This window comes from Lepisma saccharinum, chromosome 1 (assembly GCF_977018435.1).
Source record: "Lepisma saccharinum chromosome 1, izLepSacc3.1, whole genome shotgun sequence".
Lineage (NCBI taxonomy): Eukaryota > Metazoa > Arthropoda > Insecta > Zygentoma > Lepismatidae > Lepisma > Lepisma saccharinum.
In genome coordinates this window covers 8,038,775-8,327,132 of record NC_139229.1, presented here as the reverse complement: position 1 = coordinate 8,327,132, position 288,358 = coordinate 8,038,775, and the positions used below count along the sequence as shown (strand labels likewise).

General features: G+C 38.2%; 8 protein-coding genes across 13 annotated transcripts; 4 read left to right on the top strand and 4 right to left on the bottom strand.

The window, feature by feature from the left end:
• Positions 1-4,489: 4,489 nt before the first annotated feature.
• LOC145992506 (protein disulfide-isomerase A5) lies at positions 4,490-33,084 on the bottom strand. Its single transcript, XM_083128884.1, has 10 exons — positions 32,924-33,084; positions 26,914-27,143; positions 25,522-25,726; positions 22,523-22,743; positions 21,130-21,298; positions 19,225-19,329; positions 14,939-15,239; positions 13,792-13,994; positions 10,475-10,664; positions 4,490-9,156 (listed from the first exon to the last, which is right to left on the bottom strand). The coding sequence occupies exons 1-10, from the start codon at positions 32,975-32,977 to the stop codon at positions 8,897-8,899; spliced, it is 1,938 nt and encodes a 645-aa protein (XP_082985010.1). The 5' UTR covers positions 32,978-33,084; the 3' UTR covers positions 4,490-8,896.
• A 34,176-nt stretch (positions 33,085-67,260) lies between these two features.
• On the top strand, positions 67,261-186,162 carry LOC145992449 (uncharacterized). Its single transcript, XM_083128854.1, has 29 exons — positions 67,261-67,356; positions 70,445-70,936; positions 74,718-74,873; positions 75,693-75,986; positions 77,596-77,779; positions 79,101-79,257; positions 81,790-81,871; positions 82,548-82,731; positions 83,809-84,010; positions 84,910-85,187; positions 85,570-85,766; positions 85,907-86,068; positions 88,857-89,003; positions 95,142-95,220; positions 97,863-97,991; positions 131,535-132,415; positions 133,131-133,622; positions 134,213-134,368; positions 162,289-162,582; positions 163,433-163,616; positions 165,408-165,564; positions 167,351-167,432; positions 168,337-168,520; positions 168,897-169,098; positions 170,331-170,608; positions 172,887-173,080; positions 176,854-177,015; positions 181,724-181,796; positions 186,022-186,162. The coding sequence occupies exons 2-29, from the start codon at positions 70,446-70,448 to the stop codon at positions 186,160-186,162; spliced, it is 6,222 nt and encodes a 2,073-aa protein (XP_082984980.1). The 5' UTR covers positions 67,261-67,356; position 70,445.
• Positions 186,163-192,337: 6,175 nt separating this feature from the next.
• Positions 192,338-209,849, bottom strand: LOC145981427 (uncharacterized). Its single transcript, XM_083114988.1, has 7 exons — positions 209,597-209,849; positions 207,381-207,583; positions 205,864-206,038; positions 204,408-204,561; positions 203,044-203,192; positions 194,097-194,239; positions 192,338-192,924 (listed from the first exon to the last, which is right to left on the bottom strand). Exons 1-7 carry the CDS (start codon positions 209,679-209,681, stop codon positions 192,709-192,711), a joined length of 1,125 nt encoding a protein of 374 aa, XP_082971114.1. The 5' UTR covers positions 209,682-209,849; the 3' UTR covers positions 192,338-192,708.
• A 1,143-nt stretch (positions 209,850-210,992) lies between these two features.
• On the bottom strand, positions 210,993-216,514 carry LOC145980657 (uncharacterized). Its single transcript, XM_083114014.1, has 2 exons — positions 216,299-216,514; positions 210,993-214,989 (listed from the first exon to the last, which is right to left on the bottom strand). The coding sequence occupies exon 2, from the start codon at positions 214,637-214,639 to the stop codon at positions 212,510-212,512; it is 2,130 nt and encodes a 709-aa protein (XP_082970140.1). The 5' UTR covers positions 214,640-214,989; positions 216,299-216,514; the 3' UTR covers positions 210,993-212,509.
• Positions 216,515-216,838: 324 nt separating this feature from the next.
• LOC145978369 (uncharacterized) lies at positions 216,839-224,206 on the top strand. Of its 4 annotated transcripts, none has more exons than XM_083113166.1 (2): positions 216,839-216,892; positions 222,333-224,206. In XM_083113166.1, the coding sequence occupies exon 2, from the start codon at positions 222,419-222,421 to the stop codon at positions 223,904-223,906; it is 1,488 nt and encodes a 495-aa protein (XP_082969292.1). In that variant the 5' UTR covers positions 216,839-216,892; positions 222,333-222,418; the 3' UTR covers positions 223,907-224,206. The 4 variants fall into 4 exon arrangements, with proteins under 4 accessions (XP_082969292.1, XP_082968197.1, XP_082968712.1 ...); XM_083112071.1 differs by lacking the exon at positions 216,839-216,892 and adding an exon at positions 216,938-217,047; XM_083112586.1 differs by lacking the exon at positions 216,839-216,892 and adding an exon at positions 219,818-219,929.
• A 2,683-nt stretch (positions 224,207-226,889) lies between these two features.
• LOC146005028 (uncharacterized) lies at positions 226,890-228,879 on the bottom strand. 2 transcript variants are annotated; one of them, XM_083110241.1, is made up of 2 exons: positions 228,724-228,879; positions 226,890-228,036 (listed from the first exon to the last, which is right to left on the bottom strand). In XM_083110241.1, exon 2 carries the CDS (start codon positions 227,976-227,978, stop codon positions 226,974-226,976), a length of 1,005 nt encoding a protein of 334 aa, XP_082966367.1. In that variant the 5' UTR covers positions 227,979-228,036; positions 228,724-228,879; the 3' UTR covers positions 226,890-226,973. The 2 variants fall into 2 exon arrangements, with proteins under 2 accessions (XP_082966367.1, XP_083000622.1); XM_083144496.1 differs by having other exon boundaries at positions 228,793-228,879.
• Positions 228,880-240,526: 11,647 nt separating this feature from the next.
• On the top strand, positions 240,527-261,177 carry Mlc1 (Myosin light chain alkali). 2 transcript variants are annotated; one of them, XM_083128881.1, is made up of 7 exons: positions 240,527-240,641; positions 243,512-243,542; positions 249,821-249,961; positions 252,140-252,307; positions 255,413-255,499; positions 257,238-257,290; positions 260,672-261,177. In XM_083128881.1, exons 1-6 carry the CDS (start codon positions 240,639-240,641, stop codon positions 257,279-257,281), a joined length of 474 nt encoding a protein of 157 aa, XP_082985007.1. In that variant the 5' UTR covers positions 240,527-240,638; the 3' UTR covers positions 257,282-257,290; positions 260,672-261,177. The 2 variants fall into 2 exon arrangements, with proteins under 2 accessions (XP_082985007.1, XP_082985002.1); XM_083128876.1 differs by lacking the exon at positions 257,238-257,290.
• A 5,276-nt stretch (positions 261,178-266,453) lies between these two features.
• Positions 266,454-272,138, top strand: LOC145992243 (uncharacterized). The gene is made up of 2 exons (XM_083128633.1): positions 266,454-266,526; positions 267,233-272,138. Exon 2 carries the CDS (start codon positions 267,276-267,278, stop codon positions 272,136-272,138), a length of 4,863 nt encoding a protein of 1,620 aa, XP_082984759.1. The 5' UTR covers positions 266,454-266,526; positions 267,233-267,275.
• The last annotated feature ends 16,220 nt before the right edge of the window (positions 272,139-288,358 follow it).

The following is a 288,358-nucleotide window of genomic DNA, read 5'->3' as shown; positions in this document are numbered from 1 at the left end:
TCATAAGCGTAGAGTGCCAAATTCTCTTAGTGAGAAGGATAAACCGCGGGCCAGAGTCACTCAGCTCCCCTCTAGTTCCGTTTCGTGCAAAGTCTCTGCTGAACCTCGGCAAGGCAACCCCTACCATGCTAAAAGCATAGGACGGCTAGCAGAAGCTCGACGCGTACATATGGCGAAAATACATGCAGTCGGATACTCCAGGAAGGTCGTCTCGTCAAAACGGACATGCACAGTTCGTAGTATCACCATCGAACTGGAGTGAACCACGCTCTTCTCTCTTCCAGTGTTGCTGTGTGTTTCAATTTGAATTCATTTGGCATTCTCTTTGTATTATTTATATTTTACAAGACTTATTAGATTAATTAAGAGGGTGTAATATAAATGCAGAGGTGACCCCAAACGAAAGCTAGAAGTAAAGATGATGGGACAAATAAGATAAATATGATAGAAAACAACTTGCCTACACATTCAGAGTTTTCTTCTTTAAGATGGAATCACTTCAGGTGGAAGGAGCCGAAAAGTCAAAAATAGCGCGAGGGCGAGGGGTTGCTTATCGGACAAGACTTAAACAACCTTTTGGTCTTCTTACGTCAGACTAAATGCTTTCGTTGACATGTTAGGCTTTTTAGGTTTAGTTATCTTAGAATATATACACTGCAATTTTCGGGGCTTTACCGTGCTTGACCAAAAATGTAGTATTTACTCGTTATTCAAGCCTAACCTAACAATGAAGGCATTTCGCACTTACGTCAGAAGACGACCAAAAAGTTGTTTGGGTTTCGTGCGATCAGTTATACTCTAGCACGAGAGGGTGTTCGAGGGGACGCGCGCACTTGACTTTGTTACGTGTCATTGTCTACATACTTGTTAGTCTCCATACTTTTGAAGTGCGTGGCTGGTGATTGAAATATATTTGGCGTGGTGATACGTTGAGTGGAGTGAGGTGGATTGTGTATTGGAAGGAGTGCAGTTGTTGCTGTGTGAGGAGTTAACATATTCCATAGAATAGAATCGAATCGCTTTGATTTAGCGATATACTTTCGAATAGTTATATAAGAATTATCTTGTAATCAAGGGGTCTTGGGTTCGATTACTGATACATACTCATTTTAGCAGGCAGAGATTTGATTTTTAACTGTAGGTTCAGGATCCAGTTCCAATAACATAGGTGGGACCAGAAAAGAGTTGGCAAAATTGAGGCGAGAATATTTTCTGAATTCTGAGATACCCCTAAATACAATACCATACCAAAATCTTAAATTAAAATGATCGCTCCCTACACACACACTCCTTGGTGCTGTCACTGTTGTCTGAACATAAAGCAAATTAACTTTGTCAGTAATCTACCGGCCAAAATTTGATAATGTTCCCAGTACTATCTCTACGAACCAAAGCGTGTAGTGTCTCAAAATGTTTAGATAAGTCCACTTTGCATAATTTTGGTGAATCCCCAGGAAAATTATGCACGAGCCGCGCCTGCATCTGACATCAGTGCGAATACTTTCACCTGATCCACTTCCTGGCTTCTTTTGACGAGAATAAGTGTGTACATTACGCATATTAATTTGTTTTGTATCGAATTTTGAGTGTAATTGTATTTTAAGCTTCAAGGTCAATACATTTCCGAATAATATCTCCTCATTTTGAAATTAACTTCAAGAGAATTGAAGAAATTCCCTTTGTTGTTTGCCTCACTCATTATTTTGAAAATCAAGTCGCTGAATAGTAAGAAACCGCGATGCATCAACAACAACTGACATGTAGTATCAGATTTCTTGGATCTTTGGTTCCAGGTTCGATACTCGGTGAAAGCACTTTAAATTGTAGGTCCAGTCCCGATTAGCTTTACTGTCCATAAAGTGGACTTAGAACACCAAATCAACCAACCAAACAAATCTTGAATCACCTTTGAATGTCTTTTACTAATTACCATTGTCACTAACAACCCACGATTAGAATAATTTGCCCGCACTACAGATGATGTCTTGTGGTCCTGAGAATGTTTGTGATGTTTAATATTGTTATTCGTTGTGAAATCGATTAGTAACATATCTAAAAAAGGTAAGTGAGGATGTGTATTGATGTGCATTAGGTTTGAGTTTGTGTTTTAAGTCCATTTTATGCACAGTAAGCCTAATCGGACTGGACTTACAGTTCAAAGTGGGTTGATTGATTGATTTATTTGGTGTTTTAAGTCCACTTTATGCTTAGTAAGCCTAATCGGGACTGGACCTACAGTTTAAAATGGGATCTAAACCACTATGTGCCTCCACCGGGTATCGAACCCGGGACCCCTTGATTAAAAGGTGACTGAGCAATGACTGCACCATCAGAGGTGCCTTTGATGTGCATTAATAACAACATGGGAGGATTTTTGAGAACTTTTAACACAGGTGTTTGAGCTCACCAAATGTTATTTTAAAAGTTGGCGTCCCTGGATATCTACCTGACTATTTATTACAAGTCGATCCATTAGTGGATATTGTGATCCTATGCTGCATGCTTGCATATATTCAGGTAAAAATATTTTTCGAGCACAGTGCTCGAAGTGAGGGCAGTGGGACAGTGCAAAATTTCTGCAAAGCATTCATTCCCCCAGTTGTCTCATTCTCATAATGTTAAATCATACGAGCACACCCCATTGCCCACAGTGCACTACAATGCCAGGGGTCCCGGGTTCGAATCCTGGCCTGGTCATGGATGTTCTTTATGAATGTCCCTTCATCATATCATCACTCATTCTATTCTTCGCGTGGCAGAAATCCAAGTAAAATAAATCAAATCAATCGTCCTGTACACATTATGAAAGTTTATGTGGCGACACGCTACAAATGTTGTTCGTACACTCACCTCAATTAGTACTTTGGCAGTTTGTTTCTTTACACAGCATATTTGAAGAAGTTACAATTCAACATAAGTGTATCAATATATGCTGTATAAAACACAACTTATTACTAACTTTGTTGACCCTGTACTATGTATTACTAGACTCGATACAAGACAAACTTGTCCTTCGAGACTGAGAATGGGACAAGCATTTTACAACTTGAGACTGACAAGTCTTGATTTTGTCTCAGCCCAATACTATCCATAGAGTCTGAAGAAAGGAACCACACTAATGCGAGACCTAAAAGAAGGGAAAAGGGAGAGAATGAGATAAAGAAAATAAGAGATAAAGGAAGGAGAAAAGGAAAAAGATGGGGCAAGAGAAAAAGAGGCGAGAAAAAAATACTAGAAAGAAATGGAAGTAGAGACATAGAAAGAATGAATGACACGTGGTGAGTTTCCTGGAGTCCAACCAAACAAAATTCCCCAAAGCCACCACTGGGTAATACATTGATGTGTGTATAACATCACCTATGCCACCTGTTCACAATTTGTCATGACTAGGGCTCGGAAGTTGAGGAAAAATCTTTTCTTCCCCAGTGTCCGAAGATGAAGCCCAACATAATATATGTTCATTTCGGGTCATTGTAGGCCAGAAAAAGGTGGGTTTTATTTGTCCTTTTTCAGCGTTTTTTTGGTTTATTGGTCCTTTTTTAGCCTTTTTTTAAGGTCTTAACGACTTTTTTTTTTTGCAACTTCACCTTCTTTCGACTACGTTTTTACTGCCCATTCTCAATTCGAATCATCATCAGTTCACCTCTTAAACATCCTTCCTGTAGAAAAAAATATATATATATATTTGAACCATTCCTGAAACGAGAGAAAAACAATTTTGGACTGAAAGATGATGCATTTCATTCATATAGTTTTTTCGCACTGTGTGTTGCATACCACCAGAATTTTGTATTTTTTTATTCATTAAATATGTAATTAAAACTGAAGTTATTAATTAATTTGGATCACATTTATACCTCCTTTTTTTTCATTTTAGGTCCTTTTTTTAAATATTTTTAGGTCTTTCTTTTTGGGCAATTTATAGGTCTTCAACTTCCGAGCCCTAGTCATAATAATGTAAAGTTGCAACATTCGTTTTGAATTACCCTGTATATTACAAAGATAAAATATCAAGGCATGGAATACACAATCTTTGAACATTAACCCAGTTGCCTCTTTTTGATGTATCCTGCTGGTATCATACAGTTTCACCCTTGTACCATACAATATCCAGCTGAATGCTGTTTTGTCTCTACTCATGTCTGTATCTCCACTTTTAGTTGGAAATTAGTTGACGACCTTATCATGTTCTGTACGCATCACATTCCAAAGGAACATGTCTGAATATAAGTGTTGTGTTGTCTGCTGTGAGCACTACCTGTTGGTGGTGTTAAGAACATAGGCACAAATATCAACTTCATACTTCTGCACCTCAGACATGTCGCTGGCTGAACACTGTTGTCGTATATCCACTTGCACTAACTTTTGAAGTTTGATATATGTGTACACTACAGGATTTGCACAACAGGTAGTCAATCATTGCATATGCCGTATACATTTTTATGCATGATGATAATAATGGATACAAAAGTGATAATATTTAAGACATTTATTTTTTTTTACTTAATAAATTATAAACAGAAAAGTCTTGTGCAGCTTCAAAGGAGAAAATTAACAGAACTGCATTTCAGCTACAAAAATATCTTGACAAATTCTTTCATTCAATTCTAATACACTATGTCCAACATTCACACCGTATGGCTGCAATTTTCATAATACATATTTGTTATGGGAGGTTACGATATTTCCTTAATGTTATTTATTACATGTATATCTCATTATAAAATCTTACCATCAAACTCTACAGCATGAAAAGGAAACATTTCCACTATTTTTTAACAAGAACAGCAAAACAATGAGAGGAAGACTGAACAAGCAATCTTAATTGTTAGGAATGTTACGCTATAGATTACAAAATTTATTTTATTGCTGGAGACTGAGAATGAATATTCACAAGAGGCAGTCAATGCAAGAATTTATGACAATCTATCGAAAGGAAAACAAAATGTTTTACCTATTTTGCCATGGCAATGTCTGGATAATTGACAGTGCTTGGCATGGATTGTGCCAACAGGCAGATGACAGTGCCTGGCATGGATTGTGCCAACAGCAACTGACATGGATTGTGCCAACAGGCAACTGACAGTGCCTAGCATGGATTGTGCCAACAGGCAACTGACAGTGCCTAGCATGGATTGTGCCAACAGGCAACTGACAGTGCCTGGCATGGATTGTGCCAACAGCAACTGACATGGATTGTGCCAACAGGCAACTGACAGTGCCTGGCATGGATTGTGCCAACAGCAACTGACAGTGCCTCGCATGGATTGTGCCAACAGCAACTGACATGGATTGTGCCAACAGGCAACTGACAGTGCCTAGCATGGATTGTGCCAACAGGCAACTGACAGTGCCTAGCATGGATTGTGCCAACAGGCAACTGACAGTGCCTAGCATGGATTGTGCCAACAGGCAACTGACAGTGCCTAGCATGGATTGTGCCAACAGGCAACTGACAGTGCCTAGCATGGATTGTGCCAACAGGCAACTGACAGTGCCTGGCATGAATTGTCTTTAAGTAGCTCCTAATGACATGTATGATTTTAGGGTATACCAGGTATCCTAAAAAGTTCGTGCCGCTGGAACGAAAAGTAAAAGTCAAACGGCATGTGTCAGCAACCCTGTCTGGATAACGTCAAAAGTTTACATTCCCGGCAACAGTCAGTCATTGCAGAGTTGGGAGGCGTGTCGGTCGCATAGACAGCACGTCTGTAGGAACTACAATCCTGAAGGGAACATGTCAGTGTCAAGGGACGTTTTACAGCCGTGTTTTCTGTATGAGTTCAAATTGGGCAGCAATGCTGCAGCCGCTGCTTGAAAGATATGCTCGACGTTTGGAGAGGCATCAGTGAGTGAGCGTACAGCGCGAACGTGGTTCAGTCGATTTGCATCGGGCAATGTGAGCCTCCAGGACAAGCCTCGACGAAGCCCTCTTGAAGGAAATCATCGAGCGTGATCCACAGCAAACGTGTAAAGAACTTGCACAAGGGTTTGGAGTGTCGGAGGAAACCATTTGATATCAACTGCACAACCTTGGGATGACTTGGAAGCTAAGTAAGTGGGTTCCTCACGTTTTGTCCGAGGAAAACAAACGCCAGCGGCTCACCATTTGCGCATCATTGCTGTCACGCCACAAGAAAGCCCCATTCCTGGACTAGATATTGACATGTACGAGAAATGGGTGTTATACAGTAACCGCAAAAGAAAACATCATTGGTCGTCCCCTGGTTCTGTTGCATTGACCCCCAAAGAAAACATTCATCAACAGAAGGTATTGCTCTGTGTTTGGTGGACCAGCTCTGGTGTTGTGTACTTCAAATTGCTAGAGCATGGCAAAACCATCACATCCGAGGTGTACACGTCCCAGTTGCAAAAGAGTTGCAGCTGCACTGTGTCCGAAGCAGCCAGCACAAGTCAACAGGAAAGGAGTGATCCTTCTTCAAGACAATGCTAGACCTCATACGGCGAAAGCGACCAAGGAGGTAATCAACACACTTGGTTGGGAAATTTTACCTTATTCCTCCTTACTCCTCGGACATTGCCCCATCCGACTTTCACTTGTTTTTTGCCATGGATAACCATTTGCGTGAGCAACAGTTCCGAATCCGAGATGAAGTCACGCAGGTCATAGGACAATTTTTTGCTTCTAGGGACCAGAACTTTTACAAACGCGGGATTTATAAGCTTGTATCTCGTTGGGAACATGTAATTGAAGCTGAAGGAACTTATTTTGCTGAATGAAACACATTTGCCAGAAATTACAGTGTCTTTATTTACCACTGCAATATACGGCATGAACGTTTTTTGGATACCTGGTACATTGGAAGTTTGATTTGACATTGTTCTGAGAGGCTAAGATGAAAAATATAAGAATGCGAGAAAACATAAAATATGGGGGAAAATTTGTAATATTTTGCTAGATTGGGATAACAAAGAAGTCAATGCATAATGGGGTAGGGAGGTGGGGATATATATCGGAGAGCATAAATTTGACATTTCACTGTATATGCAATTGGGTAATTCCATGAACACAGGGACAAACCATCAGATTCTAGAAAAATTGATTTGGGGGTTCGCAACAGTACATGTGTAATGAACACACATCAATTTACAGCAAAGAGCAGAACAAAAATGTATTTTAAAAAACACTGAATTAAAATTATCACAATGGAACTAAAGATATTTCAGTATATTCGCACATAATTTCCATAAATATTTGTGTACCTACCTAATACAACTAAAGCAAGACACAAATACACATACGTATAGAAAAGTTTGTTATAATATGGAATGTACACAGCAAATTTTTTAGAACAAACAACACTGAAAATAGTATTCAAATGACAAGAATTTCTTCCCATTATTGAGACTAATATACACAAAAAGATAAAAAAACAAAACAAAAAAAATGCCTTGAACAAATCCCAAAAATTTAACATAATATGCTTACAATTGACATGTTTTGTCCCATGGAAGGAACCACAAAATATGTTAGAAAATTCATACTTTGCTGAGAAAATTTAGAGCAGTTGAAATTGGCTGTAACTGCCACAAACAATAAGCAGCACATGAGCAAACAGCATCAACTATTTCCTTCATCTACAGCTGATGGAGGAGTTTATTCAGAATTTTTCATCTGTAGGGGTGTAGAGCCGATTTTAGATGTGGAAGTAAATTTAGCACCAAAGTAGGCATAATTTTGGCCTTTGTGAAAAATGTTGAGGAGGGTATTGGAGTAAAATGGGAGGGGGTTGCTTGGTGAATTGTGATCCTGAAATGGCAGACACTGCATCTGGTATGTCTGGAAGTTTTCAAACCAACTTCATTCTTTTCAACTTATTTATCCACAGTGCACTCAAACACACAGTCCAATGGCTTATAGACCAAGTTCAAATTGTAACCCCACCCTCCATTGAAGGAACCTTTAACTTTGCAATGTCTGGGGGGGGGGGGGGAGGGAGTGTTCTATACTAAACCAAGTGCTTACTCTTAGGCAATAATGCAGGGCCTCACCAACAATTATGGTAAATGGCTAATTGTCTTGGAAGAGTATGTGTGTCCTGTAAATGTATTATTGAACTAGAAACAATTCTATGAAAAGTATAAAGGAAACTATAATTTTAAAGTATTGCAAACAATTCAAATAAAATATTAACATATAATGTTATTCTCTTACATTATTTTGAGCCTTTTTTCGAAAAAAAAATATTTACTTCCAGTTTTACAGTTACATGAAGCTTTAGTATGATAACCATAAAACTGAATAACAAATATAGCATATAAATGACAACATTATCGGTTGATACTTACAAATTATATATGTGTGTGTGACAGGAATGGAGAATACAGAATGTATAATATATTTCCAGTATAGTATAAAAGGAATCCTAACTTTTTCAGATCTATTATCAACTTGTGACGAGATTTTGAATTTCAAGTCTGGGTACCTTTAGGTCCTCCCACAAAAAATTTTTGCACATTATTTCATTGGGAATTTGCTTAATAGACTAACTCTACTTGGATTATATAGCTTCACTTCAACACATACACCCCACTACATAAATCACAAAAAGGAATACAAGAAATTTATATAAAAAATAAATTACGTAGTACTGCAATGATAAGCAACAGTAGGCTAAATGCACAATCACACACTTATAAATTACTTTATATTCTTTTAATATCACACGGTAAGCTAGGTCATTAATCAATGCTATTGAAGAGCTATAAACACATTTTGCTTCCACAACTGTGCTAAAAGATGAAAAGAGTTTAAAATTTCAAGTCTCTTTCGTTCCTCAACACTTTTACTCTCTCTCTCTCTCTTGCTGAAAACAGTAACGTAGGCCTCGTGGATGGAAACTTTCTCTTTTAAAAGTCACGCTTGTAAATCTCTTCACAACTCATCCTTCTTGATTGGTGGGGTTTTCATAAAACTCAAGATGTCATCTGCTTTTCTCTTCTTGTCGTAGTCTGCTACGAAGTGGCCTTTCTTGAAGTACTTCAGGGTGGGGAATCCTCGGATTTCAAAACGTTCCTGAAGGGTTGTCTGTGCCGTAGCATCCACCGTTGCCAATACGCCGTTCACGTCCTGATCCTTTAGCTGCTGAGCTGCCATTGCGTAATCGGCCTTCATGGCTTTGCAATGTCCACACCCTACAATAGAGAAGAGTGTTGATTTTAAGCTGTGGTAGGTGAAGCTGCTTCTATTGTTACTATTTAATGTGATCAAGTTTTCTTCTTTTTTCTTTCCTGCTTTTTCCTCTTTTCTAAATATTTCATATTTGCCCTTATGTTGATATTATACAGGGTGTTTCCGGGCTGATGATAAAAACTTTCAGGGATGATGAAGAAGGGCACATGTATCAATTTGAGATAAGGAATCCTGGTCCGGAAATGACTTAGTTGAAAGTTATAGGCGAAAATCTGTGTATGAAGATGTAATACTTTTATTACCTGCACAAGTTTCACAAGCTGCTACATTCATAACAGTTGTTCAAAGTGGCATCCCCCGGCTTCGCTTCAGGCATGACATCGTCGCACAAAGTTTTGGCATACCCAGGCAGCGAGAATTCTTGAGGAGTTCCCCTGAAGTCTCGCATCCTGTGACATTGTTCGAATGACCGCAGGGTTGTTCCAACGGGTATGCCAGAACTTTGTGCCACGATGTCATGCCTGCAGGGAAGCCGGGGGACGCCACTTTGAACAACTTTTGTGAATGTAGCAGCTTGTGAAACTTGTGCAGGTAATAAAAGTATTACATCGTCATACACTGATTTTCGCCTATAACTTGCGACTAAGTCGTTTCCGGACCAGGGTTCCTTATCTTAAATTGATACATGTGCCCTTCTTCATCATCCCTGAAAGTTTGTAACATCAGCCAGGAAACACCCTGTATATGTAATATCTTGAGTGTAATACTTAACTTTAATGTTCCAGTAATACAACTTGGAAATAAAATGTTACAAGTTTTGTTATTCAATAAGCATCAATTTTAGTAATGTAGGGGTGCATATTTATACTTATTGTTTATATTGTTTACTGATAAGATTGCCATCTTCGATTGTTAGTTTATGTATCTTTTGATAATAAAATATTGAATGATTCTTTTATTCTCAATTCTATGATGTATCCTTTTGTGCTATTTATAAGAATTCAAGTAATTGTGGTTTGCAGAACCCCATCTTATAAATAATAAAGAAAACCTAAGTCACTAGTTATGTGTGGTTTAACAAATAACAATGTGACTTTTTTGGACAACCCTGAGGAATAATCTGACAATGGGTCCAAAATGTTGGAATTTGACGACAAATTGTTAAACCAAACATAAGTAGTGACTTATGTTTTGTTTAATATGAAAATTCATGCATTTATTTGGCATATTACATACACAAAAATAAAATTTAAAAAAAGCATGAAAAATAAGAAGGAATTTAGCAGAAGAAAAGGAATCATAGAATTTATCAGTACTTACATGGTGCATAAAACATTACTAGCATCGACTCTTGTGAAGCTGCGAAAGTATCAAATGTCTTGTCTGTGAGGTGGTTCAGGTGCTCTGCCCCAATCAGCTGGCTCCACTCCTGTTCCGGAGAAGGGGTTGGGGGCAACATCCCACCAAGTGGATTCTGAGGGTCTTCCATAAATGAAACAAATTCTGATTCCTGTAAGTAAATAAACATATACTAGTCTAGGCTGACGTGTAAGTGGCATTGTAAAGTATCAGCTCGACTTAATCACCAATAATGGTTACGCACATTGCTTGTTGAAACATCCATTCAAACACAGATTATGCACGAATTACAGATGAGTCAATATCACTTTTAATCAATACTGATATGCCTATAGGATCTTATCAACATCGACACTTTAACATCGTAACAACCAGTGTAGAAAAAAAATCATGATTTTCATTTAAAAAATCATTTCTGATTTTTTTTTTAAAAAAACACACTTAAAATTGCTTGCATGGTTTTTGACACACTGTATATGTTGTTTTTATATAGAAGGCCTTTTCCTAGTAAACAGCAATGTAAAATATTTGAACAGCTTGATTAAAGCAAATAAAAAATTATATGTATATATACATATTTCTGTTTCTGATACTGTATATATAAACCTACTATGGTAATGTTTGTTGAGTAGGTTAACGAAACTACAAAAATTTCAGTATTTCTTCCAGTGAAAAAAAAACAACATTGTACCTTGAAACATTTTTTGTAGTCCTTGTAGATGAAATTTGGAAAATTTTAATGATAGTTTGCAAAATATCAGCTGCCATCCTTATTTATAGCGTAACGATAATGACACTATTTACTGTTTAACATGATTAGTATTTTGTATATTTTTCTACACAATTATTTTGATATTTTTGCCTATAAAAAATACTGAATTTTTCGTATGAGCTTTACAAGATCACTACATATACCTTAATTCCTTCCTTTTTCTTTTTTAGAGCCTAATAAACATTAAATGATTAAGAGATTAGTGTACTTTCACCAAAAGTGATTTTGATATCTACAAAATCCTTATATACATTATACATTATTCTCTAAGTTATTTCTTTAAAGTGATTTTTTTTAAAAAAGTCGCCAAATTTTAATAAATCCACCTTGGTAAGAACTTTCAGTATTTCTGAATATTATAAATTTTAATAGGTATTCCATTGGAATGTTATTAATAGAGACCGGATGTTAGGCAAAATGCCTATTCTTTCCTGTTAGAGATATGATGAAAACGAATGTTGCGAAGGCAAAGGGGGAGGGATTAGCTTCATTTAAAGGCAATTTAATTTTGCCTATTTCATACGATATTGCCTGTATTATTTCATAAATGCCAGATATTGCCTATTTTAGGCATTTTCTTTAAAATTGGGACATGACTGAATTCTGTGCATACTATTTTCTGTTCCCAGGATTAGTTTCTGATGCTTCCAAGAAATTTAAAAATAACAGTTAGCGAGTTATTGCAGCTAATCAAGACTTGGACAAATTAAGGGCAATTCAACAAGTTCTGAAAGGTGAAAATATACAAACTGAGTTAGATCCACATGTTCTCGCATGCTTTAAGTATGCTCCGGTAACATCTGTGGAGGTAGAAAGATCTTTTTGATTCTAAAAAATGTGTTGTCCGATCGCAGACATAACTTGTCAGTTGATCACCTGAAGAAATACCTTGTACCGCAATTAGTGCTTCTTATTCAGAGACTGCCAAACCGTACAGTACAAACTTGAAATGCATTTAAACAGTTTCTTAGTTCGAACTGCTGTGTGGAATATATAGTGTAAATTTTTTAACTGAAATAACCCTGTGTACAGTGATAAAGTGTATATTTAAATAATTTGCATACTGGTTGGAAGTAGCCAACAATTTTTTTTTGTCAGACTATTGTGTGTAACCATTATACAATGGAAAATTTTGAGCTGAAGTGACTCCTGTTTGCAGTGATTTATTAAGTACAATATTGGACTGCTGTCTCTAATGATGAGCTACTGGTTTATTTTAAGCAACTATAAAGAATGTACTGGTATGTTTCTATATTATTTAAACACCTAATTCTTTTTGAATGTCTATCTTCATTATTTTGAGTTAAATTTCATTGCCTTTTCTATTGCCTATTTGTATTTTAATGCCTATTTTGAAAATTATAAGTGCTTATTTGCCTGCCTATTTTATATGTTTTTAGTGCCTAAACATCCGGTCTCTAGTTATTAATCTGTCCCCTGATATAAAAGAAAGAAAGCAAAAGAGAGTGAGAGAGAGAGTGAGAGTGAGTGTGCCCCCTGAACGAGAGTCCTTGCTAATGAAAAGAAGGTGGTTCAATCAGCAATGTTCGAAATAAAAAACAAGAATCTCAAATCTTGGAGAGTAAAGTATCAATGCTATACACATTGATTTTTACATTTTCTTGCATTATACATTCAATCTTCATGGCCTAAAATAGAGTAAAATGCTATAAAATATTCCTAAATTTTACATTGTCATGCATTTTAAGTCTTTTCAGCTATGTTCCCTGCAAAATATTAAATCAAGGTTGCTCTGTAGTAGGCCATATTTTTCATAACATTTCTTCATTTTATCGATTCCTGATGTTCAATGACTAGGGGCATGCATATTTCGTTTTTGACCAAAAAACGAAATTTGAAAAAACACATTGTAGTGTTAATTTTTCATGTTTTTGAAAGGTGTGAGATGCATTTTGCGACCATGTTTTGTCACGAAATAATGCGAAATGAACTGCAAAAAGCGAAATTAACTCTTAAACACGAAATTTAGGGTTTATTCACCGACGCGACACCTTTTGAGGTCTGAATTATCCTGAGAGTTATGCAATTCCCGGAAAATTGATTAATTCTGCTGTTAATATTGGAGAAGCAAAAATGGACTCCTTTACGCAGAAATAAACTTAATACTCTGATAACTACATAAATGTGCTATTAGAAGTGAAATGTTAATTCTGTGGAATAAGTGTAGTTTTTAAATCAAATTTAGGATTATATTCACAATTTTAAAACCAAAATGTCTTTTTATATACCACTTTTCATCCAATTTTTCACTGCTATAACACCGATATTTTATTTTATTTACCGCTTTTGAACCCGAAATTGACTCAGTTTTTGTACCGAAATTTTGCTTTTTTATTTACCAAAAATATGTGCCTCTATCAATGACTTCAGAAATATTTTCCTCCTGAAGGAAATGGACACACCCAACTATTCTGCTGACTTTGGAAGAAATAAAAGAAACCACGAAAACATCAAAATAAACTGAACATGGCAAAAATGCACTTACAGTTCTTCCCCCATTGTAACTCTTGACTTCCTTATTGTAGTAGTGGTAATATTTAATGGTTGGGTATCCTCTGACTTCATTGACACTACAGAGAGAAGTGTGTGCTGTGCAGTCAATGGCTGCAAATTCAACTTTTGGATCATCCTTAAACCTCTCAGCTGCGGCTTTGAACTCTGGTTTTGCTTTCTTGCAGTGACCACACCCTGAAATGAACATCATTTCTTTTTTAATAACTGTTCTTCTCGATAAATACACATATATAAAACAGAGGATCATGTTTACTATATCCTGTTCCAGCTAAGTGTAGAGCAGGGCCGTGCATAGCAGCAGAGAAGGAGGGAAATCAAGTAGTGAAAGTGCAACGTTGCCAACCATATGGTCATTACCGTAAATGAACAGAAATGTTATGGCACTTAGTCCGTAAGCTAAATGTATGGCTTGTCAAAATTTGAACTTGCTGTTTTATCCCTAATATTTCCCTAAGAAATTCTTAAACCAAGCGTATGGACCTGGAGACAAAGATATGGTCCGTTTGCCATGTGCAAACGGTATTATCGGTTTCAAAAGTTTGCAACACTGACAGAGCAAAACAGAGAAATCGGGTAAATCCAGTCGTCCATTACACAATCCCGTTTCTCTCACTTTTGATTGGTGGAGCACCTCGCATCACTTTTTGCGCAGAGACTTGTTCTCGTTCGCCTGGTCTACAGTTAGCTGGTACAGGGTATAACCATGTCGAAAGGCGTGACATCGTGTAATAAGAAAGAGTTAGTTATTAATAACAAATTTAAAAATAAAAGTACCATCGAGCTGAATTATTAAGTATTATTATTTAATGGACTCACAATAATAACGCTCTTAAATTGTGATGTAAACAAATACTGTGCAAAGTTTGAAGTTTTATGAGTTCCAATATATTTTGTTGTTGACAATAATCTGATTCTTCAAGTTCCTAAACGATTTCTGAGGTGGAGATGAAATTAAACTTGCAATTTAATATAATAACAGAATGCGCAGCATCCAATTCCCCATTTAGTTAAATGACAGAGCAATTGCCCATCAAAAGCAGGAGGACACAACTATCATGCTGCCACCTACATTCGTTTTCACTGCCCACCCCCAATTGGATTTGAAACTTTTCACTCACATGGTGCATAGAACATCACAAGAACGTGCTTCTTCTTCTTCAAAAATGGTTTAAATGTTTCCTCAGTTAGATGAACGACTTCGGACTCCTCCTCGCTCCATGGCTTCTCTGGAGGGGGTGGAGGTGGGGGCTCCTTCGGGTGCTGCATGAACTCCACGATCTTATCTGCATCGCGAAGATTCACATCGAACAGGAACTCGCTGTCCTTGAAGTATTTGACGGTGGGGTAGCCACGGATATTGAATTTGGAAGAGACTCCCACCTCTTTCGTAGCATCCACTGCCGCTAGCTTGCCTGGAATCTATAATAAAGGCATCCAATTAACATTTCAAGTCACCAAGCAGCTGAAGTCTTGTTTGGCATGTACTTAAATTTCACTCAAGCTTTCAGCCCGTTATGTGGCTTTATCAGGAGATAAGACAAGAATAGTCAAGGTTAAAACACAGGAAAGGTAAGTTTGCTTAAAAGGGTTAAAACTGATGGCAAACGAGAGAGCAGAGAGCTCTGTCACTAGCCCTGTCTAGTTCGCTGCACATTTTGACACTGTGTAGTGCAACGAAATGACGTTCAACCCAAGTAGACGGAAAGCGGTGTTCAAGTTCAGAAGATTCAACAAATGCATGTCTGCTGCTTTAAACGTTCAATTCATTAGTTAGCACTCACCACGTGACCATACACCACACATACATCGACCCACAACGTAGTGCAAATGGTGCATACACCAAATACAATACTTGACTCCAAATCGACGATTCGGTGTTGCACCATGTAAACAACTAGTAGCTTCGGTGCAGAGAGTCAAGTGCAGCAAAATGGACAGGGCTACTCCATCTAAGGCTGGCAACTTACTGCCTCATTCAATATGGCTGCCTGGCTGACAGGAAGTAACGATGGTCACAGTCCCAGTTGGTAATTTGTTAATTGTGAAATGGATGTCATTTGGTTATCTGGATTCCAAACAGACGAAGAAACGCTGCATTTTCTGTTGGTAGTACATTCTAATAATAATTTCCATCCTTTATCTAATGATCCTGCATGTTCGTTTAAGTATTCAGATGCCTGTAAGATGGCAAATGACTCTTTTACATCGAGTTCAATTTGTGCTCTTGCACTTTTCATAAACTTGGTTCCTTTAAGTCTATGTTTATTGTATTCAAATAAAAGCAAACAGAAATCGGGTCATAAAAATGCTTTGAGCCTGATTTTTGTTCGTATTTAGTGGAATGATGGCATGTGGTGTAAGTTATGCTTTATTTCAAGCCAAGTTGGCAGGTTATTATTCACCAAACACTAGGAATAGGCATTGGAATCTGTATCTTGAATCCCAAAGGATGGGCTTTCCCATCATTGCCAATAATTTCCATAGACCATGTGGCTAATGGAGTATGCAAAAATGCCATGTAGTACTTTACTTTCACAGACTAAATATTTTAGCAATAATGCAAAATGTACAATTTTCATTATTTTTCCAACAGCACTACAAGAAATAGGAGATGGATTTCACCATTAAATGACCATCTCATGTGAAATTACTAAAGGCATCCATATTTTGTTTTTCACGAAAACACGAAATGTGAAATAACACATTCTAATGTTAATTCTTTCATGTTTCTGAAAGGTGTGTGGTGGATTTTCCTATTCTGTATTGTCACGAAATGATGCGAAGTGAACTGCAAAATACTCAAACACGAAATTTAGAGTTTGTTTACTAGCCAGAGTGAGTACAGGCAGGGGTATATTTACTTTTTTATACATTATTTGCTTCTTTGCCGCACTTTCTGAAGTTATCCTGTGAGTTATGCAATTCACGGAAAATTAATTAATTCTGCCGTAAATATTTCAGAAACAAAAATGGACTCCTTTACACGGGAATAAACTTAATAGTACTCTGGTAATTACATAAATGAGCATTAGAAGGGATATGTTTATTTTGTGTATTTAGTGCAGTTTTTAAATCAAATGTAGGATTATGTTCACGATTTTAAAACCAAAATGTCATTTTATATACTGTTTTTGATCCATTTTTTCACCACTATAACATCGAAATTTTATATTATTTACCAGTTTTGAACCCAAAATTCACTTTTTTATTTACCAAAAGTATATGCCTCCAGAAATTACATACGAGGGTCACTATTTATATTTTGAGCCTTGGCAACACTGATTGAAGTTAGGCGCGATTTGACGTTTGCACGGAATCGTCTGGCATTATTGACCATAATGTACTTCAAATGTTTTGTCAATAGCTTCATTTGTGTTGTTTATGTTGCCTTCGAGATTGCGCGACAACAATAAAATGGAATTAACTCGTGAACATTTTCGTGCGATGATTTTTTTACGATTTTCGATGTGGATTATCAAGACAAGAGTGCATCGATCAACTTACTTCCACATTTGGCGATGAAGCCCCATCCTTTGCCACTGTGAAACGCTGGTATAACGAATTTAATCGTGACCGCCATTCGCTCACCGACGAGATTCGCGAAGGTCGTCCAAAACCAGTTGTTGTTCAAGAAAACATTGATGCTGTGCAAAACCTAATACTGCAAGATCGTCATGTGACATACTGTGAGATTGAGGCAACCATGGGGATTAGTTCCACCAGCATATATAAAATATTACATGATCATTTAGCTGTGAGAAAGGTATGTTCTCGTTGGATCCCACACAATTTGACAAAAACTGAAAAAGACGCTCGCGTCAATTGGTGCAAACAAATGCTCAATAAATACAATCGTGGTGCTTCAAAAGACGTATATAAGATTGTAACAGGTGACGAATCATGGATATATGCATATGAGCCGGAACGTAAACAGCAGTCGACTGTATGGGTGTTTCAGATGAACCCAATCCAACAAAAGTTGTTCGCGCTCGAAGCACATCGAAACAAATGGTTGCCTGTTTTTTCGGGAAGACTGGTCATGTGGCAACTGTGCCTTTAGAGGAACGTAGAACGGTCAACTCTGAATGGTACACAACAATTTGTTAGCCAGAGCTCTTCGGTCAAATACGGAAAACAAACAAACGCCGTCGGATCATTCTTCATCAAGACAATGCCAGCTGTCACACATCTCGTCTAACAACAGACTTTATGAACAGTCAAAAAATCGAATTGATGGGTCATCCGCCGTACAGTCCTGATTTGGCACCCAATGACTTCTTCTTGTTCTCGAATGTCAAGAATAAATTGCGTGGACAACGATTTTCGTCGGCGGAAGACGCCGTTGATGCGTTCAAAAACCATATTATGGAGGTGTCTCAAGAAGATTGGAAAAAAACTGCTTTGACAAATGGTTCGAACGAATGCAAAAGTGTATTGACCATAAAGGAGAATACTTCGAAAAACAATAAAGCAGTTTTCAATGCCAAATTCCTGTTTTTTCATTGTTAGGCTCAAAATATAAGTAGCGACCCTCGTATATTTTAAAGAAAACTCTGATAGATCATGTTATATATAAGGCCACATATTTATGGTGTGTAAAAGATCAATATTTCAGTACAAAATGGCATTTCAGTGTTAAAATTGTGAATATAGCACTAAATTTGATTTAAAAATTATACTTATGACGCAAAATAAACATTTCCATGCTAAGAAGACATTTATCGGAGGAAAACAGAGCAGTTAAATAAGCTGCTTCACGATATGAAACCACATTCTCTAAGGGAGAATTCGCACCAAAGTGACAGGCGACACAACATGTGTTGCTTACGGATTTCACCAATCGAAAGCAGGCTTCTCCAGCATGTGAAACGTTACTGCTGATTGGCTTGTTCCCAAACGACACGTGTCGCCTGTTGCTTGTCATTTCGGTGTGAATTCTCCCTAACACAATTCCTACACATTTTGCGAAAACAAATTCCTTGACTTATCCAGGCCTTTAAATTTCCAGCTCTGACTGTTCACAGTACATTTTTCAGGTGGAAATATGAAAGTAATTGCTCTGGTTGCAAGGAAGACCATATTTACATGTATTTCTCTTGACTTAGAAACACTTGTATGAAATTAATTGCAATGTAATACTGCCATATTATGCCATAATATTCAAGAATCAGTACCAGCAGACATCTGTAAGACTATAAGACTCACCATTAGCTGTTTAATGAGGCGGAAAGAGGTTCTACCTTACAAATACTATTTCGATGATCAGTTTAGGGTAAAATTTGAATGGAAATAGCCACGTTAAGGTACGTTTGTTGAAGAAATTTAGGAAGTAACTAAAAGCAAAATAATTTACACAATACATGACAGGGTTAATATTCCCAAACTTATAACAAATGCAACTCACATTTTCATCCTTGAGTCTAGCTGCTGCTGTCATGTATTCAGGCTTCATCCGCTTGCAGTGTCCGCACCACGGAGCATAAAACATTACAAGCACAGAGGACTCCTCCTGTTAAAGAAATGAAAATGTCATTTAAATAAATTAATCTGATGGGGAAAATATAATGTGTAGAAAAATCCACCCTTCATGAAATTTTCAAACAAAAAATAAATAAAAAAAGTGACGAAACCATGTAAAAAAGCCCTAATTTTAACCTATATACTTCTAAATGACTTTATTGCATTGCGTCGTCACCTTGTAATTACGGGGTCCCAGGTTCAATACCCAGTGGAGGCACAAGTGGTTCAGATCGCACTTTAAACTGTAGGTCCAGTCCCGATTAGCCTTACTGTGCATAAAGTGGACTTAAAACACCAAATCAACCAACCTTTACTGCATTAAATGCTGCCCAATAAGACAACTGATGTAAAAATTTGTAGGAAAAAAACTGACATGTTTCAAAAATTTGATAAATATTAACCTGTATTCTTGTTAATATGTTTGCAAGTGGTATTACTTTAAAGCTTCATGCTATGGAAAGAACACTTCTTTACAAGAATAAAAATTTGAGTTGAATTTTTCAGCTTAATTATAATTTAAATTTCTACTTTTATTATGACTTTTGACATGTTTAAGTTTCACTTCACAAATTTTAGATTTGTTTTAATCTTGACGAAACATTTATATCATATTGTCAGACTTGCCAATAAATATTCAATGCAATTCCTGGATTTCATCACACATGGTTAATAGGTTCACACTAGTGTGCTGCAATGAGAGTTTTTTGCTCGACTGGCAAATAGTTCGCAAGGATGATGCTAGATAGTGTTAGGAACTGACAGATCTTCGATCACCATGACATCACGAGCAAATTTCGCTCGAACAGGCAAAACAAGCAGTATACGCTCAAAACCCAGTAGTTCACGTGTAACCGTAATTTTTCTGCAGTATTGGCCCTTCAAACATGGATCGTGAAGTGAAAGACGCGGTGAAATTGAAACTGAAGTGAACATAGTCATCATTTTCATGTTAAAATGTAATTTAGTCCATCTTTAAAACACATATCAATGTATGAAAATAAATAGATGATTATGGGCTGAAACTACCAGGATGGATTATTACTTTATTTTTTATTATAATTATTCGTTTGCTTCCTACAGAGAGAATCTCCAATTACAGGAAAACTTACATAATTCAAATAATAAACATATGAGTGTAGATTACATATAAACACACACACACACAAATGCATTCCTGTAGTGAAGTACTACAGGAAAGAAACATATATACATCCAACCATATACATAAATATTCATTGTTTAGAACATAGCCTTTACATAGTATTGAACAAAAAAAAATACTAATAATAAAAATAGCATAGAAGGTAAAATAACTTCAGAACAATGGAAAAATGCACAGTAGAATGGATTCACATATGTATATCTAGTCTTTTTCAAAAATTGGTTTTAGTGTTTTTAGATACAAGGAAAGTGGCAGACTAAAATCCAGATTTTCATGCTTTGTAGAAATATTATTATATGCAGAACAAAGTCTGAATATAGGTGATGATTTATATTTTTCTGTTCTCGGGATATCACAGAGGAAAAGGTTTCGCATCCGAAGATTAGATTTTCTAGTATTAAATTTAAACTGATGAGGTGTTTTTACCCATATATTTGTACGATTAATGTCCCATTAAAAAGATATTTGATATTCTATATATTCGAGCGAATTACGCTCGAGCGTGGGGGATTCAATACAGTATTCTCGAGTAAAAGTGGTCCAATGCAATACTCTAGTTCACACCATGTGCTAGAATACAATTAAACAACCACCTCTTGACACATTATTATGTCTCGGAACAATTACCTTTAAGTAGGTGTCAAAATTTGCTGCCGTCAAATGGACAACATCACTCTCTATCTCCGACCAATCAACTTCCTTCTGTTTCTCAGTTGGCTGGTGAGGGTCCTTCATGAACTTTATGATCGCATCCTTTTTATTTTCTCCATCGTATGTGTGCTTCAGGTGGCCGTTCCTGCAAGAAAGAAAAATTACTATATATACTTCCCAGAACTTGAATCAACTGGCCAATCAAGTGGTTGGAACATTGCACTATGAGGCCAGGGGACCTGGTTTCAAATCCCGACCTGATCATGGGTGTTCTTTGCCTGTTCCTTCATCAACTTCATCACTCATCCTTCTCTTCACGATTAGCCAAAAGTGACAGAAGTGAAAACTAAAATAACAAAAACTCAATCAATCAGAACTTGAATCTACATATCTGTGCACTTCAGAAGAAGAAAAAATAGATGCCAGATCTTCACATTTGGTAGTGTAATTATTGTCACTTGGATATGTTTTATAATGAAAATAAATATAATGTATATCTGTACAATTTCAGTGTGTTTTATTTATATTTTCATGAAGTTCACTTTATGCACATAAAAAAAAAAAGTGCAACTTCAACAACGGGTAAAACGTAATTTGTTGAATATGTTAAACAATAGATTATTACCTTGGATGCAACCATGGAAACAAAATATGGAAAATATGTATACCAGTTTCTGAATTCAATTTTTTGTAGTGCCCATATTATCAACCATCATGTCAGAACTAATAATATTAATTCTATTGGTTAAAACTATTATGGTTTACCAAAAAAAAACCTACATCCACATATTAACAGTTTTGTGGTACCTAGAAAATTGTCCGCGAAACACACGTGTGAATTATTTTGAATAGTGATTTTGATCTTAGGCAACATATGGTTCTACATTACATATTAATTTACGCTGTTGTATAATGGTAAGTGGAAAGGAACCGTTTTCAGTAGTTAATATAAAAGTTTTCTGACATGTAATTTCTTTAGTTTGAGATTTTAAAGAAACTTATAACACACAAAAAAAATGTATTTCTTTTAAAAGATGATAGGATATTCATAATTAGGAGAAGAGAGATGCAGTAGTAGATAAAAACAGAGAAACTAGTACTCACTTTATCCACGAAACTGTTTTTTTCACTCTTTGTTCTATTAATTTCAGTGGCCACTGACACCAACAAGTTCCAACGAGGATGGTGGCAGTGGCCCCTGAAATTAATAGAAAAAAGAAGAAAAAAATAGTTTCGTGGATAAAGTGAGTACTAGTTCTCCGTATTTATGATAGGATACATAATAAATGAGTATGGTCGTGATTCGTCAAAGTGACAGAAAAGCTAATTATAATAAAATAAATCATAAATAATACACAATTGAACTTACTCATAGTATAGCAAAGTAGGAAATCCAGAAATATTATATAGCTGCCTCACAACGGCATTCTCTGGCCGGTTGACATCAATTGCCGCTAGAACAGAATGTCCTTTAAGCTCTGTAGCCGCTGCCGCGAACTCTGGCTTCAGCTGCTTGCAAAATCCACACCAAGGGGCGTAGAACATCACTAAAATTGGTTTCAACTCCTTCTTAAGGAACTTGGCAAGAATCTAAATAAATTAAGAGAAAGAGTGCTTTGCTGAACCATACAGTTATCTGATTAATATGCCATAATTTTGACAAATATAGAGTCTTCCTGTGCAACACCAACAACTTTCACAGTATGTAGAGGACACCATCGCAATTTCTAACCTGTATGCATGGAGCCATGTCCTTGCTATTTCTACGGACCGAAGTGTAAAGATACAGATGAAGGTGGTGAGACAATAAGGTGCCATGTCTGTGCACCTAGTATCCTGCTGGCGTGTCATATACACCAGGTCCTCCCATGCAGAAATTCATATAGAGAAAGAGAAAAAGGGGTGAGGGGGCACAAAAGAGAGACAAGGAAGAGTGGAACAGGCCCGGAGATATAAGAAATGAGAGAGATAGGAAAGAGAAGAAAGAATGAGAGAAATAGAGCCAAGAAAAAGAGAGAGAGGAACAGAGAAAGAAAGAAAGAGAAAAAGGCCCCTTTCTTCCTTCATTCCTTTTCCCACTCGCTTCATCTTCCTCTCCTCTTCCTCACTTTCCCCCCTGGTCCTGGGTTCGAATCCTTTTCATTTTTCTCTTCTCTTCCCCCCTCTCTCCTCCTTCGTTTTCCTCATCCCTTCTCTCCTCTTTACAAGGCTGGGAGTGTTTGTTCAACCTCTACCGACGCCCATAAACAAGATTGACTCATATTTCTGCACCTCAATCCCTGACGACAAGAGCAACACTAGCTTTCAAAAGCTCTGAAACTTTTACAGAAGTCAACTGGACTATATCCAGAAATAAAACTCATCACACTTGGTACTAGTTTTTCCAGTTAAAGACAAAGCATAGCAATTCATTCAGGCTTCCTAATCTAAAAAACACACAATTATGCAATTAAATTATGTTGTGATTCGGTCCTTGCTACTTTTAAATACTATATTTCACCGCATAATCATCGCACCCATTTTTTTTTTTTCCAGCCTAAAAAGTGGTGTATAACCGTTCGTGTAATCGTTGCATCAGATAACGAAACCAACGATAGCGAGGCAGAATCTTCAGACACAGGAGATTAATTTGTGCAAGTCCATACTTCGCAACCCTGCAGCAAATTTTCTCAAGTGTAATATTTCTACTATAATGCACAAATCCATACAACTATGTGTTGACCTTTTTTATCAGACCGGAAAAATTATTGCTAAAAATGTCTCAAAGAAATTTTGAGTACAGATTTTGACTAACTAATTCAATTTTATTTGTTTCATTGTTTGAGTTTGGTTTTTAGCCCACTTTATGCACAGATAGGCTAATCAGGACTGGACCTACAGTTTAAAATGGGATGCGAACCACTGTGCAATGTGCCTCCCAACGGGTATCAAACCTAGGACTCCTTGTTTAAGAGGCAATAAACTTTCTATTTCTAGACAAATAGTACCTACCCTAGATTCAAGCATACATCTGGCAACATGGCACTAGGTTTCCATGACAAACGGTGCTGCCATCTGTTATTGAAAAGTTACTGCATTCTAATCTTGCACCAAAAACGTATAACGATAAAAGTTGTTATTGTACTTTTAACGTCGTAGTTTTGTTTACGCTAGAACATATTTTTTGTATTACATTTCTGAGTTACACTTTAAAACTGCTTAAGAAAACCCAAGGATTTTTTACTGGTTATTTATTACAAACTTCTAAAATGAACTAGCGATTAATAAATTTTTAATTTGCCCTGGTAAGCTGGAGGGCTTTGTTTTACATAGTTAAAACTAATACAAAATTTACCTCCAGTTGCCTTCTGGTTAGATTAATCTTTGGTTAGTAACGTGGATTAATAAACAGAAAATAAACACTTTAATCTCAATTAAAAGAATATGGTCGACCTACTTACGAAATTTACTCAGCGCTGCGCTTTCACTTAGACTGTAATCAACACTTCCGTTATAAAAGTAAACATCTCGAGAGCTCTCGACACTAGGGGGGGGGGGGGGGACACTATTGGCAGAAGCTCCTTGATGTCTTCTTCCCGCCGCTTCTTCTTTCCCTCTAAGATCTTCAACGTCTATCCCTCGAAGTAATTCACCGCCGCATTCATAGTTCAAAGGTCGAACTTGATATCAACGTCGTCACCTCGATTAGCAATTATCAGTTCACAACTACACGCTTGCAGTGTTCTTTTCACTTCTCGCGCTATAAAAGTTGCCACGAGAAAACAGTTTGTATTTGAATAAAATTCCGCGCGCTCTTTTCCCAATCACGCGAACGTTCAAATGTCCGGAACACAGATCACTGTTAACTGTTCACTAGGCAAACGACATCTACAAAAACAGTCCAAGAATAACTAACTGCAACTTTCTGCCGATAGCACTATCAAATTCGCGGATTCTTCATAGCCAGAGATCTCGACGCCAACTGCTGCCTGTAAACTTCTGCAGCCAACGCGCGAAGCAACGCGGCCTTTTCCTCAAAGGCTCTACAAACACTGCTCGAAAAACTTCCCCGCGTTTTCCTTTGTCCCTTTACACAATGCATCGTAAGGACAGTTCATTTTCCCCGAGGGGTGTTAATCCAACCTCTTTCTTCTCGGAAGAAATAATCAGTCCTCAAAATAATCTGTTATAAACGATTTAGTAATAAAATATTTTTAAGTACCAGTTATACCAACACATATTTTTTTTTTAAAAAAAAGAAGCTACATATAATGGTCACACCCTTACTATTTTGCAAAACAATAAATAAATAATATCTGTGATGATTATCCAGTGAAATATGGTAAGCTTAGAAATGAAACAAAATCTTTGTATTATTCCAATTCTTACCATTGCATCAGAAATATGAACAATATGTTCCGCAGTGCTATCTTCCTCCCACGGCAGATCCCCGGTGGGGTCCCTCATGAAATTCACCATCGACTGCACGGTCTCCCTCCTGTCATAGTCTTTGTGATAATCTCCATCTTTGTAGTGCTTCAACACGTATGGATCTGGGGCAATCTTCAACTTCTTGCACATTTTCTTAGCTTCCCTGCAAACGAGAAAGCACATTCATATTTCACTGACACAGATATCCCACACAAGTACACCTCTTAACAGAAATGAGACTATGTGAAGTATGACGTCACATTAATCATTTCAGATGAGCTTGAAAATGAAGTTTTACCCAGGAAAATATTAAGTAATAAATCCATATTCTCTAACCATACGAGATACAGAGGGTAATATATTATTTCCCCTGTAGTTTAGTGTTCTTACAAGCACATAAACACAATTTTTGATGTATTTGTAGTTTCAAGAAAACAAACACACTCCCTTAATCAGACATTGACAGTCTAACTCCGATTTTACATTCAATCTTGATGGTCCCAACATACAATAATTTTATAAAATTCTCCTTCGTTTTATATTTTCCCGCATTTTAAGTTGTTTTCTTTAATTATATTCCTGTAGTTTACGGTTATTACAAGCATAAGAAAACAGTTTTTTGTTGTGACGTTTCAGGAGAACACACACTCCTTTCATCAGACATTCAATAATAATAAAGCAATGCGTACATACAAGAAAAACTGTTTCTTTTTTAAGCTTGATCCCCTGAAAAACGTAAAATCGAGGATACACTGTATTCTTAGATTGAATGGCAATCCCAAAATGAAACTTGGCATAACATTAGAGTATTCTTACATTAACAAAATACAGTATTTTTTTCAATTTTTTTTAAAAAAAAATCACTTTCAGATATTCAAGGTCAAAGGTCAATGTGCAAATACATCATTTTAAAGTTTTTTTTCAAATGCTCTCTAATGAGCCACAACACAAACACAAATTGAGTTATAACCATTTGAAGTAGACAAGGCACTGGCCAAAACTTAGGGAGAATTTACACTGAAGCAACATATGCTTCTTGGAAACAAGCAATCAGCAGCAACGTTTCACACCATAGCAGCACGACAGGTCACACAAGGCTGCATTCGATTGGTTAAATAATCAAGCAACATGGGTAGATTGTCACTTCGGTGTAAATTCTCCCCCCACAATCCAAAAACTTACAGTATTTCCACACTCAAATTACGTATCTATATTACATCCATTAAGGTAAACCTACATACGAAAATGCCTTATTCTGTGACATGTTTGTAAGGAATGACCCATCTTGTAAAGAAGCATACCCATTAAAAACACAAGTGCAGTAAAATAGGTGACCACAGCAAACCTTACCCAGAACAATCTATCAGCACCATAGTTCCTTGTCCTTTAATTTGTTCGGCAGCTTCCTTGAATGTGCGAATAATTGGAGATGCCTGCTTGATGGAAACCGTGAAGCACACAAGGACATTGTTCTTTGTCCGAAGAATCTTCTTGAAATCTTTCACATCAGATACTTCTTCAACGACAGTCTTTTGAGAATTTTGCTTTGTTAAGTGGCATGGTATAAGGAAGAAGAAAATCTGAAGAGAAAAACAAATATACGTACAGACACGTTATTTGCAGGCAATGTTACCTGGGCATTATTCATTGTCTAGTGTTTCTACTTCTAGTTATTTAATAATTTTGAGCAACCACACCTTCTCTAATTTTTAGGCAGGGTGTATAAAAATCACGATTTTTTTTATCAAAAAATCATTTTTGATGATTTATTTATTTAAATCTCTTCTTAAATCACTCTGAGATTTTTAAACAACACAAATAAATGTATGTTTTTCGACACATTACATATACAGGGTGTCTACTAAAATAACATTCAAAATTCTTCACCTTTCTTTGACCATTTTTTTCCTTTTTAACATTTATGTAATCGCCCAATGCTTAGGTACAGTTGAAAATTAAGAAAATATATACTGTTATTCAATTAAAAACCCCTATCACAAGGCCGGTTAAGATGAAAACTGAGGCGCTAATGTACAATTGTAAATGTGCAACTCTCGGGGTGCCTTCGAGCAGGGTATTTTAATTGGTACAAGCATGCAGCATCCCTTGCATTGCCGTTAGCCAAACCATACACAAAATGCATATCTGCATACTCTTCGTTGCTGTAAGGTTCCATTTTCACTACGCAGTCCAGCACAACTGATGTGACTCCCACAGTACGATTAGACTGTGATTGTATCCATACAACGTCACCTCTCGGAAAGGTTCTGTTTTGTAAACAAAGAGCAAACCTTGGACCACGCAAGGAGTAAAGCACTCTGTGCACACATTATTAGCATTTTACCAACCAAGATGATGTTTACAAACAATGAAGTAAGTGGCGGCTTGTAATCACACATTCACGATTATCTCAAAAACGGCTCTTTTGCAGACCCATGTTTACTGAGACTTTTTTGCTTCTATTATCGTGTACTTTCAACAACTTTATAATTAACTTACGCAATTCTCATGGACAAGATATTCTCCGTCGAGAAGCGACAGTAAATATCGTAGAAGCGTGGGAATGAATGTAGAAGTAAATCGGAACCTTAGTAGAATGCATTTAGGGACTTTATTTTAATGCTAAGGGAACGAAACCTAACCTAACCACAAAAGCATATGTTGAACAAAACCTTAAGTAATCACTAAAACTCCACAGTTTGTGTTAACAGACGTATATCGAAATCGAACCATGTAAAAATTGCATTCGTAGCATGATGAAATCGCAATAAAACACAAGGAACTTGGGCCATTACATTTTCCTTTTGTACGAGTTTGACCCAATCAGTACATATACGGTATATCTTGTCCCCATGCTTTTCCTTTGAAAGTGTTAAGATAATGTAAGAGGCTATGAACACCAATGAATGATGAGATGTTCCTTCATCAAAAATGATTCTGATACCACCAAATCACATACAAATTACTTCTTTAAGATGATTTTTTTTAAAAAAAAATACCTGATTTAACACATTAAGTTTTCACTTTTACATTTTGCAACAAACAGTAAGGCCTTTTTTGGGCAAATATTACAGTTCCAGGGTGTCAAAAACATACAGCTTTTAATACATTCCAAACTTCATAACTATATAAATGTTTCCCTGTTCTACTACATCCTTGAAACCAGTTGATGTAGGGAAAGGGGAGGGATTTGGAAAGTTTAAGGGTATCACACATATCAGACCCAGAATGGATGTTAGGTATCCTCTGTACAAAATGAAAATAGTACAGAAATACATGGGGGGGAATATGAATCACTAATGTTTCGTTCATAGAGTCATAGTACTGGGCCACTACTAATGGTCCCAGCATGATGAAATACCGCCTGTCGATGCTGTTATGATTCTGACTGATAATTTAGTTATTACAAATAGAAACCTTGGTAAAATTTTAGTATCCGCAAAACATATTTCTTCAATTTTACAGGAGAAATTACTTACCGAACTGACTTTCCATCCACTTTTGAAAGGTCGTGGAAGTGTTTTTTCCCCATCGCTTAATTTATATCGCCGGTAAATCATGTATTTTTGAAGATTAATGTCTCTCCGATGCACGAAAGCTGTTGCCTCTATGTCCTTCTACTACGTGAAGCAAATGCTGCGTGTGTTCGATGATGTAACCCCCTGGTCAGTGTTTCCAACCATGCTGTTTTTTTTGCAAGAACATGACAATTTTAACTGTTTGCCTAACCCAACTGAACCTAACCTCACTGTGCATTTCGAACCCGCAAAAACATACAAAATCAGTAACATGAAAGTAGGTATTTTTCGGTGAAGAAGGTTGGAAACACTGCACACCCAGTGATTATGGACAACGCTAGTCAAGATTTGTCCACCATATTGAGTGTAACGCAACCGGAAAATGACGGAAGAATAATTACTCTATATGTGGAAAATTTAAGTTATTGTCGTGAAAAAAATGAAATCCCACCTTCCAGAATCCTTAGCAATACAGAATACGTAAGTACCAATGTGAAAAATAAGAAAATAAAGGAATTTCAGACGTTTGGCGGATACTAAAGTTTTACTGAAACCTTATTCATGGGGGAAGTTCAGCTTGTGGCTTCTCGACCACTTAACCCACACAACTTACACAACCTAACAAACAAAACATATAATCTATTATGATAGATACATGTGGGTAACACTTCCGTATAGTGGAAACGGATTTCTTCATTTTTACAGAAGAAACTACTTATGGAAATCACTTTCTGTATCATCGTTGAAGTTCCTCAATGTGTTTTCTTTCGCTGTGTAGTATTTTTCAGCGAGAAATATTTTTTTTTTCTAAAAAAATATCTCTCAGACACGCAATTCCTGTTGCTTCCATACGTCAAGGATGGTCCTTGCATTTCATGACATTACCCCCTGTCAATGTTTCCAAACATGCCTTTTTGTTGCAAGATTTTTGTTTTTCGAAAATTCGAACTATGCTTTCCTAACCTAAAAAAATCTTACCGAAAATGGTTTGTGGAACTAACGCCAATGGTTGGTTTGTGAGGCTAACGAGGTATTAGCATAATTTCAAATCCTGCCACAAAAGTAGGTATTTTTCGGTGAAGAAGGTTGGAAACATTGCATACACACTCCAAATCGACAAAACACTGCCACAACGTGCGATGAACCAGTACGCTATTGCCACATTGTATGTTACAGAACTGGAAAAAGGAGTTAGTACTCGTAAATTTTAAAAAAAATAGACATTATTTTCATTAGAAATTAATTATTACACCTAAAGAAATGTTCAATGTAGAATTGTAGGTTAGCAATGTAAAAAAGTGCGAAAAAAATGATTTCTAGGTGTTTCCACTATACGGAAGTAGTACCTAGGTGATAATATTACATTTACACTATCAAATATTTCAGGGTACTAATTTACTATTCCACAAACAGATTTCAGTATGACTTAAGATGACCGGACTCCTCTCAGATTTTCTTCATATTTGACATACTTACTAATTGAGGCCTGCTAATGACGAATCTGAAGTTAAAATTTGTCGGAAACTTCTAGAAATTGCAAAATAACTGCGAATCATTGATACTAGCCCCATGAACCATTGGCGCTAACCCCACAAACCATTGATGTGTGGTTAGGTTAGGCAAACATGGTTAAAATTTGGTGTCGTGGTAGTATCAGGACTATATATATTTCCTTGTGAAACAAAAAATTTCGTTCAAACATGACGTGTCGTGGATGCGCAGTGAAATTCATACCAGGAGCACCACAAACCATTGACGGATAGCTACAAAATCCATTCACGGATGGCCCTACGATCCATTTCCAGCAAGGTTAGGTTAGGCAAGGATATTAAAAATTTTGTTCGTAAAACAATGCGAAGTAAAAAAAAGAAAAAAAATGTAAAATTAAATTACATCAGCTTTGTTCGTGAGTGTTTTTGGGTTACGAAGGTTGGAAACACTGGATACTGAATGAAAATCGACAAAACACAAGCACAATGTGCGATTATCTACGAAGGTGTATGTGCCATTCTGTGTCATACGCAAGTGAGACAACCGAAGCATCTAGTTGGTTACACGATGCAACACAGAGTCATCTAGTTCGTTGATTTGGAGCCAAGTAGTGTATTTGGTATCTGCACCGTTTGCACTATGTTCTGGGTCGGTGTATGTGTGGTGTATGGTCATGCGGTGAGTGCTAACTAATGAAATTAACGTTTAAAGCAGCAGACAGGCACTTGTTGAATCTTCTGAACTTGAACACCGCTTTCCGTCTACTTGGTTGAACATTATTTCCTTGCACCACCCTGACACTGGAATACACCTGCACTACATCGAGTGTCAAAAAGTGTAGCGAACTAGATGGGGTTAATTTTACTCATTCATACAAATCCAAAGTTATGTTTCTGGGTACTACTTTACTATACCGGAGACACCTATCAATGATTTATTTCACAATTTTTTACATTGATAACGTACTATTCTGCGTTGCAGAACATTTCTTTAGGTGAAATAATGGATGTCTATTTCTTACATACGATAGCCCCACGAACCATCACGGGGACGAGGTATGCCTACTAGGTTAGGTTAAGCCTGTTAGGTTAGGTTCCATTAGCACTCCTTTCGTTCAATTTAGCATATACGGACAACATCGGAATTACAAATTCCACGGCATCTTCCACACCCGGCAACAACTTCACAACGCATCCTCGACACCACATGTTGTAGCAGCAGCAATAGAGCGTATTGTGCTCTCGTGCAGAAAGCAAATGGCGGCAGCAGCAATAGCATGTCGGAAATAGATTTTCATAGAAAACCACATGCATTCGCATTAAAATGGATCAAAACTACATTCCCGAACATCAACAATGCTACAGAAAATGATTTGCGTAAGTACTTTCTCCTGTAAATTTGAAGAAATCCGTCTCCGGGATAGTAAAGTGTTACCACAGAATGAACTGTGGTCACTGCATAATCATTTTGACAGCTGCAAAAATATGTAATTCCTTCATTCATTTTAATACTCTTTACTTTATTATCTGACTAAACTTTGGTGATATTGTATGTTTTAGCATTCACTTCAAAATAGCAATGAACATGAACTGACGTAAATATCTGGGAAAGGTTGAAGAATAAATACAGTTCAAAAATTATTTTTTTCCAAGTGTTTGCGGTTAACTTGCTTTACAAAAATAAAGCTCCACAATCTTGTAAACTTTTACAATAGGAAACTTTTACAATAGGAACTTGGTTCAAATGCAGAAACTACAAGATGCAGCAGAAGAGAATTCTAAATTAATTTTGTGCCTCAAAACTTCTGTTCCTATTTTTTCTGGTGGCAAAAACTATATCAAGATAAAAATTAGCCTGTGTACAGAACTTTAGATGATCGACAAAGATATACCGTGTCTATTATTAGTGACACGCGGCACAGTGACTTCAGACAAGGAGTTTCTGCTAACGTGGCAATTTAAATTATTTTTGTGGCAGAAGAATTATAATAATGCTAAAGTTTCGTACAAATAGTTTGTAACGTTTCAAATTTTATTTTTCATATATTGGTCGCTTCTGCACATAATGATTTTCGAAGAGTTCACGAAATAGCTGTCGGCGAGATTTTCTTCAAACCCTCGAAAAAGTGGCACCGGCAAACACACCTACGCTTACAAAGAGTGATTGCATTGTTAACCATTTATGGAATACAGTGGGTACAATTCAAGTTACAAATGCCGCACACTGAATTTAACTAATAACGTGCGAATTATCATTACAAATGACAACTTACACACCTGGCACAAAAAAAGCAAAATAATGGAAATTCAAAAACATGTCTTTAAAAATGTGTTAGTAAAAAATCAACTTACAAAAATAAAAAATAAGAAGTTCCGGCGAATCTTTTCATTCAAAATTTGCACCATATTCAACTATTTCCTATAGTAGTTTCTAACAAAATTACCCGTTCACAACATCACTCTTTCATTTGCAACTATTTCACAGTATACAAAAGTCACAGTGTGTTTCCCTTCGTGTTCAGTCTTATGGGAGATTGGTTGACCGTAGTTAGTATTCTGTGTTTCTACTGTTCCTCGCGAACCGGCTGAAGTCAAATTCGTGTCACACAGTTTTATGGCCTTTCCTGGATGCAAAGTTGAGAAGTAGCGACGTTCCAGCCGAAAACAATTGAAAATCGCATTGCGTTGCCTTGTGGCGTCTGCAGCGAAAATGGCAGGGCGTGTTGGGCTGTTGAATACGGTGTCACCATTAATGGATTATGAATCGATGTGATGACATGTATGGATGCTATTTCAAATTAAAGTATGTGGTTAATCTCGAAGTAAAACATGAGTAGATCTAGATCTGTGTCTACTGTCTATAGAGATACAATTGAGGGGAAATGTTATGTTCCTAATTTGAGAGCTTTGGTTACAACAATTCTCTGTGGTTACAATTTTATTTCTCCAAAATAATACGTAATAACCATGGAGGAGTGACATTGAGTGTAGAAAGGTTGTGGCCAGTTCTATTTAAGGATATATGTGTTTAAATTAAAGATTATTTTCGTATAGGAGTGCAAGTTTGACAACTCTCTACTTCTTGTGTGTTTGTTTGTTTGGTGTTTTAAGTCCACTTTATGCACAGTAGGCTAATTTGGACTGGGCCTACAGTTTAAAGTGGAATCCGAACCACCATGTGCCTACACCGGGTATCGAACCCGAAACGCTTTTTGTGTGTGTGTGACCTTATTGGTTGTAAACCTTTGTTAAAACATACGCATACGCTACACTATAAGTGAAAGATTAGTTTCGAGAATGTGCTTTGAAATGGGATCATTATTCCTCAATAGTTTCATGCCATTGTTAATAGGTCGGCACCCGTGGTGGTGTGGTTCCCGGCCTGGGAATGAATGCTTGTGAGTGTCCTTTCATCAATTTCATCATATCATCATTCATTCCCATTTTCGCAAATTTGTCAAAAGTGGCACGAAAATGAAGTAAAATAAAAGAAATCAATAAATCAACCATTGTTAATAGGACAATAATAAATACGATTTAAGAACAATAGTTTCATTTGAATTTTGTTTTTTATCGTCGCTTTTCTGCTACTTTTGGCTAATCGTGAAGATGAGGATGATTGATTATATGATAAAATTGATGAAAGGACAGTCACAAAGAACGCCCAGGCTGGGATTTCAAACCCGTGACCCTGGCGTTGTAGCCACGGAGGTTGGCTTACGAACAGAAATGTTGAACAGTGAGTATAAGTTGCAAAATGTGTGCAAGATTGTATAACGGTGTTCTCACGTTGTTTTCACGCAATAATGTTTGATATAGTTTAAATTATCAATTGCTGATTGTGCTTTCGTAGCTGCGAAAAGAATGTAAATTAAAGCAATATAAATAAACACGTACGAATTGACGTTTATACATGAATATGCCACATTTTTTAGTTGTCTTTATGATTAACTCTGCATGATCATCGTTTAAGTTATTGTAATACCATCCTCCTTCCAATGGATTTTCAAATATCACACGGTGCATTTCTTGATATCACGCTCCCTTGAAAAGTATGTATTTCACCCAGGAAATGGCCTCGATACTTGATGCCAATTTTTCTTGCAAAAAGAAGGGTCATGAAGAAGGGACATTCACAAATAATATCCCGGAGTGGTTAAACATCGCGCTACGACGCCGGGTGCCGGGTTCGAATCCCGGGCTGGGCATGCTGATCCTTGTGACTGTTCCTTCACCATATCATCACTCATCCTCATCTTAGCGATTAGCCAACAGTGGCAAAAATGCACACTAAAATAAATCAAATCAATCAAATAACATCCATGCCTATACCGGACCTCGAACCCGAAACTTACGTAGCGAGATAAAATGTGGTCTCCACCTCAAGCTGAACACATGTTTGCAAGAGCATGCTCATCCGATATTTTTAAATATACTTCAGTTGAAGCCAGTGCATAATTATCCGTTGACAGATCACTCATTCTCCGAGAATATAGTGGCGAAAAAGTTATTACTATTTAAGGCTATTGGATGCGCGACCTAAAGGTGCGCTTGGGCTACATAATCGAACTTGCAAATACATTTTACTCCACGCATCTTTTAGTTCCGCCGCGCCATGTTGCAACTAACAGAAGACAACAGACTTGCAGACGACAGTTGACCGCAGGTAGCGAGAGAATTTTATGTTGAGTGAAGCCGCGGTCGCTCCTTCTCAACAACCAGGTAGCAAGCGCCTCCAGGGTTCTTGCTACTCAACAATGTTGGGTTGCTGAGTGGTCCTGGAGGCGCCCATTTTGAAATTGTGTCGTCTGATTCTTGTCATTAGAATATTATTTTGGGGATGCGATAAGTGTTGCCTAATGTAGTTAATGAAATCGTAATTTAACATTGTATGAAATCACTGCGTAATACGTATCAAAGCTTTTTTCAAAAAGTGATAAAGAAGTATCGCCAAACGCGAACCAAATTCCGTTCATTTCATCTCTGTGGTACAGGCTTGCATTCAGTATCGAAATCGAACTTTCTGATTGTAATTGTGTATCATTTGTTGTTTAAAATAAAAACTCAGGAATTTTCATGAAATGGTAATAATATTATATACTGTTCTGTAAGGGCCAAGTTCCACGTGTATAATTATTCTGTGATGTTATGCTTCTACAATAACTTATTTTTTAATTCCTCTCGTATTTTCTTGCTTGAATGGTTTAGGTGGACCAGGTTTGGTTCTCTTACTTTTATAATTATACACACGCGCGGAAATAATCAGATAATTAAACCTAATGATCCTCTCCTACTTATGTTATGATTCTGGTAATTATTTGAAAATAGTCGCAGCCTTTTCTATTTGTATGTAGCTAATGCTTAAGGATCATTTGAGGTAAATGAAACTTTGTATTGAAAGCAACATATTTTCAGTTACTATTTTCACCAAGTGGTCAACCTCGTTTTTGTGCAATTTTCACCTAAACTCATGATTCCTCACAATGTGGGAATTATTTTATAGAACAGTCACGTTCTCTTGTAAGATTTTGTTTTGCATTGCTTGTTAGGTTCTATGTCTCAAAAAATAATCATCTATACCATGTGATATCACTGCTCTCTCTAAAAAGTGGTAATAATAATCAATAATCATCATTTTTAATTTGTGTTAAGCTCTGTGGTTAGTTGAGTGATTTAACTTGCAAAAATTGACAATGTGTGAAATATAATAGCATCTGTACTTAATAATAAAGGTACCAGTTTCATAGATCCGAGACACATTAAAATCAGATATTTTGTGTCTTGCATGGTTCGTACTTACCAATTGTGTATTGTGGAACATAGTTCAAGGTGCCAATATGCTTTTTACACGAAAACAAACACTTTTTCTACTAATTTATCTAAGTGCTACTGAACGCACGTAACGGTGCTATATCGCTTCTTTTGTTTTCGAATATCAGTGTTTTCCAACCTTCACCGAAAAATACCTACTATTGTGTTCGTCACGTGTGCAAATTGTACATTATGCACTGGTAGCTGAGGGACAGACCCACGAACCATTCCGATAAGGTTAGGTTTGGTTAGGTTAGGCAAGAATAGTTAAAAAAAGGGTGGGTTGGAAACACTGACATGATTTCCCGGTCAAATAGATACCACGATGAAAGAAAATACCTCTACTAACGTTGGAAACCTTAGAGAAACTCATTTCAATAAGTAGTTTCTTCTGTAAAAATGAAGAAATGTGTCTCCGATGTATGAAACTGTTACCATAATAAAAAAAATTGTGAAAATAACTTGTTCTGCTAGTCTCAACACCTCATGAACACACATTTTTTTTTTTATTTTGAGAATAATTACTGAAAATCATGGTTCCCATTGTGTGATTTTTTTTATTTTTTAGAAGGTGCTTTCAGTACTGCAAACAACTGTGGGAATAACTTTGCAGTTCGGAGAAACCTTTCTGTGGGAAAAAAACAACACTTCAGAGTGTGATCATTTCCACAATTTATCTATTTTGATGAACATTTTTGTGTTCAGTAACATGCATGTATCATGATACACGCTGTACAGTAGTTACTGATATAACAGATAATCAAGTCCAGTGAGATGTATGAAAGTAAGTAGTCTTTGCTGCACACTGTTTATGCTGTACTTCATTAAATACTAGTTGCTCATGTTATAAAACTATTCGTAATAACTACAGAAAGGAGGTATGGAGTAGCAAGGTCCAATATGAATTTTTCATTCTTGTAATGGTGCTCGTATGTCCTTAGGAAAAAGCAGCCAAAGTTGATAATTAAGTCATGCATTTCTTAAAGTGAGTACATTAAGTACATTATTTTTGTTTGTTTGCCATAGCGTCGGTCAACTTTATTTTTTCAAAGTGTACTCTCATTTATGTGGTGAGCATTCTAGCATGTTGGCTACTGAAATGTTAGTGTCACCAGGGAAACTATGTTACCCATTGGGCAATTCCCAGTACATAGTATTTGAAGATGAAAATGCAAGAAAATGAATCCTACTGTACGGCACTGTAGAGCATTTATTTAATTTCTAGGAATTATCCACCTGTGTGCGTGTTTTATGCACACATCAAGATAGAAGAGATACAAATGCAAAGTCCGGTATGGGACTTGGACGTGGGAAGTGTAATAAATATGGCACTTCTCTGTTTAAGTCTCGTATCAGCTAGCACAAAGTTCATCGTGGAGGGAAATAAATCAACATTTCTTCATTCATGTTCAGCTATTTAGTAAATGATGAGTATTTGGTTTTTAAATAAGCTGCTTTATGTGAGAGATATTGTAGATATCATTTTATATATATATATGTGTGTGTAGATATTATTTTTGTTAATATTTTCTGTTTTTTTAAAGTAGAAATATTAATTTTCAATATTAGGGTTTTTCATTCTTTCAATTGCGTTAAATGCTGAAAGAAGTCTTCAAGGAAGAACTATTAATTTTCCAAAGTATATTTTCATACTTTTCTTTCAGTGTAAAAAGCATATATGTATAGTAGGTGCTGCTGCACTTGCTACAATAAGGTATGAAATTTCACTTCAACTTAATGGTCAGTGTCATGACATGTGTTAAAAGGCTGAACCTTTTCGTAGCATTCAACCTAGTACTTTTTATTTATTTGATTTTTGAGAAAACTTCCGAGCATTCTCTTGGTAATTATTATATTGTTTCTGTGCAGACTAACCTATTTCTAATCAGTGCCATAAGCATGGGCGTCCACAGGATTTTTTCCAGGGAGGGGCAAGTAAGGCAATTTTTTTTCCAGGGGGCAAAGGAGTCATATTTTCCCTCATAATAGTGATGTCCCTTCAAAAAACACTGCTTCAGTCTGAAATTATCATGTTCTTCAACGCCCTTATAATAATTAACATAAATTACTGACTGAAATGAAATTATGTGTGAAATATATACCTTTTGTCAGACATTCATTATCCAGGGGGAAGGGCGTGCCCCTCCCCCCTTTTGGACGTCCATGGCCATAAGGTATGTGAACTGATCCCTGACAGTATTGAAATTTTTATTATCGAATGGAGCGTAGTTGCTGTAGGCAGTTATTATTTTTCGTTTTAATATGTGGTAAACAAAATGTTTTATTGATCGGTGTAATATCTTGCAATACAATCCTGTATAGCGGAAGGATCAGTCAGGATTATTATTATTTTTTTTTTTCAAATATGGATTAGCATGACATAAATCGTTCTGAATTATTGTATCCTTATTTCATTCCATTTCTCCACACAAGAAAAAAAAGTCACCTATTTTAAGACTGTCATTTTCGTATGATGAAGAATGTTTTTAAAAATGCCTTTAGAGGAAATTATATATTTCCGCTTAAAGTAAGAGTGCAATTTCAGGAAGTTTTGGTAATAGTACGTTTTCCATATAATTTTCGTATACTTTTATTTTTGTGATAGAAATCAATTTTAATGCGAAAAGTTTGTACTTAAACGAAAGCATTGCATATAATTAATTTCCGCCACTTCTAACTACGTTTAGTCAATTTGCGCGTATAATTTATTATACGCGCAAATCGGCTGAACGCGGTTAGAAAGTATCGGAACGCGAATGGTACGGAACACGATAGTGTTTTGTTGTTTCGAACAATCCGCGAGTCCTTGCGCATAGCGTTCGTCTTCTGTATTTTTTCCCCGACGGTGCTGCCGTCGGTGGTCGCGAGGAAACGACCTTCCAGTGCCGCCATACTGTCAACCATTTTTAACCCGTAGCTGTAACATCTTGTAGTAGTATGTCTATGGTGTTCCTGTCCATCTCTGTTTTGTCTCCTTTATCGCACAAGACGAAGACAACCCTGCGATCTGACGTTCACCGTAGAAAGCTTTCTTTGCTTTCTTTGTTAGGCTAAATCAGGGGCGATTCCTCCATGTAGGAAGTGAGGAACTTCCTACAGTTCATTTATACACAGTGGCGAAGCGTCATAAGAGGACCTGTGGCCGGGCCTACCCTAATATAATTGGCTATTACGGATTATTTTATTACTCGTAATTTCATTAAATGATGCCTTAATACAACTTACGATAATTTCCATCCCTGCCAGAAACTATATCGTCGCATGTTGAGCCACTTCTCCGAGGGCCTCAGCTGGTCCCATAACATTCTATGTGTTTCATGCGGGAAAGCATAATTTCAGGGGCGCGTTCTCCAAAATGGACACAGTGAGTCCGGCCTCACGCAGTGATGCCAACCCTAGCATAATTGTGCTAAACGTAGTGCAATTTGAACTTCATTGGCACCTAGCACCCTGTGTTTGGAAAAATGGTAAAATATAGCATCATCTATAAACATGCGCCCCTGGGAGACAGATAAATTGAATTCAGAGGAATATATTTTGAAAAATTAATTTAAATAAAATCGCAAATCTTAGTTGTTTCAAACAAAAGGTAGCTTGCCGATTAAGCTACATCTGGTCCACCGTCTTCTTTTCATCTTTTTTTTATCTTTCCTTACTTAGCTCACGAGGAACATTTTATTGAAGGAAATTGCTAGAAAGTTGGGGTCACAGATAAAACAAGCCGCAGCCTTTTGTAGTCGTCGAATTTTCTCAAACTCTTTCAAGCGTTATATTGAACCAATTATATTGGTTAAACCATTGTAACTAATTTAATTGAGGAAATTACCAATATTGTTTAACTAATCAACAAAGCATGTTCACATAACAACTGTCCCCAAGATAGATGCATAAAATGAACTTAAGACCTAAGTCATCCGAGCACAATTTAGTTGCATTTAGCAAAATTTAAGAGTTTAATCAGCACACTATTCCTGATTGGGAGGTTGGCAACGCTGGACACACGGTACAAACTGGGCTTCACATTTGTTTCTTGTTCAGCACGGGGTGTCCAACGAGGGTAAAGGAAAGGTGAAGGTAGAATGGCAAAGACAACTTGTTCCGAGGACGAAAAAATGTTTCTATCCCAGTGTTCTGCATTTTCGTTAGTTTCTCGATTTACTCCTGTTGCGTTTTTGATTTATTGTTATATTTTATCTTTTTCTTCTCGTTCATTTATTTAGTTTTTATTGTTCTTTGATTGATTTTTTTACTTCGCTTTTTGTGCCACTTTTGGCTAATTTGCGAAGATGGGGAAGAGTGTTGATATGATGAAATTGACCAGAAATACCCATGCGCAGGCCGAGATTCGAACCCAGGACCCTTGGCGTCGTAGCGCGATGTGATAACCACTCCACCACGAAGGGCGGCTTTCATTGTTGTGAGCGTGAAGTGAGAAAGCGGAATGAAGACTTGTATTTTTCTGGAATGCTACAAAAACAAGCATAAAGGCCTATTTCCGGGCATAGGAAGAAGGAAGGGGCATCGGAACATTGAGGACTGCCACTCGAATGACATCTAAAGCATCAATTTACAATAAAATCAAGAAATACGATTTACGAGTTAGCAGTTTAGCACACATCAAGCGTTACTATTCAGGTTCGTTGATAGATGCAAGAATATGTTGTTACCTTTCCAAAAATAACTTTAAAGGTTATATTTTTTATATTTTAAAGAAGTCGCACCCACAACAACACGAACTCACACGCCTGTGCCTACCCTTGCAGCGACACCACGCTTCGCCACTGTTTATACTTGCTTCCTGTTCTCCACTTTTTACAAGTTTAATAATTTAATATTATGAGGGCAATGTATTGGTGCCGTTCCTTCCATCCGCAGACGAAAGAAGATGAACGATGGCTTGGCTGCCGCTCGCTGAGGAACATCGGTGTTCATCCTGCAGACAGATGGGTGAGGAGTGGAAAAGGGGCAGGGGGAAGGTTGCGGTTTTTAAAAATCCAGCGAGGAACCATCGAGGGTTCTTACAATCAGTGGTGCCAACCCCAACAAAATGGTACTAAACGTAGCACAGTTTGATCTTCGTTGGCATCCTGCTTCTGGCATAATGGTCAAATCTAGCATAATCAGAAAGGCGATTCCCTGGGAGAGGGAAATCAAATTCAAAGGAATACGTTTTCAGGAAATAGAAATAAAATTACGTCCAAATCATATTTATACTTCACCAGCGGACTTGTTTCAAATAAAAGGGAGTATGCATACACAGCGACACGCTTTTTTTTTACAACCACACGACGATCCATCCTCTATATTTTCTTTATCCTGTCGATTTTGTTCCTGAGGAGATTTTGCGGCAGTAATTCGATAGATGGTTGGGGGTAAACAAACCATTTTCTCAAACCGTTTTAAGTTCTTTGCTGAACCCATTTCCTTTGTTGAGCCATTCTGCACAATTTTGTGTAGTGAATAATAAAGTAACGCAAGTTCAAAACTAGAAAAGTATATGCAAAATTGAACTTAAAACTGCAGTTATCCTAATTAATAATAAATCCTAGCACAATTTAGAAGCATTTAGCATAATTTCAGAGTTTAAGCAGCACTTTTTATTATCCTCAATCCACACGACAGGGAGAGGGGACAAAATCGAAATTCTTGCAAAATCTGAAATATCGTCAATACTATTTTCGTTGGATTTTATAGGTTCACATTAAAACATTTCATGGTTCAAGGGGGCAAGGGCTCCTTGCTCTACCTTGGGCGTGGGCCTGCAGGTAACATTCTAAATGCATAGGATAGTACACCAAACCTAATAGACCTAACCTAACAACTTAGGCATTCCTCGTCTGTCAGAACGTAAGGTTGTGCTCGCGTTGTGCGATAAGTGAAACGCCCCTGTCTCCACACTCAGGATACGCTCCAGTACCATCATTGATGAAGCAGATGACACCTATTAATAAATGAAGGGCTCGGGTGTAAAACATGGTAAGTGACAAAATGCAGATTTCGAGATATTGAAAGTTGATGTATCAAGAAAATCTCATTTACAAATTAAATTAAATTTCTAAATTATTTACAGCAAATATGATTCACTTGTATGTTTACTATCATACAAACATGATATTTCATCCGAATTATTTTTTTCGGTGATGCTACATGCGATTTGTTTGAGGGTTGTTCAAGGAATTGTTATAGTTACCATGCTTTACATGCAACGATGTTATCAAAATGAGTGATCAGATACCGCTTTTTTCAAGTTAACTTTTGATGTCAGTTCAATAATAATATTTTGATATTTTTATAGCAACCATAACAATTTGTAACACAAAAATGAAACCCTTTAATAATAATAATTTTATTCAATAAACAATAACCTGAGCTACTTGTTGTAATACTTTTTGCTTTCCTATATCAATGACTGAAATGAACACCATTAGAGAAATAGATTTCATCGTTTTTTTACGTTAGTATTTAAAAAAATAAGTTCTAAAAGCTTGTGATTAAAAATAACTTCCTTATATCTATATGGAGATCAATATTCGTAAAGAAATGTTTATATATGAGCGGTTTTTCAGCTTCACATATCTACTTCACACACACACAGAGGCTCTATTTATTACCTCAGCATGCCAAGCAGAATGCGATTCACAAGCCTCTCTTGATACACGTAGACTATCCAAATTGCATACAATGGCAATGAGATTATTGTGATTCAGTAAGCAATGTATACATAAAATAGGGATGGCCTCTTTTTTCGAAAAATTGAAAATCTATATATCATTTTTTCGAAAGTGAAAAGTGGAAGCACGAATTTTTTTTCGAAAAACGAAAAACGATTTTTTTTTCGAAAAACGATTTTCTATTCGATAAAAGATTTTTATTCGAAAAACGGAAACTTTTTTTTAGAAAAACGAATGTATTTTCAAAAAATGAAAAACTATTTTTTCCGAAAATTAACTTCTTTTTTAGAAAAACGTTTTTTTTTTCAAAAAACGAGGAACATTTTTTTTTAAAAACGAAATTTTTTCTTCGAAAAACGAAAAACGATTTTTTTTTCGAAAAACGAAAACCGAAAAGCCAAAAATCGAAAAATTTCATTTTCGAAAATCGAAAAACAATTTTTTCGAAAAGACCATCCCTAGTTTAAATTTACCGGCCCTCGTGGCTGAGTGGTTAGGAAATCGCGCTACGACGCCAGGGGTCCCGGGCTCGAATCCCGGTCTAGGCTTGTATGTTTTTGAGTGCTTATTAATCAAATTCATCATATCATCACTCATCTCCATCTTCGCAAATAAGCCAAAAGTGACACAAGACGCGAAGTAAAATAAAGCAAATTAATGAAGACACAATTATGACCTTGTAACTTTCTGTTGTATGATTTCAAATGTACACAGGGCTTTCGTTTTTAATAGTTTTCACTGGTATTTAGCTCTTATGGATTAAAATAGTTATAATTTCGAACCATTAAGAAGACATATTTGCAATATCAACAATAAAATAATTTGCTTTCATCGAAGTCACACATGTCATAAATACGAAAGTTAATTAAATTACAAATACGTTATTTATTTATTTATTGAGCAAATTCCAGATATAGCACAGGTGGCCATTTTACACTGAAATTGTTAAAAATGAGAAAGCAATAATAATAATAAGCAAAAAAATAAAATAAAAAATAAAATAATAATTATGAGTAACAAAACAACATAAAAGTGAAAAGCAAATGAACAAAAAATTAAGTAAAAGATGGCACTATGTGATATTAATTACAAGCATTTCTTCTGATAGAAGACCGAAGGGCAAACACGGAGGAAAATAAATATTTGAGGGAAGATCATTATATTGTGCTGCAAGTCTGTAAAAGAGAGATCTTTTTTGAATTTCTAGTCTACGTTTTTTTGTATAAAATAATCTTGTGTTGCGTGTTGTGCGCATAGGTACTCGAAAGTGGAATTCCTCAAGAAGTGTGTTGCAGCGGATTTTGCCATTCACAATTTTTTATAAATAACTGAAATCATTCTACGAACGTCGCTGATAAGCAGTTTGTAAGTTTAGAAAAGACAAGAGATGCGGAGATGAAAAATTGCGTAATGAGGGAACCCTGTGACGGACTATAGCTAGGAAGAAGTGAAAGACTGAATCGATTCTAGAGAGATGAGTGGGACATGCCATGGACCAGACGGGAGAGCAGTATTCTATTATTGGGGAAATGAATTATTTGAAGTACAAGGTGAGAGCTGAGATGTCACTAATTCCAGTGAAACGGTAGAGTAAACCTATGAGACGCATGGCCTTTTTTGTGGTGCATAAAATATGTTCCTCAAATGTGAGCTTTTGGTCGAAAACAATGCCTAGGTCTTTGTGAGAGGATACTGCTTTGATGTTATTGCCAGAGATGGAGTAAGATGACTTTAATAGATTCTTCTTGAGAGAGATAGTGAGAGTAGTACACTTGTCAGGATGTAATGTAAGGTCCCATGTCAGGCACCAGGAAGTAAATGTTGCTATGTCATTCTAAAGAAGATGAGTATCGTCGGAAGTGGAGATTTCTCTGAAAATTTTACAGGCATCTGCGAAAAGAAGGTAATTCCTAGAGGTAGCTGTGAGATGGTCGGCAAGGTCATGGACGTATAATATGAACAAGAGAGATCCTAGAACACTACCCTGTTGAACTCCAGAGAGGACAGGAAGAAAGTTAGAAACAGTTCCTGGAAGAAAGACACGTTGTTGGCCATCGCTAAGGTAATCTGTGAGAAGGGTTAGAAATTTGCTATCAATGTTGAATCTATTGCGTAGTTTATGATTCAGAAGACGATGACTAACAGTATCAAAGGCTTTGGCCAGATCAAAGTATATTACATCTAATTGTGAATTATTTGAAATGCATTTCATAGCATGTGAGAGTAAAACAGACGGGTTTGTAAGACAGGAGCTACCAGGAAGAAAAACCATGTTGCTTAGAGCTTAAGTACGGAGAAACAAATTTGTACAGTCTGTCTTTGATTACTTTCTCACAGATGATGGACAGAGGAGAGAGTAACGAGATTGGTCTGTAAGATGAAACAAAATTTTTGTTACCACTTTTGTGAATCGGTGTGATGTTAGCTTGTTTCCAAGCGTGAGAAAAGATGCCTTCCGAAAAACATCTGTTCAAGAGAATGGAAAGGGGATAGCACAGGGATTGCACAGTTTTCCTGAGGAACATGGTGTTGATATCGTCCGGTCCTAGGGCACGGTGAGCTGAAAGAGACGACAATAGATAATTCACCTCATCGGGTGTAGTGACAAGCGTTGTTAGGGAGAAGGAGCAGACTGGTCTTAGGTTTGGCAACGCTGCAAGGGAAGACGGCGGGCAGAAGTTACCATGAAAAAAAGCGTTGAAGAGTTCTGCCCTTCGGTCACCTATCGCACTTTCACTATCATGTGTAATTTCAGCTGGAATCCTACTGTTATTTTTTCCACCATAAAAATATTATAACTTTTAAAATGCGCATTACAGATTTATGAAAGAAATATTTTATAAAAAGACTAAACTGTTCCAAATAATTTATATGATTCAGATCAAATTACATATTCCTTAAGGGTAATACATTTTTGACATTGCTTGTAAGGCATGGTATCTTAAAGCAGCCTTAAATGCGCATACCCAATTAAAAATCAAACGAATTTATATGTGACTACAGTTACTGTATTTATATCTAGTAGAAGAAAAGTATGTACTTCTCTACTAGATCGCAGTTCACGTCCAGGTACAAGAGTAAAATTTAATTCGAAACTGCCACCATGAGCACTACTGCATATAAACAATGGTATCCACAGTAGATACCACGTTTTACATGAAATAGAATGTACGTGGCCATGCACAGTTTTAGTCGCATTTCTGATTGACAACCTCTTCATTCTCCTAATTCTTAGTCGGTGGTACATATTCCGGGTCATTATGTGAATCATATACGCTTTCTAACTCGTTCTTATCTTTGCTGTTGCTTCAATACTCACGAACTTTCTGAGACACGTTGCAATTCAGTAACAGCCGTTTCGCCGCCATCTTTGCTACTTACCATACTTTACATGAAACAGCTGGTAGATACCATAACTTTCAACATTCAACACGTCTAGCTCCGTCATCTGTTGACGAAACGAAACACTTCGAGTACGATTCGACTCCATTTACGATGGAGTACACGATGCACATTGTAACTCCAAAATGACCAAAATATCACTTACCATGTTTTACACCCGAGCCCGTCAAATATTAAAAGCACCAACCTAACCTGCTAAACGAACTTCGTACATGATTTTTTTTCTATTATTCTGGTTTTAATAATACCTCTATGGTTAGGCCAGGAGGGTCACCTTTAGAAGCATTATCGAATTTAGCAGGAGCCGCATTGGGCATGTAACCCCCATCCCCTGGAAAAGAGATGATTATATTAAAAGTCATACTATGAATATTATATTGTTTAATCTCAACTGTGAAAAAAGGTTAGATCACCATAAAATAGAATCGTTCAACAATATCCTTTTCCAGACTGCCAAAGATTTTTTTCAAGAAGTGTTGCTGCCAGTGGCGCAGGAAGGAGGAAGGTACAGGGGTACATTATACCCCCTGAATTTTTGGAGGGGTACAGTACTCCACTAAATCGGTAGATCCATGTTGTACCCCTTGTATCCATTTGAATATTCCATCACTATAAGCAGAATTTATATTTTCCCCATTTTATGCACAAATAAATTAATTGAAAATGTCATAATTTTATCAGATAAATTATTTCCATATATTTCTGTGATCCTACTCAGCCAGCTGTACTTTTAACTAGGAATAATGAAAATGCCAACTGTCAAGAGGTTGTTCGGAAATCTATACTTAAATCTATATGTTAGATTTTATCGAAAACAGACATGATATACTAAGACAAGACAAATCTCTGTTCCGTCACGAATTTCTAGACGAGAGAGCAATGGTCTCCTAAAATTCTAGACAAGAATGAGACCAGGTTCTTCGAGAGTTATCAAGACAAGACCGAGATAAATCTGTAAAATCAAAACGAGACGACACTTGATTGACTTGATGTCCAGGTACTCGATCCCGTTCGAAACTCTGATGATATATTTGAAGAATTTATTTAAAACAAATTTACAAAACTATGCGATTTATTCATACATTCCAAGTAAATATCTTGTTTTTCAAATAAGTCGTATATTTTGTTGTGCTGCCTGGTTTCAATATTTTGTGGTTGACGACAAAATAACTGGATATTTTTCCTTGTAACCAAGGGGTCCCACATTGCAGTGCATCGGATTCCACGTAAAACAGCAGATCCAATCCTGATTAGCCTTAACTGAGCATAAAGTGAATCTATAATGAGTTTTGAACACTTCTTAGTCGAGACTGAGACGAGAATAAGAACGAGAAAGGACCTCATCACACAGGAGACGAGACGAGGCTGAGACAATACAAGAAAATTGCATAAAATCCGTTGAATAGATAAGATGAATGTGGCTGTTGTTCGATCATTTCCCAGACGCTTTGTCGAGGCACTGTGATGCTACACTTGATCCATTTTGTTGCAATTTTTTCTGCATCGAAGCAATACCCATCAGTTCCATTTATTGAAGGAAATGTAGGTCTAAAAGTGTTGCAACTTCTAAATGATTTCTCTGATCACTTAAGGTACCGTGTTAAACCCTACTGGGGTTTTTAGGGTTCGTTATCTAGGCTATGCCAACCTAAAGCTACTTGCTTATAAGAGAGGTACTTTTATGCATGGGGTCACACCCCTGAAAAAGGAGGATAACTCGTACGGCATGTAGGCTTAAAACACTTCCTTTGACTGGACTAGCAGGGTCATGGTATAAGAGAAAGGATGTTCGTTACCTCCGATTCTAGACGTGAAGATCGTCTCCACCGGTTTTCCTATGCAGGCACGGTCCCTGAAATTAAACTCTTTTGGCGCACCCATCCTCACGGTAACTCTTTTAGCGTAACAATCAATACGCGTACTATCCTTGAGTACTCTATGCCAATCCGATTATCTCTGTCCCGAGATCTTTTCACGCGATCTATTTAAGCGAGATTAAAATTTCCGATCGTTAGCAGGCTGTGCATGTTCTATCCTGCACCCAAGCGTTCTCTGAGTTAATGCTGAATTTTGTTTTATTCCTACTATTTCCTGTTAAACTCCCGTGTCTGCTGATTCCTGATCTTTTGAAGGTTGGCGGCGTTGTACGGTACTGAACTCAGCTGTCCATATATTTTCCATTAGATTCACAAAGTCTTTGAGTTATGTGTTTTGAATTATCTTTCTGGATGTGAAGATCTTTAACTTGTAACGCAAAATCCTTTTGCTTATATTGAAATTCAGCTTTCCACACAAACAAGGAATTGACATGTTACCATAAAATACATGTTGACACTCATCTGGATGTAATACGACTACATCTGGAAATGTACCTAAGTTTTCAAACCGACTTATCATATTGCCCATCAAATATTGAAAAAAAATCGAATAATTGGTCCTCCTCTTAACTCCTGAAGTCCTCATACACGGTGAATCAATCGTTTTCAATGTTCCAAGAATTTTTCTAGCCATGTCAATTTCTTGATTGACTCTAAGAACGGGAAAACTTTGGTTTTGCACATACAATGTACTGTCAATACTTGTAGATCGTTCGCGAAAACTGCTAATTCCATTCTTATTAATTACTGTGTCAAATGTTTTACCAATCCCTAACACTGGGACCTCTTGCGACGGGATTGGGAACCATCTCGACCCACTTTAAAAAGACACATCATCACCAACCATTGCTCTCAACAAGCACTCGAACAGTAATTATTAAACGACAGAGCGACACAGCAACGTAGACAAAAACACGACCCAGTATTAGTATTAAATAGAAAAGTAGGTTGTGAAACACTCTCCAGAATAAATGGCATTTGAAAGATACTAGATGGTACACATCCTCCATAAATTCCTTTGCGATGTTTTTATATATATTAGCTATGGGGCTCTAAAATTAACTGAACTGAACTGGAACTCTAGGTATGATTTATATAATATTACTAGCTGATTGCCCGGCGTTGCCCGGGTATCAATTTATCCCAATCTTCTATTAGACAGGAAAATAATGAATTCTGACTATAGTGTAAAATGATCTTGGAGTTGAACGGCATTGGGAGTGTTACTATTCATATTAGCGACCCCGAAAACTATGTATTCCACAGTATTATCGGTTGTTTTCGATTCTTTTTACATGTCACCCCATCCCACCCCACCCCTATGGGTGCCATGGGTGTCTTGGAGTTGAACGACATTGAGAGTGTCACTATTCATCTTAGAGACCCCGAAAACTATGGATTCCACACTAATATCAGTCGTTGTCGATTAGTTTTACATGTCACCCCCTTACCACCCTCACTCCTAGGAGTGCCAGGAGTGTCTTACCCCCACAGTATTTCTGTACAGTTTGCAAGTCGTATGTGTTCCAAGATTGGTTGAAATCGCGCCAGGCGTTCGAGAGTTATGCCGGAACAAACATACACACACCATCACACACACACACATACATCAATTTTTATATATTAGAATAGCTTACATGTATAGTGGGTGGGAAAAAATTAGGCTGAGCCGATACAACCTAAACCGATACCGATACTTGTATAATTACAATTTAAAATTATAAATTAATAATTATAGGTATATATATAAAGATATAAATAATATATATTCTATATACATATATATACACACACACATACTGTATATATGTTTTCAATATTCCTTCAATTTTCGTGTACGTACGTACGTACCAGTACCACTGAATAGCGACGATAATTCTGCTTATAAATTCAATGATACGTATTAGCAATTATTATTATAATAGAGTAACATGTCTAAATGTGAGTTCACCGAAAAAAGAGCATCACGACTGCAGTTCGAAGAAAGTCAGGATAGGGATTAAAAGGAATGGACTGTTCAGACTAACGGTTATAAAATCATAAAAATTAATCTCCCCAAAATTGTAGATTTCTGGAGCCTGGATCTCTCCACAACAATCCCATTCATTTATGCAGGGACAAAATCGAAATTTTTACAAATTTGAAAAATTGTCAATGTTGTTTTAGTAGCTTTTTACATGTTCACATTTAAATATTTCGTAGCTCGAGCGGTGTGGGGGATGGCCTTCATGACCCTGGGTAAATGCCCTGTGCGGAGTGTACAGAAATTTCAACATCTTTTCTTAAAAATATTTTTTTCTCCATCCTCAAAGAGTAACATTTTTTATGCTCTTTGTATGTAATCACGCGACAGATATATTTCTTATTTCTGTTGGGGGGCCCAAACCAGTATCTCCAATACTGCCTGCCGGTGTGTTGTATCATCGTTATCTATCTATAGTCAAGGTGTCCCGGCTAATTTCAATTGCAGGCAAGTACATCAAGTGTACCGATTTATCTATTTGTGCGAGTGTATGTATTTTGTCTGGTATTCCTTAGCAGTCTGGAAAAGGTTACTATTTATTACAGATTTCTCTTTCATGCTGATCGAACTTTTTTGTTTGTTGGGTTTTACCAATAGTCAAAACCTTTTTTATATAATACGGGATGTCTGGAAAGTCATTCTGTGACATGTTTTTTTTTTAAATTCTGTCATAAAGATATGTGGTTTCAGTGCAAATCTATGTATTTACAAAATGTTAATTGGTTTGCATCGAATTTTGTACGATTGTTAAATTTTCTATTTCAGAACCACTGATGATGAACGTAGAAGTGCCTTTGAAGCGACCTTCCACACATGTGGAAAGGTTAACCGACATAATTGTTTCATTTGGACAGACGAGAAACCAACAGACTTTCTGAATGGGAACGAAACGTACACCGAAAGTGAATGTTTGGCTTATCCTTTGAGCTATGAAGGGACACCGATGGTCGCGATATAGAGCTCTAATTATTTGTGGCATATACTTGTACATGTACTTTGAAATAAATATATATATTATTCATGTCTTAAACCTGGTTTTCGTAATTCCAATTATTTTTCAAAATAGTGACATGCCACCCTTTCGGGGTGCACATATCAATATCAGCACATGTGAAGAAAAATCTACAAAAAAATATGGTGAGTTTTTAGATTTTGTTTTTGGCCACGTCCACGTCATGCATACATAGGCTAATTGGGAATAGACCTACACTAGAAAGTTGAATTCGAACCACTATGTACCTCCACAAGAGTAGTTGTATTTGTGGTATTATAAACTCGAGAAATGATGAGCCCCCCTCAAGCAGATTTGGCTACACTTAAAACAAGCTCAACATGCCCATATGAGCTTTTTGCTCAAGTGTGGAACCCTGTCTAATCCAAGAATTTTGTAAAAATGCTCTTGGGAATTTTCTGTGAAATGATGAGCCCCCTCAGATTGATTTGCCTATACTTACAAAAGCTGCACCTGCCAGATTGTTGTCCATAAACTTGTTAAAAATAAGCCCCTCTTGATATTGTTTTGGATATAATTGAAATTAAGCCAAGATGCTCATAAAACCCACACCCACACACACACACACACACACACACACACATACATACACACACATACACACATACATACAGTATACAAAACATAGTGCTGAACCCAACTGATATTTTTTATTAAGTATAGAGTTTTGATTTGAACCCCAAGAAATTTTATATAAATACCAAAGCCAAAAATATTAACACACATACACACACAAAATATACAAAGCATACTGCTGAACCCAACTGATATTTTTTATTAAGCATAGAATTTTGATTTGGACCCCAAGAAATTTTATATAATAAACAACAACAAAAATGCCGAATCAAAAATATTGTAATCAATGCAATAAGAATATATCCAGCCCCAATTGGGATAAGCACCAAAAGAATTGTAATCCAGACAAAAGCAGAATTCTCACAAAAATATGCCCAAAATGCCATAGAGAATATAGCATGCAATACTTCACATATAAACATACAGATACTTCTTCTGCACAGTCATCAATATTTCCAAACAAAATTGATTGGAAATATTTGTGTGATTGCCCTGTATAACTTAGATTGCAAGGCCAAATTTTGTAATTTTCTGAGCTCTTCACTATTTTTCTCCCTTTTGCAATAGGGTATATCATGTATGTGTTTCCGGCATAATCATACTGCATTTCTACAAGAAATTAAAAATTTATATTAAAACAGGATATTAGATACAAAAATATCTTGTTTCTGTCAGAAATTACATCAAAATTGTCTGCAAAACTTATGTTTTTTTTTAAATCATTAGGGGAGCAGATGTTGTTGTATTCTATAGTTAGGAATGAAAGATTTGGATATGATGTGAGAATTCTGCTTATGTTGTTATGATCTGGTTTGTATGGAAAATGAGCCCATTTAACAGCATCTGGGTTCTTGGATAGACCTGTGTAATTTGTCTGTTCCAGAACAAACTCATCATGATCCAGAATGTAATTAAAAGTTAAAAATTTGCCAGTTGTTCCCCATAGTTTAGTTTTTATACACGATTTTGTAAAATTTGGAAACAGGTGTGTGAGAATAACAGGGCAAAAATAATTGTCAACAATTTCACACCCAACCCAATATCCAGAATAACAATTATAGAGCCACAGATCCTCAAGTGTTATTTTACCTAAATCTAAATATTGTATGTGTGTTCCTCTAGATCCGATACTCTCTATTGTTGCAACACTATTCTTCCCAATATTATTAAACTCATCAACAAAATAGCTAAGCTCCTCAGATTTAACAAACTTGCTCATCTACAAAAAATAAGAGTTAAGCATAAATGCAAAAATTATTGTGATTTCCACTGAATTCAAGATATACCCTAATAAAAATATATCTTATACCCTTGGGTATGATAATTTTACGGCTCTTGCCCGGGTGAATAGTTTCACCTACAAATACACGGTTGTTGAAATACTCAACACCAATATAGTGAATTGTTGGGTTTTGAATGCAAATTTTGACATAATTTGTTTTAAAATATTTTCTGTCTGTTCTTCTTATTATTCTTGTCCCATATCCCGTTAGTGGCTTATAAGATTTTAATTTAATTCCTCTCCTATTATACAACTCAAAATGTGTTTTGGGATCTCTGCTGGGCATCTACAATTGAAAAATTGTTAATGTTATCACATCCAATCTCATATTCAATATCTTCCTGACCATCTATTATCAAAAAATTAGATTCGGATGGGTAAATTGTAACTCTTATTACTTCCCCAAGTTCAATATTAAAATATGACAGAGTACATTTCTTGAAGAAGTAATTGTTTTTTGTGATAATCATAACATATGTCTCTTCTGTGTTTTTATTCCTAACAAAACCTCTTCCAATGCCACGCATTTCAGATAAAAATCTAATGGGGCGATCCTCATAAGAATAAACAATAGCTTGGGTTAATGGATCCATGCTACAAAAGAATCAAAAATAAACTCCAAATCTATACATCAATCCCAAAAATACCTCATTCTTGTATCTTGTATTGATAGCTCTTAAAGTGATTTTATTTTTCAAATCATACAGATTATATCCTATGGTGATGTATTTCAAGTTTGGATAATATTTTAGGTTAGTGTATATAGTTTTGTAACCACCAACAAGATCAAAATGCATCTATTCTGTACTGTAGTCCATAAGCAAATCGGGGGAAGCATTGCAGAATAATCTTAGAACTTGGCTATTGTCGATTGGGTTGAAACAAATATCAACTCTGTGATAATAAATTTTATTGTTTGTTTTTGTGACAAAATACCCTATTAAATTTGGAATGTATGACCCAACCTCAAACTCAAATACATCGACATTGCTGTATATGTCATCTGGGGATGAGTTTGTGTTAATTATGTAACAATGTATGTATTTTGATTCTGATATCTCTGCAATTTTTTTAAATTCAAAAAATTGCACCATGCCAAGCTCCAGGTATTGTATCCTGGAAATATTTTGGGTGAGTATTTTAATTTGCTCATCACACTTGACAGATAGGATAGGAAAATTGCACAGAGACGTGCTAACAATATTTTTTTTGCTAACAATTTCAAGTTCCTTGAGTGGGAATATGTTGTTTCTAAGATCAGCATTGATTCTGTAGTACAGCATTGCTGTGGAACATGTTAAGTCCTTGGATTCTGTCACACCCATTCTAATACAATTAATATCACAAGTACCATTACAAGGCACGCACCGCATAAAATCATAATTCCAAGCGATGGCATGGAGTAATTATTTTTCCACGATTCCATATCATACAAAAAAATTATACTGCAATTGGAGCTTCAGCAGTTCGGGACTGTGCAATATACTGTCTACAAATGTAGGAAAAATAATATTGTACGGGTTGCAAACAAAACTCCCAAAGCTTATGTATTTCAGGTTTCTTAAATTTGAAACAGAATCCAAACTGTCTGGAAGTTCATAAAAGTGAAGCCATTCTACAAGCGGGTCTATCTCAGCTTCTGCATGATATATTTGAGCAAGAGGTGATGTGTTTATAATATTTGTTGGGTTGTAATATGTTATTCCATAATTTGACCTATACTGGTGATACCTGGGAATGGATATAATTTTTGAATTTTGGCTGAATGAAAATATATCAATGTTCTGTGTGAAGTCTTTCAATTCTCTAAATTGATCCAATCTTGTGCTTATAATTGTTGCTCTTACAAGTTTTGCATATTTTATTTTATTTACAATCTGTGCAAACATCTTAAACCTAATAGGACCTAGCTCCATTATATCATAGGTTAAAACATCCAATGCGAGCAGGGATTCAACATTGTTTTTAGCAATAAATATGCTTTCTTCTATATCCATCATGTCCATAATTGATAAGGAGACACAAATTTACAACTATTGTAATTGATTGAAGCAATGCGGTGAAACTTGATATTGGATTGATTACATATTTGTTCTGATCAAAGGCATGAGCTATGGCACATCCAGATTGAATGGCTGCATATATTAAGTATAAGCCAAGAAAAACAATCATCTGTAAGAAAATGCACTGCATTAAACACAGACACCATATCTTCCATAATCCTCTGCTGTAATGCCGAGACTCATGGCCTCATGGTTGATGTGATACTTATTCATCATGTACAAATATAATTCATTTACACCTAGATCCTTCAAATCTTTACAGAAATCTGGAATATTACAAATATCTTCTGGTGAGCACAAGCTGTGATACACAGTGACATATTTTAAATTTGGAAATTTCTCTATGAGGATTTTCCTATCCTCATCTGTGGGGATACTATCAAAATGGATCCATGTGACTGTTTCTGTGTTTGGGATCATGTCATAATATGGGGAGAGAAGAAAAGTGTGACCCATATTTGTTACACATTGCAGGAATTTCTCACCGTACAAATTTAATCTGTATGTATTTTGATATTGTTTCACAATAGGCCTCCCATATTTCATTGAGAGCTTCTTTCTCAATTCTGGCCTGAGCTGAGACCTGACTTTCTCAATATCAACTTTGTCGTCAAAATAGAGATCCAATTTTTTTATGAAGGGGTATATCTGAACTTTCTTCCATTTTTTTCTAGATGCTCCAATCTCAACAAATTTTATGGACTGTGGTGGATCCTCCATTGCTTGAAAAGGCAAAACATACAGATTAAAAACTAAAAAATTGAACTACAGGCTCGTTGATATTATAGATGTTATACAAAATTGGATGTATTATCTTATAATGGAGCATGAGTCTCAACTGATCCCTAAGGCTCACATGTATTTTCCTATTATTCCCCCCAACAAACTGAACAATGTGCAGGTTTTTAAACACCCTTTTGAATTGCCTGCTTTCTGAAAAATCTGAATCTTGTAAAAGCCACTTGACCTTTGCACTTTCAGTTTTGGATCCCCCAATAGTGTCCAGATAATCATATGAGCATGCATATACAAATTGCTTGTCTGGTGAGGAATAATTGCGTTTGTAATCAGATCTGTCCCAGTACAAGTGATCACCCCTAAACATTTTCTTAAACCCATCCATTACATCTTGTTTTGCAGACAGATTATATATGCACACCAGATTTATGTTTGATATGAATTCCAGATCCTCCAGGGTTGTGTGATCATCAATAAATTCATTTTTCAGATGCACTATGAGAATTTTCACAACAGTGTCCAATTTTTTAATCTCCTCAGCAATATTCCTGAGCGAATCTGGTTTAGAGAAATATACAAGCTTGGTGCTCAACATGTCTCTGCAATCAACATCCAAGTATAATCCCTCACAAACAAAATCCAAATTTTGCTTGCCCACAAAACTCATGTTGTGTTCAAGCAGAATCTCTACACACTGATGTGATAGGGGTGTAACACCATGGTCAAGACCTAGAATCTTATTCTTGCTGTGAATAGTGTTTTTGGAATTTTGAATGGAATCAACTATAAATGGTTGCTCTTCCTCATTAAATACAATAAAAGATCCCTTATACTCGGACAATGGGCCCGTGTAGACATATGGTCCATAAAATGAATTATAATCAGGTGGGGGCGCCATATCTAAAAAAAATTTATCAATACATTACTTTGCATGCAATAGGTATTTCTATGTTAATAGCATATAATTCTACACACTAAGCATGTACATGAGTAACTCATTAAAACATGCAGCATAAGAAGAATTGTTGAATTTCACATTCATGAGGCATTTGCCCCCATCATATATATTCCCCTCCCCATCTGTTATAATGTCTGCACCATTAAATCTAAACCAACTCCTATTATTTATATGAAGTTGGGGTATGTAGAAAAATACAAAAAAATTATTGTGCAATTCAGCAGATGCCTTGCTGAACCATATTACATAGGATCTGTAATAACAGTGAAGCATGAATGCATCTATTCTATAGTGATATACCTGTGATTCATGGTAATGTAAGCATAGGGCTAGGTGATTGTTCCTATATAAACGTTTCAACGTATGTTCAACATACATGTTCATACTTGAGCACTATGTAGAGACTTGTCAGCATTTGGAAGCTGCACAACAAAGGTAGCGCCACACGTAGGGCGATTCGTTGTAATTTCTAATCTCTGGAAGACGGGAGAGGGTACGTTCTGGAATGAGGGGAGGAGTTAACTACTGGCAATATTAACGAATCGTTTTATCTGCGGAACGTTCTAGAATATAATGAGGATATAAATACGCGGATTCAATTTTTCGCTTCATCTCTACAAAGAATCGGTTAATGAGATTTCAGAGGTAAGCGTGACAATTCATACAGTCGATTAGTGATCAGTCAGCGTCCTCTGGTTGCTTTATAAGATATAGTGATTCGAAAATGAAGATATTGACGACAGCAGAACTTCCGGGGCCTCAGTGTAGTGCTAGTTCGGGTCGAGGGCCGAAGAGATCAAGGTCTCTCTCTCTCTCTCTAAAGTGAATATTTCAGCAGTACTGGATTTTGGAGTTGTTTATTAAAACAGAAATAAGCTGCATAGATCAACTGAAAATCAAAGTTTTGAGTGATGATTTAGTTTTGCCAGAACTAAATTTCGTATATGCAGTCCGAAAATTTCATGGTATAAAAAAATACCATTGTTTAAGCCTACTGCGTTCAAAATACATTCAAACACTTAACTACCATAAAGAGACAGTCGAAAATTTTATGAATGTCGAAAAGAGAAAGCAAGAAGATGTTGCATATGTAGACAATTTAGGCGGAAATTGCAGACTCTACCAGAACCCGAATCAAGGCTCTACCAACTGAGCCACCTAACCATCCTTGACTTCAACCGATTTTTCGTTAAAATGTCTACATAGTACATGTCCTGTATATCAAATCGTAAGGTGTTGCCTGTATAGTGAACAAGCACAGAAAATATAGGAGAGAGAAGAAAACTGAGGAGCATTTCCACCGGTTGAGGAGAATTTTTTTCTTCTGTGGTCAACAAGAGCTACTACTTCGAGGTGACAATGACAGTGACCTAATAAGGGAGATTTCACATCGTGTCGCATGAGGATTTCACAAGTCGAAATTAGGTTTGTGCGGCCTTTTGTGTCGCTACGGTGTGAATCGTTGCTGTTGATTGGCCCATTCCAATCGACATGTATCGCGTGTCCCTTCGGTCTGAAAATTTCCTTAGTCTTGAAAATCCAAGTCACAAGAATGGAAAATTAGGTCCTTGTTAAGGTTAGGTGTGAAGGCAGGCAGACGACAGCACCCTAAAGGATCGTATCCAAACGTACAGGAAGAACACATCTTACTTCAATCTCCAATACGGAATGATAAAAACTTCTGGTGAGTTGATTTTAAAAAATGTGTATGAGATAAAGAGTGGCGTGCCCAGGATTTTCGGAAGGGAGAGGAGTTACGCATACTATTTTTGGTGGTCAGTCCTGATTTTGCCATTTTTTCCCTGTCTTTGACGTTCTTCTTCTTCTTCTTTTTTTTTTTAAAAAAAAGGAATACTGGGTCAAATGGGGTTATGACCTCACCAACCCTCCCTTGCAGTGGCGTACGCAAGGGGGGGGGGTTACCGGGTTTAAACCCCCCCCTTGAGCTTTTGAAATATTATGGAAAATGCTGTAGAAAAAAATTAAAAATGGCTAATTTATCACAGTCAAAGATTTGCGACAGTAATAATAATAATAATAATAATTGGAATTATTATTCCCATGCAGCATGAAGAAAAACACAACATTCCAAACACAATCTAAGTGGCCGCAAAGTTCAAGTTTGCAATTCTTTTTGCAAAAAGTCGCGCAGTGACTCGCGAGAATTGTGAAAATTCCTTGCTTCGTCGCAGTGTGCCGACCTTATTGCAAACGTTCTTCCCGGTACTGATTTCACATCTTCTTGTGAACTCTCAAGTGATGCTGAATCTACATCCACATCATTAAATAATGTTGAAGAAATGCTTTGTGAATCACCTAGAAGTGATAAATGTGTTGGAATGTCTATAAACTTACTTTTCAACGAAAACATAGACTCAGTGGAATTTAGCAACATGTATTCTCGCGCTTCATCATCATCCTGGGGGAGTTCCATAGGTAAAGGTAATGTAAATTCCCCCCTGCATATAGCACCCTGCCATGAAGGCACACGTAGTGTTGTGGTGGGCCTCAAAGATTCTCGATCTTGAACTATTTTGCAGGTGATGTGATCAGCACCATGCTCCGGCAGCCTTCATCTCCCAGGGTTGCTGTCAGGTACTCATTGCTATGAGGCTGGGTGCGGAGACAAGGCTGGATAAATTCCAACCAATTCCGGGAATCGAACCCGGATATCCCACGAAGTTTTCAGACTAGACCAGCGCGATTCCTTGAATGAGTTTCATATTTCGATTATTTCAATAAATTTAATATATTTGCTTGTTTTATGGATTTTCTTCACACTTAAAATGTCTCACTTATCATATACAAATAACAGTTGACTAGACAATTATTTTGTAACAAAGAATCAAAAGAAATGTAATATTGTTTTATCTCTTTCATAAATAGCAGCTGCATTAGTAGTAATTAAACTAATTAATTAATTAATTATAAGAATTATTAATTAATTTATTATTATTAATTAATTAAAGTATAATAAAACAATGGTAATGTGAATTTGTAGAAAGTTTTCGAAATAACACCCCCCTTGATGAAATCCTGCGTACGCTACTGCTCCCTTGGGCACGTCACTGGAGACAAATAAATACGCATTTGATCATACTGGGAGACGAAACATTAGATGTGTTGAGAACGGAAGGGTTTTCATTGTGCATTAATTGTTTCGTGATCCAGCTGTATTGGAGAAGACTTCCTTTGTTTCATGCCGATATATGACAAGACAGCGGAAGCTCCGCTGTGACAGGCATTTTTGAACACTTGTGAGTGCTAAGGCCTGAATCTGAACAATTTGATGGGTTTCGGCTTTTATAAGAGCTGCCAACATGAGAGGACAAGACACGTTAGTGGTGTTTAGGCTCGAATCAGAGATACATATTCGAGAGCTGTCTGCATCTAGTTTGCAGCCCACGACTGAAATCTTGCATTGTCGAGTGGATTGTCCATCCCATGCATGTGTAACAGCTTCGTAAAAACACTCAAAGATACCATAGATGTTTTTATGCCTGATGAGGAGAAATGGACAATTACAACACATACTGAGATGGTTCCGGCACACAATGTTAATGCATGGAAACAGAGGAGTCGAGTGGTAAAATGTTCCGATTTCACTTTCTGATTAAAATGACAGTCTTACAGTGGCGACGATTTAAGGGATAGTTGCTCCCCATTTTTTTGCCTTAACATTATGGCCTCTTAATGTTAAGCCTTGTCTACCAAGAGAAAGTAAACTTTCCTTGCACCGTCCTCCCCCCCCCCCCTGTTTTGGAACCCAATTGCCACCACTGGTCTTAAACATACAATTGTGAGGTTCTTACTATACCCCTTAAAAATAGTGTTGAGCCCCCCCCCGAAAGGAATTCCTGGATACGTGCCTGGTGCAGACATTATAACAGATGGGGAGGGGAATATATATGATGGGGGCAAATGCCTCATGAATGTGAAATTCAACAATTCTTCTTATGCTGCATGTTTTAATGAGTTACTCATGTACATGCTTAGTGTGTAGAATTATATGCTATTAACATAGAAATACCTATTGCATGCAAAGTAATGTATTGATAATTTTTTTTTAGATATGGCGCCCCCACCTGATTATAATTCATTTTATGGACCATATGTCTACACGGGCCCATTGTCCGAGTATAAGGGATCTTTTATTGTATTTAATGAGGAAGAGCAACCATTTATAGTTGATTCCATTCAAAATTCCAAAAACACTATTCACAGCAAGAATAAGATTCTAGGTCTTGACCATGGTGTTACACCCCTATCACATCAGTGTGTAGAGATTCTGCTTGAACACAACATGAGTTTTGTGGGCAAGCAAAATTTGGATTTTGTTTGTGAGGGATTATACTTGGATGTTGATTGCAGAGACATGTTGAGCACCAAGCTTGTATATTTCTCTAAACCAGATTCGCTCAGGAATATTGCTGAGGAGATTAAAAAATTGGACACTGTTGTGAAAATTCTCATAGTGCATCTGAAAAATGAATTTATTGATGATCACACAACCCTGGAGGATCTGGAATTCATATCAAACATAAATCTGGTGTGCATATATAATCTGTCTGCAAAACAAGATGTAATGGATGGGTTTAAGAAAATGTTTAGGGGTGATCACTTGTACTGGGACAGATCTGATTACAAACGCAATTATTCCTCACCAGACAAGCAATTTGTATATGCATGCTCATATGATTATCTGGACACTATTGGGGGATCCAAAACTGAAAGTGCAAAGGTCAAGTGGCTTTTACAAGATTCAGATTTTTCAGAAAGCAGGCAATTCAAAAGGGTGTTTAAAAACCTGCACATTGTTCAGTTTGTTGGGGGGAATAATAGGAAAATACATGTGAGCCTTAGGGATCAGTTGAGACTCATGCTCCATTATAAGATAATACATCCAATTTTGTATAACATCTATAATATCAACGAGCCTGTAGTTCAATTTTTTAGTTTTCAATCTGTATGTTTTGCCTTTTCAAGCAATGGAGGATCCACCACAGTCCATAAAATTTGTTGAGATTGGAGCATCTAGAAAAAAATGGAAGAAAGTTCAGATATACCCCTTCATAAAAAAATTGGATCTCTATTTTGACGACAAAGTTGATATTGAGAAAGTCAGGTCTCAGCTCAGGCCAGAATTGAGAAAGAAGCTCTCAATGAAATATGGGAGGCCTATTGTGAAACAATATCAAAATACATACAGATTAAATTTGTACGGTGAGAAATTCCTGCAATGTGTAACAAATATGGGTCACACTTTTCTTCTCTCCCCATATTATGACATGATCCCAAACACAGAAACAGTCACATGGATCCATTTTGATAGTATCCCCACAGATGAGGATAGGAAAATCCTCATAGAGAAATTTCCAAATTTAAAATATGTCACTGTGTATCACAGCTTGTGCTCACCAGAAGATATTTGTAATATTCCAGATTTCTGTAAAGATTTGAAGGATCTAGGTGTAAATGAATTATATTTGTACATGATGAATAAGTATCACATCAACCATGAGGCCATGAGTCTCGGCATTACAGCAGAGGATTATGGAAGATATGGTGTCTGTGTTTAATGCAGTGCATTTTCTTACAGATGATTGTTTTTCTTGGCTTATACTTAATATATGCAGCCATTCAATCTGGATGTGCCATAGCTCATGCCTTTGATCAGAACAAATATGTAATCAATCCAATATCAAGTTTCACCGCATTGCTTCAATCAATTACAATAGTTGTAAATTTGTGTCTCCTTATCAATTATGGACATGATGGATATAGAAGAAAGCATATTTATTGCTAAAAACAATGTTGAATCCCTGCTCGCATTGGATGTTTTAACCTATGATATAATGGAGCTAGGTCCTATTAGGTTTAAGATGTTTGCACAGATTGTAAATAAAATAAAATATGCAAAACTTGTAAGAGCAACAATTATAAGCACAAGATTGGATCAATTTAGAGAATTGAAAGACTTCACACAGAACATTGATATATTTTCATTCAGCCAAAATTCAAAAATTATATCCATTCCCAGGTATCACCAGTATAGGTCAAATTATGGAATAACATATTACAACCCAACAAATATTATAAACACATCACCTCTTGCTCAAATATATCATGCAGAAGCTGAGATAGACCCGCTTGTAGAATGGCTTCACTTTTATGAACTTCCAGACAGTTTGGATTCTGTTTCAAATTTAAGAAACCTGAAATACATAAGCTTTGGGAGTTTTGTTTGCAACCCGTACAATATTATTTTTCCTACATTTGTAGACAATATATTGCACAGTCCCGAACTGCTGAAGCTCCAATTGCAGTATAATTTTTTTGTATGATATGGAATCGTGGAAAAATAATTACTCCATGCCATCGCTTGGAATTATGATTTTATGCGGTGCGTGCCTTGTAATGGTACTTGTGATATTAATTGTATTAGAATGGGTGTGACAGAATCCAAGGACTTAACATGTTCCACAGCAATGCTGTACTACAGAATCAATGCTGATCTTAGAAACAACATATTCCCACTCAAGGAACTTGAAATTGTTAGCAAAAAAAATATTGTTAGCACGTCTCTGTGCAATTTTCCTATCCTATCTGTCAAGTGTGATGAGCAAATTAAAATACTCACCCAAAATATTTCCAGGATACAATACCTGGAGCTTGGCATGGTGCAATTTTTTGAATTTAAAAAAATTGCAGAGATATCAGAATCAAAATACATACATTGTTACATAATTAACACAAACTCATCCCCAGATGACATATACAGCAATGTCGATGTATTTGAGTTTGAGGTTGGGTCATACATTCCAAATTTAATAGGGTATTTTGTCACAAAAACAAACAATAAAATTTATTATCACAGAGTTGATATTTGTTTCAACCCAATCGACAATAGCCAAGTTCTAAGATTATTCTGCAATGCTTCCCCCGATTTGCTTATGGACTACAGTACAGAATAGATGCATTTTGATCTTGTTGGTGGTTACAAAACTATATACACTAACCTAAAATATTATCCAAACTTGAAATACATCACCATAGGATATAATCTGTATGATTTGAAAAATAAAATCACTTTAAGAGCTATCAATACAAGATACAAGAATGAGGTATTTTTGGGATTGATGTATAGATTTGGAGTTTATTTTTGATTCTTTTGTAGCATGGATCCATTAACCCAAGCTATTGTTTATTCTTATGAGGATCGCCCCATTAGATTTTTATCTGAAATGCGTGGCATTGGAAGAGGTTTTGTTAGGAATAAAAACACAGAAGAGACATATGTTATGATTATCACAAAAAACAATTACTTCTTCAAGAAATGTACTCTGTCATATTTTAATATTGAACTTGGGGAAGTAATAAGAGTTACAATTTACCCATCCGAATCTAATTTTTTGATAATAGATGGTCAGGAAGATATTGAATATGAGATTGGATGTGATAACATTAACAATTTTTCAATTGTAGATGCCCAGCAGAGATCCCAAAACACATTTTGAGTTGTATAATAGGAGAGGAATTAAATTAAAATCTTATAAGCCACTAACGGGATATGGGACAAGAATAATAAGAAGAACAGACAGAAAATATTTTAAAACAAATTATGTCAAAATTTGCATTCAAAACCCAACAATTCACTATATTGGTGTTGAGTATTTCAACAACCGTGTATTTGTAGGTGAAACTATTCACCCGGGCAAGAGCCGTAAAATTATCATACCCAAGGGTATAAGATATATTTTTATTAGGGTATATCTTGAATTCAGTGGAAATCACAATAATTTTTGCATTTATGCTTAACTCTTATTTTTTGTAGATGAGCAAGTTTGTTAAATCTGAGGAGCTTAGCTATTTTGTTGATGAGTTTAATAATATTGGGAAGAATAGTGTTGCAACAATAGAGAGTATCGGATCTAGAGGAACACACATACAATATTTAGATTTAGGTAAAATAACACTTGAGGATCTGTGGCTCTATAATTGTTATTCTGGATATTGGGTTGGGTGTGAAATTGTTGACAATTATTTTTGCCCTGTTATTCTCACACACCTGTTTCCAAATTTTACAAAATCGTGTATAAAAACTAAACTATGGGGAACAACTGGCAAATTTTTAACTTTTAATTACATTCTGGATCATGATGAGTTTGTTCTGGAACAGACAAATTACACAGGTCTATCCAAGAACCCAGATGCTGTTAAATGGGCTCATTTTCCATACAAACCAGATCATAACAACATAAGCAGAATTCTCACATCATATCCAAATCTTTCATTCCTAACTATAGAATACAACAACATCTGCTCCCCTAATGATTTAAAAAAAAACATAAGTTTTGCAGACAATTTTGATGTAATTTCTGACAGAAACAAGATATTTTTGTATCAAATATCCTGTTTTAATATAAATTTTTAATTTCTTGTAGAAATGCAGTATGATTATGCCGGAAACACATACATGATATACCCTATTGCAAAAGGGAGAAAAATAGTGAAGAGCTCAGAAAATTACAAAATTTGGCCTTGCAATCTAAGTTATACAGGGCAATCACACAAATATTTCCAATCAATTTTGTTTGGAAATATTGATGACTGTGCAGAAGAAGTATCTGTATGTTTATATGTGAAGTATTGCATGCTATATTCTCTATGGCATTTTGGGCATATTTTTGTGAGAATTCTGCTTTTGTCTGGATTACAATTCTTTTGGTGCTTATCCCAATTGGGGCTGGATATATTCTTATTGCATTGATTACAATATTTTTGATTCGGCATTTTTGTTGTTGTTTATTATATAAAATTTCTTGGGGTCCAAATCAAAATTCTATGCTTAATAAAAAATATCAGTTGGGTTCAGCAGTATGCTTTGTATATTTTGTGTGTGTATGTGTGTTAATATTTTTGGCTTTGGTATTTATATAAAATTTCTTGGGGTTCAAATCAAAACTCTATACTTAATAAAAAATATCAGTTGGGTTCAGCACTATGTTTTGTATACTGTATGTATGTGTGTATGTGTGTGTATGTATGTGTGTGTGTGTGTGTGTGTGTGTGTGTGGGTGTGGGTTTTATGAGCATCTTGGCTTAATTTCAATTATATCCAAAACAATATCAAGAGGGGCTTATTTTTAACAAGTTTATGGACAACAATCTGGCAGGTGCAGCTTTTGTAAGTATAGGCAAATCAATCTGAGGGGGCTCATCATTTCACAGAAAATTCCCAAGAGCATTTTTACAAAATTCTTGGATTAGACAGGGTTCCACACTTGAGCAAAAAGCTCATATGGGCATGTTGAGCTTGTTTTAAGTGTAGCCAAATCTGCTTGAGGGGGGCTCATCATTTCTCGAGTTTATAATACCACAAATACAACTACTCACAAGGCATCGAACCTGGGACTCCTAGACGTCATGACCACCATCTCATCGGGGAGGTCCAATGGATATGGCAAATCGCGAGTTGTTGAACTCCAAAGACAGACATGTTGCTTTGGTTAGAAATATATTACACATGTGAACTGCAACCAAATAAATTGTGCAAATTTAAAAAATAAACTCTATAAATGTCACACTCCGAATTGTAGCATCTGGGGTCGGGAACTCAAGCAACTGATTTTTTATGAAAATTATAATTCGTCAATATAGTGTTACATGGAGTCATATAGTGACAAATTTTAAAATTATGTGTTGAACATTCCAGTCAAATAAAATTGTTCATTTGAATGTGTATATACAACTTGAATACTAGCAAATGGATCTACTGAGAGTCACTATACTACTGGCAACTCTGCAACCAGGTTACTGTTTTAGCAGGAGATGTAGAAAGGAGGAAGGGAACTGTTCCAGGGTGATGGCAAGAAGCTTTGTCTCGAACGGCGTTTATTCGCCTTAAACGGTATAGTTTACGCATTGTTCGTTTGGAAACTATTAGCCTGTCACAATGTTACAGACTCACCCTGCATTCATAAGTTTTTAAGTAGTTGCCAGCGACAGTGTCTGAAATCAAAGAGTGCCTGGGGGATTGAGGAAAGTTCCCTGGAAACAAAGTGACCTTCGCATCAACGATAGTGTTAAGTGCGGCAGAAAAACAAGAAAATAAAGTACTTTAACTTAGCTTTGATTGAAGTTACCTAAAAGAGATTTGCCTTTCATTCAAGATGTTACGTAAACAATTGAGACTTGTATTGTCAGAAACGTTTGATAATTAAGGACAATAGAACCTTATCTTACAATCTATACTCTTATGAGTGAGGTAGAATGTCTGAAAGAGATAACTCTCTTAAGTATGCGAAGAAAGTCCAGAAATTGGTTATATCAGAATACAGTTCGCCTGTGAACATCTCCCATATTAAAACAGGTAAGTTAACTTAGATATCTGTTCACAGTTATTTAGGGAACCCTAATATATATCAGTAACTAAGTATATAAGTCAAAATGTTATTTGAAAGTCCAACATACTTTAAGAGAGATGTAACACATGACTCGACACAAAGCTGGTAAGGGAAATTAGCCTAAACGAGATAAATTGATTGATTGATCGATTGGTGTTTGAAGTCCACTTTATGCACAGTAAGGTTAATTGGGACTGGCCCTACAGTTTAAAGTGGGATCCGAACCACTACGTGCATCCACCGGGTATCGAACTCGGGATCCCATGATTACAAGGTGACGACGCTACCACTGCACCATCGGGGAGGCCCCTAAACGAGATAGAGCCTGCATTTCTAATAAAAATATGGGACTTGGTGTTCTATGCTTTATCACAAGTCTGCATAAATTTGGATGATTTTCTGCTCAACACGGCGCTTCATTTGGTCCATTATTGTAAAAATCAATTTGCATACCGTCGTAATTTGAGCATTTAAATAGATATCCCCTTTTTTCTTCAAGAGGCTTCATCTTGGAATTCCAAGACTGTGCCAAATATAAATGATATTCTAGGGTTTTGTTTAGGTGTAATAATTTCTCAAATAAAAAATATTGTAATTGCAATAAAATCGTGTTCAGCAGATGATAACAATTTATGCAGAAAAATATTAAAATTTCAATGTAAGTTCATTGTGAGGCATTGGAAATTTTCCAATGTTTACAGGAAAATTGTAAAGAGTACAGTAATTTCGTTAGCTGTACATTTCACAATTGGATAGATGGGTTAGGAGTTAGGAAATGTTCTGCTTCAGAGGTTAGCGTAGCGATTAGTTAAATTCATGTAGACACAAAATTTCACAATTCGGTCAGAAATTGTATGGAACATGTATCTCTTTCAAGGGTGCCTACACTTAGCTATTCCGCGGTGTCTGTAATAGAATTCTGTGCAACCATTATGCACCACAGCGACATTCCCATACGTTCGAAGATAAAGGGTTTACGTAATAACATTAAACATCCTGTTTTGTTAATTGAGAATATTAAAAAAAATTTAAATTTGTAAGAGTTTGCTTATGTAAGGGGAGTGTAGTAACTACAGACCGGTTCCAAAATTGGGTGATACGCTTACTCTGAGGAAGATGAGGTGATGAGATGCTATGATACCTGCCGTATCTGTTTACAAGGAACATGCTCAGACATTAGAAGAAATCTCTTAAATTTGTTGGACAGTTTTCATGTGGAATTGTTACGGGGTTCTTGTGCATCTTTCTACAGCAAAGTTGTGTGCATAATGATAATTTGGAATGGGTCCAGTTGGTATATTTGAGATCTATTAATATTTTCCCTCCCCTTTTTAATATAGTACTTTGTTATCTACGCAAGTATTAACAATGCCTTCCAGTATTGTGGATAAAGGCTTTTGTCCAAAAACGTTCTTGCTCGTACCAAGTTTAAAAAAGAAGACTATTTTTTCCTAGTTTCTCTGCCGTAGCATTCAGAACCCTACCTTGTGAAGCACTCATGCCATTATGAACTAATGAAAGAGTCGTTCTGGAAAGTCTGTCGTTTAAATACAAGTCCATTGCGGAAAACTAATTATTTTAACTCTCGTCATTGTTAAAATCATTATATTCTCACGATTCCTGTTGTTAGTGACAACGTGGATAGCTCTTTTAAAGAATCCCACTAACTCTAATTCGCGATGTCACTATCATCATCTGGGGTGTAAGGAGTGAACCTTCAACGTAGTACAATCAATTGTCAACCTCACTTCCACGCAGTACACCCAGGTCTGAAGTTTGGAGACTAACGGGGATCTGACTTCTAAAAAATAAAAATTGGGGAGGGGCAAGTCATCTTGGCGCACCACTCTCTAGGGCATACATTAGGAAAACAGGGGAACTCTATGTGGAAAGAAGGGTGGCAGTTGCTTGAGAGAAGTGTGATCCCAAAGACCATCTATGACAGTGGCGTCTCGTGGCCTCAAATTTGGCCTGGGCTTATTTTTTAAAGAATTTAAAATATAATGACAATTCACATAATTACAAAAGAAACAGGTATTGTTGTGAAACATACCTTTCTACGAACGTTGACTCCTGTTCTTCTGCTCAGCAAATTTTGTTATTACTTTTTCGTTGAAGCCCTCTATGTTTGAAATGTATTCTTTCTCTATTGTAAGCAAGTGCCAAGTCATTTGGTCTGTCTTGTCCCATTGCATTTCTTAAGCAGGTTTTAATACGCTTCAATGTGCTGAAACATCGTTCAGATTCAGCTGTTGCCACTGGAGTTATTAAAACTATGTTTGTCACTTTTACTGTTTCTGAAAAGGTACCCTCTAAATACTTTTAAATAAAAAATGAATGCAATATGCTGATAGAGTTTATGTTTTTCAACTCTTCACTACAATAAAGAACACGAAGTTCCCTCTTTAGTTTTCGCTCTTCTATGAAGGGATAATAAATCTGGGAAGATGCATCTGTTTAAAGATTGTTCTCTTTCATTATATCCTCGTAGAGCAAGTTCATGTCGACCACAGAATTTTAAGCAATCGATAATTCTATTTAATATATGACTATTTTTCCGGACAAATTCATTGTGTCATGTAATTGACAGCCTACGTCCTTCATCAATTTGTGTTCGAACATCAACCCTGCCAAACTCACTCAAACATAGCGAATGAAAGCCACCACAACACTACAGTACAACATGCGAGATCGAACGCGACTCGACGGAACTAGCCCCGAATCAGCACTCAAATCCATTGCACTCTCCCCTTCTCTCTCTCTGCTAGCATGTGACCTTCACTGTAGCGTAGGTGGGTGTAGGCCACGCCTTCCTTTGCGACGTGCCCCGCAGACCGATAATTGACATCAATGCCGCTAGGAGCGCTGTCGTATCCATTGCAGCAGACGATGAATTTACGTGGCTAAAAATCGCCTTTTAAAATACTGTGTGATAGTTATGCGTTATGGTGATTGATAATTACGTGAATACGTCCGTTTTTCTTTAGGGGCTAAGTCCCGGAAGCCCCAAAGGACGAGACGCCACTGATCTATGATGTCTTCTTTTATTTGCAGGATGAAGTGGTCTGTTCTGGGTTTGCTTCTACTGGTATCGATATGCCATTCACGTACCATACCCTTCCCTCTCAGTGCTCCCAAGACCCACCACATACCACGTGATGGCGACGAACCCAGACTCTCTGGAGATCTGGTGCCATCCCACTACGACGTCACCCTGGTACCATTCTTTGAAGATGAGGGGTTTGCCTTCACGGGTAACGTTACTATCCGCATCAAGGCTGCGAGGACAACCAACGCAGTGTCGCTCCACATGGAGGACATCGTGATCAAGGAAATGTCCATTGTCCATGCGACATCTGGGGACACATTCGAGGTGGTGGGCAACGCCTACAACAACCAGACTCACTTCTACACCGCAAATCTGGACTCGGAACTAACTGCAGGAGAGGAATACGTCATCAACATCCTCTTCAATGGTACTCTGATACACGATGATGATTTCTCTGGGTTCTACAGGAGCTCTTATACCATCAATGGAGAAACAAGGTAACGTTGAACTCTATAACTCTATAACAACTAACTGCATGCTTATACGTACGTACAGGATTCTGCACTATCCAGATCACTGCAACTCTAAATTACGGTGCCATTAATCCTGAGAATAACATTGATGGTTTGTATCGTAGTTACGAATATGCTCAACACATTCTGTGGTGAACATATTCAGGGCCGGATTAAAACGAAATTGGGCCTGATGCTGTCAACTCAAAACCTAACCGTCGATTTTTTTTGTACAACTAACTTTCAAGGTGAAAAATTTACTATGTCGCACTTACCGAACAATAATAAAGTGGCAACAATCGCCAGGATATTGCAAAAAATGCAGCTAAATTACTAAGTAAACTGTTTAATGTAAAATTGATAGCATTAACTTGATATCTTCGGCGAACAATAAACACATCGACGTTAAAGTTACGTCACAGCACAAAGAATAATAGTAACTGTATAATAAGTAACACTGTGTCTAGGTGTCCGAAAGCCGCGGTGGCTCAGTCGGTAACGCGTCTGACTACCATGCTAAAGGTCCCGGGTTCGATCCCCGGCCGGTTCAAATCCGGGAACTTTTCTAACGGTGGAAGCGGCCCCGGCGCCTACCCAGCGTCGAATAAAAATGGGTACCTGGGGGAAACCCTGGGGGGTAAAGGCGGTCAGGGGCGTGATGCTGATCACATCACCCCACTCACGACCGGATCAAGAAAGTGTGGGGCGTTCCCCCACACCCCCTATACGCCTTCATGGCGTGGTGCTATGCACAGGGGAAGACTTTCCTTTTTTTTTTTTACCTAGGTGTCCGAAATTGGGGCTCCAAATTTCATTCTAAGATTTATTATCAGGATAATATAGCAAAAGAAAACTGTTCAGCTTTCTGAAAATTCTCGTCTGTTTTCATCTGGGCCTATTTCAGGAATGGGCCTAATGCTGCAGCATCAATAGCACCCACCTTACTTAATCCGTCACTGAACATATTTATTCTAGAGCTATGCCTTTCCATCTTTGGCTTCTTTCTCATCAAATAATTCCATTTCGTTTTAGTTTCATTCCTTCGTCTGTTGAGTATTCTAAATTTACACTACTTGTGTTCTATGTTCTCACCTTTTTTTAATATTTAATATTTCCCCGTCTGTTCCTTAATTATCACTTTGGTCAATTACTCTGTATCTGGTCTATTGGCTTCTGCTCTGAACTTGGAACATTAATAACATATTGTATCTGCTTTACGAGGGCGATTCAATAATTATTGTCCCCGGCATACTTCAAATATATATAGGAATTGCAATGAATGATGGGGATATTGTAGCCTAATGTCTTAGATGCCTATATGCAAAATTTCAGAACCGTAGGTGCTATAGTAAATTTGTTTTTCACGTTTTAGGTGTGAGAGGTGGCACTTAGTTTGAAAAATGGAGAAAACCGAACAACGAGCTGTCATCAAGTACCTCCAGAAAAAGGGGCTAAGCCCAAAGGAGATTCATGAGGACTTGGTCAGTGTGTTGGGTGATGGGGCTCCTACCTACCAGGTGGTAAAAAACTGGTGCCGCGATTTCCGTTGCGGCAGGGAAACCTGTCAACAGGCCCCTGGTGCTGGTCCTCCAACAACAGCATCCACCCCAGAAAACATTGATGCTGTGCATGACATGATTATGGTTGACAGAAGAATCACGGTGCAACAGTTAGCAAACATCATACACATCTCTGTAGGCTCAGTGGAAACCATTGTGCATGAACACTTGGGATTCAGAAAGGTGTCAGCGCGATGGGTCCCCAAAATGTTATCCCGTGAACAACAGAAAGACAGAGTTCAATGTTCAAGGGCTGGTTTGGAGCTGATGGGGGCAGACCTGAAGCAGTTCTGTGATAGATTTGTGACAGTGGATGTGACATGGCTCCACCACTATGATCCCGAGTCCAAACGACAGAGTATGGAGTGGCGGCACAGCAATTCACCTCCCCCCCCCGCAAATTCAGGGTGCAAGCATCAGCACGCAAGGTTATGGCCACAATTTTTTGGGATGCGAAGGGTGTGCTCCTTATTGACTACCTGGTGGGACACACTGTTACTGGGGACTATTATGCAGCCCTAATCCCTAAGTTACGCGAAGCAATCAAGGAGAAACGGCGTGGGATGTTGCGGCGAAAAGTGCTGTTTCACCACGATAATGCTCCAGCACACAGAAGCCATGTTACTGGTGCCGCAATCCATGCTGCTGGTTTCCATGTGTTGGAACACCCTCCCTACTCACCCGACCTCGCCCCTAGTGACTTTCATTTGTTCCTGAAGTTGAAGGAGCACCTCAAGGGGACGCATTTTCCCTCAAATGCTGCTGTTATGGACGCTGCGGAAGAATGGCTCACGGCTCAGCCACAGACATTCTTTGAAGCTGGCATAGTGGCTTTACAGCATAGGTGGAAGAAGTGCATTACTGTGAAGGGGGACTTTGTGGAAAAATAATACTGCTTATATGTCAGGGACAATAATTATTGAACCACCCTCGTATATTACACTTATTCTCTCTCTCGAACACACTTCACCAAAATGATCCTAATATCGAGAGGCCCACTGTTGCTTTAAAATTTTCGGGTACCTTATCTTCTGTGTGCAATTCAACTTTTCAATTCATTTCTGCAGTTTTATTGAATCGTCCAATTTCTGCTTTTGTAATCTACGAGGGTGGATCATTAAGTATCGCACAACATTTTTTTAAAAAATAAGTTTAATAGGTAAGACAACATAAATTATACACAATGAAACCACATCTTTTAGCTACTTTTCGAAATAGGAGTCAAGTCTTTCAACGCATTTTTCCCATCCAGGCACTAGTTTCAATATACCCTGTTCATAGAACTCCGTCAATTGGGAATACAGCCATCTGCGCACAATCGATTGCACTTCTTCATCGGGATTAAAGCGTTGGCCACCTAGGAATTTCTTCATTGGGCCAAACAGATGGAAGTCTGATATGTTGAACCGCCCTGACAAGGTACTGAGATGGATACACCGGTCGTTGAGAATTGCCTGCTCAATGGCTGCAACATTCCGTTTCATTGCAGCTGTTAATGGTCGCCCGGAACGTGACTAGTCAACAAGGTTCACAAGGCCTACTTGAAAGAATGTGCACCACCTGGAGATGTTGCTACGGTCCAAACAGTCTTCCCCATAGACGCCCAACATTCCCCTGAAAATTTCACTAGAGTTTTGTCCTCTCGCCCACAAAAGACGAACTACAGCTCTTTGCTTTTCACACGTTGAATACAATAACATGCGCGCCATCTTTGTTAAGTAGTTCACGCTTCTGTCGCAAGAGTTATACCTGATCGAACAAATGCCGTCTCTACCGCGAACTTCAAATTATACATCTGTAAAATTTCAACGTCCCAGCCACAATAACATCGCGGGAAAAAAATGTTGTGCGATACTTTATGATCCACCCTCGTATATACGTACTATATAAAAATGTATGTATGTATGTATATATGTTTGTTCCGGCATAACTCTCGAACACCTGAAGCGATTTCAACCAAACTTGGTACACATGTAACTTACAATCTGGAAAGAAATACTGTGGGGGTAAGACACCCCTGGCACCCCTAGGGGTGGGGGTGTGAAGGGGACGACATGTAAAACAACATGTATCATTTCCTTAATTTCCAATTTTATAGCATCGTGTTGTTGATATAGTTACAGATAATGGTCACAGTCGAAATGTTTCTTATTTTTCTTTTCTAGCAAGTTACATATGTATGCTGTATCGTAATTTGTGTCTTTCAGATGGCTGGCCACCACCCAATTCGAAGCCGCTGGTGCCAGGAGAGCATTTCCATGTTTTGACGAACCCTCCTTCAAGGCAACATTCAAGATAGCTATTGGCCGTCCCGAAAGTCTTTCAGTATTGGCCAACATGCCTTTGGAAAGTACAGAACCATTGTAAGTATTAGGATATTGTACTACGGTGTTTACAAACGGATTTGGTACGAATTTTATGCATTCTGAATTGCTAAAGTGGCTGAATAACAGGCGAGTAAATCATAGCCAAAACACATGACATTGACTTAAGATAATTTGCCTCACATTGAGATAATTAGTTCTCGAAAAATAAATAAATAAATAATAATAAAAATAAAGGCACAACCATGCTTATATTACTATGAAATTCGTTACATTCTTGATACCAAAGGGAACACTATACGTATTAGCAATGAAAAGTAAGTGTAGATACAAATTGTAAATGTACATCCCTTAATATACCATTTTACTCTACTGCTATTCAATTTAACTTCAGCAGAATATTGAGGTTTTGTTAGGAGTTTCGATAACGTCGGGACAAGAGAAACATAGAATATATTTCAAAATAGATCATAATCAAAAACTAAAGAATCCACAGGAGAAGAATTTAAGTTTCGCTGTTGCATAGATATTCTCAATAGTTTCGTGTCTACATAAGTATATTAAACTATTCATAATATCTAGATGACAGCGAAAGAAACCACAAGAAGTTTCACATGATTGCTGGAGAAGATTGCTGCAAATTTTCATATTTTGGAATATCATAGCGGTTTTTCAAAATGCGAGAAAAATTCGAAAACAGCTGCCCTGCCGTCGGCCAAGTGTCCATCCAAGCCTTGAGGACGAAGATATGCAGTCGAATGCGTGTTAAGAGCATTGATTCATTAAGAATCTTAGCATTTAACATGTACAGTTTTACTAGAATTTGGAATCGTTGCATTGTATCTGATACTCTTGCAGATCCTCCGTTCCAGGATATGTCCTGGATCATTTCCAGGAAACTCCAGTGATGTCTACCTACTTGGTTGCCTGCATCGTCTCAGATTTCAAAGGACTTCAAGATGGGAACTACGGTGTCTGGGGGAGATCCGAGTTGGTTCCGTACGGAAACTACAGCCTGGGTAACTCACCTAAGATCATTAACTTCTTCGGGGAATATCTGAATGTATCGTACGCCATGCCCAAAATGGACTTGGCTGCCATTCCTGATTTCTGGCCTGGAGCTATGGAGAACTGGGGACTCATTACTTACAAGTAAGTGTACAAAATTATTATATAAAACAGTGGTTCTCAACCTTCGTGAGCCTACGGGCCCGTTAACCCTTAACTGGTGAGGTGGGGTTTGAGCTACCCCACGAATAATTTAAAGTGACTGCACTTACATATTAATCACATCTGGTACCTGGAATGCTGAGTACCTTTCAGTCAGTTCTCTAGCAGCTGAGCGAGGATGAAGTTGTGTTGACCTGTGTAAACAGTCCGGTGAAATATTGTTGTATATATAGAGTGGGGTGGACTAAACCTCACCACTTACGTAACATTTTTTGTGCAATATAAACTGCATGAAAAATTCATCAGTGTAATCTGATTGTAGATTATTTTTATTATTCTTTATATCTATTAATCAATATTTTGTAAGAATTTGGATTTTTTCCTTCCTTATGAGCTGCAAGAATTAAAAAATGTGAAGGTGTGCATTTTTTGCTTCTCATTTTGCATTTTGAATCATTTATGTGTATTTTCTGTATAGTTTTGTCTAAATAAAGTGATGTAGTTATGTTAATTAAACTCAACTTCATTCATTATTTTATTTTTTGAAATATATTCACAACCATTCTTTTGTGAGGACATTTTTTTGTTCGGGGTTTGTCTCACCCCACCTCAGCAGCTACGTCCCAAAAAAACCAACTCACCAGCTAAGGGTTAATTTGTGTTCTAAATCTTCGATGCCCAAATCCCAACAATTTTACTCGTATCTTTCTATTTTCTTACGGCTTTATACGTTAATTCATACCTATGTACCTTGGAATTTAATATTAATAAAGAAATTATGGTATAATCATACAGAGTATGACTTCGATTATATGTAGGCTATTAATGAATATAAATTTGGTTTAAATTAGTTGACAACGACTGGATCTAATTGAATTTTAGAGTTTCCTCTGGCCAATATCATTAAATTTATTTGCCATTTATTTTCATTGGCATTATCCATTTCGGACACCTATAGAGTCCAATTAATCAGACTATTTCCACTGCATTATGTTTTTAATGAAAATTGCTGCGTAAATTAAATTGACTATGGTTCCCGTCGCTCAACCTCCAAATTTGGAGGCGGGAATCAACGCGCCCAACGGTTGGATCCTTTGATCGCTCATTATTACCGTTACGAAAGAATTGTGTTTCGATTGGCATTGCATTTTGAAGCAACATCAGCTGGCCGTGGCCCGGTATGGCTCCTGGCGTCAATCATACCGGGCCGCGAGAGATTCTCATGAACTTTGCGACTTGCAGTCCGAGCTGGCAACCACCTATAAAGATGGCCTTTCCTTCGCGGTTCACCAGTGGCCAAAAAAATCTGGTTTATTTACAAGAAGTTATCTACTCTTACATCGGGCGCTTCATATGCTGGCAAGGGAAGTGGGGAGCGTAGAATACGCAGCAGACCAACCAGACAACAGCGGTGGCGCAGAGAGTGACGACGTCGATGGGAGGAACTACTACATGCACCTCGTTCTATAGGCTGCTGCGTTTCTTATCGCGCTGGATTGCTTCCCCGCTCCCCGCTTCCCTTGCCAGCATATGGAGCGCCCGCCGTAAGACAGGAAAAGTGCTATAGTAACAGCGCCTTCTATCGTTTCAGCGATCCACTTCCATTTTACAACTCGAAGGTGGACACAGCCGCCTACAAACTAAGCGACATATCCGTGATCGCCCACGAAGAGGCCCACCAGTGGTTTGGCGATTTGGTGACCACCCATTGGTGGAGTGATATCTGGCTCAACGAAGGATTCGCTGCCTTTTTCCAACACATTGGAGTTCATGGTGTATGTAGTATTTCTCATCATATAACAACACAGAGATCTTAGATTCAAATCTGGAGTTCGCGGAAGGAGGCAAACTCAAACATTTCTCTTAAAAAAACATATTTGATCGTATCAATTTAACGGTATCATAATTAAGAGAACTCTAATTACCTTTGACAGGTCAGTTAGTGAGTGCTCGATGTGATTGTAAGAACCATAAAGTCAGTTTTCAAATTGAACAATATGCAGCAAAGGGTGACGTTGGATTTTGTTTTGCAATTTTATATGCATCTCAAATATTACGAACTACATGATAGAAGTCCAATAAAACTAATCAATTACAATAATAACAACATTTTAAGGTATAGTTCGATAATTTCCATTCTTTTAATAAAGAGTTGACTTGGTAGCAAGTATTAAAATTGTCACATTAACACCTGAAAACTAATGTCTAAAACTAAAAACCATTGGTGAAAAAAGCAAAAAAGTTTCATATATTCTCACAGTGGAAGGAATTTTCTTGCCCCGGTTAGGAAAGAATTCAGAAATGCAAAGCTTAAGAAAGTACATGCAGATGGAGAGGGTGTCCCCTGGCGTCCTCACATGAATTCGAGCACTGGGCAAATTGTAACTTTTGACCACACCAGTGACAAAAACTTACAGACTCACTCCTTTGAAAGCGTGATTCAAATCAGTTTCAGAAATTCACATTTGATGTCAGAAATTTACCAATACACTCCAAAATACCCTATCATTTTTAAAAACTCTTCGTTATGCCCTGAATTTTTTTTATAAACTGTTCTTTATATCTTATGTAATGAATACAATTTGTGACTGGATTGCATATGTATCTATTGTATTTGTAGTTGTATTGTAATTTTGTAATTACTATTCATTATTATTAGTATCGTTATTATGTACGCCTTCTGTCATTGGAGGATATACCAATGTTGAAGGTAATAAATAAATAAATAAATAAAACAACCATCAATTTCCAAACGAACGAAACACGTGATCTTAAAGGAATCGGCGCCAATTCTTCCACATTCAAGAATTAAATACATTTGACTTTTAGTTGTGTAGTTTCATCATGTACGTCTATTTAATTTCAAATAACCGTAGATATCCTTCTTTGCAATTAATCTAACATGTTAGAAAAACGATGTAAAATAACCAGAATGCAGTGTGAAAGCATGACCACTATTAATGTTGTTTTGCATGTGGGAAATTTATAATGTGATTTCAATAATTCAGTACCTACCTATTGAATTTATGCTCAGTGTACTACATATCTCTTTTGTATGCTTTAGTAATGTAACATTTTATGCTATTGTCTCTCTAGGTGGAGCCTGGCTGGAAGTACGACGAGCAATTCCTTGTAGATGAATTCCAGCGAGCCCTTAGGGTGGATTCTCTTGACTCCAGTCGACCAATCTCAATGAATGTCAGCTACCCAGATGAACTGATGAGCATGTTCGACACCATAACATATCAGAAAGGCGAGTCGACTAATACTGAACCATAATGATTATTAGAACAAATTTGATACTATTTCAGTTTTCTTTATACGTCGTTGAGAACACAAGTTTCACAATGTATGTTATATGAAGACACAGAATATATTTTGCAGGGTTTATATCTTGAAAATTGTATTTGTAAGTTACTAATATTGAAATTTAGCACTCATAACTATCTAATGATCTAGGGATATTTGACAATTACTTCTGCAAGGTAGATGTACATTATTGTTTCAGATTTTCAAGAGTAAATTTAAATTTGAAGTCTAAATGTTTAGCATGTAAACAATCTGTGGAATCGGTAGGACGCGCCTTTGTTGTGGACTCTGAAAGCCACAGTTTCGTCCTACACCATGCCTGTTCCATTTACACGGCAGAGCTGTACGCTGTCCTAAAGGCATTGGATTTCGCAGATATTCTTGTTATGAAGAAAGTCCTTGCATGCACAGATTTCACCAGTGTGCTCCAGAGTCTGGAATTATCGAATTCCAGACATCCTGTGGTGCAGCGTGACTTTCGACGGCTACTGTCCTTGTGTGCCAGTGCCGATGCCCGCTTCTGTTGTGTCCCTAGCCACGCGGGCATGCAGGGGAACGAAGCAGCCGATGCTGCCGCCAAGTCTGTTGATGCAGACGGCCACGTTCTCGTCCACCTGCTGCCAGCTAGCGACCGTCAGAATGCGTTCCGTTCTTGCCTTTTTAACAACTTGGTAGGCCGATTGGGCTGCGGAAACGGGAAACAAGCTTCACGCAATTAAACCCACCATACGTGCATGGCGTTCCTCGTCCCCTCCCTCTCGTCGATAAGAAGTTTTTCTTACCAGACTACGTATTGGACACAGCCGTCTAACCCATGGTCACTTGCTGCAAAGGCTGGACCCTCCGATGTGTCGTGTTTGTAACGTTGTTTAAGTGTTCGGCATATTCTTATTGAATGTGCCGACTTTGTTATCCTCAGACAGACTTTTAATCTTCCCGGCTGCTTGTCATCCCTGTTGGGTGATGACAACAGTGTTTTATCCAACGTCTTTAGATTCTTGCGAAGAGCTTGTCTCTTCCACCGTCTGTGAGGAAGCTTTTAATACACTCTGACTTTTTAATGTGTTGTGCTTGTTTGGTGCAGGTGTTTTAACAAGCTTACACTTTTATTTTTTCTCATGGGACTTTTTACACCCCTTATTTTAACTTTTTCGGTCAGAATTTTAGATAATGGGATATTTTCCCGTGTACAGAAAAGGGTGCAAAATGTCCTTAAGTGCCGACGCACCCAACAATTTTAATTCAATCATTCAATCAATCAATATTTGAAGCTAAGCATATTATGCTATATGTCTGCTACAGACTGATTAGTATGCTATAAACTTATAATAGTACAGTAACACATTCATCAATTCATAGGCTCAATACAAAAGTTCAAATGTGATAAATGTATCAGCAAGAATGCATGTGCAACCAGTATCAAATTAGTGTAAGTGCTCACCAACTGCAGACTTTCGAATTCGGCCAAGATATGGTTGTACTTGGCCGGAAATTGGACAAATAGGTGTGTAATTTTTGTGCTAAAGTAATAGCCGAAAAAGAAAAGTGTATAGTTACTGTTGTATAAAACTCGATATAAAGTTAGATTCATAAGGATGTAACCTTCCACATAGTAGAAATGAAAGAATATACTTTCCTGCGGAATCATGAGAAAAATATAACAAGTAATGTTTTTATGAGGAAACGTTATATATCTATCTTACCGTCCTACGTGATGTAGCGGTTATTGTCATGTCCTTGCGAAGCCAGTTCTTACTTATCTGGCACTGCAATTCTGGATGAACCTTGGCCTCCCCAATTATAGCTCTCCATTCTTGTCTATCCTTCGCAGCATTTCTCCAATTTCTAACTCCTAGGGTTTTCAGATCACTCTCCACTTCATCTAGCCAGCGGTTTATTTATTTATTGAGAAAATTCCAGATACAGCACAGGTGGCCATTTTACACTGAAATTGTCAACAATGAAAAAGCAATAATAATAATAAGCAAAAAAATAATAATAATTAAGAGTAACAAAAGAACCCTCTTTTTCTTCTGCCTTCCATCTTGGTATCCTTCCTTCCTGCATTCTCTCAACATGTCCAATCCATCTTAAGCGATTAGATTTTACAAATCTCACAATATCTTCCTTTTTCCAATATATTCTCTATTCCCATGTCATTGCGTATTCTCCAGGTATTTCCGTCTTTGACAGGTCCATAAATTCTTCGTACTATTTTTCATTCGACTACACGTACGTAGTTTGCGAAGCCAGTGGTGGTGGCTTTTTTAAGACATCTTGGTATTTGCCTTCTTGTCTATTTCACTTGTTCTTCCATCGTTTACACGATGAACGTAGGGGCAAGGCAGAAAAGGGATGAAAATACATGTATATATAAATTTTACGACAATGAGTATTAATTTAAACCAAACGAAGTAGGCTAATAATAATAATAAACACATTACATAATAAAAAAACTGCACTATTCATTTTGCAGGTTCATCTGTTATCAGAATGATTCAACATATTCTCACTCCTGATGTGTTCAGAAGAGGTCTCAATCGGTACCTGAACAACAGGTAAGGATACTACATGTTCAGAATTATGTAAGATATAGCTATCCCCAGTTCACGTGAAGGCACTTGGGAGCGGTACAGGTAGGGTCCATACATTTTCGATTGCGACTATAGAGCAGGTGATGTGGTCAGAATCATGCTCCGAACGTCTTCAAGCCCGCGGGAGTGCCCACCGGTATAAACTGCTAATAGCATGGGTGCCCCTTGGGATATTGTCGGAAACATTTCACCTGAGATTATTTCTCCAGGAATCGAACACTATGCCCTCTTAATCCTAAACCTTGTCTACCAAGGGAAAGTCGACTATCGTTACCCCCTCCCCAGGTTTTGGCACCCTATACTACTGCACAAAAGTATCAATATTATATCTTATATTTAATATACATTAGAGATATAACTGTTATAATCTCTCATCTCAAGCATTGCTGCTTATGCAACCATCAAAATAACCAGAGTCTACAACTTTTCACGTTTCCATAAAAGAAATCATATCAACGTTTTGGGAAAATCTACATGAACGGAAACATATACCAACCAATAGAGATAACCTATCGAATAGCTCTAAGCCTCTATTATAAAATTAACGCCGTGTGTTGTTTGTAACATAAGCACGTGCGGATAAAGGTTTACATGAATTTCAGAAAAGATTGTTGCCAATGTTTGTGTGTTGCACCTACAGGGCGTTCAACTATTCTACGCGGGCATACTTATACGAGGCTCTGGACGCGCAGGGGCACGAGGAGGGAGTGCTGGCTGATGATGTCAGAGTGGACGAAATCTTCGAGACATGGATACTGCAGAAAGGCTACCCGCTCATCACAGTCACGAGGGATTACGAAGGCGGATCGGCAGTCGTCACACAGGCAAGTCGGAGGAAAAATTTGAATGTTATATCCTTTAATCGAGCAAAGGATTATTACTCATATACAGCACATAATCTGAAAAATAGTTCAACAAAGCTGTCTCTCTAGAAGTTAATAGCTTGCTATGTAATTCAACACAGAGGTTGTTCTAGAAGTAAATAGTCTTCTAATTAATTTATCAAAGAAGTTATTGTAGAATCAAGTAGCCTCATGAAAAATCCAGCAAGGGTTTCTTTCTAGAAGCAAATAGCTCTGTAATTAATTTAGCAAAGAGGTTGTTCTAGAAACAAGTAGTCTCCTAAATGATTCAGCTAAGAGGTTTGTTATATAGACGGCAATAGCTTTGTAATTAATTAAGCAAAGAGGTTATTCTAGAATAAAGTAGCCTTATGAATAATCCAGCAAGATTTTTTCTAAAAGCAAATATCTTCGTAATTTATTTAGAAAAAATGTTGTTCTAGAAGCAAGTGGTCAGCTAAGATGTTTGTTATAGAAGGCAACAGCCTTGTAATTAATTGAGCAAAGAGGTTATTCTTGAATAAAGTAGCCTCATGAATAATCCAGCAAGGTTTTTTTCTAGAAGCAAATAGCTTTGTGATTAATTTAGCAAAGAGGTTGTTCTAGAAGCAAGTAGTCTTCTAAATGATTCAGCTAAGAGTTGTTCTAGAATCAAGTAGCCTGATGAATATTACAGCAAGGAGGCTGTTCTAGAAGCAAATAGCTTTGTAATTAATTTAGCAAAGAGGTTGTTCTAGAATCAAGTAGCCAGATGAATAATACAGCAAGGAGGCTGTTCTAGAAGAATATGGTCTTCTAACTAATCCTGTAGAGGTTGTTCTAGGAACAAATAGCCCCTTAAATGATTCAGATAAGAGGTTGTCCTATAAACAAATAGCGCGGTAAATAATTCAGCAAATAGGTTGACGAACATGTTCTGGAGTTACTCAGACATAGTAAACACGTGTTTACTATGCAGCTACCACACTACACCAAACATCAAACATACTAACAGCTTCGTCAGTTTAGAATGTTGATCAATCCAGTCGTCCTAACTTATCCCTCGTCTTTGTTTGACAGGCAAGATACCTTCCTCAGCCGAACCCCAACTCGACGGACGACCACGAGTACATCTGGTACGTGCCACTGTCCTACACCACCCAGGAGGAGATGGACTTCGAAACCACTGCACCCAAAACCTTCATGAAGAACGAGGCTGACGTCACGCTGAGTGGACTCCCAGGGGAAGACCAGTTCCTCATCGTCAACGTCCAATCCACAGGTATGTAGAAGCATGCTTTGACCTGCCAATACGCTCGCAATATATCTGATACTTAATACTATAGCAACTTATCTTACACCAAATACATTGAGGGTTTTCGGAGGAAGGAAGAAGAACATCCACTGAATAGTGTAGTGGTAATCAATAAAAGAAACGTATGTGAAGTCAATTTTCTACATTGTTGTACTAACTACATCTTGCATATTTCCTAAATCCCTTCATGTTTCGTTGTATCTTGTAATTTTACCTTGTTAACTTTCCCTAGCTAATGCCAATAGCAACATCTTTTTCTGCATTCATCTTCATTATCCAGCTCAATTTTTTTCGTCTATCTGATTCTTCATTAACTGTCTTTTCCTTCTTAATCCACATAAACACATCTACACCATACCGCACACGCCTAGTACCATTGTATCCTATCCAATCTGCCAATCCTATGTTACTGAATCAACCCCTGTGCTTACCCAAACATTCATGTTATGTGCTGGTCTATCCCGTCGTATAACATCATCCACAATTGCATCCTGTCCTATCCCTATCTTACTTCATATCCAGTCTTATTTTATTTTGTTTTATTCAGTCCTATGATTTTTAGTTTCACTCTCTACTATACCTTGTTTTACTTAATGTAATTTATGATTTAGCCTCACCCATACAAATTATTCAAGAGCCCGCCTTTTTTCTGTGGGTACCATCCAATATTATATACATCGTATTTCAAGCTCATCTGTATGTCTCTAGGAACTTAAGACTTTCTACATTATCGTGCATGTTCATTTGCTCAACTTCGTCCATTTTAGTCCTTGAGATCCATTATCTTGGGACTACGGCTTCATCGTCATCAACTATCAAAACTTTCCTCGTGACAGAACCTCAAAATCTATTTGGTCTCCTTTCAGGATTCTATCGCGTGAATTACGACGAGACGAACTGGCAGTTGATATCTGACTATCTGAATACAGAACAGGGTACCAATATCCATGTACTTAACAGAGCCCAGCTTATGGACGATTGTTACGAGTTTACGACACTTGGGATGCACGAATACACGGCCTTCCTCGATCACACCCGCTACCTCAGCAGGGAAGTGGAGCTCGTACCTTGGAAGGTGGCTCTACCCAAATTGGATTTCTTCAGAACCCTTCTGAGAAGTCGTCCAGCAGCTGAGAAATTCAGAGTAAGAAAAGTGTTCAGCTAAGTTTTCTCTATGTCCAATGTCAGATCTGGAGTGATTACACAGTCTATCTATCAGCAAGGTACTCTTGATTTCAGTAGGTTGAACAAAGTAAAATTAGATGCCATTGGCAACCGTGAATCCCTGCATATATACACAGGGTAAGACATGTAGCTCTCAGGTTTCAGATAGGCGATTATCAACAAATTGATATCAAGGAAGTATAACCAATTAACTTTCTACTGAAAGAATCACATTTAGTGAGTAAATTTCGACTCCAGTCTTGTTTTCCGATTTTCTACTTAGTCGAAAAATTATTGCAAGCAACTGTATTTGCATCCCGTTTTTCTTCGTGGTGTGATTTAGAAATCTGTTTCACTCACAGGACTATGTGCTGAGTCTACTGGAGGCGGTGTACGAAGATCTAGGCTTCGACGAGGTGCCGGGTGAAGATGGGGCTAGGACCTTGAACAGAGCTCAGATCATTCCTGTACTCAACACATACGGGAACAACGACACGTCACAGAAATCCGTGGAGGCATTCGCAGAGTGGATGGCACTATACCCAGATGGAGAAAACCCGTAAGTTTGTATGCACACGTAGCTGTGGGAAAACCTACTTTCCGATCTTCCCACGTAAAGATTTAACTATCATAACGCCCAGTACATCACACGTTAACTGTGATTTCTTAACTTATTTGATATGTCTTTATGTCTTCCAGAATATCCCCTAACTTGAAAGGCACAATCTACGCCACTGCTGTTCGAGATGGGAATGGTGGACAGTGGAACTTTTCTTTCCAACAAATTGTGGAAGGATCCATCGACAGTTCGCTTCTTCTCAACGCCTTATTATCTTCCCAGGATCCTACGATTATTAATAGGTGAGACTAGCTTAATTGAACATGGCCAAAATCTGATATTGAAAATTGGTATTACAAGCATAACTTTTCACTGTCAGAAATATGAGTAAATTATAATATAAATGAGTCGACGTCAACATGTCTTCTAAGTTGAACACTTTGGAAACTGCATTTTTGCAGATCAACGAGGCTCTGACATCTGAACTGTACCACAATCAGTAAAATCCAGGTGTTTGCTTCATTGATTTGGTTCATTTGGCTTCGCTCTTCTGCCACTTTTGAATAATCGCGAAGACGAGGATGAGTGATGAAATTGATGAAGGGACACTCACAGAGAACACCCATGCCAAGGCTGGGATTCGAACCCGGGACTCCTGACGTCGTAGTGCGCTGTACTAACCACTCGGCCACGGAGTCTGTGTTTTTGTGTTTGTCCCTGCATCAATTTCATCTAATCTTCATTCGCCCTCACCGTCACTTTAAGCTAGAAAACCAAGTACAACAATATACTTTAAATAAACACAAAATTCACTACAAAGAAATTTCGATTAATTCATATGGTTATTTTACGTCGCGTTTCTGTCACGTTGGGCTAAGTGTGGCGATGAGGATGAATGGTGTTAAGATTAAATTGATGAATGAGCAATCAGAAACACACACGTACACCACACAACGCATGTACTACAGAGGGTTGTACTGGCTGTTAGACCAGACAACAAAACAAAGCATGATTAGTCTGCAACAATGCAGTTCGGGGTTGCGATGGTACAAATTAGCATCCTTAGATGCAATGGTCTCTTCCATTGCATCGGCGAACAGTGGTAAATGCCGGTGATGCACGGATATTAGGGTGCCGCTACCATCAGGATTAAGAACTAATCCTTCTGTAGATACAACCAAACATCAATGAAACAATCACCACGGTCCGCCTCCAGCTAAGTAGTCGATAGGGGTGGAATACCACTGAAGGTTTGTCATTGCAAAATAAAGAAATAATTACTTATAAAATTGGAAACAATTTAACTTGAGTTTAATTTAAATATGTATATAAGCAAAGAACAAAGTTTGTGAGTACAAATGATTCAGTTTCTTTCTATTGAAAATTTTGTAAGGGATAATTATTACGTCACTTGGGCTGGCGCACTGTTGTTCACTTCTGTTTGTCTCACCCGCTCCACGGGTTCCTGGGCAACACTGCCTTGGTGCAGCTCCTATCCTTGGGTGCTTATGGGCCTTGGTTGGAACACTGTTCTGCATTACTCGTGGTCATGTTCGTATCAAACACACGTATATGGCACAGGACTGTGCACAACAATACTTAGTACATTCGGTCTCATATGCACATCACACGCTAATATATACACAGAACTGTGCATAACAATACTTAATACATTCGGTCCCATATGCACATCACACACACATATACATAGGACTGTGCATAACAATACTTGGTACATTCGGTCTCGTATGCACATCAGACGCACATATACATAGGACTGTGCATAACAATACTTCCTACATTCGGTCTCATATGCACATCAGACGCACATATACATAGGACTGTGCATAACAATACTTCGTACATTCGGTCTCATATGCACATCACACGCACATATACCCCGGACTGTGCACAACAATGCGACTGAAATCGGAACTGTTCTTCGGCGAGTTGGAACTGGAACTGATCACCGACCGATCTCGCACGTCCGTCTCACATCAGCACTCCAAATAAACTGTCTTCACAAAATTTAGAAGGTTAAGATTATGCCGAAATTGAATTGACTTTTTGAATTCTATTGGTGGAAATTTGGAAAGAAACGTTACAAGCAGCAAATGACAGTTTGCAGTGATGTCAAACCTCCTATGACTTCAGGCAATATATTCCCGTTACACCAAAACAACCAGTTTGGAGTTTGCAACCAGTACAGAAGGATGCAGACCAGATAATCTGGACTTATAAAAGGGGTTATTGTGGAGACTTAAGTCGCCAGAATGGCTGGAGAAAGACACATAGTTCGACAATAGCAGTGGCTGCCTCTGGGTCATTAGTGGAAAGATGAATAGAAGAGAGCTAGGGTTAGCAGATAGTTGCCAGATTTAAGATATTCGCAAGAAATTTTAGTATAAAGACAGAGATTTCAGAAGCAAAGATGGCTGTGATGCGAGGCTAGACTCGGGGCGAATCCGTTATGGGCCATGTGTGGCGAATTAGGGTTTGGGAGGGGGAGTCTTACATTAAAACTGGCAAGAAGTTGCTGCGAAATCGGAGAAATGCTGGAAATCTAGAAATATGAAGAAATGATAGAATTCTTAAATGATACGTGAAAATGATTAAAATTGAAATTTAGATATGAACAGTGATAGAAAAGAACTGTTCCAGGGTCTACTACGTGGAGATAACTTTGACACTGAGCTTCTGAAAGGGTAACTTCTTACACACCAAATTACTGTGGTTATTTCTTTTATGACTTTTATTACATTTTCCGCCATTAGATATATGCTTAGTTACCCGCAGACGATATAGCCTACAGTATGGTTTAAAAGCCCTGAAAGATTCTAAAAAGCTATAACTTTAAATAGGTTTATTGCAACGGAATATTTTTTTTTAAATAGGAAAATTTAAAATTTTGTTCTGCTCACACTGCTGAATGACGTGTGTATGTAGGTGATCACGTGATTGCAAGATGACGTTGATGCAGGAAAAAGCTGAGTGTGTTTTATGGTTTGTCGAGTTTTACTTGTACGTTTGCTACAATAAAGAGCTAAGCTAAGAGGCATAATAATTTGATTGCATTATATTCCTTTGCAGGACTCTCGACATGGCTGTCTCTTTCTCCAACGAGGTTATCAACACAAGGAATTTCTATACTGTGATATCCACGACTGTCCAAACCGATGTAGGTTTGTGGGCAGTGTTCGATTACATAGTCGGCTACTGGGATACACTTGTAATATCGTAAGTACCATTTGTAAAAAATTATTATGGGCTTTAGTCGATGATCTGCCACTCTTGGCTAATCCGACGATAAGTGGTGATAGGACGAAATTGATGGACATTGACAAAGAGTGCTGAGATGGACGCGGCCATTAAACCGGCGATAAGGGATAGAAAGACAGGAAATAGATAGAGGATCAGCGGAAAGAATGATGTAAGGAATGGATAGAGAGAAAACGAAAAGTATACAGAAATATAGAATAAGAGAGATACAGCAACAGAGGAAGATAATTTAAAGATAGAGAGAGGGGAAAATAGACGAAGTAGGAAAAATAGAGATTAACAGAAGAATAAAGTAGAGATAAAGAAATATAAATAGAGATGAAGGAAGGTGGAAGAAAGCGAGACAGTACCTCAGCAGATATGGCAACTGAAGCACAGCTCGTGTGAAAATATATCAACCATTTTGAGTTCATCGGAAGTAAATTTCCTGGCAATGCCAATGTGAGTTCAACTCAGGTTTTGAAAAGTAGTACTTTTCTACAGAATCAGGCAGGTTCTTTAGAATCAAGAAGAGGGTAAAAAAAAAGGTAAAGTGCTCCCCTGTGCTTAGCACCACGCCATGAAGGCCTATAGGGGGTGTGGGCCGGTCGTGAGTGGGGATGAAGTGATCAGCACTACGACCCTGGCCGTCTTTACCCCCCAGGTACCCATGGGTGGGGGCGAGGGCCCCTTCCAACGTTAGAAAAGTTCCTGGATTTGAACCGGCCGGGGATCGAACCCGGGACCTTTAGCATGGTAGTCAGACGCGTTACCGACTTTTTTTTATTATTTTTTTTTATTACATTTTGCAATTTATTACATTACATTTGCAATTTACATTTCAACTCATTGGGCAAGTAAACATTACAGTAAGAAAATTAGCATACAATCTATTTCTTTTACAGTCAGGTATCCTGTGGTATTCTTGATGGAGGTAATTTACAAATTGTATATTAAAATCTGGTTGCCGATATGTCGATAGGAAATAGGCATAGTGTCCTAGGAGCCATTGTACACTTTTACGTTTTGTTTTTGGGTAATATTCAAAAGCTGGATATAAAAGAATATCTACAGAGATGTTATACACTGATGTTCGACAAATAGTACTAACAAGTTTCCTTACATAAAGCCATGATGTTTCTATTATTTGGCATTCACTCAGTCTATGGACTAAACTATCAGATACATTACATTTAGCACACATTGGCGTATTTATTAATTTAAGATCATAGAGTCTCTCCCCAGTGATTAATTTTTGGTGGACAATTATATACCATGCTGATCGGATTCGTGATGTAAGATGGTGAGCCTGAATATTATTCCATATTTCTCTCCACTTCATTCTGGGATTTTGCTCAATAATTTTACATGTTGGCTGTTCTAATTTACATAGTCTGCGATATATTTCCGATGTCACTGGTATTGTTAATATCGGAGATTGTAATAGGGCATAACTAATATCCACTATTGTTGCCTTAAAATACCATAAAGTGTCTACCAGTCTAGTAATATCAATAGGAGCCTCTAGTGAAATATAGTCCAAAGCGCTTCTCAAAACTTTACTTGTGAGGCTGAGTGGATGCTGAATCAATGTCTGCGTGTCAGCTTGAATACGTAAGGCCTGGCATTTGAGTTCTATATTCACAAGATTCATTCCTCCCTCGGCAAAAGGCAAACAAAGTAACACATGTTTCACCCTCAATATCTGACCATTCCAAATAAACCAATTTACTGCACTCTTAAGTTTATTTATATCTAGCTTCCGTAGTGGGAGGATTTTTGCCATGTACCATACCTTTGAGAGTGCATACACCTGTACAAAGGTCACCCTTGACTGTAAACTAAGGCTGCGAAATTTATTTGTTTGTAATATCGCTTTAACCCCAGTTAATACTCTATCATAATTTAATTGGATCATACTTTGAATAGAGTGCGTATATATTATACCTAGTATACGTATCGTTTGTACAACCTTAAAATTACCTCGCTGCAAGTGAGAATGAGCCAAATTTAAATTCAAAATTGACGATTTTGCTTGGTTTGTTTTTAATCCCGACCATTTTCCAAATTTCTGTAATACTTGACATGTTTCATCAATATCCGACTGTTCATTTATTAATACAGTAACATCGTCAGCATAAGCTAACACCTTAATGGTAGTAGAGTGTATGTTAATTCCTTGAACTTTTCGGCCTATTTCAGAAAGAATGGGTCTCAGTGCAATACAAAACGCTAACATCGACAAAGGATCTCCTTGTCTTACACCTTTATAAATATAGAGTTCTTTTGTCAGAAAACCATTTATTTGAATTTTTGCTGTTGCATGACTATAAAGACTTTTAAATACTGAAAGAAAATGTCCACGTATACCGTAGCCCTGCAAAACTTTAAATAGATATTCATGATTTATCGAGTCAAAAGCACGTTCAAAGTCTAATGCTAATATAGCATTTTCAGAATTTTTGTTCTGTAGTCTATAACATGTAATTACTTCACGCATCGTTTGTAAAACATTTGTGATTTTCTTATTTAAACCAAAAACATATTGATCCTCTCCTACTAATTTGTCGACATAAGGCATAAGTCTGCCAAGCATACATCGCGCCAATATTCTGTAATCCGTACAAAGCAGGGTGATGGGTCTATAATGACCAGCTTCGCTTGGTTTTGGACATTTTGGGATTAGAATTATAATACCCGTATTGGAAGATTTACCCATTTGATACTTGCTAAACACTGCATTTATCCAGTCCGTTATTGTTTGACCCATCAATTTCCAAAAGGTTTGATAAAACTTATTGGGTATCCCATCCCAACCAGGAGCTGAAAATGATTGCCCTACCTTAACCGCTCGAAACACTTCCTCACTTGTATATTCTTTGTTTAAGTTTTCACTTTCTTCATCTGTAAAAACCTCCGATTCGGATGCCAATGCATCCATTAAAGCTCCATTGTGTGACGCTGGTTGGGAATATTGTTGCTCAAAATAATTATAAATGCAATTACGTATTTCAGGGGCTGAATTGATATTTGTTCCCCCATTATCAAATATTTCACTAATACATTGTCTTTTAGCATTTTTTCTTTCATGAATTACATGGCTGATAGAGGCGACCTCATCGTTGTCAAAATGAGGAAGTCTACTACGAATTTTGACCCCTAGACGCCTTTCTGCAGTCATTTTTAACAGTACAGCTTGTGTACGTTTGACTTCAGTTTGCACTTTTTTCCCATCTGTTGCTTGCTGAATTTGTTCACGCAACACCCTGTAGTAAAAATTATATTTATTTGTCCAATCTCTCGACCGTTCCTTACAGTAACTGATACAAAATCTTTTTATTCCCGGTTTGAGTATCTCCTCCCACCAGCGGATTATATCTATCCTCCTCAGACGGTGTGTTATCCATCTCGACCATTGGTCATTAAATGCTTGTTGGAAATTTTTCTCATTAAGAATTGAAGCATTTAATTTCCAACAACCGTACCCTCTAGGGACTATTGGAATGTCCACATTTATCATCATAATGACAGCACTGTGATCTGAAAAGCATGTAGGTGTTATACTGATAGACTTTACGCACTGACGTAATGTGGGTGTTACATAAAATCTATCCAATCGGGATGCACAATTGTCACGTATATACGTGAAACCCCTCTGCCCAAAACATTTATCACTCCAGACATCTGTGAAGTTAAAGCCAGTTACTAATTTTTGCAATGAATTCGACGTGTTAAATCCAGGTCTTTGATCCTGCGGATACAATACACAATTGAAATCTCCCCCACATATTATGTGTTCTCTCCTACCCTGCATTTCAACCGCAACTTCCTGCGCAAAAAACTCATCCCTTTGTTTTCTACACTGTGACCCGGATGGAGCATATATGTTATATATCCATACATTTGCAACTTTTGCTGATATGATTCTATTATTAGGATGACATACCACATTTGTGAGGGGAACCGTATTACGTGTTAACAAAGCTGTTCCTGTCGATTGGAAATTTGCATTATTATGAACTCTGATCGTTGGGGAAAAATTGAAATTCATTTGTCCACATTCTTGGAGAAATACAATATCTAATGATGCTTGTATAATAAAGTCCTCTAACGCCGCCTGTTTTGTAAGGGATTTCATTTTGTTTATATTTATCGTAGCAAAACGAAGGGTCGTAATCATAAATACTATGAACAAAATTTTTGGGATTGGGTATTCCCAATACTTATACTTCCACCTTTGCCCCATCTAAGAGTAATAGTTCTTACACTATTTTTATATGCCCCTAATGTTATACACCAAAAATTAACAAACACACTAACAATATTATTTTAGTAGGGGGGGAGGAAATACCCCTTCCCTTTGTATACCTTAATCCATAAATAACTACCACCACGCAATTCATTATCATTAACTTACTGACAGTCCAATAAAAATATTCATTCCAAATAATACTATTTTCTAATCTTAAAGTGATTACCTGTATCCAGTATTCACAAACTTTCATGGCCTATCGGACTCGGATCAATAACCATGTCTTGTACATTTGTTTTTACATGTCGCAATGATCGTCTTTTCGTCCGGTTGCTGCCTGACGCTTTCCTTATACTCTTTGGTCGTTTTTGTGAGCCGGAAACCGAACGACCCGTACTACTTTGGACACTTCCACTTTCACTATCCGTTTCCGAATCTTTTTCCTGTTCAGCTTCTTGTCTGAAGTCCTTTTGCTTGATCTGATTCTGCTTCCTCTCCTTCTTGCTCTGTAGCACTTCATCACTCGATTCCTCTTGCACTTTAGTTATGTCTTCTTGTCGTCTTAGTGGTCCACCCTTCTTCTGCTCCATAGTATCCAGGGAATTTTCTTCACTTTGTCGCGTAAGTTGAACATTTAACACAGGTTCTTTTGGTTGCTCTTGCATATTTTCTTCAGTTCCTTCCGCGGTCAAAGTTTGTTGATCATTCTTGTGAATATTGTTCTCTTCCTGTATATTTATTCCCTGTTGAAGCCCTTCTATCACCGTCAGTTGTGCTGATTCTTGACTCACATTTATACCTTCGTGTGTAGATGTAGACGGTGCAATTGCTTCGCTATAGGACCGAACTGCACGACCCATGACTTTGAACACTGTTGGTTTCCGTAAGGTACAATTAAACCGCATGTGATCACTACTACCACACCATTCACAAGTTGGGATTTGACCATTATATACTACATGTGCCGTATATTGGCCTATTTTCACAAAGGAGGGAATTGGCTTCTTAATTGCCATCAAAACCTGACGCACCCCATTATACACTTTGTACCTAAATTTGTCACTCCAAGTTTCTGCTTTCAATTCATCGATTGTCCCATATTCACTCAGTTTTTCACGAATTTGTCGTTCTGGCACTTCCAAAGGAAGATTAAACACTCGAACCGACTTCACAATTCGATTCGCATCACTCAGTTTCACTTGTGTCACAGCTCCACTACTATAATAAAAATTCACTTCACCAGTATTTTCTTCTAATATTTTTCTCATTTTTCCCGGACGCACTAATTTCAAAAATACACATTTAATCGTCGTGGGAATTTGTATGGCTGCAATTTCATCCACACTCAGTTTGAATTTATCATGAATAAATTCATGTACTTCCAAAGGACTAGGTTTCAAAGTTCCCGTTTCAAAACTGATTTGTATCGTATTTTCGCGATCCATTCTATACTTTACTTTTGTCCAATTCTTCACTAGCACAGTTCAACAGCACACCCTCTCCCACACGTACGTACCGATTCGCGCTGAACTTTCACTTTTCCTCAAAGCGCAGAGCTCGTACAGCACGACCTACCTGTTCCGCGCTAGGCGCGAGACTGACTGAGCCAATTATATTATATGAGAACAAGCAAAGTATGAAAATTTTCCAGAAGCATTTTCCTAAATATCAGAAATAACCGAATATGGAAGTATTTATCATGTAAATGGGGTGAGGGAGACAGCCCAATAAAAAACAACAGCTAGAAATGCAAATTCTGAGTTGATATCAACCAACATATTAAATCATATGAATGAAACCTATAGGGAAATGTATTTACTATTCTATTTAGGAAAATTAAATACAAGCATACACTCTCGTTACAGCCAAGGAGGTCCCAGTATGGCCTATTATGCTCTGCAACAGATACTTGCAAACGTCAACACAGCAGAAGAACTAGACCAGGTAAGCACAATTACTATATGTACATTCATGGGCATTTCAGCGTTGTGCCGACCCTATTGAAAGCATATGGAACCTTTATAAAACAGAAATGTCCCCGACTATACATTATGTGAATGTATACTTCTCTCATACGAATTAACATAGCAATTATTATAGTCTGGGCGCGTTCCTTAAGACATAACGGAACGCACTGGTCTCATGGATAAGGAGAATCCTTATCTTATCGACTTCAAGAACCTACTAGGGAAAAGCATGAGTCGCGGTGTTTCGTAAAGTTCGATACATGGAACCTGCGGAAGACCATTGCAGACGCCATTGCTCATTCTAATCACATTTTATGGCACACTCATTTTGAGCATGATGCTTCATATTTCTATCTGTTCCAAGTATCATGTATTGTATTTTCCGAACTAGCGCAGTTTGAAGCTACTATGCACGTACAATGACTGCAAGCGTAGACGATTTTCAATGATCAAACCAGCCTTCCAGCCGGTGCGTTTAATGCGAGAACGAACTTACGCAATGCACGACTTTACGAAGGCCTTACGCACTTCACAAGCTTCACGAGAGGACTGCAGGACTGTCAAATTGCCGTAACTCATTCATCGCGTTACAATAAAGCCAGCTTTCGACGAAAGCATTTCCTTTAACATTTTTTCTAGCATAAATGCTACGTAAATGCTTCCAAAAAAGCACGAAAGCATTTTATGGAACATTTCGGCTAGCTGTTGTAATTACAATGTACAATACATACAGCACGAAAGGGACGTCGAGTTACACCGTCAATGCTGTGTGCACGGTGTTTACAATTGAAAAAGCTAAAATATTCTTCCATACGTGTACAGTAAACGTTGTAAAATATGTATTTAATCAGCGCCATTTTTATCTACCTAAAACCATGTAATATGAAGCGATATTCCTCTCGGTTGAAAAGTTATCGTCGTTTAAAAGTGTGAGGTGATACGTTGTTTACATCTCACTTGGCCGCCATTACAACTGCACTCGTGACCTAGAGGTCGCTTCTGATTGGTTACGCTACGAAAAATGCTACGGACCGAGCCTATCCTTGAGAAATGCCATTAAATATGCCATGGCATCTGAAATGACATAACATTTCTCACTTTACACTTTAGCTTTTTGGTCATGCCATAAATGTTAAGATAAATGCCTCCGTCTAAAGCGGGCCTTAGACAACTTTTCGGAACTCGTCTTTGATCCTTTGATGAGAAGGTAGTGGGTTGACTACTCAACACGTTCGATCACCCTCACTGGCGTACGCAGAAAGGTAACTGATGCGGCTTCTGCCCCTCCCGAAATTTTGAGAAAATATTTTTTTATGAAAGCTATAAATAACTTGGAAAAGCCCAAAGTGCCGAATATTATCGCCCCTTAAAATAACCCCCAATTACCATATTTCTCTCTCAACAGCTTTTCAAACAAAATGTTATTTACGAAATATTTTTAGTGCATCCCGCCCCGTAGAGCACAGCTATGAATATCCATCTATAGGTGGGTTTCATGTGACGTCAGGATGCACACATCCGCCATGTTTTCGGCCAATTTTATTTGTCGGTTGCAAGGAAATATCCAGCACGTAGCGTTCGTTACATCTTCACCACTTGCACGTTTGTTTTAAATCAGGAATGTCTGTGTTGGCATCTCCCGCCTGCCCGCTTGAATTCCGTAAGATTACAAGAACTGGCCTCAATCACGGCTGCTTGAATCCACAATGCAACAGTTTGTGAAGTAAGTGAAACACACCTTTACATTTCCAGCCCCCTCCGATATAAAATCCTGCGTACGCTAATGGCCACCGTGGGCGCCAAATTATTATTTACATGATTTTGCATATCATTGTGTACAGTGATTATGTTGCACGGATCAATATCAAATGGTGTCTAACGTGTCCTCTAAAATTACACACGGTTAATATCTTACCATGGCAGCGATACAATGTTTTGCATGTTTCCGAAAATTATATCGCAAGTATCTCTTGGAGTTTAACAAAAAATTCAGTTTTTACTCAATCTGTATGTTGGAATTTATATATATATGTTGCTGTAGAAGTACGCCGTGTGCCAAAAGATACCTTACAACTTTGATGGCGTACACCATACCTTATAATTCACATGGAGGAATATACTTTGTTGCAAGTGATTCACCAACACCTAAAGTTTTTTGTCAGGTATTGAATAAGATGGTACACCATTACACTGGGCCTCAGACGTGAGAGATGTCCTGGACATCTCCAGCACGTTGGATTGGAAGAGATGGTCCAATTGCCTGGCCTCCTAGATCTCCTGACACAACACCCCCTGAACTTCTGTGTTTGTGGGGCTATGTCAAAGACACAGTGTACAGCACTCCTGTCACTGATCTTCATGATTTCAAGGCCAGAATAAGGGCTGCTATTGCCACAGTTGACAGGTATATGCTAGAGAGTGTATGGACAGAGTTGGAATTTCGATTAGATGTTGCGGACTAATACACAATAAAAGCTTCATGCGTTGGTACAAATGGGACATATTATGTTTCTTCATGCCAATTGCAACTTGTGCTGTATGACAGCATCAAAGTTGTACAGTACCTTTTGAAACACTGTGAATAATTTCATAGTAATAATGCTTATTTAAACATTGTAGGTGATAGAATTTGCACGAAACCACCAGGATGACTTGGAGGGATTTTCGCTCGACTCTATAATCTCTGCTGCCCAATCACGTGTGGAGTTTGCGGACAAGCAGTACGATGCTATTGCTGCTTGGTTGGATGCAAATGTGCCATAGCGTGTTTATGCTGGTGCACCGTAGCGCTTGGAGTTTTTGTGTAATCACTGAATAAAGAGTGTTATGAAGGAGATGTTCTTGCACTTTATTCATTATCAATATCAGTCTCTTGTGCTCAAGACTGGTGAACAATATATTATATGGTTAAGGAGAGGATTTTATCTCTCTATGAAAAATATTGTCACTTCCTCCCCCAAAGAAAATTTTATCCCTTGCAAAATATTTTTTTTCTATCCCAGCAGGAATGTTTTTATCCCTAACTCTGTTAACAAACACAACTGAAGAATCGTTGCTGTCCATTAATTGTCCAGTCATCAAAGATTTCCCTGCCGAAAAAGTATGCAGACTTGTGGATTAAAGGACACCATTCTGTAACTGACCAACCTCACCGAACATGTATTAAAATATTCACAAAAAAATTGTAAGTAGGTTAAATGGACATTGAAGCCTGAATCACAAGGAACTGGATATCCAGTAGGAATGCCCTAGTTGCCGCTGGACTGGCTACTCATTTGCTAGTTTTCGCTTCACACGATACTTGTTGCCGTACTTGTAGATAGACTTTTGTTCCCATAAGACATTGCGTAGAGCGGACAATCTGTAAAGATGGACGAGCAATTTGAAGAATGTTGTAGAAAAATTACTGCTTTGTGCTTTTATTAAAAATTAAAAAAAGGAAAGTATGCACTAGAGATTGGCCCGAAAAAATATGGTACTCAATGCGTACCGAACAAGCTTTTTCATTAACTCTGGTATCAGTGGCGGATTAAATACATTCTCTCGGAGGGGGCGGACAGCCATTACGGCGCCCCCCTTCCCCCGTACTTTCGGCGCCCAGCACACTTCCCACACGAACTATGGTCCTACCATATAACATAAAATCACTGTCGTAACGAAAATGTTGGAGACCCAGCCGTGTGTATTTTTTTTTTTTTTTTTTTTTTTTTTAAGACAACATTCATGATAAATGAATTTCGAATAAAATTATTTTTTAAATGTGACAAAAACCATGCTTCCAATTCTCTGCGAGGCCGAGAGATCGGGAGAAGTGTGGCAGGCGGCGCTAGCGGAGTTCCCGACATTTCCGACCAGTAACGTCCCGCTTAAGTTTACCCTCGAAAGCATTTTGCTTCGCTGTCAATCGGAATTGTTTGGAGATTTCGAATGTGCAACGCTGTATCAAGATTACGTTGCAGACTAAACCGTTAAGAGCGTGAGCATTTTTTGCAATCTGAAAGCTCCGAGCTTGAGTTGTTCTTTCCTTCGCGACTACAGGTGCCCTGGATAGAGCTGCGATTGGAGTAAGGAACAGGCCTTGAACCAAGAGCGTGTTAATTTCGCACTGTGCGAAAGAGAAAGAGTGTGTTTTTTGGTAACTTGTCGTGTTACTTCTTTGTGTATTTGCAGTGTGTGTGTGTGTGTTGTGTGTAAGTGAGGCGATTGAAATGCCAGCCGCAAATTCCACGTTAGAACAAAGAATGTTTATGTATGACGCGGAGTAAAGAAAGGAAATTTTTCAAAATGTATTTTCATTTCTGTAACATTTGAAATCGAAATGGCCAATTGTCCCCTGTGTCCCCCTGAAGGTGACCTTGTCCGTCAATATTTGCCTCCCCTAGAATTGTTTTTTGCTAGTTTGCCGAGGAATGCCTACCTGCGGTTGCGCCACTGATGTAGCATGGAGCGATGTGATATATAAAACACACAAGCAACATGTGTAACACTAAATTACATAAATGTTCTCTGAAATGTGCACTCTGCCTTTCTTCCAAACAATTGTTCATGCATGTTCTGGTAAATTACAATACGTTACAGAAAAGACAATACATTGCGAGCGAAGCGAGAAAATAATTTTTAGATCCATTTCTTGCAAACTGAAAACAATATTGATTTAATAGGGCTCAAATAATTCCACGGGGTGCCATGGCATTCTCTCTTTTACAACATTTTTCACTTAGATTGTTCGGCATCCAGGGCTGACTCCCGTCGCCCCCTAGCTACGGTTCTGAACTTGATGAGAAGAAAAGTAGGAATTGTGAGCGAAGCGAGCAGGAAAATTTTACGAAATGTATTTTTATTTGCATAAAATTCGAATCCAGGGGTGGGGGGTAATTCCCCCTACAGGTGCCCTTGGCCGTCAACGTTTGCTCCCACTAGAATTGATTTCCGTCCAAGGTTGGGGAAGGAGCAATGCCCTCTGACTCCCCTGTGGTTACGTCACCGTGTAGCACACTAATCATTCTAAGTTGATTAACATCAATAAAATAAAGACTAATAGATTTCTCAAAAATCAAAATAAATTGATTTTTGATTCCAATAGATGTGACCTTCGTCGATAGTGGCGGGGCGTCAAGCTCGAGGCTTGTCCTTGCCCGATGTAAAGCGACTGAACCACTTTCGCGCTGTGCGCTCACTCACTCATGCCTCTCCAAACGCGGAGCATATTATTCGAGCAGCTGCTGCAGCATTGCTGCCCAATTTGAACTCATACAGTAAACACGGCCGTAAAACGTCCTTTGACACTGACATGTTCCCTTCAGGATTGTAGTTCCTACAGACCTGCTGTGTATGCGACCGAAACGCCTCCCAACTCCGTACTCACTGACGGTTGCCGGGAATGTAAACTTTTGACTTCATCCAGACAGGGTTGCCGACACATGCCGTTTGACTTTCACTTTTCGTTCCAGCGGAACGAACTTTTTTGGATACCTGGTATAACCTACACATTCTCCGAGTGGGTGCCGCATTGGCTGACTTTGTTTGAGCTCTCGGTACTTGAAACAGCTCTTTCCGTGGTCTTACCTTATTATATGGTACATAAAAAGGGATTTCTGAAAGCAGCTGAGAGGAGTCTAATGAGTTGTTTAAAAGTTTATGTAAGAATAGTAACTGATGTATGTTTCTTCTATCGCCTAGGGATTGTACATTGAAGTATTTTTTTAGGGTATGATAAGGAGTATATTTGGGGTAAACGCCGTCTGTTTTCAGTCCTAGGAATCGAAGAAACTTGCTTTGTACATTCTCTATTCTGCTGGTAGTCCTTCGTAAGATACCACAACATTCGCCTTATTGAATAAATAAAATGAGATCCTTAAGAGTCTGTCGCCCCTCCGTCCCCCTTTTTTTCACTCTTGTATGCTTCTTAATTGACACTATGTGTGATATATTTCATTCCAACTGTGTAAATTATTTATCATTATGTGAAAAAATAAAATAGGTCCTTGGTGGAAGTCGCCTACGACGCCCCCTCAAGGGCCTCGGAGGGGGCGTCCCCCTTTTAATCCGCCCTTGTCGGGTATGCATATTCATACATGAGATTCGCAGGATTCATTCACAAATCTTAAAAAAATCAAACATTTAATTTAATAATACGTCAGCCCGACGTATCCCCAGCCGTTATAGTAGGTCTCCGTGACCGGATTACGCTCACTCACTCGGAGCTCCCCAATTTCCTCACGATGGTGGGTTGCCACCGGCCCTATACGTAGGCCGAATAAATTCCGACCAGAGCCGGATTCGAACCTACGCCGTCCCGCAGCGAACGATCTCAAGACGAGTGAACGCCTTAACCCGCTTTTTTTTTTTTAACGAAAATAGGAAATACCCCCTACACGGAGGTATCCCCCACCATTCACACTTTTTCTCAATTTTACACTTTTCAATTCTTACATTTTTTTCCTTTGTTTCTTATCAACTGGACGAACACAAATACCCATGCCTTACCCGGGACTCGAACCCAGAACCCCTGGCGTTGTAGCGCGCTCTGCTAACCACTTCGCCACGGAGGTTGACAGCCCGCTCGGCTATGGAGGAGGACAATTAATTTAATACACTTGTAATAATAATGATTTTCATCTTCGACTAATCATATTTGTCACGTACACATCTCATCGCTTTGCATAAATATCTAAATTTTAATCCTAGCAATACCAGGGGGGGGGGGGGGCTCTCAGGCATATTACATGTATATACATCAATGTAAAAATTCATAAAAAATAGTAATTGTTCTTTGCAATATTTAGAATGACATCGCGTGATTTTTCCCAAAAATGTTCATTAAAAAGTTACTTTATTTCGTTGATATTGTTTATGGGCCTCAAAGGCCTTGGTAATTCTAAGAAAAGATTTCGCATTGATGGTTTAAACGTATTTCAATACATGAGAGGATATATTCAATTGCTAAACTATAGTAACAATTTGATGTAATTAATGTATGGGTAGTAGAAAAAGAAAAAAAATATAATTTTGCTAGAATTTTCGACAGTTTAAGCATTGTTCCAAGTATCAACATTGTAATTGAAGAAAAGTAATAAATGTTACAGTCATTTACTATAATTACTTAAAAATCATTATGTAATTTATCTTTCATGTATAATCCATAACAAAACATGAAAGTAGTGTCTAATTAGTTAACTTATGTGTACAAATGACAGAAAACACACATCAGTCCAGTTTATCTTCACATGGCCAAACTTTGCTCTGATTGGCTGTTCCACAGAATCCAGTCGAGGAAAGCCAAGTAGCAATTAAAGCATGTCCTACTCCTCCAAAGCAGTGAAGCACTCCGCCAGGCAGCCATCACATCCGGGCAGGCAGCCAGATCAGCGCCAACTAACTGGTTACCAGTTCCGTGTGATTCGGCCTTAAGTTTGAACTTGGAAATAGAAATTTGGTAAAGATTTCAGCATTCTAGTTCGATAGTAGTGTACGAGTTTGGGTTTCCTTAGAATGTAAACATATATACGGAGTGTTTCTAAATTACGTGTAAACGTTAGCATAAGATTTAATGACGAAGGCTAGAACCAATGTCTAAGGTACTTAGAACACTAAGGTAATAGTTTAGGTAAGTGACTGGTAACATATTACACACATTTGCATAGCCAAAAAACCTACTTCCCAAAATGAAATGACAAATACGCCTCTGAGTGGACATCCCCCCCGAAGCAAAAAGCTTATTTCGCACAGTGATGGTGCGTATGTGTGTGCGTGCAAGCGTATGCAGGTGTGTGAGAGAGATAGAGACTATTTCTGGCTCACTCGTTCTTCCTTCCCTTATTACTGTATTTCTGTACGTATTTTCATTTTTCATTTCTTTCTGAGGACTTTCATGCCCTCTCTGTACGTAACTTTCGCTTCTTATCCTTCCTTTCTCTATCTCTCTCTTTCGATCCTTAAGTTTTTCCTTGTCTTTGTTTCCCTCCTTATGTTAATCCCCTCTTTTCCCTGCGTGTGAGGAAAAGTGAGTGTGCGTGTGTGTGTCAACCTTCTTCACTTACTGTCTTTCGGCCTTTATCTTTTTCTCATGCTTCTCATACTGCCCACCCCTTCTCTCTCATGCCCTTTATTCCTATTCCACTTTCACTGTATGCCCCATCGTTTCTCCAATACTTTCCTTCTCACCACTCTCTACCTCTCTCTCGCACTTTCTGTCTTCCAGAGACTTGGCGTGCATGTACCCGGTGTTACCGCAGGTAACAGAAATATGTAAAGAATTAAAAAGTTGTTTCAATTAAAGGCGTAACTTGTGCCTAATTTTGAGGGTCCAGAATCAAGCGGGCCTAATTCTGAGGGGGCAGAATCAAACGGTGTCTAATTTTGAGGGCAGCAGAATCAAACTATGTCTAATTCTGAGGGGGCAGAATCAAACGGGGTCTAATTTTGAGGGTGGGGGGCAGAATCAAACTGGGCCTAATTCTGAGGGGCAGAATCAAACGGGGTCTAATTTTGAGGGGAGCAGAATCAAACTGGGCCTAATTCTGAGGGGCAGAATCAAACGGGGTCTAATTTTGAGGGGGGGCAGAATCAAACTGGGCCTAATTCTGAGGGGCAGAATCAAACGGGGTCTAATTTTGAGGGTGGGGAGCAGAATCAAACTGGGCCTAATTCTGAGGGGGCAGAATCAAACGGGGTCTAATTTTGAGGGTGGGGAGCAGAATCAAGCTGGGCCTAATTCTGAGGGGGCAGAATCAAACGGTGTCTAATTTCGAAGTGATAGAATCAAACCTGGAGCTTAAGTTTGGATGAAGAGTCTCGAAAAGTTTTCAATTCAATAAATACAGCGTCCTGCGTCCAGGATTATTTGCTAAATAACTGTGAGATTTGCGAAATCACAAATGGGTCATTCCACGTCAATTCATCCAGGCCATGTCACCCACCATCCCCGATTGTGATGAAATTCGTTATACTTATAGAACTTTTGATGCTGATTACGAAAACGACAATTTTTTTTAAATTGGTCAAGGGGATCAGAAGTTACGCGCTTTTTAAGATCTCCGTGTATGCCACATGCGGCTCCACTTTGAATGACACGCATTAGATTATAAACGATCGTATCTTCCCTCGGGTTTACCGTAGAAACTTCAAGTTTGTTTTATTTTGTTCAGAATAATATAAGCTTTCATTTAAATAACGTTTCAGATGAATGCATCAATAAACATGTATTTTTATATATAGTGTTATGTATTTTTTTAGAAAAATAAATGACTAATTTCAAGAGCGAATTTCATGCAATACCCCCCCCCCTTTCAATTTCCACCCAATTTTATATGTAGATAGCTCAGAGTGTGTACTAATGCCTGATGAAAAAATGGGGACGGGCGGTTCAGAGACAGGGTGATAAAAAATAATTTGCATAAAATGACATTAAAAGTAAATATTATTAAAAATGCTTATGTATTTAGCACAAAGCCTGAAGTACAATATGTTTCAAGCTAAAATATTCAAAATTTATGTTCACTATGTGTGAATGTAAGCATAGGCGTAACTTGGCGGGGGCAAAGGGAAGCACCTGTCCTCTCCCAAATTTATAGATTAATTTAAAATTTGCAAGTAATAATTACAGTGGAACCCCGATTTAAGTTCCTCGATTTTACATTTTCCTGCATTTTGCATTCAATCTTGGTGGCCCCAACATAGCAAATTGTTTAAAATTTTTCCTAGATTTTACATTTTCCCGCGTATTTGGTTTTTTCAGCTTGATCTCCTGGAAAACGTAAAATCGAGGTTCCACTGTATCTAAGTTAGTTTCAAATGTCTTAAATTTTTTTTTAAATTATATATATTATATAATTATATATATAATCATTATTAACATTCCCAAGTTTAGCAAATTTATCTTCGAGAACATTCTTTTTGTGCATTTTATCTCAATATGGAAGTTATTTTTTGGCTACTCTTCATGGGTAATATGAAGTATGCACTATTTTGAACTTACACGTTCCGTAAGTTACTTGTACTTTTTACAAGTAACTGAGTTACAGTCACTCATTTAAAAAGTTACTAAGTTATTGTTACTGATACTTTGAAAGTAACTGAGTTTCTTTTACAGTTACTGTAGCAGTAACATACTGTTAATGATCATTGATTTGTGTAAAAGTTACACACAATCAATGATTATGAAGACTTCCGTGTTTTACTTATGTTTCTAGTACATAATATGCACTCATATATTTACATTATTAGTGCTAATAAATGATGGAAAACACAGTCAGCTTTGCTTGAACGATTATAATTAAAAAATCATTTGTATGCTGACCACGGTATTTTGAATATGGTGTCATTGATTCGACTTGCTCATATTTCTTTCTCCTCCATTCTAAGTTCAACAAGATCCAAAGATCCACTCCCTCGACAATGACTTTTTCCTAACTCGACAACCACATTCCAAACGAACGCAGCAGTCTACCAAAAACAATGGAGTTTTCACATACAATTAGAAATGAATTACAGTAAAGCGTGGATGTTCTAAATTTAGCATGCAACAAAGCATAGCTTCCTTCCCAGCAATTCCAAGAAAATCCTTTCACGTAGCATCCGGCGAAGGTACATATTTTATTTTTATAGTCTGGAACTGAATTGTCCAATTTAGCTATTTCCCTACTGCAAACAGTAACTCTGTTACCGTTATTAACGATACAGGTACTTACTTTTAAAAGTAGCTAGTTACAGTTAAAATTCCTAAATAAAAAGTAACTGTTACTTGTAACTTTGTAACTAGTTACTTCGAAACACTAGTTGTTTAACAGAGCAAAAATAGTAAGTGCTGATGTAATATGTTTTGTATAACTGTATGGTTTGACTTTTGTGAAGAAGTGGCTTTCTGAATTCCAACTGTAAACAGTTATGTAGTAGCATGTGTGTGCGTGACTCAAACTTGTTTGTTGGATTGCTTCAAAATTCCACGTGAAAATGGAGATGCAGCTATAAAAATCTTGCATCCACGTGGTCCATCAACTTCCTACTACTGGCCAAAAAGTATACTGTGTCCAGTGGACATTAACAACACAAATGGAAGTACATATGTACTTAGTGATAGGTAAAATACTTCAGTGTGTTTGAAATGGTCAAAATATCCATCCAAAATGTGAACGGCACAATTTATGGTACATGAAATTTTGGCAATGCATAGAGTACAAAGTTTAGGTACTATTTTAATGGGTGTCACTTGGAAACTACAACCTTAGTGACAATGAAGTTCGACCAGTCACAAATATAGGAGTGCGTTGTGAAGAAGGAGAACACATGCATATGCTGAACATATTTTATTCAGCAGGCTACATGGAACAAAGGAAAACATAAATTTCCGCTGCAACGCAGCAATGTATGGTGTCCACACAAAATAAAACATTTTCGTCCATCTACACGTGACATTGAAGTTCGACCACTGTTAGAGGGGATCCTGTTTACCATGGTGTGACGCCGCCCCGTCGGCGAATAACTGTGGCAATGCGTCGGGGCACGCTGCGGACGAGTCGTTCAAAGTATTCCACATCGATGCGGTGCCATCCCTCCTGCAGGCAGGCGATAAGAGCAGCCACTGTCGTGGGTCCCCTCTGTTGCACACGTCGCTTAAGAACACGCCACACATTCTCAATGGGCGAGAGGTCGGGACTCGATGGTGGCCATGGCAGAGTTCGCACGTGATGGCGAGTCAACCATTCTCTTGTCAGCCGCGCTGTATGAGGCCTGTCATTGTCGTGTTGAAAGATGAGACGCCGCCTGTGGAACAGGTTCCTTCGCACTGTGGGAAGATGCCGCTCCAGTATGTGTTTACAGGCGTGTGCATTCACAATGCCCTCACAGACGTGTAGTGGGCCAACCCCAGATGCCGTCATGCATCCCCATACCATCACTGACGCAGGTTTCTGTACCCGACGTGCATAACATTTTGCTTCATTCTGTTCCTCCTTCCGACAAATGACTGTTTTCCGTATTTTCCCGTACACAACATTGAAAATGGATTCGTCCGTCACCAAAACCCTGTTCCACTGCCGAAATGTCCATCCCCGGTACATTCGTGCCCACCGTAGTCGATTGCCTTTGTTCAACATGGAAAGGAAGGATATTTAGAGAGTTCACAGCCCTCATTTGGGGCTCGAATCATCATGTGGGGCTCAGTGTTGCCAACTCCCCCCACGAAAATTTCACCAACTGATATTTTGAAGCCTTTTATGATGTATTTGAGGGCAGAGTTGGCAACACTGTGGGCCCACTGTAGCTTTTTATGTCTGGCAACACTGCCGTAGACAGAGTTGGCAACACTGTGGGCCCACTGTAGCCTTTTATAAGGGGGGTTTATTGCCCTGTTTACATCTGGCAACACTGCCGTAGACAGTGTTGGGTTCACTGTAATCAAAGGACCTGAGAGGTCCTGCCCTGTTTACATCTGGCAACACTGCCGTAGGAGTTGGCCTGTGGGCCCACTGTAGCTTTTTATGAGGGGTCTATTGCTCTGTTTACATCTGGCAACACTGCCGTATGACAGAGTTGGGTTCACTGTAATCAAAGGACCTGAGGGGCCCATGCACCTGTCTGGCAACTGCCGTAGACAGAGTTGGCCTGTGGGCCCACTGTAGCCTTATGTATTTGAGGACAGAGTTGGCAACACTGTGTTATTGTAGCTTTTTATGAGGGGGGTCTATGGCTTTTTTTTACATTTGCCTACCTACTCTACAAAAATTCTACTATATGATCTTTCACAGGGCTAAAGCTAACCTACAAATAGTGGCAGCACTGACGAGGCTCGAATTATTATTTGAGGCTCGAAATCGAATCGCTAAATATAAAATAAAATAACAATGCCTATGAACCTGTTTGGCTTCAGGAAGCAGGCTATGGAGGTATCCGCCCAAAGCGCACCATCGCCACCTGCGAGCTGGGACCTGTTACCCTCCCTATCTAAACTCAACGGTTTGTTGATTATACACTTGAATAGCATCCTGACCCAGTACGACGAGGATGTGGGCAAGATTTTCTACATATTCAACAACAACTTGAATTATTACCAATTCCCCATCTCCGGCAAACTGCAGTTTGACATGAATCCCGAGAATAAAGGAGAGGCCAAAATTTCCTCCGGCAAGAACATCTATCGCATCAAACACGATAGGATGATTTTTTACTGTAAATTTTTATTAAAGGGCCTGAGGGGCCCATGTACTCTTTATGCCTGGCAACACTGCCGTAGATTTTTTGACAGTGTTGTTAACCTACTAGGTTTTTTACTGTAAACTTTTATTAAAGGGCCTGAGGGGCCCATGTACTTTTTATGTTTGGCAACACTGTTGGGGGCGCAGAGTTGGCGACACTGTAGCTTTTTATGAGGGGGACCTATTGCCCTCCTGTTTATGTCTGGCAACACTGCCGTAGATTTTTTGACAGTGTTGTTAACCTACTGGGTTTTTTTTACTGTAAATTTTCATCAAAGGACCTGAGGGGCCCATGTATTTTTTATGTCTGGCAACACTGTTGGGGGCACAGAGTTGCCAACTCTGTGTTACTGTAGTTTTTTATGAGGGGGGTTTATGGTTTTCTGTTTATGTCTGGCAACACTGCCGTGGATTTTCTGACAGAGTTGGCAACACTGTGGGCTTTTACTGTAGCTTTTTATGTCTGCCAACACTGTTGGGGGCCCAGTGTTGCAAACTCTGTGTTGTCGTAGTTTTTTATGAGGGGGGTCTATGGCCCCCTGTTTATGTCTGACAACACTGCCGTGGATTTTCTGACAGTGTTGTCAACCTGGGTTCACTGTAAATTTTCAAAGGGGCCTGAGGGGCCCATGTATTTTTTATGTCTGCCAACACTGTTGGGGGCACAGAGTTGGCGACACTGTGTTACTGTAGCTTTTTATGAGGGGGACCTATTGCCCTCTGTTTATATTTGGCAACGCATCCGAAGAAAATTCCACTATATGATCTTTCACTGGCTAAGCTAACCTACAAATAGGAATTGGCAACACGAGGCTCGAATTATTATTTGAGGCTCGAATTATTATTTGACGCTCGAATCATTATTTGAGCCTCGTCGGTGCTGCCTACCCATCCGAAGAAAATTCCACTATATGATCTTTCACTGGCTAAGCTAACCTACAAATAGGAATTGGCAGCACTGACTTATAAACCCACTGGGTCCTCTTGGCATGTTTTTTCATGATGTGTTGCTAGGCTATTGAGCATCTTGGCGTATACAATGTATATATTTTGAGAGGGGGGGTTATGGCTTTTTATGCTGTACGAATACTGAAAGCTTGACAGTGACAACCAACAGAGTAGGTAAACCTACATCCAGGAACTGGCAACACTAGTTTCTGACAGTGAATTTGAAATAAAATATTAAACAAAATACACTGGGGGAAATAATTGTACAACAATTTGTACCTAATTGTACAACTTAGGCTGTGTCCCCTTGTAGTACGGTTGTCACTTTTCTCGCCAGGTGCCAGCCCGAACTTCACCCACAGCGCTCTGGGGCGCAGGCGCACAGTGCGGAAGCAGAAGGTAGACGCCAAACAAACATCACAATGATTTCCACCTATTTACTAGTTATATTAAAAATGTAACGTGCTACTTTATCATTTACAATTTTTCTACATTCAGTATTATCGATAAACTGTTAAAGTATCACTGAGTTTTATATTGTTTAATTAGTAAATGTTAGAATATGGCTGCCAAGCGCAGGGTCACAGCGAGTTCAAACGTGCATCTGTCGCGCCTCTCCGCTCTCCCCTTCAACTCCACGTTTGCCGCGAATTCGGACAACAATGAAAGCACATGTTTTCACGTTCTCGTAATACTAACCTTGCTCCACTGATTTTAAATTGCTTCCATCCGCTTTTTTTTTTCTGTGTTATTTCCGTATGCACGCAACATTCGCTTTCAATAGTATTATCGCTCAGAAGCAGAAGGAGTGTTAGTATAGCAGGCTCCGAGTTTACAATTTATTAAATTAAACAATAATTTATGTAAGAATATACTTGTACTTACCGAACACAAAATAAAAAGCACATGTGAATGTTTGCGTGTGTTTATGTTATATGACGACTGAGTAAAAAATAATGTTGACTCCCCGAAACATAGAAATAAAAAGTAGGTCAAACTTTTTCAACACCCAACCATTTTAAACGTCCTCGCGTAGTAATACGATTTAGCTCAAGACGTTTAAAAGAGTACTCTTAGTCGACAAAGCTAATTGCTAGGGCCCTTATATTACTAAAATATTCTTTAATTTGCATATTTCTCATACCGCCATATGTTGTTCTAGTTGACTTCTTCCAAAAAAATGCTAATTAGCGAGAGTTAATTAAGCAAGGCAAGTAAAAGAAGCAAAATAGAACATATGTGCCGGCGTGAGAATATGTAAAAATTCGATTCAGAGGTGGATTGAATTAAAATTGGAGGATATTTTGCATTTTTTTTTATCGTACATAATTTTTTCCATTTACAACAGTATAAAATAAGAGGAATGTGTGACAATATCCATATTGCAGAATCTTCTACAACATTTTTATGCAACATGTTTGCAAGACGTAACAAATGAAGGTTTGTTTACATGAGAAATTACTAAACAAAACACACTTGAAATAGTATAAAAAACTTGAGCAGCGCAAACATACGCGTCATAGATTTGAAAGATCATACAACCTCTGCCATCTATTGAATGAAAAAAAAACTACGTGATGAAAATCGGGAAGCTGTCGATTCTGTATAGAGGGAAGATGGAAAAAGAAAGCTCTACGGAAACTGACGCTTTTGACAAAATTGTACACCCGTAAAATTATATATAAATAAGACTGAGGCGTATTATCTGCTTTCATTTCAGATTTTACCAACCTGTCAGCTGTAGTGTTTAGGGCGACTTACTCAAATATGACGCTTTTGACAATATTGTACGTCCGTAAAATTATATATAAATAAGACTGAGGCGTATTATCTGCTTTCATTTCAGATTTTACCAACCTGCCAGCTGTAGTGTTTAGGTGACTTACTCAAATATGACGCTTTTGACAATATTGTACACCCGTAAAATTATATATAAATAAGACTGAGGCGTATTATCTGCTTTGATTTCAGATTTTGCCAACCTGTCAGCTGTAGTGTTTAGGTGACAAGCGACTTACTCAAATATGACGCTTTTGACAATATTGTACGTATATTGTATTGTATAGGAGGCTAGAAGCATATAATTTGACGAAAAAAAACCCAAGTAAGGTCATAGAGAATAGTTAAAAAAAAAGTGAACAATTATATTTTGCATTGCACACCATTGGATATTAAATAACATACCCCCAAAAAATCTCTGCATTATGCGTTCTGTAAAAAATTGCCCTACGTGCCAAACTGCTGTGTCAAGTAAACATTTTCAAAGGCACTGTCGTACTTGTGTGCCGGAAAAGCGAATATGTGCGACCAAACTGTGCTCTAAGTGTGGAAAAAATATTTCTATTGCCAACTTCAAGCGACACCAGCTTACTTGCAAGAGCACTGGAACATCTCTACCGCAACCTTCCAAGCGAAAGGTAGAAGTAACCTCCCTCGATGCATCGCCACTTGCCAAACGCGTCAAGCTGGCGAAGAAAGCAGACCGATTTGCGTTTGAGCATTTATTAGAAGATTTTAATATAACATCAGACAGCTTCTGCGATGTGCGTAGTTTTCTGGAGAGCGAGCGAGCTAACATAATATCCATCCTCAACGATGCATTGGCTACACACTCCATTAAATTCTATGCTGTGCTACGCTGCAAGTATAAGAAACCGTCTGATGAAATATATAAATTCTTCCATGCCACAAAAGCAAAAACACTGCATCAGGCAGATGTCACTGACCTCGACAGCATCTACGGCAAGTTTGTTGAGGAGCTTGTAGCAAAGCACGAGGAGCATCAGGCTGAAGGCTCGGGCGGTTCGCTGTGTGGCGACCCCCACAAACTTTATCTGAAACTTAACAAATTCCTGCCACTGGCAGGGTCTAGCTATATTGCCCTGCCACCCGAGGTTGAAGCAAGGAAAGCTGTTCTCAATATTCAGAACAAAGACACCAAATGCTTCCTCTGGTCGGTGCTGGCAGCATTGCACCCTATACCTTGGGAAAACCACTCGTACCGTGTTGCACACTACAAGCAGTATGAGTCGGAACTGGAGGATGCAATGGCCGAGATTGCCTACCCTGTAGAAGTCTCGCATATTCGCAAGTTTGAGGTTCGTGCTCGTGACTTGTTGGGCCTGCAATTAAGCATCAATTTTTACGGTCTCACCAAGGCAAACATCGTCTACCCTATTCGGGTAAGTGATGTAGATGATGATAGTGCACAGCAAATTGACCTTCTTCTTATCAAGAATAACACCTGCCACCATTATACGCTTATTCGCTCTTTTTCCAGACTTGTTTCAAATCAGAAAAATAGACATAATGGTCACATCGAGGTGTGTCGCAGGTGCCTGTCCACTTTCGACAACCAAAAACAATATAAATTCAAACACTCTCGAGGACCCAACATTGCTGCTGAGAAGCTAGCTCGCCACATGCTCTACTGTGGTACCAACAAGCCTGCACGAACTATCCTGCCCGAACCTGGTGCAGTAGAGTGCTTTCGCATGCACAGTGCTATGGTGAAGCATCCTGCCTATATTGTAGCAGACTTCGAGGCCTTTCTTCAACCTCTGTCTAACTGCGAGCCCAACCCCGAAACATCCTCTACTATTCCTTTCCAAATCCACGAGGCCTCGAGTTACTCCTATGTTGTGGTGTGGCGAGACCATATTGCCTCCGAGCCCTATGTGTATCGCGGTCCCGACCCGGTCAAACACTTCCTGAAGAGAATGCAACAGGAAGCCATCAAGATAGGGAAGGTGCTGTTAGCCCCCAAGCCCATGCTGCCTCTGTCTCCGGAAGACAAGCATCAGCACGAAATAGCTCTAAATTGCCCTGTTTGCAAGTCGGTCTTCACTGACGATAACAAAAAGGTCCACCACCATGACCATTATGGGACCGGAAGCTACATTGGCCCATGGTGCAACAGATGTAACTTGAGAGCCAGGGACCCGCGCTTCATACCGGTCTTTTTTCACAATGGCTCGGGATATGATTTCCATCACTTGGTCACACATCTAGGGTACGACAATGCGAGAATCAATGTCCTGGCACAGAACGAGGAGCGTTATATTAGCGTCAGCAAGCGGGTGCCGATCCCCGACTCAAAAAGCAAGAGCATCGAGCTTCGGTTCCTCGACTCTCTGAGGTTCTTCCAGGCAAGCCTGGATGCTCTTGCTGGGAAGCTCAGAGACGACCAACTAACCATTACCACATCAAGTTTCCCGAACTTAGATGTCACACTCATAAGACGTAAAGGGGTCTACCCCTACGAATACGTCACCGCCCGTTCCAAGTTCGAAGAAGAGTTGCTGCCTCCCCAGGATAAGTTCTACAGCCAGCTGAGAGGTTCAGGTATTACCGACGAGGAGTACAAGCATGCTCAGTCTATGTGGGTCGAGTTGGGTTGCCGAACTTTCGGTGATTACCACAATGCATACCTGAAGCTTGATGTGACGCTTCTTGCTGATGTGTTCCAGGCGTTTCGGGCGACTGCGATAAACATTTACAACCTGGACCCTGTATATTTTTACAGCCTTCCTGGACTGGCATGGTCGGCCATGCTCCTGCTGACTAAAGTTAAACTTTCACTTATCTTCGATGTTGATATCATGCTTTTCATCGAGAGAGCTATCCGGGGCGGCATGGTCCAAGTGTCGCAACGCTTCGCACACGCCAACAATCACCACATGGCCACTGGTTACGACCCCTCCCAACCATCAAGCTACATCATGTACACTGACGTGAATAATCTTTACGGGCACTCCATGATGCAGCCACTCCCAACAGGACAGTTTGAGTGGGTTGATCCTTTATACCACGACATCGAAAAAGAGTGCGACGAGTTTGGGTTTTTTGCCGAGGTGGACCTTGACTTCCCCGAGAAGCTGCAGGATACATTCTCTGACCTTTCGCCTGCTCCGGAATTCAAGTGTCCACCTGGCTCGGATCAACCGAAGCTCGTCATGGACTTGGAGCCCAAAAAGCGTTATGTGCTACACTACCGGAACCTCCAGTGGTTAATACAGCAAGGGGTCTCGGTCAAAGCAGTTTACCACGTGCTCTTGTTCAGGCAGTCTCCATGGTTGAAGCCGTACATCGAACTGAACACCAAACATCGCACTGATGCCACTTCGGAACTTGATCGCGATTTTTTCAAATTAATGAACAATGCGGTATTTGGGAAGACCATGGAGAATGTGCGAAATCGTGTTGATGTGAGGTTGGTGACGAAGAAAACAGAATGTCGTCGACTTGTTGCAAGCCCGCTGTTTAGGTCTCGAACAATTTACAATGAACAGATGTCTCTGGTTCACATGAACCGGTGCGAGGTGCTACTCAACAAGCCCATCTATGTGGGAGCTGCAGTTTTGGATCTGAGCAAGTTGTGCATGTTCGAGACATATTACGACATACTACGTGCACACTACAACCACAATATCTCGCTCCTCTACACAGACACAGACAGCTTGGTGTACCATGTTCGCACGGACGATGCGTATGACGATATAGCCAAAGTTCCAGCTCTTGTCAAGCTCTTCGACACATCGGGCTATCCCCAGCTAAACCGGTATGGAATTCTACCCCAGAACAAAAAAATACCCGGCAAACTCAAGGACGAGAAAGACGGGGATGTGATTGTGGAGTTTGCTGGACTTCGTGCCAAAGCCTATGCGATCCGGGCTGAGGGCTCTGTAACAAAAAAGGCAAAGGGTGTAAGCAGGCAAGTGGTTCGGGAGCACCTCAAGTTTGAGGATTACCTCGAGTGCCTCAGAACAAAATCGCCCATTCTACAAAAAGAGCATCGTATCCAAAGCGTCGATCATGTGCTTACAACTAATATTGTCAGGAAAGTTGCTCTGGATGCACACGACGACAAGAGGTGTATTCTTGAATGTGGGGTCCATACACTTCCGTGGGGCCACTATCGCCTCCAAACTAGTAAGGCCTGCCCAGAGTGCAACAAAAAATAATAGGCAATGCGGAAAAAAAAATCAATTTTAATTTACTTCAACTTCCTCGTTTACATGCATGGCACAGCAAAATTAAACTTCTGGAAAACTGCTAATTGCAATTTGTACTTGTGTATATAAAATTCCACATTTCTTATTGTGTGCTATTTTTTTTTTAATTTTTTTTGTATCTAAAACTGTTCAGTTACTCTTTCATTCTTGACGTCATACACAAATGTTTTCTCTGCAATAAGAATGACACTGCACAGAGTATCTGCAGGCAAGGCGTCGTGGAACTCGCATACAATCTTGATGTTGGTACGATCGTTGACAACCACGTGCTTCCTCTTAGATGTGTTGATGACGAACATGGGTCTGCGAGCTATGAACTCGTTGGGGTTGTAGTACACGTCCACATTGCTGGAGGTCACTCTCTTGTAAGCTGTGTACGCCTCGTAAAGTTTCAGGTAATCGTTGTTCGTAATGTTTAGATTGTAGTTCTCGCGTGGGAAAACTTCATTCCTACCATTTTTGAGGTAAACATTCTTAATTTTGCAATTATCGAACTGGCTAGAATCTTTCTCTTGGTTATTATCTTTCCCTGTCTGGAAGAGCACAACGGTAAACTCTGGCATATCGTACCGGATGCTGTTGAACTGCGTAGTAACATCAAATTCAAAATGGCTGCCGGAAGCAGGTTTCTGCACGCACTGGTAGCCGTAAAATTGGATGGGTACTTGGGGGTTCTTCAAGATGTCGGCTTTGTACTTGAGACCGTAATTAGATTCGTATTCTACCACAGGCATGCGCAGCTCCATGGACTGGATGACGCACTTGGCAGGGTCGGGTAGTGTGTTGGCAAGTGCTGCACCGTCTGCACCCAAGGTGCTGTAACGCATCAGCACATCGTTGTCGTTGGCGCTTCTGCGAAAAGTGACGCGTAAACCACCCTTCCACATAATCTCCGTGTAGTCGGAGAAAAAGCCTGGAAGCAAGCGCATGGGAAACAGTACTGTGTGGCTTTGAGTTTTGATTTTTGTATCTGCTTCGAATCCCCCTGCCTGGTAGTATGCTGCATCGGTCTTGGAGAGCTTCAGTGTTCCCACAGCTGTAGAAGTAATCCCGGGGTAGTCAACCCTATCGATGACGGTGCCATGCTTTCTAACTTCCACTTGCGAGAACAGATGCGGCACAAAATTGTCCACAAGTCTTAAATTTGCATTGGCGTTAAATGCTTCGCCGTTGTCTCTCTTCACCACATCAAACTTGATATACAAATCAGCTCTGTGAGGGTGAATAAACCCATCCCCGACGTCCACATCGTATTCGATCTCCCTGTTCGGTTCGTTCAAATTGGCAAACGTGCGACGATTGGGTGGGAAGGACTGCAACTCGTAACTTTCGATTTGCTCCATGATTGTTATTTATTATACGTTAATCTCCACGACGGCGGTGGTAGTAGCTCCGGCAAAATTCACCACCTCCCCCTTCTCGTTTGTCACTGCCAATTCTATGTTGTCTATGCGATTACGAGATATAGGGAAGTATATCGGTGGTGAGGGTGTGTATATAATCGGCTCCATGAATTCAGAGTTTGGTTTGAACGTAGCGATGATACCTGTCTGCTTGTGGCTGCCTGGGATGCCATCCGAGGATTTGGTGATCATGCCTTCTGCCACGTTGCAATGTATGTTCAGAGTCTCGATGGCTAGAAATTTAGGAATGTTGGCACCGATGTGCTTGATGCCAGGTTCGAGCTTTGTGTTGTTCTCGAATCCCAGAAGCTCTCCAACAGTGCCTAGGTCTACTGTTTCTGTAGCAGACACAATTTCAACTCTGTGAGTTACAGAATTTTGAGATAGCAGTATATTTCTTGGCAATTGGGCTTGCAAGGTAGACAGATTGTACTGCCCTGGCGTGATAACTATTTTTTCATTTCCAACAGTAATTTTGTTATTGTGCTCCGTGACATTGGGTATCAGGTACATGCTGTAGAATGCACGAAGAGCAATAGATTTAGGATAGATGATGTCGTCGTGCAGCGTGAGTTTCAAGATTGAAGATTCGCTCGTGAGATGGAACACGCCCATCGTATTTAAGATTCCACAATGCTTTCTGAAAATGCTCCACTGAGGGGGTTATTTATTTTAGACATGTGTGCGAGAACGGAAAGGCATAGGTGGCCGCAGTTAACATCGGTGAAACCCTGGATGCGTTTGTCATTGTAGTAGAGGTTGGCAACACTGAGATACTTCACCAACCTGGCAGGCGGTGTGCCACCGAACGAATCGAAAACAAATGCTTTGTCATCGTCAATTTTGAGGTAGCATATCCAATGTGTACCAGGATTTTTGTAACGGTCCAGGTTGACCACGCCATACTCCTTTTTCTTCACAGCAGAGGGTAGAGAATCGGACATGAAAACACCCCTGAAGTTCCTTATTCCCAACGGTTCGATCAGAGATTCAATATCGAAGTTGGACAGGGCTTCTTCTTTTTTTTATATTTCTTCAAAGCATCGAGGTTGTTTTTTCGCTTTTTGGTCACACCTTTCCCCTTCTTTTCCATAGCCAGGTTGTGACGTTTCTGTTCTTCCAGCTCGGCCTTGTTCTTCTTTGCATCGATGACGGTTTTGGCGATAGCGGCACTGCCTCCTGCCAAGCTGCCCACTGCACCCAAAGCTGCCAAGATGGCCGGAATGCTGAATATGAAACCTCCAATCTTCTGCTGCTTCCGCGAATGCTGCAACTTTTTCAATTGTGGAGTGCTGAGCAGCAATTTCATTCCATGTCCTTTGGACAAGCATGAACGTTTCTTCTTGAGTTGTTTCTTGGTGAGTAACCCATCGAGGGCACCCAGCGTTTTCAGATTCGAATATGGTATCTGGTACACGACGCCCTTGGGCTTCATGATGTATTTTTTTTTTACGATATGTTATTTTATATATGTTCCGAGATTTTTTTGTTTCTCACTCGTATAATTTTTTTACGGTATGTTATTTATATATACTTTGCAGCTATTAAACAAATTCGATTATGTGCTTTGTTTTCTTACCAAGAAGTTCTTTTGTCCCCTTGTACACGATTCGAGTTGTGTTCTCGATTAAAATGGATAGCTTCTCGTCGGATAACATGCTGGCGTATCGATCTGGTAAAAATAGACTGTATTGTCCGTTGAGCAACAGACGTACTTTAGGACCAAACTGGGTTGCAACAATTGAACCAGAAGTTATTGCATAAGGTTTGTCCACTTCCAATTCCTGAATTTTTATATATTCGACTGACAAATTTAGCATTTGTTTTAATGCCTGGACGTCACTAATTTTTTCACCCATATCGAAGAAATATTTTTTTGGTCTCGTAGATTTTTTACAGTGTGTTATTTATAGAAAAAATTTCGGCATTGCCTAATGCGATGAGGTGATCGATGATCCTGCTGGTTTCAGCATTTGAAGCATACCAGTCGTCTGTATATCGTCTCCTCCTCTGTCTCCACTCGTGAAGTTCGTCCATTTTATCAGCCAATTTTTCATCAGCAGCCCGAAAAAAAAGCATAGGGAGAAGAAGAAGATTTTACACCGCTTATTTTTCTCAGATGATCCAGAAGTAGCATTTCACAGGGCAAGCAAAAATTGTGGTGTTATTTTAACTAAATCAATAAGCTTTTTAACATTCTCGTGACTATCGTCGAAAGTAAATGTAAATATTTTGTATAACACTTCTGTTGGTAAGTCTGTAGACATTTTTTTACTGTATGTTATTTAATTACAGCCCCCACCCCAATTTTTGTTTTGTATTCATGGCAATGGTCGTGCCCAATGCTGCAACCCGTTCACCCAGCGAGGCGTCTCTGCTGACGAGTCTCCCGAACGCGGCATGCTCCAATTTTCTATCAGCATCGTGACGCGCATCTAAATTCGTATGTGTGTTGTAAGCAATGTCGTGATCCTTGCATGCAGCATCCAGCAGATTTACCCCTTTGTCTCCTCTCTCCAGTCGCCGTTCCAGTTTGGTACCCGGTCCGCAGTATTGGTAACCTGGTAGGTGCATCTCGAAGGGTAGCTTGTTGATGATGTCGTTCACGAGACCTCGACCCTCGGCCACATTCCAGAATTTGGGAGGCAGGGTGTTGATGATTTTGATAAGGTAACCTATACCTTTATTGTCGTTGACAATAAAGTTGCTAAGCTTGGTGCTAATCATGTCCATGATGCCCACCTTCTCGTTGTGGAAGTTGCGATTGCCTGCATTTTCTTCGCCTGCGATAACCAGCAATCGATCTACAAGCTTCCTTACGTCGTCTACCCAAACAAACTCTTTAGGTAGGGTATTGTAGAGTTTGACACCGCTGCCAGTTTTGAGCTGGTTCCATATTGGCTTGATGAGGTTCCTGTATTTTTCTCCACTGCTTGATTTTACGCGATTCTGTGTTGCATCGTTGTTTTGGTACAGGGCATCCGTCATAATTAAAATTTCTGTGTAACTTTGGTAATCCTCGTCTGTGTAATCTTTAGGTTGCTTTTTGGTGATAAGTTCCCACAGGCCCACAGTGCCAGGATACCTAGTCCAGCTGTTTTTCTCGCCCAAATTAATTTTCACGTCGTCACCTTCGAACGTAACTTTTGACTTTCCAATTTTCCAAACCACACCCTCGTTAAGTTCCACAGAGGGGTACAATCCAAACACCTCGTCCTTTTCAAATTTCCCGGTGCTCAGGTAATCTCTCGCCAACGGACCTAATTCAACTACCTTGTCCGAAGAGGTACTGCCTAGAACCTGACGTCTCAGAGGTGCAGCTCCAAGTTCGAACGGGGTAGTGTGAATACTGGATATCGGTGTAGGCACAGCATAATTTCGAGCAGCAAGTGGCACGAGCTCGTTGATTAAATTTTTATTTTGCTCGGTAACATCTTTGATGTCTTTACCTAGTCCACTTATAGCATCGATGATAGGTTGGTCCTGTCGCTTTTTCTCTTCGTAAATTCCGCGATTCTCTGATTTCCAACCCCTGAAGCGTTTGGCCAGGTAGTCGCGCAGCTTCAAGTTGTCGTCTGCGAGTTTGCGTTTCATCATTTGTTATTTATAATACGTCAAGACGTTTCTTGTAACGTCGCAACGTTTAGAAAGTTGTTTATTTTGTTTCTGTATTTTCCGTCATTGGGTTTCCTCGTCATGTCTATCGTGGCGAATCCGAAATCATCTTGATTCCAGCATGAAGAGCAAAATTTGGAAAACTGATTGTAGTTCATGTCCCCGCCTACATAATCATCGTAAGCATGTTTTAAATTGGTGTGGTCTTGACGAAACAAGCAAATAAAATTAGCGTTGTCTCGGAGAAGCTGCTTGGGAATTTTAGAAAAAGTCTGAGCAAGATAGAAGCAGTCCATGCCTCTGTGCCGCCCCTGTGTAAAAAAATTGCGAATTTCGTTATGGTTCTCCAGGATGACATCGTCGAAGACCACCACCGAATTTTCGTGGCAGCAGTCTAGCGGCATTACTTCGGAGGCGAAAGTAGCTATGCTCAGCCCTTCGTACAGTTTTGTCAGCTGTTGATATTTTGCTTGCTCCAAACTTTTGGAAAAAACATACAAGTGCCTGTTCTTCCAATCTAACCAGTCGGGAGCAAGAAGAAAATTATCAATAAGTAAAGTTGTTTTCCCACACCCTGAAGGTCCGACAATAAGGCAGCGAATGTTGTCCGGCAACAGTTCGCCGTTTTTCCTAGCCTGACGCTCCGGGGGAAAATCTGGCAATCGCCTCACCACATCCCAAGCACCCGTTACACAATCACCTCGTTTGCGTCGATCCAACTTTTTTCCTCGAGTCCCAACCATTTCACCAACAGTTTGTCACCTTTTCTACGTAATACTTTTTCGATAAGATACGTATTGGGGTATTTTGTTTTGGAGAGTTCCTCCTCGTAGAATCGCCCTTTCAAAATTTCGTCGCGATTATCTTTTATTATATACGTGTGACGGTTACCGGGTAACAATCGAGCAACAGTGAAAAGTTCCGTACTCCAGTTTTTGGTAAAGCCTTTTTCAAACATGCGCTTAAATTTACTAATTCTTACTTGGTCTCCAATTTTGAATTTCGGTTTTTTGTTAGTGGGCCGGTACTTGGGGCAATAAACAGTAGAGATCAGTCGTGCCTCATCAGACTTGCTGACATCGGCAGGCTTCATGCGTATCGTGCTATGCAAACTGTGATTATAGTCGTTTACGAGTTCCGGAAGCACATTGACCCACTTGTGGTTACCTTGAAGCGTGAATCGTTTCCACATGCGTGTTTTGAGAGTACGGTTAAAACGTTCCACTATGCTGGCTTTGATGTGACTGAAAGTCGAGTAATGTTGAATATTTTGCTTCTGAACAAACTGTTGAAATATCGAGTTGTAAAATTCCTTTCCGTTATCCGTTTGAAGAAATCGAGGTCGCCTGCCACTTTCATTGAAAATAGTTTTGAATGCTTCCATTACGCACACACCTGTTTTAGCCTTGAGGGGCAAAGCCCACGCAAATTTTGAAAATGTATCTATAACAGTAAGAAGATACTTGTAACCTTTGTTGATTTTATGTAAATTTTTTAGGTTGCCGCTACTCATTTCCACAAGGTCAGCCTGCCAAAGGTCATCCACGCGTTTGGTCACCATCGCCAGTCGTTTGTAGTTTCGTCGTGCAGGTTTATGCAGCTCGTTCACGATACCCTGCCTAGACATGGCGCGAAAATAAGAATATAGCCTGGATGGGATTTCTGGCTGCAGACAATGCTGGGTTTTCTATATACAGCTTGTCACCTATTTCTATGTCGATAATTTGAGTGGCATCTTCGGCATAGGCAGTCTCGCGACTTTCGGGGTGTGTGAAATCGACCAGCTCAACTCCTCTTATTTTAGGCTCATCGCCAATGTTCGTCACGGTCATGATTGGGTAGTGGGTTGCGTGAGGCAAAGACCAGTAGGAAACCTTGACGAACTGAAGTGTGCCAGCGAGGAAAAATTGATGATAGGCTTTTGCAGGAGTCAACATGTAGAGTTTGTAACCTGGATTGAAAGGGGAGGAGAATTCTCTGTTTGGTATGCTGTACAGTTCGATGACAATCGTAGACTTGAGATTGTCGATGCTGGCATTTAGAGTGTTTACGTTGGTTCGAACCTCAGTCTCCACATCCTCCAATCTACCATTCACCGATTCCAGGTGTTCCTCGATAGCGTGAACAACAGTGTCGTAGTTTGGTTTGATCTTTACATCGACAATAAGGCTCTTGAATTTTTCATTTAAGTCATGTAGTTGGGTGCTGAAATTAGCTATAGCCGATTCCTGACTTGCCTCGATACTCCCAATTTGCTCTTTCACGCTGGCAATAATCTGCTGCAGGCTTTCTACAAGCGTCAACTTGGAGCTCTGTATTACAAGGTCGTGGACCTGGGTTCTAATTTCCGCAAACAATTCATGCAGCTCGGTGATGTTCTGGTTGGTAGGTAAAGTCGCGACAGACCCCCGTATCGATTCAATTTCGAATTGGATGTTTTTGATGTCGTCGGATTTGAGTATTCGGTTGAGAGTTCTCTTCACGCTTTTCAGTTCCTGAGAGGTAGGCAGGGTGGCCACCGTGTTTTGGAGCGATTCCAAAGCTTTTTTCACCGCGTCCAACTCGGAGGCATCGGCAGCAGCACGTATGCCTTCTTGCAGTTGCGTTATGTCATCCTGGGTGGGGGTAGATTGTTGCAGGGTTTCCAACTTAGTCTGTATGTCGTCGATCAAGTGATGGAAATGAGACAACTCGGATTCTGCATTCAGATTTTCCAGTTTGGCGATTTGCTGTTGGACGTTGGCCAGTGTATCCCTGATGCCCGGCAGTTTAGTTTCCAGCTCATCGTGAACGTTCGCCAGATCATTTCTAATGACAGCAAGAGCATCCTCAATATGGGTTATGGTGCCTTGCAGCTTCCCGAAATCCTCGTAGGTCTCAAGTTGGACTTTGATGTTGGCCACGCTACGGGCAATGGCGTTCAGTTCGCTGGACGACGGTAGATTGTTGATAAAATCCTCCAGCGTTTGGAGTTTAGTTTTTACTTCGTTGATGGCCGCATGCAAAGCATCCGTTTGAAGCTCAGCCTTGATGCTTTCCAACGTAGGGATTTCGAAAGATTGAAACTGTTCGCGCAATTTAGCAATACTAGCGTTCACGCGATCGTAGTCGTCTTGTGTTTTAATGCTTTGGATGATAGTTTGCAGTTCGGTCTGGATGTTGCTTGTTTGATCCTGCAAGCGTTGTTTCAGCTGTTCAACGTCTGAGGTTTGCGTTTGTTGCAGCTTCAGAAGTTTGTTCTGCAGATTGCCCACACTCAGTGCCAGCTTGTCGAGATTGTCTATCGACGCAAGGTCGGTGTATTTTTGCAGCAGCGATTTTAGCTCTGCATCAATCTTGAGTACAGGGTCCAAGCACTGAGACTGCAAGCTGGCTATCTCGGACTGGAGGCTGGAGTTGAGCGTGGACTGGAGGGCCTGCAGATCGCTTCGCAGCTTCTTGACCCTGACGTCGAGCATGAGAAGCTCGTCGCCATGGTCGTCGCGTTTCGTATGGCCAAAAATATCGTTAGGCATTGTTATTTATTATAGGATAGCTAATTTTCATTTCTATGAAAAGAGGGATGAGTTTGTCGTAGTCGTCCAAGAGCTCTATGTACAGGCGATCGCCAGCAGATACATCGTACGTGGTGGTACTGTTCATCCTATCGTGTTTGATGCGATAGATGTTCTTGCCGGAGGAAATTTTGGCCTCTCCTTTATTCTCGGGATTCATGTCAAACTGCAGTTTGCCGGAGATGGGGAATTGGTAATAATTTAAGTTGTTGTTGAATATGTAGAAAGTCTTGCCCACATCCTCGTCGTACTGGGTCAGGATGCTATTCAAGTGTATAATCAACAAACCGTTGAGTTTAGATAATAGGGAGGGTAACAGGTCCCAGCTTGCAGGTGGCGATGGTCCCCTTTGGGCGGATACCTCCATAGCTTGCTTCCTGAAGCCAAACAGGTTCATAGGCATTGTTATTTTATTTTATATTTAGTGATTCGTTTCGAGCAAGCCAATTTCAGCAAGTTTAGTATTTTGTAGAGCGAGTTGGCAACACTGCCAGTGAGGTTAACATATATTATCAAAAACACATCGTGAAAAGCTACGTTTTGTTCGGGCACACGTACACTCACACACACAAAAAGCTAAAAATTATATACCGTGAAAAGCTACGACGAGTTGGAAACACTGCTGGTGGGGTTAACATACACCATAAAAGGCTACGCCTCGCCCCGAGTTGGCAACACTGCTTGTGAGGTTAACATACACCGTGAAAAGCTTCAAAATATCTAGTAGAATTTTTGTAGAGTGGGTAGGCAACACCGACAAGCCTCAAATAATAATTCGAGCCTCGTCAGTGTTGCCACTATTTGTAGGTTAGCTTAGCCAGTGAAAGATCATATACTAGAATTTTCTTCGAATAGGTTGGCAAATGTAAAAGGGGACAATGGGTCCCCCTCATAAAAAGCTACAGTGTCGCCAACTCTGCGCCCCCAACAGTGTTGCCAAACATAAAAAGTACATGGGCCCCTCAGGCCCTTTAATAAAAGTTTACAGTAAAAAACCTAGTAGGTTAACAACACTGTCAAAAAATCTACGGCAGTGTTGCCAGGCATAAAGAGTACATGGGCCCCTCAGGCCCTTTAATAAAAATTTACAGTAAAAAATCATCCTATCGTGTTTGATGCGATAGATGTTCTTGCCGGAGGAAATTTTGGCCTCTCCTTTATTCTCGGGATTCATGTCAAACTGCAGTTTGCCGGAGATGGGGAATTGGTAATAATTCAAGTTGTTGTTGAATATGTAGAAAATCTTGCCCACATCCTCGTCGTACTGGGTCAGGATGCTATTCAAGTGTATAATCAACAAACCGTTGAGTTTAGATAGGGAGGGTAACAGGTCCCAGCTCGCAGGTGGCGATGGTGCGCTTTGGGCGGATACCTCCATAGCCTGCTTCCTGAAGCCAAACAGGTTCATAGGCATTGTTATTTTATTTTATATTTAGCGATTCGATTTCGAGCCTCAAATAATAATTCGAGCCTCGTCAGTGCTGCCACTATTTGTAGGTTAGCTTTAGCCCTGTGAAAGATCATATAGTAGAATTTTTGTAGAGTAGGTAGGCAAATGTAAAAAAAAGCCATAGACCCCCCTCATAAAAAGCTACAATAACACAGTGTTGCCAACTCTGTCCTCAAATACATAAGGCTACAGTGGGCCCACAGGCCAACTCTGTCTACGGCAGTTGCCAGACAGGTGCATGGGCCCCTCAGGTCCTTTGATTACAGTGAACCCAACTCTGTCATACGGCAGTGTTGCCAGATGTAAACAGAGCAATAGACCCCTCATAAAAAGCTACAGTGGGCCCACAGGCCAACTCCTACGGCAGTGTTGCCAGATGTAAACAGGGCAGGACCTCTCAGGTCCTTTGATTACAGTGAACCCAACACTGTCTACGGCAGTGTTGCCAGATGTAAACAGGGCAATAAACCCCCCTTATAAAAGGCTACAGTGGGCCCACAGTGTTGCCAACTCTGTCTACGGCAGTGTTGCCAGACATAAAAAGCTACAGTGGGCCCACAGTGTTGCCAACTCTGCCCTCAAATACATCATAAAAGGCTTCAAAATATCAGTTGGTGAAATTTTCGTGGGGTGAGTTGGCAACACTGAGCCCCACATGATGATTCGAGCCCCAAATGAGGGCTGTGAACTCTCTAAATGCCCCTACTGCCTTTGTTCAACATGGAAAGGAAGGGTTTACGTTTCGCCTTGTACACTCGGTAACCGCATCGCTGTAGGTAACGGCGAATGGTTCTGGTAGACACTTCAATGTGAAAGTGTTCTCGAGCCCACAGTCGTAATTCGGCCACAGAAACATGATTGTTGGTCTGGATATAGCGCCTAAATATCCGTAGGTCACGCACGCTCAGCAGGCGTTTTCGACCGGGGGCCTTACCTGGTTCTGTAGTACCCGTATTTTGGTGATGTTTGATGATGCAGTGGACGGTTAACTTGGGTAAGTTCAGTTGGCGCCCTATTTCCCGTTCACTGAGTCCATCCCGTTGCAACTCCACCACTCTTCTCCTCACGGTGTTGTCAATAGGTTTGCCCCTGGCCATGGTGATGATGCACTGCGGTTCCTCGGTGCACAGCACGCGCTTATATACGGCGGACTCCCTTATCGTGTCCGTGAGGTCATGCTTCCGTCGAATGCGCCACTATCTGTAATTTCCCGTATGGGTCTGGTGCCTGGTCGAAGTTCAATGTCACGCGTATAGTTCCCTGTTTTCGTTCTTTACGTGACCTTGGGTGCAACATGCTGGGATCACGATTCTTGCCTGTTCACACGCCTCCTCTTACACACATGCGTCACTTCTGCGGGTCACCCATTCCACCGCCTATGCCTCTGTGCATTTAATCACGTATTCCTTTCTGGTCGAACTTCATTGTCACCAAGGTTGTATATTTGGGTTGAGATAATCACAAAGTTTTCCATCGCATAAAAAAAGTGTCCAGGATTATTTGATAAATACATTTGAAAGACCACAATTATTACTCTTAATTGGTTTGTTCCTCAAGTGCCAGGAGCATCACAAAATATATTTAACTTGTAAATTTTAATTAATCTATAAATTTGGGAGGGAGCAAGTGCTTCCTTTTGTCCCCACCAAGTTACGCCTATGCTTACATTCACACATAGTGAACATAAATTTTGAATATTGTAGCTTGAAACATATTGTACTTCAGGCTTTGTGCTAAATACGAAAGCATTTTTAATAAGATTTACTTTTAATGTCATTTTATGCAAATTATTTTTTTATCACCCTGTCTCTGAACCGCCCATCCCAATTTTTCCATCAGGCATTAGTACACACTCTGAGCTATCTACATATAAAATTGGGGGGAAATTGAAGGGAGAGGCATTGCATGAAATTCGCTCTTGAAATTAGTCATTTATTTTTCTAAAAAAATACATAACACTATATATAAAAATACATGTTTATTGATGCATTCATCTGAAACGTTATTTAAATGAAAGCTTATATTATTCTGAACAAAAGAAAACAAACTTGAAGTTTCTACGGTAAACCCGAGGGAAGATACGATCGTTTATAATCTAATGCGTGTCATTCAAAGTGGAGCCGCATGTGGCATACACGGAGATTTTAAAAAGCGCGTAACTTCTGATCCACTTGACCAATTTTTAAAAAGTTGTCATTTTTGTAATCAGCATCAAAAGTTCTATAAGCATACCGAATTTCATCAAAATCGGGGATGGTGGGTGACATTTTCACAAAATTTTGGATGATTTGACATGGAATGACTCAAATGTTACTCTTTATTACTTTGCTCCTCAGGCAAAAGATACGAAAAAAAGATGTAATTTCGAACATTCTGGACGTAACTACACCCCCAATGATGAAATATGCATGAGATTTATTCGCGAAGTAATGCGAAATGTGTGCTTCTCCACGAAATGAACGCTTTTTCACGAAATAACCGTGAAATATCATCAAATTAAATAGAAAACAACCAAAAACCGGCAATCGAGGTTGTGCGCGCAAACTGTCGATTTGTAACGAAAGGTTTGCCTAAAGTTTCCTACCACTTCGAGCTGAAGAACGTTTTATCTTCGATGACATCATTGTTATATTTCAATAAAAACACAATCTTCGTCATTGGCAGTGAAGGAAAATACGTGACGACCACATACTTGGCTCGCTACATGCACGAAAATAAAACAAAAGTATCAACAACACAAAAAAACTTCAAGAATCCTTTGGATATATTACCAGTAAATGGTGTTATATAACATTGTAACATATCAGGAATAAGACACTTGTCAAATTAAAAGGTGTAATCACAAATGGAAACAAATCATAAAGAAATTATTTTTATAAACTAATGTACTTTGTAATTTGAGGGGAAACATCTATCGAAAGCTGAAATAGCAACAACTGTGGTGTAGAACTTGAGGAAAGAAACAAGAGAACGATATAGTAATTGTAAAACCATTTTTCCATTAATGTGCATGTATTACAATTTATAACCCACAAACCTATGCTGAAGAGTATTAATGAAATAGTCATTATCATTATATTACAACTTTTACTATATGAAAACTTTAAAGTCCAATGAAAATTGTAGGACAGACTGTATACAGCTCAAATTTACATGAGGTATCAACTGTTATTTAGAAAACGACCTCAAGGCTGCAACACTAATCAGGTGAGCTTCAAAACGCCATTTTTGTTATTTCGAAGATGGTGCCTCCCAAGCCCCCTCGAACTATGAAATATTTAAATGTAAACCTATAAAAAGCTATGAAAATAACATCGACGATTTTGCAAATTTGTAAAAATTTCAATTTTGTTCTTGCATAAATGAACTTCGAACTATGTTCTGCAAGTAACAAATACGTATCAGATGGAATTATATTCAAGTACTTTCACAAATACAGTGACAATTTTCTCATTTATTAAAATTTCAGTTTTGCATTTAAATATTTAAAGTAAATTTTATGTACTATTTGTTATATTGATGTAATTTTCTTATAATTTTAAAATCATCTTGTTCATTTCTTGAAACTTTTTTAAAGTCTTGAACTTCCGTTAAACATTAGGTTTTGAATAAATGCAAGTTAAAAGTGTGAAATGTTTCTACGTCCTTGGATTTCCAGTATCGTAAGTTATTTCAAGGAAGTAGGACATGGTCACTTATTTTCATGATATAAAACTATATCAGTCCATCAGTAACTGACTTTATCGTCTCGTTTATGAACTCATATTTTTTTACACCTTGCTTCTCCGTGAAAAATATCACGAGCGAGCTCTATATAAAATAGTGAAGATATCTTCGACAACGCCTGTTGATTCCTCAACGTCTTCAAGTGAACAACTTCGGCTCTTTAGAGGTGAGACAAGGTAACATATTGTAGTCATTCGTATCCAGGGGGCGGAAATAATAATAATAATACATTTCTTTATTACGCGGGCGAGTATCAGCCCATAGGCTGCTCTGCCACCTAACCCTTGTCAATGTAATGTTACATATATAATAAACTGCATGTGGAGCAGTGAGCTACAAGTAAAATAATACATATATACTTGTAAGAGATACACAAAATTAAAGAATACACAAAGTGATTAACTACAAATACAAAAGACAAAATAATAAGTAATAATAAAAGACAAGAGTAATACATTAATAAAAATACTATTTTATGTAGTGACTTGATACCTTCAGTATGTACCGCGACTCTGTCATTGATTGTTCCATTAACAGTAAATCTTTTACTTTACCTCTGAAATTTACGGGGTTCTTTATGCATGCAATGTTTGCAGGCAATGCATTCCATGCTTTGGGAGCCGAAAAGGAGAAAGATGATTTGTAGGCCGTGGTAGAATGATGGGGTAAATCGAAATTGTTCCGATTGCGGGTAGCATATTCATGGATATCCCTACGAGAATGCATTTTTTCGAACAGATACTGCGGTTTGCCTTCTGCTAATATACCGCGGACGAAACAGAGATAGTGCATATTCTTTCTGTTTGCCATAGTAAGAACCTGGTTGTTATTTAAAATCGGAAGAATATGATCGGATCTTTTTAGTTGAAACATGTATGTGATGCAGGCATTTTGCACCATTTGTATTTTTACACTGAGCTTCTGCGAGAGTTGAGGGCCGTAAACATTATCACAATAGTCAAATAATGGGTATATTAGGCTAATGACTTGGTTAATCTTAGTTTGCATTCAACAGGGAGGAAGTCACAGTGTTCCGTAAGCTTTCATACATTGCGTCTTTACATGTTCTGACCAGTCCATTTTTTCGTCCAAGACGAAAGATGGTAAACAAATAAACATTAGAATCCTACGTTTCTTTTATTTTATTGAGTGTTCCTACGTTTACAATCTTTATGATTAGTTACAAGAATAAAAATGTGAAACACATGTATACTGAGAACTATGTGAAAAACTTTAATTTTCACATATTTTTCCAGGGTTATTGAAAAACGTAAAGAACAAAAAGTAGTTTGTGAACAAACTGCCAGGTTTAATTTTATTGTAAATTCTCAAAGTTTCTAGTGAGAAGGACGTGCCAGCATAGTCTGTCACAGTTTCTTGATGTCTTGTTGTGGACTTGGAACTGTCAAGCGGAGATTCGGCTCCAAATTATAGATTTCGAACGAGTAATTTATTTCAAAACATATGAAACAAAGATACGAGTGTCGGTGACAAAATCAGACTTATATTCCAGTTAAGCATTATACCTATGAAGTCTGCTCCACACACCTTCAGCAAAAATGTTGTCTTGTAGGTATCGTATCACGCAGAAGGCGTGACTCGAACCCGGGACCCCTGGCATCATAACTCGATAGTCTAATCACTTCGCCAAAGGGGTCCTGCTGAGGTGCTGGAAATAGCTTCTTACAAGCACATAACACCAGCAATCTCCAGCGCATCTTGAAAAATCCGCTGATACGAATTCTACTGGAAATCGTATGAAAAATGAAGCAAACACACCCTTTTGCTAAAAACACAGTTAACGACAGGCTCTCACATTGCCTGAGGATTGGTCCCCCAAATCTACTTTAAATTTTACACGGTAGTCTAGACATTTCTCTTCCGAGCTGACCACGTACCCCCTTCAAATCGTTCATGTAGGGCTGGGGGTACGTGTACCACAGTTTGAGAACTACTGAGATGGGGTAAAGGCAGGTATAGCGCCCGAAATACGTGTAGAATTATAGGGAAGCCACCAATGTCCTCTTGAAGTGGCGGAAGCCGATTACACCACCTTGGAGAAACACATGGATTTCCATCCTGTGCATAGGCAAAAACCAACAGAAAATACTCATGAAATAATTTGCTTTATGATTACATTATGTAACTACGAGGGCGGATTGAAAAGTTCGTGTCCTGAGTAGGAAGGAAGCTTTTAATTTTAAGTTTCATACATTAGTTGCATAGCTATATCCTTTGGTAGTCACCGTGTAAAATTTCATTTCATTTCATTGCTCTATTGTTTCAGGCGAGGACTTTTAGTAGGCAGAAGTGACGGAAATTTGTGACATGGAGAAAATAGAGCATCGCGCTGTCATTAAGTACCTGCATAAAAAGGGTTAAACACCACAGCAAATTCATACGGACATGGTAGAGACGCTTGGAGACTCCGCGCCCTCGTATTCCATGGTGAAAAAGTGGGTGGCTGAATTTAAGCGTGGAAGAAACAGCATTGAAGATGACCCCCGCAGTGGCAGGCCTGCAACGTCGACCACAATAGAAAATGTCAATAAAATTTGTGACCTGATTTTGAGTGACCGCAGAATCAAAATCCGCGAGATAGCTGAGACTGTGGGCATTTCCTATGAGCGAGCACAAAACATTATCGTGAACGATTTAGGGTTTTCTAAGGTGTCTGCGAGATGGGTACCCAAGTTGCTTTCAGTTGAACACAAACGCACTCGACTCACCCTTTCCCGTGATTGTTTGGAACTGTTTGAAAGTGATCCGGAGGAGTTTATTGGCAGATTTGTGACTATGGACGAGACATGGGTGCACCATCATACACCGGAATCAAAACAACAATCAAAGCAATGGAAACGACAAGGATCTCCTACCCCAAAGAAAGCCAAACAGGTTTTGTGGGCAAACAAGGTTATGGCATCAATATTCTGGGATGCTAGGGGCGTTATCTTAATCAATTTCTTGGAAAAAGGAAAGACTATCAATTCTGAATACTACTGCACCCTGCTGCGACGTTTACGCGAGGAAATTAAAATTAAGAGGCCAGGAATGCTGCGAAGAAAGGTGTTGTTTCACCAGGATAATGCGCGCGTTCACACGTCCCTTGCATCCATGGCAGAAATTCATTCCTGTGGGTTCGAACTGTTGCCGCACCCATCCTATTCGCCTGATCTGCCCCCCTCGGACTTTCACCTGTTTGGAAACCTGAAAAAGTTTTTGGGGGGTCAGCGATTTTCTTCGGATGAAGAGGTGAAAAGTGATGGACTGGGGTATTTTGCAGACCTTGAGGAATCAATTTTTAAAAGTGGTATAGCAGCGTTACCGGAGAGGTGGCGTAAATGTATCTCCCTCGAGGAGGATTACGTGGAAAAATAAAACATAACTTATCCAAATATCTTCTCATTTTCTAGGTCAGGCCACGAACTTTTCAATCCACCCTCGTATTATTCACTACAAAATAAGTTTAATAATGATCTATGTAAATGCATAAATATTATGTGGTTGCGCAATTTTGCCACCTAAGCATCAGCCGCCGCTGCTTGAGAGACATTCATGTAACTGTGAACTGATAAAGGGATGTGGTGGAAAGTCTCTTGCCTAAAATACAATACAAGTCCATTGTGCAAAAAGATTTAGTTTTAACTTTCTTCAATTTTAAAAGCAATAACTTTTCATGCTTGCTGTTTGACAGTGGCAACAAGGACAATTCTAATAAAGAATCTTGATCACTGTAATTCACGATATCACTACGATCATCTTTGTATTGCGTGTACAAACTAAGTTCGACAACAATCTATGCAATATCCTGTGATAAAATGAAAATTTTATTTGAAAAATATATAATACATAAAAATACGAATTGCAGATGGTTAGATCAACAGGGCACAATTAGAAAACAATTAGAAAACAGGCGAACTGTATACAGACAAGGGATGGTGAGCGAAAAGTGTAAAAATCATTGCTGATGACTCCTTTTATTTGCAGGATGAAGTGGTCTGTTCTGGGTTTGCTTCTACTGGTATCGATATGCCATTCACGTACCATACCCTTCCCTCTCAATGCTCGCAAGACCCACCACATACCACGTGATGGCGACGAACCCAGACTCACTGGAGATCTGGTGCCATCCCACTACGACGTCACCCTGGTACCATTCTTCGAAGATGAGGGGTTTGCCTTCACGGGTAATGTTACTATCCGCATCAAGGCTGCGAGGACAACCAACGCAGTGTCGCTCCACATGGAGGACATCGTGATCAAGGAAATGTCCATTGTCCATGCGACATCTGGGGACGCATTCGAGGTGGTGGGCAACGCCTACAACAACCAGACTCACTTCTACACCGCAAATCTGGACTCGGAACTAACTGCAGGAGAGGAATACGTCATCAACATCCTCTTCAATGGTACTCTGATACACGATGATGATTTATCTGGGTTCTACAGGAGTTCTTATACCGTCAATGGAGAAACAAGGTAACGTTGAATTCTATAACAACTAACTACATGCGAATTTAGACAGGATTCTGCAGTACGAAGATCACTGCAACTCTAAAATCCTGCTTTGAATAAGGTAAATACTCCTCTTATTGCCAAATTGTTCGAATTCGTTCTAGGTTCTTCTCCTGGTATGTTGAGTATTTTAAGATTGCATTAGTTGAGTTCTAATAACGTAAATTAATATATATTGTGTCTACCATTCATTTGTGTTTTATATTACACTTATTTCCTTCCAGCAAAACACTTCATCAAAATATTCAATTCCACTCTGGTATCTAGGCCTAACGTTTCTTTAAACTTTGTAGGTTACTCTATTTACACACACACGCACACACACACACACACACACACACACACACACACACACACACACACACACACACACATACATACATGCATTCAGAGACATTATTGTACTCTCCCCAATTGTCCAATGACAGAATTGTTCAAATAAAAATAGTGATAAGAAACTGAATATTGTTACAGATAAAATCAAAGCTGAAATGATTATTACTTTATATTTTCTATCAAGTGACATGTAGGTTACATAGGAATTTGTCTTTCAGATGGCTGGCCACAACCCAGTTCGAAACAATTGGAGCCAGGAGAGCTTTTCCGTGTTTTGATGAACCCTCCTTCAAAGCAACATTCAAGATAGCTATTGGTCGTCCAAATCGTTTTTCAGCGTTATCCAACATGCCTTTGGAAAGTACAGAACCATTGTAAGTATTATTGCGAAGTTTACAAATGGATTTGGCAATAATTTTATGGGCGATTCCATAGTCAATGAACCCATACATCCAAAAGTAAAATTTCCCTATCGATACATCAAAACATTGAAATTTCATAATAAAAGGTCTTAATTTTCTGAATATGAATTTGTTTTGTTCGTCAATTTGCAAATAGGTGTTTAAAAATTAGATTTTCCAATGTTTCCTTTTTTCAAAATGCTGCATTTCATTTGATTTTCTGATCGATTTTCCAGCTAGCAAATAATTCTGGTAAACTAATGAAAAATCATGTAGAACCAAATAGCAGGATCTTCTCTACCCAGATAATAAAGAAATATTCCTATTTGGCACTTCTATAGACTTGTCACGGGCTTCTCAGTTGGATACTGATGTATTGTCACACACGTCACAAGAATCTATACTTTTTGATATGGACAAAATAATGGCGTTACCCCCACACCCCCTATACACCTTCATGGCGTGGTGCAATGCAAAGGGGAGCACTTTACCTTTACCTTTATGGACAAAAAACTGGAGGAGCTACAAGCAACATTATTCTGAGGATAAAGTAGACACCTAAAGGCTAACTTTTAACACCACAAAAAATTCCTTCCAGTTCCTGGAAGTAGTGGAAACAACTGTGTCACACACGTCACAGTGACATAATGTGACGTGTGTGACTTGAGAAATTATCAGGCACATCAGTACAGTTTAACCCAGTTTTTAGAATTCCATTAACTATTTGTACACACTATGATGTAGGAATCCTACTGCTAGGGTTTACTACAATAGAAATTACTGGTAGTGTTAGCTACTTAATAGTTAATTAAGTTTTTAGCTTACATACAGTTTCTTTCATCCACATCTGTTTGAGTTACAGATGTTTAGTACTGTGAAAAGGGTGGGAGCTGGAAAGTGTACTATCCATCATGAGTAAATATCTTCCCGTAAATTACCTTTGTTTCTTGTTCATGTTTATTTCAAGTGAATTTCCTATGTGAAAATTAAAAAATAGACAATGAAATCCAGAATTTAAAAATAAGTTCATAGTAAAATAGTAGTGTATTGACTGTATTACCAGCTCGATAAATGATGAGCCCCCCTCTGGCAGATTTGCTTACACTTAAAACTAGCTCAACATGAGCATATGAGCTTTTTGCTCAAGTGTGGAACCTTGTCTAATCCAAGATTTTTGTAAAAATGCCCTCTGGAATTTCCTGTGAAATGATGAGCCCCCTCAGATTGATTTGCCTATACTTATAAAAGGCACTTCTGTGAGATTGTTGTCTATAATCCTGTCAAAAATATGCCCCTCTTGATATTTTTTTTTGCCACACCTAAAACAGCCAAAAAGCTACACTCACACCCACCCACATACACACATATTTACTTCTGGTTTAAGTTCAATTGGGCACCAGGCTCAATTTGCTTATCTAATATTAAAACAATGCAATTCTTCTAGAAGAATTGCTCTGTGACCCTCTTATTTCTTACATCATATGTTTCCATGTTTCAAGTGATTCTCCTCTGTGTTAGTGTTTGTTTAGATCAAAGTGATTAATGTGCACAATTCCCGACACGGTAGTATTGATTTTTGCTTTGCATGTTTCAAGTGGTTCTTCTCTGCGTCAGTACTTACAGAAATTTCCGAGTAATGAAGCTTTGCGTGTAAACAAAATTGCATCAGCCAGTATTGTGAGAGTGGTTGAGGAGAACAGATGTGTTGTTACAGTGCTTCTCATACTTACAGGCCTGTTTGCTTTAATTCATATTAAATATATTTCTGGTATATTGAACAATATAAAATCTGATATTTGTTGTAATCCACTCTTATTTAGAGTCAGGCTTATATCTGTCCCAGCCTGTTATACAAAAATCAATGCATAACAAGGTCATTGCTATTCTAGACATGCATGTTCGTGCAGGTATTTGTGCTAGGTCAGTGTGAATGAATATTTATTCTCTTTTTCCACTTGTAGGCTATTAGCTTTACAACCTGTCATAAAAAGCATAGAATTTTGATTTGAACCCCAGGAAATTTTATATAAATACCAAAGCCAAAAATATTAACACACATACACACACACACACACACAAGAAATATACAAATCACACAGCTGAACCCAACTGATATTTTTTATTAAGCATAGAATTTTGATTTGAATCCCAAGAAATTGTATATAATAAACAACAACAAAAATGCCGAATCAAAAATATTGTAATCAATGCAATAAGAATATATCCAGCCCCAATTGGGCCAGACACCAAAGGAATTGTAACCCAGACAAATACAGAACTCCCACAAAAATATGCCCCAAATGTAATAGAAAATATAGCATGGAATATTTCACATATAAACATAAAGATACTTGCTCTGCACAGTTATCAATATTGCCCCCACAACCATCCACAACTGGTCTGAAAAGAAAGCATGAAGCACCTGTTAATGCTGGACCTGCAAAGCAGCCATGCTATGCACCTATCCATAGCAGTTTTAATGCCCAACTTAGGGATTATCGGTTTGTATCAGAGCCAAGATGTGGCATTAAGAATTTTTTGAACAGTGTAAATCCTGATGTGCAGGCAATTCTAAATGCACAAAATGGCTCTTATAAGCTCTCCCTCAAATTGTTTACTCAATATAAGAAGCCAAATGGCACAAAATTTACACAGCCCCACATAACAGAAACTGTACCGGTATATTCAAATGCAAATTCAGACAAAATAATAAGCAGTTTGATGGAACAATTAAATATTAAACACTCTGAATTTGCAGCAAAAGAGTCTGGATGGAGCCTATGCGGTTCTCCACACAAGTTATATGTTAATATTTCTGAAGTCAGCCCATTGCAAGGATCTACATATCTGCCATTACCTGCCAATATTAAAAACAAACAAGCCGTGGTTAATATAAAAAATAATGATGAGAAATGCTTTTTGTGGTGTATTTTAGCTGCTTTGTATCCAGTTTCAAGGAATCCTGAGAGAATAACTTATTACAAACAACATGAACACAAATTTGATGATGCAATGGAGGGTTTAGAATATCCAATGTCTATTCAGAATATTGATAAATTTGAAAAAAAGGCCAGGCATATCAATGGCAAACAATTATCTATTAATGTATTTATTTGTTCCACTGGCCGTGGCAATTGCTTGATAGCACCTCTCAGAATCAGTACAATTGATGATGATTCTGCTGTCCCGATTGATCTGCTCTTAATTGAAGGGGATGGCATATATCATTACACTCTGATACATAATCTTGAAGCTTTAGTGAGAACACAACTAGACAAATCCAATACAATATTCAAGTTGTGCAGAAGATGCTTAACTGTATTTTATGGTCAAAAAATGGTGAAAGGGGTTCGTGAAGAGAGTGCAGAAATTGCAAAAAATAAGTTAATTGAGCATTTAAAATACTGTAAAAATCATAAACCTGTTCATATGGTGATGCCAATGCCAAGTGAAAATTGCAAATTCAAAAAATTTGAAGCCCGGTTGGAACACCCAGCATATATTGTCTGTGATTTTGAATCAAACCTCAAACCTCTTGCATTCTGCAATCCAGATCCTGAAGAATCTTCAATTACACCATACCAGCTACATGAACCTTCCAGCTTTTATTATGTGATTGTACAGGATGGTGTTGTTACTAAAAAGATTCATACTTGGGACCAGATGCCATCAAAATATTTGCACATAGAATAGAAAATGAGTGCCATGACATAGCATCTAACATCTTAATAAAATCAAAACCCATGTTGCCTTTAACAGAGAAACAGATTGAAGATTTCAACAATGCAGAAAAATGCCCGGTATGTGATTCTGAATTTTCAGATACAAATATCAAGGTGAAACACCATTCTCATACAGATGGTAAATTCAAAATGGCCCTGTGTAATAGCTGTAATATTAAGATCAAGAGACCAAAATTTGTCCCCATATTTTGCCATGGAGCATCCAATTATGATTTCTATCATCTGATCAGATATGAGGGGTTTGACAAGCAGAATTTAAATATTTTAGCTGAAAATGATGAGAAATATATTGCTATTAGCAAAATAATTAAAGTTAATGGTGTTCCTATTCACATAAGATTTCTTGATTCTTACAGAATTTTATCTGCTAGCCTGGCTACACTGGCCACTCAATTATCTGATGATCAATTCAAAATCACATGTGCCTTGTTTCCAAATCAGGACCTGAAATTAATTAGGCGGAAGGGTGTATATCCATATGACTATGTTACAGATTTTTCTAAATTTGATGAGTGTTCTCTGCCACCACAAGAAGAGTTTTACAGCAAAATCCGAGGATCTGGAATCACTGATGATGATTATCACCATGCCCAATTGATGTGGAACAATTTAAAATGCCAGACATTTGGTGATTATCACATGGCATATTTAAAACTTGATGTGACCCTCTTAGCTGATATATTGCAGGCATTCAGAAAATCATCAATGCAAAATTATGAGCTGGACCCAGTGTATTTTTACAGTGCCCCAGGCCTAGCATGGGCTGCAATGTTTTTAAATACTAAAAAGCAATTGGATCTAATCCAAGATCAAGATATGTACTTGTTTATGGAGCAATGTATAAGAGGGGGGATGGTGCAATGCTCTCAGAGATATGCCAGGGCAAATAACAAATATATGCCTGATTATGATCCAGCACGGCCATCAAATTATATATTGTATGTGGATGCAAACAGCCCGTATGGTTATGCCATGATGGATAAACTGCCATATGCAGGGCTTGAATGGGTTGAAGATTTCAATATTGAAGATCTTCAGGACTTTGATGATAGTAACTATGGCCTCTTCTTAGAGGTTGATCTGACAATTCCTGATAATTTACACAATACATTTTCTGATCTGCCCCCAATTCCTGAGGTTAAGTGCTCACCTGGCTCTAAACAGAAGAAATTGATGATGACACTGGAGCCAAAACAGGGCTATGTCATATATTACAAAAACCTCCAGTTCCTGATGCATCATGGTGTTCAAGTGACCAAACTTGGCAAAGTTTTGAGGTTCAGGCACTCAAAATGGTTGGAGCCATATATTAATACAAACACAGAGCTTCGAACATCTGCAAAAAGCCAATTTGATAAGGCCTTGTTTAAATTGATGGTCAATTCTGTATATGGCAAAACTATTGAAAATGTCAGAAAACATACCGATGTTAAAATAATTACTGACCCCAGCCTGAGCAAAAAATTGGTTGCAAAGCCTAATTTCAATTACAGAAGAATTTATGATGAAAATATGGCACTTTTCAACATGAAAAAAACAAAAATTAAGTTTGATAAACCTATTTATGTAGGGGCTGTGATATTGGAATTGGCCAAATTACATATGTCACAATTGTATTATGATGTGTTGAAACCTTTTTATAAGGATCATGTAAAATTGATGTACATGGACACGGATAGTTTTGTTCTTGATATTCAAACAGAAGATGTTTATCAAGATATGTCACAGCCTGAATTGCTTGAATATTTTGATACCAGTGAACATACAAGGATTCAACCCCACAACAAAAAGGTGCCTGGCAAGTTAAAAGATGAGACACTTGGTGATGTTATTGTGGCATTTGCTGGGTTAAGGGCCAAGATGTACAGTTTTGAGACATGTAGTGGTGTTGTTGCCAAAAAAGCCAAGGGCATTGGCAGAGTGACTGTTGAAAAAGAGCTTGAATTTGAAGATTATAAAAATTGTCTCAAATCATGTAGCACAATCAGAACACCAGAATCCAGAATTCAGCGTGTGGATCACTTATTGACTAGCAATATTGTAAGAAAAGTGGCTCTGGACCCACATGATGATAAGAGATGCATTTTGTCATGTGGCATACATACTCTACCATGGGGTCATTGTGATTTGAAAAGTGGGAATCAATGCCCAAACACAGAGCATGATTTGAAATAAATAAACATGCCTATGAACTTATTTGGGTTTAAAAAACAAGGTATTATGGACCTGCCAGCACCACAATACTCTTCTGATATACAGTCTATGCTGTCTAAACTAAGTGCTTTGTTAATTATTCATCTGAACAGCATACTTACAGATGTTGATGATAAAACAGGCAAAATATTGTACATATTTAACAATAATTTAAATTATTACCAATTACCTGTAGGTGGGCAATTACAATTTATTACAACTCCTGAGGGTGATGTTAAAATTTCAGTAGGGAGAAATATTTATAGAATTAAGCACTCAAACATGATTTCTGGCACTGTTTATACTGTTTCTGCTGGTGACTGCTTATATATTGAGGTCCCGGGGTCATATGACAAGCTTATACCCTTTTTTATAGAATTAAGAATTAGATATTCAATAATAAATAACTACTAAATCAAAATGCCTAATGATATTTTTGGCCATACAAGGCATGAAGATCACAGTGATGAGATTCTGATGCTTGATGTCAGAGTCAAGAAATTAAGAAGTGATTTACAAGCTTTACAAACCACACTCAATGCCAGCCTTCAATTAGAAATTACAAATTTGCAATCACAATGCATGGACCCTCTTCTTAAAATTGATTCTGAACTCAAATTGCTGCTTCAGAAATATACTGACCTGGCCACATTGGATAATTTTCAAAGTTTAGAAGAGGCTGTAGCAGCTCTTCAAGCCAAATTTAAGACCCAGGCCACCAATTCTGAGCAATTGAAACAACAATTGGAAGAATAGATAAATAATGTCCAGCACAGCTCCAAACAATTGTCAAAAGCATAAAATCACAAGAAGATTTTGATCTAGTGATTTCCACTCTAAAGGAACAGATTCAGTCACTCCAAATACCTAATCTGGACCCTCTGAACAATGCCATAGCCGAGGTTAAAGAAAAAATTGAGACACTTGAAAATTTTATGAACAATTTGCCATCTTCTGATGCTTTGAATGCAATAACTCGGAGTGTAGCAAATATTAAGCTGCAACTTGAAACATATGAAGATTTTGGAAAAATTCAAAGTTCCATAACCCATCTTGAAGGTACAATAGCAGCAGTGCAAAGTGATTTGGCAAATGTACTAGAATCCCGATTGCCTGGGATTGTAGATACCCTTGTTAGTGTCCAGCAACAAATCACAAAGCTTGAAAACCTCAACACTGAATCTGAACTATCTCATTTTCATCATTTGATTGATGATATCCAAACAAAACTTGAAATTTTACAACAATGAACACCCTCTCAGGCTGATATAGCCCTGCTCCAAAATGCTATGCAAAATGTGGCTGATGCTTCTGAATTAAACAATGTGAAATTGGCACTTGAATTTTTGCAAAATACAGTATCAAATCTGCCTACATCACAGGAACTTAAAAATATAAAAAGGGCAGTGAATAGGATATTGAAATCAGAAGATATCAAGAATATCCAGGCAGAGATCAAACAACTCACACAGACAGTGGCCACTCTACCAACAAATCAACATATTAATGAACTGCATGCCCTGTTTGAGGATATCAGAAGACAGGTCCATGATCTTACTGCTCAAAATTCAAAATTGGCAGTTGTTGAAAATTTGCAACAAATTGTAGCTAATATCAAGCAACAGCTAGGGACCATGGAATCCAATCAAGCAAATGCTCTGTCTGTTTTTGCCACCCAGCTTCAAGAAATTGTGCAACAATACAAGAAACTTGTTGTGGACATAAAGATCAAGCCAGGCCATGATGATGTTGTTAGGACCATCAATGAGCATCTTGAATCTGTAACAAGTAGATTGCTCACAGCAGAAAAAGAAATAACAGGCATAATTGAAAATCCTAAACATACAGTAATTCTTGAATTGTACAGCATCCCCAACAAAGAATATGATTCTCCATTTACACCAGGTGGCAAAATATATATGCTGTCCCCTGCACAATTTTATTACCAATTTTTTGTTGGGGGCACATTGAGACCAATCAAGATCAAATATTGGCTTCAGCCACAGGCACACCACTACCCCACCTTATCAATAACAAATGCTGATAACAAAGTGAAAATCACCAGTGTAGAATTAGAGGATTTTACAGATCCCAATACATTAGAAACAACCTATGCGGAAGATGATGGCTCTTTGGAATTTCATATACAAATAGGGGACAAATTATATTTAGAAAATCCCGCAGTATCAGCTGCTGAACACCCCATAGTTGCAATATTCTTGTTTACATATTATGTCTACACAAATTATTGTTGATGAATTACACAGACAAGCCCGACATAATTATAAGAGACTCCCAGTAGTCACAAAGGGCATTGATGATTTATGGCAAAGCGACTTGATTGAAATGGCAAGTGGACAGTTGAAAAACTTAGACAAAATCAACAAGGGCTACAAGTATCTACTCACTGTAATAGACACATTTTCAAAATTTGCCTGGGCTGTGCCACTCAAATCCAAGACTGGAAAATGTGTTACAGAAGCTTTTAGAACAATCATCAATCAGAGTGGAAGATCCCCGTGCTATTTGCAAACAGATAATGGCAAAGAATTTTATAATTCAGTGTTTCAACAATTTATTAAAAGCCAGGCAATACAACATTATTCGAGTTACAGTGACCTCAAGGCCTCAATTGTAGAGAGATTCAACAGAACCTTAAAAAATCTTATGTATAAACAATTTACCCTGCAAGGTAATTATAAATGGATTAATATTCTTCCAGAACTTCTACAAAAATATAACAACTCGGTCCATTCCACAATGAACATGAAACCCTCTGAAGTAACTTCATCTGATGAGCAAAAATTGATCAGAACTGTTTATTATCCTAAATATCAGCCAACAATAAGAAAGGCCAAATACAAGGTGGGGGATCAAGTAAGAATCAGCAAATATAAGCACTTATTCAAAAGAGGCTTTACAAGAAACTGGAGCACTGAATTATTTACAGTGGTTCAAGTTAAACCCGGGACCCTTAACACATATATAATAAAGGATCACCGAGGAGAAATTCTCAAAGGCAGGTTCTATGAACAAGAGCTCAGCAAAACTAAACAGCCTGACACATATCTCATAGAAAAAATTATCCGCAGAAAAGGCAACAAGTTACTTGTCAAATGGCTAGGACTTCCAGAACACAGCTGGATCGATGCAAACAAAATAATAATATGAACACCTGGGATGTTATAAAAAGGCTGCCAGAACCTGAACAACAGAATAAGAGAAATGGCAACTTGCTGCCTGATAATATTAGGTGTCTTATTGTTGGGCCATCTGCTTGTGGTAAAACTACACTAATGGTTGATAATTTTTTATTGGCACCCAACTGGTTAGACTGGAAAAACAGGCACTTGTATATCTTCTCTAAGAGCTTGGAACAATTAAAATATCAGCAGCTGATGAAGCTATATGATGGATTGGATATTGCCACTTTTGAACCAGATGTTAAGCCACTTCATGAATGTCTCGATAATTCAGTTGTTGTGTTTGATGACATTATATTGGATAATCAAAACAAGGTTAGAAATTTCTTCACACAGGGCCGGCACAAAAATATTGATTGCTTCTACCTGGCACAGACTTTTTCAAAAATACCCAAGCAACTGATCCGAGACAACAGCAATTTTATATGTGTGTTTCATTAAGATCATACCAACCTCAAACACATACATGATGAATATGTAGGTGGGGACCTGAGCTACAATGATTTTTCTAAGTTTTGCAGCAGGTGCTGGAACCAGGACAGTTATGGGTTTGTCACAATTGATATGACAAGAACACCCAATAGTGGCAAATATAGAAATAAAATCAACAATTTTCTAGACATTGAAACATAAATAAATAACCATGAAAAGGCCAATTATTGATGATCTTAAATTAAGAGATTATCTTGTAAAAAGATTTAAGGGATGGAAATCAGAGAACCGAGGAATTTATGAAAAAAACAAACAAACAGAACAGCCTGTAATTGATGCTATTAGTGAATTAGGTAAGAATATCAAAACTGTTACAGAGCAAAATCAAAATTTGATCACAGAGCTTGTACCTGTAGCTGAAAGAAACATTAGATTATCCATTCACCCCACTTTCCAGTATTCATACACCTAGTCCTATTGCTCCTAGTAGAATTGAAGCTACTCAGGATCCTATTGAATTGGGTCTTCTTGCTCAAAAATATTTAACCACACCTAAAGACAATAAAGATGAGGTGTTTGGCTTATATGCTGACACAGAGCTTGATGGTAGCATCATACATAGAATTGGCAATTTCAGAGTAACATTTATGGGAGATGATATAATTGTATATTCAGAATCTCGTCTTGGAGAAAAAGGTGCATTTGTTAAGTATCTCGGCACACCTGGATTGTGGGAATTGATGACTAGGAAAAGGCCTGGCAGCTATACAGATCAAGATTATGAGGATTACAAAGAAATATTAATAAAATCAGATGCTCTATACCAGAACAATGATCCCACACAAAAAAGAGTCAAGTCTAGCAGTGGGGCAAAATACAACAATTTAATCAAGCCCATATGGTCACAGATCAAGACTGGCAGTGGAATCAAACAATACAACACCCTGCCCAAAGAATTTGTGTGGGTTGATGATGTCAGGAAACTTGTAGATAGGTTATTGGTGATAGCTGGGGAGGAAAATGCTGGCAACCACAATTTTTACAATGAAAAGGTTGGAATTATGGACATGATAAGCACCAAAGTGTCTAATTTTATAGTGAATGACACTAAGGGGATTGGATATCTCATAAAAATTATTAATACTCTACCACCTAAATTTTGGAATATTTCTGAGGGTCGGGGCCTTGTTAATGACATTATAAACAAGCTGCCATTTGAACTACATATTCCAGGCTATCAGTATTGTGGTCCCGGTACAAAATTGGATCATAGATTAAACAGAGGTGATCCTGGTGTTAATCCCCTAGATGCTGCTTGTAGAGACCATGACATAGCATACAACACACATTCTGATCTTGACAAGAGACATGTTGCAGACAAGAAATTAGAAGAGGCTGCATTTGGCAGATTTGTAAGCAAAGATGCTTCTTTGAGTGAAAAAATAGCAGCATTGGGAACCACCATAGCTATGAGCACCAAACAAAAATTGGGGTGGGGGTTGTGAATATGTATATAATAAACCTACAATGAGGGCCAAGGGTGTTATGTATCAAATACCTTATGCAGGTCTCAAATCTCTTAAAACTATTGACAGTCTTTTGACCAAAAAGCAGCGCAAGAAAAAAAAATTCTTGTCTTGCCAAGGGCCATGGTATGAAATTGTTGCTTAGTACCCCCCAATTAAAAAAATTACAGCAATCAAGAAAAAAATCACATGTGGGGGGATTTATATTTACCATCCCTGCCATCTTAGCTGCTCTCGGGGCTGTTGGGAGCTTGGCCGGGGGATCAGCCGCCATAGCAAAAACAGTAATAGATGCCAAGAAGAATAGGGCAGAATTAGATGAATTGAAGCGCCATAACCTGGCCATTGAGAAACAAGGCAAAGGTGTTAAGAGAGCCATGAATAAGTTTAAAAAAAACAAGAGCCGCTTACAAACCAAGATATTGAAGCTTTAATCAAGCCACTGGGCATCAAAAATTTTAGAGGTGTGTACATGTCTGATTCTTTGCCAGAACAACCACTCAACAAAGAGTGTGGCATTGTTAATTTGGATAAGTACAAAAATCAAGGCACTCACTGGATCTGTTATCTTAAATATTTAAAAGATGAGGCATTTGTGTTTGATTCATTTGGAGGTGTTCCACCTGAAAATTTAATAAAATATCTAAATTCAGCTAATCTTTATTACAATAATGCCCGTGTTCAAAACTTCAAAGATGTTAATTGCGGACATTTGTGTTTATCTGTTCTTAGATATATGTCTCAAATAAATAAACCATCAATTGAAAATTTTCAAAAAGCCTTGTGGTATTTAAAACATCAGGTATTCCATCTCACCAGCCAAAATTCAATATTAAAACTCAAATTGCATGATGACATAGTGTATCCCAAAACAATAGCTCTCAGGGCATTTTATGGCATGTACTTAATCCCTAATATTACACACCACAACAATACAATTGCAGTAGGGGATGAAAAAATTGTCATTACTCCAGGGCAGTATAATCTATCCACTCTAAATGCTCAATTACCCAGAGGTATAGTATTAACTCAAAATTCTGTCACTCACAGAGTAGAAATTGTATCTGCCACAGAAACAGTGAATCTGGGTACTATAGGAGAGCTGTTAGGCTTTGAGAACAACACAAAACTTGAACCAGGCATCAAACACACTGCTATGAATATACCTAAATTCTTAGCCATAGAGACTCTGAATATTCACTGTAATGTGGCTGAGGGTATGATCACCAAATCAAATGACATAGGCACTCACAAACAAACCGGCATTATTGCAACATTCAAACCTAATTCTGAATTCATGGAGCCCATCATCTACAATCCATCCCCAACATTATATTTTCCTGTGTGTCATAACAGAATAGATAATATTGAATTGATGGTCACTAATGAAAAAGAAGAATTAGTTGATTTTTCTGGAGCCACAACAACTGCAATCATAGAGATTAATATTTAAATAAAAATACATACAAAAAAATGGAAAATATTGAGAGTTATGAGCTACAATCATTCCCCCCAAACAGGAGGACATTTGCAAATTTAAATCAACCCAACACAGAGATTGAGGTTGATCTTGATGTAGGGGATGGATTTATACGCCCCCACAGAGCAGATCTATACATCAAATTTGATGTTGTAAAGCTCGATGGAACAGATTATCCGGCAAATTCAAATATAAGATTGGTTGATAATTTTGTGCCGCATCTATTCTCTGAAATTGAGATCAGAAAACATGGCGTTGTTATAAACAGAGTGGATTATCCCGGCATTACCTCCACAGCTTTGGCTACATTAAAATTATCCAAAACCGAGGCTTCTTACTACAAAATAGGTGGATTTGAGGCTGGTGATAAGATATTATCTAAGAACCACACAGTGCTGTTCCCGATGCGCCTATTGCCAGGATTCTTCTCGGATTACAAAGATATTATGTGGAAGGGTGGTTTAAGAATCACATTTAGAAGAGCTGCAAATGATAACAATACTTTGATGAGGTACAGCACATTAAACTCTACAGGGGAAGCTCTGCCTAATACCCTACCAGATGCAGGCAAATGCATTATTCAGACTATGGAGTTAAGAATCCCTGTTGTTGAATATGAGGCCAGTTATGCTCTTAAATACAAAGCTGATATAATAAAAAATCCACAGGTTCTTTTACAATTTTATACATATCAATGTGTACAGAAGCCCGCAACTGGTGCATATTATGAGTTTGATGCTACAAATTCATTCTCCAGCATACAATACGACATGCCTGATTTTGTAGTGGTATTGTTTCAGACTGGAAGACACAACAATCAGGAAAAAAATTCAAGTAAATTTGATAACTGCAACATCAAGAACATATATCTTAAAAATGGCAGAAATGAGGTATTTCCTAGAGAAAATTATAATTTAGACATGTCCAAGGATGATTTCCTCAAATTATATGAGGCATTTTCGGCTTTCAAAAGAGTCACTACAGGCAATACTGACATGTATTACACACCAGATGAATTCAAAGCACAGAGACCCATGTTTGTAATTAACACTTCAAAAAGGAAACAAGTTGTGGTGAATGACAGGACAAACATTAAAATTATCTGTGAATTCCATGAGGCTTTACCTGATGACACCATATGTAGTGTTATTCTCATAGGTGAAAAATCATATGTTTATGATGTAAGAAATGAGAGGGTCACAGAGCAATTCTAGAGGGCCGATTCAAACATAGAAGCCCTTTGATTATAAAACAATAATACCAACATTTTGCCGTCAGGAAAATTTTTATATATTACTTACCCAAATTTTATAGCACCTCTGCTCGTGGCAGAAAAGCTTTTATATATATTACCTACCCAAATTTAACAGCACATCTGCCCGTGGCAGGAAGCAATGATTATTCTGTAAGTTACAAACTTGGGCCTATATTATTGCAACAAGACCAAACCTAAATGCAATTCAGTTTGCATGACAACTAGGAATTTCCTCAATATGATGGATGGCAAGTAATTTTCCCTGAAAGGGGCACAGTGTAGATAAGAATTTCTCTTTGAGTCCCATGACAAATGACATGTAATTTCCCTCGGAAAAGGCACAGTGCAGGTTATGCCAACAGATATAATCTCCCAAGCATACAGAAAGAAGGCAATATTCATTTTACTAATTTCTCTTTGATGATGGATAATATGTTATTTCTCTCTGAAATGACACAATATAGATTATATCTGCTGGCATACAAGAAATATAATCTCCCAGGCATGCAATAATTTATTGCTGGCCGAAACATGGGACTGATCAAAAGATTATAAAGAACATGGAAGCAATTAATTATGTTTGTTCGCCCCTCTCCCATTGTATTGATCAGGCAATTTTGCCTGCATAAAAATATAACAGCAGTTAATGGGTGAGCTGGTTCTTTTATACCCAAACAACAGCAATAATTAGGCTTGGGTGATTCCTAATATAAAATAATTTTGCAAGGCAATAATATTAACACTTTGCAATCAGAGGAGGTTTCATATTTTATCAGGATTCAAACCCGAGCCTTTTGCTTACAAAGCAATAATATTAACACTTTGCCATCAGGGGAGGCTTCACATTTTACCAGGATTCAAACCCGAGCCTCCCGATTACAAGGCAATAAAAACCATGCACCACACTCCACTAGGTTCTAAGACCCAGTACCTATGAGCTTTATATCAATTCAAGATTCCTGGGATTTTGACAGAAAAAACACACTATAAACAATAAGATCATATGGGAACTTGGCATTGTTTTAAGTATAGGCAAATCTATCTGAGGGGCTTCATCCTTTCTACACTAGAATCCAGAATTTCTTAAAAATCAGAGCATATCACACTGGAAGAATTGGGGTATAAGCCCCTCTTGGCATTGTTTTAAGTATAGGCAAATCAATCTGAGGGGGCTCATCATTTCACAGGAAATTCCAGAGGGCATTTTTACAAAAATCTTGGATTAGACAGGGTTCCACACTTGAGCAAAAAGCTCATATGCTCATGTTGAGCTAGTTTTAAGTGTAAGCAAATCTGCCAGAGGGGGGCTCATCATTTATCGAGCTGGTAATACAGTCAATACAACTACTTAAAATTACTAAATAAGTTTAAGAGGCCATTTATCTCGAAATATTCTGATACATTCCATGGAAAAGGAATAGTAGACGGGATTGTTAGAAGAGCATAATCTTTGCTGAGACAGGCAGTCATGAGCAAAGGTACTGATGTCCTCGTTCAGTCTTCTGAAGACTTTGCATGCGCAACTAGTAACATCTTGAAAAAAAGAGAGAGAGACCACTTCAAGTCAATTGTCCATTCATGGAAACGTAATGTGTCATTTTACCTGGTAATACAAAAAAAAATCTACGTTGTTTCAAGCTCATCAGATGGAATTGTACACCTCTTTTAATCGACTCTTGAGTTTCATCAGAACAAAGATACCCCACAATATTCAGATAGGGTTGAGTTGAGTTGAGTTGCTGTTTTAAGTCCACTTTATGCACAGTAAGGCTAATCTGGACTGGACCTACAGTTTAAAGTTGAAACCGAACCACTATGTGCCTCCATCCGGCATAGAACACAGAAGCACTTGATTACAAGGCGACGACGATTAGTGTGTTATGAAGACAGTGTTTACCCAGTAAAAGTGACAGCTATTGATACTGATCTGCGGCCATTCGGTTTAGCTTGAGCTTTGGCCTTCAGCTGCGCAGAAGCCTGCCGTCAGCGCGACGATGCGAGAGTTCCACTGAGAGCAGAGTTGCTAACTGCCTTAACAATTACCTATATCCATAAACTGACTTCAGAGCTTATTGGTAGGTGTGTTCGATACTTACTGCATTTATATATATTTTTTTAAGAAGGCGACAGTTTTAGAAAGTGATAGTTCAAGGAAAAGAATGACAGAGGATTATTTTTGTCGGTGAAATCCCCATTGATTAAGCCCCTCGGCGATGGAAGCATCCTCCATCTCCTCCGCTTCCTCTCGGGGGGGGGGGGGGGGGCAGATCGTGTTACCACGAGTAAGGTGGTTGTTGACTTGTGATTGGTTCAACAAAAGCTGAGGTGAAAAATGGAATGAATATTGGAGAAAGCAAAGTGATTCATAGTCAGAGTAGAGAAATTATCTTAACGCGCATAAGTTTATGAAGAAAGAAGCTGACAGTGGTCTTGCGTTGAACATGAAACAAGTGCAAAAGCGTGTTTCTGCTTCTACTGATATGTCAGTAAGTACCTTGAAACGAAAATGTTCGCTACAAAGTAACTGGGAAGGGATTAGTAACGCCTAACAAACCACGCAGTTGAAAGACATTTAAAAGTGATGTGGACGAATTTGACAAGACAGCGTGCTACTTTAGATTCGTAAGTATTTTTTTATGACACAACAGCGTTAAGCCAGTTTCATGTCTAGTAGAATTTTAACTTCCGCGTATTGCAACACTGCTCCTATGAGTCGCGTGATGTCTTCTGCAGACGACAAACCTTTCCCGCTTTGCCCATGCCAGCGCTCAGGCTAAACCGAATGCGCTTCCACCATGATTCCATCTGAAACTAATTGGAAGTGGACAGCTGATGAGGACAAAATTGCGTACCCAGTCGCTAACATAATAAAAAAAAATGTATCCTCCTACTGTTGCAAGTTCACGTGGCAAGTTTAAATTCAATGAAATTTAAGTAATGAAACATTGGGAAAGTCTTTATGTTCAATCATAAGTTTAGGTATTATGTCACATCAAAACTATTTTGTTGGACGTATCAGTTTGTACCTCATTTATTTATTGATAAATTTATTTAACTTCGCTTTCCTGCCACTTTTGGCTAATTGCGACGTTGAGCATTAGTGCTGATACTATGAAATTGATATATAACACCCATACCCAGACCGGGATTCGAACCTGGGACCCCTGGCATCGTAGCACTCTGTGCTAACCACTGCACCACGGAGGCCGGCAAGTACCTCTTTTATGTTTTCCAGTTTGTCAATACAACATTTTGTGTTGAACATACTGTATTTCAATTATTCTGTCTAATCAGAGTTGGCAACATTTGAAAGTCACACACGTCACAAAAATTATGTCACACACGTCACGAGAAATATAATTTTGTCACAAGAAAATAAGAAAGTATATCAAAACCAAACCTGCAAGGAATTGAAACAGCACTTGCCTGGTACATATGACAAAAATATGGGCAAAATACAAACGGACACTTCACAGATTTTGCTTGTCAATGACTCCAGGACGTATTTTCACTGCACAAAGGCGTCACACACTGATTTCCACGCAACAATCATGTTCTACGAACAGCAGCTGCAATATTTCATAGTCAGTATGTGCAAGACCATCTTGAGGTTCAGGCCACAGCGCTCAGTCAAGACGTCATCATCTGGAGGCGATCGTCTTAACGCTGTAAACCCATTGTCGTATTTTTATCATAGAGAATTAAGCTATATTTATTTCTTTTATGAAGTTAAATTTTGACATTTACCTTCCCGACGAATATAGTTAAAAGAGAAAAGTAGAATATTGAATATTTGTACCAAAATTTTCATTCAGGAAGTTACTATGGCCTGGCCACCACAAAAATTCCTAGCATAGCACAAAGAACGGGTTGAAAACCGTTAGACACTTCCTGGCGGAAAAATTTAAACATTGTATATATTTGAAAAATATTATTGGAAATATTTGTCAGCTACAGTACCCCTTTTGTATGAACTGTTGTATGTAAAAATGAATTGATTAAATCAAAACTCCGCATGTTACGAGGGGCGATCAGGTTGCTCTGACCCTAACATAGAAAGAGCGGCAATAGGGTTTCAATTTTTTTTTTTTATTTTCAACATACTCCCCTGCAACTCCAATGCACTTTTCCCATCGGTGCTCCAACGCCTGGATACCTTGCAAAAACAATATTCCAACTGGTCCTCCAACCATGAGTCCACAGCCCTTATCACCTCAGAATCATCAGAAAATGTTTGCCCACGAATGTCATTCTTCAAATTTTTGAACAAATGGAAATCATTGGGGGCCAAATCTGGGGAATAGGATGAGTGGGGCAAGAATTCGAACGATGCATCTGCGATAGCGGCCCTCGCAATGCGTGAGGTGTGGACAGGTGCATTGTCCTGGTAAAGGAGCACACCACGGGTCAACATCCCACGCCTCGTTTTCTTGATGGAATCACGTAATTTTTTGATTAGGTCACTGTAGTATGTGCCAGTAACGGTTTGGCCTCTTTGTAGGTAGTCCACAAGAAGGACACCCTTGCAGTCCCAGAAAATTGAGGCCATCACCTTCTTGGCTGACGTTTGCACCTTGACCTTCTTCGTTGGTGGAGAATGTGGGTGTTTCCACTCCATGCTTTGTGATTTTGTTTCTGGGTCGAAATGATGGACCCATAGTTACAAATCGGGCAAGGAAATCGTCTATATCAGCACGAAACTTGTCAAGAAGTTCTTGACTGATTTGCACTCGGGTGCGCTTCTGATCTGGTGTGAGGTTTCGAGGGACCCATCTTGCAGCAATTTTTTTCATTTGCAATTCCTGGATAATTATGTTTTGAACAGTACCATATGACAGGCCACACACCTCAGCAACAAGACGGATAGTGAATCGACGATCCTTCAGCACGATATCGTGGACTTTGTTAATGTTTTCGGTCGTCATGACAGTTTTTGGTGCTCCACCTGCGTGTTCATCCTCACACGACTCTCTCCCACAATTAAACTCACGACACCATCTCTTCACCATACTGTATGAAGGAGCAGTGTCCCCTAGTGTATCCACCAAATCCTCATGAATTTTGGATACCGTCCACTTCTTCTTCACAAAATATTTGATCACCGATCTCACCTCAGTTTTCTCCATTCTGGCACATTGACACTTCACTCAGTTAAACCCCTGTAAAAAGAAAACTGTGCGCTACTCAGACTTGCAATTCAGAATGAAAGCTTATAAAGGATCACTAAACAATAACAAAATAGCTATACAATCTCAATACAAAAACTTAATTTCTATATCCTTGCAGCAAAAGCGAAATTTATTGGTACAGTGTCTCTCAAAAGTTTTAGGACAACGACATTTTAAACTAGGCAACCCAATTTACACAAGCCGTTGGTGGGTTGCGTGCAGAGTTAGGCTCAATTTCAGGGTTGCCACATGCACAATAGATATTTATAAAATACGCGAAAGAGTAACAAAGAAATTTTCAAGTTACACGATGTTAAATTAAATGTAATCAGAGCTTTATTTAATATCATAGGAATGCTTTATTGGCTTGAGGCACTGAAACATTTGGGCGGAAATGACGCTACTGCAATTGGATATATGACTCCTATATTCACAATTATTATTGCATAAAATTATTAAAAATATCACTATTATATCGCAAATGACAAAATTCGTTCTGAAAGAAAAAAAATAGGTTTTCTAGTATTTCATCACTGATGAGTCTACAGTAAGGAAAAGAGGTGAGAGGAAACGAAAGGTTACAAAGGAGAGGAGAAAGAGAAAGCGAAAGGAGAAAAGGAAAAGTAGAGGAGAGAAGAACGATACGATAGACGAGGAGAGGAGATGTAGTGAGGAGAATGGAAAAATATTCAAGGAGACATGAGGAAAAAAGAACAAAGAAGAGAAAAGAGGAGGAAAAAGAGAGGAGAGAAGAGGAGGAGACGAGAAGAGGGAAGTGGAGAGTAGAGTAAAGGAGAGGAAAAGATAAGAACGAAAAAAGAGAGTGCAGTGGAGTCGGAAAGCTAAGACAGGAAAGGAGGTAAGAGTAGTGGAGAAGAGTGGGATGGAGATAAGATGCGAGAAAAGTAGGGAAGGCGATATGAGATAAAAGCAGAAAAGAAAGAGGAGAGAGAAGAAGGAGAAGTAACTGGAGAGAAGAGGTAGTTGCAGAAAATATCGTCTGAGCGTCAAGAATGGATGCATTGGTCAAATTATCGACATGAAACATTCAATAACATTTTGAAATGTATTGGAGAATATATTAGATCGGTGCGAAATGCCTTTTGGCTGAGTTCAGAGCAAATTAAAATCTTCCATGTAAGATCTTTGATTTTACCTACGATTACACCACTAAAAAAATGAACGTAATTTGAATATTTATAAGAATTATTCAATTTTTCTCTACTTCTCGGTTCGTTGAAATTGAGATTTTGTAATTCAATATTTCCCCTCCCCCATCGTTAATTCCAAACTGAATCATTCCTTTTCACACGGCGTGGACAATGAACACAATGGGATATGTCTATAACTTACGAAAATTTTCTGCCACCGGAAGGGTTCGAACCTACGACCATCAGATTGACAACCCTGAACGGTAGCCACTACCCTACAAGCTTTCGCTCCTTAAGCCAGGTAGAAGGAGCTGACCAATGTGATATGTAGATGTAACTCTCCTGCATGTAACGTGCAAACAAGTATTGCTTGTAACAAAGAAAACGAAAGTAGTAAGACTCGGCGAAAACATTTAATGGAGAATTGCACATGGTGAGAACTTTTCATTCGATATTTGCGGAGGTATCCTTGCATTGAACTCAAGTGGGAAAAGGGGTAAAATTAGCATGTTCTGAATTGCCGCACATATAAATAGTTATTTCATTAATATTTGTCAATGTCTTTGAAGCAGTACACAATTATCGTTAGAGTATCATAATTCATGATCTTATATATAAAAATATCCCGTTGAACGTGTGTCAATTCATTTATTTGTTTATTTTTTTTATATAAATTTCATATGCAGAACAATGTAGCCACTATATACTGCTATTACAAATAATGTTACAATGCTCTTGTTTAATGGAAGGGATTCTTTTTTAAGGAACATCTAGTATGGAGGATCGAACGTGGGACCGCAATGCTTTCAAGAACTCTAACCAATACACTACGCCCTTTGTTTTCTTGGAGCTACAGTTCCTAATTATTCTGTCGCCTCAATATTGTAAACGTTATCTGCAAAAAAGAAGTTAAATACTCAGATATAGCTCTGTACTTCTAGAATTACTTTACACATGCATTTGAAATTTAACTCTGAATTTCTTTCTTCATATTAGTATATCTATGCTTGTGAATATATTTTATTTGTAATTTTATAACGGTTTCATGAACATCTACGAAATAGTTCCTTATAACTTGGAATATGGTGAATAGATATGAAATGTCTTGAAATTAATTTTCGACCACTAGATTTTGGGAAGGGAATTATGTGTGATCCGTTTCCAGTCATTTATTGCTTAAACAAACGTTTTAAAACTACGTGGAATTTTCATTCTGGGATAAGTTTCTTTACTTGCTACATGTATGCGAACTACACTCTGTCCCACTTATCTCTGGAGCAGGTGAACGAAAAAAAGTATCTGAGCAGCAATGAACACGTGAGAGGAATGGGATTGCGTGGAGGGAGGAAAACCACTGCAGTTACCAGCCTTCCCAGCAGCGTGCACTGATTCGCTCTGTCCACTCGATCCCCTCTCCCCACTTCTCTTCCGCTATGCGTGGCTTTGCTCCAGACATGCTGGGACAGGGTACAGTTAATTGTTTCTCAAAAGGTATCATCTATGTCTGTATGCCACACATTGAATTCTTACTCACATGAAAAAAACATGTAAATATGTATTCAGGGGTAGTTTCACATTTACAAACTATTTTGGCCTTGATGAGAAGTTTAGTGTAAGTAGGCATTTTGTTTATAATTTTGAAATTGAGGTCGTCTAAGGTTGAAATCCTCATATTTAGGTCTTGAACTCGTCACCTAAGAGATTGAAGATCGTCCTCTACTTTGTGCGTGACCTTCTTTATTTTTCTATTCATAATTCATCCTCATCGTTGCGATTAGCCAAAGGTAAGATAAGAAAAGTCCTCCTCCGTGACCGTGCGGTCAAAGGAGCTGTGCTGTGGACTCCGACTGCAGGACGGCATGGATTCGAGTCCGCCTATGCTCACTCTCTAGGTCACAGATTAGAACTCTAGGTTCTCGGCCTGTGTATGGGACCGGTAGCAACCCACCATCGTGAAGAAATTGGGGAGCTACGAGTGAGTAGCGTAACCCGGTCTCGGAAATCTCCTATGGGGCATGTTCCTGGGTAAACAAAAAATAATCGATCAGACAATTCGATCATCGAAGGCGATACAATAACCTCCGGTTGACCAAGTTGCCAATATAAATAAATGAAATACAGATTGTCTTCGAGCTTACATTGTTAAAATGGAGCGGATACACGTATTACTATCCAAATAATTATTCAATACGGTTTTTGGTTTGTCAGGAATTATCACTTAAACTATTGCATGTTGAGCTGGTGCCTACCTAGCCGCCTCTGATGAAATCTACCATTCTTCAGATTCTCTTTAAAATTCGACTCTGGTCACTTGTAACGTGCTGGGTGCAGGCACTGTGCATCGAACCACAGTGTTTTGCGATAAGAAGCGGCCTTGAATAGCGTGAGTGAGTCACCTTGATCGCGAGCAAGCTAGACTACCAAGCTTATCTGCCTTTGAAAACCAAGTCATTTTTTTTCGCGGTTTCCGAACGCGATTGCTATTGTAGAAGTATATATTCTCTCAAAAGAGCAAGAAAGGAAATTCGACCAATGTTCTCCCGTCGTCTAAAACCAAATATCTATTAAACGAAAAGTTCACGATTGTCAATAAACGGTTTAATCTATCTGAGCATAATGTGAATGTAAATACTAAATTTAATAGAAAGGTTCTCCAAAATTTCTCTTCCACTGTCAACGTAAAGTCAGTACCCAGGGGAGGGGCCATGTGGGCCATACTCCCCCCTCGAACCCTAAAATATTTAAATGTGAACCTATAAATAAATAAATACGAAAATAACCGTCGATTTTTGAAATGTGTAAAAATTTCAATTTTGCTCTTGCATAAATGAATCTGTTTCTTGCGCAAAAGTCTTCAAGTTGCAATATTGGGTGGTTTTAGTTTTATAATCATTGATGCAAGGCTAGCAGACGTCCGATTCACCGATTTAGTCAGGACAGTACGTTACTTTCAATCCCTGTCCCGACTTTTTCGAACTGCAATCGTGATGCGAAAATGTCTCTTTATTATTGTTTTTTTGTTAACTCACAATTAGACATGTTCTTTATTGTATGAATAATTCTAAGTTCGCAACATAGAATTATCATGACTTTTTAATGGCGCTCGCTCTATTTGAACTATTTTGTAATATCTGTCTGTCTCTCTCTCTCTCTCTCTCTCTGGTCTACGTCAATGACAGAAATACAAGCAATATTCTTATTTATTTTTAACCAATTAAAGGAAAGTGTAAGCATTTAAAAGAAATAAGAAAAATCATCACTGTTGCTCTTCCTTAGAAATTGTTGTTCTTCGAGGAAGAAAAATTAGAAGAATTTAGTCCAGCACCTTAACACAGTGTCCCACGAGTCTCTCTTGACTAATACTGTCAAATCTGACATGATTTTATGAATAAAATTTTCCGCCTGTTTACGTATAACGTTGCACAGATTTGGTAGTTCGCACACGGTGTAATTATTTCGTGTTACCTTACGCAACAGCAAATACATTTCATAAGACTGTTCTTCTGGACACAAGACTTGCATCAGTAAACAAGCATTTTGTCTGTTACAGTATCACAGGAAAAGAACATCGTCCTTTAATGTTCAAGCCTCTAGATATTTTCCATTAGTAATGTCTAATCACAATAATAAGTTAGAAGAAATAACTCGAATTTTCACAACTACCAATATTCTCGTTTTTAATCACTTCGAAAATTATTTCTCAAAGATATCGGTTATACTACAAGAAAGCAAATCAAAATTAAAGTAAAAGTTCAACTACACGTATACCAAACAACATTTACAATATTAAAGGGACAGAATACTTAAAATAAATTGTTGTTTCATTCGAAGGTAAAGGCGTGGTGTAGCGGTTCTTCTACCTGGTTTAAGGAACGAAAGCTTGTAGGGTAGTGGCTACCGTTCAGGATTGTCAATCTGATGGTTGTAGGTTAAAACCCTTCCGGTGGCAGAAAATTTTCGTAAGTTTTAGACATATACCATTGTGTTCATTGTCCACGCCGTGTGAAACGGAATGATTCAGTTTGGAATTAACGATGGGGGGAGGGGAAATATTGAATTACAAAATCTCAATTTCAACGAACCGAGAAGTAGAGAAAAATTGAATAATTCTTATAAATATTAAAAATTACGTTCATTTTTTTAGTGGTGTAATCGTAGGTAAAATCAAAGATCTTACATGGAAGATTTTAATTTGCTCTGAACTCAGCCAAAAAGCATTTCGCACCGATCTAATATATTCTCCAATACATTTCAAAATGTTATTGAATGTTTCATGTCGATAATTTGACCAATGCATCCATTCTTGACGCTCAGACGATATTTTCTGCAACTACCTCTTCTCTCCAGTTACTTCTCCTTCTTCTCTCCCCTCTTTCTTTTCTGCTTTTATCTCATATTGCCTTCCCTACTTTTCTCGCATCTTATCATATCCCACTCTTCTCCACTCCTCTTATCTCCTTTCCTGTCTTAGCTTTCCGACTCCACTGCACTCTCTTTTTTCGTTCTTATCTTTTTCTCTCCTTTACTCTACTCTCCACTTCCCTCTTCTCGTCTCCTCCTCTTCTCTCCTCTCGTTTTCCTCCTCTTTTCTCTTCTTTGTTCTATTTTCCTCATCTCTCCTTGAATCTTTTTCCATTCTCCTCACTACATCTCCTCTCCTCGTCTATCCTATCGTTCTTCTCTCCTCTACTTTTCCTTTTCTCCTTTCGCTTTCTCTTTCTCCTCTCCTTTGTAACCTTTCGTTTCCTCTCACCTCTTTTCCTTACTGTAGACTCATCAGTGATGAAATACTAGAAAACCTATTTTTTTTCTTTCAGAACGAATTTTGTCATTTGCGATATAATAGTGATATTTTTAATAATTTTATACAATAATCATTGTTTATATTTCTTTCGCGTATTTTATAAATATCTATTGTGCATGTGGCAACCCTGAAATTGAGCCTAACTCTGCACGCAACCCACCAACGGCTTGTGTAAATTGGGTTGCCTAGTTTAAAATGTCGTTGTCCTAAAACTTTTGAGAGACACTGTACAAGGGCAATGTTACATTTCTGTGATAAAGACTAAACCTAAATCATTTGTCACATTGTAATTTCGACCCTATTGACTTATTGAACGAAAGATAATAAACAAATTGAATCTTTTCATTGTAGTTAGTAAGATCTGTGACAAGAACTAGAGTTTCCAACATTTTCATTGAAAAGAAAAAGCAGATTAATATTTTGATCTTAGCGTTCACTTGGGAAATAAACATTTGGAATATTTCTTCACACTGTCTTTACTCTGTTAATAAAATCGTGAAGAATGTTAAAAAATTATGAAACAATAAACATTATCACTGATTTAATAATCAAAGTTACGAACATCGAAGCTTCACAAATACAAAAAATAAAAAGCAGTTCATATGAAACAGTTTTATTAAATTTAATACATTTGTAGTTCATATTAACATAGCTAAGTAACAACATGCTTTCTGTGTGAAACATAAGTAATATATTCTTAGATAATTTTACACACGAATATTTCATCGAAGTTCTTGTTACACATCGCACCCTCGTATGAATGCACAACATATCTTCCATTAGCCTCCGATTAGCTTCAAGAAGCATAAAGCGAGCTAAAATAAGAATGTAAATGTACACATGTATCAACTTTGCCCTGTCATATAGCTTTCTTTTATTAAGCATATTTCGAAACTGAAAATTTGTGCAAATAATATGAATATGTTATCGAATGCTTGCATAAAAGTTACACTAACAAACTGCTTGTAGACACGAACGTGTCAAGGTGTCGGGCTTTGTGGTCGGGCGCGCAGGTTCCTGTGTGAAGCGTAACAACTTTTCTCCTGAGATTTCGGTCTGTGTATGGAACCGGTGACCACACACCATCGTGAGGAGATTGAGGCGCTACGAATGAGTAACCCGGTCATGGAAACCTGCAACAACGACTGGGGGTTCGTCGTGCTGATCACACATCACCCCATAGCTAGTTTGATGATCGCCCACCTCTGCTGAAGCATGTGGGAGTGAGGCCGTCAGTCGATAGGTAGGCCCTGGCTCCAGTGTGCGATTGGTGAATGCCGGGGGATGCCCCCCACACACAGAACATAATATCCTCGGCAGAAGAAAATTATTTTTATCTCTGCCAGGGATGTTTTTATCCCCCTCAAAGGAAATGTAATTGAAATCATATAGTATATCATTTATTTACTATGTAACAAACATAAATGAAAAATTATTCGTGTCCATTAATTGCCAAGTCATCAAAGATTTCCCTGCCGAAAAGTATGCAGGCTTGCGGATTAAAGGAGGACCATTCTGCAACTGACCAACCTCAGCGAATATGTATTCAAGTGTTCACAAGAAACTTGTAGGTTAGGTAGGTTAGGTGGACATTAAGTTTGAACCTGGCAATGAAAATTTAGATATGTTTTCGGTGTTACTAGTACGATAGCTAATTTTGTGTACGAGTTTGGGTTTTCTTACAATGTAAATACACTGTTTCTAAATTACGTCATAAATGTATTAAGTAAAATTTAATAACCTAGATTAGAACCAATATTCAAGGTATGTACTTAGAACCGCAGGGCAATGTTTAGTTTACATACTGGTAAAATATATACAAATTTGCACACCCAAAAAACGTAGTTCCCAACATGCCACTGAGTGGACCAACAGCGCAAGCAAGAAGGGGGGGGGGGGTGATGCACTTACTCACCCGAGATATCCGAGAAAAGTTCATGTGATTCGAATGGTGAAATTGTAGGGATATTTTATTACAAATAATATTGTTTTCTACGATTCAAAGGCTGTTGAGTTACAGCAATCAACTACCATGTCCAGTGGAAGAACGTTGACACAATAGACATTAGAATCATGTTGACTGCCGTGACTGGAGGTGCGCCAGACGGGAAAAAAATTGGTCGGGATGTAATTGGGAAGGAAATATTGATAATTCTGAAATTCGAGGCAGAAAAATTCACACATTTTCGGGACGGGAAATTTTCGAAATGTCCTTGTGAAATATGGATGAAATATGAATGAAATTCAGAAAATATCAAGAACTAGCCTCTTTTAAATAATTTTGAATAACTTTGGAATTTCTCGGCTGTTCGGGGTTAGGAAAAGTCGGGATATGATCACATCCGGTCATTTTCAATTGTTAATTTTCTTCTTACAGTAGGCCTATCCTTCGGCATGTATAAAAACATGAATTAGAGGTATCATGAAAGACAGGATTGACATCTATATTTTGTGAAACTGTACAAAGAGACAAAGAACTGTTCAACATAGTGATAGATGTTTATGGAAAGGAAGCAAGGCGAATCCAGTTTCTATCTTGAGAGTCTGTACTTGCATACAGCTCCAAAGTATTTTAAATTCAATTTGAATTTTATGATTTGTAAAATAATAATAATAATAATAATAATAATAGTAATTATAATAATATTGCAATATTCATAATAACAAAACAACAACAATACAAGTGTCTATGACCATGTCCCGCCCCCATGAGAAAAAATCCTGCGGGAGACCTTGGAGTGAGCACCCCCCCCCCCAAACCAAAAAGTTTAATTGGCACAGCGCCTGGCCTTCACATGCTGTTGCGTCACGGGTTATTATTAAATAATTCTCAGGAAAAGAATTACTTTGACTGTATAATGAACCTTCGTTCGTTGACAATACCAACATACTGAGCTTTACAGTCTGGCTAAAATTCGTTTTTCTGATTCTCTTTCAGATCCTCCGTTCCAGGATATGTCCTGGACCATTTTCAGGAGACGCCAGTGATGTCTACCTACTTGGTTGCCTGCATCGTCTCAGATTTCAAAGGACTTCAAGATGGGAACTACGGTGTTTGGGGGAGATCCGAGTTGGTTCCGTACGGAAACTACAGTCTGAGTGTCTCGCCGAGAATTATTGACTTCTTGGAGGAATATCTGAATGTATCATACACCATGCCCAAAATGGACTTGGCGGCCATTCCCAATTTCACGGCTGCTGCTATGGAGAACTGGGGACTCGTTACTTACAAGTAAGCATACATAATGATGTAGAAGACACAACATTCAGCTTCAATTAACAGGATGAGCTGATGTTGCTTCAAAATACATTGCAAATCGAAACACAATTATTTATTGGAATAGCTAGGATTTAAAAAAAACTGTATTCTGAATTATACAAAAGGGACTGTTTTAATCTTATGTACTGTTTAATCTAATACTATGCTTGCTCAACTTCTCCTTATTAAAATTAGAAGTAACAGACTATATGCTAGATTATATCTGGGTGAGATATCAAAGACGTAATTCGGAAGGTGATGTAATTTTCCGTTATATTTTTCAAGAAAGAAATCGCCTTCGTTTCAAGATAATATATATAAATTAATTCTCCATTACTAATTTAACAAGATTTAATTACGAGTTAAATTTGTAGGAAAGTATGTTGTGATAGCTGTATTTTAAAAATGTATTAACATTTTAATAACGTACATTTCTTTCATAATATTCCACCTAGAAAATACATCACTATATTCAAGATTATTCAAAAACAACCTATATTTTAAACACTATAACAATGAATCTTTACATTAACTAGTGTGTGAGAGAAATTATTTTCTATGATATTCCGGATGATAATGATTATGTAAAGTCAGGGTGATTATTTCTAGAGGGGGACGAGCGAGAATTCCCCAGTCTGTACACTACCACCCCTATCTAATTTTAAATTTTGAGTTAGGCGCTGTTTTATACATATCTCGATGCATCGAGAAAGTTACTGAATCAGATAACTTTTTCGTTCATAAAATTCTGGTAATTTTTTTTTTTTTTACAACATTTGATTTACAATGCATGACAGTGCTTCAACGCCTTCTATCGTTTCAGCGATCCACTGCCATTTTACAACTCGAAGGTGGACACAGCCGCCTACAAACTCTACGTCATATCAGTGATCGCCCACGAAGAAGCCCACCAGTGGTTCGGCAATTTGGTGACCAGCCATTGGTGGAGCGATATCTGGCTCAACGAAGGATTCGCTTCCTTCTTCCAATACATTGGCGTTCATGGCGTATGTAGTTTTTCTCACACCTCCATTACTTTACCCTGGAGGCACATAGTGGTTCCGATCCCACTTAAAACTGTAGGTCCAGTCCCGATTAACCTTTCTGTCATATCATGGAAACCAGTGAACTTAAAACACCAAATCAAAGAAACAATCATTACTTTACCCCAACACAGAGGACTTAGATTTTAATCTATAGTTCAAACTTGTGTTACTTTTAACAGATTAGTCAGTGTTAGAGGTGACTATGAGACAAAACCCATAAGATCAGTGTTCAAATTGTACACGATGCAGAAAGAGGAAGACATTAGTAAGTTTTTAATTTTAGTTGCATTTTATTTACATTATGACCTACCAAATAGAAGTCAATCAATACTAATCTCGTGCAATAACAACAGCACAAATGTACATTTAACTTTTAAAGCTGATGATCATTTTTATTACAAGCAGATATTCTTATGTAACATATAGTTCCAAAATTTATATTTCCTTAAAGAAGATTTGACTTGCCAGTACTACAATTACCACATGGCAATCTGACAACAAAGGTCTAAGACTAAAAACCATTGGCAAATAACAAAAAAAACAACTATGTATGCATATTTTCACAGGGGAAGCAATTAAGAATTTAGAAATGCAAGGATTAGAGAAGAAAAATCAGCTGGGGCAGATGTTATGTGTGCAGGGTGGGTAAAGTAATTTTGAGCACACCAGTGTCCAAAAATTATGATTGAGTTACTCCTTTAAAAATATAATTTTATTCAGTTTCAGAAATTCGCATTCGGTTTCAGTAATTTATAAAATACATTCCAAAATACATTGAAAACTACTGTATAAGTAGGATGTATTCTATCGTTCACCATGAACTTCTGTGGAAACCACAACTACCACAGTTCCAAATCAATGTAACACAGTAAGTAAAAGGAAACAACACCAATCCTTCTACGTTGAAGAGAAATTTAAATATATTTGATGTAATGAGGTGTTGTTCTATAGTCTAAGTATATTTCATCACAAATCTCCGTCTACAGTCGTGTTTGCTATTAACCTATAAGGTTAAAGAAGCAACATACAATAAGAAGAGTACGATGCAAAAACATGACCATTATTATTGCTGTTTGGGATCAAACGAAATTTATCGTCCCTGTGTGTTCAATAATTCAGTACATGCAACTCTAAACTTCTGTTGAATGTACTTCGTCTCTTGTAACATTTCATGCTACTGTTTTCCTGCACATTTACAGGTAAATTCATTAATTAACGCAAAATGTACATAGAAGTTGTTCCCTCAAACATCAGATATTGTATGTATATTATAATGCATCTGTTGTTTTAAAAAAAATATTATTTATATCACATTATTAGAGTCCTAAAATGTTTCAAATATTGTATAAACTTGCTTCGGAAGCAAAATAAATCATTCTGAACCTTTAAAATATTAGAGTAAACGTTACATGTTACAAAAGCATTAAATGTTAGTTAATTTTAAACTTGCTGCTTGAGAATACTTTTATTACACATCTTCAGCAATAAATCAACCGAATGACAATAATGAATATTAATAAGATGCACGGAAATGAACTAATGATATTTAATAATGCAAGGAAATGTATCAAATCTATATTCACGTTTGAAAGCATTCCCTCTCTCTCTTGAATTATCTCGACACTGTTTGATCGAATTACATTGAAAATGCATCGAATTAGAAATTTCGATCAATGGAAAACCATGATTGTATCAATGGTCGCACTTGAAATGCATGAAATAAATTTGATGCAGTTTCTTTTCTGCGAATAGGTGGAGCCTGGCTGGAAATACGACGAGCAATTCCTAACAGAAGAATTCCAGAGAGCTCTCAAGGACGACTCGCTGGATCCCAGGGAACCAATCTCAATGAACGTCAGTTACCCTGATGAATTCCCGCTTATGTTCGACAGCATAACATATAAGAAAGGCGAGTCTCAAAACTACTGGACCATACAAATTCTGAGATTATTTCAATTATCTTTAAATATCGTTGAGGACACAAACACCACAATATATATTCTATGAAGATGTAGAAAATAATATACAAGTTTATATCTTCACTATTAAACTAAAATTTAGCACTCATTGCTATCTTATAATCTAGGGATATTTGAGAATTATTTCGTCAAGGTAGACACAGAAGGTAAGTTCTGATTTTAACTGTAAATATCTCCAATCTGAAGCCCAAATTTTATCTTGCACGTAAAACGATTTTTTTCTTTCTTTAGTGCAAGCCATTGTCAGAAACATCTGAACCTTTTCAAGATACACTGGAACAGACTCATTAGTATAATTTAGAAATAAACTGCCACAGTGCCACACTTGCCATAATGACAACTAAGAATTCATACCAGGAATACCGTAGTGTTCCACCCTGTGGAACTTGGGATCGAACCATTCACCTTGAACTACAAATGTTCGCTAGGCTGCGATGACCCTAAACCGCCAGTTGTGAGGTACCATACTAAACTAATAAGCAATTAAATAACATGATTGATGTTTAAAACCCAACACTTCTGACTGAGAATGGCAGCATTACGGATAAGGGATGACTTACCCCGCTCTGTTTTAGCAGTGTTACCTCCTCGATGTAGCGCAATCAAAAGATCCCTAGATTCCTACGTTTTGTCCTCTCGCTGCGACCTTGGCTTATCTGGCCACGCAGCTTCCTGTGTTAAAAAACACTTTCCTCAACAAAATCTAGGAGCAGGATCTGACACGTTTAGGCAAGATTCTACCCTTACCGACGGGATATGCTACGATACAAAAGTTTCTGATTGGTACATGTGACCACACGAATGCATGTGCAATACACATGAAATGGAAGTAAAAACTTACCAACCTCAGACGTTGTATCAGTATAGTTGTACTTACCTGAAAATTGAAAATATTATCATTTACTTTCTGTACTAAAAGCAATTGCAAGAAAAGAAATGCCTTGAAATATATTATGTGCACATAATTATTATTATTAGTAGAAATATAGTTTTTCGGCGTAATCTTGCAAAAACATAAGAATATTTTTTCTTAGGACCAAGTGGTCTACTTGCAGTTCTACATGATGTGATTAATGCCATGTCTTACAATGACAGGGGTATAAACTTGATTCAATGTTTCCAGTTATATTAGCGATTCTTTTCTTCTCTATTTCACATGTTCACCCATCCTCATCACGATTATATTAAAGTACGGATGCAGTAGAAGATGGATGAATATGAATGTACAGTCACAGGCAATAGAAATGGAACACCTGGGTCCTGAAATACATGTATACCTGCAACGAGTTGCTGCTGAGTTGCTGTTTTAAGTCCACTTTATGCACAGTAAGGCTAAGGCTAATTGGAACTGGACCTACAGTTTAAAGTGGGATCCGAACCACTTGTGACTCCACCGCGTATCGAACCCGGGACTCCTTGATTACAAAGCAATGACGCTACCACTGCGCCATGTGGGAGGCCCCTATACCTGCAACGAGTTATGTGTGTTGCATAACTCTACAGAGATGAGTGAACTTCAATAGCAAATTCCACGATCACCGTAAAGTTAAGTAACATACAAAATACATTTTACAATGTATGTATCACATTTATTTTGCAAGTGACTGTACAACTGATTTCGGGTTGAGAAATGTTAATTTACAGTAAACGAAGTATAGTGATAGATAATAAACATATCACAAAATAAAGGGAAGATGCACAATATTTATTTTGCAGCTCCATCTGTTATCAGAATGATGCAACACGTAATCACACCTGAGGTGTTCAGAAGAGGTCTCAATCGGTATCTGAACAACAGGTAAGGACACTGCATGTTCAGAATTATGTGAATAAAAAGATAAAGATATAAATTGTGCAATCCACATGGAGACACTTTGAGCGTCATTGGTAGGTTTAAAAATTCTGTTTTGCGAAAACCAGCCTTCTTGTAGTGCCCACAGATAAAGTTGAAGTCCTGATTCGAACGTCAGTTCGGTATCGTTGACACAGCTCGAGAGGAAACCGACCGGACGCGTATCTGGTTTCGAGCCAGCATCTGTTTTTCTGAAAAGCGCTGTTGTCAATTTTACCTGCAGTGTTTAGACTTCCATTCATTCACTGGGACGTTATACCCGAAGGTCTCCTCCATATTGTACAAAACACACACACACACACACACACACACACACACACACACATATATATATATATATATATATATATATATATATATATATATATATATATATATAATATATATATATATACTATATGAACATAATAACACAACATAGCGAAGAAAACCGCACCCTCACATTAAGAAATATCTAAAGGAAGTGAATTGGGAACATGTCATTTACTCCACGTGGACGTGATAAGAGTTCTCAGTTCTTAAAACGGACGCCATTGGTGGGAGAGGTTTAAGGGGAGGATATACTGGGCCAGACGCGGAGTATGGTTGCTTACTTCTGCAACAGAGGGAACTGATCTTTCGGGACTTTCTTTGAAGTAAAGTGGCGTTCGAGTCAGGACTTCAACTTTACCCACTGATTAAAGTATGGGTGAGCAGCAGAGTCACTTCGGCAAGGACATTGTCAACATTTTCACATCCAGGAATCAAACCTGGATCTCTAAAGCATTAAAAATTAACGATTCTAACTTACCTTTAATGTACCATACAGATATAACTGATCGCTGCTAACGGTTTTCTGTTACACATACAGGGCGTTCAACTATTCGACGAGAGCCGACTTGTACGAGGCTCTGGACGCGCAGGCGCACGAGGAGAGAGTGCTGGCTGATGACGTCAGAGTGGACGAAATTTTCGAGACATGGATACTGCAGAAGGGCTACCCGCTTATCAAGGTCACCAGGGATTATGAAAGCGGGTCGGCAGTCGTCACACAGGTAAGTTGGAGGATAAATTAGTAAATTACACCCTTAAATCAAGTAAAGGATTATAATGAAATTATATCGTCTGCTAAATAATTCAACACAGAAGAAACTAACCTTCTAATTAATTTAGCAAGGAAGTTGTTCTAGAAGCAAGTGGCTTCCCAAATAAATCAACAACAAGGTTGTTCTAGAAGCAAATGCCTTCTAATGAATTTAGCAAAGAGGTTGTTCTAGAAGCAAATACCTTCTAATTAATTTAGCAAAGAGTTTATTCTAGAAACAAATTCCTTCTAATGAATACAGCAAAGAGGTTGTTCTAGAAGCAAATATCTTGTAATGAATTCAGCAAAGAGGTTGTTCTAGAAGCAAATGCCTTCTTTTTTGACAGGCAAGATACCTGCCTCGGCCGAATCCCAATTCGACGGACAACCACGAGTATATCTGGTACGTGCCACTGTCCTACACCACCCAAGAGGAGATGGACTTCGAAACCACCGCTCCCAAAACCTTCATGAAGAACGAGGCTGACGTCACGCTGAGTGGACTCCCAGGGGAAGACCAGTTCCTGATCGTCAACGTCCAATCCACAGGTATTTACGTCGGATTAAAAATCATTGATACTCGAGTTTGGAGTCCAATTAAACATTAACCAGTAGACCTACGTAAACACGAGTTACATCAAAATTTAGCTGATTCGATTCTGCGTTAAGCTATGGGAACCATTGTTTTCGATTATGCCTCAATTTTTTTTATCATCGTGAGATCAAAAAAAGTGCCGGTTCCTTTTGTGTTTTCCGAACGACAGTTCTCTTGGAAATTCTATAAATGAAGAACTTGTGGTTCGATCGTCATGAAATTTAAGTATGGTGCAGGTAGGAAGGTTTTGAATAGAATTCTTAATTTTTTAAATCGGCAAAAAAAAGGTTCTTATAAATTTTGGGAAACAACTTTTCCATAGCACTGGGTAGTCCAACATTATCGATTATCGTCTTGTTTTGAATGCAGTTGTTTTAAAAACCTATTGTTATTGTCAATTCACAGTGCGAAACTAATTTTATACAGATTTTTATTCAGCGGAGTAAAAATGGGTGTTGAGCGTGGCGATACCGCTCACAGTGACTGCCCGCAGTTTCCACTGTTCAACGGACATCGCTGTAACGACTGCATTTGAGGTGTTCTCACGTTCAACACAGCGTTACTCTGTTGAATAAATTGCACCTTCTATATTTCCTAATGCCCATCAAGTTTCATTCTATCATGCTATTTTGACTTGTCAGTTTTTTGCTCTACCTAATGCTAATAGCCTCAAGTCTGTATTAATCTGTATTATTCAGTTCATCCATGCCTTTTTTACAATAGTGTTCTTCATGAAACTGTCTTTTCCTTTTGAATCTAAACATAATCATATCTGAACTTGCTTTACTATATTTCATGGCATCCTTCCCTGCCTTATCATCTAGACCGGTCGTGTTCTATGTCACACCGTCTAGAATTATTGTACCCCATCCATTTAATTCTATGCCAATCATATTATTTTGAATCAAGCTCTTAATCACATTTCTGTTTAACCAGGAATATTCTGTTCTCCTTTATCAACGAAAGCGTGCACGAGCCTACCTTATTTCTTAGTAGCAACTTATACTTCAAATATCCTTTTTCAACCTGCCCTGTCTGTGTTTATACTGTGTTACATTATCCTGAATGTCCATTTGCTCAATTTCTTACATTTTAGTCCCTGATATGCATTATCTTGGGACTACAACTTCATCATCAACAACTCTATGTTGTTTCAAACTTCAAATTCTATTTGGTTTCCTTTCAGGATTCTATCGCGTAAATTACGACACGACGAACTGGAAATTGATATCTAACTATCTGGATACAGAGCAGGGTACCAATATCCATGTACTGAACAGAGCCCAGCTTTTGGACGATTGTTACGAGTTTGCAACACTTGGGATGCACGAACACACAACCTTCCTCGATCACACCCGCTATCTTAGCAGGGAGGTGGAACTCGTGCCTTGGGAGGTGGCTCTACCCAAACTGGAATTCTTCAAAAAGCTACTGAGAAGTCGTCCAGCGGCTGAGAAATTCAAGGTATTAATAGCATTTCGTTAAGTTTAGTGCGTGTTGTATCATGGTTCATCTATCACCTTTGTAGATCACGAAAAGGCCTTTGATTGTGTGAAGTGGAAAACGGAAGAGAAATAAAGTGTATGTATGTATGCATAGGCGCCGACTCCATTGGGCTTGGGGGGGGGGGGGGCTCGAGCCCCCCCAATGTTAACGATGTGGGGACAGAGCCCCCCAAATAATTTTGCCTAAGAGGATCTAATGTATTATTTTGCTTATCTTGTAAAGTTTACTCTGAATTGTGCCACATGAACTTAACTTTAAATACACATTTGAAATGTTATAGACCATCAACTATGAAGGGGGGTTGAGACCGCTAAACCATCAACTTTGGGGAGGGGCTATGACCAGAGACAGCAAAACACATGACTTATTACTATATACTAAGTATATAATTATGAGTATTGTTAACATTTTTTACTAAAAAGAGTTTCATAAGAAGATGTGCATGAACTAGGAGAGTGGATGGGACGTTCGGGCTACAAATGGCTCTCACATGACATTCAGAACGAGATCATTGATATATGTATTGGGTTGGTGCGAATGAAATGTCCGGCCCAAGTGCGTCATTGCCAAAGGCCATAAAAATCAAAACTACAATACCTGGTTAATCAAAAGAGTCGCCGTCTGCAGCCACACACTTTTGTCATCGCTCAGCCAACAATTGGATTCCATGGCGAAAGAAGTCTGGAGTCTGCGACGCAAAGATCTCCTCAACGGCATGTTGCACCGCCCGATCATCAGCGAAGGTCTTACCTGTTAGGAAGTGATCGAGATGCCGGAAGTGATGGTAGTCAATGGAAGAAAGGTCGGGAGAATATGCTGGATGAGGAAGGGTTTCATATTGCAACTCATGGAGAGTCTGCACCGTCCTTTGTGCGACATATGGGCGTGCAACACGAGGACACCATGTCTGTGGACCATTGCTGGATGCTTGTGGAGATGTTTGTGGTGCATATCATGGAGTTCAGCACTGTAACAATTTGCATTGATGGTTTCACCTCGCCTGAGAAAGACATGGTGGATCACACCCACCATAGATCACCATACCAGCAACAAGACCTTCCGTGGGTGGAGAGGTGGTTTCGGAAACCGCCCTGGACGTTGATCACGATCCAACCATTGTCCTCATCGTTTATGATTGTCATAGCAGATCCATTTTTCATCTGAAGTGAGAATCCTATGCAGGAAACCATCCCAGTTATTCCTTACACTCAGAGAACTGCACACCTCCAGACGGCGAGTCTTGTTGACCGGTGTCAAGTCATGTGGTACCCATGAGTCCAACTTTTTCACTTTACTGATAGCACGGAGCCGCCAAACGACAGTGGTATGGTGTATGCCTAACTCGTCTGCAGTGGCACGAACACTTTTCCGAGGGTCCGCTTCCACGGGATTCCTGAGGAGCTCATCCGAACATGATGTTGGTCGATGGCCACTGGGTTCATTTTGCAATGCTGTGTCACCGAAACAAAATTTGACATACCAGCGGCGAATGGTGCGTTCATTTAGCATTCCTGGCCCAAATGCACTGTTAGTGTTTTTGGCGGCTTGCTGAGCACAATGTCCCAGTTTCAATTCGTAAAGACAAATCACTCGCAATTGTGTGTTCTCCATGGTGCACTTTCAGATGACCCTGTTTAGCAACACACTGCCTCCTGACTGTCTGGGTGCTCCAGCCTGTTTGCTGGACGTGTACAGAGTTTATGACGTTAGACCTGTGACCCCAGTCAATCCCTGTGTTGTGTTGTTGAGGTGAGTTTCCCACCAGACGTCAAAGTGGACATTTCATTCGCATCAACCCAATATTAGGGAGATCTGGTTTGCGCTCCGTGGTAGCAGATATTAATAGTCGGGAATCTTTTGCTATTATGGTTGACGAAATTTGTGACATATCCATCCGTGAACAATTAACATTTTGCATTCGAACTGTAAATGACAATTTTAATATTTTTGAGGAATTCATGGGCTTTTACGAGATTCCGAACACTGAGGCCAAAACTTAAAAAGGAAGGGAGTGAGTCATTCATTAATTTATTTCAATGAGCAGAGCCCCCCCAATAATTTTGACAAGTCGGCGCCCCTGTATGTATGTGAAGATAGAAGGTTAGTAAGGAATCTGTCTAGGATTAAGAAACTCCAATAATAACGGTAGATGATGCCAGAACTATTTATATAGTCTGTACATAATATGTATGTAATCAATTCATTATTTGAAAAGACGTTCATTTTTCATCCTCAGCGTTATGTACTAAGTCTACTTGAGACGGTGTATCAAGACTTAGGCTTCGACGAGGTACCTCGTGAAGATGGGGCTAGAACCTTGAACAGGGCGAAAGTTATTGCGGCGCTTAACAAGTACGAAAGCAAAGACACGTCCCAAAGATCTCTGAGGGCTTTCAGACAGTGGATGGATATTGCTCCAGGAGAGAATCCGTAAGTACAGTGCGTCCATTTCCTTGCGATGCCGAGAGATCGGGAGAAGTGTGGCGGGCGGCGCTAGCGGAGATACCGACATTTTCGACCAGTAACGTCCCGCTTCTTTTTATGGACATCTTTAGCATGCAGATATTTATATTGCAAAACGAGCACTAACCTGTGTTATAAGAGTTGTTCAAAGTGATGTCCACATACATTACACATTCCTGGCATCGTTTGATGACATTTTGATTCACACACAAAAGTTTTTCTTCCGTTCTAAAATGTAACGATCCAGTTTCTCGTAATGTAAGGACAAGACGTCTAACAGTCTCTCTACCTGGAGGTGAAACGCCAGAGAATTTCTGTGCAAATTGCCTACACACGTCTCGACACGAGTCTGCTTCGAAAAAAGTCGGCACAGGGATTAAAAGGAATAGATTACCCCGACAAAATCGGGTCATCTGGTAGCCTCACATCAATGGTTATAAAATTAATACTACCCAATATTGCAGACTACAGTTTTCTGGAGTCTGCCTCTCTTCATAAACGCATTCATTTATGAAAGGACAAATATCCAATTTTTACAAATTGAAATTTTTTTATAGATTCACATTGAAATATTTCATAGCTTGGAGGGGGGCATTGCCCCTATGGCCCCTCCCCTGGATACGGGCCTGCGCTTAGATAAGTGCCTCAGCTGGAAAGGAGACTAACACGCTCTTGAAACGATGCCACTCGTTGACTCAAGTATTAAGTTACCTTGGGCTCAAACGATTGGTCTGATTTGAATACCAGAAGATTAAATCCATGCACTGGATAATATGATAGTTGCTTCAATTTTAAACCAGACCGCACATTGACGAGTACATAACTATGTGCATATTTAGTTTGTAGTACACTCGTCTCAATTAGTACTCCGGCAGTTTTTTCTTTATACAGCAAGCATATATGCATAAGATATAATTCAAAATACAAGTCTATCTATGTACGCTGTATAAAACACAACTTATTACTAACTTCGTTGACCCTGTATTGTTCCGTTGAGAAAGTGCTTGGTGGGTAAGATGGGGGATTTTTTAACTGCCAAATATATTTTACAATAAAATTTACTCTCATGGTGTCTCCACGATGGACACTGTTTTAAATTAGGATATGTCAGTTACGTGTGGAAAATTAGTGCGCACCTAACACCTCCAAACGGATGGTTCCAACAAGTAACGTTATGAAACCATGGGACAATGACCAGGTGCGGCACCAGGGTGGTGTGAAGGGGTGCTTGCTTGTGTCTGAATGTTTACGTTCCATGAGCACATTCTTGGAGTTTAACACAATATATGTCATTGAACCGTCTTCAACAAGCTATTGCTTTCAAGTTTCCAAACTGGCAGGAAATCAACGTAAAATAATCTAATTTAATCAATCAAATTTACAAATATGTTGTTGTTGTTGTACAATCAAGTAAAAATGAAACAAGTCATTAATATTCTTCAGTTTCAATTGCCAGAGATGCCCACTAAAAGTTGATCGGTATTTGATGTAGCGGCTAAAAGATGTATGCATGCTTCATTTTCCTTCATTTTCAACATCGTACAACCTAAATTTCATTCCTCACCCCCCTCAACACCCCTAGATGGTTAATCCTCCTGGCACTGCCGCTGAGAATGACACACAAAAACTGCGTCCCCGATGGCGCAGTGGTATCCTCGTTGCCTTGTAACCAAGAGGTTCCGGATTCGATACCCGGTGGAGGCATATGGTGGTTCGGATTACACTTTAAACTGTAGGTTCAGTCCCGATTAGCCTTTCTGTGCATAAAGTGGACTTAAACAATACATACCATACCATATCAGACACACAAAAACTGCAAAATTGAGTGCATAAAATGAACTAATATATATTGTACAGTAGACTCGCGATTATCCGAGCTAATTGGGACCGAGACTACCTCGGATACGGAAAAACTCGGATAATATGGAGATAATGTACTAATAGGTCGTAAATGATAATACAACACTTAAAACTGTATAGTAATTATTTATTACTAGTACAACATAAATGAGAAGATTACTTTTTCAAAAAGTCTTTCATAGTTTTTTGGACTAACCTCTTTCCTCTCTTCGACGCTGCGATGTAACGCCAACGCTGTAGGGAGAGTAGATGTAACGAACATGTGCAGCGCGGACGGTGACTTGACTCCAACTTACTAGTAAACAAACAGGGGTTGCGTTATGAAGCGCGATGTTTTCCAACCACTCCCTCGGTTAACCCGGAGCCACGGTTAATCGGGACTCGGTTAATCACGAGTCTACTGTATTATTATTATTATTATTATTATTATTATTATTATTATTATTATTATTATTATTATTATTATTATTATTATTATTATTATTATTATTATTAAAGACTTAGGAATATTAATAGACTCCTCTCTCATATTTGATGAGCACATTTCAGAAATTTGCAAAAGAGCAAAGAGAATGCTTGGTTATATATTTTTCTCATGGAAAGTTTTTAAAAAGGAAGATACTTTAATATTCCTGTATAAAACGATAGTTCGTCCTATTCTTGAATATGCAAATGAATTATGGTTTCTGATTGCAACCAGTCACCTTCAAAAAGTTGAATCAGTTCAAAAACTTTTTATCAGGTTATTATGCACAAAGTTAAAAAAAATACTATGACCAACATTACTCTGAATGGTTATCACAGTTGAATATGTTTTCCTTAGAAGAAAGAAGAAAAATGAAAAGGATAAATTTTGTAGAGAAGATATTAAATTTCCAAGTTGACAGTGAATACTTTTTGAATAATATAGCTTATAAAATTCCCAGATATTCCCATAGGTATATCTCAATTCTCACATGCCTAAACAAGGCAAGAGGTTTAGTAGCTGATATTGTTGAAACCTACAATTTGAATTTATGTTGATGTATAAGATTGTAGGATCCACTGTTTTATTTTATAATTATGTATTCAATTTTTTAATTTTGTATAACCAATTTTGACATAGTGATATACCTGGTTGTTTAATCGTTATCATCACTTCAATAAATATGATTATTATTATTATAAGAACAATACACAGTTAATTGCACAATATTATGTAACAATAAACAATTATTAGTATCAGAGATGTAATAGATCTCGTTGAAAACTGTAACTTGAAGTGTAAATATGCTAACTTGTTATTCTACAGCTTACGTATTTTATTCGTGTAACTTTGTACTTTTGTATTTGACTTAGTGCTGTATTAGGTTTCATACTGTGCTCAACACTTAAAATAAACGATTATTATTATTATTATTACAGTAGTCGTACTAAGTTTAGTGAAGAATTTTGTTCTTGCTTTAGTTGTTTTACCCCTACATAGGTTAACTCGAAAATGAGATCACTTTGATAACTCATGATCGTTCAGTACTTTAACTGACTTACCTATTAGCACCCACCTTGAGCATAAGGAGTGGTGGTTTCGTTCAGTGACCTCAAGTGAAAGGTTCAATTTAATTTAATGCTTCTCTAAATATGGCTCTAACGAGTAGCGTTTCTCATATGAAGGGAACAAAGTGAGATAATAGTGTTCCTACTTCACAGGGTGTAGATACTTTCGTTGTCTTTTTAGCTTCCCTCATAAAAACTAAGTTTACAGAAACATCTGCCTATTAGGGCTATCGAAACATGTTTTTTTGGAAAACATATTTGCGCATGCGGTTTTCAAAAAAACTCTCAAATCACTTCAACAGTACTGCTGTTTTTCATCTAGAATTAAATAACTTGATGTCTTCCAGAATATCTCCAAACGTAAAAGAGACAATCTATACCACAGCTGTACGAGATGGAGGCAACCGTGAGTGGAATTTTTGCTACCGGCAACTGATTAATGGATCTGGTGTAAGGTCGCATCTAATCGAAGCCTTATGCTGTTCTCAGAATGTTACAATTATTAATAAGTAAGTATCAGTTTGCATCTTACACGTATTCACACACGATTTAAGACCAATTCGCCATTAAAAAAAACTGTAATTGAAAAATATATTTGATTTAAATTTATGCGTAAATGGACATTTCTTTGAGTATGAAGGAGTGTTAATAACAATATATTTTCTAGAAAACATTTACAGTTTAATACTTAAATTAACCCCAGCTTACCCGAAGTGGGGGGGGGGCTGTCAGGGCCACCACCTCTATTTTTTTCATTTTTCAACTGTATTTTTATAAAAATTTGAAAATAAATTACATTGTTCATAGGGTGTTCCCAATATTTCTGTACCAGTTTTGTTCATAAAAACATAAATGTAATGTAAATGGCAGGCAAAATACACTAGGTGGGCCTATCAGGCGCCATCTTTGAATGCGTGTCATTCGAAACACTCATGCCAGTGAGAGTGTACAATTCTTGGTAATAATGGTATTTTTTTGTATTATTATAATTAATAAATGACTGTACATATATAATCAACAAGGGAAGGTGTGATTCAATAACAAAATGGTTTCCTGAATTTTAATGAGAAAAAAATTGTGGGCCTGCGAGTTCGCCTAATCTCCCCCTCAGGTAAGTACGTTTCTCGTAGGGCACGGGTAATCTAGATTTAACTCAGTCACCTCTGTGCCAGAGCTTGTTATCTGGTTGAATCCTGATGTAACAATAAGTTCCGGGTTCGAGTCTCCGCCTGTGCTTGGCTACCATCATCATTCTCCTCTCCTTTCTATTTTACTAGTTTGCCAACGGATCTCTTAATTAGCGAGAAACACATTTATTTTGCCCTTAAGTCTCAATCCTGGACTTCGAGTGATTGGAGCACCTGAGGCCATTTCCGCGTTTTTTCCACACCCGACGCGACTGGAGCGCGATGATGCTTACCTCACCTTGAAGCCCGTCCCGAGACGAACAAAAAGAGCTAAGGCTCGTCGGTTTCCGTTTCCTGGTTCCCTAGAAATAAATTTATTTTACCTTTCAGTATCAACACTGGACTTCGGGTAATTTTTGCTTCCGCCAAAATTAACGGTCAGCAACGTTTTTAAGAATAATACACTAACTCGTAGTTAAGCAGTCTCACTATGTATGAGCCTCCCCGAATAAGCAATGGTAACGTTGCCACCTTGTCGCTGTCTCGGGTTCGATCCCCAGTGGAGGAACAGTGTGGTTCGGATCTAACTTTGAATTAATGCAATTCAATGTGCTTCAGTCTGTTGCCTAACATTGAACTTCTTGTCACACAAGACTAATGACACATTGAATAGCTTCATCGATTCTCGATATGATTGATTGATTGATTTGGTGTTTTAGGTCCACTTTATGCACACTTTATGTTAATCGGGACTGGACCTACAGCTTAAAGTGGGATTCGAACCACTTTGTGCCTGCACAGGGTATCGAACCCGGGACCCCTTAATTACAATGTGACGACGCTACACCTGCGCCATCGGGAAGGCCCGGATTCTCGATATCAAGTGGTCAACATCATTTGCATCAATATAGATTGATTTGAATCAGGTAATATTTATTTTTCATCGTGAGGAAATTGGGAAGCTCCGAGTGAGTGAGCGTAACCCGGTCGAGAAGACCTACAACAACGGCTGGGGGTTCGTCGGGCTGATCACCCGTCACCCCAACACTGGTCTGAGACCTCCACGCTATAACAGGTGACGGCGGAACAGTGTGGGAGGGAGACCAGCAGTCGGTAGGTAAGCCAAGGCCCGCCAAGGTGCTGTAGAGCTGTGGGGTTATGGTTAATATTTATTTTTAAAAAAATCAGTGATTTAAATAAATCATTAAATTTCTCTTGATTTAAAATTCAATAATTTTTCTAAGCAAAAAATAGCAAAAATTTTGTGTAGATTGATTGATTTTGTTTATTTTACTTCGCGTTTTGTGCCTCTTGGCTAATTTGCGAAGATGGGGATGAGTGATGGAATTGATGAATGGACATTCACAAACAACCAAGCCCGACCGGGATTCGAACCCGCGACCCTTGGCGTCGCAGCGCGATGTTTAACCACTCGGCCACAGGGTCGGGCTTGTGTAGAAAAATACAAGATACTAATCATGTTAAACCGTAAATACTTTCATTATTATTAAACTCTAAATAAACATCGCAACTGATATTTTTAAAACGATCGTTAAAAAAATGGCACAATTCAGACTATAAAAAATATTCTAAGTTACAATTATAGAGTGAGTACCTCCAGAATGTTTTATTTTCACTGGGAAAAAAAGTTACTGAAATTATTATATAGTTGCAACAACAAACTCAACAAACATTACCATATATACAGTGTCAGAAACAGAAAAATGTATATTAACATATAATTTCCTCTCTTCATAAACTTTTGTCTTCTCGTTTAATATCTAAGAAACTAAAAGTTAAAATATACAAAACAGTAATTTTGCCTGTAGTATTATATGGATGTGAAACTTGGTCCCTTACATTGAAAGAGGAACATAAATTGAGAGTATTTGAAAATAAGATCCTTAGGAAAATATTTGGACCTAAAAGGGATGAGGAGACAGGTGAGTGGAGAAGGTTACATAATTTAGAACTAAATAATTTGTATTCATGTCCAGATATTATTAGAATAATTAAATCAAGAAGACTTAGGTGGGCAGGCCATGTGGCACGAATGGGAGAGGAAAGAGGAGTTTACAGGATTCTTGTTGGGAAACCTGATGGTAAGAGACCTATAGGAAGGCCAAGACGAAGATGGAGGGACAACGTTGAGATGGACCTAAGGGAAATCGGTAGGGATGGAAAAGAGTATATAGATCTTGCTCAAGATAGGGACAGATGGAAGGCCTGTGTTGCTGGAGCCATGAACATTCGGGTTTAAGAAGGCTAGGGAGTTACATATAATTTCCATTTGCTTTAATCAACCTGCTTAAATATTTCACAGGACTGTTTACTTGAAAAAGCCTTTCTATAAAGAAAACATGTATTTATATGTATGGTACACCAAACCATACAAGCAATTTTTAAATAAGAAAATCTATTAAAATAAAACAAATGATTTAAATTTTAAAATTAATCAAAAATTATTTTTTTAAATAGAAATTATGGTTTTTGTCTACCCTGATATGCACTTTCGTTATTTTCTTTACAGGACTCTGGATATGGCCCTGACAACATCCAATCCTCATATCACATCGACAGATATCGATGTCGTGATAGCAACGACTGCCCAATCCGACATAGCTTTGTGGGCATTGTTCGATTACGTCACCGACAATTTGGAGACGCTAATGAAACGGTAAGCATCTATCTGCGAAAGAAAGGTTTGTAAGGATTGCATGGGTCACAGAGGGGTAGGTTTGAATGAACGTGATAATAGGGGAATAGCGCGATTAAACATGCAAGTTTTGACAATATCGATAAAGCACCTATAAAATTTATCGATACCCGATAGATCCCTCAAGAGCATATGTTCATTCACCTCATTAATTAACTTACATAACCACTTAAGATTAATAGTTCTTTTGTCTTTTTAAAGGGAACTGCTAACTCCCACATATCAATTAGTTGTTTGTAAAGGTAAAGTTCCCCGTGCGCATAGCACCGTACCGTGAAAGTACATTTACAAGATGGGGGAGGGATAGGAACCCACACATTCTCGATCTCGGTAATGTTGGAGGTGATGTAATCAGCATCATGCTCCGGCCGCCCAGGTACTCATTTATTTGAGGCTGGGTGAACCCAGCCACTTTATGCGGGGACAAGGCCGGAAAATTTCCGACCTTAGATCATTCAACCCGGGAATCGAACCCGGGTCTCCCACGTGGCAGTCATACGGCATACCGACTAGAGCACCGCGGCTCCTTAAGTAAAAAGTAAAGTGCTCCCCTGTGCTTAGCAGCACGCCATGAAGGCGTATAGGGGGCGTGGGGGTAACGCCCCACACTTTCTTGATCCGGTCGTGAGTGGGGGTGATGTGATCAGCATCACGCCCCTGACCGCCTTTAACCCCCCAGGGTTTCCCCCAGGTACCCATGTTATTCGACGCCGGGGCCGCTTCCAAAGTTAGAAAAGTTCCCGGATTTGAACCGGCCGAGGATCGAACCCGAGACCTTTAGCATGGTAGTGAGACGCGTTACCGACTGATCCACCGCGGCTCCTTAGATGAATTAAATGTTTATATTCGTAAAAAACAAAATCAAAGAATTTTGAACTAAATTACAGAGTATTTATTGCCCATATCGGCAATTCCGACAGATCACCGATTAACATGTCCTATCCCTAAAGAAAACAACTAAAATTGTTTCTAAGAACAATAGTAAATGTTAATCCACAAAATTGCGAAAAGAGGAAAACATGTTCATGAAGTACAGGAAAAGGAATATTTTTCTCAATAGGAGCCGAAAAATGTGTAAGGATTACTTAGAAAAAGCAACATTTGGTAACTGTATTTTTCTCTTTCTTTCTTATTTTTACATCGTATTTCAACCTGATTATGATAATAGTGAAGATGAATATAGATTGCGATTAGATAAAACTGACGTTGGGAAAATCGTAAAGAAACATATCTGTCATGGATGGAACTTGAACAAATTCTGTGCATGCGTATGGTTGGGGATGGGGGGGTGCTCTCTCCCTCATAGCCCATGACTGAACCTCTCCTTCTAAATAAAGATATTATTAGTATTATTACTCTTATTGCTCTTTCCAGCTTTGAAAGTGGCGTTCATGCCATCATGGCTACAATAATAAAAAATATCAATACAGAGGAAGGACTAAACCAGGTAAGAACTAATAAAATAATTATCCAATTTCGTAATCTATGTACAGTCACAAGCAATAAAAATGCGACATCTAGATCCAGTGGCCGAATTGGAAATAAATTACTGCCGGTATGCTCGTATGCACAGACCTGTATTTTGATACATTTTCTTTGTGCGATTTCTTTAAAATTGCATCGAATCTCATTCTCTCTCTTTTATCACCACAAATTGAGCTCTTTTTTTTACTTGTGCCCCGCATGAATTGTCAAGTACACTAAAACTTCTCCTAACGGACACCTCTGAATAGCGGACACCTCTAAATTACGGACATTTTTAAATTCCCAGGCAGAAATACATGTGGTTTAATGGCAATATTACTTCTCAATAACTTACATTCTTAATAACGGACGCGGACACTGAAAACTACCTCCCCAACGTAAAAAAAAACAACTTCTTAATAACGGACAGTATAGTCCACGCGTTTACTTCGTTAGCGTCCAAGAACTGAAGAATGCCGCCGCCGCGAACGTGGGTGGGGATAAACAGCGGACGAGTTGTTTTGGTCCAATTACACTCAACCTTCAGCCAATGAGCGCAGCTGTCATTCTGCTCGTCTACTCCACTTGGAGTCTCAGTCACACGACTGCGGATACGCTGTTGCCGTACTTTGCAACTTCAATGTGAAGACCGTGGGAAGGTGCTAGTGCGCGGATCTTCTGCTAAGATGTCGCAGAAACGCAAACGACTGACTTTAAAGGAAAAAGTTGAAGTCATCAACGTCTATGAGAAAGAGCATTTTGAATGCAGTAATTTAACAAAGGATTGCACTACGTGTTGGAAGGTGTACGTATTAGTCACAAACCTAAACTTATTTTTCACTTGCGTATATGTCGCACAAGTCAACTCGTGACACCAAATGGACGAAAAAAATATGTTTGTGACAATTAAACGGATAAACCACGTGACTACATTCTTTAGTGTAACAATTTAACTGATTTTGATCAATCAAACTAAATAATTGTTAAAGCGACAAACAGTTAATACTATAATTTTAATTCTCGTATGCAAAAAGCTAAATTTACATTTTGTGATGAGTATAATAGTTACAATGTTGTGTAATGTTGAGTTATGATGGATTTATAATGTAAATTTATGAACGTACATGTTCAAAAAGAAACAAATGACATCGATGTATAAGTTATGAATACAGAAATATTATTCTTGGAATCTAGTTTTATGTTGACAAATGTGTAGGTCTCAATTATCAGCACTTTTTTAAATTACTATTTTAATTGCAGACGCTATTGTTGCGTTTCTCATGACGTGTGATCGACAAGGAGCACTCCGACGGGGGTGGGCAAGAGTGCAGAGTGCTGGCTGATCAACCGAAACGGGCAAGAAAGAGAGAAATGAGCGAGTACATTGTTGGCCATTGTGTAGCTGTGCGATCAGCTCCAATAAATAAGTGCAATTTAAGAATTTACTGCTGGTAGGCTTTTTGGCAACTTAATTTACTACAGGTTTGCCATACCGGCCCAATTCGATCACTGCCCAGATCCTGCAATACTGGTTTCCTTGCAACACGTTATCATGTATGTTGCATAACTCTACGGGGATAAGCTAACTTCAATAGCACGTTTACAATATAATTAGAGTTGACGATTTTGCTCCATTGATAGCTAGAAAAGTTAAATAATTGTTTTCTTCCTGAGATATCAATCGGGTTTTGTAAATAACGATGATCCTTTCTTCAAACAGAGTTGATTAATTTTAAATTGGAAAATTTTCTACTGAGCACATATAGTGTATACTGTGCTATTTAAATTATTATTCACTTCTTCTTTTGTTTGTACGCTTATATTCTGGTAACACAGGACTGAAATTTTCTGTTTCCCAAAGTAGTAGTAAAAAGTTTTAAAATAAATAGCCAATAAATATAACTGAAATATGCTAAAATATGTTAATTTTTAAAAACATCAGAAATACAAACCACGAAGAAATAAGACTTGAAGCTTTCCTGGCGACGAATGATGAACAGGTTCTCTCGGGCTATCGACCAGGTGAGTTGTGGAAATTATTCCACATGAATCATTCCCACAACTCACCTGGTCGATAGCCCGAGAGAATCTGTTCAACAAACTACGAATCTTTAAATATAACCCATATTATTTTATAATTGTGATTTTCTTTGTTTTCTCATTTCAAAATTTGTAGGATGTAAATATAAAAAACCATAGCATAAGAAGAAAATATCCAAGGAGAGACATAAAATGTAGGTGTTTGGTAGTGCTGGAGGGGAATGGGGAGAGGACGCTAAAATATCTACCTACAATCTTATGCTTCTAATACAAGAGTCAAATGAAAACCTTAAATGTCCAATAAAAATTGCAGGGCAGACTGTATACACCTCAAATTTCCATGAGGTATCAACTGTCGTTTACAAGACGACCTCAAGGCTGCAACACTAATCAAGTGAGTTTCAAAACGACATTTATGTTTTTTAAAAGATGACGCCTCCTATACACACTTGCACCAGTGAAGAGGTAGTGCCGTGCTGTTAGCGAACGTGCTCATATCGAACACGTGCTCTTAGTGAACACAGTTACGGAAGGATTTGCAGGTGCGTGCTGTTAGCGAACACGCAAACTTGCCCTGTCTTATTTGTCCTTGAAACTTTTCAGCATGCAAGGGTTGCCAGTGATAAGCCAACTTGCGTGGAGGAACACCTCGCCTCTTGACCAGACTCACCCCTGATCATTCTTCAATCGATTGTGATACCAGAATGAAATAGAATTCATTAAAATTTGTGTTTGGTGTACGATGGTTACCAGTACTGAAAAGTACGCGAGGCGAAAGGCGTGGTGACATGGCTATGTACTACGAAAGATAAGAAAGAGAAGTGTAAGGGGTCACTGAAGACAAAAGTCGGAGTTCTACTTGAGGAAAGTTTAAAAGTACATTCGCACGAGCCAAATATAGCTGAAATAGAAGTGAAGAAAAGAGCTGAACATTGTAGGAGACAGGATATTTCTGTTCCTTTAAAGAAAACAGCTTTGGAACAACTGAAAATTGATAATAACATTTACTAATGTCTTAGGAAGTTGTCCTTTGTACAAAAGGTAACCTACGTTGATTAACATTTACATTTTCCATGTAAAATTTGATTTTAAGGAAGATGAAATATATCAATATCTTAACAAAAACTTCATTGTACTTAACCTAAATTGTTGAGGATCCTAAATTTAGTTAATTTCAAACGTAAAATGATTATAAGTTATCGCTGGCAACACCTGCACGTTGACCACTTTCAACGACAAACAAGACAGGGCAAGTTTGAGTGTTCGCTAACAGCACGCACCTGCAAATTATTTCCTTCCGGTGTTCGCCACGAGCACGGGATCGAAAAGGTGTCCTCTGTCAGCTTACAGAAATTTCTCGGCAAATGAAAATTCAATCTCTCTGTGCATGCTTACCGCACCAGTAAGTTTACTAATGGAGGAGAGAGTTCGACAATGGCCTCAGTTCGCAGGCAGATGGGTGGAAAGGCCTTCGCAGGGGCTCATAAGTGACTGCACGTGAACACCAAGGACTTGTTCTTCTTAAGGTATCCAGGCACTAACTCAAAGTTGAAAGTGTATGTAAATGAGCGATAGGTCTGTGCTAAAATGCAGCAAACTTGTGCAACCCTACATACAGAAAGCTACTAGATAAGAAACAAGAATAAAGGTTTTCATTTCACTCTCCTATGTACCGTGCGTCCATTTCCATGCGAGGCCGAGAGATCGGGAGAAGTGTGGCGGGCGGCGCTAGCGGAAATGCCGACATTTTCGACCAGTAACATCCCGCTTATCTTTAAGGACGAAATCATTTTGCTTCACTCGGAATCGTTTGGAGGTTTCGAATGTGCAACACTGTATCAAGATTACGTTGCAGACTAAACCGTTAAAAGTCAATGGTTTTCGTGAGCATTGCTCCCAATCTGAAAGCTCCGAGCTTGAATTCTGTCCTTCGCGACTACAGGTGCCCTGAACAGAGCTGCGAATGGAGTGAGGAACAGACTTTGAACCAAGAACATGTTAATTTCGTACTGTGTGAAAGAGTGTGGTTTTTGTTACTGGCCGTCCTGCTACTTTGTGTAATTGCAGTGTGTGTGTGTGTGTTGTGTGTAAGTGAGGCGATTGAAATGCCAGCCACTGTATTATTTCATCAATCAAATTTAATAAGTACACTTATTGTAACATTTCAGGTGATGAAATTTATTCAAGAGCATAAAGATGTATTTGAGTATTCACTCGATTCTCAAATTTCTGCTGCAAAATCACGTGCGCAACTTGTGGACAAGCATTACGATACCATTACTGCTTGGTTGAATGAAAATGTGCGCTAGTCTACCTACATTGGCACTATGGACTTGTATGTGTAAGAAGTTAATAAAATGTATCCGAGAAAGTTTATTTTAAACTTGATTTGTCTCATCCTGTTTTTCATGGTGAAGATAAAGGTTGCGCAGTCTTTTCTACATAGAATGTATTTTTAAAAACTATGTATTACATGTAATGTAAAAGAGTACAATAGCGTAACACCCGTTGAACAAAATAAGAAGCTACGCACAAGAATATAGGTTGGAGTGTACGTACAGTGATGGGAAAAAGTTCTTCCCCATAAGACTTTAATGGCAGTAAATATTGCAGAAGTGTAGGCAACACACATTGCACCGTCAGGTAATCGGATGATTCTCTCTGTCTTAAAGAGTAACTCGTCTTTCATGCAAAAGCCAACAGGCTCAGGAAATGTAGCAAAGTCACGTGGTTTGTTAGGTTCAGTGTTGTGCTTGAGAAAATCTCCTGTTCACAAACCAAGTAGCAGAACCGATAACAGGTACGATTTATATGTCCGGAAATGGTTCACCTAAGAACGTGGAACGAAACCCTAAAATAATTGTTGCCTCAATTACAAAGGCTACTATACTACATGTGCTGCGGTAACTCAGTCGTTAGGGTGTTTTATTAGCATCCCAAGAGATCCGGGTTCGATCCCCAACGGCCATTCACATCACCCGCAACTTCGGCCGTGATCAAGAAAGTGTGGGACTGTAAATCCACTTCCCTATAAGCCTTCATGGATTGATGCAAATTTACTATAAGTGTCGATTTTTCTCGGAACAGAACTTTCTAATCTCTACGTGGACTTTCTTCCAAATTCCGTAGGGACGTGAACATGCGCCAAGCTTTCTTGACACAATTCATGCATGTTATATTTCGTATTTTGTTATAAGAACCACGGCCGATATCCTGTGTGAGGGGGTAATTCAAACATATGAGGTGAAAATGCTGAAATAAATTTGCACCAATCTGAAACTGACCAACATTACCAAGTCGAAACAACAACAGGCTGTTTTCCACTTAAGTTTTCATGACTAGTGCGGATATTTTACCTACGTATATTAATAGGTTTAAAAGAACCTTGTAGGTAGGTTGGATCGCAATATAAATTTTGTCAAGTTTTCGGTTTTACTAGTTCGATAGTTCTTATTTTCTATGAGTTTGGGTTTCTTTACTATATAAATATACCAGGCCCGTACCCAAGAGGGGGCCAAGGGACCATGCCCCCCCCCTCAATCCATGAAATATTTTAATGCGAACCTATAAAAACACCACAAAAATAATATGGACGATTTTTCAGATTTTGCTAGAATTTCAATTTTCTTCTTGCATAAATGGATGGCTTGTTTATGGAGAGAGGTAGACTTCAGAAGTCTGCAGTGTAGTACAGTATGCGCCAAAATATACAGTACTGAATGAAAAGATGAACAAAAGTATAAGACATGTTACAATATAGTGACTGGTCTATATGCAACCCAAATAACAATCGTGCCTTTTGGGTTGCATAACTGTCAGGAAACCTAAGGTTAGGTTAGGTTAGAGCATGTGGAGTGGACGATTGTCATTTGGGTTCCATATAGACCAGTCACCTTTTTCAAACTCGGTCCACCTTCACGACCGCTTCCGTATGAGCGGAAATAATGCTCAACTATGAATACATTTGCCTCCGTCGAGAGACCTATTTCCAACAACAACTGCACAACACAACTTCCTTTTCATTAATGCGAACACGTGCAGCTGGAGCTATGCCCCGTCGACAAACGCAACCACGTGTTCGAGATGCTCGAGTTTCAGTACTGTATATTTTGGCGCATACCGTATATTTAGCAATTTTAGTTTTATGACCATTGATGTAAAGTTACCAAACGTCTCAATTTCGTACGGACAGATCACTATTTTTAATCCCTGTCCTGATTTTTTTCGAACTGCAGTCTTGATGAGAAAATGCCCTTTTTTGTTAATTCACATTCAGGCATGTTCTTCATTATAAGAATCATTCCTAATATGTGTCAATTAACTTATAAATATATTACTTTGTATTACAGATTATCTTTATTACAAATCAAATCAAATCATGGCTGTTCAATGGTGGTGGTATAAGAGAATTGATGACATTGTTAATTTGCGGATATTGTATTATTCGAATACTTTTGAGAATGGAATGTAAGCAATAAGCACCGAGCTGTACGCAATGTGACAGCCGTTCTCTGTAAGCGACTGTCAGGAAGAGAAAGAGAGGGGGGTTGATTTTTTACTTTACTTTGGTCCATAATATTGCAACACTACAATTGTACATCCAGCTTCAATACTACCATAGCGTTGGTGGTCACGTCCAGGGTACGAATCCCCACGTCGGAGGGGGATCTCCCACCTTCCCACCAAGGATCTTGTTCTATTAAAATTCACCCCCATCAAAATTTTCCGAGAGGAAGAGTTTGCGTTATAAAAATTATAATAAGCAATTTGTTTTGACTTCATACATACTTTACTAAGAATAATATCAGAAACACATACAAAGAAGGAATAACAAAGAATAATGTCTGTCTGTGTGTGAATGTTGCATACTTCTCTTGCTCTCTCCGTCTGTCTGTTTCCGTCTTTAGAGCTGGTAACAGCATGCGGTTAAAACGCACTTCTATAGTCATTGATAATATTTTATAATTATTCAAAATGGACTAACAGAACGGAGCCGTAGGGGGTTGTCATTATAGTCACCCTAGGCCCCTGGAACATAAAAATTAGACCGACCTGCTATTTCTCCTCCATTTCTCACCTCCTCTCGTCGGAAATAAAATATAGCACTTACATGTTAATTTAATAGGAAACTAGTGTGCTCTTGAAATCTCTTATTTTTTACCCCTCCACCTAGATCGTTAATTTGCAACCCAATTTGCAGATGCGAACAATACCACACACTGCTTGAATGAAGATGAGGTGGGATGCACAACCGACTGACCTTTTATTAGCCACATTCTTGAATGCTAACTTTTATTTTCATTGGATTCAACGGAAAGAGTTGGTACATGAAATTTTTTCAATGTCTAAGTATGCGAGCTACATCTAGGCAGGGGAGGGGGTGCGAAAATCTATTCTCACCTTACACTTTACCTCATATCCGTTTCTTCCATCCTTTAAAACTGGATATTTTCTTTAGCTTCGTTATTTCATGAAAGTAAATATTACCAGGGTCACTATTTATATTTTGAGCCTAACAATGAAAAAACAGGAATTTGGCATTGAAAACTGCTTTATTGTTTTTCGAAGTATTCTCCTTTATGGTCAATACTCTTTTGCATTCGTTCGAACCATTTGTCAAAGCAGTTTTTCCAATCTTCTTGAGACGCCTCCATAATATGGTTTTTGAACGCATGAACGGCGTCTTCCGCCGACAAAAATCGTTGTCCACGCAATTTATTCTTGACATTCGGGAACAAGAAGAAGTCATTGGGTCCAAAATCAGGACTGTACGGCGGATGACCCATCAATTCGATTTTTGACTGTTCATAAAGTCGGTTGTTAGACGAGATGTGTTGCCACATGACCAGTTTTCCCGAAAAAACAGGCGACCATTTGTTTCGATGTGCTTCGAGCGCGAACAACTTTTGTTGGATTGGGTTCATCTTGAAACGCCCATACAGTCGACTGCTGTTTACGTTCCGGCTCATATGCATATATCCATGATTCGTCACCTGTTACAATCTTATATACGTCTTTTGAAGCACCACGATTGTATTTATTGAGCATTTGTTTGCACCAATTGACGCGAGCGTCTTTCTGAGTTTTTGTCAAATTGTGTGGGATCCAACGAGAACATACATTTCTCACAGCTAAATAATCATGTAATATTTTTTATATGCTGGTGGAACTAATGCCTATGGTTGCCTCAATCTCACAGTATGTCACATGACGATCTTGCAGTATTAGATTTTGCACAGCATCAATGTTTTCTTGAACAACAACTGATTTTGGACGACCTTCGCGAATCTCGTCGGTGAGCGAATGGCGGCCACGATTAAATTCGTTATACCAGCGTTTCACAGTGGCAAAGGATGAGGCTTCATCGCCAAATGTGGAAGTAAGTTGATCGGTGCACTCTTGTCTTGATAATCCACGTCGAGAATCGTAAAAAATCATCGCACGAAAATGTTCACGAGTTAATTCCATTTTATTGTTGTCGCGCAATCTCCAAGGCAACATAAACAACACAAATGAAGCTATTGACAAAACATTTGAAGTACGTTATGGTCAATCATGCCAGACGATTCCGTGCAAACATCAAATCGCGCCTAACTTCAATCAGTGTTGCCAAGGCTCAAAATATAAATAGTGGCCCCCGTACTTAATAATCAAAATTCTCACTACGCATTTCTGCATCGCGTATGGATAACTCGAAAAGGAACTGGCCGACCTCTGTGTTGGAGTGGTTAGCACACCGCGCCACAAAACCAGAGGCCTCGGTTTCGAATACCGGCCTGGGCATGTGTGTCCATCAAAATCATCATATCATCGTTCATACTCATCTTCGCGATTAGCCAAAAGTGGAAAAAAGCGAAGTAAAATAAATCAAATCAATCAACCGAAAAGGAACTGCACACACTACGTGCATTTCAGCAGTCTCAGTGCTTAATACTAATGACTGGGGTGCTGAAATTTGCCTATTTGCCTTTTTTTATTTCTTTGTAGTAAACCATAGGCTTTCATGTTTAATCTTTAAAGTTCGTTTTATGGAGTTTCTATTCCGGAAACACATTTTTATAGTGCCTATAAATTCCTATTTTGATGGTTAGTGCCTATTTTGCTTAATCGTGCCAAAAAATTGATATTCTGCAATTTTTGCAGACTTCAGCTTTTTCTTACATGCATTTGGCTTTCCCTATATTGAAAGTTGTAAGGCTTTGTTGATGTTGCACTGACTGAAATCTGGAATTTGCCAGATTTGATGGTCTGAATTGGAACATTGTTTTAAATATTTTTTGTTACAATAGTGCAAATTGTTTATTCATCATTTGTTCAAATTCGCAGTCGTTAGCACAAGCTCTTTTTGTGACAATTACTTTAACAGACGATTCCCCGCAAATGAGAATTTCGATGGAAAGAGTAGTATAGTATGTTAATCGCTAGCGCACTTTTATGTATAAACTGAAGTGCTAAATACAGTATAACTGTGCATTGTAAGAAGGAAATTTAAATAAGTTCACATCCATTGCCTATTTTAATGTCTTTTTTTAATTTTAGGGTGCCTTTTAAGTGCCTATTTTCGTGCCTTTTCTTAGTTTATGGTTCTTTTTAAGTGCCTATTTTCATCATTTTGGTTCATATTTGACTGCCTTTTTCAGAGGTTTTTAGTGCCTTAAATACGCGCCTTACTAATGACTCAGTCGGGAAAGTGATCGTATTGAGCTCCCAGATGCTAGGTGAGCTATCCTCGAATATTTAACGCGCCCCAAATTAAGCATTGTGTATGCAGCACATTTGCTATGGTCAATGCTATACTCTTTCCAAAAAACGAGGACATTTACCGATTTCTGAAAAATCCGCCCGGACGCCGGACAAACACCTAAAGAGGAGGACATGTCCTGATAAAAAAGGACGTCTGGTCACCCTAATCACTGCACGTTTCCCCAACTTTAAGCACTGTTGTTCCCCGTGAGAAAAAATCCTTCGGGCGTCCTTGCTTTTTTGGCCCGGACTCGAAAACGAGAGAGAGAGAGATACGTATCTGTATTTAGAAAAACTAAGTATATATTCATAGGAGTTTTTATTTCTGTATGATCCGTTCAATGTCGATATAGACTCCTGAATATAGATTAACAATAAATAATACACTTAGGGGAAATTTTCCATTTGTGTCGAATGTTCAGAAAAGTGAACAATAATGTCTACATTGTTCTTGGATCTACATAGAAGTATCAGCTATTTCCACGCTAGTATGATTAAAATTCCTACATCTTAGTACATTCTTGAAGAATTGGCTTTATTTTCTCTACAGTAGGTTCTTTCACAACGATCTATAAGTACTGATTTTTCTAAACCAATTATATTGTATCAAAACTTCCTACATATTTCATTTTTTTATTTAGATAAACAAATGATTTACTTTCAAAAATTCAGTTTTCAACATAAAGTATTGCCTGGTATCATCAACAATATATGTTGGGCGTAATAATGGTCTTGTACAAAAACCTCTTCAAGGATTTATTGAAGGCACACATTTATATGTAAAAGTAATAATTAACATGTTAACGAACAACAAAACTATGAGTACATCGTGGTATTTTAATCAAATTGTTAAAACACTTTTTAGAGGAACATTTGGTCTCAATGTCGTTTAATATAATAATATACTGTAAGGTCATATAACGTAACAATACTTTCTTATTTAAATGAGTATTAATATTTAACACAAATACGATCTGGACGGCTAATATCCTTCCAACTTCTTATTGTTCGTGCCTGCTCAGACATACAAGAGCATCAACTTTACTACTGGTCAGATCTGTCATTAAAATACTTTCCCTTGTTTCCAATTGAGATCGTAGAGGTTATGCAGATTAGAGATCATCTCTTTCCGAAGATGGACGAATAGGAAATAGTCTTTCCAGGTCTTTATCGCTTTGGGTTGACTTCAGTTCTTCCTCCTCGTTTATCCCATTGTACAAGAAGCCTTCGTCAGCTGTGACCCACTGCTTCATCCTTGCCGACAGTTTAGAAGCTAAAGAGCTCTTTTTCTTAGGGACGAAACCGCAACCGGTAGAAGTCGATGGGCCCTAGAAATTAATAGTTTATAATTGGACTGAGCCGGTACCACTTTGAACAAGGGTTGTTAAAAGGTCCAGGAACTCATAAATTCTAATGGGTTCCGCAACAGAGGACCGGAACCTTTTTTCTCGCACAATTTAAATTCGGTTCAAGTTGCGAATTGCTTCAATACGTAATTTGGACCGGATTTAAGTTGAGTCGGAAAAGGGATCCTGGACCGCATTTAAATTGATCCGGGAAAAAGGTTCCTGGACCGTATTAAAATTGTTCTGAAAAATAAGTTTCGTGGACCGTTTCTAAATTGTTCTGAAGAAAGGTCCCTGGACCGTATTTAATTTATTCTAGAAAAAGGTTCCTGGACCGTATTTAAACTGTTCTGGAAAAAAGATTCCTGGACCGTATTTAAATTGATCCGGAAAAAATGTTCTTTACGGTCCAGAACCCATTTACGCCTGGACCGGAATTTAATTTGTTTAAAATTCATGGACCTTTAACAACCCTGCCGTTAAGTAATCACAAGGTACAGTTTTTCCATATAATATGGTTACAAAATCAATGGAAACCTCGAATTTTGCATAACTTCCAGGATAATTAGACTCCACGAAAGTCGCGCGCCATTAATACCATATTTGAAGCTCTTAAAGGCTTTTTATTCAACTTGTGTTTCACAAAGAAATACACAGAGTTGATTCAGTTATCATACACGTCTGGAATGAGATGAAAATCGCGTCAACGTCAACTCATATGCACGTGTATATATGGGTGGTTTTTCAATTTAAATGTGCGTGTATTTGTAACTTCCTAGCAGCTTCCATGCATTTCGTGCATAAGTCTCTGGCAACACTGGTCCCTCCTCTCTGCCCCTCTTCAACGCTACAGTAACGCTCCGAGTTCTACGTCTGAAAGAGCGCTCCTGCACAATTGCAGTGGGTTGCCCAGACTTAGTGCAGAAGGTGTTCACTGCCTGAGCAGCATGTCTACGTCTTTATCCTGTATATCCCAGAATCAGATAATTTTTAGGATGATGGAGAAAAATTGCTTTCATAACTCCTTCCTGCGAAATTTTATGTTTTGTTTTCGAAAGTGTAACTTACTTGAAGTGTGGGTTTAGTTTCATAACAATGAAGCACTTGAAATATCCAAGTCCATGCACTAAACAAGCTTTTGAAGCGTTACTTACCACATCTGAAGTCTTGAACTCTGCTTTTGGCTTCGTCTCTCCCGTCACAATAGAGGAAATAGAGCTCTCTATCTCTATTCCAGCCAGCACATCCTGCCTCCACCGTTCGCCATCTTCTCTTCTGGTAATCATCAACCAGGCATCTGTTTAAAGGCAACAATGTTCAAGATTACTGAATGATATCGATTATTTCATTTCACAAGTAAACACGTAGGCTTCAGCAAACAAATCAATTCATTTGTTGATCATGCAAGAAAAAGTACTGCACTGAGATTGCATCTTGAAATGTGAAGATTATTCATAATTATTTTCCTGTAGTTTACGGTTATTACAAGCATAAGAAAAACAGTTTTTTCCTTTGTGACGTTTCAGGAGAGCACAAAGACTATGTTCTAATAATGAGGATATCAAAAATGAAGAAGAAAGGCTCTTTAATATAGCAAAAGAAAATGGCTTTCACACTAACAGAATAAACCAAATCAAAAAACAAGTCGCAAGAAAACTAAAGGAAAAGAGAAATACAGACAAAGATGAAAAATCTGTTGAAAAGAAATTTGTGTGCATTCCATTCCACAAGGGATTCTCACATAAAATTGCAAAAATTTTTAGAAGTTTAATTTCAAAATTGTTTTTAAATCACCAAGAAATTTGGAATGTACATTTAATGAATTCAAAATGAGGAACTCGCTACCAGATGTGGAAACCACAGGAATATATAATATAAGTTGTTCATGTTCAAAAGATTATGTGGGACAAACAGCAAGGAAAATGGCAATAAGATGGCACGAACACGATTTGGACATTATAAATCTAAACCCAAGAACAGGTTTGTCAACTCATATCATCGAAGAGAAGCATTTGATTAAAAAGAGAAGGGTTTTAAAAAGATTAACGGGAAACACAGAGTTGAATGTCTGGGAAGCCTCGTTCATTGCAGAAGAACACTGGAATAAATTAAATAATGAAAATGGTAACATAGATCCAGTGTGGAGTTTTCTTTTTCACAAATGGAGTAAGCCACCATCTTTAAAATTTAATGTAAAAGAAAACATCAAGAGACTTTGTGAAAACAATGATGAATTTGAATTACCTGATGATATTTGGGATTCATAATTTTAAAAAATCTAAAATAAAAATAAAATAGACTGTTTTTTTTCACAGTTAAGTTGCTATATTACAACAATGTAACATTGACAACATCCATTATATAACAGATTCTTTTTGTTTAAAAATTACTAACCATTGTTATAACTGTATCTTTAGTCAAAATGAAAATAAATGTCTGATGAAAGGAGCGTGTGTTCTCCTGAAACGTCACAAAGGAAAAAACTGTTTTTCTTATGCTTGTAATAACCGTAAACTACAGGAAAATAATTTTATCATGCAAGCAATGCGTACATACAAGAAAAACTATTATTCATAATTAGTTACCTAAAACTAAAATTAAATAACTACATTTGTATAATATATTATTACATAATTTATTTACTGTATTACAATGTACATAACTTCAAATTTCTCATAAATGTTCGATATGTCTCCCTCTTCTCACTCGGCAGTATGAAACTTCATCTCGCGTATTTCCATACAAGCGTGACTTCGTACTTTGTGTGCAACACAGGCTGTATTAATAAAACGATCGTACCGGTATTTAACAGTCTTTGCTTGAGGTGGAACTTTTTCCTGAGACGCCGTTGAACGGTAACTACTGACTGTGTTTAGTGGAACCACACACAATACTGCGCACGCTTCCCATGCCAACTGGTTTATTGGTCACGTAGTCACCTGTAACAGAGCGGCTGACCTCTGGCGGCTTAGAAATGAAACTTCATGCTATGGCGTTGAACGATATTTAACAGCACTTTCGAAGTTAGTCAGATTTAGTGTCAGGTAACTAATTTTGAATAACGCTGTATATTGAAGTCTGTATGACGCCTCGTTTACGACTGACCACCAGTAATTGGTTTGAATCATACACCTGTTTGCTGAATTCTATCCTATGTAATCCTATGATTTAAATAAACGAACAATACCCTTTATTTATTTCGTGTTCCAGAACAAACACACAGTTATTGCCAGTGTGCGAATTGACGGAGGGGAAGGACGGATGGCGGAAATCCCCCCCCCCCTACAAAATGTTTTATCCCTGCCAGAGATGTTTCTTGCCCCTCAAAGAAAACTGAATTGAAACCACATAGTATTTTATTTCATAACCATGAAACAAACATAATTGAAAAGTTGTTTGGGAAACAGTTAATTAACCTTTAAACCAATTGCATCGTACTTCAGTCTGATGTTCTGTTTTTAAATAACCCATTGTTTACTTATTTACAGAGGCGTAGCCAGTGTTACAGCAGGTAACAGCAAAATGTAAAGAATTAAAAAAATATATTGTTTCAATAAAATGACAACATTGTTAAATACGTTAATAAACACTGTTGCCGTCGATTATATATTGCCTAGGACATTTTTTCTGCAGCCGACAGAAGCGAAGAGGGAGGCCGTTCCGCTACCCTGAAGAGGCGACAAGGGAGAAGAGGGCGCCAATGCAAGGAAAGAGCGAGGAAGGACTTTGGAGCATAGTGTGCTATGGGGTTATTCATATGCCTGTTCAGGGGCCTTGTTGCCGTTCCGACCTACCGGATCAGCCAGTGTTGTCACATTGGATTGGCAGAGAAGAGCTAAATCCTGCCTAAAATAGGAATACCATTTCTGTGAAGCAACTAGAGGTAGACTGCAGAGCCAAGGCTGGATTGAACTACAACTGAGACCAGTTAGATATGCCATGTTCTGTGAGACATTTTCCGCAACATAGCAGGTTTCCCATCCATATGTTATTATATGTTATGTTATTATTATTCTTTTCGTCTGATCATGCCCTCTGTGTGCGTGAATATCTCAATGACACTTTTCCTAACAAATGGATAGATCGTGGTTCTGAAATATCCACGGCGCCTATGAAATGGCCCGCAATAAGTCCGGACTTGACAACGTGTGATAACTCTCTTTGGGGATACATAAAGGACATTGTGTCGAAACAACGTTATAATTCCAATGATGAGTTGAGGGCAGCTGTTACAGAGGCATTTGGAACAATAACTCCTGCTATGTTGCGAAAAATGTCTCACAGAACATGACGTTTCATAATATTATGCAGCGAGAATGAAGGACAGCACACAGATACACTGGACACATAAAATATGTGAATGGGTAAGGACTTACGGGCCACCGTATAGTTAGTTCCTTGGTGCGATTCGTGATTTGGACAAACCTTACTCCAAAATACTAAGTTGGCAACAGTAGTGCGTACAGCTGGGCTTCCCTTCCACAAAGGAGCGGAGTTCTGTCGTCTGCTCAGTGCTCACCACACAAACGTCAAACTTACCCGAGAAAAGTGTGGTTCTTCTTCTTCCCCTTCGCACTTCATTGCAAAGAAACAGAGACAGATGAAGAATTGACAAGGGTCTACCACTTTTCATTGGATTCTCGTGGTAACTGTCTCATGAGTGGTAGTCCTTTCTTGGACTGCTTGTGGCTAAATCACTGTGCTGATTGCAAAGCAAGAACGAAATGAACAAATATCTAGCTCGTAGACATGTTTTCTTTACCGGGGGGGAGGAGGAAACGTCTAGCAGGCATAATTGTCGTACTGATAGCCGGTAACACATTTGAAAAAGCCACGCCACGCCACTGCTTATTTACATTGTCGTTGGTTCAGAGGGTTTACAAAGAGGAAATGTTTTCAGTGTTATAATTTATGGAAGCAGTATTTTTCAAACAAACTGTGCCTTAACATATATGTTCGCATTGAATTGAACTACGTAGTTCGATAGCTCTTTTTGTGTGCGAGTTCGGGATTTTCTTAGACCCGCTTTAGACGAGAGCATTTTCCTTAGCAGTTTTCGTAACATTTGTGCCATGACCAAAAAGCTACCGTGTAAAGTGAAAAATCTTATGGCATTTCAGATGCCATGGAATATTTCATAACATTTCTCAAGGCTAGAACCCGTAGCATAACCAATCAGAAGCGACCTCTAGGTCACGAGTAAAGTTGTAATGGCGGCCGCGTAACATGTACACAATGTATCACTTCAATTTTTTAAAATCTGATAACTATTCAACCTAGAGGAATAACGTTTCGTATAAAACGTTATTATGTACAAAACAATGGCGCTGCTTAAATACATACTTTACAACGTTTACTGTACACTTATGGAAGAATAAATAAGATGTTTCAATTGTAAACACCGTGCACTCAACATAGATGGTGTAACTCGACGTGCATTTCATGCTGTATATGTTATACATTGTAATCGCAAAAGCTAGTTGTAAAGTACTCTCTGCTATAAGATTTTGGAAGCATTTACATAGCATTTATGGTAGCAAAAATGTTAAAGGAAATGCTTCCGTCTAAAACCGGCTTTAGAATGTTAATAGCCATACTAAGTGTTCCTAAATTACATGTAAATGTTATAAAATTTAATGACTTAGGTTCGAACCAATGTTGTAAGGTACTGGAACCGCAAGGCAATAGCTTACTTTACCGACCGTCAGGGCCGGATTAAGACGAAATTGGGCCTGATGCTTGAAATCTTCGGTGAACCATAAACACAACGACGTTATAGTTACGTCACAGCGCAAAAAATAATAGTAATAGTAATAATAGTATAATAAGTAACGCTGTGTCTAGCCGTCCGAAATTGAGGCTCCAAATTTCATTCTAAGATTTATTTTCAGGTTAATATAGCAAAAGAAAACTGTTCAGCTTTCGGAAAATTCTCGTCTGTTTTCATCTGGGCCTATTTCAGGAATGAGCCTAATGCTGCAACATCAATAGCACCCACTTTAATACGGCCCTACCGACTCGTATATAACATATACAAATTTGCGTACTCAAAAAACCTACCTCCCGAAATGAATTCACAAATACGTCACTGATTGGGCTTCCCCCACCCCCCAAAAGCAAAAACCTTAATTCATACTGTGGTAATTATATGTATATATTCTTCATGTACACCATTTCGTTCCTTTTCTTTGTGGGTTCACAGTTCTATTTAGAAACAAATGATTGGCTGTCTTACGAATATACAAAATGGCCAAAACTAGCAATACACAGATGGTGGCATATTGTTAGAAATAAAGTTTTGCTTATGACTACACCCCTGATTTTTATGTAATATCCACAGTGGCGTACGCAAGGGGCGGGTTACGCGGTTTAACCCCCCCCCCCCTTGAGTTTGTGAAATATTGTGAAAAATGCTGTGGGGAAAAAATTAAATGGCCAATTTATCACAGAAAAAGATCTGGGACAATACTATTACTATTATTACTACTACTACTACTAATAATAATAATTTGAATTATTATTTCCATGCAGCACGGAGAAAAGCACAGCATTCCAAACACACTAGTCTTTCAGAGTGAATGGCTTGAAAATTAACACTAATTCTTGAAAATAAAATATGAGGGCAACTATGATTTAAAAGAGAGAAAAGTTGTTTTGTATCTCAGTTGCAACAATCTTCAATACACTGGCGTACACAGGATTTTATTTTTCGGGCTGGAATAGTAAATATGGAAAGCACATGGTTTCGTTTTGGAGGGCAGGACGCATAATAAAATATTTCGTATTTTTTGAGCTTTTCAATCTATTAAAATTGTATTCAAAGATAAAAAATGGTAATCGGGACTCACTTTAAATTAGGTTTCGCATTTACACATTTTGATTATTTAAAGTTCTTAACGGATATTAATTTGAAAATGTTGATTTTCTCAAAATTTCGGTACCGGCTGTAACCCCATCAGCCACCCCTCTACGTACGCCAGTGTTCAATGAACATGAATTTTTTTTGTGTGTGAACAATGAGAATTAACTAAAGGAAGTTCTTGGTTCGTTGTAAGCGGCTAATGTATAGTCAATTGCTAGGCGGAGAAGAATAAAGTCGCCAGTCCGCCTTCCCATTGTTTACAGCAGCACGTTTGAACGTCTCTCTTTAAAATGTCTCACCTTGTTGACTAGACAATTATTCAAACGACAATATGCTTAATATTGCAAAATGTTTTGTTGTTAAGAACAGCGAGACAATCCAGATGTGAATTATCGGGAACATTTATGCAGGGGAAGAAGCGGGAAAATTCCAACGTATTCCAGGAATCGTACCCGGATCTCCCGCGTGGTTGTCAGATGCTCTACCGACCAGACCATCGCAGCTCCTTGGATGAGTTCCATACCTTGATTATTTCAATTTATTTTAATATATTTTCTTGTTTTTATGGATTTTCTTCACACTTAAAATGTCTTAATTGACCACACAATTATTTCGTAACAAAGATACAAAGAAATGCTCCCAGAATTTCATAAAAATCGAATGACTAGAAAGTAATTTCGTCCTATTGCTTTCATAAATACTATATTTATGTAGATCTCTACTACACTGCTCCACAAAACTTAAGCAACTCTGTACAACGTGGGATAGGTGAGATGTGGTGCCCATTCAACACTTGTATGAGACATGTACAAACATAAAGAAGCACAGGCAGTGCGAGTGGCCTCTATAATGCGTGAGCAGCACCTTATAAACCAAGATTAACAGCTTGTGGATGCCAGCGCAAACCACAGCCTAGTATTGTCCCAGTCCTCAATCAGTGAAGTGGTGGTTCGTGAGTGGGATATCAAGTGTAGATACCTTGAAATGAATCGTAGACATCATTTGAGTGACGTTGACCGAGGTCGAATAATTGGACGACTGGAATGGGTCGGTCCCAAGTGGAAGTGGCACGTGAATTCAATGTGAATAAAAGTGTCGTGTCAGGTTGTGGCTTCGCTTCCAAAATGGTCCTACTCTCAGTAGACGTCATGAAGGAGGCCATCCGAGGACGACATCAGCAGCTGATGACCGATTCCTCACAATCACTGCCAGACGTAACCTCCAAGAGTCCTGCTCTCAACTGGCAAATGATTCGTTTCAAGCTACGGGACGACGTGTTAGTCGTGAAACTGTTCGTAGGCGGCTGAATAAAGCAGGACTGTATGCCAGGAGGCCTGTGCTGTGTGTGCCATTGAAACGGGAGCACAAACGTGTGTCATACACACGGTGTCAGGAACATGTCAAATGGGGAGAAGACCAATGGGCACGACTAATGTTCTCTGGTAAGTCTCGATACAGCCTATCGTCTGATTCTGGTCGGATATTCGTGTGGAGAGAGCCAGGAACACGATATCACCCTAAGTTCATTGTTGAAGGCCGTCCTTTGGAGGTGGTTCCATCATGGTGTGGGGTGATATCATGCTGGATAGGAAAACTGACCTCCATATTGTGGAACATGGAACGTCGACGGCACAACGTTATCGGGATGAAATTCTCCATTCACGTGTTCGCAACTTCCATGGAGCATTTGGTCCGAACTTACTTTTTATGGATGACAATGCACGCCCATACCGTGCATATATTGTGTCCGATTATCTGGAGACAGAAGACATTGCCCGTATTGAATGTCCTGCATACTCGCTGGACCTTAATCCAATCGAGTATGTTTGGGATGCTCTTGGGCAAAGAATAGTGCAGTGCAATCGACCACCAGAACAATTCCTGGACGGCAGACAGCCCTCTTAGAGGAATGGCCCCGTCTTCCCCAAGACTTGATAACCACTCTGATCCACAGAATGGAGGCCAGATGTCATGTCTGTGTGTCTGTTCGAAGTGGTTACACACCATATTAACAGCCTGTGCCCTCTCAGATGCAAGCTTTTCATGTAGGGTTATAGTGGTGTTGAACTTTCTGGCCACCCTGTACACCATATCTGCATTGTTGGTGTTCATTTGTGTTGCATTGTGCATCTGTACCTTCCTTACGTTCATTAAACTTGGTGAATTGACATTTTCTTTTCATTTAGTTCTACTTCGTTCGAGTTGCTTAAGTTTTGTGGAGCAGTGTACTTAATAGTAGTAGTGGTATTAGTAGGATTATTAGTAGTAATTTAGCTAATTAATTAATTATAAGTATTATTAATTAATTATGAGTATTATTATTTAATTAAAGTATAAAAAACAATGGTAATGTAAATTTGGAGAAAGTTTTAGAAATAACCCCCCCCCCTCGATAAAATCCTGTGTTCGCTACTGAATATCCAAGTACAAAATATGTACCTAAATATGTAACAATAATTGATAAAATGTGTACCTAAATATGTCTTATCAAAGGGATATGTAGCTAAATATGTAGTATCAAAGAATATATAATACTATTAATAATCGAGAATTCAAACAATGTCAATAATTCTGCTCAAAAAAGAACAGCAACGTGTACATCTTTAAGCAACCAATTTTGTCAACTATTAATTAATTTTCACATCACAAATTATTGTAGAATATGTAAATGTAGTGGCAGATTCAAGAAGAATTAGTGCATGCAGGACTTATGTCTTGTTACAGAGTGAACCACTGGGTACTTTTCCATGTTTTCAGCTGTCACTTACACTGCCATGATACTCCAGCATCTTTCGATAAATAACAGATTCCGTTCTTTTTAGGTGGCTCTAAGCACTATACATCTCATTGATTAGAAAATGTGACATCACACGAGTTAGTAATTTTCTTCATCATGTTTCAGAGATCGAAAATGTAGGAAAAAGGATCAAGATAGAAAAAAATTACAGAAATATGTTGTTTTATGTAAAGTAAATTAGCAAATATGTTAAAATATGTAACATAAAACTTATGCAAAATCATGTCAGGTATATAATTCGTTGACATTTTCCTGTTCAAGATACGTACATACAAATCCGAGATCTACTTAAGACTTACCACAAGCATCAACTTTAAATTTAAAATGGAGGTGACATGATAAAATGTGGGAGGTTCAGATACAACCGTCGCACAAAGGTTTCCCTCCTGAGCACACATACACATACCTTCCCAAACTTAGGAAAATAACAAAAATAACATACCTAGAGTGGAGCTACGTCTAGAAGCTGATTTCTCCTGTATCATCTGCTGCTCCAATCTTTCCTGCTTCCACAAATCTACTCTAGCTGCCTCACACTGCTGCTGTAAATTCTCAGTTTCTTCCTTACACTGTCGTACAATTACTTGAAGTCTATAGAATACAAACCCAAAGAACAAGACGTTATTACGACATTTAAAGTATGATTAACGCCTTACGTCAACATAATTTGTAGCGTCCCAAAATAGTGTTTACACTCTTTGAACGTTAATAATCGGAACACTAATAACAGCAAGTATGAACTTTCTTGCATGTCACATACCTTAAAGTTATGTTCATTGGCAGGAATACTTTGTCTGCAATGCTACAGAACAGATCGCCAAATCAACAAAGAGCAGATGTGGTTTCCACAGCAAGGTAAGCACAGGTAGTGTCACATGTTTCATGTCATACAGTGGCCATTGCTTTGTGGCGTACACATTGTTCTTCAGTTTGCCAGAGGTAGAAATCTGACGGTGTTCATTTGGGAGATCTGAGTGGTTATTTGACACTTTTTACATTCCTCAAATGAAAAATTGCTCACCTCTGCTACCGCCTGGTGGGCTGTGATGGAACTAAAAACAACAGAGTGCCTACACACATTCTCACACACACTCAAGTGTAGATATTGCAGCTTCAAATACAAAAAGTCCAGTCAAGTTATCTTTAATAGTTTCATCTATTCAAAGATTGTATTTTGGGACACTGTACATATAATTATCTACAGTGTTTCATTTTAATTTCTGTTACACTATCACACTTGTACAGCACGTACACGATAACTCAACTGTATCAAGGAGATATCACCATAGAGCATTCCACTCTGAAATTTACACTACATGCACATATATAATTACTTGAGAATTTTTCAACATTTTTGAAAAGTCGACATTTTGGAAATTTGAAAATATTCTGCTTTGTAACATGCCTAATTTTATTTTCTTCTCGAAACACGCCATATCGCACATAAAAAAGTGGTTATTGCATAAGCCTGAAAACACCCATTCCAAGCTACCTTAGGAGCTAAGAAGATAGCATTTAAAAATTTAAACACAGAAAAAAGTTTGATTGTAATGAACAAAAATAGCCAAATATTTGTTTATATAGACTCCAATAGGTTTTAGTGATAGTGCTTAGAGTTACCGAATAAGTTGGTCAATTACTAAATTTAGTAAACTAAACTAAAAGAGCCCTATAAGGGCCAAGCAGTGAAGACCCTTCAAAGTCTGTAGAGGCAGACAAGCCAGCCAGCTATACCACTTAGCTATGGTGTCTGGAATATTCTGAGACAGAGTGGGTAAATGGACATTGTGAGCGGGAACAACTCACCGGATGAACTCTTTCCCGCCAGTCGGTGCTTTGCTTAATTCCTCTTTGTCTCTCTCTCCTTGCAAGCTGTTCTGTTGAGCATCTTCCAACTTCTTCGTCAGTGTTTCCAACTGAGATTCCAAATCGTTCACCTCCAGCTGCAGCTGATGCAACTCTACGAAAGAGAGAGTGAAACTTCGTATTAACGCTTACCCGTTCATGTGTGTCATCACAAAGTAACCAAAATGGAGTTTCTGGTTACTAAATATGTGTTTGAGCAAGCTACACCAGTTTACCAGTAGCAATTGGTTTTAGAAATCGTGCTTATTTGTAGAGTTTCAAAAAATAGTTCTATATTAACAAATTTATGGTTATTGGAAAGTTTGACCAAACATGTATTGTTAATACAAATTAATATTTTTTTTCTTTGAATATAACAGCATTGGTTACACTCTTAAGCCTTGTTTCCATGTATAATAAAACACTCAAACGCTGACCAAGGCAAAATTTATTGTATAAAAAAAAAATACACTAAAAACCAGTTAGAGGGTGGAAACGTTACTGTCTTCTTCAGTGAATCTTTGCCTTGGTTAGTGTTTGAGTGTTTTATATAACTGCATTAAAATAATATTGATAATTTGGTTAATGACAAGGAAATACCATGAGATATCAAAATCAAAGTTAGGTGCATCCGTTAGTGTAATGGCTAATATTGGTTCGATTTCAGGTGGAAGTCGATTGTGCAGTAGTCCGGATCCAACTTTAAAGTTTAAACTGTATGTCCAGTCCCGATTAGCCTATCTGAGCATACAAAGATATTGAAACAAACGTTGTAAACTTTTTTGAACTCGATATTCTCAATAAAATCCACTTCTTTCGATTTGGCGTTTAGAAACTCTGCATGTGGCATGAATATTTAGAAGCCGTTAAAATAATAACAGAATTTATAACCCATATTATAGTGAGGTTACGTACATACGAAATAACAATGAACATTTGATATTCGAAACATGGCTGACATGACACGCTTGCCAACCTACGGCTTCTAATATTCTCTAGAAGATATCTTGTCAAAAATATGTTTCACTAAGTAGGAGTTGTCAACTGACCATCTTTTACCATCTATTCTTAACCTTTTAATCCAGCTTACCATCCATGTTTTAAACTTTGACCGTTCTTGTCTTAAGTCCCGAAGAAGCCACTTGATGCGGCGAGGAACTAAAGTGAACATCTGCTACTTGGTGAAAGAATGGCATGTGGTGTAAGTTGTTCCTTGTCCAAAAATGTGTTCGTTTCTCTTGTAGTTTCAAAAACTTGGATAATTTGCACGCCTAGCATTTTTTTTTCCAGTTTTGAGCACTCACAATACGAGCACTTCTTACTGGTAGCTACGAAACCCAATTTGCTGTGCAGTAGACCATGAAGTTTTCGATCAACCCTCGTATATGAGCCACATAGGAAAATTAAGTATATTAACCTTCTGCTTGGTTAGATGGCGTCTCATCCTCAGTTTCCATTTCCTCATCCTCTTCTTGGGGGGCATCATCCCCCTCATTCTCCTTGTTGGCGAAGAGTCCCCACTCACTGATGAAGCACTGGACCACAGCGCAGAAGTTCTCTCTCTCCATCCACACTTGGCGCTGTTTCCTCTCCTATTAACAGGAAAATGATAATAAACAGGGTGTATCTGAAGTACATGACTTAAATATGAAAAAAATCACCTCAGTACAGAAGAAATATGCGATAACGTTTAATCAAAAGAATCAGTTTTTCAGATAGAGATATGATCGGTTCATTTGTTTTTATTTTACTTGGCATTTCCGTGAATCGAGAAGATGAGGATGAGAGATAAGCCGACCTTCGTGATTGAGTGGCTAGTACAGCGCACTACCACGCCAAGGGTCGTGGGTTCGAATCCCGGCTTGGACTTGGGTGTTCCTTGTATCCCCTTCATCAGTTTCATCATATCATCACTCATCCTCGCAATTAGCCAAAAGTGGCAGAAAGCGAAGTATAATCAATCAATTCCATTGGACTCCCCGCTCATATATTAACGTGCCTCCAAATGTTGACATTTCCTTGCCAGAACACAGTTGCTAACAATCATTTAGAATGTAATTAATTTTTTAATTTTTGTCTGTGCCATCTTGTATTTGGTTTTGTTTTGTTGTTGTTTTCCGGCTGTTACAGTTTCGGGTCACTAGCGCACAAAAATGTGGAAGTGTGCGCTCGTGGTATATGAAAGGTGTCACGAGCGCACAACATCCAATGCTGCGTTGCCACATCTACGATTGTATAATGGGCAGGTTAGGTTAGCTTCGACTATGTCTCTGGGGTCTGCTTGTGTCTCCCTCCTTCTGCAGCGATACATTGCACGTCTTACGAGGCCAAATGCTTTATGAGATTGTGAGGTTATTTAAATGGAGTAGGGCGTTATGAATATAGCCATTCACATAATATATGATACATAATATTTCAACTTATAAGAACCCAGCCGGCGTCCCTTGAAAGGCAAAAAGAGTTGACACAACGTGGCAACATCGCCGTGGGTTTTGTGCGCTCGTGGTATACATTTTTAACCACAAGCGCACGCAGACTTTTGAATGTGCGCTCCCGGCCTACGGCCATAGTTTCAGTATAAAATGGTCATTCAGTACTATATCTGAAGCTATAAGTAAATAAATGAATACATTCTTGCATAAAAAAATATTTGAATATGTCCTCAGATTTAGGAAAGAATGTACTTCAAAAAAGTTCCTTCCCCACTCTGTACCGGGAGTCTGTGAAGCAGCGCACACTGCTTTGCTCCGCCCACTAGCTTTCTCCCCTTATCTACCGTTATGAGCGTCCTTGCTCCACACATTACTGGGACAGAGTGAAGAAAATTAACCGTAAGTCAAATTGAAGCGATCGTTTGCCATTGACTTGATGTAAACATAAAAAGTGGAGTTCTCCTACCCTAAAAAGATTAAGTGAACTTAACCCCACACTTACCAGGTTATCTTTCTCAGCTTTCAACTTTTCCTTCATCTCTTCGTGAATGCCGAGTAGAATGTTAACTTTCCCTTCCAGCCCTTTAAGATCAGATTCCTTCTTCCCAAGAACTGTCAGCCGATCAAACCGTTCCTTGTTCAGCTTTCTTTTCTCCTCCACAAGAGCATCTCTTCTCTTCTTCAAAGCCCATTTCTCTTGCTCAACTAGAAATAAAATGAAAAAAAAAAAAAACAACTTGACAGTGTGTTTTGTTAATATTCATGTTGATCATACATACAACAATAATTTTTTAATAGAATACAATAAAAAGTAAGTGGCGGTTATGTCAATTCCTAATATTAGTTTCTCATGCCCTTCCATTAATTTGATTTTAATTTAAACATTTTTTGGTGCGTCAACACTTGGGTTATTTGCCCCGTCACATTATACCGTAACTAAAATGCCTGTCTCTGAGACTTAAGTATCATTATCTTGTTAAAGAGCTGAGGCTGGGACGTTCAGCACATATAAAGACAAAACTCAGGCCAACACAGCCATAGGGAGGATTATACTGGCCGTAGTTCCAGACGCCAGAACCTCGTTAGCCTGCAAGGAGCAGTTACAGAGTGTACTACGTAAAAATGAGGTTGACATTTATGTGTCTTAACAGAAAGTCACCCCTCAAATCCCGCTCTTCCCTTAATACACTTTTATATTATAAACTATAAAACTTATAGTTTATTATATAAAACTGTATGTACTAAAATAGTACTGCAATTTAACCTTCACTCAGCAGCCTAGATAGTCCCGAATTCGAGTATGAATAGTCTGCGTCAATTTCATCAAATCATCTTTCATTCTCATTAGCCTAAAGAGGAAGAAAAGCGAGGTAACATAAGAAAAATATACTGATTAAATTATGTTATTTTACATAACTTTTCTTCCACTTTTGGTTAAGGTTGCAATGAGGATAAATAATATGATGAAGGCACACTCACAAAGAACACCCACGTCCAGGCCGGTATTTGAACACGGGAACTTCGGTGAAAAGATCGAAAGTCGACCAGTTATCGGCTTCGGCCACCGAGTGGTAACATTATCGCCATATAATCAACGGGTTGATTGATTGATTGATTTAGTTTATTTTACTTCGCGTTTTGTGCCTCTTGGCTAATTTGCGAAGATGGGGATGAGTGATGAAATGATGAAATTGATGAATGGACATTCACAAACAACCAAGCCCGACCAGGATTCGAACCCGGGACCCTTGGCGTCGCAGCGCGATGTGCTAACCACTCGGCCACAGGGTCGGGCAATCAACGGGTTCCGGGTACGATCATCGGTACCTATGTTTTGCATAGTGGTTCGTGTCCCACTACAAACTGCAGACCCAATTCGCTGAGCATAAAATGGGCATGAAATAAGCTATGATTCTATGATCCTTTGGCATCATTAAGTTTGGAAACCTGCAAGAAATAACAATGCCGACACGAAAAGGACACCACACGTTAGCTATTTTACTGTTTATTATATTGCGTTCTTATTTTACTACCTGCTGGAAAAATATTATTAATCTTACAGTACATTGCACATATTGTTTTAATTAGTAAGTATTCATAAAATTTTCTCTTTCATTCATAAGAATTCACAATCATCGCAATGAATAGAAATCAATGAAGCCAATAAAATTGTAAAATTTAAACGTCTTGCACCCAACAGACAGTCTAAGTACTTTATTTAAAAGTTTATTTTCAGCCACGGAGAGAAAATGTAGAAAGGAAATATGTTCACTTTATGGATGGACTTCGTGTGGGAAAATTTACAAGTACCATTCGCCAACAAGTTGAAGCACAAATACAATAGTAGAAACACTTCTAAAATTAGTGTACATTTCATTGTTATTTCGTTGGTATTTCTAAGTTTACACCATTTGGCTACATTAACATAATACTTCCTTTTCTTTCTGTCGAAAATTGCAGTCGTCATTCTTCGTATCACTGGAAATATTCATATTGCCAACGAAGAAAATTGTCAGGAAAGATTACAGCAAGAACGAGAACTGAGTTTCGAACTAGTATAAAACCTTAAACTTTCTCTCTCCAAATACCCAGCTAAGCTGGAGATTACTGTCAGGCCACGGAATCATTGTGTGTATTTAAAACATATTTTGTAGTTATACACACATTACGTACAAATTCGCTACAAAATTGCAGAATAAACTTCCTTCGTAAACTTACCATCAAGCAGCATTTTTCTTTTCGCTTCTGCTTTCAGCTCTGATTCTTTAATCTTATCGATTAATTTGTCAATGGAATCTGTCATTTTTCTTCCCTTGTCTTCTCTATGTTCCTCAAAATAATTTAATATATTATCACAAGTCTTACTGATTAAAGTTAAAATGTTAGTGTGTTCGGAGATTAATACAATAATTACACCATTACAAATTGCTTATTTTGCAAGAAGTCAAGAACAGACACGATTAAGATATATTAAGTTACCTTGGATTGCAATATGTTGGGATAAGATACCACAGATTAACTACTGTGTGCTACTACCAAGATACTACTGTGTGCGGCGAAGAATCCACTAGTTCCATCTAGTGCCAGGTTCGAAACTAGCGCGTTGCGCGTTGAATGTCGACTAGCTACTGCACTCTAAAATGTGGCGGTTTGATTTCTAGACATCCCGTTTGTATAGTTCCAAAAAATAAGTTAAATATACAACTTAGAATAAGTAAATTACAGCATAAGAAGAAATGAAGTTAAATAGGTAAGTTAGTCATTTTGTGCGATAAATTTCAACTCCTTTCATTCATCTGAGCATTGGTTGAATAACAGTCAGATATCCGTCACACCTGGTACAGTGGGATGTACAAGTATTGCTCGGCAAATTGCCAATGACTATTTTTCATTAATTTTTCTATTGCATCCTACTCGTTTGTAAGGAATTGATTTTTACTTTTGCTAATGCAGAGGTTGTAAGCAGCCTGTTTGGTGTTCTATTTCATTCTTGATATTATTACTGCGTAAAACTGAGAGAATACACATGGTGATGGACAATTTGTTTGATAATATTTATATTTATGCCTCCCAGTCTACTCACTGTCCTCTGACATGATCAATGTTGCCAGTACACTTCGTAATTTTGAAAAAAAAAACATACGTTTTATGTCGTAACCCGATAATAGCCTGTAATGCATAAAATACATTAAAAATTATCGTTCTTCTATCAATTCGGTATAAATAACCACAGAGACTATCAATATACATCGAAAATTACTGCAAGCGACTTCATAGCTGTCTTTTGTCCATTTTTTTTTTACTTAGCACAAAAAATCTTTTTACACCTTAGTAACTTTTCCCCCAAACTGAACGTTCACATAGGGATTCATTTTCTTGTAAATAAACATGTTTTGAAATTTTAAATCCAACTTCTCGCCGGGGAAGGGAATACAAATATTATACAGATAACTATAATTTAACAGTTTTATTGAAAATATTGTTCATGCTAATAGAATGGTCACAGAATCTTTTTACATATTCCTAAAGTATCATCTAATTCAAATAAGTAAATTTCGGAATGATTGATTGTTGTCGAAAACATCCTTGTTCTTTCTGGAACGACGGAATTCTAGTTCTGTTTGAATAGTTGTCGAAAAAAAGACTCATCAAATCAGTTTCAGTTTTTCAAAAAGTTTACAAATGGACACGTTCACAACACGAAGCTTCCACAAAGCACTGTGCAGACTATGAACGCTCTTCCTTGCAACTGTCTGATTGCATTATACAAGGCTGTGTGATGTACAGATCTATGTTAATTATCACTATCACTGTTACCTACAGGTCTCAATTGCTGCGATAATTAAAACTATCTCAAAAATGTAATTTCCATTGGTTTTGCTACAATCTGATTGTTTCATCAGACTGATTAAACCGTTTATGAACTTACAGGAACGATTTACATTTTTGTTATGGTGTAATCTTTCCTGTGACATGGTTTATTCAAGTATCAGGCAATTAGTGAACTACATGTGACATACATTCCTCATAGTTTAAATTGTCAATGCTATCGGATTTCTGCTATATCTCACTCTCACTGGAAATGCTTTCGCAAGTAGTTGCAATTGAGGGTTCCACCGGGTTCATGTCGGAAGACTTTTCTGAAACTCTTGCTCTCAGACAAATATTTCGTTGTATCGTTGGCTTTGACTTCATCTTGCTTTCATCAAAACCTATTATTCTTCGAAATGATTACTTGTAAAGTGCAAGGGCGTAATGTAAAGTTATGGGTTTGTGGATATTAAACATTTGTTTTGCTCTGGTGGCATATTTGACTGTTCCTTTTCTTCCAAACATGTTTGTCATGAGCATGCTTATGTTTTTATACTTACTATTCGTGTCTTTTGTTGGTAAGAAGTTCCTTTCCATTGAGATCTTTCACGTAATGATGAATTTCCACAATATTTGCCTTGTTTGTTTTGGTTGAAATTATGTTTCTTACTCTTGCTCTTAATCTTAACAGCACGATTTATTCTTACCAACGTTCAACCAGTTACTGCATTTGACATTTTCCGTTGAACATTATCATTGATCTGTCGACAACATTCAACGTGGTGATACATCTCATCACATACATTGGTCGGAGATCCGTTCTGATCTTCTAAGTACTTTCTACTCCAAACAACGTCCATTAGAAATCATTCTTGAATCTTTCCTGGCGTCGAATCATGAATCAGATATTCAATGCCTGTAGAACAGAGTGGCGCTAACTCTTGAAAGCTTGGAAGACATCTCCGGAACTGACTGATATCCGGACAAAATCTGTTCATAAAACTTCTATTAGCATCAACCACAGCAACATTTGAAAACGTTTTGATCCGTTGGTGTGCGAGGTACCTGATTATATGCTTGAGTTTGTGTCCTTGATGTTCGAGTACAATCAGTTCTATCAATTACCTCCGCGTCGTATACTTCATTATTAAATGCCCAATGCTGTGTTCAAGTTCCAAATTTTTGCTATGTTTCGTCATTCAAGTTTACATTTATAAACGATGACCTAGCATTATCATAATTGTACTTCACTCCTTGATAATAGTTGGCAGATACGTCTTCTAATGCACAAGAATATTTATAACCTTTGCAATATGCACGTTAATGACGAACATTTTTGTTAGATTTCGATTTCATTCTATCTGCAGAACTCAACTTGCGCCTCATATTACTCTTGGCAGAACTACTTCTATTTCTTAAATAAGATTTCATGTCTTTTGTGACTATGTAGCTGTCCGAATTTTTAATTTGTATGTAAGGATGCCGTTTACTACAATTTTCATTATAATGATAGATCTTATGTGTCTGATTGAAAGCTCTTTTTACTTCAAGATCTTTAAGACCAGCTGTGAATCCTTTATTGTGTGCTTTCAAGGCTTTTCCTTCTAGTTCTGGATCAAACTGAAAAAAAGAATGCATTCTGGAATTAGATTCGAGACACTTTGGAATGTTCTTGTTGTCTTCTTGCTCATCCGTAGGAACTTCTAATATTGTTGCAGTGATGCTTCTTTCATTCAAATTCTCTTGTAAGTACGTCATATTGTTGCATATCGATGGCTTGGTTTCATTGTGTTTCGCATCTGATCTACTTGAAGTACCTAAAGGAACCAAAAACACGCCACTTTGTTTCTCACAACTTGAGCTAGGTAGAGAAAAGGCCTTCAATTCATCTTCAGAACTACCCACTCTATTATCAGAATCTAAATACACATATTCAGGAATTTCCTCATACAACGTTGGAATGATGCTTCTCGTATTATACTTTCTTAACAATTGCTTATTTTTGCAATTTCGAGATGAAAATTTCCTCAAAGAATAATGGTATTCACAGTCCTCAAATTGGAATTGCTCTTCGTTTTCAGGAATTGGTACGTAGTTTGGTTTTATCGATATTTCTTTTGGACCAAAAACAGAGAAATTCTTAATATTCTCTTTCCATTTATTCATGTCTTCACTTTCCTTACTTTCAATTATTTCATTCCCTACTTCCACGTATTTTCCGCGTTCTTTATTCCAATTTCCTGTATTTTCTTCAGTCTCACTTTCATCTTCACTTGGTTTTTCCTTTCCCATTCTTCTTTCTTCTTTCCTTGAATGGCATATCCTTTTTCTGTATTTGATTTTATCTTTCACGGTCGAGTTTGTAGGTATAATTCTTTCATCTGGATGCATTCTATCATTCTTGTACTTGGGGCTGGCCAAATATATTCGTGGTGGTTCCTCATTTTGTAATGTCCCTCTTTTTGCTTCAGTATGATTATTACCCTTACGCGAACCTCTATTTCTTCTTGTTACCTTTAATGGCACCGTTTCTTTTTCTTCCACATCACTTTCAGAAGATGATGTATCTGGTTGCTCTCCTTTCTCCTTTCTTCTTTTTGATTTTGAGAGCTTCCTTTGATGTCTAGTTGTGACATGTCGCTCCTTACTTCCGTTCATCACATGAAGTGATGTGGTTTTGTCATCTGTTGCGACATCATTAGCCACACCGGAACTTTTAGGTTTCTCATAGCAACAATAAACTACCCCAGAACAGTTCTTACATGGGCAAGGACATATTGCATTATTTTCACATCTTCGAGGAGAGTTATTTGCATGTTCTAAGCGTTGCTTGTCACACCTACAGTAAATATTTAAGTTTTGTCTAAACATCCGTGTAACAGCTTCCCAAATACTCTTAATTAGTCCGCAGTGACTACAGAAGGGACACCCAATCTGTGGCTGACGTTCTTGACATGTTGATGGTTGTCTCGATGCCTTACATAGTACATACCGTATCTGACCTTTGCGTTCATTTCGGCATGTGCAATTTTTCAGACATGGACCGGGAGAATATGATGTCAAGTTGGAGTTGTTCTGCCCAGACTGAACTAAATAGTCATTAGTTTGTGTTCCTATTGATATTTGTTTACGATTCCGAGAGTATGATGATGTTCCCTTTCTCTCAGGTTTTGATTGTTCCATATCATTTGCAGGGCGACTTCTTCTGCGAAAGATGCTGCTTGTTGAAAAGGCTACGTGATACTTGTTGCTCTCTCTGCGTTTTCTTTGATTGTATTTGTTTCCCGTTTTTCCAGCTGACCTAGACCGTTCCATTCTTGTATTTGTGGAATCCAATTCTTCTTTGCCATATATCTCTTTGTTTCCACTATCCTCACTTGACTCTTCTTCCTCTGTTATACTTCTCATTTCGGTTATCTTAATTGTTTCCACTAGTTTCTTGGTTTCCATTGTTTCTTGGTCTTACTTTAACTTCGACAGCACACAAAAATGGTGACTTTTCAAGTGACGAGTTGCCATCTTGCACAACTTCTTCTCCATAAGTTCGACGATAAACTCAAACACCACCTTCTCACAGATCTGCACTACACATACAATTTGAAACAACTGCTGCCTATACATCGTGAAAATTGTAATACAAGGATTTTATAAGCTGAAACTAATACTTTATTTACAGAACTCACTAACATAGAACACTGACATATCTACTGAAGTTGTGCTTTGCTGTGTTATGACAGGCGTGGTTTCGATTCTTCATATTATGCTGTGACTACACCGGAATTATTGCATTTACAGGAAACCTGTGAAGCAAAGCAAAGAATAATAAAAGAATACTTTTGAAACAAGAATTGTATTGTGTTATTATGAATTTCTTAAAATTCCTTTGATGTTATTAACATTGCTCAGACCAGTATTTTAAAATGTTTCTATTCACGAAATGCGTACTTTAAAGATGGCGTAAAATGGTAGAGTTAACTAGTTGTACTGAGATGTACAAATATTATCAACGAAATGTTTGACAACTCTTGCATAAGTATCAGTACAATCAAATTCCTTGAAAACACACAGGATGGAAAAAACATTAAAAAATGAAACTACCGTAGTAGTGGGTAATATGTACTGTCCCACTGGAGCAATGACTGGACTTAATGTAAAATCAGCATATTGATATGTGTGTGTAGTATTTAGAGGCAAAATTTAATTATTGTATCTACTCAAGAAATAAACGCTTAAATCCTATTCCTATTTTGGTTATTTTACGTCACTTTTCTACCGCTACGTTTATCGTAATAATAGGGATGACTGATGATTAGAGGACCCACATGATCATGAAAATCATACCTTGAATCATTTCGACAAAGATCATACGCACAATGCTTACCCGGCATGCTTTCAACGCAGGATCTGTTTGTTCGAAATATGGAGCAATGAATTGTGGGGGAGTTATTTGCTGAATATCGTCCATTAATGCTACTCCTCTTTCGAAAAGAGTTTTCGCCACTGACCACAGCATTAGAAATTATGCTATCGAGGAGGTCCTACTGCACCAAATTGAATATCATCCATTACAAACAACCCACCCACCCATTCACACAGATATATATGTATATTCTGTATTGTGCCAGTATGTATGGCACTTTATCTTTCTTTTCACCTTGTGCTGAGAAAAATATTCAATGATAGCCTGTGCTATGCCCATCGGTATACGGTGTGTCCGCCACTGGATGTGGTCATGAAGATTATCTGGTTCGATTCCATGTTGAGGCACATGGTATGATAAAGTGTGAGAAAAAAATACCATCAAAGGAGGAATTATGAGACAAATGTTACACGGGTACCTGGGATCATACTTTAAACTGTAGGCTCAATCCCAGTTAGCCTATCTGATGAACTTAGACAAACTTTTGACCTTGCAGCTTTCGTCCCAACGTTTCCAACGACCATGTGGCTATTTTTAATTACACCAAGTTGTACTGGTAACCGAAAAGACAATAGTATCGTCAAAAATGTAACATATACGACAACATTTTTAAAAATTATAAAGAAAATCAAGATCCTTAGCATGGGCCTAAGTATGAAAACAAATAAGAAAATAAGTATATTACTTACCGATACCAGAATTAGAATTAAAAGTTGCAGATGAGATTCCATGAGATTACTTATGTTCATGTAATTTTAATACGATTCAACGGAGCCATTTTACTTCGATGACAAAAAGTCAAGGAAACATCTATATGTATAATTTTGCTACTTTTACGTTATATCCATTCTCAAGTATGGAGAACGAATAAACTATTAATTCTTGTTTTGAAAATCCAAGCGTAATCACAACCACCTAATTGTTTATTGTGTTAGAACAGGGACATATAATTACCAGAATGGAAATGACAAATTTGTTGATAACGAGCATTTTTCTCGTGCATTGCGGGGAGGGAGTAACCCAAAGATGGCCGATATGCGTATTCCGATTCTTCTTCTTTTTTACTGACCCTATCAACTGTGAGTTGATTTTGGTCATCTTGTCTGAAGTGTTGGTTCACTATGAATTTGTTATCCACAGGAAGGAAAAAATACTGTTCAGTGTTCACTAAATCGTTAAGTTACATTCGTAAAGAATCCACATAATTGGAGGATTGAGATCCGTGAGAAGGGTTATTGGGGATACAGGGAATGGAACACCATGACGGCGCGAACCATTATACAGTTTGTCTTGTTCTCTATCAAATTCTGGACATTTTAGAAAGAAATGTGTGGCATCTTGATTAATTTCCCCACATGTGCAAGCTTGTTTTGGTGTTATGTGTAAACGTGCTAGGTGATCATTAGTGTGAACATGGCCCGTACGAAGACGTATCTTGGTAAATTATATGAATAGAAAAAATGTTTGATTTGTGAGTTTTCCGCAAGCCATTTATATGTATTAAACGCGAATTGAAATTGTACTATACACCACTGTCTTCATATATTTTGAAGTTTATTGGGAGAAGGTCAGTATATGGAAGCATCGCAACTGAGAGATTCCGATGATCGGGCAGCTTTGGCATTATTTCTACACGTTCATTTCCCCTATTTACATGATGAGCCTTTACGTTAACTGAATTAAACGTTGATATTTCTTCCATAAGCGTATTCCGAATCAAGTCTTCACAATGATCAATTCTAAGGTCTCCTTCACAACATGTTGGTGTAATAGTTTCCATTCTTTGCTTTATAGAAGACTACCCTTCAATGTTATCAAAGTACGTGTACATAATACTGTTTCTAAATCTTCAAAATAAGAACAAGGTAGTATAAAGATATGCTATATTGTAGCGGTACGAGGAGAGACCCCCGTATTACCGCTAGAGGATGTAACTCGGATGGCTGGGCTTTTGAGCTGAAAGAGAATGCATTATCATCTTGGTAGAGTCTTAATACTAAGTGGGAGAACCTGTGAGGTATAGACACAATTAGTAATAGTTAACAATAACAAGATTTATTATAAAGAATAGTTATTGTTGACATATGAAGAGTATCTCTGCCTAAGTGTTAAGGTAAGGGAACTGCTTGGAAAGAAGGTTAGATTAGCGATACTTAGCGGGCTGTAAGAGTAGATTCTTGTCAATCATCTAAGTGCCTGAAGACAGCCTGGCTCGGTTAGGTGGATGGTCATCTTGGATCGGAGGTTAGAGAGCACCTCCGGCAGCATCTCAGATCTGCCACACTTTTTACCCATTTTCTGGGGGTTTTATACTTAGGGGGTGACCTTCGATAGAGTCAAACGCAGGAAGTCACATATATGGGGATGCTTCTTACGGTCATGGCTAGGAAGTAAACAATCCACACTTCCTTAATCGTTTTGCCCTTACTTCAAATAAGGAATTTAGAGGGCACGAAGACAGCGAAGACATCTCATCGAGTGTTGTCCGTCGAAAATCGTACTCAAAAGCCATTGTAGAAATAGAGTCAGGAGCTTGCAAGAACTTGTCCGTTACAATATTGCCCTATATTCTTCAATAAAATGAACTCCAGAGAGGGGTTCTGATACGCCGTAAGCAGCATCATTTTCCCGGCTGTACACCTATGCATCATATAACATTGCAATTTTTAAGTAGGTATACTTGCGACAGAATTCAATCCTCAAATGAGTACAATCTATTTTCTCGTAATGAATTTAACCCTAATTAGCACATTTGAAGGCCTGGCTTTTTACTTACATTGAACAAAATTGACTGTAACATGTAATTCTACAGCGTGTGAAGGCAGTATGAAGAGTTAAATCTAGGAAGAAAAACTGTCTAGAGTACTTCCAGGACAGATAAGACAAAATACTCGTATTATATGATGATTATTCCAGAAACATTTTTTTGTTCTGGAACATGTACGTAGGCAGGATTTTTCCAGGAAGGAGCAAGCAAAATATTTTTTTCCAGGAGGAATCCTGCATATTTTCCCCCATAGAAGTGATACCTTCTCAAAAAACACTGCTTCAGTCTGAAATTATCATGTTCCTTCAACGCCCTTATAATATCATAAATTACTGTGACTGAAATGTAATTATGTGCAAAATATATAAATTTTAGGTGAACGTTCATTTTCCAGGGGGGGGGCACCCCTTTGCCCCTCCCCCGGACGTCCATATTCTGGACCTATGTTTGCCCAGAGACAAAATAAAAGATTATTATTATGTTATACTTTTTGTACACTTTGTAAAAGTTTAACATATCCTGCATAAGTGCAAAATAGAAAAACCTAGACTGGAAATTCAAAGAATACAAATAGTGCAAGAACTCCAAAATAGTCACTTAGTTAATGAAATTATTGTAGTACATCTTTTGAATTTCGTCCGTAGGTCATTTTCGTTAGAATATAGCTTAGTGTTGACAAATTCGTGTATACTGTTCTTATTTTGTCATATTCGTCGTCGCCTTGTAATCAAGGGGTCCCGGTGGAGGCACATAGATCCCACTTTAAACTGTAGGTTCAGTCCCGATTAGCCTTACTGAACATAAAGTGGACTTAAACCATCAACTCAATCAATAAAACTTTGGCCATACTGTTTATATTCTGGAGCTCTATTAACATTTTCCGGCCCCAGTGATGGAGTGGCGAGCACAGAGCGCTACGACACCAGGGGTCTCGGGTTCGAATCCCGGCCTGGAATGGATATTTGTGAGTGTCCATTCATCAATTTCATCACATTATCACTCATCCTCATCTTCGCAAATTAGCCAAAAGTGGCACAAAAAGCGAAGTAAAATAAAGCAAATCAATTAATCAATCCATCTATTAGCATTTTAATAACTGCAAAATCTAAAAAATCAGACATTAGTGTAGGTAACGCGAAAAGTTTCACGAACACGCAATCATCAATGTGCAGACTCAATTCGGAATGTTCATCAGCGCCTTCTTTGCAACACCAAGGGCGAGCGAAGATGCCCAGCTTCAACCACACAACCCCATTATTTCCAATCTGTCAATTAGGATTCTGTGCTGTACATATTATATACTGACCAGGGATATAAGTATGAATATAGCAAACTTAGCACCCGTTATACACTCGCCTTAACACGGTGACATAAAATTATATACATGTAGGTATGATACTACACAAATGTGGCTTTGAAATGTTTTAGAACAGAGTGACATTTCAAATTGAAAGAAAATAAGGAAAGCTCAATTAGAGTCCATTCATTCGATGATAATTACGAAGAAGACGATGGTTGCTAAGCAATCTCATTGTAGTGCTGTTCATATCCAGGTATGTCGTGGTACGATCAATTTCATAATGTCAAATTTTGAAATTGGTCAAGATCTCAAACCCGATGACACATATCAAGGTAATGTTACGTGATAGAAGTGTTCCACCGTAAGCAATACATTGCGATATGATATAATTCTCAGCCCGTCGTTACAAGAATGTTTAATAACATATTTCATAGCTTACGTATTCATTATTGGAAATCCGTTTACTCTTATACATGTCTCAGAACCTATTAAAACATATTTTACTTGTAAAACTCTCATAAAGCCACAAAAGGAATATCTTAATATTCATCAATTTAAGATGTTCTTAATCGCTGCTGGATTGTTATTCAGTGCATCTCATTCTCTGAATGATCATGTGTTCTTTTTTACTCGTTTCTGTGTACTAATGTCCTTGCATTTGTTACAAGAAATGTATATTTTGAATAAGAATGTTGCAAACCTGGAAGTACAGTGTTACTAACAGAACAGTAAGTTCTATACGTTATTACAGGCTTGACCCATTCTTTACGATGTGGATGTATGGATGCATTTGTTAATTTAGTGTACGAATGTTTGTGATCACACCAAGAAACCTTGCAAGTTATCTATCATATGTTGCAATCATATAAAGGAAAATTAATCAGTTGTAAAAATATTGCAGTTCTTTATTATAAGTAAAATAGATCCTGGGTGTAGAAAAAGTAAGACATGCACAGACTGGGAATCCAGTGATAGTAATATTCATGAACATAAAGTCTTGAAAAGTTTTACTCTTGTACAAAATACTTAAAAAGTTCATTACAATTGTTGTTCTTGTGGTCAGTTTTACAGGACATTACATGTAATTGTAGTTATCTTACTGGTCAAAGAGAGGGGGCGACATAACACTCATTGCTTCAGATCCTATCTCTACCTAGATATATGAAGTATATATATACATATATTTTGAAACGCATAAAAATATAGGGAACCAACTGAGATTATTGGACATACTGCTACTGTGACCAGTACGAACGATTGTAGAGTGTTTAGGCTATGTAAAGCCTTGATTTCGTTAGAGTAGATGAAGGCTTTAAAAGTATGAAGCAACTTCCTATACTTTGGTAGATTTGCTATCACTGTCAGTCCCTCAAGATAATTCTGCTCAAAGAGACTTAATGTAAGTCTGAATTCGTGGTGAAAATTGTAGTGTAACCTATTAATAATAAAGGGATATCTATGTTCTAATCTCGAACTAAGTCCATTTCCTCGGTTCATCACATATTTTAATCATGAACATTTATCTAATTATATCTATAGGAAGGTAAACACTTTAAAAATATCAATGTACAACAACTTGAAACGATATTTATATTTGCCAATAATGTGCTGTGTGTTAATATATGCTAATATTATTAAAAAGCTGCTTCTATGACCGAGTGCATCGCCAGCACAGGATCCACTCTAGAAATTGGGTTTTCTTTGTGAGTGTATATTTCATTTATTCATCTTTGTCGTCGTGATTAGCCAAAACTGGTAGGGAATAAATGTATAATAACCAGATATGCAAAAGAAAGAAGGTATAACAAAACTATATTCAGCAAACGTGTGATATTCTAAACTAAAAAAAAATCGTTCCCTAAAGTGAAATATTCTAGTAAAATTATTTATACCCTAAAATTATGTGAAACTATTGAGACTTTTTCCAATATAACGTTTCCTGTTCACCGCATGCTATTATATAATTATTTTTAAATAACACCCGGGTTTAAATTTATAATGTATAATTAACTGTTCAGAGATTTTTTTTTAAAATTATGCATAATACTTGAACATTGTTTTTAAATCACTTTCCTACAATAGTTATAATAGCGACGATGAATTTGAATTTGAATTTAAAATTTTTGGGTGCGTCAGCACTAAGGCTATTTTGCACCCGTCACATTATACGGGGTCCAGCCCCTTATCGTTACAAATCACAACTCTAACGTTGCAGAACTAAAATCATAAAATATTAAAATGTTCTGACTCTCGTTAAAAGCTGATGCTGCAAAGGGGCACTCAGCACACATAAGGACAAAAGAACAGGACAATACAAACAAAATTATACTGGTCATGGGGCCAGTCGCCAGAGCCTCGTTAGTCTTCAGTCCAGGCTGTACTAACTTGGAAGTGAGGTTGACATTTGGGTGTACTACGTGGAAGGTCACCCCTGACACCCCAATAGCGACGATGAAGATGACACAGTGATTAAATAGATGAAGCAGCAAAAACACTTAAACACCTTTTCCTCAACCAGGATTCGAACTTAGGACATGTGTATTCGTAGCACTCTACGCTAACCACTTCACCACAGGCTCTTCAGGCTGCGTGGAGCTTTTGGAACCCAATAGCAGCTAGTTTATTTCTGACCTTTTGCACAATTTTCTTATTTCAGCTTTCAGAGAGTTGGAGACAGTGGAGAGGTTGAAATCTGAAAGGGCAAAAGCCGGAGGCGACGTCAGCTCGGAATTGGTTAAGGTTATGGATAACATCGACAAGGATCCAATTGAAGGGCCGATAGGTCTGAACCTAGTGAATCCTCAGGATGAGCATTTGCAGAGAGGCTCTGCTTCACCTATCTGCGAGGGTGGTAGTGACATGATGGATAGGAGCGACAAGTCCTTTGAAGATGGAAGCCAGAAGACACCTATAAGACAACCAGGCATTAAAGGAGCCATAGAAGAGCTGCAAGTATTTGCTGCCAGTCCATTGCTCGATTCTGGATCAAGGAAGAATGATGCATCCCCTAGCGAGAATCTTCAACAGGAAATACAGGAGTTGTTACAGAATATAATATCTAGCAGTGAAGCTGCGGCTTGTTCCCCTAGCTCCCATTCGGTTGAAGGAGAAGGCGATGGGGAGGCCAGTACGGGATTGATGAAAGGCTTGGAGGAGATTTTGGATACCTTAAGGAGCTACGAGAAGCAGTGTCAAAGTGGGGAGGATGCTGAAAGCCAGCAGATGTTGAGAAAACAGTTGGAGGGGATGATATCGGAGTTGATTAACAGTCAGAAATGGAAGGAAGAAGTGGCTGGGGTGAGTGGAAAACTGATAATCCCAAACGTGAGAGAAGATTCGCCAGGTTTAACGCTGGAGCAACAAGACTTTGATCCCGATGAAGAAGAAGTTGTACAAAACGTCATCGAGCCTGTTTACTACAGCGACACTGACAGTGGTGAGCCTTTGTGTTTCTCCACACCTGCGAATTATGAGATTGAGCGTCCATCGACTTCTAGAGCGGAAGTTGGAAGCTGGGTGCCTAAGGGTGGCGTCCATTCTCTTGCCAGGCAGTGGGAGGACATACAGGAACAGGAGTCAGCACTGAAGAGCAGAAGCTTTACCGGCGTCAGAACAAAACTTAGACTAGAGCAAGAAGATAAGATATCAGAGGAAATCAGCTTGGAAGAAGAAGCTAGTGGAGATGCCATGCGAAATCGCGAGAACGTCGGCAAGAAGACTTCAAAGTCAGACCACTTACTGTCGAAACTAAGGCCAGATCAAGATCACCAGTGGAGAGTGAACAGCATGTGGAACCAGGAGGACGATAAGGAGGAGAGGAACATGAAGAAGCGTCACTTCTTAGACACCCTTCGCCGAGTAAGCGCCAGTCACAAGACGGAGGCGAAACCACAAATGTCCTTCGCGAGATCAGACTTCGCCAAGGATCTGAGAACCAAGATGAGCAACTCTCTAGACTACAGAAAACTGCATATCCTTAAGGGTGGCTCACGCAAGACGAAGGAGTCTGATAAAACAGATGACGATCAGCAGAAGAAGGCAAAGAGCCACACTCTGGACAAGAAACACGCCACTTTCGACACAATTGCACCCATCCCCGACGAACCAACTTCCGCCAGATCTTCAGAAGGAGGAACAAAGAGTAGATGGGAACTGGTAAGACGATTTAGGAAGTTCTTGGCGTTGATGAGGAAGTCTGAACAGTCATCGTCAACAGAAACTTCACTGTAATCCTACAGTCATCATTGATTCAATATCTATCTCTACCATTAGGTTAACAAAATGTCATTGAAATTTAGTTGTAAAAGTTCAAATAGCCAGAGAGGTAAACATAATTTTCAATCTTTTTAATCTTGACTTGTTAATCGTTCTTGCTTTCTGTTAATCTCCATGAAATGATACGATTCAAAAGATAATGTTCGCAAATATGTTAGCTATGAAAATTGACCCAGCTTGTTAAAGAAAACTCGTTTATATTTTAAACTGTGTTTGTGCATTACAATTGTTACATAATTTGTTGAGAGTTCAATAATAAATACTATGTTTAAAATAATAATATTACCTTTTATCCAGATTTCTTATGGCATTTCCTAAGAGCACCCGAAGAGGGTACCCAGGGGAGCACTTCCCCCATGAGATATCAGGAAAAACTACGTACAATTTGAACTGTGAAATTGTAGGGTGAAAACATGGATAAGGGTTAACAAAAAAGACAGCAGAATAATTAGGGTCTGGTTGATTGATTGATTGCTTTATTTTACCTCGCCTTTTGTGACACTTTTGGCTAATTTGCGAAGATGGGGATGAGTGATGTCACGAAGAAATTGATGGATGGACACTCATAAACATCCATGCCCAGACCGGGATTCGAACCCGCGACCTCTGGCGTCTTAGCTCGATGTGATAACCACTCAGCAACGGGGCCCGGCTAAATGAGGGTCTTGCACCTGCACTAAACTAGTATAATCCTCTGTGAAGGCTTGAGGTTTTAATGTGATAGTTCGCATAACATGTGCTTTAAGACTAAAATTTCCCCATAATTTTTAAAGCCTTTCTAGAACTAGATGTCTAAAAGTTAATACAGAATAACCATTTCAGTACACTAACTACATGAAACGTAAAAAAAATATGAAAGACACTTCTGCTGGATGTTCAGTAATCTGCTGGATCGAATTGGAAACTCTACCTAAGGGCATAATAATAATTATTGGTTTATTTTTATTATAATTGTATAATAACAATCATAACCATGATATCCAGTATCTGAAAGCCGAGTGAGTATGGAGTGTGGTGTGTATTTCAGCAAAAATAAATATTACTATTTATGTCCACTGTCAGGTCAAGCATAAGGAAGCTCGTCCCGTCGGAAAGTCTCAACACATTTTCATCCAAGGACATTTCTGAACTACCAATCGGATTTTCGGTTGTTCCCAGACATGGTTTTTACAACTTCCAACTCTGCAACATTCGGAACACACTGATGAGGTTTTCTTTCCAAAAACGTCGTTGTTTAATGTTGTCTTTAGTGATCCCTTGCACTTCAGCCGGCGTTCCTTTACACATCTCCAGTAGATAACATTTTCAGTCTTACGGCCAACACGATACTGATGTCCGTCCAGTAAGAGACAAGGTTTACCCTTGGCACTGGTAATATAATAAATTCCATTGCTCATTCACCTGCAAGGAAAGGAAGAAGAACATTTGATTGTGCGCTTCATCCACGATATTTTTCTCTCTGTGCGCAGATCACACTGTGCGCTCCTCCCACGTGCGCTCCTCCCACGTGCGCTTCTCCCACGACACCATTTATATAGTTACTTATTCGTACACACAGTGATTCAGGTCATTCTTGTTATTATTTTTATTGTTTGCTGTAAGGTTGGACTTATAGTAGCAGACCTTCATTTTACACTACATGAGAATTAAACTTTATGTAACATTTATCTACATACCAATACTGCATAAGCAAAATAATGAAATAGAAAGAAAGTAATTTTGAAACATTTTATGTAAGCGGCTAACTATACAGGATGTAGCATAAGTAATAGCGCAAACTGACACAGTTGAAAGTACCCGATAATAGAAGCAAAAAAATTCTCAGTAAACATGGGTCTGCAAACCAGCCGTTTTCGAGATAATTGCGAATGTGTGGTTTCAAGCCGCCACTGACTTCATTGTTTGTAAACGTCGTCCTAGTTGGTAAAATGCTAATAATACAGTAAGAAAAGTAATTGGAGATCTCATTGCTTTTAATGAACATTCTACTTACTTTAACAAGGAATGCAGTACTACGTTAGTATTTTCTCGGAAATGGTCTGTTTTGTAAACAAAGAGCAAACCTCGGAACGCGCAAGGAGTAAAGCACTCGGTGTTTATAAAATGCAATCAGTGACGGCTTCTAACCACACATTCGCACACATTGTTAGCATTTTACCAACTAGGACGACGTTTACAAACAATGAAGTTAGTGGCGGCTTGTAACAACACATTCGCAATTATCTCGAAAACGGCTCGTTTGCGGACCCACGTTTACCGAAACTTTTTTTGCATCTATTATCGTGTACGTTCAACTGTGTCAGTTTGCGCTATTACCTACTTATGATACACCCTGTATAAAACAATAACAAAAATTCGCATGTTGCTGTTTCAAAGACGATTCTTTTAACAGTAATTGAATAACTATAATTATATTACAGAGGGGTTAATCGAGGCTGGATTACACTTTGGACATGTATATAGCCACCGAGCGAACAACAGTAAATTTTCCATCATGTGTGTCGTGGGCGGGAAAAGGTTAGAAATCAAAGAAGTTGATTTGTCAGAAGGAAAAACATGAGGTTAGATTATGTTGGTTAGGTTAGTGATGAGAATTAACATACTGTATATCCTATTACCAGTTATGCGAGAGTCACTTCAATGGGCCAGAGAAGGAAGAAACTCATTTTGTGCAAAATTGGACTCACACCCCCTCCACCTTTCTGCCAGGACAGATATATTCAATTAATTTTATTAAAATTGCTTTTGAGGTAAAAACTGGAGGTGCTGATCTGAACATAAGGTGTGTGCAAACAACCCCACAGGGGCTGCCTGTGAAGAGAATCCCATTTTTATGACGTTCAATAACTCTCAAAATTAAAAAAAATGCAGAATTATTGTAGAAGTATTTTGTTAAGGATGGATAAAATAAAAATGCAGTTATTTTGAAGGAGTGCCACTGTATTGATCAGCAAATTATGTTTTTCTGCAACAAACTCCAAACCAATGGACAAACAATAGATGTATTTGGGAATGTGCACCGCTAACCACCTTTTCGGCCCTTTCCTTTCGGGTTGAACACCTCGTGTTCCCAATCCTCTCTCCTGTAAAGTTCTGAAAGCCTGACGTTCCTCTCCAGCATGCATTCCGATTTCACATCGTCACACATCTCCTTTATCTTCGTTTCAAAGCCTCTTATTTGCTCCTCTGTACTCCTTCTCATCTCGAACTGCATGTCGTAGTAAGTTTTCTTGATCTTATCGTCGGTGTCGTCAAACTGCAACATATCTATGGACTTATCTTTGTGAGCGTCTACATCATCAAGAAGTACTCCTGGGTGTTGAGCGTGAATGACCATGCCTCTTGGTAAAGCTGGAGCTTTGAATGCGGTCTCGTTTTCGTCAACACTGGCTCGCCAAGGGGGCACCCTCTCTGACATGTAAGCTATGTTAACTCGACGGTTGCTCCCAGGTAATAGATTTCCCACAGGATTAGCTACAACGTCGTCATCTTCTACTACCATAGATTTTCTAGCACTTTCCTTGTCCTTCCTTCTGGTAAGATAGTTCTTCAAGTTTTCATCTTCCGTCGCGACACTCTCCAGCGAGTCCTTGTGGAAGAACAACTGCTTCACTGCCTTGTCCAGCTTCTCCTTGTTCTCAGACTTCAGCAAAGCTTTCGACGAAGTGACGCTCGGCTTGGGTGATCGCACTTGCCTCTTCGATGACGATGGAGATGGAGTTCTGGATCTCACTCGGGTTCCAGAGCTCCTTTCTCTTGATCGTCCGAAGTCCCTCGAGTTGCTGGGTCTAGACGAGGCGCAGTGGACGGAATGCTTTGAATTCACGTTCTTGGGTCTCCGCCCAGATAGATCCCTTCTGCTCTCCTGTCCTAAGTCCACTTGCCTCGACGACCCTCTCCTTTCAGACGTCTGTCTTTGCTGCGGGACAGGGCTATTGGAGCGGGTCGTGCTGGGTATTGTGGCGATGGATGGCCTACTGCTCGTATGCCTGCCTTCACGTGATGGTTTCCGAGATGTGCTACTCATTCTGGACCTACAATCGTCTTCTACCACATCCGACTTGAAAGGAAAGTTTGGGTAGCACCTTTAAATATAATATGGATAATATTACTCTTTACATTTTAAAAAAATATCTTCACATTGGCAACACTTACGACTAAAGAAATATTTGCTTAACAAGTAACGGTTTTATCGAAAGATGAAAAATAGTAATATATTAAACATTTTAACAAAAAAAATCCGTATTTTGTTAATAATTATATCATTACAAGTTTTCTCGTTTCTGCTTTCGTAAGTTACGTATAATGTTTCTCTCCTGTTTTCAATTCTCACACCAATGATTCACCTTATGAAAGAGACCCAGTATATTAATTGGAAACTTCTGTTGTTGATCAGGCATCTATTTTATATCTTAGTTCATATTTATGAAAATTATGATCCATAAGTGTATATTACTATTTTACACATTTTGTTGGTCTTTTGGGTCTTAAAAATCAGAACACTGAGTATTCGAAAGTTGAACCGAGGGTCTCACATGGTACCAGGAAAGGTAGTGTTGCAAATCATAAGCAATTGAACTTATTTGAAAATTGTCGGATGCTTTTGTTTTGCCTGTATATTCTCAGAGCCTAACGTGTAATCAAAAATCGTAGTTAATCGGTAAGTTAGTATATTTTCACGTTTTTTCATCCGTTATCAATGTTCAAACTATTCCAGGTATCTGCCTTGTTTGGTTTATAAAATATTCGCCACACAGTTGCACAATTATTACCTTTACTCCTACGCGACTTCATCAGAATTAACTGAGATTGGCAATACCTTCCTTGCCCCAATTGCTTACTTGTAAATTTGCGATTTTCTAATTGGCACTCCTTCCATTTTGCCTACTCTCCTAACAAAACGGAAATTTTGCTGTTCTAGCGTGTGATTAACCGTTACTACAGCAACGAGTTGACAATTAGGTATACAGTCACGGACAGTTCTAGGTTGTAACAATTTCCTTAACTTTCAATGGAATCATAACAGCCCATAAGTGTCCATGACTGTATAAACTGACAAACACCGATGTCCTCAATAGAGGAACAACTTGTAATCAAGAGGTCCCGGGTTCGATACCCAGTTGAGTCACATGACACAGTGGTTCAGATTCGACTTTAAACTATAGGTCCAGTACCGATTAGCCTGTCTGCGCATAAAGTGAACTTTAAAAGAAAATTCAAAAATAAATCTGGTACAAAGTAGATAGTAAATGTGCATCCCACTGCAACCCTGATTTTTTGACCTCTAAGAAAACCGCACCAAAACCTCAAAAACTCACTTTCTCTCCACGTTCCGCGCCTCATTTATTGCGCTGACGATGTTTCACGGCGCAGAAAAGCCGTGATGAGTAAATTCACTAAACTAAACTAAACGTTGCAACGTTACAAGAAACGTCTTGACGTATTATAAATAACTACATAAAAAAATGAAGCGTAAACTTGCAGACGACAACTTGAAGCTGCGCGACTACCTGTCAAAACGCTTCAAGGGTTGGAAATCCGAGAATCGTGGAATTTACGAACAGAAAAAGCAACAGGACCAGCCTATCATCGATGCCATCAGCGGGCTGGGTAAAGAAATCAAAAATGTCACCGAGCAAAACAAAGAGCTGATCAACGAGCTCGTACCACTCACTGCTCGAAATTATACCATACCAACACCCATATCCAGCATTCACAGTACCCCGTACGAACTTGCGCCGCCACCGAAACGTCAGGCCCTAGGCAGCACCTCTTCGGAAAATGTAGTCGAGCTGGGACCGTTGGCGAGGGATTATCTAAGCACCGGGAAATTCGAGAAAGACGAGGTTTTCGGATTGTACCCGACCATGGAACTCAACGAGGGCGTGGTTTGGAAGATCGGAAAATCGAAAGTCACGTTCGAGGGTGACGACGTGAAAGTCAATTTGGGTGAGAAAAACAGCTGGAACAGGTATCCCGGCACGGTGGGACTGTGGGAACTCATCACTAAAAAGCATCCAAGAGATTACACAGACGAGGATTACCAAAGTTACAAGGAAATTTTGATCATGACGGATGCCTTGTACCAAAACAACGACGCTACGCAGAATCGCGTCAAATCCAGCAGCGGCGAAAAATACAAGAACCTCATCAAGCCGATATGGAACCAGGTCAAAACAGGCAGCGGCGTCAAACTCTACAACACCCTGCCCAAAGAATTTGTGTGGGTGGACGACGTGCGCAAGTTCATAGACAGGTTGTTGGTTATTGCAGGAGAGGAGAATGCAGGCAACAGCAACTTTCGCAACGAGAAGGTAGGAATTGTGGACATGGTTAGCTCCAAGCTTGCCAACTTCATTGTGAATGACGACAAAGGCATAGGGTACCTCATCAAAATCATCAACGCCCTACCTCCGAAATTTTGGAACGTGGCCGAAGGTCGAGGTCTCGTGAACGACATCATCAACAAGCTACCCTTCGAGATGCACTTGCCAGGTTACCAGTACTGCGGTCCGGGTACCAAACTTAATCAGCGACTGGAGAGAGGCGACAAGGGTGTGAATCCCCTGGATGCTGCATGCAAGGATCACGATATTGCCTACAATACCAATACCGATCTCGATGTACGTCATGATGCTGACAGAAAGTTAGAGCACGCAGCTTTCGGGAGACTCGTCAGCAGAGACGCCTCGCTGGGTGAACGGGTCGCCGCATTAGGTACGACCATCGCCATGAACACAAAACAAAAATTGGGGTGGGGTCTATAAATAACAACCTATCCGAACTGCTCTGTAAAAAATGATCAAGGTATGATCACCAAATCCTCTGACGGCATCCCAGGGAGTCACAAACAGACATGTATTATCGCTACGTTCAAACCAAACTCTGAGTTCATGGAGCCAATTATCTACACACCCTCCCCACCGATATACTTTCCTGTATCTCGTAATCGCATAGACAACATAGAATTAGCAGTGACAAACGAGAAGGGGGAGGTGGTTGATTTTGCAGGAGCCGCGACCACTGCCGTCGTGGAGATTAACATATAATAAATAACCATCATGGAACAAATCGAAAGTTACGAGTTGCAGTCCTTCCCTCCCAACCGTCGCACGTTTGCCAACCTTAACGAAGCGAATCGAGAGATAGAATACGATGTGGACGTCGGGGATGGATTTATTCACCCTCACAGAGCTGATTTGTATATCAAGTTTGATGTAGTGAAGAGAGACAACGGCGAAGCATTTTTTGCCAACGCAAACCTAAGACTCGTAGATAATTTTGTGCCGTACTTATTCTCGCAGGTGGAAGTTAGAAAGCACGGCACCGTCATCGATAGGGTTGACTACCCCGGGATTACCTCTACAGCTGTGGGAACACTGAAACTCTCCAAGACCGATGCAGCATACTACCAGGCAGGGGGATTCGAAGCAGGTACAAAAATCAAAACTCAAAGTCACACAGTACTGTTTCCCATGCGTCTGCTGCCCGGTTTCTTCTCGGACTACACGGAGATCATGTGGAAGGGTGGTTTGCGCGTCACTTTTCGCAGAGCTGCCAACGACAACGACGCACTGATGCGATACAGCACTTTGGGCCCGGACGGGACTACCTTGCTTCCCAACACACTACCCGACGCTGCCAAGTGTCTTGTAAGGTCCATGGAGCTGCGCGTGCCAGTGGTAGAATACGAATCAAACTATACTCTCAAGTACAAAGCCGACATCCTGAAGAATCCTCAAGTGTCCATTCAATTTTATGGCTACCAGTGTGTGCCAAAACCTGCTTCCGGCAATCATTTCGAATTTGACGTAACCACGCAATTCAACAACATTCGGTACGACATGCCCGAGTTTGCAGCCGTACTCTTCCAGACAGGAAGGGGTAACAATCAGGAGAAAGATTCAAGCCAGTTCGACAACTGCAAGATTAAGAACATTTACCTCAAAAATGGCAGGAACGAAGTTTTCCCACGTGAGAACTACAACCTAAACATCGCAGAAGAGGACTACCTGAAACTGTACGAGGCGTACACAGCTTACAAACGAGTGACCTCCGGTAACGTGGACGTGTACTACAATCCAAACGAGTTCATAGCTCGCAGACCCATGTTCGTCATCAACACATCTAAAAGAAAGCAGGTGGTTGTTAACGATCGCACCAACATCAAGATTGTGTGCGAGTTCCACGATGCCTTGCCTGCCGACACTCTGTGTAGCGTCATCCTCATCGCGGAGAAAACTTTTGTGTATGATGTCAGGAACGAGCGAGTGACCGAACAGTTTTAAGAAAGAAAAAAATATACTGACCAAAGGTCCTTTGTTAACCTGCAACGCTGTGTCCAGGATGTACTGCAAGAAGTGGAGGTTAATAATGAAACATCCTCTTACAATATATATACACTGCCTGTCAACACCTTGTTTTGTGGTCAATCTGAAAATATAATAAAATTAAATCATGCTTGAGCGCGCAAAGGAACTTCCCCTTTGGCCATGCACATGCCCCTTAACTTGCCCCGTAGGACACGTTCTGTTCTCTTACGAGAATTAATATAGGTTCTCATAGAACCCTCCAATTCATGACTTAGCAAAAAATCTGTTTGCGGATTCATCACGTACGCCTATACGTGAGAAAAAGTATGAATAGAACCTATGTTCGGAAATCGAAAATGGCGACCGGAAGTGCGGTTATCTTGGAAACGGTAAGACTTAGGAAAAATATGTTTGTGGATTCATCACGTACGTGTATACGTGCGTAAAAGTATGAATAGAACCTATGCTCGGAAATCGAAAATGGCGACCGGAAGTGGGGTTATCTTGGAAACGGTAAGACTTAGGAAAAATGTGTTTGGGGATTCATCATGTACACCTATACGTGAGAAAAAGTATGAATAGAACCTATGTTCGGAAATCGAAAATGGCGACCGGAAGTGGGGTTATCTTGGAAACGGTAAGACTTAGGAAAAATCTGTTTGGGGATTCATCACGTACGCCTATACGTGAGAAAAAGTATGAATAGAACCTATGTTCGGAAATCGAAAATGGCGACCGGAAGTGGGGTTATCTTGGAAACGGTAAGACTTAGGAAAAATGTGTTTGGGGATTCATCATGTACACCTATACGTGAGAAAAAGTATGAATAGAACCTATGTTCGGAAATCGAAAATGGCGACCGGAAGTAGGGTTATCTTAGAAACGGTAAGACTTAGGAAAAATCTGTTTGGGGATTCATCACGTACACCTATACGTGAGAAAAAGTATGAATAGAACCTATGTTCGGAAATCGAAAATGGCGACCGGAAGTGGGGTTATCTTGGAAACGGTAAGACTTGGGAAAAATGTGTTTGGGGATTCATCACGTACGCCTATACGTGAGAAAAAGTATGAATAGAACCTATGTTCGGAAATCGAAAATGGCAATCGGAAGTGGGGTTATCTTGGAAACGGTAAGACTTAGGAAAAATATGTTTGGGGATTCATCATGTACACCTATACGTGAGAAAAAGTATGAATAGAACCTATGTTCGGAAATTTGAACGAAGCGAACCGGGAGATCGAATACGACGTGGACGTAGGAGACGGGTTCGTTCATCCTCACAGAGCGGACCTCTACCTTCAATTCGACGTGGTGAAGAAAAAAAGCAGAGAAGCGTTCCCCGCAGCAGCAAATTTGATACTCGTGGACAACTTCGTGCCTCACCTGTTCTCGCAGGTGGAGGTGAGGAAACACAACACCGTCATCGACAGAATCGATTATCCAGGCATCACGTCGACGGCAGTGGGAACATTGAAATTATCCAAAACGGACGCAGCATACTATCAGGCGGGAGGGTTCGAAGCGGGGACCAAAATATCCACGAGAAGTCACACGGTGCTCTTTCCCATGCGTCTGCTTCCGGGATTCTTCTCGGACTACAAGAAGATCATGTGGAAGGGAGGACTGAGGATCAGCTTTCGAAGAGCTGCCAACGACAACGACGCACTGATGCGCTACAGCACTTTGGGCCCGGACGGCACGCCGCTGCCCAACACTTTACCCGAAGCAGCCAAGTGCGTCATCCGGAGCATGGAGTTGAGAATGCCGGTGGTGGAATACGAAACGAACTACGCCCTCAAGTACAAAGCGGAGATCTTGAAAAGTCCGCAGGTGGCCATTCACTTTCACGGTTACCAGTGCGTGCAGAAGATAGCGTCGGGGAGTCACATGGAATTCGACGTCACGACTCAGTTCAACAACATACAGTTCGACATGCCAGATTTCGTCGTAGTGCTCTTTCAGACCGGGAGGGACAAGAATCAGGAAAAAGATTCCAGCAAATTCGACGACTGCAAGATCAAGAACGTTTATCTCAAGAATGGACGCAACGAAGTGTTCCCGCGCGAGAATTACAACCTCGACATGACCAAAGACGATTACCTCAAACTTTACGAAGCGTTTTCTGCTTACAAGCGCGTGACCGAGGGAAGCGTGGACATGTACTACACGCCCAGCGAATTCAAAACCCACAGACCCATGACCGTCATCAACACGACGAAGCGGAAGCAGGTCGTGGTCAATGATCGCACCAACATCAAGGTCGTCTGCGAGTTCCACGACGCCCTGCCCGAGGACACCGTCTGCAGCGTCATCCTGATTGCAGAGAAGTCTTTCATCCACGACGTGAAAAACGAGAGGGTCACAGAGCAGTTTTAACAGGTTTAACATTTTTTTTCTTGCATAATCGCTTACAATAAGAATTTGTACTAGCACAATGATAATACGAATTTCACTAGTTCAGATCAGTTACAATATCAATTTCACCACTTCAGATCTGTTACAATGTCTTTTTTCATCAGTTTTTTTTTTGCACTATAGCACGAGACAATCAGAATTTGCACAAAATTTGTTGTTGTTTTTTTTACATGAGAAAATTAACAATAAAATTCTTTTTTTTAACTTTATCGTTTCAGATGCTGTCGAACATCAAAAGCACATACACATACACACACTAGAAAAAAAAGCATGCAACTTTATTTGTAACACACACACACACATATTCTCCATCTTCATCAAGAAAATATTATAATAAACATAATTTTTTTATCTATCTCACAAATAAAACTCTATATCAAAAATACAACATCAAATAACACTAGAGTCGTTAGTACACGTTGCATGCATTACGGAGGTCCTCTGTAGAGTTTCATGGAGAAAAAAAAAACACGTGAAACTCTACAGAGGTGTGGTTATCTAACCGCAGCCGTTAGAACCTTTTTTTGGGTTGGGCACCACGCACCCTGGCGGGGTTATAGGGGCCAGGAATCCTAAAAAAACAATTATTATTTGTTTGTTTGCGTCACAATACAGAAATAATGAGAGGCACGCACGCGCGTGTGGCACATCGTTCCCGAGAGGTTTACAAAGGTCACGATATATAAACATGCCCCCCCCCCCCCCCGGACTTGGAAAATTACGATAAGGCGCATTCATCCTTCAAGGATGAGAAAGTGAATTTACTCATCACGGCTTTTCTGCGCCGTGAAACATCGTCAGCGCAATAAATGAGGCGGGGAACGTGGAGAGAAAGTGAGTTTTTGAGGTTTTGGTGCGGTTTTCTTAGAGGTCAAAAAATCAGGGTTGCAGTGGGATGCACATTTACTATCTACTGTACAAAAATGTTTGTGTTCCATTTTTCGCTAATGTTAGTGGTTTTGCCGTAATTTTATAAAACAAACATTTGAAAATGTAATATTTCTAGATTTTGCCTTGCAGCTTTTGAATAAATTTAGTGAAACGAAATTGTTTGGAATGAAAGTTTTAGCCTAATTTATAAGCTTTAAAACAACATAGGATTTACTTCCATTTTCATGAAAGATGCGCCATAAAATTAGTCTCAAAGTGAAGGATAGTGTCAAAAATTGTGTCCATGTTAATCGCAGTCCGGGGGTTAAGTCGCAAATAATAGACTTTTTGATAAACACAAGAGATTTTTGTACAGTGGGATCCATGAGTATTACCGTGCAAATTGTCCATGACTATTTTCATTAATTTTTCTCTTGCATCCTATGTGGTTTTATCCAATAGATTTTTATGTACCCTGGTGCAGAAGTTGTCAACAGTTTGTTTTCAGTTTTCTTTTAATTCTTGAAACTCTTATTGGGTCAAATAGAGTGCACGAACATTGTGATGGGCAATTTGCACAGTAATACTCATGGATCCAACTGTACATTTTATATATTTTCAGTCGAGTACAATTTATACACGGATGACGGAGCATTTGAAGTCCTATGTTTTAGTTTTTTAGTTCACTTAATTCACAGATAGGCTGGACCTGCAGTTTAAATGGGATCCGAACCACTGTGCCATGAGCCTCCACCGGATATAGAAGAACAAAGCATTTAGAATATGGACTCGAGTCCACTGATGATATTTTTCCCAACCAGAGACCGAGTGCTGTTGCGCTCGCCACCTGGAGGTCTTTCTCGGAACTAGAGCAGCACCTCGAAGAAAGAATTAAAAATACGGAGCACCTTTTTCTGTCTGCAGGCAAGGTCTATTTTCGCACCGGTCGACTAACCGCATTTCGACACTCCTACGCCACAATTAGATCTGAGCAACAAACACTGCGAGCTGGTCTAATGCAAGACGTACGGATTGAGTCGTGGGAAGACTAAAATTCACTTTACGCACACAGACTAACTGGGACTGCGTCTGTTATTTCACATATGCTTAGAATAGAGATTTTGTCATCTTCTTTCAAGGCATGTATTAAAGTCCTTAAACAGTAGAACTTTCATCAAAGAGGGTCAAAAAGTATATTGAAAATGGTGGCTTTCTTGTACAGTGGCCAGCAATAAAAATGAGACATCTTGATCCTGAAATAGTCGCTTCTCTGCAAAGCGTCATGTGTGTTGCCTAACTCTACGGCGATAAGAAGCTTTCAATAGCAAATTTTTAACGGCCAATTCTGCCACCGCCGTTGAGGTAGGCAACAGACATCACGCCTTGGGGCGAAGCCAGTATTTCAGGATATAGGTGTCCCATTTTATTGCCGGTGACTGTACATTATACATTATCCATACCATGACATTTAGACATAATAATAATAATAATTGTTGTTATTGAGAATAATTCAGTGCTACACACAAGCCTGCATGACAGACAGTGCACCTTGTCAAAGCACAGTGTAAAATAAGAATAACTTAAATCGTCCTCGCCTTGTAATCAAGGGGTCCCGGTTTCGATACCCGGTGGAGGCACATAGTGGTTCGGATTCCACTTTAAACTATAGGTCCAGTCCCAATTAGCCTTACTGTGCATAAAGTGGATTTAAAACACCAAATCAATCAATCAATCAAAAAATGCCTTAAAATAATAATAATAGCACCTCAGCATAAGCATAACATTTTACCTTACATTAATATCTATACAGTAAAATTGTAATACATATTCCACCCTATCTAATAAACTCAAAACGATTAGATGTTTTTCACTTAGTTGTATACAAGTTTGTTTCTCATCAGAGGTTATTCCTAGTTCTTTATTAACTTTCCTTCATTTTTATGAATATTATAATTGTCAAATCAAATTAAATTCATAAAATCCTGTGTTTTCCCACTTTGCAGCTTCTCATGATTTGGTAAAACTATATGCTATGTTACAGACTATAAGAAAATGTTTTCAAATAATAACATAATGTCTGCTTATTTAAAATTATTATAAGTAACATTGTATCGAATAATGTATAATTGCAAATAATTAAGTAATGTATCGAATGTCTGATATTCAAATTTCAGCGAGAGATCACTCCCTTCTCTGTTCATTCGTGCTAGGGAATGTAGAATATTTCACGTTTTACACCTAACCAACCAGTTCTCTTCTGAAAGGAATTCATTCAAATATTTGCATCTTTTCAGTATAATCACTAATATTAATAAAAAAAATTGAAATTTCCACGCTGATAAATTGTTATTAAAGTAATACATCGCATTTCAATAATTCATTCCATGTTTATGTTTTTAAATTTATATTAAAATTACGGTGTTTTAATTTTGATTATATTAAATCAGATACCTTCCCATTAAACAAATAAATGTCGTCTACATTTCAACTCAAGTCTATGTAAATTCATATTTCGGATTGTGTTTATTATAAAGTCAGATCTCTTATAATAAGGAAAAGTTTAATTATGTGGTAAGAATCGATAACGAAAAAATACGTAAAATAACCCTATAAAGTTTGTGATCCCCAGTGGGATACACTAGTATTGCTCGGCAAAGTGTCCATGACTACTTTAATTAATTTTTCTCTTACATCCTATGTGTTTTTAAGCGATGGACTTTTAACATCCGGGTGCAGAAGTTGTCAACAGTTTGTTTTGAGTATCCGTTTAATTCTTGAACCTCTTATTGGGTCAAATAAAGCGCACGAACATGGTGATGGACAATTTGCATGGCAATACTGTACTAACCTACTCCAGTACATGGCTCACAACTACAATTTTCTATATGTCGAAATGTCACGTGTTGACCACCACGAGCAAATAAAAAAATGTATATCTGAATTGTCTAATAGTTAAATTGTCATATCCATGAAATTGACTCATCCAAAATGCACCCTCTTGATATGTATTTGCTATATGTGCAAAATTAATTTGCATTCAACTGCCTCCACTTTCATAATATAGCTACAGTTGCTGAAAACAAAGTAATCCATGTTTGGCAACACTGCTCTGCGTACTCTCACTTACATGCCGGCCTTCTCTTTGGTCATCTGCCAAAATTCTTCAACTGAATCACGCAAACGTCTGTTTTGCTAGTTCTAGAATTGGCACCAGGACTGAGGAGGAACTGGCAACAGTGGTGTAGATTCAGGACGTATACTGTTCAAGGGAAAGAACAAAGGAACACGTCGATCGGTGCAAATCGGGAGTTGCACATTTTAACCATGCTTACGAAACTTGTTTGTTGTTTGCGTTCGTTCTGCGAGAGAACCTACAACACTGAGATATAGCTAGAGGTGGCCAGGGGTGGGTAATAAACTCTGAAGTTTACCAATTTATGCACATCAGTGTATATGCCAGACTTTGGGGGGGGGGGGGGGAGGGGCAAGGTACTTTCTACCGCCCCCCTAAAATTCACGTAGAATGACAGATTTTATGTATATTTACATAGCTATATAAAGTATTGCTTATGCCGATCTTGCCTCGCCAAATTTACCTTGCTCCCCAAAATGTATCTTAAGTTGGCGCTTTTGTACCGGATATAATTGCCCACACTGAAAAAATAGTTACCAGCCACCTCTAAATTTCTGATTGTTAAAATTATTTGATTATAATCTATATATACACTGTAGTAGATGCATTCAAGGTTGTGCTCACCTCTGTGGCGGAGTGGTTATCACATCGCGCCACAACGCCAGCGATCCCGGGTTCGAATCCCGGCTTTGGCATGCGTGTTCCTTGTGAGTGTCCCTTCATCAATTTCATCCTCATCTTCGCGATTAGCCAAAAGTGGCAGAAAAGTTAATTAAAATAAATCAATTAAGCATTCAAGATTGTATATTTCTACTTTATGTACTTTTGTTTTAACAACTGAATAATAATAATAATAATATATATGGTGCGTACTCTCAATTCGATTCTTGTAACTGCTATAAACAAATTAGAAATACTTTAAGTTGCGAAACTTGGCTTTTGATATGCTTTCCTCATAACTAACACCATTTTTTAGATATCGATAAGTCACCGATATTGATTGTTGGTTTTGCATGGGTTGACACATTATATCGAGATAATTAATGCTATTCTAAACTTTAAGATCTTTAAGTCCGTCAAGTTTTATATCTCTGGGTCTATATGTTTGAGAAATTTGTGTAATAAATAAATAAGTCTCATGGACTGTCCTTCTCACAGACCACTTCTTTCTTTTTTCATGATAAGGAGACAATTTCCACGATGTTTATAATATATATCATATTCACTTAAATTCCATAAATCTAACTTTTTAAAATAACTTTACTATTTGGTAAATACTTGTATACGTGTGTTTAGTAATATGTTAGCTAGATTTAAGTCCACTTCATGCGCGGATAGGGTAATCGGGGCTGGACCTAAAGCTTAAAGCGAGATCCACAAATTATATTATATAATTAAATTCACTTTATGCTCAGATTGGCAAGTCGGAAGTAAATCTACAGTTTAAAACCACTGTGTGGGTCTTGATTACAAGGCGGCAGCGTAAGCCCTATATTAATATAGTGAAAAACTACTACTACATATGTGATTGCAAATAAAAATTTCCCTGGTTGGGCTTGCAAGTCACTCCCCAAGCCCTGTCGAGGTCAATTCTAGCTACAGGCTCCTTCCCCAGCACAAAAATGACGGAAACTGAAAATTTTATAGACCAGGAAACGTTTAAAATTAGCACAATATTCTGCAATATTTTGTACTCATTCCCACGTTAGGCGAAAAAAGTAAAATAAAAAAACGACCATTTGTAAGGGCGACGAGTCCTTTCCACTCATTTCGTCTTATTCATTTTTAGCCCGGGCAATGTTGCCAAGTTAGGACGTCGAGTTCTTCTCCTAGTCTTGGAAGGCGATCCGGGTGCCCTCTGCTCGCGTTAAAACCGTTCTTCTAGGCATCGAGTCTCCCACTTCTGGTCCGGCTTACGCAGGTTAAACAGGAGGAGAGAACTCAACATTCAAAATGGTGAGTTATTTTTGGAAACTTGAGTGTGACTCCACGTTGTTCGGAAATTGTGTGGTGAAACGTTTTACTGTGCATAATAATTCGTTTGTAGTGAGAATGATTTCTAGATATCGGAATCTATAGTGAGCAAACTGATGCAGCAATGTTCGATATTGTGCACTTAAATATGTGATTGGTGGAAAAATGTATATGCAATAGGGTGCTCATTCGATAGCAGTACTCGTTTGAAGAGTTCCCTTCATACATGTATTTTGCTGTAGTGTAACTTGTGCAGGCAACAGACCCGTAGCCAGAATTTTATTTCGGGGGGTGGGGGCTCATCCCTTATCAGCAGTCGCCATATAAAGGCGAAAAAGTGGAGAAGGTAGAATGTATAAAGATGAATTTCTCAGTGTATTAGAACTTCTTTTACAAGATGTTTAATCCTGCTAAGGAAATAAAATTAATTACCACTATACACTATTTAAATTAGATATTTGTAACATTTCTGGGTGGTTTCATCCCCCCTAGCCCCCCTGGATATGTGCTGGCAGAAAATATTTTATGCCATATTTTACTTCCGGATTCGACGCTTAAAGACACATTCTATATATTTAGTTAAAATGTAAATCACAGACAAATTACGTTGTTAATCTAATTTATTATTTAAATCTGAAAACATTACACATGGTTCAGCTTTTTTCTTCCTTTGTTAAATACAGATACAGACTGACTCGTAACTTGATACAGTGCCAGAGAATCGGGGTTTTAGTGTTTCTTCGTGATTACTTTCATCGCCTGTCCACAAGATCACACTAGACTAGTGTCCGGGATACATAAAAATAACAAAAATGTAGCAAAACAATTTGGGGCTAAAACAAACAAGAGCCCTTGACGAGGTTTCTTGCTTGAAATGATGATGTGTAAATACTTGTAGATATCGTAAACATAAAATGTTGAACTGAGGTCGGATTTTATATACCCAGCGAAGGAGTTGCCCCTTCCGCATCACCCAAATTTCCTCAGGGATGTGATAATAACTTATTTAAAGGAATTTACATAGTAGATATTGTGGTGAAATGATAAGCTTCTACCTGTGATGAAAGTCATAGCAAAACTGTAGGTCCAATCCAAATTAGCTATGCAACCACCGTTATTTAACTGAATTTCCTTCAAACCACTCCTTATTTTGTAAATATTATCTACGAAGTTATTTATCCTTAAATATTCGTCATAACAAATATAAATGCAAAGATATAAACTTAAATGCATCACTTCTGCAAACCAAAAAAGAATTAATTCTGATACTTTTATTGGGCTAAAAGTTCTATATAACAATGTCTTTGCGTCGGCCGATACTAAAGCTTGGGGGAAAATTGCTAAGTGCATAAAGCTTGATTGAATTATTGTTTTAAGTCCACTTTATGCACAGAAAGGCTAATCGGTCCCGGTCCTAAAGTTTAAAGTGGGATGCAAACAACTGTGCCATGTGCCTCCATCGGGAAACGAACCCGGGACCCCTTGAAACCACTGCGCCATCGGGATGCCGAAGTGCATAGAGAGATCACGGGAAAGAAACAAAATATCGTTATGCGCAGATAACTACATGTGATCTCTACTTCGGCATGTCTTTAGTTTCCTCTCAGTAACTTCTCAGGCTGTCAAGAAAAAATTTCGCAGTAGGTGGGTTTTATTCTTGCTAATTTAATGTAAATACTACCAGAAGGCATAATTCCAATGACACGAGAATGATATCCTTCAATGAACCCTAAGAGCTATAATTTTTGTTTGATTCAACTCTGAGGATTGAATGATTCAGACCTTTGCCTGGGACTTCAACTCAAGTTTCCTTATTCCTTCGCAATACATTAAAAAAATGAAACTTGATGCAACATTTAGTCCAGGACGTCTTTCAGAATCTCTTTCAAAAAAGTACAAAGTGCCATATTTGGCCTACCATCATCTCAACCAGTCCTTTTTGAAAATGCAAATTTCTGAAACTGTATATACGGAAGAAATTTCCTTATTTAAATTCATACAGAAAATTCTTAATCTGTATTTCTGTATATACGAACCATATTATATTTTAAAATAATACAACTTGAATTTTCTAAAAATAAATTATTTTCAATGAACTGCAGTGATTTTGACGACATAAGCCCCGTTTCTTGCGGAAATCTTAAAAGTGAATGCTGAGGTCCTGGTTCGCTTCAAATTCATTTTTGGCTATTTTTAACACCATTTTTAAATGCCACGTGGTTAATACGGTATAAAAAAATCAAATAGATATAGTATGAGTTCCGTGACTAGTATAATGAATAATGCGTAGATACGTATGTAGTAAAGATATCTAGATTCACACAATTAGGTAATGAAATGTCTGTTTTCTATAGTATTACTTTAAAACGTTGTTATTTCTGACGGCAATAATTTTGAAATGTTATTGTAAAAATAGAAAAATCAATATTAATTTAATAATTCAGACACGAACACGCACATATTTAATTTGTTCATTGGTGAGGTTGTCTTGGGCTCTGTATTGACGAAATTAGGTATGAGAAAGTTACTTAGCTTTTCAAATTAAAAGGTACTCAAATTCATAAAACATACAGCACACGACAATTTAGATTAACGAAGAGGTTACCTAACGTTTTTTTCTCTTATAGTGTTCTTCTAGCAATATTGGAATAAATTCGAAATTGTCAATTCAAAAATGTTCATAACTGAGTTAGGAATAATTTACCGCCTCTTGTTGTTATTGGTAGGTTTATTTGTGGCAAAACCTTGTTTCCAAGTATAAAGGGGTGAAAAAATATATTTTATGCGACATATTTTCATGTTCACATATTGATAGTATTATACTAACGGCCATTATTCTTTCTTTTTTCCAGTCTCACGATCTTAGCGCAAGGGACGTGGAGAGTAAGTACAATTTGTTTGTTTGTTTGTTTGTTGTGTCTGTCCAATTACACACAATGGGGGGTTATTAACCCACTTCCCTCTTTTACTCCAAACTCTTCTACATATATAAAAGAGTCAGATCATTGAAAATATGGTAATGCATGCACAGACTACTACAAAATAGACATAACCCCGCTTTTATGGTTATATATGGGGATAGTCGCTGAATATGGTGCAGCGTTTATTGTAATATATGGGAAAGAATTTTTTGCAATAAGGTTCCGAAAACGAGAACCAGTCACCGGTGATGTTCCTACTTGTGAGCCGTCCTGGCGCAGTTCTTTTACATCCTAAATATAACCACAGCATATAAGGCGATGCGGCGGGCACAGCTTCGTCTAAACATAGCGCCCGATTATTTCAGACCTGGGAAAGCAAGTCGAGTGTTCGTTCGCCCTCGGGAACGAATTAGGTCAAGACACGAAAATCGGTTAGGTCCAATACGAAAGTTAAGGGGAGGGAGGGGTTAAGGAAGATTTGCAACGTGATAGGAACACTTAAATGCGCATTTCATTTTCGAACCTAGTCCGATGGGTTGTAGTAAGGCATTGAAATAAATGAAACTTTTGTCAGAGAATCGGCGGAATATAACTATTTACTGCCATTTATTTATTTAATGTGGGCATTCCACTGTCACGGGTGAGACACCCAGACTACATTTGCGACATTAAACTCACTATTCTACTGATAGTTAAGCAACATTTATCTTACAATTTCTGTGCAATGAAACTAAATACTCTCTCACATCATTCAGCAGTCAGATGCAATTTATTGCATCTCGTAATCATTTGTGTCCTTTCTTTGTGCTCCTTCCTTTTACTAAAATTTTAAACCTATTTGCTAGCCTAACTTACATATTTCAATTTCATAACAATGTATTTTTAGCAAGTATGCCGTTAATCAAAAATATGGTCAATGAAAGAGTTCAATATTATTTTTAACTGAAATCTTTGGTAATTGGTTAAATAATGAATATTGGTAATATTTTCTTTTCTTAAAATACCTTGGGCGAAGCCTACACTGAGGTACCCTTGCTGGCTTTAATCTGTGGTTTTGAAGTAAAATTAGTCACAACATAAAATAAATTATAATCTGATGCACACGAAACATAACTGTATTTTCGGACTACTGAATCGTGCAAGATCACCCTGTAAGGAGGTGAATGACTGATACAGAAAAACCCTTCCGGTATATTCTATGTAACTTTGAAGTAATAAAGAAACTACATTGTCAATTAAATCCATTCTTTCCGTTTGCTTTGGTAGTTTAAACAACCAAACAACTGGTTTTATCGAATTACTCAACTATTCTCTTGTAATTTATGAAAAAAAGCTTTTATAAAAGTGAAAATTATTTTCAGGTCATGTTTTCACATTTTAGGTAATTTAGAAATAATTTTAAGGTCATTATGTGGGACATTTCTTTGAAATTTTTAGTTCATCAACTTCCAAGACCTAATTATAATTAGCGGGGTCCATCAACCTCTTATTACGTAAAACATTGTGGAAGAACATGGTAACGTTTATCAATTTGGAGATGTAATTCACCGTTCTATACGAGCTTCTTCCTTATAAACATTCCTAACACGAAATTTAAAGCTGTACGTCTGTTGTGCCTATTCAAATCAGTTCGCCCTCAACCAGGCCCGTACCTAGGGGAGGGGCTATGGTCCACCCTCTCGAATTGTGAAAGTGAACCTATATAGAGCTACAAAAATAACCGACCATTTTTATAAATTTGTAAAAATTCCAATTTTGTCCTTGCATAAATGAATGTTTGTTGTGTAGAGAGGCAGGCTCCAGAAGTCTGCAATATTGGGAGTTTTATTTCATAACCATTAACGCGAGGCTACCAGACGTCCCGATTAATCAAGACAGTCCATTCTTCTTAATACCTGTCCCGACCTTTTTCTTTTAATTGCATTCGTGTTGCAAAAATGTATATTTCTTTGCTAACTCACATTTAGACATTTAGATATGTTCTTTATTTTAATAATCATTTCTAATACGCAACATTTAATTCACAAATATATATTATTGTCTAAACATAGAATTATGTATCATTGCTGTTCAGTGGTGATGGTAAAAGAAAATTAAAAGAAGTTTGAAAACACTGTTAATCTGCGGAACCGGTACCATTCAAATGCTTATGAAAAGTGAATGTAAACAAAATACATCAAGTTATTCGCCGTGTGACAGTCTTTGTGTCTGAAAGCGACAGAATTATATAAAATCTAACACTTTAATATATATACGTATATACATAGTATATATACATACATACATTGATTGATTTGGTGTTATAAGTCCACTTTATGCACAGTAAGGCTAATCGGGACTGGACCTACAGTTTAAAGTGGGATCCGAACCACTATGTTCCTCCACCGGGTATCGAACACGGGACCCCTTGATTACAAGGCGAGGTCGTGTAAGTAGAAGTACTGCCAATTGTGGGGTACTTAAAGAATTAGGTCTAAGCAAAGAGACAGTACAAGCTAGGATGAGAACTTTAAAGTATTGGCTTCAGCTAGCAAGGGAGGGTAACACGACACTTAAGGGTCAATGTCTGATAATGCAAGTAAGAGAAGAAAATACACGGAACTGGGCGAGGGATATAAAAAACATGTTGAACTCTATTGGGATGGGGTGGGTTTGGGAAGCAGGAGGGAGGGTAGATACATCAGTTGAAAATCAAATTAGAGGGAGACTTATGGACATAGACAGACAAGAAATACTAGCCGACTGTCAGACGAAGACTTCACTAAGTGATCATTTGAAATCAAGGGATTGGGGGAAAGCAAGATACATAAACTTGGTAGGCAAAAAAGAAAGGGGAGGGATAGCATGGTTCAGACTGGGGGGTTGGAAACAAGTAAAAATTAAGAATGAAGCAGGGGAAACTATATGCTCTTTGTGCGGGGAGGGAGAGACGGGCGAGCATCTGCTCTCTGCCTGCCCCTCTACGCGTGATTTACGAGACAAGTGGGTTGAGAACGTAACAGAGAGGGAAATAATGGAAGTGGTAGAAGACAGAAGAGGAATCATAAGTGAGATAGTGCAACGAGTGGGGAGATATTTGTGGGAAGTGAGGGAGCGACGAGGAAAGGCGTTAGCGGACAGCGATAAGAACGAAGAAACCGCACAAAGTGAACCGAGCGTGTAATACGTGTACTGTTGGTCTAGCAGTGTGCAATGTATATGTGTTTTGTTTTGTTCTGTTCTGTTTTGTTTTTCACATTATTCAACAAAGAAATTCAAATTCAAGTAAGTCTCCAGACAGGAGGCCGAATGAACCGGTCACACAACTTTATTTGCATGTGCAATATTTCGATTGTTAAAATATACTAATTATGTTTAATTTTTTCTTTTGTATCTGATCAACTGCTAAGAGTTATTTGTATACTAACGTAAAGAAGGTACAATATTAATACATGACTTTGAGGGAAGAGAAAGTGTGTGTAATGTAAAATTAATGTAGTGCGTACAGCGTACAGCTCGCACAAGGAAAATGTAAATAAATACAAAATACAAAATACAAATACAAATACCACTTCGCCATCGGGGAAGCATTCATACATCCATCCATCCATCCATACATACACACACACACACATATATATATATATATATATATATATATATATATATATATATATATATATATATATATATATAGGGGAGACAGGTGTATTGCTGAACACTTAAGCTTAACACTTATTGGGAAGCATATTTTGTAACTTCATGGATTCTAAAGAAATCTTGATACGTTCTCTTCCAAATTAAGACAAGAACTACAAAACTATTTGCTGTACACAAAAAACTATGAAAAATACACATCTACCATGTTCGCCATTGCCCTGAATTTTGGGGTAGTGCCGAACACCGTGTTCGCCATTGTCCCTTATGAAATATAACTATGATAAAGACAAATTGCTTTCGAAGTCTTTCTTGGTGGGGTACTCATCTGAAATTTAAAGTGTTGCTGCAGTTAGAAATTTCGTTTTGCAATATGTTTCTGTCAAGAAAACAGTATAAAAAACGTAATTCAATAACATACAGCAAGAAATCCCCAAAGTGTTGACTTGCAGATTCGATCTGGAGACCTCAGAACACAAAAATCAAGAGTCCAAGTCTAATATAGACGCAAGATGACATGATTCTGATTTATTTGTTGCGATTGTTCAAACCAAAATCATAAAAATATAAACTAACTGACTGGGGTAATGCCGAACATCTGTTCGCCATTACCCCTTTCTGCGCCATCTTGTTGCCATTATCACCATGTGCACTGTATTTCATTTACAAACATAGCAGTGCGATTAAAATTGTCAAAATAGATGTACAGCCTACAACAGTAAGCGACAATAAAAAATAATACTTATACCATTCTGCACATACCTCGAGGTAAACACATTTTCTACATTACAAGCAATGTGGACGAAAACAGTTTTTGCCCTCTAGCTTCTACGTCTCACAGAACAATGGCGACGCAAGCAGCTTAACACATTATCAGTGACAGGTGCTAGGTGGCAACACCAATTGGATCACTCTTAACAAGGAATAAAAGCCGAAAACCTGCTGTTCGTCATTACCCAAGTGTTCGCGAATCCCCCGGTCTCCCATATATATATACACACGTATATATGTATGTGTGTGTGTGTGTATATATATATATATATATACGTATATATGTATGTGTGTGTGTGTATATATATATATACCGTGCGTCCATTTCGATCTGCAGCCGAGAGATCGGGAGAAGCGTGGCGGGCGGCGCTGACGAAGATGCCGACATTTGCGGCCTGAAATGCCCGCTTATTTTTATGGACATATGCAGACATTTATATAAATATTGCAAAACGAGCACTAACCTGTGTTATAAGAGTATGGTTTTAATTTTAGTAGCTTAGTGACTGTATGTGCCGATGATTTTGACACGCCCACCTCTTGTGAAACACGGCGTAGAGGTTTGTTTGGAGAACGTTCTAACGCTGCACCAATATCATCGAGTTTTGCTTCGGTTAGAATCCGTCGTTCTTGCTTAGGTGTTTTAAAATTTAACGATACAGTTTCTCGTAACTTAAGGACAAGATGTCTAACCGTATCTCTGTGTGGAGTTGAAACGCATGGGAATTTCTGTACAAATTACCTACACACGTCTCGACACGAGTTTGTTTTCACGTACGTGTCATACATAAAAAATCTTTGTTCTAACGTGAATCTTGCGGCTGGCATTCCAATCGTCTCACTGACACGTCACACATACACACTACAATAACACAAACAAGTAACTGCAAGTAACCAAGAATAACACTCTTGCGCACAGTACGAAATTAACACGCTCTTGGTTTACATTGCTCGCCACTATATTTACAACTCTGTCTTCATGTAGTCGCGAAGGAACAAAATACTCGAGCTCGGATATTTCGGATTGCAAGGAAGCTCACGAAAACCATTCACTTTTATCGGTTTCGTCTGCAGTGTAATCCTGTTACAGTGTTGCACATTCGAAACCACCAAACGATTCCCATGGCCACAAAACTCTTTCAAGGATATAAACTTAAGCAGGACGTTACTGGTCAAAACTATGATTAAAATGCTTTATTATCTGTGGCTCTTAACATCGTTTCTATAGCGTATTTATTTGTGTATATAAGAGCAGAACTTGGATGAATTACAGAAGAACTTTTGCGTGTTATAACACAGGTTAGTGCTCGTTTTGCAATATTTATATAAATGTCTGCATATGTCTATAAAAATAAGCGGGCATTACAGGCCGCAAATGTCGGCATCTCCGTCAGCGCCGCCCGCAACGCTTCTCCCGTTCTCTCGGCTGCAGATCGAAATGGACGCACGGTATATATATATATTTGACAGGAATTTGAATTTGAATTTTGGGTGCGTCAGCACTTAAAGACTATTTTTGCACCCGTCATGTTATAAGGGGTCCAGCCCCTTATCTTACCTAAATTAACTGTAATGTCGTTTACTAAAATATTAAAACATTCTGACTTTGGTAAAATGCTGAGGGTGTAAAGGGGCACTCAGCACACATATGGACAAAACACAGACGGCAGAGCCTCGTTAGTCTGCAAAATGTAGTCCAGGGTGTACCACGTTGAAGTCAGGTTGACAATTGGGTGTCCTACGTGGAAAGATCACCCCATACAGGTCTGGCCCCTCCCTCAAAAAATTCTGGGTACGAGTCTGTCCTCAAAATTTATTATTTGTTAATTCTAGGGGCGGAGCTGACCTTCGGCATTTATGATGCTGATGGCGGTGGCATCGTCGACGCAATCTACCTGCCCGACATGTTGAGGGCCCTCAACCTCAACCCCACCAACGCAGTCATTGAGAAGGTGGGAGGAGTCAAGAGGAAGAGTAAGTCATTTATAATTTCTCAGAATAATATGTAGTTAGTAGTGTTGCCCACGGGACGAGACGGAACAGGCTTTTAAAAATTCGAGACGAGACGAGATTGATCATGTGTCCCGAGAAAAACTAATATTTTCGAGACGAGACAGCATTTCACAACATTTCCACGAGACGAGACAGGCCAAAGTCTCGTCTCGTGGGCAACACTAGTAGTTAGTAAGGTTGCTAAACGTCCGGGAGAGTGAGGGTACATAGTTTTCCCACCAGGACATAAAAATGTCCCAATTTGCAAAGAAATGGGGAAAATGCCAAATAAAGATCAGCAAATTTAATTTTAAAAAAAAATCAAAATGAGAAAGTGATAAATTTGAAATGTTAAAGCAATAGCAAGGATCATTCTTACATTGCAGAAGAAAAATAGACTCAAATATTCTAATTTTAGTGGGGTAAAGAATGAATGTGTACTACTATCGAACTGTTAATTATTATTATTATTATTATTATTATTATTATTATTATTATTATTATTATTATTATTATTATTATTATTATTATTTAAGTGATTAGCACGATTTGACAACTAGATACATCATTATGTCAAAATAGGTGATACAAAATTACAAAATTGAATATAAAATTATAAAATAATCCAATAGCTCCTACAATCTTGTACATCATCACAAGATCATATTGCACAGTATGTCTACCAAAATAACAAATCCAAAATTCTTGACTTTTTCTTCACTTTTCTTTCTACAGAGCAGCGGTTCTCAGACATTTTCTCATTGTACGCTTTAGTCGTAATTAAACGTCTAATGTACCTTCACCATAGGTTTTCTCCGAATGGATACGGCCCGTTTCGCCTTATTGCGTGTTCACCTCCCCCAATACAATTCTGCGTGATTTATGTGACACGAACTTTCTAAGGCGAAACGGGACATCCCATTTCGTCTTATCCTGTTTCGCCTTACACACAAAAAATTTCTCACCAGACACTTGCCCCCTTCCCCCTGAGATTTCAGGAAATAGTTTATATAATTCGAATAATGAAATTGTAGTGATATTTTATAACAAAAAAATTATTTTCTGTGATTTACAGTAACAACTATTATTATTATTATTATTAGTATTATTATTATTATTATTATTATTATTATTATTATTACTACTACTACTACTACTATTTCACAGTACTCTTCGGCACGTAAAAACCTGGAGTACCATGAAGGACAGTAGATTAAATAGTCTGTGACTCTGATTGATATCTGTGCATTGTGAATAAGTACAAAAAGGACAAAGAACTGTTAATCAACAAAGTACAGTAAAACCTCGTTGATCCGGACTAATGGAGGGGATAAGTTGGCCGGTTTAACGAAAGTCCGGATTAACTTAAATAAGCTAAAATAACAGTAGAAAGAGCATTAAAACTCCGTTTATAGCAACAAAACACGTTTATTATGGTGTATTGAAAGGGCATGGGCCTAAATACATTATAGGCTACAGTACAGTACAAAGTCTGCGGGAAACAGAATTTCATCAGTGGTTGACTGCCTTTTCTTTAGGAACTTCTCTTGTTGGCTTCTAGCCCCATTTAAAACCTTGCATTCTGCTTTTTTTTTTTTATGTCCGGATTAAGCAAAGTCAGGTTATCGGGGGTCCGGATTGATGAGGTTTTACTGTAATATATGTTTATTGAAAGGCAGCAAGACGAATTCAATTTCTATCTAAATAGTAGACTCGAGTCTGAACTTGTATACAACTTCAAAGTATTTTCAATTCAATTTCATTGGTTGATTTGCTTTACTTTACGTCGCTTTTTGTGCCACTTTTGGATAATTTGCGAAGATGGGGATGAGTGGTGACATGATGAAATTGATGAATGGACACTCACAAACATCCATGCCCAGGTAGGGATTCCAACCCGGGACCCCTGGTGTCGTAGCGCGATGTGCTCAATTCAATTTGAATTTTCAGATTTGTAAAGTAGTAGTAATAATAGCAATAGTAAAAAAAAAATAATAGAAATAATAATAAAAGTTTCTATGACTCTGCCACCCTGTGAAAAAATCCTGCGGGCGACCTTTGGTGTGCGTACCACAGTTTGAGAACCACTGCCATAGAGCAAATAAGTTTATGAAACTAGTCACTTGAACCATTCTACACATGAAATGTATTTCTTTCCAGACGAGAAGAAACTGAAGTTGGAGGAGTTTTTGCCCATCTTCGCCCAGGTTAAGAAGGAGAAGGACACCGGCTGCTTTGAGGACTTCATGGAGTGTCTGAAATTGTACGACAAGGCTGAGAACGGAACAATGATGACTGCTGAGCTGTCCCACACATTGTTGTCCCTGGGTAAGTGACGTATATAACTCCAATGAAGAGTAATTTTAAATGTTGCAGAGTTAATTTTAAAATTTGTCATTGTAACTAGGTTACTTTAGCATTTAATTCGTTGACCTCGCCTATGCATTTTTTTTTCTGAATTGAAGCCTTTAAAGGAAGAAAATGAATTGAGAATTTCACTTTCCGCTTGCATTGCCTGTGTTTGCGTAAGCAGAATTCGTACATTTACATGTGTAAAAAAAACACCATAAAATTCGCTATTCTACATTTGCCAAAACTATATTTCTTTTATTTTCTGTTATATCTCACTCTAATTATCTTCCATTCTCTCTCTCTCTCTCTCTCTCTCTCTCTCTCTCTCTCTCTCTCTCTCTCTCTCTCTCTCTCTCTCTGTTTCTCGTGCTTTCTTCCTCTCTTTCTTTTTTCTCTCTGTTAAATTTATTTGATGAAAATTGTCCAAAAAATTTGAAGCGTATATTGTGGTTAGCGTACAAACAGCATTACAAAAGAAAAAATAATGAACAAGAAAAAGCCAACGTCCTTGCAGTTGAGACTGCTCACACAGAATACTCCGTGGTTCACACATACTACTCACCAACAGTCATCAGTCCTACACTCAGCTACCAGGTGGCAGCACCAATCAAATACACATCATGCAATGCAGTGTTTCTGTAATTCTTAACACTCTCTCTAATTTCCTTAATTCTGAGCTTTGTCTATCCCTCTCTTTCTCTTGCTATCTATCCCTCTCTCTGATTTCCTAAGATCTGTTTCTCTATCCTCATATTTTTCTCTCACTCTCTTTCTCTTTACTTCTCTGATATCCTTAATTCTCTGTTTTCTTTTCCTATCTTTCTTTCCCTTACTCCCTTTCTCTCTCTTAGTCTTTAGTTTCCATAGTGTTCTCATCATAGGCGTGCGCACGGGGGGGGGCAAGGGGGGGGCAATTGCTCCCCCTAATCATGAACGTCTGCAGATTTTTTTCACGGAGGTACAAGCAAGGTAATTTTCCATGAGGCGTGTTGCCCCTCAAAAAACACAACTTGAATGTGAAATTATCGCATTAATTTAAATTACTATGACTGAAATCAAATTATACATGTTAAATATATACTTTTAGGGTAACATTCGATTTCTAAGGGGGTGGTGTGACCATCCTTGCCCCCCTAGAAAGAGGTTTCTAGACGTCCATGTCCCTACATTATTATACTTTCACCTAGAAATTTAGTATAAAGGAATCGTATCGCCTGTATTAAACATTATACCCTTAGAGAAAATCAAGCATTTTCAAGCGATTACAGTTCAAAGCAACTACGGGGGAACGGGGTGCAGTGGCGCAACCACAAGGAGGGGGCAATATTGGCCCCATTGCCCCTCCCCAACCTTGGACGGAAAACAATTCTAGCAGGGTAAACATTGAGGTAAAAGAATGCAAGACTAGTAGAATCTAAGAGTAACATGACAAAAGGATACTGAAGATGGAATTAGTTTTCACGTCTTTCTTGCATTACTTCTTCCAGATGGCCAAGAGCACCATTAAACAGTGAGATAAAATGAGGTTTTTCTTTCCCGACTGAACTTTCATCAAGACTTTTGCCCCCCCCCCCCTTAATCAGAGAGTATGCGCATGCCTATGGTTCTCATGTGTCTACACAAGGGGCTACGAAATGATGGTGCTGGGTAGAAGTGCGATGATGTCATTTATGAGAAAGGCACCACGGACAAGGATAAAGCTTGAACCGCACTGAGACGCCGGAAGCGCAGCAACAGAACGAAACAGTTTCGCTTCCGGCGTCTCAGTGGCCCATAACCCTCAAGATAACCAGCGGACTTTTAGCCGGAAATTCCGTGCTTCGGTTCCACACGTTCCCCTGTAGTAAGCGTTACCCCATTTGATTTAAATAGAAGCAGACGACAGAAGCTCTGTTGCCGGATATTCCCCCGCCTCTCAGTCCTTAAAATTGCTACTACCCAAACACGATGTCGCAACGTTCGGTTTAGCCTGAGCGCTGGCATGGGCAAAGCGGGAAATGTTTGTCGTCTGCAGAAGACGTCATGTGACTCATAGGAGCAGTGTTGCAATACGCGGAAGTTACAATTCTACTAGACATGAAACTGGCAAAGGCTATACGCTGCTGTGTCATAAAAATAAATACTTACGAATCTAAAGTAGCACACTGTCTTGTCAAATTCGTCCACATCACTTTTAAATTTCTTTATTTTGCATGGTTTGTTAGGCGTTACTAATCCCTTCCCAGTTACTTTGTAGCGATTATTTTCGTTTCAAAGTACTTACTGACATATCAGTAGATGCGGAAACAGGCTTCTGCACTTGTAAGAAAATGTCTCTACTCTGACAATGAATCACTTTACTTTCTCCAATATTCATTCCAGTTTCACCTCAGCTTTTGTTAAACAAAACACAGGTCAACAATAACCTTACTCGTGGTAACACGATTTGCCCCCCCCCCCCGAGAGGAAGCGGTGGAGAGGGAGGATGCCTCTTTCGCCGAGGGGCTCAATCAATGGGGATCTCACCGACAAAAAGAATCCTCTGTTATTCTTTTCCTTGAACTATCACCTTCTCAAACTGTCGCTTTCTTAATATATATATAAATGCAGTAAGTATCGAACACACCTACCAATATGCTCTGGAGTCAGATTATGGATATAGGTAATATTGTTAGGGCAGTTAGCAACTCTGCTCTCAGTGGAACTCTCGCATCGTCGCGCTGACGGCAGGCTTCTGCGCAGCTGAAGGTCAGAGCAAAAGCTAAACCGAATGGCCTGTAGTATTGCATTCTCCAAACGTAAACCGATAAGGGAAACTCTGTCCATCCTTTATTTTGCCAATAACACCATTACCATTCATGTCTCACGTATATTACAAACATGGCTTTAAAGACAAGCACAGACATTGTCTAGTCTCCAAGTAAATCCAGTCGTGATTGTTGATCTGGCAACAGCGGAAGGTTCCCCAGCATTGAACTTCGTGTCGACTGGTAGCTATGTTTACGCCCTTAATTATTCCCTGCATTTCCTTATAATGATTATTATAAGTATTAATCTAAATTGCCATGTGAAGTGCTTATAAAACATTTGCTTATAAAACAGGTGACAGACTGAATGACGCTGAGGTTGATGCTATCTTCAAGGACTGCCTGCCCGCTGAGGATGAAGAGGGTTTCGTTCCATATGAACGTAAGTGTCTACGAACTCCATAAACAGTTTACAGAATAAGTGTAGTATTACCACTTCTTGACAATCAGATCTATAGTTATGGATGAATCATGATGGAAAAGTTTTAGATGTTTCATATTCCTTCAGTATAAACAAATTCGGAACATAAGGTACCTGAACTAATATGGCCTACCTAAAGTTTGCGAGTGTTTCTAATGGTGTACAAAGCCAGAAAGATAAAACTAAGTGATTCCAAAGAGGGAACACCTCTGAACGTTTACTGACAATCTGAGCCAATTCCAAATAATAACATACGTTCGGGGAAGATTTTATTAAAAAGTTACATCTAGTCTAGGCCATATTGGGTACGTATGTATCCAATATGGCCTAGTTATATATTATATTCTTTCACCTAAAAATGCAACAGAAATTGTAAAGAAAATGCCAGAATGTTGTTTTTATAAGTTGATAAGTATATTGATGCACTTAAATTTTATTTACATAATGACATGAGATTTGCACAAAGAATAACACTGTTTACAAACCAATAAACGAGGAAATTACATGTCACAATTTGTTACCAAGAAGAATATGGATTACACATCTCAGTCTGGGCAAGCGAAAGGTTCATTATCATCCTAAGTGAGTCCCACATACTCTACTTGAACATAAGACTAACAAATGTCACATTTGCGCATGTCCTTCACTATATATTCCATTTAGACCATATTGAGTCTACTTTATATAGTGTTCTTTTTCCCTTCGTTATAACAGTACTTTACATTAAAGTCTAAACTAAGTGCATTGTTGTCAAGTACAAATTATGAGTTATCATAATATGTACTAGAGATATAACACCCGTGACTTGGAAGATGTAGTAAGTAATAACTTACATTTTATACACGTAGAACGCAATGACGAGGTCCAGCTATTTCGCTCATCTAAAATTATTGTACTATAGGTACAGCCAACAGGTACAATCATTCGGACAGTCTAAATAACATACTACAATCGTCTGTTGAATTAACCATGTAATTACATGGAAACGGCAAATAGGCCATATTGGGTACTAGGGCATATTGGGTTCAGGTACTTTACATTAGATTCTTCTTTTATAAAAAAATGTAATTTCGTTTGTTTTTAGATTTCAGGCATCAAAGTGAGAACAACACGAACAATCCCAGGAGATTCCCATTATCATAAGGCAATATTAATTTTATATATTCATATGTATTAAATATATATGAATATATATATTTTGACCCATTTTTCACTTCCTACATCATGGATTGTGAATTCCTCTGTATTTTACATATATAATTTTTATCAGCATTTGGTTCTTGGAACAGCTCATTAAATTTTGCCTATCTGAATGCCAAACTAGGCCTATATCAATTAGAACCGCTTCTTCATAAGCTAAACTAAGCCAAAGGGATTATTGTCAGTCAAACGCTCTATATTTTACGCAACGAATATATTTCAAGATTTCGACGATTCATTAGAATTTTCATAGTTCGATAATGCTACTAACATACAAGCATCAGCATTCAAACATTAAATATTGTAATTTTCAAAGTAATACTTTTCAAGTAGTAACAACCAAGCATTTATTGCGTCAGTTTGTTTATACACATACATGATTAAATAAAACATCGACGCGAGAAGAAAGTGTTTAAGTAGTGAGATCAAATCCAGTATTGTACAGTTGAAATTCGAATTGCTCTTCTATTTTGTATTCACATAATCTGAAATTTTTCAGCATTTCTGAAAAGTCTCATGGCTGGTCCAGTTGGAGATAAGTAAATACTTTAAGTAAGTATGTTTTTCTAGAAAAAAACTGTCAATGTGCAGCTGCTTTATACTGCTGTTTATTCTTCTGCAACTTGTCACTAATTGCTACGCCATTAAAGCTAAGTATAGCTAATTATCTATTCGTCTTTCTACATCGCATACTCTTAACCCAAATATCTTTATGCAGGAACGACCTTTCTAGGATTACTGTGATACCTCGCTAATAGTTGTTTCTTTGAGTGGCCACTTTGGCGCTAGTAACTGGTAGCTTGAAATCTTAATGTTAGCCAGGGAAAGCGGTCAAAGAACTTTGCAATCGGATAGGTCAAGTATTGATACGTCATACGCCTAGGCAGTAATGCAAGTCGTTCACTAGCGACACGAGTGGTGGAATAAGGAATTACTTATGTACACTGAAGGTACTTGTTCTTAGAAAGGTTGTCCCTGAAGCTGAAATCTTTTTCGTTGTAAACATATAGTAGATAATATATACATATGCCAGCACTGCGGGCTTATGTAGCTACATTAGCAAATTTGCTTGCTCTTGATATTATATCGAAATAACTGCAATATAAAATTTATGTGTTTCAAAGTATTGCTTAAGTATTTGTAATTGCTTATTGCTGCAAAATATATGTAATGTATAATAATCTGTAAGGTTGGCACGATTTTCATAACATATTCGCAAAATGAAAGTACAGAAAACAATGCCGATTAACAATTAAATAATTGTTACTCTTCTATAAACTATATCTTCACATTCTTATGTTCTGAACGAACTATAATAATAATAGAATACGTATCATGCTGACGATTCTGAATTAAGAACTAAATAATTGTTATTCTTCTGTATTATATTTCTGACTCTTTACGTCGTTATTTTATGAATAAGCAGCTAATCTTTTGTCATAATACAACAGAATATTGTGGTTGTGATATGTGTTTTTACTCTTATTTCTAAAAACAACAGTCATAATAAAAGAAATGAAGAAAGCTACTAATTCTTCGAAATGTTCATTACAACGTTCACATAACAATACGGACATTATTTCTATATGGAACACAGCAGTCTACTTGTAATACAAGGCATTTTATATGTACTTACGTGTTATTTTATTTTGAGACTATCGCGTCATTTTACATAGTTAATTCTCGTATACTTCACTTTCAAAGTTGTGAAAGTCATTGTTTTGCTCCGTAGATGAATCCCATTTAATTTGAGAAATGATGTACGTATTCGTACGTCATTGCATCTCACGGATAAATGTCTTTTCTGAACACCATTAACATTCCTTCGGTTCGAAATTACGAAAAACATTTATCTCCGCGTTTTCCCTTAGATACTCGGAACCTTTGCAAATACATATCGAGAACTTAACTAATTTCCTTCATGAACGCACTGACATTTTAAAATTTAATATCTATCTTCATTTTCTTTCTTCTCTTGTATATTAAACGCTAACAAAGTTACTCACTAAGTATTTAAATAACAAAAAAAGTTACTAGGAATAATTTCAATTTACAAACATGCATATGTCCTGATAATCTTGTAAAGCTTGGATAAATTAACGCAAATGTAATTAATATAGATCATATGACTATTCATTCTACTCAAGAGTATAATGTTATTGTTGTGCAATCAGTACAGAAGTATATAGGATGAGCCATTGGAGAAAAACACGTGCAGAATTTGTTCAAAGTCTCCGCCATTGCATTGCAGACACAGTTGAAGACGAAATGTTCCCTCCTGCAACACTTTATGGATAACAGTAGCCGAAAATTGCTAATACGTCTTCACAGCGCGTTCTTTAAGACCGAGAATACTCTAAATTTTGACCTCGTACACAACGGCTTTCAGGTGGGCACAAATAAAAATCGAACGGAGTGAGATCTTGGCTCCTTGGAGGCCACTTCTTTCATCCTTGGCGTACAGTCCAATGTGGGGAGAACTGTGTGTTAAGGTAATGTTGCACTGTCAGCACGTAATGCGGAGGGACACCATCATGCTAAAAACTCCTATGGGTCAAGACTTACGGGACATCCTCTTAATTTGGAAAGCTGAACCTAATTTCAATGGCCAACAAATCTACACAGACAAGAAATGCAAGCCATATAATTATTTTGAGCATTGCATATCATCCAAGCACGGGCGTTCCGAAGGACGCCATGAAAGAGAATGTTAGGTGAAAACCAGATTCGTCTCAGCAGCTTCAGATTTTTAAATTCTAACAAAGTTTTTGTTTGGGGTGGCTTGCTTTTCTCTCCCTACAAAAAATCTACGGCATTGGATTCCTCTGCTGATATTGCATTAGATATTGACACGTGGGGGAGAAAAAGGCCCTGTTTTCAGTCATACATATACTTCAGCGTAGCACTTTGTGCCATGTTCCATGATCCTTGTAAGATAAGTGGATTCATCGAAATGAGAAGTCCACGTCAAATTTTCAACTCACATTTCCTTGTGTCTGCACATATTGTAAATACTGCATAACCCCTTTGCGAAATACTATCTCACAAGAACGTTTTCTAAAAAAAAAATGAATTCACAGAAATGTAGGTGAATGAAGATTACATTTTAAAAGTGAGTGTTCTAATCTTGGTACCAAAAGGTACCATCCTAGCTGACATAGTTATTGTATTCAAATAGTTTTCTTCACCTAAACCGTTATCAAATGAACATATTGTCCATATTTTCGGTGCAATGATCATATTATTAATAGAAATCTTAAAGATAGACAGAGAATGGAAACAGGAATTCACATGTTTATGTGACGTAATCACACAACAAGAAAGGTTCTACTTTAACCTTACCGTTGAAATAAATAAATATTTGAGGATTCATTTTAAGACAAAATGTTTAGTTGTGTTCATTTCTGTGACCAAAAAATACCAGCGGATATAATTTAAATGTTATGCTGTACCGATTCCACGTATAATCTCCACTGTTGATAATGGACATTTTCACTCGAACATTATTTCATAGTAATTCCAGAAAATGCATTATTGTAACATTACTTTCTTGCCAGTCGGAACCTATGTATTGGCAATGAACAAGAAACTTTTCTCGTGTTCAGCTATTAACTGTTGCCACAGTAGTTACTAGACAGTAAATGCAAGAAATGGATCACACATTTTTGCACTGCACGCCTGCCTAATGGATGACGTCAGGTCAATCAGAGGACGTTCCTAGCTTAGTGACTTAGGACGTGAATGTTTGAAAGCGATTCTTTTTTTAACCAAAATAAATATCGCCGAGATATTTTGCACATCTCATTTTTGTGCCATTATCAGTAAAGTGAATGGATTTAAAACGTATTTCATGTCATAGTGGAAATGTGCATTTTTATGCTGTGATATTCTAAATGCATGCGAAATGTTCTGATAATGTTTTTTGTCTTTCAGCTTTCCTGAAGAAAATGGTCGCTGGTCCATTCGCGGACGAACCGGCGGCTTAAACAAGTTACTTTGTATAAAGTTGCTAAAACACCATCTGTTGAAAAATGTATATTCTGTGTACAAGAAACTGATATTTTTAAAGAATAATCGTAACATTCTCATTTAAACGGCTCTGTATATGTATATTTCTAAGTGCCTCCGTCTGTAATGTAAGTAGCTCAATTGTGACATTTGCCGGGATTTGAGACGATGGTTGCACTGCTGGATCAGAAGAGCGTCCCAGCCGCCATATTTGTTCTCTCATTTTTTCCTGTTCGTCGAGTCAGTTCCCGGCATTGCCACTAGAGTGTGCATACAGCTAGTAAGCTTTCGCTTCGCCACCATCCAGTCAGTCCAAGTGCCTTCAGTTTACATCAGCGGGCAGTAGAAAGTATCAACAGTTTTCTAACTGTATACACATAATCGGTGATCTGTTATATTGGACGGAAATAATAAAAAAAAACAATCCCTAATTTTCTTGTTTTATTTGTATTAGTTCAAAGAAAATGTATTTGCTTGTGTTCTTTTAAAAATCTAGCTGTCCTCAAGTTCGGATTTGGGGGGAGGGAGGTTCCATCTGAAAAAGGGCCTCCACTATACTCTGTCCCGACTATCTCTGGAGCGAGCAAACGAAATCAAGTCTCTGCGCAAGTAGTGACGTGAGACGGCTCCACCAATGAACACGTAAGAGGGAACGGGATTGCGTGGAGGCAGAAGCGACTGCAGTTACCAGCCTTCGCAGCAGCGTGTACTGCTTCGCTCTGCTCACTCGATTTCCCCTCCTTCTCCGCCTCTAAGTGTGGCCTTGCTCCAGAGATACCGGGACAGAGTATAGGAGGAAAATTGTTTTGAAAAGGGTCACAAATCTTCCAATAAAAACAGATATTGGAAATGCGATTTATAAAAATGCATATTAGAAACAGTGTACGGATTTTTTTTTCTTTTTTTTTTGCTCTTAAGATTTTGAATTTGAATTTAAAGTTTGGGTGCGTCAGCACTTAGGTGATTTTGCACCCGTCACGTTATATGGGGTCCAGCCCCTTACCATAACTAAAATAACTGTAATACCGTATATCTAAAAATCTTAAAATATTCTGACTTTGGTTAAAAGCTGAGGCTAAGCACAAACAAGGACAAAACACAGGACAACACACACACAGTCCTGCGAAGATTATACTGGCCATACGTCCAGACGCCAGATCCTCGTTAGTCTGCAAAATGCAGTACAGGGTGTACTACGTGGAAGGGTCACCCCTTACACTCATTGGCTCTTAGGAGGAATGTCAGTTGATGTCATCCATTGCAGCATCTAGGCGTTCGTCCTCAGTGATAATAACAATTGTTACTATTATTAACAAACTTTAAAGTATGCGAAATGCAAATTCATGTCATACAAATACACGCAGAACCCGAAACGTGTCAATTCACATACGTTGACTACAATAACACACTAACGTGTATAAACTGGAAATGATGCACTTTTGGGTGAGGTAAAATACACATACCAATGTATCGGTATCGGTATCGGCCGATACTATGGGTATCGGTATCGGTTGACATTTTTGCACCGATACTGGCCGATATCATTGTTTTTGAGTCGCTAGAAGGGCGGTCAAAACGAAAATAAGTTCCCTTTCAAAGGTTCGGTCAACAAAATTGTTGTGCATTTGTGAAGTGAACCTGTACTCATGTTTCCGTGAACAGCAAGTACGTGACACAAAGATCCTTACGCAGATAAGACTCGCGGTCAAGTATCTTGCAAATCAAAGGTAACTTGAAATTATCCCCATAGGAGATCCTTCGAAGTCTACCAGGCTTTGTTCCTACAATAATCCCAATGAGGTTCCGGTAGCTAACGAGGCACCTGGTATATTGTGGACATCTCTCTCTTCAGAGACCTCCCGCTGTCAAAACAGTCATCGCCTACGAGAGTGGTGGACGTGTCTCAGACATAATACATCGCATATTCCTTGAAATTCAAATACCTGGGCTAAACCCACTTTTCCTTTCCAATTTTAGACTTTTGTTTGTCCAGACCTGGATAACTGGGATTCAAAAGGCGTGTTTTGGATGCACAGGGGACGCAAAAAGGAAATAATTTTCTTTGAACGAAAGTTCATGGCACTTACATTCTGGAAAGTGTAGTGATGTGTTTGAATTTCCTTCTACGCCAAGCGTTAGAACATTGCATTTTTTTTTAGAAATAATTTTCCGATAGTATATTATATCGAAAGCAAAGTCACGTCGGAATATCACTGTACTGAAGTCGATCGCTTGATATAGAAGCAAGAGACTAATAAGTTCTCATTCTCTCCTTAAGTTTAGTTTACTAATTTTTATTCTTTTTGATAAAGGACAAAAAGAAAGACAAGATTGGTTTCACATTACAGCTTTACTGTTAGTTTTAGACGTCGTGTCCAGGGCTGGTAAATCGCCAATTCTTGTATTCACGGATGATTTAATGTTAGTTTGGGAAGAGAAATCCCTTAGTTTTAGAGGAGGTTGAACATTGGGGGAGAGGGGAGGACGACGACGATTGCCTCGCTCTTAGCTGCACTTAATATTTCTCACATATTTGAAACATCTCTGATCGCTTGTCACTTATCTAAAATATGAAATATGTTTATGTTGATGATTTATGTTGAAAACAAACTTAAAAAATACCTTACGCAAACATGCGCACTTCCCATGGATGGACAATGTACGTATTTTCCATTGACCTGCGACTGTAAGTATCGTACATTAATTAATTGATTTGGTGTTTTAAGTCCACTTTATGCAGTAAGGCTAATCGGGATTGGACCTACAGTTTAAAGTGGGATCCCAAGCACTATGTGCATCCACCGGATATCGAACCCGGGACCCCCTGATTACAAGGCTACGACGCTATGTAAATATCGTAGAGTAGTGGGAATTAATGTAGCAGTAAATCCGAACCTTAGTAGAATGAATTTTTATTTTAATGCTAAGAGAACCAAACCTAACTACGAAAGCCTATATTGAACAAAATGTTAAAATCGTTAAAACTCCGTAGTATGTGTTAACAGAAATAAATTGAAATCGAACCATGTTAAAATTTCATTCGTAGCAATGATGAAATCGCGATAAGACAAAAAGAGCTTGGGCCGCAGGTACTTGTTATGCCTTAACAATTTTCAAACACGTTTTTCTAATTGGAAGTTGAGCACAACCAGAAGAAATCCTGACTACAATCCTACGAAGTAATATGTAGTATTATTGACTACGTATCTTGAAAATAAGAGAGGTTTCAAGGGGGTCCCGGGTTCGATAACCGGTGAAGGCACATAGTGGTTTGGATCCCACTTTAAACTGTAGGTGCAGTCCCGATTAGCCTTACTGTGCACAAAGTGGACTTAAAACACCAACTTAATCAATCAATACGACAAGTTTCATGTTTCCAGGTTTTAACTTCCCGAGATATACGCATCTGAAAATACAGTGTTATCGTAAACGTGTTTTTTTTTTTTAAATCTCAAATCCTGGAAGTAGTTTCATAAAAATAGAATGCAAACCAGCTCTAAAAAAATATGCCACTAAGTTGTCATCAAAAGTGATGGCAACAGAACATTACTTTTGGTGTTCATACAGAATTGGCGTTGTTTAGTGTATTGTTACACCATTTGCTGTCAAGCCACACCTAGTATTTAGGCCTTGAACACTCCATTGGATGCTATGTTACACTAATTAGAACTCCATCTTTGGTGGCAACTCAGTTTCATATTCTTTGAGTGCCTAAAATGAACAAAATCCGATGTCAAGGGTCATCGCCTACTTGATTTACAGCACAGAAGTCCCGCCGAGGATTATACTGGCTGTGAGTCTAGACGACAGATCCTCATTGGCCTGTAATATTGCCGTTATTACCGGAGTGCAGAAGCGAGGGTGACTTTTGGAAGTCTTCAGTTAATAAATCCCTCATCAGTTAATCGCGACGAATAAGAAATAGAGGATCGGACAGACACATTATACGTCCATTTTCTATCAGGTTTCGAACCTCTGTCTTCGTCGCCACTAAATCCGAGAAGAAGAAAAATTTGTGGCCCTACAAAGAAAAGTCGTGACAACAAAGTTTTAAACATCATTATTATATTTGTATCGTACTCTCTCAATATGTACAGTGAACCGCACAATTTGGCTGTGGCTTTGAAAAGATTCATTTTTTTTTATTTGGTTTTGTTTTAAGTCCACTTTGTGCACAGCAAGGCTAATAGGGACTGGGCCTACAGTTTATAGTGGGATCCGAACCACTATGTGGCTCCACCGGGTATCGAACCCGTGACCCCTAGATTACAAGCAACGACGCTACCAGTGCGGAATCGGGGAGGCCGATTCATTTTTTTTGAAGAACAGAAACTAGATAGTACAGTAAAACGGATTACGGTAAACCACTAACCTCATGTTACAAAACTCTCATAACATTATTCAGCAAATCAACCTTCTCGAAGTCATGCCATTCAATCCAGTTCCTAAAATATGCCGAATAGACCAACCTTGTGTATAGTGCATCTTGTATTACCTTGGTCTATATAGGATATGCTAGGAAATAAAATTCCATGTTTCATTTGATTTGATTTTTGTTATTCAGCATCACTATTCTTCCACTTTTGGCAAATCGCGACGATGAGGATGGATAATGACGTGATAAAATTAATTAAGGGACACTCACAAAGAACACCCTTGCCTTGGTGATGAATCGAACCCTGGACTCCTAGCGTCTTAGCGCGCTGCGTTAACCATTTCGCCACAGAGGTTGGCGTCATTGGATTGGATTGATTTGTAGTTTTAAGTCCACTTTATACACAGTCAGGCTAATCGGGACTGGACCTACAGTTTAAAGTGGGATCCGAACCACTATATCCCTCCACCGGGAATCGAACCCGGGACCCCTTGATAACAAGGCGACGACGCTACCACTGCGCCATCGGGAAGGCAGGTTGGCGTCATGTTCTATTTATTATAGGCTATAAGAACCCAAATGAGCCGTTGCAAACAATGACGACAATGGCATTTTATAAAGGTGAGTATGTTTTATTTTATACAAAGAAACCTAGACTACAAATTCAAAAAAGATCCCTCTTTCAGAGACTTGTCACACAATACAATGACCTCCCATCAAGAATCGATATATTTTCCTCCGAGTTTGCCTTTCAGTCTTTTATTAGAAGAAATGTTTGTAAATAATATCAAATAGTGCCATCTGTTGCTTATTTTTTTGTCAATTTGCTATTCTGTTTGTGTTATTTTGTTACTTTTAATTATTTTTATTATTGCGTTTTCATTGTTGGCAATTTCAGTGTAAAATGGCCACCTGTGTTGTATCTGGAATTTTCTCAATAAATAAATATTTTTTTATATAAAAAATCTTCATTTATTGAATTCAACGCAATATATAACAACACTGTGGGGTGTAAGGGATGACCCTTTCTCAAGACACCCAACCATCAACCTCACTTCCACTCATCCTGGACTGCATTTTGCAAACTAACAAGGCACTGGCGTCTAGACCTATGGACAGTATAATCCTCTATGGAACGTGTTTGTCCTGTCCATATGTGTTTGTGATTATTCCTTCATCTATTTCATCTTATTGCCATTCATCTTCATCTTCGCAGTTAGCCAAAAGTGGCAGAAACGCGAAGCAAAATAAATCAAATCATTCATTCATAACAACGCTGCCTTTTCAAAACATCTTTGACTCATTGTTATGTCCAGATTTCTATAGTAATCATGTCAAGTGAAATGAAATATATTTTGAAATTTTCGAGTTAAAAAAGCTGTAAATATAATCCTTCGAGGTTTTGGTGAGTTCTCTTGAATGGTTCTTCCATTTTATGTAGAAAAGTTTATCTTTTCTTCCTAAGGTGATTCTAAACCACACCCTTAGAATTCTTGCCGAGCAAGAAGCAGGTTTGCAAAGAATCAAAGAATTGTAGGTAAATGATTTGGCGACGATTTTATCGGCTCAGTTATAGCCAGAGCTCTGTATATCGGCTAATTTCGCTAACTATGCTCGCCTGGTAGTCGTGCCAAGTTTTCCTCCTCACACCTAGCAATTCTGTGTTCCTGGGTTTTGAAGCTCCAAGCATCAAAAGCACACGGCTATCTGTTGGGATTGCTAGCTTTCGAAGACCCAGCTCGCTTATCGGGGTCTCCATTATTGCACAACACGATTCCAACTTCGTGCTCTGACGTCAGACGCGGAATGCCTACGTTGTTAGGTTAGGTCTGTTTGTTCCGTTTGGTTCTCTTTATGATGACCGATACACTGAAAATGTATTTACGCTAAGAGGACTAAACCTAACAATCCTAACCTAATAACTTAGGCATTTAGCCTAACAATGAAAGCATTCCGCAGTGACGTCAGAACGTAAGGTTGTTAGCGTGTTGTGCGATAAGGGACACCCAGCTCATCGACATACTGTGGGTCTCACTAGTCGCACGCCTTTTTAGTTCCCTCTACTAAGTATGCTTGTGTTTCTAATAAGGACCACGTTCGTTTCTCTTTAGGTGATAAAAGAGGCATAAAACGGGGGAAATCTGGCTGTAGAGAATGGCAAGGATGCGAAGACATGGTAACACTTCTAAATGTCTCTCAGAAAAAAAGACAGAGTCGGGACCAATGCACATACCTTCGTTTCCGAGTGATGCTGGTTCTGAAAATGCATCTACGCAACAATACAATAATATTCACAGCAATACATCTGAACCATCAAGGAAAGAATCAGTCTACACTAAGGATATCCGAGTCAGTTTTCAACCTCTGGACAAGAAAATGAACAAAATCCCGAAATCAGTACGACAAGAAAAGTCTCTTGGCATGTATGAATCACAACCTGAATCATCTCAGGTAAGAGAATTGGCTATTTCCCATTCTTCCACACATGCGAATAAGAGTCAGGTGAACTATATAATTTCTTTAGTGATTTCAGAGTCAAAATCCTGTCCACATTCCAACCAACAACAACTGAGTGCAACATACCTCTCCAATCCACAACACCGCTCAAACAGCAAAGCAATAATTAATCATACAAATTCAACATCTCGTGATGCAGTGCCATCGACTTCTAATCAAGGATCGCGTGCGCTGATGAGAACAATAAGGACAACAGGACAGGACGTGGAATGCAGCATTGACGACGATTCCAAACATTGTGCTCTTCAAGACAATAATAATCTTGTTTCCAAGATGAGCATTGAACATTCTTTTATCTCATTACCGCCCATTCATTTATCTTCCCGCCCGAGCATGAATATAGATAATAAAAGTAAGAAATCTGAAGTTATGCATCCAGGCCATGTGTTAGAAGAACGCAAGAGCTATTGTATTCGAAAAGAATCTAAGACAGCGACCGAAAGTCTGAGTAGCAAAGTTCCCTCTACTAAGGTTTGTACAGGAGAACGGAGTGTGAGTAAACTTAACAACCCTAACAATGATAACGGAAATGAACTTGCAGGTGACACCAACCAGCAGAATGAAAACAGTAACTCCCACTTCCCAGTTGAAGAAGCAAAGTCGTCAGCAAAAAGTATGAAAGGGTCATTACCAGGTTGCTCTCAAAGTAGAAACGAGCATAAAGTCAACAAAGAAAGTGTAGTGCCTTCAAAGAAATCGGCAGTTGAAACATCAAAAGTTAGTTTACAAGAAAATGGAATTGTACAAGAAAGGAGCCAAGAAGACAAAACGAGTTCTGCTCTTATCAAAACTGTAGTTAACAAGGTTCCGTTAGAACAGAGTGAACATAGTTTATTACCAAGAAAAGGGGAAAGAAGCATGAAAACTAATCCGATAGCTAACGCAAGAATCTCTAAAACCAAAGAGTGTACATTGCAAAACACATCACCTAATATAAACAGAACTGAGAATGCTGCTAATGCACCAAAACAGGAAACGTTCATGAATACCCAAGAAAGAATTATAACCAATGGACAACAAAACATCACTAATGATATGGATAATCATTGCACAGTCTCTTCTTGTGTGACAACAAAGATACATGCTAAGCAAAGCACTGTACGTAACCAACCTACAAGTATCTCGAGAGACCAACTGTTACCTCTGGCAGAAGTATTTGATACTAAACTTACAACTATTGTCTCGTTATTAACATCACTTCTACCTAACGAACGGAAAACGAAAATGTCCAAAAAGGTAATATCAAATCAAACAAAATATTTTCGAATAAAACAACAAGGTGATAAATCTTCCATTAAAAAAGCAGAAAATTTACAAACAAAGCCTTCATTTAAGGCAATTCATGACACTGCAAATGTTTCGTCAGGCGAAAAGAATCCGCTCAACCTAACTAACAAAGTAATCGATACAAATTCAGCACCTGAATATAACGACAAGAAGCGTGAAGTACTTGAAACTTCACTTGTCCAACAAAATGTAAATTGTGTTGAGGACAAAACTAAGAAATATCTGCATGCAACACCCATTGCTGCTCAAATAGCTCCAAAAGCGAACCCTGTACGTAATACACAAAGTTACCATCAAAATGGCAGAGCGGTAAAGTTGTTGGAGAGGGGAAAATCTGCATTGCTTCAAGAATTTAGAATGGCTCGAGCAAAGAGATACAAAGTTGTATCTAAAAGTAAAGAGGTTTCAGTGAAAAATCGTGAAAATGTTAATGACGAGAGTTCAAGCTCCATACAAGAAAAATACAACAGAAAAGATAACTATGGGTCATCGAAAGAAGCAGAGAACATTCCTAGAGTGTCGGAAAATTTATCAAATCCAGAAAATAATGAGGCACGAATGTTTCCAATAGTTGAGGAAAATATGGTCTTTACTGTCACTGATACAGATAAGGATAAGAATATTCCATGTTTGGCGTCAACTAAAAATACTGCTAATCTGTCTACATCTTTAAAGAAAAAGCAACCAATTGACTTCAAGAACCTTTCTCCAAATAACCAAATGAGAAAAGGGAATGTTTTAGTAAATGCCAAAAATTATTCAACAGTAAGAAAAGAAATTAGTGTACAAAAACCTGCTGAACCAGCAGGCAAAATTGGCGGTCATAGTTCAAAGAAATTTTTGCACAATTTAGGAAAGCCTTTAAATGAAGTTCAAATATCAAAAGGAAGTAATCAGTCGCCAATCACAGTAAGAAAAGAAATTTGTGCAGAAGATCATTTTAAATCACCAGGCAGAAGTGACAGTCATAATTCAAAGAAACTTTTTCACAGTTTGAGAAAACCTTTAAATGAAGTTCAAATATCAAAAGGAACTCATGAGTCGCCAACCACAGTAAGAAAAGAAATTAGTGCAGAAGATCATTTTAAACCACTAGGCAGAAACGACAGTCACAATTCAAAGAAATTTTTGCACAGTTTGAGAAAACCTTTAAATGAAGTTAAAATATCAAAAGGAAGTCACGAGTCGCCAACCACTATCAGAAAGTTTGAAACCAATTCCATAACAAGTAGTCAAGGGTTCGAACCTATCAGTCGAGGATCTATAACAGACGGTTCACAACTGGATGCATTTGAAAGAAATACGTTAAGATCACAGGAAGACTTGCAAGCTAATGGAAGTAAGGAAAATGTTGTAGAGAAAATCACAAACATGTTGTCGGATATATTACAATTGAAAATATTCCCTGGCAGAAGGATGGAATGTCCTTCACCTGATGAGGAAGGAAAATTAATCAAGATGGAAAATAACGAGGAATCTCTTTGTGACACCAAAACCTCTAAAACAAAACATAGCACAAATACTGATAAACTCTATCAAAGTTCAGAGATGCGAAATGAACAATGCGATGCCTCGAAAACACCCGCAAATATTTCTTCTGCTGTTCAATCGAACATGAGGTTAGTATCTGACGACAAGGAGAATGAAAACGTTTTAGCAAAATCTGCAAGCAAGAAAGCGAAAGCTAGTGCTGAAAGGAGTGAAATGAGATGTACAAATCAACAAGAAATAAATACTGAAGGGTTGACTTTACGTAACATGACAAGTAAACCAGAAGATTCAAGTAGTGTTGATAAGCATCCACAAGGTGCTAGCAATAGTTCAGAAACGTCAGTCATGAAAACCGACGCGGTAATCCAATGCCCAAACAATGAAAGGCTTGTGGATCAATTACATCGAAGTATAAGCTTTCGAGATAAAAGCATCCAGTTTCCATCAAGCCTAGACATAAAGAACAAGAACAATACAAAGTCACCTGAAGTGTTTCCAGCTCCCCAGTGTACCTCAACCTACTTATTAGAAGTAGAGCATCACAAGGAAAGTGATGTACAGCGTCAATTAGAAATGCCCAATAAGTTTACACTTGATGGAGCAGAATACAAAATAGCCCTGGATAAAGTAGACATGACTGGAGCACAGGTCATACTGAAATTAGAAAAAGTACCAGAGAGAGGTTTGCAAAAGATTACACCTTCGCTTGTAGCAACGGCTAAACAAGAACCCGGTAAAATAACGTATGTGAAACTGTACGAAAACAAAGGAACATTAACGGATAGTGATAGCGAGAAAGCTGTTAGTGGACATCGCTTGAATTTCAATAGAAGCTACACTTCACCTCGGCCGGAGTTACTATATGACAATGAAAGCAAAAACAGGAGCAAGAAAACTTTAAAGCATAGGTTAGAATCAAGAACATCCGCTGTTAAGTCTGAGAACAAATGGAGACTAAAGTCTTCGAAATCCATGCCAAATATTTACAGCATATTAACCGCTGCTGGTGAGTTCTATGAAAGCAATTATTACTTTATTCAAGATTCGTCGAAGCACAGCCGCAATCACTACAAAGACTGTCATTTACATTCTCGCAATCGCATAAGCGGTAGGGTACATGCTAGACTGAAAACATCTAAATCAGATCAGCAAGTTGTTAATTCGTTCGTCAAGTACACCACGATAGAGTGTTCCTTACCGCAGAGTCACAGAGATACACTTTCGCCTTTGATCAACTCTACAAGATTCGAAAATGTAACAACATCTTCCAAAGACAAGAAAGGAAACGTAGTTGCAACAGAAATTAGGCACCTGGAAGAGGATAAATTGGTGGTGGTGCACGTTGTTCCTGAACAGATAGCCAAGGAACTGAAAGGGGAGGATCTTTGCAGAAAGAAGACGAAGCTATTGAGAGAGAAGTACGGAATAAGCACCGCGGCAAATTGTCACAAGTGTGGCAAACGAAAGAAACTCAAAGGAGAGAAGCAGAACGTATTCTTGCTTCCAAGAGATTCCAAGGAAGAAAGAGACATACGAAGCAAACTAGACGATCTCATGAACCTGGGTGAAACACATCCATCCGGAATTGGTTTCGGCTCGAAGGAACGCGCCAATCATCATCATGTCGGAAGTGACGAGTCTAGCATTTTCGGTATCAGGTTTGGGAACTGTCTACATAATTTTTTACGCTTGTTTGTATCTGAGACATCTAAACACAAATGATTTACTTGGGATCGATAAGTTCTGTACATAATTATAATATGTCGTTTTCTTTATGCCTTCTAAATTTTCTACCTGCTCGCTTGTGTGAGCAAACCATTATAATGAACACAATAATTTTCTATGGAGGGTCAGGCGGCACTGGGTGGTCACAAATAAAGCTGCTCTACTCAAAGCTCTCTGAAGGATCAGATTCTGCTGAATCTTGTATAGGGAGAGGCTATTCAAATTTTCACCACCAGGTCGAAATGTGGCTCTCAAATCTAATACACCGCTCATCATCATAGGAAACATTTCCTGTAACAATTCATGACACTGTCTTACGCTTCCGAAGATCTTTCGCATTGACAGGGCGAATATTGAACACCGCTGTACCGACATAAACTCAAATTTATGGTTGTTGTTACTTCAGCGCCACATTTCAACCTGGTGGTGAAAATGTGAACTAATTTTTTCATCATCATTCGCTTCCCCATGTTCTCCATAGCCTCTAATCAAAGTTTCACCGTAATCCGTTTCTTCGACTGGGCTCCACAGGGCTCTGAACAGGGCAACTTTAATTTTGGTCACCTAATACAAGACAAGATATTGAACGTCATTATTAATGAGTAAAACTATTAAATTAAATTATTTTCTATACTTGCATTACGAAAATGGAGTTCCAACGGATAAGGTTTACACCCTATAGCCACCATCTTCAGTACGCCACTGAGGGAGATGTGAAGGAGAAGAATTCCGTGTGTTAGCTTCATGTTCATTTCATCCTTTCTAGAATGTGTATGTTAAAAGCACTAGACAATGGATAACTTCAACTTATTATTGCATGCCGATGAAATCTTGATGAGAAGTTATTGACTTCCATTTTTATTTCTAACATGGTTATTTTCCAACGGCTTCTTAAGCAGTTAGGCAAACGTTAGGTTATTGACTTGAGAGACGGGTATGGAATGAGCGTTGGAATCGAGAGAGAGCGCAAGGACAGTTGGCGAGGATACGAGACAGAGTAAAGATCGCGGATGGTGAAAGAGAATGGAAATGGGGAACGATTATTGGACAATGGTGCGTGAACAGAGTGAATTCTGACATGGAGGTCAGACATGTGACAATTGAGAGGACAAGTGTGGAAATAAGCTTAATCTAATTGTGACGCAAGTAATATCCTTTTCTAGACAAATCCATATCGGTTCAGTCATGGAGAGAATAGAAATCCAATTATTATACATGTAAGTTCTCTTGCCATAACTTTGAATGTAACCTCTTGTATATATCACATTTAGGCCAAGCGAGTGATTACCATCTGAAAGATGAATGATGAGTAACTACACCACCCAATACAATCTAAAGATCTCTAGTTCGATCCCAACGCAGTATTAGCATTGTGTTACGATATATATATAGGGTTCGTCCGGAAAGTAACGAGCCTCATTTTTTTAACACAATTTATTGATCGTACACATACGAAAACTTAATATTCCTCAAAGTACATTCCTTGTGCATCAATACACTTTTGCCAGCACGATGTCCATGCTCTATAGGCCTTTTGAAACTCCTCTGGGGGATGTCCTTGAGAAGAGTCGTCGTGGTTGCTTGGACGTTCTCCACAGTGCCAAGATGATGTCCTTTAAGCTCCCGTTTCAATCGAGGGAACAAAACGAAGTCATCCGGGGCTAGGTCGGGACTGTAGGGTGGGTGGGGAACCGTTGGTACGCCGATCCGGGTCAGGTAGGACGTCACAACAAAGGCGGTGTGAGAGGGCGCATTGTCATGATGCAGTTTCCATGACCCTTGGAACTCCTTTCGGACTCGGGTGACTCTGGCGTTCAGTCTTTGAAGCACTCCCTTGTAATACTGAGCATTAACAGTCTGGCCAGAGGGGACGAACTCGTGGTGCACGATTCCTTTTGCATCAAAGAAAACAATGTCCATGGATTTGACTCGGGATTTGCACATGCGACCTTTCTTCTGGCGCGGCGACGATGTTGTGTGCCACTCGGAGCTCTGCCTCTTGGATTCCGGATCGTATTCAAAAATCAATGATTCATCACCAGTGATAACGTTGTCCAGGAAACTGGGATCATCCTCACAAAGTTGTTTCAGTTCCTGACACATTTCCCCGCGATTCACTTTTTGCGCGTCGGTCAACACTTTCTGCACAAGTTTAGCACACATTTTCCGCATGCCCAATTTTTCCGATACAATCTCGTGGACAACGGTTTTCGGCAGGTTTAACTGTTCAGCCATCATACGAACACTCATTCGACGATCTGTGGCGATGTTGAGGGGCCTCCGGGACGGGCCTCGTCATTGACGTCTTCCCGACCTTCTCGGAACGCTTTGTGCCACTTCTTTGCCTGCGAATAGGACATGCAGTCATCCCCAAAGGCTTCCTTCAGCATGTCGTACGATTCCTTTGGCGTCTTGTTCAGCCTGACACAAAATTTCAACGCGTAACGTTTTCTCCATCGTAAGTACGACGAGGTCACTGCACAGAGGTTCACACCGCAGCACGTCCAGACTCGCCGAGAGCACTGAGGCGACTAACTCCGGTACCGCTGGACAGCTTCAGGTCCCTCCCACTCGTTTTCACCGGTACACCGCTCGGCGCTGTAGAGTCTCTTCACAGACAAATGGGGCTCGTTTTTTTTTCCGGACAAACCCTGTATATTAATTGTACAGTATAGAATAATTGTTGAGGTAAACCAGGTCATTTTTTCACAATACGCTATTGGGCTTTTATATATCTTAGATTAACTGTAGATTTTTCCTTTCCGTAGTGAATAGGTCTTTCTTGTAAAATGGAAAAATATTGTTGTTTTTATTCTAAAATTTATCATTTTATTTAAAACAATAAATGCAAGTAACAGAAGTAAAAACTCATGGAATTCTCTAAATGACTCTTCAAATATATCATGTTAATATATATGAACTGTTTATGAACTTCCTTATGAACATAAACATTAGCCTTGTCACTGTGAAGGACTTTTAATTCAATGGAAGCTCAGACTGTAAATTGCTCGTGACAACCATTCATAATGCGCAGCTCTTCGTGGATGTAGCCGATTAAAATCGTGTGCAATGGCATGCGAACTTCTCTCCCTAGACATCACTTTGATCTCGATGCATTACCGATGTGCTAAATAAATTTTAAGGCATTTTTCTAGCACCTCGAAAAGGAACAAATTGGTACAAGAATTCAGTCATAACTTTTTACTGGTTAAAGATACGTCGAAAAAACCTTCACCATTGCATTTCTCGTGAAATTCTAGCTTGATTTGATATATCATATCACCCCAGTAGTTGTATTGATACTATTATAAACTCAGGAAAGGAAGAGCCCTCCTCAAGCAGGTTTGGCTATACTTAAAACTAGCTCAACATGAGCATATGAGCTTTTTGCTCAAGTGTGGAACCCTGCCTAATCCAAGATTTTTGTAAAAATGCCCTCGGGAATTTTTTGTGAAAAGAAGAGCTCCCTCAGATTGATTTGCCCATACTTACAAAAGTTGCATCAGCCAGATTTTTGTCCATAAACTTGTCAAAAATTGTTATTTTTTTGGCTACACCTGAAATTATGCTAAACCCATACCTACCCATACATATTTACTTCAGGTTTAAGTTCAATTGGATACCAGCTTCAATTTGTTTATCTAATATTAAAACAATGCAATTCTTCTAGAATTGCTCCGTGACTCTCTTATTTCTTATATTATATGTTTGCATGTTTCTCCTCTGTGTTAGTGTATACAATTCCCGAGACGGTAGTATTGATTTTTTGCCTTGCATGTTTCTCCTCAGCGCCAGTACTTACAGAAATTCCCGAGCATTGCATCATCCAGTATTGTGAGAGTGGCAGAGGAGAACAGATGTGTTTTTTACAGTGCTTCTCATACTTACAGGCCTGTTTGGTTTAAATATCCATATTGAACAATATAAAATCTGATATTTGTTGTAATCCACTCACATTTAGAGTCAAGCTTATATTTGTCCCAGCCTGTTATACAAAAATCAATACATAACAAGGTTATTGCCATTCAAGATATGCATGTTCGTGCAGGTATTTGCGGAAGGTCAGTGTGAATGAATATTTATTCTCTTTTTCCACTTGTGGGCTATTGGCTTTACAACCTGTCATAAGATAAGCATAGAGATTAGATTTAAAACCCAGGAAATTTTATATAAATACCAAAGCCAAAAATATTAACACACATACACACATACACACACATATATATACATACAAATCACACTGCTGAACCCAACTGATATTTTTTATTCAGTATAAAGTTTTGAATTGAAACCCAGGAAATTGTATATAATAAACAACAGCAAAAATGCCAAATCAAAAATATTGCAATCAGTGCAATAAAAATATATTTAGCTCTAATTGGGCCAGACACCAAAAGATTTGTAACCCAGACAAATACAGAACTCCTACAAAAATTTGCCCCAAATGCAATAGAAAATACAGCATGCAATACTTCACATATACACATAAAAATACTTGTTCTGCACAGTCATCAATATTGCCCCCACAACCATCCACATCTGGTCTGAAGAGGAAGCATGAAGCACCTGTTAATGCCAGAGCAGCAAAGCAGCCATGCTATGCACCTATCCATAGCAGTTTTAATGCCCAACTTAGGGATTACCGGTTTGTATCAGAGCCAAGATGTGGCATTGAGAATTTTTTGAACAGTATAAATTCTGATCTGCAGGCAATTCTTAATGCACAAAATGGTTCTTATAAGCTGTCCCTCAAATTGTATACACAATATAAGAAGCCAAATGGCACAAAATTTACACAGCCCCACATAACAGAAACTGTACCGGTATATTCAAATGCAAATTCAGACACAATAATAAGCAGTTTAATAGATCAATTGAATATTAAAAACTCTGAATTTGCAGCAAAAGAGTCTGGATGGAGCCTATGCGGCTCTCCACACAAGTTATATGTTAATATTTCTGAATTTAGCCCATTACAAGGATCTACATATTTGCCATTACCTGCTAATATTAAAAACAGAAGAGCCGTGGTTAATATAGAAAATACCGACCAGAAATGCTTTTTGTGGTGTATATTAGCTGTTTTGTATCCAGTTTCAAGGAATCCTCAGAGAATAAGTTGTTATAAACAATATGAACATTTTTTTGACGATGCAATGGAGGGTTTAGAATATCCAATATCTGTTCAGAATATTGATAAATTTGAAAAAAAGGCCCGGGATATTAATGGCAAACAATTATCTATTAATGTATTTATTTGTTCCATTGGCCGTGGCAATTGCCTGATAGAACCTCTCAGAATCAGTACAATTGATGATGATTCTGCTGTTCCGATTGATCTGCTCTTAATTGAAGGGGATGGCATATATCATTACACTCTGATACATAATCTTGAAGCTTTAGTGAGAACACAACTACACAAATCCAATATAATATTCAAGTTGTGCAGAAGATGCTTAACTGTATTTGATGGTCAAAAAATGGTGAATGGGGTTCGGGAAAAAATGCAGAAATTGCTAAAAACAAGTTAATTGAGCATTTAAAATACTGTAAAAATCATAAACCTGTTCATATGGTGATGCCAATGCCAAGTGAAAATTGCAAATTCAAAAAGTTTGAAGCCTTGTTGGAACACCCAGCATATATTGTCTGTGATTTTGAATCAAATCTCAAACCTCTTGCATTCTGCAATCCAGATCCTGAAGAATCTTCAATTACACCATACCAGCTACATGAACCTTCCAGCTTTTATTATGTGGTTGTACAGGATGGTGTTGTTAGTAAAGAATATTCATACATGGGGCCAGATGCCATCAAAATATTTGCACATAGAATAGAAAATGAGTGCCATTACATAGCATCTAATATTTTATTAAAATCAAAACCCATGTTGCCTTTAACAGAGAAACAGATTGAAGATTTCAACAATGCAGAAAAATGCCCGGTATGTGATTCTGAATTTTCAGATACAAAAATCAAGGTGAAACACCATTCTCATACAGATGGTCGATATAAACAGGCCCTGTGTAATAGCTGTAATATTAAGATCAAGAGACCAAAATTTGTCCCCATATTTTGCCATGGAGCATCCAATTATGATTTCCATCATCTGATCAGATATGAGGGGTTTGACAAGCAGAATTTAAATATTTTAGCTGAAAATGATGAGAAATATATATCTATTAGCAAAATAATTAAAGTTAATGGTGTTTCTATTCACATAAGATTTCTTGATTCTTACAGAATTTTATCTGCTAGCCTGGCTACACTGGCCACTCAATTATCTGATGATCAATTCAAAATCACACGTGCATTGTTTCCAAATCAGGACCTGAAATTAATTAGGCGGAAGGGTGTATATCCATATGATTATGTTACAGATTTTTCTAAATTTGATGAATGTTCTTTGCCACCACAACAAGAGTTTTACAGCAAAATCAGAGGATCTGGAATCACTGATGAAGATTATCACCATGCCCAGTTGATGTGGAACAATTTAAAATGCCAGACATTTGGTGATTATCACATGGCATATTTGAAACTTGATGTGACCCTCTTAGCTGATATATTGCAGGCATTCAGAAAATCTTCCATGCAAAATTATAAACTGGACCCAATATATTTTTACAGTGCCCCGGGCCTAGCATGGTCTTCAATGTTTTTGAACACTAAAATGCAATTGGATCTGATCCAAGATCAAAATATGTATCTGTTTATGGAGAAAGGTATAAGAGGAGGCATGGTGCAATGCTCTCAGAGATATGCCAGAGCAAATAACAAATATATGCCTGATTATGATCCAGCACGGCCATCAAATTATATATTATATGTGGATGCAAACAGCCTCTATGGTCACGCTATGATGGATAAATTGCCATATGCAGGGCTTGAATGGGTCGAAGATTTCAATATTGAAGATCTTAAGGATTTTGATGATAGTGACTATGGCCTCTTCTTAGAGGTTGATCTGACAATTCCTTATGATTTAGATAACAAATTTTCTGATCTGCCCCCAATTCCTGAGGTTCAGTGCTCACCTGGCTCTAAACAGAAGAAATTGATGATGACTCTGGAGCCAAAACAAGGCTATGTCATATATTACAAAAACCTCCAGTTCCTGATGAAACATGGTGTTCAAGTGACCAAAATTGGCAAAGTTTTGAGGTTCAGGCACTCAAGATGGTTGAAATCATATATTGATACAAACACGGAGCTTCGAACATCTGCAAACAGCCAATTTGATAAGGCCTTGTTTAAATTGATGGTCAATTCTGTATATGGCAAAACAATTGAAAATGTCAGAAAACATACCGATGTTAAAATAATTACTGACCCCAGCCTGAGCAAAAAATTGGTTGCAAAGCCTAATTTCAATTACAGAAGAATTTATGATGAAAATATGGCACTTTTCAACATGAAAAAAACAAAGATTAAGTTTGATAAACCTATTTATGTAGGGGCTGCAATATTGGAATTGGCCAAATCACATATGTTAACATTGTATTATGATGTGTTGAAACCTTTTTATAAGGATCGTGTAAAATTGATGTACATGGATACGGATAGTTTTGTTCTTGATATTAAAACAGAAAATGTTTATCAAGATATGGCCCAGCCTGAATTGTTAAATATTTTGATACCAGTGAACATACAGAGATTCAACCCCACAACAAAAAGGTGCCTGGCAAGTTAAAAGATGAGACACATGGTGATGTTATTGTGGCATTTGCTGGGTTAAGTGCCAAGATGTACAGTTTTAAAACATGTAGTGCTGTTGTCAAAAAAGCCAAGGGCATTGGCAGAGTAACTGTGGAAAAAGAGCTCCAATTTGAAGATTATGAAAATTGCATCAAATCCCAGAATTTAATCAAAACATCAGAATCCAGAATTCAGAGTGTGGATCACTTATTGACTAGCAATATTGTAAGAAAAGTGGCTCTGGACCCACATGATGATAAGAGATGAATTTTTTCATGTGGCATACATACTTTACCATGGGGTCATTGTGATTTGAAAAGTGGGAATCAATGCCCAAACACAGAGCATGATTTGAAATAAATAAACATGCCTATGAACTTATTTGGGTTCAAAAAACAAGGTATTATGGACCTGCCAACACCACAACCCTCTTCTGATATGCTGTCTAAACTGAGTGGCTTGTTAATTATTCATCTGAACAGCATATTTACAGATGTTGATGATGAAACAGGCAAAATATTGTACATATTTAACAATAATTTAAATCATTACCAATTACCTGTAGGTGGGCAATTCCAATTTATTACAACCCCTGAGGGTGATGTTAAAATTTCAGTAGGGAGAAATATTTACAGAATTAAGCACTCAAACATGGTTTCTGGCACTGTTTATACTGTTTCTGCTGGTGACTGCTTATATATTGAGGTCCCTGGATCTTATGATAAGCTTATACCCTTTTTTATAGAATTAAGAATCAGATACTCTATAATAAATAACTACTAAACAAAATGCCTAATGATATTTTTGGCCATACAAGACATGAAGATCACAGTGATGAGATTCTGATGCTTGATGTCAGAGTCAAGAAATTAAGAAGTGATTTACAAGCTTTACAAACAACACTCAATGCCAGTCTTCAATTAGAAATTACAAATTTGCAATCACAATGCATGGACCCTCTTCTTAAAATTGATTCTGAACTCAAATTGCTGCTTCAGAAATATACTGACCTGGCTACATTGGATAATTTTCAAAGTTTAGAAGAAGCTGTTGCAGCTCTTCAAGCCAAATTTAAGACCCAAGCCACCAACTCTGAGCAATTGAAACAGCAATTGGAAGAGCAGATAAATAATGTCCAGACACAACTCCAAACAATTGTCAAAAGCATAAAATCACAAGAAGATTTTGATCTAGTGATTTCCACTCTAAAAGAACAGATTCAGTCACTCCAAATACCTAATCTGGACCCTCTGAACAATGCCATAGCCGAGGTTAAAGAAAAAATTGAGACACTTGAAAATTTTATGAACAACTTGCCATCTTCTGATGCTTTGAATGCAATAACTCGGAGTGTTGCAAATATTAAGCTGCAACTTGAAACATATGAAGATTTTGGAAAAATTCAAAGTTCCATAACCCATCTTGAAGGTACAATAGCAGCAGTGCAAAGTGATTTGGCAAATGTACTAGAATCCAGATTGCCCGGTATTGTAGATACCCTTGTCAGTGTCCAGCAACAAATCACAAAGCTTGAAAACCTCAACACTGAATCTGAACTATCTCATTTTCATCACTTGATAGATGATATCCAAACAAAACTTGAAATTTTACAACAATCCACACCCTCTCAGGCAGATATAGCTCTGCTCCAAAATGCTATGCAAAATGTGGCTCATGCTTCTGAATTAAATGATGTGAAATTGGCACTTGAATTTTTGCAAAATACAGTATCAAATCTGCCCACATCACAGGAACTTAAAAATATTAAGAGAGCAGTGAATCGCATATTGAAATCAGAAGATATCAAGAATATCCAGGCAGAGATCAAACATCTCACCCAGACAGTGGCCACTCTTCCAACTAATCAACATATTAATGAATTGCATGCCCTATTTGAGGATATCAGAAGACAGGTCCATGATCTTACAGCTCAAAATTCAAAATTGGCAGTTGTTGAAAATTTGAAACAAATTGTAGCTAATATCAAGCAACAGCTAGGGACCATGGAATCGAATCAAGCAAATGCTCTGTCTGTTTTTGCCACCCAGCTACAAGAAAATGTGCAGCAATACAAAAAACTTGTTGTGGACATAAAAATAAAGCCATGCCATGATGATGTTGTTAGAACTATCAATGAGCACCTTGAATCTGTAACAAGCAGATTGCTCACAGCAGAAAAAGAAATAACAGGCATAATCGAGAATCCAAAACATACAGTAATTCTTGAATTGTACAGCATCCCCAACAAAGAATATGATTCTCCATTTACACCAGGTGGCAAAATATATATGCTGTCCCCTGCACAATTTTATTATCAATTTTTTGTTGGGGGCACATTGAGACCAATCAAGATCAAATATTGGCTACAGCCACAGGCACACCACTACCCTACATTATCAATAACAAATGCTGATAACAAAGTGAAAATCACCAGTGTAGAATTGGAGGATTTTACAGATCCCAATACATTGGAAACAGCCTATACTGAAGATGATGGCACTCTGGAATTTAAAATACATATAGGGGACAAATTATATTTAGAAAATCCTGCAGTTTCAGCTGCTGAACACCCCATAGTTGCAATATTCTTGTTTACATATTATGTCTAGAGAAATTATTGTTGATGAATTACACAGACAGGCCCGACATAATTATAAGAGACTCCCAGTAGTCACAAAGGGCATAGATGATTTATGGCAAAGCGACTTTATTGAAATGGCAAGTGGGCAGTTGAAAAACTTAGACAAAATCAACAAGGGCTACAAATATCTACTCACTGTAATAGACACATTTTCAAAATTTGCCTGGGCTGTGCCACTCAAATCCAAGACTGGAAAATGTGTTACAGAAGCCCTCAGGACAATCATTAATCAGAGTGGAAGATCCCCGCGCTATTTGCAAACAGATAATGGCAAAGAATTTTATAATTCAGTGTTTCAACAATTTATTAAAAGCCAGGCAATACAACATTATTCGAGTTACAGTGACCTCAAAGCCTCAATTGTAGAGAGATTCAACAGAACCTTAAAAAATCTTATGTATAAACAATTTACCCTCCAAGGTAATTATAAATGGATTAATATTCTTCCAGAACTTATACATAAATATAACAATTCTGTCCATTCCACAATCAACATGAAACCCTCTGAAGTAACTTCATCTGATGAGCAAAAATTGATCAGCACTGTTTATTATCCTAGATACCAGCCAACAACAAGAAAGGCCAAATACAAGATTGGTGATCAAGTAAGAATCAGCAAATATAAGCACTTATTCAAGAGAGGCTTTACAAGAAACTGGAGCACTGAATTATTTACAGTGGTTCAGGTTAAACCTGGGACCCTTAACACATATATAATAAAGGATCACCGAGGAGAAATTCTCAAAGGCAGGTTCTATGAACAAGAGCTCAGCAAAACTAAACAGCCTGACACATATCTCATAGAAAAAATTATCCGCAGAAAAGGCAACAAGTTACTTGTCAAATGGCTAGGACTCCCAGAGCACAGCTGGATCGATGCAAACAAAATAATAATATGACCACCTGGGATGTTATAAAAAGGCTGCCAGAACCTGAACAACAGAATAAGAGAAATGGCAAATTGCTACCTGATAATATTAGGTGTCTTATTGTTGGGTCATCTGCTTGTGGTAAAACTACACTAATGGTTGATAATTTTTTATTGGCACCCAACTGGTTAGACTGGAAAAACAGGCACTTGTATATCTTCTCTAAGAGCTTGGAACAATTAAAATATCAGCAGCTGATGAAGCTTTATGATGGATTGGATATTGCAACTTTTGAACCAGATATTAAGCCACTTCATGAATGTCTCGATAATTCTGTTGTTGTGTTTGATGATATTATATTGGATAATCAAAACAAGGTTAGAAATTTCTTTACACAGGGCCGGCACAAAAACATTGATTGCTTCTACCTGGCACAGACTTTTTCAAAAATACCCAAGCAACTGATCCGAGACAACAGCAATTTTATATGTGTGTTTCATCAAGACCATACCAACCTCAAACACATACATGATGAATATGTAGGTGGGGACCTGAGCTACAATGATTTTTCCAAGATTTGCAGCAGGTGCTGGAACCAGGACAGTTATGGGTTTGTCACAATTGATATGACAAGAACACCCAATAGTGGCAAATACAGAAATAAAATCAACAATTTTCTAGACATTGAAACATATATAAATAACCATGAAAAGGCCAATCATTGATGATCTTAAGTTAAGAGATTATCTTGTAAAAAGATTTAAGGGATGGAAATCAGAGAACCGAGGAATTTATGAAAAACACAAACAAACAGAACAGCCTGTAATTGATGCTATTAATAATTTAGGTAAGAATATCAAAACTGTTACAGAGCAAAATCAAAATTTGCTCACAGAGCTTGTACCTGTAGCTGCTAGGAACATATTAGATTATCCATTCACCCCACTTTCCAGTATTCATACACCTAGTCCTATTGCTCCTAGAAGAATTGAAGCTAGTCAGGATCCTATTGAATTGGGCCTTCTTGCTCAAAAATATTTAACCACACCTAAAGACAATAAAGATGAGGTATTTGGCTTATATGCTGACACAGAGCTTGATGGCAGCATCATACATAGAATTGGCAATTTCAGAGTAACATTTATGGGAGATGATATAATTGTATATTCAGAATCTCGACTTGGAGAAAAAGGTGCTTTTGTTAAGTATCTCGGAACACCTGGATTGTGGGAACTGATGACTAGGAAAAGGCCTGGCAGCTATACAGATCAAGATTATGAGGATTACAAAGAAATATTAATAAAATCAGATGCTCTATACCAGAACAATGATCCCACACAAAAAAGAGTCAAGTCGAGCAGTGGGGCAAAATACAATAATTTAATCAAGCCCATATGGTCACAAATCAAGACTGGCAGTGGAATCAAACAATACAACACCCTGCCTAAAGAATTTGTATGGGTTGATGATGTCAGGAAACTTGTAGATAGGTTATTGGTGATAGCTGGGGAGGAAAATGCTGGGAACCACAATTTTTACAATGAAAAGGTTGGAATTATGGACATGATAAGCACCAAATTGTCTAATTTTATAGTGAATGACACTAAGGGGATTGGATATCTCATAAAAATTATTAATACTCTACCCCCCAAATTTTGGAATATTTCTGAGGGCCGGGGCCTTGTTATGACATTATAAACAAGCTGCCATTTGAACTACATATTCCAGGCTATCAGTATTGTGGTCCAGGCACAAAATTGGATCATAGATTAAACAGAGGGGATCCTGGTGTTAATCCCCTAGATGCTGCTTGTAGAGACCATGATATTGCATACAACACACATTCTGATCTTGACAAGAGACATGTTGCAGACAAGAAATTAGAAGAGGCTGCATTTGGTAGATTTGTAAGCAAAGATGCTTCTTTGAGGGAAAAAATAGCAGCATTGGGAACCACCATAGCTATGAGCACCAAACAAAAACTGGGGTGGGGGTTGTGAATATGTATATAATAAACCTACAATGAAGGCCAAGGGTGTTATGTATCAAATACCTTATGCAGGTCTCAAATCTCTTAAAACTATTGACAGTCTTTTGACCAAAAAGCAGCGCAAGAAAAAAAATTCTTGTATTGCAAAGGGCCATGGAATGAAATTGTTACTTAGTACCCCCCAATTAAAAAAAATACAGCAATCAAGAAAAAAATCACATGTAGGGGGATTTATATTTACCATCCCTGCCATCTTAGCTGCTCTCGGGGCTGTGGGGAGCTTGGCCGGGGGATCAGCCGCCATAGCAAAAACAGTAATAGATGCCAAAAAAAATAGGGCAGAATTAGATGAGCAGAGGCGCCATAACCTGGCAATGGAGAAACAAGGCAAAGGTGTTAAAAGAGCCACGAATAAGTTTAAAAAAAACAAGAGCCGCTTACAAACCAAGATATTGAAGCTTTAATCAAGCCACTGGGCATCAAACATTTTAGAGGTGTGTACATGTCTGATTCTTTGCCAGAGCAACCACTCAACAAAGAGTGTGGCATTGTTAATTTGGATAAGTTCAAAAATCAGGGCACTCACTGGATTTGTTATCTTAAATATTTAAAAAATGAGGCATTTGTATTTGATTCATTTGGAGGTGTTCCACCTGAAAATTTAATAAAATATCTAAATTCAGCTAATCTTTATTACAATAATGCCCGTGTTCAAAATTTCAGAGATGTTAATTGCGGACATTTGTGTTTATCTGTTCTTAGATATATGTCTCAAATAAATAAACCATCAATTGAAGATTTTCAAAAAGCCTTGTGGTATCTGAAACATCATGGGGGTATTTCATTGTATATCCCAAAACAATAGCTCTCAGGGCATTTTATGGCATGTACCTAATCCCCAATATTACACACCACAACAACACAATTGCAGTTGGTGATGAAAAAATTGTCATCACTCCAGGGCAGTATAATCTATCCACTCTAAATGCTCAATTACCCAGAGGTATAGTGTTAAGTCAAAATTCTGTCACTCACACAGTAGAGATTGTATCTGCCACAGAAACAGTGGATCTGGGTACTATAGGAGAGCTGTTAGGATTTGAGAACAACACAAAACTTGAACCAGGCCCTCAAACACACTGCTATGAATATACCTAAATTCTTAGCCATAGAGACTCTGAATATTCACTGCAATGTGGCTGAGGGTATGATCACCAAATCAAATGGCATAGGCACTCACAAACAAACAGGCATCATTGCAACATTCAAACCTAATTCTGAATTTATGGAGCCCATTATCTACAATCTATCCCCAACATTATATTTTCCTGTGTGTCATAATAGAATAGATTATATTGAATTGATGGTCACTAATGAAAAAGAAGAATTAGTTGATTTTGCTGGAGCCACAACAACTGCAATCATAGAGATTAATATTTAAATAAAAATACATACAAGAAGAAAATGGAAAATATTGAGAGTTATGAGCTACAATCATTCCCTCCAAACAGGAGGACATTTGCAAATTTAAATCAACCCAACACAGAGATTGAGGTTGATCTTGATGTAGGGGATGGATTTATACACCCTCACAGAGCAGATCTATACATCAAATTTGATGTTGTAAAGCTCGATGGTACAGATTACCCGGCAAATTCAAATATAAGACTTGTAGACAATTTTGTGCCACATCTATTCTCTGAAATTGAGATCAGAAAGCATGGCGTTGTTATAAACAGAGTGGATTATCCCGGCATTACCTCCACAGCTTTGGCCACATTAAAATTATCCAAAACCAAGGCTTCATACTACAAAATAGGTGGATTTGAGGCTGGTGATAAGATATTATCTAAAAACCACACAGTGCTGTTCCCTATGCGCCTATTGCCAGGATTCTTCTCAGATTATAAAGATATTATGTGGAAGGGTGGTTTAAGAATTACATTTAGAAGAGCTGCAAATGATAATAATGCTTTGATGAGGTACAGTGCAATAAACCCCACAGGGGAAGCTCTGCCCAATACCCTACCTGATGAGGGCAAATGCATTATTCAGACTATGGAGTTAAGAATCCCTGTTGTTGAATACGAGGCCAGTTATGCTCTTAAATACAAAGCTGATATAATAAAAAATCCACAGATTCCTCTGCAATTTTATACATATCAATGTGTACAGAAGCCCGCAACTGGTACATATTATGAGTTTGATGCCACAAATTCATTCTCCAGTATTCAATATGACATGCCTGATTTTGTAGTGGTATTGTTTCAGACTGGGAGACACAATAATCAGGAGAAAAAATCAAGTAAATTTGATAGCTGCAACATCAAGAACATATATCTTAAAAATGGCAGAAATGAGGTATTTCCTAGAGAAAATTACAATTTAGACATGTCCAAGAATGATTTCCTTAAATTATATGAGGCTTTTTCTTCCTTCAAAAGAGTCACTACTGGCAATACGGATATGTATTACACACCAGATGAATTCAAGGCACAGAGACCCATGTTTGTAATTAACACTTCAAAAAGGAAACAAGTTGTGGTGAATGACAGAACAAATATTAAAATTATCTGTAAATTCCATGAGGCATTACCTGATGACACCATATGTAGTGTTATTCTCATAGGGGAAAAATCATATGTTTATGATGTAAGAAATGAGAGAGTCACGGAGCAATTCTAGAAGATATTATGCTGTTGCACAACACACTTTGCTGTCAGGGAGGCCTATGCACTCTGCCAGGTTTGAAATCTTGATTATAGGCCATAAAATTATGTCTACAACACTTCTGCTTGCAGCAAGAAAGCTTTATTACTTACCTAAATTTTATACCACATCTGCCTGTGGCAGGAAAGCTGAAATACAGAAATATATTCTGTAAGTTACAGACTCGGGGCTTATATTATTGCATCAAGACCAAACCTAAAATACAATTCAGTTTGCACGACAATATCCAAGAAGTCAATATAATTATTACTAGGAATTTCCTCAATATGATGGATGGCAAGTAATTTTC

Bases quoted from the DNA above. Each gene is read 5' to 3' on its own strand.
- LOC145992506 (XM_083128884.1), bottom strand. From the start codon at position 32,977: ATGGTGCAAATTTTGAATGAAAAGATTCGCCGGAACTTCTTATTTTTT. The intron at 22,744-25,521 runs GTAAGAATTGGA...TAATTTATTTAG, and splicing joins TTCATATTTCTGATGCAATG to ATTCTTGCCAAGTTCCTTAA. The intron at 13,995-14,938 runs GTGAGTGAAAAG...TGTTCATTTCAG, and splicing joins TGTGATGTTCTATGCACCAT to GGTGTGGTCACTGCAAGAAA.
- LOC145992449 (XM_083128854.1), top strand. From the start codon at position 70,446: ATGAAGTGGTCTGTTCTGGGTTTGCTTCTACTGGTATCGATATGCCAT. The intron at 79,258-81,789 runs GCGAGTCGACTA...TTCATTTTGCAG, and splicing joins CACCATAACATATCAGAAAG to GTTCATCTGTTATCAGAATG. The intron at 134,369-162,288 runs GTAAGTATTATT...ATTCTCTTTCAG, and splicing joins TTGGAAAGTACAGAACCATT to ATCCTCCGTTCCAGGATATG.
- LOC145981427 (XM_083114988.1), bottom strand. From the start codon at position 209,681: ATGACAGATTCCATTGACAAATTAATCGATAAGATTAAAGAATCAGAG. The intron at 194,240-203,043 runs GTATGTTATTTT...GCCTTTAAACAG, and splicing joins TAGACGTAGCTCCACTCTAG to ATGCCTGGTTGATGATTACC. The intron at 192,925-194,096 runs GTAAGTAACGCT...ATTAATTTCTAG, and splicing joins AGTTCAAGACTTCAGATGTG to GGCCCATCGACTTCTACCGG.
- LOC145980657 (XM_083114014.1), bottom strand. From the start codon at position 214,639: ATGGAAACCAAGAAACTAGTGGAAACAATTAAGATAACCGAAATGAGA.
- LOC145978369 (XM_083111331.1), top strand. From the start codon at position 219,957: ATGTCAAATTTTGAAATTGGTCAAGATCTCAAACCCGATGACACATAT. The intron at 220,009-222,332 runs GTAATGTTACGT...TTCTTATTTCAG, and splicing joins ACCCGATGACACATATCAAG to CTTTCAGAGAGTTGGAGACA.
- LOC146005028 (XM_083144496.1), bottom strand. From the start codon at position 228,830: ATGGAAGGAGTGCCAATTAGAAAATCGCAAATTTACAA. The intron at 228,037-228,792 runs GTAAGCAATTGG...TTATATTTAAAG, and splicing joins AGAAAATCGCAAATTTACAA to GTGCTACCCAAACTTTCCTT.
- Mlc1 (XM_083128876.1), top strand. The intron at 249,962-252,139 runs GTAAGTCATTTA...ATTTCTTTCCAG, and splicing joins GGGAGGAGTCAAGAGGAAGA to ACGAGAAGAAACTGAAGTTG. The intron at 252,308-255,412 runs GTAAGTGACGTA...CTTATAAAACAG, and splicing joins CCACACATTGTTGTCCCTGG to GTGACAGACTGAATGACGCT.
- LOC145992243 (XM_083128633.1), top strand. From the start codon at position 267,276: ATGGCAAGGATGCGAAGACATGGTAACACTTCTAAATGTCTCTCAGAA.